The sequence below is a fragment of the Puma concolor genome, chromosome A2 (assembly GCF_028749965.1).
Source record: "Puma concolor isolate L17-30 chromosome A2, mPumCon1.1.hap2, whole genome shotgun sequence".
NCBI classification, from domain to species: Eukaryota; Metazoa; Chordata; class Mammalia; order Carnivora; family Felidae; genus Puma; species Puma concolor.
In genome coordinates this window covers 44,298,647-44,587,004 of record NC_141668.1, presented here as the reverse complement: position 1 = coordinate 44,587,004, position 288,358 = coordinate 44,298,647, and the positions used below count along the sequence as shown (strand labels likewise).

The window sequence follows — 288,358 nt, the reverse complement described above, 5'->3', positions numbered from 1 at the left end:
ATTCTTATTTATGCAGTTTAAATAAACCCAGTAATCTGTGCTGTGAGAAAAAAAAAAGCCTTGTGTCTAAATACTGTCATATTCTGAGGTACTGGGAGTTAAGACTCCAACAAATAAATCTGTGGAAATACAATTCAACCCATAGCAGATGCCTCCTAATGACCCCTGAGGAACATTAGTTCACGTGGGTGGAGAAAAACTATAACTTCCAGAAGGCTTCTTAGAAGTATAGGAAGGCACTCTTCCCAGTAGTGTTTGGCAAATGTCTTCATGCCCTTCACTGACCTAATCTGACCTATATGCCCTCCCAAGAGAGACACACTAAATCAGGGTCACTAGTGTGATGCTCTGTCCTTTGAATCAAGGATGTGTCATCAGGCCTCATCATGACTGTGTATCCATCCTGTCAGCCAAAACTCATTGAGCATCTATTAGGCACGAGGCTTGTGCTAAGTGCCAGGGATCTGGTAGTGACCAAACACGCAGCGTGTGTGGCCCTGTGGAGCAGAAGCCTAGTGTGGACGCAGGGAGGGGGTCTCCAAGACCAGCTGCTGATTCTTACGCTGATTGTATGATCATGAAGCAACCTTGTGATGACTTCAGTCCCTCGAACAGGCTGTTATCAGAAAATTGAGTTTTGGTGGTGGCTATAGATCAGAAGCCCAGTTTCTGGACCTGCTTAACTAAGGAGTAAACCACACACCCTGGCAAATTCACCCTGAGAAAGCCACTCTGTAAACCTCCTGGGAACAAGCAGAGGCCTCCTCAGAGATACCTTTCTGCTTATTGCATACTGTCTTTTCAGGAGAAACATTTTCTTGGGCTTCCTTTCTTTTTTCCATTTACATTATTCTTATCTCTTCATTTTCCCCTCTCTGTCTTCCCCCGAATGAGTTTGTCTTGACTTACCTTGAGTTTGTCCAGATCGTCTCTTGTTAATTCCTCATCACCACTGCCCCCTCTCTAGATTCTCCGTAGAGTCACAGGGGAGAAGCCTTCATTTCCCAGAATTGTTTTTCCTGTTTGCTGCCCGGTCAGATCCTGCCACTGAGGAGCACACACAGGAGATGTGAAAGATAAAAACAAAGGAGAGGTCATTATTCACTGGTGGCGAGTCATGAGCAGATGGCAAACATGAGATTATCATCAGTGCCTTGTAAACTAGGTCTTGGAAATTTCCTGATTTATTGGTGCTTACAACAATTCATGAAGTCTTCAGAGACTCCAGGTGAGCTCCTGTAGACCACCTGTTGTAGTGTTACAGGGAGCTAAGATCAAGCTTCCCGGAACTCTCTTATGTCTGTAGTTCCCTGTATCCAAGACCCTTTCTACTTGGATTTCCTAGGAAAGCTACTTTCTGCTCAAACCTGACAAGTTTGATAGGTCTATGGGGGGGAAGGACTAGTCCCACCTGTTTTGGCACTCGCCTCAAGACCCTGAGACTAAATGTACAATGACCTCCTTTGGGAGAGAGGAGATAAAGCAGAGAAAGGAGAGAAAGATATCCAGTGTCTGTGAATTGCCTGTTTCTGAATTCTACTATTAGTGACTAAACAGCCTTCTGAACTTCCTATATTGGAGTCTCAAAGGCCATGAATAATCAGAAGCTTGAGCCAATAAGATTCCTTTAGCTAATAAGAGAAAGGCCTTTCTGCTTGGCCTGATATTAGATTTTTGAGAGGCTGTTCTTGATCTGTGGCCCGATTCAGTGGGAGAAATACTAATTTGGGATCTACTGTGCACAAGGCCCTCTGCTAGAGCCGGCAGAGAAGAGTGGCATTAGTGGGAAATAGTCTTTCACTGGGGGACTTATGTATAACAGGGAGATATCAAAGTTATTAATTGAAATGACACAAAGCAGAGGAAAATGTCACGGAAAAAATTACATAAAAGCAAGAGCTAAGACATTTTCCAAGAAGGTGAAATTATATTCTCGTAAGAGAAATCAGAAAGGCTTTTCAGGGAGAGATGGATCTTAAATGATAGGTAGATTTCCCAAAGAAATAAGCCAGGAGTTATTCTGGCCTAGAAAATAGGAGAGCAGGAGGCATGTGGTGTTCTCAGAATATGGCCAGTAGGCTTGCTTGGCTAGAAAACAGGGACTCCATAAAGGAGGGAGGGGGTTTGTAAATATAAGCGCTAGAGATACTTCATAGCATCCAACGCTAGTAGTTTCCAGTCATCCTGCAGGGAAGAGTCAAGTCCAAGAGCACTTAAAAAAAAAAAGAACAAAAAACCAAAACATTAATGTCCAGGCCCCACACCACAGATTCTGATTCAACTGATCTGGGGCCAAATTGAGATATGAGTATTTTTTTCAAAGTTCCCCAGATGATATTAATGTGCAGCCAGGGAGAAAAACTGAGACAATACTCTTGAAATGCCTAGCACAAAACCTGCTCAAGCAATGTTAGCTTTTGTTCTCTGGTGTCTTTGCTTAGGAGATCTGAAACCTGGCCCAGGTTTCTTTGAAGAGCATCATTTTCAGTGCCCTTCAGGTGCCTGGTGGATAAGACCATAGAGCACTCTTCTCGACACTGGCTGCACATTTTACTCAACAGGGACTTTGCAAAAGCACCGATGTCTTGGCCTACTCTGACCAATTAAATCAGCATCTCTAGGGTGGGACCCAGGCAACGATATTCTCCTCATTAATTACTCCACAAAAATCCACCATGTGATCTGATCTGTTTCCCCCTCATAATCGATTTGTATGCTATTTCAGGTTTCACAATATGCCTTGTATTATAGCTGCTTGTTTATATTATCTCTCCCACTGTGTTGTTAATCACTGGAGATCAAGGATTATGTTTTGTTTCATTTTGTTTTTATACAATCTCTTTCCTCTTGCACTGGGTACCCAGCAAAGTTCTAACATATGGCATATATTTAAGTAATATTAATTTAACTAATTGTCTGAAGCCACAGATACCCATCTGAAAGGCCCTGATTTCCCCGTTCTACGTTTCCATTTACATTACTTGCCATGTTTTCTTTTGTCATTGTTTCGTTTTATGTCCTTTCTTCACATTGTAGCCAGAGCGATCTTTTCAAAATTCAAATCCATCACCGAAGCTTTCTGGTGGGTGTAAAAGTAAACATACAATGAGATGATTAACACGCATGTCAGTTATGTTTGATCTATTTTTGTGTATGCGAAAGGCCTCCACAATTTATAAAGGTCCCCAGTGACTCAAAAGTGTACCTAAAGTTAATGTGCTAGGGGTGGGTTGGGACAGGAGCTGGAGGGTAAGAAATCAGGGCACTGGGGCATCACCGGAGGCTTTGAACAGGGGAGCAACTTAAACAGAAATGTGTGTTAAGTGTATAAGCCAAAATACAGCCTGTGGATACAAGGCGACTTAATTACTTCTGAGAGAGTCCTTTATTCATTTCTCAAAGGACTATGTAATCATCTCAGTTCTGTTTCCAGTTTCCTTCCTTCTATAATGATTTTTTTCTCCGTTCACTTGCCCTGATAGCCTTATACTCATTTGAGTATCTGTCAAAGGGTCACATTTCAGTATATTAATTCTCTTGCTGAATGTTACAGCTTGAATTCCCATCTGCTAGTTTTATTAAAATCTAAATGGGGGAAAAAAAACCCTCTACATTATCTAGGAGATGCATGTGAGCAGCCTGGCCCCATTAGCTGTCGTCTGCAGGGGAAATGGATTGCGAGTGGGCGTGATTTTAAGGACACAGTTTTTGGGTGGTTGTTACAAAGCACAGACTGGGCAGGAAGGAGACCTCCCTGATTGGTAGTTACCATCGCTGGTCCCCAAAGCAAACAGAGTCTCAACTCTCAGACCTACCATGGTGGGACAATAGAGTACAACTGTGACTTTAAAAATCTAGGACATCATTTCTTTTTTTTTTTTTTCTGTATGATTTTTCATCTTTTGTAAGAACACGTTTGTGGTTTTGCTAGCACAGTCTCATGATGTAGGGGGGAAATGCCCAAAAATATTTGAGAGAGAAGATAAGAAAATCAGGTTAAAATGTCATATGGAGCTGCCTCTGGGATTTCTCTTATGTAGCCCATCCTTGTCCCATCTCCAAATTACAATGTCTAGAAGAAAAAACATATATTAAGACAATTAATGATTTAGCTCAAAGGCAGTAAGAAAAAATCTCCAGGTGCCAGAGATGAAGGGCAAGTGCTCAGGCCAGAAAGCTCTGGGAGCTGAAGCCTTGCAGAACACAGTGAGGATCCAGATGCCATGTTGAAGAGGTGGGTTTTCACATCTCTGTGGGGAGGTCAAGGCTCCAGGGCAAAAGCACAGATCTGAACTCCCTGAATAAAGCCTGGAGCTGGCGAGACACTGCACCATCCATGGTTAGGAAATGGAAAATTGCTCTGCTGGCTGGGAAGCCAGCCATCTGTCCCAGGCTTTGTCCCAGGCCCCTCTGGATATAGGAATACCTTCAAGAAACCCACTGTGTCCCACGTACCAGGCAAAATGTCCACTGGACACCTCCAGGGAACGTCATTCCCACAAACAAGTGTCCCCTTTTCTGGTCATTGGTTACTGTGTCACACACAACCCCAAGTGCTAGTGGGTTAAACATCAGCTTATTGCCCCTCATGTTTCTGGGGGTCAGGAAATCAAGCGGGACACAGTGAGGTAGTTTGTCTTTGCTCCACAATGTCTGGGACTCAAGTGGAAATGGTTTAAATGGCATGGCTGGCATGTTGATGCTGGCTGGCCACTGGGAAATGAACAAGATCTTTCAGGCAGGTTCCCCGGCTCCTTCTCACACAACCTCTCTAGAGCTTTCTTGAAGGTGGGCAGCGGGGTTCCCAGGAGCACCTACTAGAAGCTGCCAGGATTCACTTGGCTCAGGCTGAGAAGTTACAAAGTATCACTTCTGCCACTTTCCATTGATCAAGCATGAGTCACAGCCCAGCCAGGATTCAAGAGGAGGGGGGCATTTCAACATGAAACATGGCTTGGGGGGCTAGGAGGGGAGCATCTTTGGAAACCGCTAGAATTGGGCAATGTGCCAGGACTTGGCTAAGGCTATAGGAATCTCTGCATAAAGCCAAATAGAAACACGGGTTCAGAATAAGACAACAACTCTGGTGCCCTTCAGAAGTAACCCTAAAAATTGCCTCAAAGGACCTCTGTGCATTAGACCACCTACCGAAGCTCAGAGTTCCCAAAGAAGATAGGTCCCCTAGAAGGTGAACGTAGAGGTAGATGTCCACTTAGCAGAGCTGGGATGTGAGCTCCAAGGCTGAGCAAATGGAGGTCCACAGGGTTCTCAACCCAAGACCCAGTCAGTTGTTCCGACCAGCCTCTGGAGAGAAGCAGAGCTGGGATCAGGGCTAGATGGGTATGTGGGCTACCTAGTGACTTTAGCTATGCATCAAGGAGTGCCATAGAGACCAGGAGCCAAATGAATGAAGATGTGCTATTATTCTGAAGGAAATAAGACCACTTGCATGTCCGTAAGAAATGGTACTAGGACCACAAACCTCCCATCTCAGGCAAGCAGCAGCCATCTCTGAAAAGAAGCCTCAGGCTGGAACAATTCACAGTGAAGATATGTGCTCTGATTAACACGAATGACAAGTCCCATTGTGCTCCTTCTCTCTGGAGGAAGATTAATTGAGGACACCTGATGTGAGAGAGAGAGAGAGGAGTCTGACTCTCAGGGCAGACGTCCTGCCTTGTGGCAGGTTCCCCTCTGCCTGACTGATGCTTCAGAATAGAGCACAGATATAACGGCCTATAATTTGGGCTGCTTGAAAGACAGCAGAGAAAGAATACCTAGTTCAGTAAAATCAAGAAGCTCAAGAATGTAAAGGCAACTCTGTCCCAAGCCAGCGGTGCTCTTGGACTAAGCAAATGGGAATTTCTCCCAAAGAAATCCTCTTTTTGACAGCCAGTCAGACCCCTGGGATTACATAGGCACCCAGACTCTGAAGCATTCAAGAGAGTCAGAAAACCCTCATATCATTGGAGCCTCCACTAGGGAATTGTCAGTCAGCCTTACAGAACATTCTTTGTGGCCTTATCTTAAACTTGTGGCAGAAGTAATGCTGTATGTTCACTATGTTCCATTTCGTGCCCATCCTTTCTGGATGGGGCCATGTAGTTTGTTCAGGCCAATGAAGTATGAACAGAAGTGGTCGTGTCACTTCCCAGCTGAAGCCATGAATAAGTCTGTCTGCCCCTCCATTATTAGTAATGAGTGTGGAGGCCGTGTGTTGAGGCATCGGGTTCTTTAGATCAGAGTAACCTGAATTCTGTCCATTTGGAGGTTGTTTCCTGCTGCAGGCTGCATAAGCCTCAACTATTCTGTTAGTCCAGAGACTTGGTGGGCCCATCTCTGCAGCTCCAGGAGCACCCCAAAGCTGGGACCCTTGTAGGTGGCAGGGGCAGCACCTGGATGGGAAAACTCCGTGTTGAGCTTGAGGGATGTCAGTGCAAGCAGCCCAGGGAGGTACCACCATGAGAAGAGAGGTGAGTGACAGAATGAGGGAAGTGGCATTGGTTAAATGCAAAGAAGGAGGCATAGACAACCTGGAAGTCGAGGGAATGGCGTGGCAGCCTCCAAAATTGAGGTACCAGGACGAGCTGTTTGGGACTCATTTATTAACCTTTCGGTAAGAAAAGGAGGAGAATGTACGTATTGACAGCTGGTTCCAGAGACAGGGCTCGTGGTTCAAACCCTGGTTCTCCTGCTTTCTTTGGGGAAATCTTGCAAGATATTTACTTGATTTCTTTCTGCTCCAATGTCCTCACCTGTCAAAGGGAGATTGAAGCAGTTCCTTTTTCATGAGGTCAGTACAGGAATTACATTAAATCACACAGAGACGTATTTAGCACTATGTCTGATTCTTGAGTCCTAAGTAAATGTTAGATATCATGATTTAACGGGGATCCTTCCAAGCACTGGGCAGGCATCCCTACCTCTTTCTTTACCCCTTCTTCCCCTCTAAATGCCTAAGACAGGCCAGTCCTCCCCCTACCGCCACCTGCTGTGCTGTTCCTGGGAACACAGAAGTGCACTGTGGAGCCTCACTCTGGGATGGGGACATCACGGCTCAAGGGCACTAATTCCTTTCTGTATGTCCCAAATCTCTGACTTGCCACCCTCCTTGTGTGCTTTACGCCAAGACTAGGGTGTTCAGGAGAAGATTACACGGAGCCTTAAAACGGCTATGCTGGGAGCGAGGGCTGCTCTCAGAGGGAGAGAAGCCAGACAATTCCCTCCTTGGTGTGCTTTGTTGGACACCAGAAAACTCCCACTGCCGGTAACATTATATCACTCACTCACTTCCCCATGTCTACCATTCCATAAATTAGGATATAATCATTCAGCTAAAATATAAAAGTTCCAGGGAGAAGACATGTACTAAAACCTATCAGTCACATAAACCTTAGTAGAAATTAACTTCTCAGATTTCTTTCTGAAAGCAGCTTAGGTGAGTGGGGAGATGTAAGAGAGGATGAAAAGCCAGAGGATTTGAGAAGCAGCCGAGAAGACAAGGAACGCAAGTGTGACCCCTGGGAACCCCAGAGACTCTCCCTGGGGAGGTACCGTTGGTGCAGAACTTCTTAAACTCTTGCTCTGAATTGGCCGTGCCCCGAAGTGAGGCATACACTCGAAAGCCCAGCAGTGCTCTCAGGGTCTCACCGTAGGGAGAGGCTACTTTCGCACCCTGGGGTTGCAGAGTACAGAATGGTAATCTGAGGAGCCCATTAGACACAAAATAACACCGTCCTGCTTTGAATCCAAGGTTGTCTGACCTCCAAGCCCGTGCTTTTCCCAGTCCTGCTGGCTAGGGTCGGCAGGGAGCAGAAAGAAGTGGAGGAAGGAGTTTGCTCTGTGAGTTTATCCTGAGCCCATGGCATGTGATAACAATGCGAGGGTGGATGAGCACTCGATACCTCATAACTGCCTGGGGAGGAGGGGGTTATACAGTGAGTGGGAAATGGACAGTCACGTGGCTGGTTATCAGAGGGCTGGAGTCAGGATAAATGCTCTCAGAACACATGTACTGGGTATGCAAACGCCACCCTGCCCCATGACTGCCCCTCTCGGGGGAGAAAGGGAAAGGAGGCTTTTTCCTCTCCTTTCATTCCATCCTGTGCTTGGCATAATTTGCTGCAAGGCTGTTTTCTCTCTCACGACTTAGTGAGGAGAATGGAGTCAGATGGTTAGCATGCTAGATTGTTCAGAGCTATATTGAAGCAGCAGGTGACCTAGAAAAGAGTGGTCCTAGGAAAAAAAGGATAACGCGCCGTCCCTGGATAATGATGACATTCTGTCTCTATGCACTGTTAAGAAGTTTCAGAAATATGAGAAACAAGAAAGGGATTTTTCATACAGTTGGCACCTTACTAAATAAATATATATTTCCTACCTGATTCATTAATGAGGATTTTAAACGTATTCTCATACCGCTGTCAGAATATGTTCCTAAATCACAGACTGTTTCCAATCTCTTATGCCAAAAATCGAGATGGACCTCCAGTTCAGGATTGTGCCTGTCTCAACAACCCCCCATGCAACCTGTCCCATTTTCTCACTTAAAAATCATGGGAAAAAATGAAAACTCCCATTACTATCGAAAACCACCCATGACAGACAATCTAATGTCAGAATTAGAGGGGAATGGATGCTACTTATAAGGCAGATGGGGTTGCATTGAGAAACACCAAGCCAAGGAACTCTCTAGGCTATACCTAGATTCATTTTGCAAAACCCAGACGGACAAAAAATGCAAGAAAGAGGGAGCATCTGTGGCCTGATGACCCTGATGACCCACTGGACGAGGAGAAGCTCATCCTTAGACACTGCCAGGCTGCGAGGCAAGGGAAATGGACTCATCCCCCCATTAACTACTTTCTGGAAAGGAATACAAGTTCCAGGGGAAAAATGGGCAGGATGTAGGAGTGGACTCGCGATACAAGGTGATGTCAGTCCCACAAGTAAAAAGCTAGGTACGTGAGTTTACAGAAGTCCTCTAGTAACAGTACCACATTGAAAGTTGTATGTGGTTTGTGTGTGGGTGTGTGTATGTGTCTGTGCATACTAGTGTGGCATGGTGTGTGTGTGTGTGTGTGTGTGTGTGTGTGGTGTGGTATATGTGTATGCAGGAGTTGTGCGTGTGTTGTATGTATGCATATGTGTATGTGATACAAGTGTGTGATGTGTACATGCATGTGTGTGCACATGTGTGTGCGCATGTGTGTATACATGGCAATTGTGTGGTGTGGCGTGTGTATGTATGGCATGTGTGTGTGGGGGGGTGTGTACACCTAATCAAGAGTCTTAAAGAATCAGGTGACTGAAGGAGAGGGAAGACTTCCCTTAGACAAAGAGCCATCAGAAACTTGGGTTTGGCATGGAGCTGTGCCCAGTGACCTGGCCTCCCAGTGCATTTCGGGAAGGGGTATTTGCTCACCAGATGCACGGACAAGAGTAATTCATTTGCCATATCTGCTTCTCATCATCAAATCTGAAAAGAAATCTGGTGTTTTCCTGAAAAAAAAAATAAGGAAGTCATCAAATAATTTAGAACTATAGAAGCGTCCTTTATACCAAGAAAAAGGAAACAACATCTGGAAGACTCAGAAGAAAAAGATATCTCTGGAAAATATGTACCTCAGTGACTAGAGAAAAAAAAATCTTTCAAGGAAATGTTTCGGTGTCATTGAAAGATGTCAGGAGGCCTAAGAGGGAGCATTAGCATAAGCAGGGCGAGTAAAGAGGAACAGGGTGATAGGAAAGAACCCCCGGTGGGGGAAGGAACCCCCAGACAACCAACACCTGAGGCAACAACCAAAAAAAAAAAAAAAAAAAAGATCTCCTCAGTTGCCAGAAGGACAAAAGTGAGAAACCTTTCCAGAATGACAAGGGAAAGGATAAGGAAGTCAAAACAAAGTAAAAGGAGGTAGGAAGGGACGACGGCAAAGAGTATTCCTGGAAGACAAAGAAGAATAAGTGGAAGAAAAGCAAAATCAAGACTGACACAGAAGAAAGTCTCCCTGAGCTTAAAGAAAGGGGAGAGGGAGGTATGTGTGCACAGGTTCTAGGGGCTTGTCATTTCTAGACACAGTAATTGAAAAGACACGCTGGCTCACCTCCACTGCCATCGAGTCACATCTTAGCAAAGCGTTTTTATGCATTCACTCAACAAATATTTATGTGTAGTTACTACAATTATAAAGGTTAAAGGAAGGTCTCCAAATTTTAGGTAGAACAAAATTGTTTACTTACAATACCTCCAGTGACTTCTGACATCTTCGTGAAAGCAAACATAAGAACACTTGGAGAAGACTTGTAAAATTTTTTTCATTTTTTTCAACATCTATTTGTTTTTGAGAGAGAGAGAGAGACAGAGTGTGAGCAGGGGAAGGGCAGAGAGAGAGAGAGGGAGACATAGAATCCAAAGCAGGTTTCAGGCTCCAAGCTGTCATCACAGAGCCTTACACAGGGCTCGAACTCATGGAGTGCAAGATCATGACCTGAGCTGAAGTCCGATGCTCAACCAACTGAGCCACCCAGGTGCCCTGAGACTTATAAAGTCTTAAGGGAATATTTCATGGCCCAGGGACTTCAGAGGCTGCCAGGTTACCTTTTGTGTGTGAAGGTAACAAAATGGCATATGCAGATATGCAGTAGTTTAGAAACCACAGCAATAATATAGAATGTTTAAAAATAAACTTAAAAAACTTAAAAACTTAAAAACTGAAATTCCATAGCCAGTGGAGAGTTGGAACAGAACTGAAGACCTGAGATTGAAGAAGTTATATTATAGAAGTCCTGAAATTATTAAAATAAACATAAATAATTAATACATATGGTTGTCAATTGAAAATGTCTATCAAATAATATGTCTGAAAAAGAATATATATAAATGTACACACCCTCAACATAACAATTCTATTATAATTTCCCAAGAAATTATTTAAGAATAGGTGTAATGATCTCTAAACAAAGATATGATTTACAGTGTTAATTATAAAGTGAAAAAAAATTAGAAAAACAACAGTGTCATTGGCTGTAGAAACAATAATATAAGCCTATAATGAAATACAATAGAACAATGCAGATAAAATCCATTTATAGGAGAATAAGGTGTGATATGTTGTCATGTAAAAAAAAAAAGCAAGTTAAAACCCAATATTTATAGTATAATTCTACTTTGGAAAAAAATTAACATATGCATATAAATAGAAAATAAAGTCTAGACATCTCTGCAATTAAATGTTAATAGGTGCTACATCTGAATGGAAAAGATTTTACACACTTGTTATTTTCTGGTAAATGTTGGTTTGTTTTGGCTCCTCTGGATTTTCTAGTTTTTCAACAAGTTACATGTAAGAGACTTAAACAAGGCTGTGACATATTCGATTTTCAAGGATAGAGACAGGATTGAGGGCCAGGATGAGAAACACAGTAATTAAAGCAAGTCAGATGAGAAATGGTAGCCGTCCAAAGCCAGACAGTATCAGGGGAGATGGACAAAAATAGGTAGACTTGAGTGATTCCAATGACGAGGGACGGATAAGGCTGGAGATTGGGTAGAAATGGGAGTGAAGCCACAGATAATTACTGTACAGTTCAGCAAGAAATCATGTCTCCTCGGAGCTTTAAAGAAAAAGGAAGAGTCAGCCAGATCTCTGGAGAGGAGGGGAGGACCATTTCAGCCAGAAATGTGGGTCCCGTTATTTGACCTGTTTCACGGTGGCCTTTCCCAGCCAAATTGCAAACACACCAAATCTGAATGAGCATTTTCAAAGGGAGAGGAAAGAACTGCTCCCTCAGGAACCCCTCAGTCAGAGTGAATCCATACATCTTGGCTGAAGCAATCCCCAGGCGATGCCGCCCCAAGCCGCTTTGCAGAACAGGGTTATTCTCTGCTGAGCGCCTCATTTACTCCTGAATGGAGAACTCCTGGGAATCCTGCATCAGCCAAGCACAGCACAGTTTCTATTTCTAGGAAATAGCAACACATTTGACCCCGATGACTTACAATAGCAGAACAATGTCCCATTGCCCAGTAATAATCACCGTGACCTTCATTGGGACTGGTGTCGTTTCCCCAAGGACCTGCTCCAAAATACCATCCGGCAGATCGGAGGGCCTGTCAGCATGTGAAGACTCATCACACTGACAGGCTCCCCCTGAGGACTCCAAGAGCCTCAGGATTTGAGCAAAGCATCCTTTATATACAGAAAGAAGAGGGTGCCAACTTCTAAATGGCACAAAATAAGATGACCTGCAATTATCTATCTATCTTTAGCAGACTTTTAAAGTACAGATAGGTAATTGGGATTGCTGTTTCAAATCATGGAAATTCTTTATCAAAAGACTTCTTCAGTTGATCTACTCAACATTTCTTACAATATAGTGTATAACGATAATAATGATAATAAAATAATGTGAACATTTGTTAGTTTGCCAGGCCCTATTGTGAACATATCTCATTTTATATCACATGAAGAAGGTAATCTAATTTCTATAGATGTCAGAGAGAAAATGTATCCATTGGGTTGAACCAAAACCCACCTATGTCCCACATTGAAGAGTTAGGCTTTCATTTTAAAGAACATGCTATTATCAAGAAAGCCCCAGTATAGTTTCACTTTGACCTTTGTCCTCAAAGTCCCCCAAACCTGAATTAGCAGATTTCTCCAAAAACGTAATTACTGTTGACTTCCTTTTCATCACCTCCTATAAGTAGACCTGGAAAAAATGGTGTAGCTAGCATAAAGGAAAACCTCTAAATAGTGTGGCCGTATTGCCACAGAAACCAACTCAGAAAAATAAACTCAAGAACTCCAGAGAAGGAAAGCATATTATATAAGTTTTTCCCTAGAGTCTGGCAGCCTTTGTTCATGGTTGGATATAAACTCATTCAGTTCTACCCATAAGCCCACACAGCTTCACTTCCTGGCATCTGTTCTGTGCTCCCAGGAGCTGGGAGATTTCTTTCTTCTGATAAAGTGTAAAATGTTTGCAGGAATAAGGTATGCTCAGAAAGGGAGAGAAAGCAGACAGCGTGATTCAACAGGTCTGGTGGGACTGGGAAGCTGTTTTTTTTTTTTTTTTTTTTTTAACACCCCCCTCGAAGTTATTCTTATGCAGATGGTTTTGGAGCAATTTTTCGAGAATCTCTAAGTGGGACATTGATGGTAGTATGCACCTAGTGGTTGGGAACTTGGGAGTTACAGAGCATGGGGTCAAATCCCAGCTCTCTATCTCACCAACCAGGTGAATGTGGCAAGTCAATTAACTACCTAAGTCTCAATTTTCCCATCAATTAACTGGGGATGATCACAGGTGAAAATTAATGAGATGGTATATATATATACAAATATATGTGTAAAGTGCTTAGCACAAGAGTCTGGATTACAGTAGGCAATCAAGAAATGGGAGTAATTATTATTATCATTATAGTATATGAAAAGTCTAAAACAGTACTGTAGTATGCAAATGACAGAAGTGATTAAACACAACCCCCCAAATGTCTGTGGTTGATGGGGTTGGATGAAAGAATGTCTAATGGTAACAGACAGTGAGTGTTATCAAACTACCAAATGGCTGATACATTCAAATCCCATTTTAGAAAGGAGTAAAAAGGGAGGGGGGATCTGAAACCCAGAGTACCAACTGCCACAAGGTGACTGCCATAATTTTCATAACCATTTCCCAAAACCACTCATATCCCAAAAAGAGAAAGCACTTGTGGGACTAAAACTTAGTAATTAAGATGCTAAAGCCAAAAGAGGGTGTCATCATACATGTCAGTCATAACTACACTTTTGAAGACTCTGCTATGTCCACTCAAGGACACCAAATCCTCGGCTGGGGTTGGCTCCTTCTATCCTGACAGCCACCCAATGGTAAGTGTTGGTTTTATCTCCAGCTCTGACAGAGACTATTGAGGACAGAGATTAAGAAGCTTAGCCAGGCTGCACACCTCATAGGCAGTGGAACCAGGTTATACCCAGAGCACCCTCACAGTAGAGTCCCTGTAATGAGGGCAAAGCCCAGTGGAGAGATGGTCTCCTGAATTATGCCAGCTAAATGCTGTCACCAGCTTATTAAAAAAAAAAAAAAAAAAAAAAGGAAGGTGGTCAAGAGAATGAGAAGACAAGCCACAGACTGGGAGAAGATATTTGCAAAAAAAAACCCATCTGATAAAAGACCTATTAATCAAAATATACAAAGAACTCTTAAAAGTCAATGGTAAGAAAACAACCTGATTTTTAAAATGGACAAAAGGCCTGAACAGACATCTCACTAAAGAAGATACACAGATGGTAAGTAAGCCTATGAAAAGATGCCCCGCATCATATGTCATTAGGGAATTGCAAATTAAGACAACCACGAGTTACACTGTATACCTTTCAGAATGGCCAAAATCTGGAACAGTGACACCAGTGATGGTGAGGATAGGGAGCAACGGGAACTCTCATTTGTTGCTGGTGGGAATGCAAAATGGTACAGCCACTTTGGAAGACAGTTTGGCAGCCTCTTACAAGACGAAACATACTCTTAACCACACAATCCAGCCATTGGACCCCTTGGTATTTACTGAAAGGAGTTGAAATTTACGTCCACACAAAAACTTGGGTATGGATTATTGTAACAGCTTTATTCATATTGCCAAAACTTGGAAGCAACCAACATGTCCCTCAGAAGGTAAACAAACTGTGGTAAATCCATACCATGGAATATTATTCCATGCTAAAAAGAAAAGAGTTATCAATGAAAAGACGTCAAGGAAGCTTAAATGCATATTACTAAGTGAAAGAAGCTAATCTGCAAAGGCTACATACTGTGTGATTCCAACTCTATGACATTCTGGAAAAGATAAAACTATTCTATTTTAAAATTGAACTGGAAACAGAACAAAGATCAGTGGTTGCCAGGAGTTAAGGGAAAAGGAGGGATGAAAAGACAGAGTACAGAGGATTTTTAGGTCAGTGAAATTATTCTGTACATCATTGCAATGGTGGATACATGGCATTGTAAACATTTGTGAAAACCCAGAGATTATGTAACATCCATAGTTAACCCTAACTAAACTATGAACTTTGCGGAATAACATAACAATGTGTCAATGTAGGTTCATCGATTGTAACTAGTCCATGGCTCTGGTGCAGGTTGTTGCTATTTGGGGAGGTTGTGATGTGAAACACCGGTAGGGCATATCTGAAAACTCTGTACCTTCCTCTCAATTTTGCTATGAACCTAAAACTGATCTAAAAAACTGAAATCTGGGGGTGCCTGGGTGGCTCAGTCGGTTAAGCGTCCGACTTCAGCTCAGGTCACGATCTTGCAGTCCGTGAGTTCGAGCCCCGCGTCGGGCTCTGTGCTGATGGCTCAGAGCCTGGAGCCTGTTTCAGATTCTGTGTCTCCCTCTCTCTCTGCCCCTCCCCCGTTCATGCTCTGCCTCTCTCTGTCTCAAAAATAAATAAAACGTTAAAAAAAAAAAAAACTGAAATCTAGTGGTGTTTTTTTTTTTTTTTTAAAGGAAGTGGATGATGAACTTCAAACACATGCACACTGTTTTTACAGTTCATTGGTGAATAGTAATCTCTAAGGGGGCGAGAAACATGTTTATACCGCTTGCTTTATTCTTAACTTATTTTGAAATAATAATAAATTAGAAGGAAACTGTAGAAGCAGTAGAGAGAGATCTTCTGTACCTTTCATCTAGTTTCCCCAGGGTTTTTTTGCATAACATTTTGCATAACTTTAATACAATATCAAACTCAGGAAACTGATGTGGGCAAAATGTGTGTGTTCATGTGAAAATGCGTGTAACCACAACCATGACACCTTGTTCAAGTAAGTGCTAAGGTAGTCAATAATACTGTGAAGTAACTCAGTGAATGAATAAGCAAGAAGCTGAATGGATGCCTGAATCTATAACATAAATGAATAGCATATAGTTCTTATAGTATAGGCTCAGTCAATCTCACAAATCATTTTATTTTTATCTTCATAAAGTCTGGATCTAAGAATTGCTTATAAATGCACGGATTGGGAGCCCACCCTCACACTATTAAAGTCATGCCTTCCATTTCAAGCTGGCTAACTGAGCCTGCATGAGCTTTACATGCACTCCCCAGAAACATTCTTGTTGAAATAATATAACAAAAATTTCCTGATGACAGGAAAGAGTGCTATCCATGTGGAAAACAAACAAAAAAACACACAACAAAACAAAACAAACAAACAACAACAACAAAAATCTTTCTTACCAGATTCAGAGCAGGTGACGGGGAAAGCCTGCACGTGAGAAAACAGGAACTAGTGAGTGGAAGGGATACCAATCAATAGTCCATTCTCAGTCCCGGAGCCCCGAAAACCAAGAGCTACAAATAAAAGCTATTCTGGGTACAAGTCATGGAAGAAGTGTGCCAGACCCAGTCACAGAGCATTGGATCACGGTGACCTCCCAGTGCATACTGGAGGCAGACTGCACTGGGCTGGGGGTGTAGGAGAGGGGTGCACGAGGCAGAGCCGCTTCTTACCTGGCGTGGTGATGCTAAACGGAGCCAAGAGGCAGTACCTCAGGCCCTAACAGAGCTCAAAAGCTCTACAGGGGGAGCTGGTACTTTTACCTTAGTCTCTGAAAATAAATGGATCTCGATCTGGCCAAATGGAACTGGAGAAAATTCTCCCTCAATTTTTGTCTGCTCACCTAAGCTTTTTCAGGAACTACCCCGGTATACAAACAAGTGTGACACTGTTTGTGAAAGAAATAAACTCAGCTCCAAGGCTGGTGTCAGGGAAGAGGCTCAGGAAGAACTCCTCCGCTGGGCCTGAGACCATGGCAGCTACAGGCACCGTGTGTCTTCTCACGGGAAGCCCACTGGCCCGGAGACTGCGGCGACTTACCGAGGTCTCTGTGGGCCTCTTCTCGGATAAGAGGCAAATAGGAGCAAAGAGGGAACATAAAATGTCTGTAAATTCCTCATCAAAGTCCCCTGTGTTTAGAAAACATTTTTGCTTGCTTTTTATATTGGCATTAAACACAAGGGAGAAACTTGCTCCTCTGTCTCCCAAGAGAAAAAATAAACAGTGAGATTCCATTTCACAGTGTGCCCACAGTTTCCCACCTGGGGAAATTGATCAGGGTATCTAAGTGCCTCCCACCAACCCTTTGCAAGAACCGTCACCTGTGTGTCCTGTTAAAGGGTCAGATCTAAAATCTTCTGGGCGCACCATCCTCTCCCAGGGTCCCAGCTATGCAAGATCCTATCCTGCTGAGGGCTGTGGAGGTACAGGTGATCTCTCAAGACTGCTTAATCTTACACTTAAGAGGGAATAAAGGAGAAGCAAAACCTATTGACTGATCTCTGCTTCTTTGTTTCCTGAAATTTCCATCTTCTTGCGAATAAAAGAGTCAAAATATGTTCGATCCCAGAGAAGAGATGTATCCCTGAACTTTGCAAGATTTAAACATCTTGAAAAAATATACTAGCCTCTGATAGAAAAATCAATGAACACATACAAAGATTCTGCAGTTCAAAAGGAAACTCTCTAAGGAATTTAGCTAATGCAATCCAGTAAGAAAACAACATAATAAAAGATGTAAGTGAAAAAAACAATGAGTGAAATTATCAGTTTGCAAATGATGTGACTGTCTAAGAAGAAAATGCAAGATTGTTTGGAAACCCATTGGGCCTAATAAGAGATTTAATTAAAGTAGCTGATTATAAAACCAACAAATATAAAAAGCAATTAGCTTTCCTATATAATAGCAATAACCTATTAGAAAATATAAAAAACCCTGCAGATTACATTTTCCTAGAGCAACCAAAACATGAAATGCATGTGAATACACTTTAAAATAAATGTAGTGACTTATAGGAACAGTTAACTAAGTGACATTTTGAAAATTTAGTAATTAAAAATCCATTCAATGTTTCTGGTCAAAAGACACCACCTTGTAAAGACTCCAGTTATCCCCAAATCAAAATTTTAGTTTCATGCAACTCAGGTGAAGACTCCAAATAGATTTTTAATTTAAAACTAGCAGATATTATTATTTTTTTAAGTTTATTTTTTATTTTTTGAGAGAGAGAGAAAGAGAGAGAGCACAAGTGAGGGAGGAGCAGAGAGAGAGGGAGAGCTAGCAGATATTATTTTAAAGCACATCAGGAAACATACACTTTTGAAATTTTCCAAGAAGTTTTCTCTGTTTTTTTAAATGTTTATTTATTTATTTTTGAGAGAGAGAGAGAGTGAGGATGAGCTGTGGAGGGACAGAGAGAGAGGGAGAGAGAGAATCGCAAGCAGGTTCTGCACTAACAGCAAAGAGCCCGACACAGGGCACGATCTCACAAACTGTGAGATCATGACCTGAGCCGGAATCAAGAGTTGGAAGCCTAATTGACTGAGCCACTCAGGCACCCCCCAAGGAGTTTTCTAAAATGAAAACAATAAGTAAAATGTAGCTGCTCATCTTAAAACAAGTCTGTGTTGGCTTAAGATTTGAAAGTGAAGGAACAGAATGAAAGGCCAGAAACAAATCAAATATCCATAAGACTTGACAATATAAGAAAAGTGCTTTTGAAATGAATAGGGGGCAAGGGGAAGATGACTGAATAAACAGTTGGCAGGATGCATGTGCTGGGGCTGACTGATGCTCCTGCCTCCCAGCACATACCTAACTCTGTGCTGCCTGCAGCTCTTTGGGCTTGCTCTTCCCTCTGACTCGAACAGTCTTCCACCAAAGCTGTTCCTGGTCTCTGCTCAGTGTTCCCTCCTGAACGAGGCCTTCCTTGACCTCCCTAAGATAGCACCCTGCAGGGGGTTTGAGGGATTTCCAGGCCGATCAATGAAAAAGGTCTGACCGGTAATGCACACAAGTGTTATTTAGGGGCTACTTTAACAAGTTTGTATGTGAGGAATCTCTTCACATCAGCATGATCTAGAGGCTATGGTGCAAGGTCACTGCTCAGAAGCAGAGGAGGTCAAGCAGGGAGTAGGATCAGGGAGAGGTTTATGTGTCCAGATGATGCCACTCACTGGCACCAGACAGCTCCAAAGTTGACAGCATCAGTGTGAGGTCTATACACCCCCAGAATTTATCTTATCTGTGCCTAGCAGATGTTGGACACAGTTTCAGGGTACACAAAGCAGGCAGGCTTTCAATGGCTAAATGTCTGTTACTTGGGGCTGTATTTAAAATAATTGGATGTAAAGTTTTGATTTTGGTGCCAGTGGCTTTTGAGCTAACAGATCTCAGTCTGCTGTGAAGAAATAAGCAACCTAGGAACCAATAGAGAGAGGCCATCTCTTGTTTATATAAGGTACTCCCATCCCATTCTCTAGTTCCTTACCCCTTTCATATTTTGTTAACACTTATCACTCTGTAACACTATAATCTATATTTACTTGGTTTTTGTGTTTATTATCTTTTTTTTTCCATTAGAATATTTTACTCTATGAAGACAGGAACCGTATCATCTTTGTTCACAGCTGTTTACTCAGTGTCAAAAACAATTGAGTGCAGAGGTGCCTGGGTGGCTCAGTCAGTTAAGCGTCCGACTTCAGCTCAGGTCTTGATCTTGCAGTTCGTGGGTTTGAGCCCCACGTCAGGCTCTATGCTGACAGCTCAGAGCCTGAAGCCTGCTTCAGATTCTGTGTCTCCTTCTCTCTCTGCACTCCCCCGCTCACACTCTCTCTGTCTCTCTCTCTGAAAAAATAAGTAAACATTAAAAAAAAATTGAATGCCTGAACAGAATGGTAGGTCAAAAAGCATTTGCTGGAGGAAGGAAGAGAGGAAGAGAAAAAAAGAAAGGAGGTATACTTAAGTAAGCCATAAAGTAAGTTAAATGTTCCAATATAAACATGAAATTGTTTTTAGGAAAAAAATTTCAATATTTAGGGCGAGGAAGGACTTTTCTAAATGTGAAATCAAGGTAGAAATTATTAAGAAAGGCTAACAAATTTGACTAAAATATATAAAATACCAAATTTAAATTATAAAGGGAAATTTAAAAAATAAAATTATAAACTGATTAGAATATTTACAATATGAGTAATATTTGCATAGCTGATAACCAGTTAATTTGCTCACCAAATAAAGACTTTTGACAAATTAATAAGAAGAAGATAAATACTTAATATAAAGAAATAAACACAAATATGTGAACAGGTAAAATACAAAACAGAAATTCAATTTTACCAGTAAGCAAACTTTAAATGTTAAATGTTGCCACAAAGTAAATAAATGCAAATAAGAATAACAAGGAACTGCCATGTTTTCCTATTAAGAAAAGAAAGTAGGTTTCAAGAAATTGGTAGGGCATCAGGTCATTTCTTCTTAATAAAATCCAAAATGGCATCAACAAAACATTAGGAAGTTTTTATTTCTGGGTCATATTTAGCTTTTCGGTACTTTTTAATTTTTCAGAAATACATACTTCTTACGTAATAAAAAAATTAAGTATACATAAAAAATATATAGCCGTGATAAACCTTGGCTCCTTGGATGGGCCAATCCTGAAAAATAATGCCTCAGTACTAAGAATCGCCTAGGTCTGTTGCACCTGTCAGTAGCACGGAGGAGAGTGTGATTTTTTCTCTGCTTTGGATGAGGACCAGGGGGTGAGGGTTAATACTGCACAGATGGATCTTGAAGCCCCACTAGAGGTTTCCAGGTGGTCAGTGGAGGAAAGGAATATAGGCAGAAGAATAGAATGTGCAAAAGGAGAGGGTCACAAGACAGGATGGGGCACAGTAGTGTCATAATAAAAACAAGCGACATGTTGACTTCTCACTTCCCAGAATTCACAAGTGTCACCAAAAGTTTATCATGTGCAGGGCTCAGGTTGAAGTTCACCTCACAGGTTACGGGTAACAGACAGAATTCTCGATGAGATTTGCAAAGCAAGCGTCAGTAAAAAAGAGCGTGTTTCTCTAACCTCTCACTCTGGCAAGTGCTGGGGCAAGTCTCGAGTGTACCTCCCAGGAAAGAGAGCCAGCTTCTCTAGCTGTTTGCGCCTCTTATTTATCAAAGGATAGGGCAAGTTCTTCAGCGATGGGGAAGGGAATCATGGTGGCAAGGAAAGGACTAGCACTAGGCAGGGTGGTTTAGATGTCAGTTGTTAACTCTAGTTGTTTAGGAAAGCCAGCCGCCTGCTGGAGACCCAAGAAGTTGAGTACAAGGGAGGCTCCATCTCCTGGCATGGGAAAAACCCATGGTCTCCAATGGCTCAACATCCGGGCAACTCAGTGAGCATTCCCAGGGTTGCTTTTAGACTCTTCTGTTTATCCAGACCAGAATCCTAGGGTGGCTTTTGGACTATTCAGGTACCCGTAGCAGAGGTCCACGATGTTTCAGCAATTTTAATTTTACTGAGGCTAAATCTGACTGATCCACAGTTTAAGATTACTGTGCACAGTACATCAGTGAACTAGCGAATGAGACTAGCTGACCACCCAGAAGTCACAGCTCTACTAAACATCGTTTTGTGTCTTCATCCGCAAATACACACGCACACTTTTACAACGAGGCGGTTCTTTTGTAAAAAGTGGGCACAAAAAGGGTGTCAACTGCCAATTCTCGTGGTGGCCATAAAGAGTGAGAGATTATGAGTTCTTGGACAGAAGAAAAGAAGGTGTGGGTAAATGACAGAGAAATGTTAACTCACCTATTTGTTAAAGTTTGAATGATAATGAGTATAGCATTTAGAAAGAAGAAAGGGTGATTCGGGAATCTGTTTTAACGACTGCCTGAACCAATTCAAAAATTGCTCATGCAGTTAGAGATACAATAAATGAATGGTCAAATGGTGGTGAACTTGCAGTGTTAGCAGGTGTCTGACTCTTTACAGGAACCCATGCACAGCAAAAGTATCGTTAAGGCTTTGATGACATGTGCTGAAAAATAAAAGTTGGTTGGACATTTTAGGAATTATCTTTTCCTTTGCAGAATTTAGATAACAGGGTTTTGTGAGGAGAGGGCTTCTTAATCCCACCTCTGTACAAATGTGGACTCTACTGGAATACATAACCCATTCATCATTCTTGGTCAGTGTTACTATAGAAATGTAATGCAACATTGTGTGGAGGTTATTTTCGTGACAAAATGTACTGTTATTACTATTTAAATTACCTTAGTTCTGCATTTATGGAGTCAGGGAAGTCACAAATTTTTTAGTTATAGCATACCACACTGTATGGAAAGAAATTATGTGACATCTAAGAAAATAGAGTGTCACAACTGCCTTGAGATATTTTTCTTTTGAATACCAAAGACTACTTTGGTACTCCCATAGGATAAACTGGGAGAGGAACAGCATAGGTGTTGATATTGAGCAGAGGGAGGTGGGTAGCCCACTGTGAGGTTGTGTTTCCAGCAATGCACTTAGGTTAGAATCGCAGAAGGGTCACAATCATGAGAGTGACAGCGTCAGATAGGTTTCCCTGGAAACCAATTCCCCCAAAAGATTTCCCAGGAAATGGTGTGGAGGACAGGTTGGGAAGGAACCAGACTGGGAGAGTCAAGGTGACAATTTAGGAGAATATTTTCATAATCCTAAAAAGATGATAAGGATCTCAAGTTAGTCTCCAGTCCAGTGGTTCTCAACGCTGGCTGGATATTAGAGTCAGTTGGGGAGCTTTTGAAACTGCAGATTCCTGAATACCATTCCAGATCAATTACATTTGAATCTCTGGGAGTGACACCTGGGCACCAATATTCTTCAAAGTTCCCCCAAATGATTCTGTTGCAAGGTGAGGTTGAAAATGCCACTGCAAACCATCAATGGCAATAGATGTGGATGTTTTCAAAAAAATTCAGGAGGTAGAAGTTGATGATGACTGATAGAAATGGAGGAACAGGAAATATCTAACTTCAAGGTGCAGGTCTTGGACAGCTTGGAGGATAGGGTGACACAACACTTATTAAGATGGAAAATATGGAGGACCTTTTCAGAGCTAAACACATTTCAAGCTTTGAATATACTACAACTTACAGTCACTTCAAAACCTAGCCTGTTCTACAAACCTACAACAGCAAAGAAAGCCTCTAATATTTGAAAAATATTTCTTTCAAATTGGTTGGCTAGTGTTAGGAAAATCCTATCCTTTCAACAGCCGCAAGAAAAAATGGCTTGACTGTAGATGCCTGCTCTCAAGGAAGATCTAGATAGTAAAATATCAATATTTCATCATGAAGATTTTGATCCTCTCTGGGATCAGATTTATCATTTCTTTAAGATTGAGGTGGAGTGTCTCCTCAGAGTGCACTCTTTGCAGAGTGCAAATTGGTTTAAATGGCCATGATGTTGCATAGAAATTATTAGATTTCAGTCTTCTTGAAAACCAATGTCTACCTGCAAGTATGTTCTCTTTCATCTCCTGCTGGCATTACCTGTTTTCTCTTGCTATTCTCAACCATTTAATGGTTGTATTTTCCTCTTAGGCAGGATCTCTGCACAAAGGACCCCAGCAGCACAAGGCTTACATTATCCTTAGAGCTAGTAGTTAATTACTATGACCATGGGTGAATTCCTCTGACTGGCTATTTCTGGGTCATGACTCCATCCTTGGTAGGAGGAATGGAGTTAACACCACCTAAATCATGTGTATTGAGACCTGGTTGGGGAAAGGATAATTGAGATACTGTCATCAGCAGAAATATATGCAGGGCAAGCAAAGCAACAGGTGCCCAGTAAAACTTCAGCGAGCCTCCAATTTTCCATTCCCTTAGGCCTCACCAGAGTCCGTCCCATGAACCCCAGGAATAGTCCATGGATTACTATGTTCCTTCCCCAGTCTCTATGATAGTTATGGCCATACTTTATGGGGAGGCCCCGGAGGTTTCGGAGAAAAGACCATTCTGGAAGAAAGAGCTAAAATGAAGGCCAGCCTGTGCCATTCACAACAGGGCTGTCTCTCTTGTTTCTTATCCCAGAGCCCCTTATACCAGAGTTCCTCTTTTCTATTTTGCTGACTTTGATAAATGAATAAATGAATGAATAAATAGATGAATGAATGAATGAATGAATGAATGAATATATATTTGGATCCTACACATATGTTCCCCATAAATGCCACGCCAGCCTTCCTTCTTCCCTCCAAAAAATAAATTGGGTGATTATTGGAATAGAAGAGCTGAAAAAAATGAAAGTTCTTTACCTCAGGCTCTTGAGAAAACAAAACAGATATCTTGTGCAAAGTAATGCTTAATGAGTTAATTTCCAAAAGCCTGAAACACAGCCTTAAAAATGTTCTTTTAAAAAAAAATAGCAGTTAACGTTTTGATAATCTACCCTAGGGAAGTCATCTAAAACTGCTGATGATGCTTTTTGCAAAGAGATTTTTATCACAGGGCTATTTATAACAGCAGAAAATTGTAAACAACTTAAATGTCCAACATTGAAGGAACAGCTAACTAACATATGCTACCTCCCCTCAAAGAATATAATGTACCATTAAAAATAATGTTAATAATAAATTTGTAATGGTATACAAAAAATCTCATAAAGTAAATGAAAAGCAAGATAAAGAACTATATATGCACAATGGACTTCAGTTATATAAAGTAAAGCCTTGCACAGAAAAAAGAATGTGGAAAACTGTTGGTGGTAGTGATGATAAAACATACGATCCTCCTTCTCTCGCAACTTTCTACTTTTCTCTAGCTTCCATATTTATGGTAAACATAACTGACGTTCAGTTCTCAGACATCTTCATTGACCTGTCAGCAGAATTTGACATAGCTAATCACTCCCTGCTCCCTGAAGTGCTTTCCAAGCTTGCCTTCCAGAACAACATACTCTCCTGATTTTTATCCCACCCCACTGGTTCCTTCTTCCCTGTCTCCTTTCCCTGTTTCTCGTTTTCTCCCTGATCAATTAGTTTTGGGTGTCCCAGAACTTGGTCCTCAGACCTTTACACTTTCCTAGCCACACCCACATCTTTGGTGATCTCATAGAGCAGCACGACTTTACACCTCATCTATATGCCAATAACTTTACCATTTGTATCTCCAGACTAGACCTCACTCCTAAATTCTAGACTTGAATATACAACCCTACTAGACATTGCCACAAAAAGATGTTCAAACAATCCATGCCCAGAGCTAAATTCCTGATATTCTCTCCCTACACCTACTTCATTTGGATCCTTTCCCATCTGTATCAGTTTGGATTTGTCTATAAATTAAAGTCACTCTAAGTATTATAGGAATATAGCAGTTAAATGGGTACTTTCTCAAATGTTAATAGAGCTGGAGGAATGAAGACCAAGAAGCCAGATGGTTGAGGTGTCGGGAGTGGCTCAGTCTGTTAAGCATCTGACTCTTGATTTCAGCTCAGGTCATGATCTCATAGTTCGTGAGATCAAACCCTGCGTCAGGCTCTGTGCTGACAGTGTAGAGCCTGCTAGGGATTCTCTCTCTCTCTCTCTCTCTCTCTCTCCCCCACTTGCACTCTTTCTCTCTCTCAAAATAAATAAATAAACATAAAAAAAAAACTTTAAAAAAGAATCTAGGTGGTCAATTAAAGATCCCCCAAAAGCCAGTGGTTCTCAAATATTCCCTTGAGTACAGCAGCAATTCTCAAGTTCTCTGGCAAAGCTCCCACCAACTGTCTCAACTGCAGAAGCAAAACAGTCTCTTCCAAAAGCCTGAGAAGCCACTGTAAATCTTGCAGCTGCCTATACATATGCTTTCTATTTCTCAAATTTCACATTGAAAATTGTAACCTGGAACAACATGGGGAAGGAGAATCTAGAAAATGTGGTTCCTAGTAAGTGTGAGATCTAGAAAACATGGTACCATTTCAATTAATGGCAGTACCATTCTTAGAGCTACTCAGAACAAAAACCTCAGAGATATGTTTGTCTCTTCCTTTCACACTCTATTTCCAGTCTATCAGGAAATTCAGTTGTCTCAACCTTCAAATATATCCAGTAATGGCCCCCGGAGTGTAAGCTCCATTAGAGAAAGATGTTTATCTATTTCATTCACTACATTTAGAAGAGTGTCTGGCACATAGTGGGCCATTTAATAAATATTCATTGAATGAATGAACTAGTGATACCACACCAGCTCTCTTTTGGTTACTATTTGCATGGATTTTTCCCCCCATCCTTTCAGTTTCATCTTATTTGTGTCTTTGAATCTAAAGTGAGTGTCTTTTAGACAGCATATAGCTGGATAATGATTCTTATCAATTCTGTACCTTTTGATTAGACAGTTTAATCCATTTACATCTAAAGTAATTACAAGGCAAGTCTTCTGCCATTTTGCTATTTGTTTTCTGTTTATAGCTTTTTTGTTCCTGTATTCTTTTATTACTGCCTCTTTTTGTGAATAATTGATGTTTTTGGTGTATAGTTTTTATTTTTTTTAGTTTATTTTTTTCTTAGTGGTTACCCAGGGGATTACAATTGGTATCTTAACTTTGTAGCTGTTATAATTCGTATAATCAGGTTTGAAAATTAATACCAACTTAGTTTCAACAGTATACAAAAACTTTGTGCTTTTACATCTTCATTCTTTTTTCCTGTTGCAAGTAACAAATTACATCTTTACACAGCACATATCCATTAACATAAATTTGTAATTACTGTTTTATGCAATTGTCTTTTAAAGCATATTGAACGAAAATGAAGAGTTACAAACCTGAAATATAATATACTAGCTTTTATATTTACCTTTGCCATGAATCTTACTGTTCTTTATTTTTTCACATGGTTTCTACTTGCTGTTTTGTGTCCTTTCATTTCAGCCTGAAGGACTCCCTTTAACATTTCTCCTGGAGCATGTTCATGGCTGAAGAACTTTTCATTTTTCATCTCGGGATATCTTAATTTCTCCTTCTTATTTATTTATTTATTTATTTTAGAGAGACTGAGTGTGAGCTGGGGAGGGGCAGAAAGAGAGGAAGACACAGAACCAGAAGCAGACTCCAGGCACTGAGCTGTCAGCACAGAGCCCAACGTGAGGCTTAAATTCACAGGCCATGAGATCATGACCTGAGTCAAATTTGGATGCTTAACTGACTAAGCCACCCAGGCACTTCTATTTCATGTTTAAAAGCTGGTTTTGCTGCATATAAAACTTGACTGACAGTTTTTTCTTTCAGCACTTTAAATATGTCATCCCACTGCCTTCTGGCCTCCATGGTTTCAGAAGAGAAATATGCTGTTAATCTTATGCAGGATCCCTTATATATGACATGTCAGTTCTCTTGTGCTGCTTTTAAGATTCTGTCTTTCTCTTTGGATTTCAACAGTTTAACTATAATGTGTCTTTGTGTAGATCTCTATAAGTTTATCCTGCTTGGAGTTCATTGGGATTTTTGCAAGTGTAGTGTCATGTCTTTCTTCAAATTGGGGAGCGTTTGGGCCATTATTTCTTCAAATATTCTTTCTACTCTTTTCTGTTTCTCTCTTCTCCTTCTGAGATGCCCAGAAGTGAAAGATTAGGGTTCTCTCCAGACTTGTCAGAGAATTCACGCATCCCTGAGCCCTGCGTGTGACCTTGATTCACCTGTATTCATGGGTGCTTTCAGCCTTTATTCCCCCAAATATCTTCTCTCCCAACCTCATCTTTCCCAGGCTTTTTGATCTCTCTATTGCTTTGTCCCTATTATTATTCTTTGGTCCATACTGCCATATTCAATACCTTTGTCTTTAAATGTTTTCAGCAAGTACCACTTGGGAAGTGTTTCAGTCCTGAGAACACTCCAAGCCAGGTGAAATGAAGGCACACTTTGTACCAGTGCTTAAAGGGAGCTGCTGGACAAGTCAAAACATACAACCACAGCTCTTTGAGAATGAGATTTGTATTGATCCCTGTGGCAGTAGCAACCTGCACCAGGAATGTGGTGTCTTTATGGCCATTGCTGATCTGGGGACTAGGGTATGGAAGGAAGGCAGTGTAAAATGTTGTAGCACTCTCTTACCACAATGCAGCAAATTCTTAGTCTTTCCCCTGGTTGTTGTAAGTTTTTTACTATATTTCAGCGTTCTTTGAAAGTTGATTCTGAGAGTTCAGGGATTTCCTTACTCTGCCATTTTCAGTAATACCACTTCCACTCTTTTCTGGCTTCTTAAGTTACTTAATTTACTTTCATACTTATTTCTTTTCTAATATAGGCATTTAGGGATTATACGTATTTCTCAAAGATACTTGAATTTCCTCTCACAAGTTCTGACAGCTACTATTTTCCTTACTATATAATTATGATTAATTAATCTATGATTTTTATTATGATTTCTTCTTGGACAAATAATTATTTAGAAGTGTGTTTTTTAATTTTCAAAAGTACCAGGCTTGTCTAGTTATGTCTTTGCTATTGTTAGCTTAATGTCTTGCGTGTTTTGGATATTTTGAAATTGGATGAAACATGACACATGGTCTAATGCATATCAATTTCTTAATGTGCTAGGTGCCTTCGAAAATATGTGTTCTCCAGATCTGAGGGGCATTACTTATATATTTATATCAGGTCAAACTTGTTTATTGTATAATTCAAATCTTTTCTATTCTTAGTGATTTTTTATCTACTTGACCTATAAATAATTAAAAGAAATTGCTAAAATCTGCAGGTATGGTGGTAGATTTGTCTACTTCTCCCTATAGTTCTATTATTTTTTATTTTATTTATTATAAAAGATTTAGAATTCCTACATCTTCCCAGTGAATTAAACTTTTAATCAATATTCAGTAACTCTTTTTATCTTCAGCAATGCTGTTAGCCTTTAAGATTTTATCTTGTATTGATGTATCTATAGCATCTTTGTTTTAGTTAGTATTCGTCTGATGAATTCTTTTTTTAAAACATTTTGTGTTTTGGGGGGTGTCTGTCTGGCTCTGTCAGAAAAGCATACAACTCTTGATCTCATGGTTGTGAGTTTGGACCCCAAGTTGGGTGTAGAGATTACTTAAATAAATACAACTTTAAAAACACACAACATTTTGTATTTTTATGTTAGGTGCTTCCTTTTTCTTCTTTCCTTAGAGCAAGTACTCATGTGCCTAGTCTTGTGTGCAGTTTGACTGACTGCCACAAAGGAGAAGTGGACCTTAGATAGAAGATAAGGGAAAGCAGAGGAGGTGGGAAGGAGTCCTGAGGCTGGGTGACTTTCTTGCAGTCTGGCAAGGCTTCAACAAATGTTTGTTGAACCACCAAAGTGAATGTTTATGGCCAGGTTTTCTTCCTAGCCTTGGCCTTGGAATCAGATAAAGTCTCCTCATGACTTTTTTGTGTTTGAAACTCTAGGAGTTGCATTAAGAAACCCTGATCTCCTAGGCCTTCTGTTCATAATAGACACTCCATTTGGTTTGTGATTCAAAACAACACACATGATTTCCTCATCCTAAATCTGAAATACTGTCTGAGAATTGTGTGGGAAATTTAAAACCCAGACTTTGTCAGTTTTCCTATATCTGAGGATTGGTGTCCTTCAGTTCCAGAAAATTCATAGCCACTATCTCTTTGAATAGTGCCTCTTTTCCTTTCTCTTTATCATCTTCTGGAACTCCAATGAGATTTGTGTTGGACTTTCTCATTCTATTCACTATGGGTTTTAACTTCTCTTTGATCCACCTCCTTGTCTTTATTGCCTTCAGGGTGATTTCTTCAGACCTATCTTCAAGCTTACAGTTCTCTATTCATGTGGTTCTAGTCTTCTATTAGCATGTTTATTGAGATTTTAATTTTAATTATTACATAATTTCTCTTCATTTCTAAAAGTTCTATTTTGTTCTTGTTTTAATATATCTGCTCAGTTACAGTTGCCTTTTAATCTCGTCAAATTTATAATCCCCTGCTTTAACATTTTTTAAAGGTTATATAATACTGTTTACTTGATAATTTCCAATGAAATCGCTGTACACCTATTTTCTGTGTGTACGCAGATGTTTATGTTTGCACAGAGGAATTTTCCAAAGGCCATAGGACACTCATGAGAGAACGAGAGTCAAAAAAGGCAAATAAAGTCTTAGTATTACTATGAAAATAGTTTTCACCTGATAGACCGAGGGTCTCGGGGACCCTGAGGGGTCCTCAGATCACATTTTGAGAATTGCTTTCCCAAAGTGTCCGTTGCTTTAATGAATTATTTTTCTCCTGTGCATCCAGAATTACCCTGGGGAAATGCCCTGGGCAACTTTGGGAAGGTATCAACCTTGGGAACATTGAGAAGATGAAAACTCCAATCATGTTCCTTAAGGCTTAATTTTCTCTGGAACTCTATTTGAGAATGACTGCAAGCAAGTTTTTAAAAAATCGAATGTAACCGTATGATGTTTTTGCTCCACAACCAATGTGTTCTTCCCCCTTTCCTCTTTAGCATTTCTATCGCTACATAATCCTCCATTTGGACAACTATATCATGAGGCTTTTACTGCCATAACGAAGGTTTATTAAAGGAATGTGAAAACAAAATAGTCTACTTCTTGGCTTTTGAATTTCAAGTGATATGGAAGAAAAGCTGAAAAGCTAGACTACCTGGATCCAGAAATGGGAAAGGGTGAGGAGACACGTGCAGGAGACAAGAGCCAAGACATCAGGGCATTGCTGAGAAGGAGACCTTGAGCCTTGAGCCACTCCAGGACAAACATTAGGGGGATATGGGAGGGGAACTACAAGTCAGAGAAATTCAAGGGCAAGGGGATCTGTGACCCACATTCTCCAGAGGTAGTCCAAGGAGTGAGTGAGGGGGGTTCCCCCTCCCCACAACCCAGCACTGAAAGTGAGAAGAAATATCTGTGTGGGTGTGTAGGCAGAGAGTCTGAAATAGCCACATGCAGTCTGCAGAGACTGCCCTTATCCTGGTGCAGGGACAGAGGAATGTATTCTGAGCAACCAAGGAAGAGACAGCTGGTGGCCTAAAGGGGCCATGCAACTGGAACAAGGCAGGCATCACTTTGATCTGCTGATCAACCAAAAGCAAGATGGGATTGAGGACTTCTTAGTAGACGCCAGTGAGTATAAGGTAAGACACCTAGGACCAGACGCCATGCACACAGGCAGACACCCATACACACACACACACACACACACACACACACACACGACTTAATACTGAATAAGTTTTCTAGAACTTAAAGAGGACTACAGAGACAGGGGAAGAGTAAACACTTAATTGACTGCAATTAATTTTTCGACATCCAGCAGAGTAGGAGTTCACACTAGCAATTAATTTCAGGTTTAGAAGATAAAGAATGTTATTTTTCTTGTACACTACAAACAAAAGTGTAACAAATACTCAGATCCCAGGATGCCTTAGCTGCTGTGACAGGCAGGAGGAGGTGGAGAGGGGAAGGAGGGAGGGCATGTGGGCTCCGCTGCCCGGCTGCTTCCCTTCTATGGGGGCTGCATCACAAATGAGGCTCATCGTGGCTCTAGGCATGTTTACTACTCAGCAAGGCTCTCAGCCAGAGAACATAATTGATGTGCACAGAGCCGGGCTGTTGCAAGCTCATGGTGCAAGGGCCTCTATTTCAGAGAAAAAGGAATTGGGCCTCTGCCAGTCATGTACCTTTTATGCTTTCATGTGGGCATCAGTCAGACCCTGGTTTCCGTCAGACAAACCAGGAAAAATAAAACTGTCAGAATCCAGGCACGCTCTTTATTGGGACTGTTAGCTTGGTAATGGAAGGGAATGTTATTGCTCTAGGCATTTGCATAATATCTATTGATCAAGCCTCCTCCACGCTCCTATTCTTCATGCTGGGTTCTGGCAGTGGGGGAGGATTGTTTGGGTCTCACATCACACTCTTCACACTCAGGCCTGGGCACAGTCACTAACACAGTTCAAGAATAGGGCCGGAAGTCCCCTTGGTGACCAAAAGAGGCAGCCTCAGGCTGGGGCAGCAGTGTGAGACTGGGAGTTGAGGTGGCTGGGCTTTATTTACAGCTCTGCCTCCACCTTGCTGTGTGACCTTGGGCAAGCTGCCAGCCCATTCTGCTCCTGTCCGCATTCCACACTGCCTGGAATCCCTCCATTAAAGAGTCCCTCCTGGGCCAAGGTTTGATGCCCCCATTAAAATGAAAGTACTGTGGAGAGCATAAGTGGCTTCAACCATTAGCCCTGGAAAATTAGCTGTCAGTTAGATTTGTTTGCAATAGAGAGCCTTTTACTTCTGGTGGGCTGAAATGGGGGCGAGAGTGGGGAAGAGTAACTGGGGTGTTGGGACTCTCGTGCCTGGGGGTGGGGTGGGTGACATAGAGAAGGGTCCTGGCGAGTCATTATGGAATCATAGACACAGGTCCGGGAGACACAGCTTGGGTCATTGCATCCATCTCCCCACTGTGCCTGAATCCCTGTCAAATGGATGGAGGATCTTTGCATAATCCCCTCTAATAATGGGGATAAGCTACTTCAAAGCTCCAAGATATTACTGAGAAAAGGCCCTTAGCCAGCCACATATTAGTCTCAAGTTGAATGCTTTTCCCAGGTGACAGCCCTTAAAGGAATGCCTGACAGGCACACACTAAGGTCAAGAGTGTGACCTTGAAACTTCTAGATAAATAATATCCCATCCCTCCTCTGCACGGTATGCAACCCCAACAAAGCTGAGCCCCCTTGTGGCCAGTCTCAGCCTGATGTCATGCTCCAAAGAAGCATCCAACTTCAGTCTTAAAGGAAACCTCTCAGGATGTGGAGAAACGGGAACCCTCTTGCACTGTTGTTGGGAATGCAAATTGTGCAGCCACTCTGGAAAACAGTGTGGAGATTCCTCAGAAAATTAAAAATAGACCTACCCTATGACCCAGCAATAGCACTGCTAGGAATTTACCCAAGGGATACAGGAGTACTGATGCATAGGGGCACTTGTACCCCAATGTTTATAGCAGCACTCTCAACAATAGCCAAATTATGGAAAGAGCCTAAATGTCCATCAACTGATGAATGGATAAAGAAATTGTGGTTTATATACACAATGGAGTACTACGTGGCAATGAGAAAGAATGAAATATGGCCCTTTGTAGCAACGTGGATGGAACTGGAGAGTGTGATGCTAAGTGAAATAAGCCATACAGAGAAAGACAGATACCATATGGTTTCACTCTTATGTGGATCCTGAGAAACTTAACAGAAACCCATGGGGGAGGGGAAGGAAAAAAAAAAAAAAAGAGGTTAGAGTGGGAGAGAGCCAAAGCCTAAGAGACTCTTAAAAACTGAGAACAAACTGAGGGTTGATGGGGGGTGGGAGGGAGGGGAGGGTGGGTGATGGGTATTGAGGAGGGCACCTGTTGGGATGAGCACTGGATGTTGTATGGAAACCAATTTGACAATAAATTTCATATATTGAAAAAATAAAAAATAAAAAATAAAAAATAAAAAAGAAAGGAAACCTCTCAGTTGTAATGGCATTTATCCATGGGGATAAATTGTAAGAAACCCAGCAAAGTGTCTTAAAATTTCTCTCTACCCATCCATTTACCTCTCCCAAAGTCTCCATCAGCTGCTCAGAGTCTCTTCATTGACTCCTAGGCTCTCTCTTCCCCAAATTTCTTCTCAATCCTGCTAAGGAAAGAGGGAAGGGGTTAGAAAGGAAAGTAAGGAGAAGAAAAGAAGGAAAAGCTTACATTATTGCTATGTTCCAAACACTTATGACATTTAATCTTGACAAAGTAAGTATGCATACTTATCTCAGTTTTATAAGGTAGTAACAAAGACCCAAGATGTCTAAGTAAGTTGCCCAAGGTCACAGAGCAATTAAGTGGCAAACAAGGACTATGTCACAGGCCAGACCCAGTTACACTCAAAATAATTCATATCCTCCTGAGACCTGGAGAAGCAAGCCCTGGGGACCCAGGCATGGGATATAGAATAAAGCAGAAAGTACAGAGGTGACAAGATGCTAGTCACAGTTTTACCCTGATTATAAAACCTGCTCCAATTGAAGTTCAGTTTCATCTCTTTAGAAGGTTTCCTTTGTATTCCAAGTCTGATGAGAAGTCTGCACACTAAAAATGGAGATTTGCTGAACATGTAAAATTCAGGCCCTTAGTTAAATCTTTTAAGAAGACTCTTCCTGGGTTTGCCCTTAATCTTTTGTTTCCATCTAATTTTAGTGTCTAGAACTTGACTAAGGGAGTAGAGAAGGCTGTTATGAGTCTCATCCATGAGTCTGTCACAGTCTAGTTGGAAAGACTAGTAAATAAAATGACACCCTAAATGATGAATGGCGATGGGTGCTTCATACTTTGCATGCTGCTCTCTTGCTGTCATCCGTCTAGCAAAGCACTGCTCAGTCTTTGAGATACAAAGCTCAAGGGGAACCTCGGTGAAGCCTACCTTGTCCTCTGGGCTCCTCCCTTAGCAGAGCTGATCGGTCACCCCATCCTTTGTACAGATACCATGGAAAAACGTGTTAAATTATTTTACATGACTCCCTTTGACACCAGAATGTGAGCAAGTAGAGGACAGGGATGGGGTTCTCTTCCTCGGGGGATGTCTAGCACATGATATGGTATGTGAAGCCTAGTGGGCAGCAATCGATAATTATAGACTGATGATCACTTAAAGGAATACTAGATGAAATGGTACAAGTCAGAGTCTGCCCTCCAGGGGCACATGGGGGGAACTCCATACAGAGGTAACCCTCGCAGTGGGTCTTAAAGGGTGACAACATCTGGGGTTGTTGATGCTGCCAAAAGTGCAAGAGAAAGTCACCAGTGGGGAAGGTAAGACAGAATAAAAAGTCCAGAAATACGAGGATGTCTTCCCAGGGATTTCATGGTGGCCTGATTTCAAATATCCCTTCCTGTTGTCAGACACCGTTACAGCTTCAGAATGAGAGAAGATGGATGTTATTCAGAATCACAGATCGGGCCTAGTGCTCATCAGGAATAGGCGTGTGAACGGGGCTGCCCAAAACGATAACTGGAGTTTGAGACACAAAGAAGGCATGAGGTGACAACAACCCAACACGAAGAAAAAGGCCCAGCCATGTTGAAGCCCTTAAATTCACTTTGACAGTTCAACAAACATTTGCAGAAATCTTGCCAGGGCCAGGAGGGTTACCCAACATCCGAGCCCCTTCCCAACCCCTCTGCTCTCGTTCCTTCTCCTGAGGTCTGTTTTTTGTAACAGCTGGTCAACTGGACATAGGGCTAGGCACATCAAAACTTGCTTTCAGACAGGATTTTTAGGGCAGTGAATATACTCTGTGTGATACTATCTATAATGCTGGTTCCATTTTATTATATATTGGTCCGAGATCCTGGGACATACATCATCAAGAGAAAATCCTAATGTAAACCATAGACTTTAGGTGATTATGATGTGTCAGCATTTTCATTAATGGTAACAAATGTACCACTCCAGTGGGAGACGTTCATGATGGAAGAGGCTGTGCATATGTGAGGGCAGGGGGTATATGGCAATTCATTGTACTCCTGCTCAATTTTGCTGTGACCCTAAAACTGCTCTAAAAATAAAGATGTTATAAAATAACACAAAAACTTCCTCTCAGGAAATCCAAAGAAAGAATGAAAGACCCACAATCTACCCATGCAGACACGTTCTTGTACATTCAGTGACCAGCTCTGGCGATTCTGTTTGATGGTAACACTTGCTGCTTCTAAGGACGGAGTTGAGTGAGTGGAAGTCAAGAGTAGGTGGAAGGTGGCTTTCTTATTTTTAGTTTTTATTCTTCATATTGAAATATGAAGTCTAATCCTGTGCACACATTACCAATATCAGTTTAATGAATGTTCACAAACTGAGTATACCTATGTAACCAGAACCCAAATCAAGAAACAGAGCACCACTGGTTTCCCCTGATCTCCTTCCACCACCTTCTAGCCCCCACCCCTCACCTCCGCCAAGGGTAATCCCAGAAGCAGAGGAGAGCTTCCCCTTATTGTATATTCCAGATGAAGCCTTACAGTAGGCATGCGTTTTATGTGTGGCTCCTTTGGCACAGCATTCTGTTCAAGAGATTCGTCAACATTGTTGCACATATTGTAGACCCTTCACACTCTTTATTGAATGGCTCCACTGTATGAATATAGCACAATTTATTTCTCCATTCTACTCGTGATGGCCATTTGGGTAATTTCCAGTTTAAAGCTATTATGAATAGTGCTGCCTTGAACATTGTGAGACATCTATTTTTATTATTTGTACTGCTTGAATTGTGTATTGTGTGCTGGTGTTACTCTAAAAAATGTTTTAAAAATACCTCCCAGGGCATTTTAGCTGGGATCAGAAAATTAGCTTCTTCCCTGCTGACAAGTAGGCAGAAAAAAAAAATACTAATAATGGTTCCTATTTACTGAATGTTTACTCAGCCAACTCTTCACAAAACAAAGAACTATTTACATGTATTTTCTCATTTAATCCTACAAATTGCCTGCGCTATGGATGTTTTCATTACTCCCACTGTAGACCTGTGGAAACTGATGCTGACAGAGGTTACATGACTTGCTCCAAACCATAGTGCCCGTGAGTGGAGAAGCCAACACAAAGCAGGTCCCTGCCTCTGGAGCTTGTGCAGTCAGCCTCCACGTCCGCTGGGCAGGGCTGGGGGCTCGGGGACCTGTCAGACATGGGGAGGTGGGGCTCAAACGGCAGCAGCTCCAGCTGGCAGCCTGGCCCAGTGCAAGAGTAGGAATTGTTCTCTCTCCCTCTTTGTGTCCTCATTAATCAAATCTTTGAAGATGAAAGAGAGTGAGATTGGATTTTTGTTAAGATGAAAGGAAGGAATCTGTTCCCATCTGGTACCTTCAAAACTCTCCTATGTAAGCCAGCAGGGAGCCCTTCAGTGCAACCTGTCTGGCAGTTTGAAAATTCCCCAAGAATGCCGGAAAAATTTGGCAAAGTCACAAGCAATCTGGATCCACCAGCACTTGGGCATAAAGGAAAGATCAGGGGTCTAAGGTCCGCAGTAAGGGTCGGCCAGCTTTATCTAAACATTTTACGCTTTGGGGGCCATATGATCTCTGTCTCAGTCACCGAGTTCAGCTGGTGTAGCAGGAAAGCAGCCATGGACAATATGTGAGCAAATGGGCATGGCTGTGTTCCAATAACCTTGTGGATACTGCGATTTGAATTTCATATCATTTTCATGTGCCACAAAATGTTTTCACTCTTGTAATGTTGTTCAATTATTAAAACATTTGAAAAACCATTCTTAGTTTGAAAGCTCTACAAAATCAAGTGGCAGGGTCTAAGTACCTGGGTGTGAGTCCTGGCTCTGGTGCTTATCATTTGTGTGGCTTTCAACACGTTACTTAAATTCTTATCACTTCATTTCTCTCTTGGGGAAGTGAGCAGAGCAGGGACCATGCATTCAAAGCCTCCTTTGTGACCGGCACCGAGATTCATGCTTTGTGTGCTTTACTCAATTTAATCTGCATAATGACCACAAGATACAGAAATTATATTATTGCCTTCCTTTGGACAATTACGGTGACGGAAAGAGATTATGTGTAAATTATGCCTGACCTGGTCTCCACTGTTGATGGAGGTTAATCCTTATCACATGCAGAAGTCCGTATGTTGGTTCAGTGATAGTGTCCCAGCTTCTCTAAGATTCTGTGATTTTTCTGAGTGTCTATAGTCGTCCTGCACCTTAGATGGAATCATTTCATCTAATTAGAATTATTCTATTCAATTAGAAATCTATAAAAGTCCAATTTACACTCCAAATTTCACTGAACCCAAACTTGAATGCAGACTCTCAATGGTCACTGATTCTATTTATGTGTAGGGTAGAGAGTTTGGCTCAGATACACTTATACAAACACTGCATTAAATAAACTAATGCATGTTAAATTTTTTAATGTTTATTTTGGAGAGGGAGAGACAGAATGCAAGTGGGGGAGGGGCAGAGAGAGTGGGAGACATAGAATCTGAAGCAGGCTCCAGGCTCCAAGCTGCCAGCACAGAGCCCTATGTGGGCTCGAACCCACGAACCATGAGATCACTACCTGAGCCGGAGTCGGATGCTTAACCGACTGAGCCACCCAGATGCCCTTAAACTAACGTATGTTAAATCCTTCACGCAACGCCAAAGGCGGTCAGCCAAAAATTTGTCTCCACCCTCTGCCCAGACTCAGAGAGCTATTTTTGGGGAAAAGGGAATGTCACCTAGAAAGATGAGGCCAAGGCCTTATAAAATGCACTGGAACTAACAGGCCAAGGCAGTAGGGTGTCCAGTGTATGAGTACTAGCTCTGAAGCCCAGGCAGCTCTCTTATTCCCAGGCTGATCCCTGTTTCTGCCTTAATCAATCACCCACTAGGCTAGGCATTGCTCTCATCTCACTGTGCTATTCTAGTGACCAACCGTGGCCCAAATCCTCCAGCTTTCTTCTGGCCCTGTGATTTGGTTCTGCTCCCTTCCTCTGCATGCTTGCTCCTATCTTCTGTCCCCTCTGAGCTTTGGCTCCATTCCCCACTCAACACAGACAACTCATTTTTGCCCCAATATATTATGCCACAGCTCAGACTCTTTTCGATAACTCTGACCTTGAACACCTCAGCTTGCCTTGTAAGTGATTCTCAACTGGAGGCAGTCCTGGGGCATTTAGAAATGTTTGGGCATTTGGAACTATCACACAATCCAGGGATGCCACATTTTCTGCAATGCACAGTATGGTCTAGCCCAACAAAGAATTGCCCCATAAACAGCATCTTTGCTGTTCAGCAAAACAATGGCCCTATCTCCGAACCTTCATCACAACTAGTATTTCTTGGTGTTCTATTCTCTCAAGTATTGGCTTGGTTGTATTCACCTTGTGAGCCAATCACTTAATTTAATTAGCACTGTCTTCATAGTGGATGCCAAATGTATTAAATTAACTAGATAAATTAACAAGCATGCATTATAGAAAATAACATAGACGGTCTTTACTGTAGATCAAGTTTAAACAAAGGCTGAGCCTCCTATTTATCAATTTTTTTCAGAAAACTATCTTCCAGAAAATTGGGTAGGAGCTCGGGACTGGGCTAGGAGCTAAGATCCTAGATTATGCAGAGGCAGCCTTTAAAGACTCTCTCTAGACAATGAATGGTCGTGCGTCTCTTCCTGCCCTATCTCCTGTTGCATGTTGAGTTCTTTGGGAGACAGATGCTGCAACAGAATTAAGCATGCAAAAATTGGAGGGGATATAACATCTATGAAAAGCAAAGGGAAGAAGAAAGATTATAAGAGGACCCATTGGAATATGATGACAACCTTACAGTTTCTACCAGCTCACTGTAGGACTCCCATGCTAGATGGAAATGACTAGACCCTTTTACTCACACCTTGCCCAGTCCTTGGCAGAGCTTGTACTACTAATAGAGTGATCTCAACTAGGAAGCTGGGACAGACCCCGAGGAATCTAACAGCTGGAGGATGCCAGAAAACCACACTCTCCACAGTTGGACAGTGAGGTTTTTCTTCAAGAGGGATGTGAGCAGCCTGTCTCCATGTCTGCCTCACCTCTTTATGTGTAAGTCTGACCCTTTTTGCAGCAGGATGAAATGAGAACCAAATATTTCTTATTACAATTTACAGCTTTCGTGCCAACCTGCTGCAACTCAGCCTTTGGGCAAGAACTGCAAAGAAAAAAAACCCATTAAAAGAATTCTTCTCTTGGATAACTGCAAATGGAACTCCTCCCCTTCTCTTGGATATTTAAAAATGCAAGACCATTGATGGGATGGATGGAAGACCATTCTTACTAGGAAAGCAAACTCTCAGTAAAGGAGGAAACAAGTTGTCTATGTCTTGTATTTACACCCAGAGTCAGTTTGATCCTCACGTTGTGCAATGGTGATGATGTACTGTCATGCCTCCAGAAGTTTCCCCCTAAAGTGGAGTGAGGAGGAGAAATGGCAGCAACTCAGTGCCTTATTTGTCCTCACTTCAAGGAAACGTATGCTCTTGCTGAACCTGATGTTTACACATATGAATATAAGAGTTCTTCACCACCCAGCAATACCAATGACCCACACTGGCCAGTTGGCCTCAAGTGTTGAGATTCTTGCCTTTGCACACAATGGAAGCAGAGAATAGGTTTTAGGATGACTTGTGTTCCTTTAATCAGGCACATGATTTTTATTTGTTCAGTGGACCAATGGAAAAAGGGAGGCACTAGCGACATTCATGACTTATTAAGACTAACTGAAAATCTCAGGAACAGCTTTCTGTGAAGAGAGTGGTCTGATGAGAATGGATGTGATGGTTATTTACCTAATTGAGCAGTAATGACTGAGGTGCGGGCCACTTTCCCAGGATTAATAAAGAGCTGGGGAGTTGACAGTTTGGGCCATTAAGCTCAGCCTGTACTTAATCTTGGTGAAGGGCACAGTGCCAGGATCATATTAGTATTGTAAAATGAGTCTAAAACTTAGAAACACAAGAACTACCTTTTTGAGAAATAATTTTAATTGGCAGTTAAGCACCTGACAGGTTGGGTAATGCAAATTCCATCAATAAACAAATTTTTACATAAAGTCTTCAAATCTTGTTCCATTTAGAGAGTCCTTAAGCATTTGGTTGTTAAAAGAGAGAGAGAAAGAGAAAGAGAAGGACTCTTAGCAATATCAAAAACGTTTTCATGTGCAACCACAAGCAAACAATTACCACCTCCCTTGCTTTAAAAACAAAACAACCACACCAGAGACGTTGAGTTGAGCTGGAAGCATTGTATACCCTGGAGATTCACTGTTGACATTGCCATCTACAGTGTCCTCCAGGAAAACCAAAGCACCTCTCGTCCATAACACCATAGCTGAAGCTAAAATAACCTTACATTGTCAGAAATGTCAAAGTCATTGTTAAAATTGTTTGTATTCAGTAGTCCTCTTATCCAGTGTGACAAATGCTCATGTACTACTCATTTGCCAAAAAAAGTTATTCGGCTTGCTAAGTGTTCATTATTCCTGTAGTCCTGCTTTGTAAGGGAAAATATGAACATCAGCTGAGAGCAAGGAGAACCTAAGAAATGGTGCTGCAACTCATTCTCTATGTAGGTGAATCCCTCACTAGTGGCCTTGCATTTTCAAGAGCTTTGCAAATCTGTTCAGTTGGCCATTTCCTCCTTTATCTTGCAAGTACTGAGTATCTCACAAGACAACCTGAAAAAAGATGAGGCTATAAACATGAGTGAGGCACAGCCACTACTAATCAGGAGCTTACCATCTAGCAGAGATCTCAGAATCTAGAGAGCTCTTTTAGAATTCTGCTTGGGGATCAAAATTTCCAATCACATTCCTCCTTCCAGCATCTTGACTCCAAAATCATTACCTTAATCTACTTTGAAGGACACAGTTAATGGGACTCAGTCTGCTCTGTGAAACCACATCTGCTGAGGCAGCCAATCAAGCAACAGCAGTGATAATGTCGCCATTCATTTACCAGAAAGTTACCACGCTCTTACCATGTAATAAGAAGATGTTAGGGTCTGGAGACATGATGGCACATTAAAAAAAATCTTTATCCCTCATAACAAAATTAGAGAGAAGTACAAAAAATAAATGTGTTCATGTGTCATGGTACTTTGATGGTAAGCTAGGGAGAGGCCCAGAGGAGGTAATCAACCAATCCCGGTATGTAGAAAAGGCTTCATAAAGGTGGTAACCTTGAACTAAACCCAGAGGAGTTAGGATATCCTTAAGCAGAGGTGCATAAAGAAACTCCCAAGCGAAGGGAGCAACATGAAGAAAGGGGCTGGCAGAATGAATGGCCAAGGAATGGTCAAGGAACAGTAAGGGTCTCCCATAGAAGGTCTGTTGGCTGCATCTTCTTTATGCTTTACTGGACTAACCAACAGTCTCCATCCTTCACACACCCTGACTAACTAGCTCCCACAACTAGCAGGATAGTCCCTAAGAAGCTGTCCATTTCTGCTCCCACTACTTAGGTTATAGGAGTCCCAGGGGTCTGTTCCCAAACCAGTTTATGCCAGTTGTTCTCATTATTACAACTATATAATGGACATAAACAACATGAAAGGGTTGTTTCTGTGAAAATTAAGTTGGATACATTGGAAAGACTTTTTTTTTTTCCTGAGTCACTAAAAGAAGCAATAGAATTAAGCACAGGGAATGTAACTATAAAAGAATGAAAAGGATTATAAAAATCTCTACAATGAGATTCTGCCTCAAATTGCTTCGCTGGTATCTCAAGTTTTCCAATTTAAAGAAAACAAAACTGGAAATCATAAAAGATGCATTATGGATGTATTTTCTGCACACAAAAGAAAGATGATGCATAAAATCAAATAAAACTCTTGGCCCTACATTAAAGAAATGGATAAATACATGCACATTAATGTTTTATATAAAAATGTTTTAAGATGGGGTTGTGTGTGTGCTTCCTTTTTTTAACCAACGTTTTGATCAATTAACCAGCTGTCAGTATAACTGCTGGTGGAAAGGGTTTCCCTTATGGTATGAATTTGTAATAGGACCAGAAAAGATCAGACCTAAGAGGTAGGCAGGAAGGCTCCAAAAGTCACAGTAGGACGATTTGTAGTTTATACTGTAGAGCAGGAGGGGGGGGGGGGGAGGAAAACTGTAGCCCTCCCACCAAATCCAGCCTGCAGCCTATTTTTATAAACAAAGTTATTATTGGGACACAGCTATGTTTGTTCAGTTAGAGGACAGTCTATGGCTGCTTCCACTCTATGGTGGCAGAACTGAGGAGTTGTTACAGAGACAGTGTGAAGGTATACATGAAGGTTTAGTTTATGCCTTCAGGAAAGGTATGAAATCATGCCCTCCTGTCTAGTTACCTCTCAACAAAAACCTTAGGCCACTGTGTGACCAAATACTGTTGCCCCAGAGCACAGGGAAATACACAGAAACAAACAATAAAAAACCCTCAACTCTTGGGGATGGTGGCATACAATGGCTGGCCCCGGGTACCACACCAATTCCATGAGAAGTCACCTACTACTAGGGGAAGGGCATAAAACTCTCCCACACAAGACTCACCACATAGATATAAAGCAGAAGTTCGACAGTCATGGTGGAGAAGGAACTGGAGTGCTGAGAAGGTCCCAACCCCATGGCCCAGATGCACAGGTGGATATAAGAGGCTGAGCTTAGGCAAAGTAGAACCCTCCAGCCAGCAGCTTAGCAAGCACTGAGCAACAAGAGGCAGCAGTGTTACAGGAATGCAGATGCAGATGAGGGGAGAGAATGGATTATTAGAACACCCCACGCCCCAGCTCCCACCATCACTGAACACTCAAAGAGGAATTTGAGGCATAGGGGTTGCAAGTGACCATAACAACAACATCGGTAACCAGTAGGAAAATGCAAATTGAAGCTAGGGCCTTATAGCCCAACAATCTCACTCCTGGGTATTTACCCCAGGGAAAAGAAAACCTACATTCACACAAAATCTTATACGTAGATGTTCGTAACAGCTTTATGTGGAATTGCCAAAAACTGGGAACAACCCAAGTATAATGAACTTATTATCCTCCCGTATTCTCAAGAGGCACCACCATCTCCCACAAACACCCAAGCCAGGACCCATAATACAGTGTAGACTTCTCTCTTTGCCTCCCATTTAAAACATCTATCACTCAGTCCCCAAGTCCTCCTAATTTTACCTTATAAAGTATACCTCAAATCTGCATCCTTCTCTATATCTCAATTCCTATTTGACATACCCCAGGTACTACTTATCTCTTTCCTGAACTTTTGCACATTTCCCTAACAAGTGTAGTGTAAAATCTAGCACTGGACCTCCCAAACTGATCCCCCAACAGTAACTAAAGAAATCTATTTGAAACAGGTGTTTGAACACATCAACATTCAATTGCTCCCACAGTACACAGGGGAAAAAGTGCAAGAGTTCCTTTAACTGGCACCAGAGACCCTAAATGGCCCAACTCTTGTCTCTGCAGCCCCATTTCGTGCCGCTTGGAAGCTCCTACTTCAGACTTCAGCAACTACAAACTGATGTTGTTTCATATACACAAGCCACGGAATCTCTCACCTCACTTTTTCTCGCCACAACTTTGCTCATGGTGTCATCCCTGTCTAGAATCAGTGTCCTTCACCCCCTTTCCATGCGACCCCTTCATACTGACCCTTCAGGGTTCAGTTCAGGTGTCCCCTCTTTCTTGATTTCTCCCCACTCCACCCATATCTGTGCTCCAACTGGGAACCCACACTCATACTTGCAAGAAGGCATCAAAGGGGCAGTAATGCCTGCAGGGAGTCTGTTTTGGCTTTTCTGAGTATTTCAGCTTCCTAGGATCTCTCACTGAAGAAATTTCAAGAAACAGGAGTAATAGTGGGGAAGTGATTAAGACTTTTAAAGTGCACCCTTTGTTCCCAAGGTCCTGTTAATTACCATTTAAGAAAGGTTTATTTGCAATGTATTCAATTACTTAGGTGACTAAATAGCTTTTTACCGATCAGATCCAGCAGCATTTGCTTAATAGCAACAAATGCTGTGGCCCAGGCTTCACTGATAGTCTACTCCTAGATATGGGCTCATTAAAGACTGAGCTCCAGGAGAAAAAAGAAATGTTACTGGGGGTACAATATAATTGTTAATGTATCACTTCAGTTCAGAAAAACATAAGTTTAGGGATTTTCCCCATTATTCTTTATTTAAAGAATACGTAGGGGTGCCTGGGTGGCTCAGTCGGTTGAGCGTCCAACTTCAGCTCAAGTCACGATCTCACAGTTTGTGAGTTCCAGCCCCACGTCTGGCTCTGCACTGAGGGTGCAGAGCCTGCTTGGGATTCTCTCTCTCTCCCTCTTTGTCTGCCCCTTCCATGCTCTCTCTCTCTCTCTCTCTCTCAAAAATGAATAAATAAACTAAAAAAAAAAAAAAAAGAATATGTAAAACAAAAGAGAATATCCAAGGAACTTCAATTGGCCCAATCCACTCACACATCCAGTCCATTCCTGCCAGGAAACCCTTCATGAGATTTCTATTAATCAGGTCATAACCCACGACTCTCAAGACGCTGCTCAAATCTGACCTTCTCAGAACTTCTCTGATTTCTCTAATCTTTGACACTTTTGTTGTAGTTCCCATGTGCTTGTCCATGCTCTAATTGTCATCTACAGAGAAACAAAAAGGAAAAGACAGACAGGCATAAGACTGGGAGGGCCCAATACCTTACATGACAGACCCTACCTTGTGAATGGTCAAAGGAAGCTCCTGGAAAAAAGAGGACATGTCAGCTAGATATTGAAAGGTAAATAATAATTCAACAGACTGACAAATGGAAGAAGGCAATTTCAAGAAGATGGAATGCATGTCTGAAAAGATGAATGTGTGATCACTATGGTGTTCAATATAAAAATGCCAGGTGGTTACTTAGCAAGAGGTAAGTCTTAGCAAGTCTTTATGCTAAGTTGGGAGCTCAGCCTTTATCTTGTTTACAATACAGATCCTGAAAAGGAAGATTTACCATCACAGTTCTCTAAAGGTATAAAAGCAAATCCTATGGGTGGAGTGACCCTACAAATAGAGGAGGCTGAGAGAAAAATCAGGGCAACCAGGACAGGGAATGAGGGCATGGGAGGAAGAATTGTGCCTGTATATTGGTCTAGGGATTAAAGGAGAACAGATAGAACAAGAATTGGGGAGGGAAAAGGAGGGGAGGGGAGGGGAGGGGAGGGGAGGGAAAAGGAGGAAAAAAACCAGTGTGGTGAAGACTAGACACTAACATCCAGTCTGGGTTACAAGTCTGACTTTAGCTGTAACTTGTTACACAATCTTAGAAAACATTTTAATCACATGAAGTTTGCCTATCTCTCAAATGAGGAATTTATAGTTTTTTGTTAGATTAAAAAATCTTGAGATACTTTAAATACTTAAAATATTGACAAAGATATAATGACTGCTTAGTAACATTCCTTAGGATCATGCTCCGTGTTGTACAGAAACCTGGATTGAGAGTAATAATTCTCCTTTGAACAATGAAGCCGACTCTAGTTACAGGAGATGTCACCATGGGGGGAAGCTGGGTGATGGGTACGTGACGACTCTCTGTGCTATTTTTGCAACGTCTTGTGAGTCTTTAATTATTTCAAAATAAAAATTGATTTTATTTATTTTAAAAAAATGTTTATTTTGAGAGAGAGAGAAAGAGTGTGAGTGGGGGAGGGGTAGAGAGAGCTGGAGAGAGAGAATCCCTAGCAGGCTCCATGCTGTCAGTGCAGAGCCCCATGTGGGGCTTGATCTCACCCACTGTGAGATGATGACCTGAGCTGAAATTAAGAGTCAGATGCTTACCTGACTGAACCACCCAGGAACCCAAGTTTAATTTTTAAAAAGCCATAAATGCCTTTTCCAAACCATAGAGACAATTTATTTGACAAATACGTTCTGAGCACCTACGACATGCCATCCCCTGCTCTGGATGCTAGCCTCCCTTCTGTTCTCATTCTCCAGCATGCACAGAAGTAATTAACCAAGTGACAGTGCCATTTTCAGTTTTTGTTACTCCTCTTTAACAGAAACACAGTAATAAAAATAAACCATTGGAAATGAAATCATGAGCGGCCTACTCCAAAATAGGAGTTTCTTTTGTGGTTTAGCTGTTCAGCTTTCCGAGAGCCTGAACTCAACCAAATGGATACCCTTCACTTCTAAGTAAGGTTCTGCCCACTCTTCTGTCTGAGCAGAAATGCACAGAAACCACAGATTCTCTCCCATAAAACCTGGCAGTGTTTCTCAACAAAGGCAGGATTAGAATGTTGATCTGAACAGTTTCGTAGAGGGTATAGTTCGTATGTCATGCAGGACAGAGTTGACACTTGCTTTATCTTTGTGCAGCCTGAAGCCAGGGTGTGTGTCTTCATGACCATACTAACGCCTCGATTTCAGCCCCCACGCACCCTCCCACCACAGCAGGACAGAGCAGTCTACAGCCTCAAAAATCTGCACAACCCTACACTGAGAGCCTGCTGCAGTATGCTTAGCACATCTAGCCCCATTCACTAATTATCTACAGTCAATCATAAAATAATGAGTAAATTACCTGTGTTCTACCCATCCTCTTCTCTTCCTTCACTGTATAAACCCAGCTCTGCCTCCATCAGCTGATCACAGCCAATTACTCTGACCACAGCTGTGACTTCTCTTCTTGACTGCTAGTCCCTGGACCAACGAGTCCAAAGTGTCTTCGTGTCAGCCATCACTTTCAGTTCGAGGGGACCCTTGCTATGACCCCCGGCAGGTTTGCAACTTCCTTTTGGGACTAGGACCTCCAGCCTGCAGAGCAGAGAGGTATACACAGTGCCCCCCCCAGGGGTTCACTGGGAGTAATATGCAGTGTGACCATTCCCACCTCTACCCCTTGGTTCTCAGGCATATGTATATCTCCTGTTAGTGACACAGCACCATAAAGAGAGCTCTGATTTAATGCATATGCAGCATTTTGGAGGATGGGATTCCATGCTTTCAGAGTATTGCCACTAAGCTGGCACTTTGTGCCTTTACTAGTGCATCCCAGTGCTCCAGGAAGACAGCTGTGCTGGGTGGTGCACTGTGTGACATAAATAGATTCTATGATCCATGGTGCAAGCCTATATCCCCTTCACAATGAAGTGGGTTTCCTGATCAGATACTGTGTTATGCGGGATTCCATTCTAGTTGGGCAATCAGAAATCCTCTAGAGATTGGTGAATGGTGTTGACTACAACTCAGAGGTCAGGGAAAGCATGTTCATACTCAGAATAAGTATACGCTGGGAAGATGGACAGCTGGCCCTTGCAATATTGAAGGGTCCAATGTAGTCAGCTTGTCACAAAGTAGCTGGTTGATCTTCTTAAGAAATAGTGTCATACTGGGGCTCAGTGTTGATCTCCACTGTTGGTAATTCAAAGACATTTAAATACAGCAATAGCTAGATTGGCCATGATAAGGGGTAATTCATCATGTTGTCCAATGAGTAGTCTTGCTGTCTGCCACTATTATGAGGAAGCAGATATGGAGTTATTCCAAATGCTAAGTATATTAGTATAAATTAAACATTCAGGGAATGGGGAAATGAATAATGGAGGGTCTGCAGATCTAGTGAACCATTCCATTTCAACTAGGATTCTATTTGTTACCTGGCCCCAAAGATTCCACTCTTATAGTCGGGCCAAAATGACACTTCAGGTCTCTAGGTATCATGTCAACATAGAGCCTGTGCCTCAGTACTCAAAATGTCTGTATATTCTTCTTTCCCCAGTGTACAGTCACACAAATAAGTGACCATAGGTCCCTTTGGGGAAGGACTAGAAGAATTATTACAGTGCAGCCTTACCATGTATAATAAGACCAGGCTCTATGACCACCTTTCCTACATCCACTCTAGCATAGTTGGAAGCTTCTTTGTAATGCAGGTGCTCCTCTCACCAGTACATTCTTGATGAGTGATGTGTCTTCTGAGTCCTTCCATGGAATATAATTCTCTGGTGGGTCTTCTGGCTTTACATAATATATCCATTATAGCATGCACACTTTACTTGGCCTTTTTATTTTTATTTTTTCTGCTGTCTGCCGGGGCAACTCAGGCATTTCTCTTTTGCCTAGGAAAGACCAGCACTTTCTCCAGACTTCTAAGAGCTACCCTGGCAATGAATTTGCCTTGCCTCTTGGGTCTTTGACAGAGTGTTATATCCCATGTTCCAAGGAAGTGACTCTAAGTCAATGAATTCTTACTTATCCTGTTTTAAGTACCAGCCCTATCCATCAATTAGCAGAGAATCCCTACAGCACTGTTTTGAGAATGATTCTGGATCACATGATCAATTAGTGATATGTCATGGAAGGGTGAGAGGGAGCTTCTAGACATATATTTTACCATTTCTGATATAGATATCTACACAACTTTCAATCTAAGTACAGAAATGACTAGAGATAACCACAGCAGCCTAAAGTCTCTGACTTTGGTCTCAAATCTTGGCCTCAGTTCCTCTGTTCTTTAGCCAATTAAGTTAATGAAATTGATAGATCATGCACTTGATTTTTTCCAGGCATAGATGTTGAAAGGGGAAAGGAGAAGAAAGAAAAGAAACCTGGAGTGAAAGTGGAGTGCTGTCATTGCTGGTAGGGAGGTAACAAGAGGTCGACATTATAAAACAGTGGGTACAAGAAGAGGGATTTTGAGGGGCTTCTTAAAGATAAATATTTTCCTTTTCTCAATTTTTCCCTTATCGATCCTCACACAGTCCTTATTTTGGTACAGATCTAAACCCCCTTAAAACTCCTCTTCTGTGACTTAAAAGGTCAACTGTATGGTTACCAAAATCATTTTAGTCATTACCAAAATCCTTCCAAGGTGGTTACATCTGAGTGGTAACAAGACCTAATAATAAAAGTCAATGAACTCCTGCCTTGCCTTATTTTTCCTTAATGGCCACCTGATAAATCAGAAGGAAAAAAAAATCTCCCTAGGAATTGATTTCTATTGTGGCAAGGCTGGAAATTTGAAAGAGACTAAAGTTAACCACTTGCATGTTTTTGTTAGACTCTTTCACAGGACTGGTTAACATCTTGACAGATATCATTTGGCGATTCACTGGAGATTTTATGGCACCTGATCTCGTTTGCCGAGTGGTCCGCTATCTGCAGGTATGTAGCCCTTTAAAAATATGAGGCAAAGTGACAAGTAGTTTTTGGAGTCTTCACAAGGAAAATAATATAGAACTAAACACTTCCACACAATGAACTGCTCACTTTCTCCTAGTTGGAAGGATAAGCCAAATTGGTAAGATTTTTAAATTTCTTTTTTGCTAAAAATAATTAATATATAAAGCAAACATAAATAAGCATTAATAAGAACATAAATATTCACATTTTAAATTGGGGGGGCGGTAAATATGAAGGACTTTGACATATTCTGGCTTTCTTGGTCCATTCAGGCTACTGTAAAAATACCACAGAGTAAGGGTCTTACAAAAACAACAAACATTCATTTCTCACAGTTCTGGAGGCTGGAAGTTCAAGATCAGTGTGCCAGCAATTGTCAGGTGAGGGCCCTCTTCCAGGTTACAGACTTCTCATGGCAGACGGAATAAGGGACCTCTGCCAGGCCTTGTTTATAAGGGCACTAATCCCACTCATTCATGAGGGCTCCACCCTCATAACCTAACCACCTCCCAAAGGCCTCACCTCCTACCATCATCACACTGGGCATTAGGATTCATATGAATTTTGGTGGGATACAAACATTCAAAGTTATTTTTTTGTTTGTTTTTTGGTTTTTGTTCCTTTAATTTTTTCCTCCTGAAACTAACACAACACTGGCTACTGTTTTTTTTTTTTTTTTTTTTTATTTTATTATTTTTTTTTTTTTTAATTTTTTTTTTTCAACGTTTATTTTTGGGACAGAGAGAGACAGAGCATGAACGGGGGAGGGGCAGAGAGAGAGGGAGACACAGAATCGGAAACAGGCTCCAGGCTCCGAGCCATCAGCCCAGAGCCCGACGCGGGGCTCGAACTCCCGGACCGCGAGATCGTGACCTGGCTGAAGTCGGACGCTTAACCGACTGCGCCACCCAGGCGCCCCAGGCTACTGTTCTTTTTGAAAAACTGTGACAGATTGTCAGAAAATAGGTATTATCTCTAGTTGTTTTAACTTGTGGTGCCTGTATTACCACCTAAATTGGACTTTTAAAAATATCTACTGGCGTTTGAATCTCTTCTTATTTAAATTGCCTACTATCCTTTTCAATTTTTTTATAACTGGTATACTTGGTTTTTTTTTTTAATATTTATTTATTTTGAGAGAGAGAGAGAGAGAGAGAGAGAAAGAGAGAGAGAGAGAGAGAGAGAGAGAGAGAGAGAATCCCAAGCAGGCTCCATGCTATCAGCACAGAGCCAGACTTGGGGCTCAATCTCATGAACTGTAAGATCATGACATGAGCTGAAAATCAAGAGTTGGATGCTTAACTGACTGAGCCACCCAGGCATCCCTGGGATATGTGCTTTTCCTTAATTATTGCTAATATCTATTTTTAGATTAAAGACATTTATACTTTGCCTGTTGAATATACTTTAATGTAAAAATTACTAATGCAAATATATATGCATAAAATAGATGGTACAAAATATTACATATTTACCATATACATATATTATATTGTTAATACACCATATATGTACATACTATGGATTAAGGCACTTCAACTAATACGGAAAGAATGAACTGTTTCATAACTGGCGTTAGAACTGATGTGTTCTGTTTCTGAGCTCTTAAAATTATTTTCCATTAATAATTTTTATTTTGATGCCCATATTCAGGATCTAAATTATTGTAGCTCTAGAGATGTAGAGTACATTTCTGGAAAACCTTATCCCACAGTATTCCATTTGCTAGTAGGGTTTTTAAGAATCTTCATATCTATATTCATCTATGATTTTCATTTATTCTATCATTTTCAGACCTTGGAAATGGAGTTACTCCATCTTCAGAAAATGAGTAGAGAATAGTTACAATTAAAAATATTTGGGGTGCCTGGGTGGCTCAGTCAGTTAAGAGTCCAACTTTTGATTTCTGCTCACGTCATGATCTCATAGTTCGTGAGTTTGGCCCTGCCTCAGGCTCCATGTTGATGGTACAGAGTGTACCTGTGATTCTCTCTCTCTCTCTTTCTCTCTCTCTCTCTGCCCCTCCCTCACACTCTCAAAATAAATCAATAAATTTTAAAAGAATAAATAAAATAAAAATCTTTTGTGTTCTGAATATAATCTTGAAAATTTAGTAGATGTGAAAGACCCCTGATTACCATCTGGAACTGGTATTTTCTCAGGGGTTATTTTTTAAAACATATTTTAATTCCTTATTGAAAAAATTTTGCTTCCTTGTAGATAAATGTTATCAATTGCTTACTGTGGCAATTGCTGAGAAATAAATTATGCCAATACTTAGTGTTAGAAGCAGGGATATAGTTGAGCTAAATAGCTCTCAGTTGAAGTAAACTAAACTATCTATCAAATTGACCTAATTGGCATTTACACAACACTTCATCCAACAAGGCAGAATACTTATTCTTATCAAACTCACATGGAACATTCACCAAGGGAAATTACATCCTGGACCATAAAATACACCTTAACAATGTAAAAGAGTGGAAATAGCACAAAGTATGCTCTCAGACCAAATTAGAATTAAACCAGAAATGAATAACAGAAGGATAGCTGGCCAATCTCAATGTTCTGGGGGATTAGACCCACTCTAGGTAACATGTGGGTAAAATTAAACATGAAAATACAACTTATCATAATTTGTAGGACAATAAAAACAGTGCTTTTGGAGAAATTTATAGCATTAAATTCTTGTATTAGTCAAGAAAAAAGACCTAAAATTAATAATCTAATCTTCTACCTTAGGAAACTAGAGAGAACAGACAATGTATACCTAAAGCAAGTAGAATTTTTTAAATGATAAAAACTAGAGCAGAAATTACTAAAATTGAAAACAGTAAATCAACAGTGAAAATCAATGAAACTATAAGCTGGTTCTTTGGAGAGATAATAAAATTGATAAACTTCTAGTGACAGTAAACAAAAGAAGAGGGTTGGCACAAATTGTTAATATTAAAAATGAAAGAGGGTTAATTACTACTGATCCTATAGATTTTAAAAAGATAATAAAGGAATGTTATGAACTATATGCCTGAAACTTTGATAATTTACTTGAAATGGACCAAATCCTTGAAAGACACAATCTACCAAAACTCATATAAGGAAAAATAGACAAGATGAGTAGGCCTGTATCTATGAAACAAATGTAATTAATAATTAATAATCTTCTGAGAAAGAAAGCACCAGGCCTAGATGGGTTTACTGGTGAATTCTACCAAATATTTAAGGAAGAAATTATACCAATAAGTTGCTAATTTTTCTAGAACACAGAAGCAAAGGGAATGTTTCCTAACTCATTCTGTGAGTCCAGCATTATCCTAACATCAAAAACAGACAAAAGAATTACTGGAAAGGAAAACTATAGACCTATATTTCTTGTGAAAATAGATGTAAAATTATCAACAAATACTAGCAATTGAATCAAAGTATTTATAAAAAGAACTACATACCACGGTCAAGTGGAATTTATTCCATGTATAAAAAGCTGGTTCGACCTTTGAAAATCAATTGATGTAATCCATTATCTCAAAAGACAAAGAAGAAAATGTATATGATCATTTCAATAAATACCAAAAAATCATTTGACAAAATCCAATATCAATTCATGATAAAAACTCTCAGTAAACTCTTCATGGAGGAAAATTTCCTGAACTTGATACAAGAACATCTACCAAAAGCTACAGCTAACCTCATACTTAATGGTGAGAAACTGGATGCTTCTTTCATAAGATTGAGAGCAAAGCAAGGATGTTCACTCTCACTACTCCTATTCAGCATAATACTGAAGTCCCACTAACTCAACAGGACAAGAAAAATAAATAAAAGGTATACAGATCAGGAAAGGTGAAATAATATCTTTGTTCACATATGACAAGATTGTCTATGCAGACAATCTGAAAGAATTGACAAAAAAACAAAACCAAACAAAACCACAGAGAACCTATGGGCTTATTAAGTGAAAATAACAAGATTACAGAATATAAGATTGGTAAACAAAAGTCAATTGTGTTTTTATATGCCAGCAATAAGCAATTTGAATTTAAAATTAAAAACACAATACCATTTATGTTAGCACCAAAAATATGAAAGCTTACGTATAAATCTAATAAAATACGTGCAAGATCAGTATGAAGAAAACTACAATACTTGATCAAAGAAATCAAAGAATATCCAAATAAATGGATAGCTATTCTATGTTCATAGAAAGGAAGTCTCACTATTATTAAGATGTCAATTCTACTCCAATTTATAAATTCAATGCAATCCCAATAAAAAGCTCACCAAGTTATTTTATAGATATAGACAAACTCTAAAATTTATGTGGAAAGGTGAAAGACACAGAATAGCCAACACAATACTGAAGAACACAAATGAAAGACTGATACTATTTGATTTCAAGACTTACTATAAAGCTACAGCTAAATCAAGACAGCATGATATTCGCAAAAGAATCAACAAATAGATCAGTGGAACAGAATAGAGGCCCAGAAACAAATGCACACAAAAAGTCAACTGATCTTTGACAAAGGAGCAAAGACAGTTCAATGGAGAAAAAAGCCTCTTCAAGAAATACTGCTAGAGTCATGGGATATCCACATTAAAAAAATAATAATCATCTAACTACAAACCTTACACCTTTCACAAAAACTAACTCAGTATGGATCATAGACTTGAATGAAATATGCATGCTATAAAACTACTAGAGGAAAACATAGGAGAGAAGCTAGGGTACTTAGGATTTCTCCGTGACTTTTTAGGTATAACACCAAAAGCGCAACCCAAGAAAGAAAAAAAATGAAAAGTTTGATTTTATGAAAATTTCAAATTTCTCTGCAAAAGACACTGTTAAGAGACAGAAAAGACAAAGCACAGAATGAGAAAAAAATGTTTGCAAAACACATACTTGATAAAGAATTTGTGTCCAAAATATACCAGACCTGGATGCCTAGGTGGGGCTCAGTTGGTTGAGCATGGGACTCTTGATTTTGGTTCAGGTCAGGATCCCAAGGTCATGGGATCGAGCCCTGTGTTAGGCTCTGTGCTGAGCGTGGAGCCTGCTTAAGATTCTCTCTCTCTCTCTCTCTCTCTCTCTCTCTCTCTCTCTCTCTCTCCGCCCCCTCTGCCCCTTCCTCCCTTCACTCTCTCTCTAAAAAAATGTATACACACACACACACACACACACACACACACACGCACACACAGACCTCTTAAAACTCAACAGTAAGGAAACAGCCCACTTAAAAATAGGCAAACTATCTGAACAGACAGCTAACCAGAGAAGATATATAGATAATGAACAAGCATATCAAAAGAAACATTATATGGCATTAGGGAATTGCAAATTAAAATGAGAAAGCACTACATACTTATTAGAATGACTAAAATCCAAACAACTGATGATACAAAATGCTAGTGCTGTTTGTAGGAGTGCAAAATGGTACAGCCATTTTGGAAAATATTTTGGAAGTTTCTTAAAAAATTGAAAATACTCTTGGGACACATGGGTGCCTCAGTTGCTTAAATGTCCAACTCTTTATTTCGACTCAGATCATGATCCCAGCATCTCAGATCATGATCCCACGGGATCAAATCCCGTGTCAGGCTCTGTGCTGACAGTGTGGAGCCTGCTTGGGATTCTTCCTTTCTCTCTCTTTCTCTCTCTGTTTCCCCCTCCCCTGCTTGCACACACACACTCTCTCAAAATATGGACATAAAGATTAAAAACAAAGAGAAAATACTCTTATCGTGCAAGATAGCAATTGTGCTCCTAGATATATATCCAATTGAGTTGATGGCTTATGTTCACACAAACTTGCACAAGAATGTTATAGCAACTTTATTCATAATTGTCAAAAATTGGTAGTAAGATGTTCCTCAAATGCTGAAAGGATAAAAAAAAAACTTTGGTACTTCCATATCATGGAATACTATAACAATAAAACATAATGGGCTATCAAGCCATGAAAAGTCATGGGGGAATCTTACATGAACTTTGCTAAGTAAAAGAAGTCAGTCTGAAAAGGCTACAGAAGTATGATAACTATATGATGTTCTGGAAAAGGGAAACTATGGAGACAGTAAAAATATCAGTGGTTGCTAGGGATTTGGCAAGATAGACTAGGTAAAGTACAAGGCATTTTTAGGACAGTGAAGCTTTTCTGTATGAATCATTGATAGGGGACATTATTCATTTGTCAAAACCCATAGAACTATACAACACAAGTATGGACTTTAATGGTAATGTATTGATATTGGATCATCAAATTTAACAAATGGACCACACGTAAGATGTCAATAATGGGGAAAAGTTGGGGATGGAGGTGGAAACTATCCTTTTTTCTATGAATCTAAAATTGCTCTAAAAAATAAAGTATATTAATTTTTTAAGTCAATCCAGGGATCCTCCTTTACATGAATCCAATCTGGTATTTTTCTAAATAAAATTTTTCTAAGTTTGCTGCATTTAAGTCTCAACTTCTGTGCAAGATTTTCTTTGGTTTTATATTTCCTAGGTCATTTTTGTCAGAATAGAGGGGTGGGGTAGTGAGAATTCAGACATATGTCCTCAATCTGCCATCTGTTATCCAAATGGTATCCCATATGTTGTTGATGTGTAGAATTTTCATTGTTGACATTTATGAATTGACTATAATTGTACTTTGATTTCCTTCTTGACTCAAGTTAATTACAAGGGTGTTTAAATTTCCAAGTGGTATTTAAAAAAAAATAACATGATACTGATTTCAGTTTTTATTGCTTGTTGTTTTAAATATGCAAATTATATAAATTGTATAATTTTGAAATCTATTGAGGGATTTTTTTTCTTGGTAGTTTATTTTATGATCAATTTTTGAAATGTTGCCTAGATATTTTACAATAATGTGTATTATTTTTTAAATGTGTTTAATTATTTCTATGTATTATTGTGTTTTATACTTGGTAAGTCTTTGAACATTTTAGTTATGCATATTTAGTATTATGTTACTTGTTACATATAAGTTTATTAATATTCTGTCATCATTATGTATTGTATCAATAAAAATAATCCCTTTGTCCCATGTAGTACAGTTTGCTTTGAATTTAATTTGTCAAATAGTAGTATTGTAGTAAATGCCTTCTTTTGATTTTAGTTTTTCCTATGCCTTTGGCCATCACTCTATTTTTAAACTTTGATAATAATTTGGACTGAGAGGCTTATTTTCAACACAGTATACAGTTAGATTTGTGGAAGGGTCTTGTACATAGTCTTTGTTTTAGTCAAGGAGGTTAAGTCATTTATATTTATTGAGACAAATAGTGTTTGGTGTCATTGAAGTCACCTCATTTTAATCTTTCTGTGTTAATTTTTTTATTTACATGTTTTTTTTCCTTCCTGCTTGGTTGTTAATTGTGGTAGGCTGAAAAATGGCACCCCCAAATCCAAATTCTAAACCCTGAAACCTATATATATTACCTTATATGGCAAAAAAGGACTCTGCAGATGTAATTAAGTCCAGGAATTTGAATGGGGAGATTATTCTGGATTATCTTGATGAGTTCAAGTGTAATTACATATATCCTTTATTAAAGGGAAGGGGGGAGATTTGACAAACAGACAGAAGAGCCATTGTAACCATAGACTCAGAGATGAGATTGGTGTGGCCACGAGTCAAAGAATACTGGCAGCCACCTTCAGCTGAAAGAGGCAAGGAATGGATTCTCCTCTGGGGCTTGTGGAGGGAGGGTGGCCCTGCCAAAACCTAAATTTTTGACCCAGTGTAACTGATTATGGACTTCTAGTCTCTAGAAGTGTAAGAAAGTGCATTTATGCTGGTTTAAACCATGAAGCTTGTGGTGATTTGTTACAATAGCCGTAAGAAGCTAATAAATTATTTTCCCCCCTTTTATTTTATGTCAAAGCTTATCTTTAATTTTTAAATGTAATATGTCTCTATCAAAGTAAAAAACAACAGAGATGTCTAAAATGACCAAATGGAAATATATAATATGATTTCTTTCCTTCTACTCTCTCTTCTCACTCAATTCCCCAGATTTTTCCCTGGAATGTTTCCTAACTATATTCATAATGATGTTGTAAACATTTTGTGGGATTTGGGGGGACTCATTGCTTACCAAGCTATTATTATTCAATCCCATCCCTCTTCTAGAGTTCTTAATTTTTAAACAATGCTCAGTCAGCAGAAATATTTCCTCAAGGAAGATTTTTCAGGAGATTATGTGATGTTATACTTTCTTTTTTTATACATTTAAGAAAACTATTCTGTGCCTTGGCACAGAAATGATATTTACAAAATTCTTGGATCATAATTTTTCTTTCAAAACTCTGAACATGTTTTTATGCTGTTTTCTGGCATTTATTTTTGTAAAAAAGAGGCATGACAATTTGAGATGCATTTCTTTTATGTAACCTTTAATTTTTTTTTACCCTGCCTACATGTTTGAAGACCCTTGAAATTAACTACTCTTTTTGACTGTCTGAAAGTACATCTCTTTGTGTTAACATCGCCTACTCCTCCAGCCACTCCTTATTGTGACCTTTTTCATCTTGCTTCAAATTCTGAACTTGTGTTGGCAAGTTCCTCAAGGTCACAGTCACTCAACACAGTCAAAGATGGCTGAGATTCTTACGACCTTCTCACCAAGATGTTCCATCCCATAGAGTTCTGCCCTTGGGAGCTTTCTTTCTCATATTCCTCGAATGCCACCTCCTGTGCTGTGTGTGGCCATCCTTAATAGTTCTGAATTCATAGGTCACACGTACAAATCCCACTTTTCTCTAAGAAGACCGTTGTCTAAATTTTTTGGTTAAATTTGGCCAAAATTCTTCTCCCTGTCCATATTGCATCTTTTTAGCAAGAGGAGAATTTCTTCTTATATCCCTCAGGAAAGCCTTCAATCTTTAATCAGAACTCCCACCCTGTGGCACCTTCCACAACATTAGTGCCAGGACGCATTTGCGGTGGTGTTATACAAATAAAAATAATAGAGAACAATAACATAGTTGATTGTTATTTTTCTGAATGAGAGAAAGAACAATAAGGTATAAATTCAGACAAAAGTTATTGCCAAAGTCACGGTATTTCTATTTTGTTTTTAGGAGAGATTCAGACACTCACCCTTAGACTCTGGTCTTTGAGTTATTCTTCCCTGCTCTGGAATTGATCCAAAGGTTACAAAGCAGAGATATGACTAGACTCTTGGTATAAATAAGGCTCAAAGTTACCTGAAAACTTTCCACCTTGATCATTCTTTCAGAAATATTTCATTTAATTACATTTTGATTATGCTTTTAACATGAGAGATGTTAACCTCTTATATCCCAATTTCCTTCTCTGCAAACTATGCAAATAACACTGTACTCAGGATAATTAAAGGGCATGAGTAAGGTTAATAAAAGAGAGGGTGGGAAGGAGGAAGGGGGGGACCCAAGGACTGGCCTTAATGAACAGTTATACCAGAGAAGTGGAGGAGGAAGTGAGCTCTGAGACTGTCAATGCAGATGATGATAAATGATTCTAAACAGCACATGGGCTCCCAGAAACCAGATCCCTTCCATTGTCTCTCAACAACTCACACTGATAAAAGGCAAATGAACGTTTGTTTCTAATTATTCTGGAATGTCAATTGTGGCAGGGAAAATTAGGTTAGCTTTAAAAGTCAATTACAAACAAATGTACCATGCAAATGTCAAGAGAGACTGATCCTGAGATGTGGAGTCTCCAAGAAGCCAAATGAATGAGTGAGGAAGGGTGATCTGGAAGCATTCTCCCCAGCTACGACTAACAATGACAAGTGCAGCACCAAGAATAGCAATCTGCTTGTAGACACAGGGAGTGAATCATTTCTCTCCCTCACCCAAACTTCATCCCTCCCTAGGTTTGGTGCGCAGGTTTCTCAATAGCACAGAACATTCTTCTTCCCATTGTGTGGATTCCCTCACTTCTATGAAGTCATGCACCCCCTCTCGTTTCTGTCTTCAGGTTGTGCTGCTCTATGCCTCTACCTATGTCCTGGTGTCCCTCAGCATAGACAGATACCATGCCATCGTCTACCCCATGAAGTTCCTGCAAGGAGGTGAGCTGGCTCAACCAAGCACTATTCTGTAAGAAATCATCCTTGGGTGAGAGTGGGATTGTTCTCACTGATATCTTCTATGGTTCTTTTCCTCCCACTTTCTCCTTCTCTGCTTTCTTTCTATTTAATGGGTCTGATTGTCCATAAAGATGTAGAAAGAGAGGCAGGATGCCTGGGGAAATGCTGATGGTTCCCACGGATGGTCAAGAGCTACTAAGGAGGGTAGTTTGCTGGGCCCACTTTGTGACCATTTCCCTTGACCCTAATGCCTCTGGCCTCTTCCTTTAGAGCAGTGTTGACACATACATCTCTCCCAAGAAATGAATATTCCCACTTCAACTTGCTCATTTTCCAGAAACAAGCACCTTGCCCTCTGTACTCCCAAACCATAGAAATAATTGGAAAGATTTTTTTAATTCATAACAATACTGGAAACAAAGAACATTCTCCTTGATCCAGTGATAGTAAGGAATCCTTAGGAGGATGCAGATGGATCAGAGGGAAGACTGAAGCCACACGGTTGCCAGTACCCACAGGCTACAGTAATGTGGGTGAAGTGTTAAGATTGTGTAAAGGCCCAGGGCAGGAAGGACTCAAGGAAACTAACAGGTGATTTCTGGAGCACAACAAGGAGGGTTGGTCACTGCATGTTTCCTTTCCCTTTGGCCTCCCCTGCCCTAGAGAGGCAACAGGGATGGAGGTCTCTTCCTCCTAATCGTGGGGGTGTTGGATTTGGAGAGACAGAGTTGGGGGTCTTAGGAATCAATGAGTCCTCGGAGGGGTGATGGGTACCTAGTCATGAGACTAATTATCCATTACTCTGCCCGTGGGCAGAGCTTACTTTCCTCCATGACCCCTGAAAGCAAGTAATAACCCAATGTTCAGTGACCCATACCACGCTTTCCCAAGCAGCCCATGAAAACTTATGAAATGAAGAACCTAATGTGAAATCTTGACTACAAAGATGAGGTGCAATCAAATATAGAAAATGGGACAAAAGTCAAAACGTGGCCAATAGATAATACTTTAAAATACCATTCTATGTAGTTTACAACTAAGAAAGCAAAATGAACAGAACAAGCAGAACGTTAGAATAAGTAGAATTAATGTCATCAGAATCTATTGAATATATCAGATAATATTGGCACATGTGCCCTTTGACATAGGAATTCTACTTTTTGGTATCTTCTCTTGACAAACACCCACATGCATGCAAGTATGCACACATGTCGTTTATGGTAATGTTGCTTAGAATAGCAGGGATTCCCTTGTTGGAGGAATGGCTGGCTAGCCTATGTAGAAGTTTCAGTAGCTTAGATTTATTGATTGCATACTATATTCCATTCACGATTCTAAGCTCTTTATGAATGTTAGGTACTTTAATTCTTACAACATCTCTGGGAGATAGATGCTATTATTATCTGAATCTTATAGTCTGGACAATTGCAATTCAGATAGTTAAAGTAACTTGCCTAAGATCACACAGCTGGTAGGTGTAGGGGCAAGGTTTGAACCCAAGACAGCATGGGTGTCTCTGACTACCATATATCCTGCCTCTCAGTGAGGTATTGGGATAGCAATGGATAGTAAAAAAAAAAAAAAGAAAGAAAGAAAGAAAAGAAAGTAATAAGCAATTGCTTCCAAGGACACACACCAAATAGTCCTCACTTCCGGGGATGGGATTTGGACTAGTCATAGTGACCACAGGGACTTACATACAAGAAGGTATATTGATGTGTTGTGTGCAGTTAAAACCAATTTAAAAATATAATTTACACCTGTTTTAGGCTTTTTCTAGGGTCGTTTTTGTTTGTGTGTGTGTGTGTGTGTGTGTGTGTGTGTGTGTGTGTGTGAAGGTACGTGCCCACTACTGAGCTTTCTAGGCACTACCATTGCCTCAGTGATTATGATAAAGAAGGAAGCAGGGAGTGAGATGAAGGAAAATGGGGAAACATTTTATGCTCTGTACGAAAGTGTGATATACTTATTCATTCATCTATGTATTTACGCCCAGTAGGCCCCAGGAAGGTTTGAGTGGGGACATACAAAAAACACATACACCAGGGTATTTCAAAGTGCAGAAATATGAGTGAAGGGAAATCATATAAGAAAACATGTGAGAGGTGTCTCAGGATGCTTGGCAGAAGGTGGAGGCTTAGGGAATCCGTAGACAGAAGGAAAACATGGTCAGTTACCCATGTCACCATACTCATTAGATTAAAAAAAAAAAAATCAAATGTTTAGCTCATGGAAGATATGACGAGTTCTAGAAACACTGCAATATTATGAACAGTGTCCTAAATTACAGAAAAGGCAGGAATGAATATCACAGTGTTCTGTTAAAGATGTAAAGCAATTTATTTCCTCACTACAAAATTAATAGAGGTTCAGTGTTGGGCACTTAGAAAATAATCATCTCCAATGGCTTCGGGGAAAGATGAAAGTTGGAAATCGACATTAACCGTTTTCCCTTCCTCGCTGCCAATTCCTCTGAAGTCATGGAAGAGCCATAGAAATCGAGGACACTTGGGGTGCCTCGGTGGCTCAGTCTGTTAAGTGTCTGACCTTGGCCCCGGTCAAAATAGAGGAGATCTGGAGCTGGGTGGGAGCCAAGGAAAGAAGCCATCCAAATCCCAGAAACTTCAAGGAATTCCTAGCACACATGGGTGCCACACCCCCAGGAAGGCTGTATGGCTGTGCAGGAGTTTGGGGGAGAGGTACAGGTGAGAACAGGGAACCCAATGCTAGAGTCTCTTGATGTCACAGCTCATTGGAATTTAAGGGCAGCCCTGAGGGGCAGAGCTAAGGGTTTACGTGACTGAACAAAGAGAAGACAACAGAAAGCAATTCCCCACCAGGCAGCACAGCTTTGTGGAGAACAGGAGCAGGTGGAAGCCACACAGAGTCACATGTGGCTTTGCAGCCACAAGGCAATGACAACTAAAGCAAAGGAAGGAGAGGGGAAGGGGAGGCCACATTTTACTGATTTTTTTTTAATGCTTTTTACTAAAGTGGTAGTTTCCTTAGCCAGCCACTCCAGAGAAGTTGACATTTCAAGGCCCTTTAGGGTAAATAAATATAAGAACAATTAGGAAAACATCTGTTAATAATGACAAGAAATATGTGATGCCAGATATTAAAACATAATATAAAAGTTTGATAATTTTAAAAAACATGATACTGAAACCAGAATAATGTATGGAAAGCATATGGAATAATGTCAATTAGAAAAGAATGAATTACTCAGTATATGGTGTTATTATGGTTGTCTAGCCACTTAAAAAATATTAGACTGCTATCTGCCACAGCTAATTATAAAGTAAATGCCAGTTGGATTGAAAAAAGTAAACATTTTAAACTTGAAAGGGGATGAGTATGAGTAAAACTTTTTTTTTTAGTCTTGGTGAGAGAAAGATCTTCCTAGGAATAACACCCAAGGCAGAAACAATAAGGGAAATAAATGCTGTTTTCACTACATCAGAACTTTAAAACTATTTATACAAATAATAAATATTGTACACATGCTTAAGAAGCAAAATGACAAGTGAGAAAATATTTGTATACAACAGACAAAGGGGTAATATTGTTTTTGTAAAGAACTGTGGCAAGGATAGAAGAACATACCAATAGAAAATGTGGGCGAAGAACATGAGCAAATTATTAAGAAACAAAGAAAAATGAGCAGACCATATATAGAAATACTCTTTTGGAGCACTAACTAAACAATTGCAAGAATTAAACATTTGGATATGAAATCTTACCAATGAGGTAACAAGAGTTAGAGGGGGAGTCTTCTCCGGGTTGGGAGGGTATAACAAGATAGTCGTGTCTGTAGACTTCTGGCGGGAACCATAAGTTGTAGACACTTCTGGGAGAAATTTAATAATATTTGCCAAAATCTGTTTCTAAGAGTTTATCCTAAGGCAATAGCAGTACAAAGAGATACATATAAATTATTTGTAATAAAAATAATCAGAAACAATTTAAATACTTAATAAGAGGCTATGGATAAAATTGCAGTTTAGTGTAACCAGTTGGGGGGGGAAATGCATCAGTGCTTTTCAAATTATATTTCACACACTGGGCCCGGAGGGCTCATTTTGTAGACCTGCTCCAAGACAGGCCTGGAAGCTTCTGGCTGTCACTTAGCCTCAACCTGAGCTACCCAGGCATCCTGCACTGGGCCCAGGATAAAATTAACATTTGATGAAAGGCTTTCACTGCCTGAAAAACTCTGAATGCCGCTTGTGTAGATGTAGACATGAAAAGATGTCATAACATTTTTTGACAAAAGATTTTCTTGACATGATAAGATGGTCATAAAATTTTTTCCAGGGAAAAAAATTAGGTTGAAAATCAGCATATATATTATGTTCTCATTTTTATATGTGTAATCTATTGTATTATATATGAATGCACTATCAAAATTTAGTCTGGCTATTTCTGGGTGGTGCCACCAAGGACTTTTTTTTCTTCTCTTTGCTTCTATTTCTCTGCTAGTATGTCTGTAATTATCATGTGTAACTTCCATTTCTAAAAACAAAGAAGGTAGAGACTTCTACCTTTTATGATGCATAAAAGGTAGAGGCTAAGACAGAAGTACAGAATTGGACAAGAGCACTTTGAACAAGAAGCTGTCTTCCTATGGGTAGGAGACACAGGCAACTTTGAAGGTAACAGAGGATGGCCTACCTAATACCCAGACTGCATTTCATCTGTTCTGTCCCTGAGTGTTAAGCCCCAAACAGTCACTCTTTATAGCAGATGGGCTCCACTGATCAGAAGGTCAACAGTCTTACCACTGCTGTGTGTTTGCTGGTGACACATCTGACTGGGGACTTCCCGGTACAGCCCAGCACCTGTATGAGAAAAGTAATTCCAAGCATGTGCCCTGGGTGGACTCTGGGGACACATTTTTAGTACCTTGGTGGAATTAATTCTAAAGCATGGTTTCCTATTCTTTGAATCTAATTACTTCCTTGCCCATTCCTTTCACAAGTGAATACATTGTTAGCCCGTCAAGTGGAATCTGAGTGGGGCCCAGGAGCTGCAGATCACTCTTAAAAGTCCAGGCTCTAGGACCTACAGAAGATAAAATTTGAATTTTAACCAGTGAAAGAACAAGAGCATGCAGGAACAGTTACTAATGCTGTCAAGGTCTGCAGAAATCCAGCAGGGATCACATCCCTCTGATCAAGAGGAAAAGCCTTCCAGCCATCTCACTTGCTCTCTCAATCCCATCCTGCTCTGTGCTTATTTCCTCACCAAATTCCCATGGCTTTTTCTACCCAGAACAACTTTCCTGTATTCCTCCAGGAACCAACTCCCTTACATTGTCAACCACACCACAGTAGGTTCCCTCCACCCTCTGCCTCATGAGATCCCTGGTCCTCCTAACATCTCTGAAAAGGATGCTTCTCAGCCTTCCTTCTGAGAACATCAAGGCATGGGGGTGGTGTTGACATTTTCCTACCTCCCTGAATCACTTCTAGCTCCCTTCTCCTCCATTACTGCATGTGCACTGGTCTGTTCCTTTGATGCTCATGTTACCATGATTGCCTTCTACAATGTTCCCTCTGTCTGACCACACAGCCATGCTCCTCACCCAGTGAAGATGTCAGACACTATTCTCAGTCTCTTTCTCACCTTTCATACTGTCCTCATCTTGGGTGATTTTGATCTCTACATGAACAAACCATCCAACTTCTCTTTCCTTTGAGCAGAAAAGCAAGCCAAGGTCCTCATCATGATTGCCTGGACCCTCTCTTTCCTCTTCTCCATTCCCACCCTGATCATATTTGGAAAAAGGAAACTCTCTAATGGTGAAGTACAGTGCTGGGCACTGTGGCCTGACGACTCCTACTGGATCCCATACATGACCATCGTGGCCTTCCTGGTGTATTTCATCCCTCTGACAATCATCAGGTAAGGGGCCAGCAGTCCAGATCCATGGATTTCCTGGTTCGCCAATTCCTGCTCTCCTTCCCTACAGGTCTTTCATTGTTCCTGGTGTCCTTGAGGGAAGTGGCCAGACCACAAGATTTCATCTAAACTTACTGTTTATCAAGCCCAACTTCTCCAAAGTAGAGTGAAAGAAGGGAACTAATATTTTCTGAGTATGTACTATGGGGCAGGCATTGTGCTAAGTGGTTAACAATTGTCCCATTAACCACATTACAACTCTATGAAAGAACTACTGTTGTCTGCATTTCATGTGTGGTAAAACTCAGGCTCAGAGAGGTCAACTTGCCCAACATGGCACAGGATTTAAACATGGGTTTTTCTGATTTCATGCCTGTTCTTTCTCCTATAGCATGTAGTCTTTCAAATATAAGACATAGTGCCAGTTTCAGAGACCTTATAATTGGAAAGACAGGCAAACTTGAAACAAAACTGAGCAAAAAAGGAAAAAAAGGCAATATACACAAAAACTATGCTAGAAAGTGTGGGCAATGAGGTCAGTTAATGGCAGGGAACACTTGTTGGAAGCCACCATTGAAGGAGAGAGGAAAGCAGGCTCCCTGGTGACTGGGGGTTAGAGTAAGTGTGGTGACAGGGAAAGGGAAGGCAGGCGGTGTCAGTAGGGGAGGGGAGAAGTTGGCAAAAAGCTCTTTCTGGTGGGGTGAGGCTCGATTATAAAGGGCCTTAACCACCAAACCATAGGTGGTTTGTCCTGCAGCCAATGGTGGCCACTGATGGTCTTTCAGCAGAGAAGACCACAGCCACCTGGAAAGGCAGGGTCTCACTAGTCATATGGCAGGATCGCCTCTGACTACGTGGCTCTGTGTGGGTGGATGAGATGGGATTGAGGGAGACGCTGGCATGTTGAGTGTGTATGTGGCCAGGCTGATCCTGTTTTGAGTGTCCTCAAGCTTGCCATGGAGCATCCCATAATTTCTCCTGGTTGAAGGAAGATCAGCCTTTGGTTTCGGATCATATAAATAATGATGCAATAAAAATCTTTGTATTTAAATTTATTCATGAGTCCCTGATTATTCCTTCAGAACCCATTCTAGTGGAATTGTTAGATCAAAGATGATGCTCATTTTAAGACTTTAGATGCATATTCATAAGCTGCCCTATAGAAAAGATGTATTCCTGCCAACAGCAAAAAAGAGCTCTGATTCTTCTTCCCCTGACCCAATGGAAGATGACATCACTTCTTTATTAAATCTTTGTCAAACATAGAGGTTATGAAAAAGTGTCTTACTGGGGCACCTGGGTGGCTCAGTCAGTTAAGTGTCTACCTTCGGCTCAGGCCATGATCTCACAGCTCATGAGTTCGAGCCCTGAGTCGGGCTCTCTGCTGACAGCTCAGAGCCTGGAGCCTGCTTCAGATTCTGTGTCTCCCCCTCTCTCTACCCCTCCCCTGCTCATGCTCTGTGTCTGTCTCTCAATAATAAATAAATGTTAAATTTAAAAAAAAAGAAAAAGTATATCACCATTTTAATATGCATTTCTTTGATTATTAATTAAGTGTTAAGTATTTTTCAAGTGTTTTCTGACATTATGGGAATCACGTATTCTTGCTCTTTGCTCATCTGTAGTCTCATAAAATCCCAAAGCTGGAAAAATGTTATCCACCACATAGTCCAGCCCTTGAATTTTTCATAAAAGCAGGGTTAAAAGAAGCAAAATGACTCACCAGCATCAGAGGTGGAGCTGGGCAGGACGGTGATCCCATAGCCAGCCCAGCAGCCTTGCTGAGGTTGGAGATTGCCCAGTCATCTCTGCTGAACTGACAAATTGACGTCTACGTTATTTCAACGTACTGCCTCCTTTCTACCAAGTTGAACTTGGGAGGAATCTTGAAGGAAAGATGAAGGGTATTTAGACAACCAATCAAATGTAAGTCATAGCATCGTTGGAAAGGGGCACATGGAAGAGGAGGGCGACTAGTCGCAGGGGTGAGCATTTGGGAGGAAGCGGCTTCCGCCGTCTGTCACACAACTGACACATCGATTTCAGTGGCAGTGTATGTCCTTGTTCTCTCCTGATTGATTTCCCATCAGTTTGCGAAATCAGTCAAAACCCCTGCTCAGCAGGGTGAATACAGTATGTGAACCACATGGCTCCCACTGTGCTGTCTGGCCAGATCTGTCACACGGCTCTTTCACTGTCCCTAATCTTCCCCCATCAATTCAAGCTGCTTCTTCCCATCAGGACCTCTCAAACTTGCCTACAGCCCAACTTGTGTGTTCTTGTAGTGTCCTTGGAAAAAGCTAAGTATAATTTGATGATGAAGGGATGATTTCAAAAGCGAGTTTCCCTCGGCCCTCATCCTTCTCCTTGCTCCCTAGCTGAGGTAGAACGATGGAGATTCAGAGTGACCTCCCTCCAACCTTGAGCTTCTCTGAAGGGTTTCCTATCTGCTCAGTTAGGAGCTTCACTCTTTCATGGTCAGGCTCCTCCTGTTGGAGAAAGAACTTCTCTCAGGGGGATATGGCTCCACCCCATCAGCTCCTCCTCCCTTCTTTTTTGTTTTGTTTTGTTTTTTAATTTGAGAGAGAGAGAGAGTGGGGTAGAGGAGCAGAGAGAGGGGAGGGAGAGAGAATCCTGAGCAGGCCCCACACTGAGCATGTAGCCAGACTGGGGGCTCGATCCCATGACCCAGGGACCATGACCTGAGTGGAAATCAAGAGTCCAGTGCTCAACTGACTGAGCCACCCAGAAGCCTCTTCCCCTCCCTTGACACAAGACCAGGCCTAAATGGAATCTCATGAGGAATTTATTTATTTATTGTTTTCCAACTAGCTCCTCGGATAACTTGTAACAATTTCATATCTCTCAGAGCTAAAGTTCACCGTTTTTTTAGTTTTCCTTCTTAACCACACTGTGGATCCTTGCGTTTGATTCTTTTGCTTATAGTTCTTTTAGGTAAAGTTAAAATTTGAATTCCAAGCTTAAGTAGACAAAAGAAACAACTCAAATAAGATGTTCATTCACTTTATGAACCATGCCTCATGCTTCATTGTTCTTCAGGCATGATACACACGTACATATATATACATATACATACATACATACATACATATATCCTTACCAAATTGAGAGGCAAAAAATACATATGTCATTGTTTTAACTTGCATTTTTTTCATTACGGATGAGATTTTAAAAATTTAATATGTACATTATCATTTTTTCTTTTTTAAGTAAATTACATATTTTATTCTTTTACCCATTTTTTTCTCAATTTTATTTTGTTTTCTCTCTTCTTTATTTTCAAAGATATTCTTTAAGTAATGAGCTTTTCATGTTTTCAATCATTGAGGATATTTCCCTAGTTTGTCATTTGCCTTTTCATTTTGAATATAGTTTTATTTTGCTTTTGGTTGATATGACTGACATAATTATGAAAGGGGAGACAGCATGAATTAAAAAAATCAGAAATGAGAAAGTCTTGGGTGCCTGGGTGGTTCAGTCAGTTAAGCGTCCGACTTCAGCTCAGGTCATGACCTCGCAGTGAGTTCGAGCCCCGTGTCCAGCTCTGTGCTGACCGCTCAGAGCCTGGAGCCTGCTTCATATTCTGTGTCTCCCTCTCTCTCTGCCCCTCCCCTGCTCACGCTCTGTCTCTCTCTGTCTCAAAAATAAATAAAAATATTAAAAATAAATAAGTAAATAAAAAATAAAGAAATGAAAAAGTCAAATGAATAAATTTAAAAAGTTAAAAGAATCATAGGAAAGCATATGCAAAACTTTGTATAAATGCAGGAGAAAATATGAATGAAATGTATATGGCTTCTCTCTAATACACCCACGTCTCACACTGTCGTGTGTGCACATTTACTCATGCTTTTCTTTACATTGTTGCCTTCCATTTCTTTCTTAGGAAACTGCCTCTTCCACATACTTATTTCTACTTTGATTTAACTTTAAAACATTAAAAAAAATTTTTTTTTAACATTTATTTATTTTTGAGACAGAGACAGAGCATGAACAGGGGAGGGTCAGAGAGAGGGAGACACAGAATCCGAAACAGGCTCCGGGCTCTGAGCTGTCAGCACAGAGCCCGACGCGGGGCTTGAACTCATGGACCGCGAGATCATGACCTGAGCCGAAGTCAGCCGCTTAACCCACTGAGCCACCCAGGTGCCCCAAAACATTTTTTTTAATGTTTTATTTATTTTTGAGACAGAGAGAGACACAGCATTAGTGGGGGAGGAGGAGTGAGGCGGGGAGACACAGAATCCAAAGCAGGCTCCAGGCTCTGAGCTGTCAGCACAGAGCCCGATACGGGGCTTGAACTCATGGCCCATGAGACCATGACCTGAGCCGAAGTCAGATGCTTAACTGACTGAGCCACCCAGACACCCCGATTTAACTTTTTAATGATTTATTATTTTAGTTATTTGAAAATAATTTCTGTGTTGGGAGTACATTAAAAATGTCACTTTAAAAAAACATATTTGATTTGATTTGACAATTGCCCCAGTAGCATTTAGTTTTTTTTTTTTTTTAATTTTTTTTTTCAACGTTTTTATTTATTTATGGGACAGATAGAGACAGAGCATGAACGGGGGAGGGGCAGAGAGAGAGGGAGACACAGAATCGGAAACAGGCTCCAGGCTCCGAGCCATCAGCCCAGAGCCTGACGCGGGGCTCGAACTCACGGACCGCGAGATCGTGACCTGGCTGAAGTCGGACGCTTAACCGACTGCGCCACCCAGGCGCCCCAAACATTTAGTTTTGATGTTACATATGAATTAGAGATCTAACCTGAATTTGTTTTTTTTAATGTTGGTCATTTGTCCCCACACCTTTCACTGAATAATCTATCTTTTCTCCATGGTATGAAACAGCAATTCTATCATATGTATGTTTATATTATAAATACCCTCATTGTTTCTGGGCTTGTTAGTCTCTTCAGTTTGTTTTTATCTTCTTTTTTCTTTATCTTGAGAGATATTCTTTATACAATAACCTTTTTCTTTTTTTACGAGTTGCAAATATGTCCCTAGTTTGTCATTTGCTTCTTCATTTTAAATATGGTTTTATTTTCAGTTCATCGTAATTGCCATAATTAGGAAAGGAGAGAACATAGAAATAAGTAGGTTAGGTGCTTTTTTGCCACTAATTCCACATTGTTTTAATTATTATAGCGTTATATACATTTAATATCTGTTCGGACAAGATGGCTTGTCTTTCTCAAAGGTCCCCTGGCTATTTCAAGGGAGTTACTGATGTTCTTCCCTTCACGCACTTCTCCAGCCAGAACAAACAGGGACGTCCCTCACTCCTCTCATGCCTGTGCCTTTGTGCACATCATTCCTTGTGCCTAAGCACTCCTCCACACTCACCCTGCCTTGCTTCTGGAAACTCACTTCACATTCTTCATTTATCCCTCCACACACCAACTCCACACAGAGCTGCTGCTGCCAGTCCTGGGCCAAATAGTGCCTCAGCTGTTCACCCATAGCCTCCAACCTCAGCTCATCCCTGTCGCCATAAAGGCTTCATGGTAGTGTAATCACCTGCTTGTGCGGCTGTATCTCTTGAGTATAGAACTTTGTCTCTTAATTTCTGGATTCCAAATCCAGCACACCATAAAGGCCCAATGGACAAACTGCCCCAATCACAGGACAGAGATGCTGTGTCACTCTCTCTCTCTCTCTCTTACACACACACACACACACACACACACACACACCTATCATGGAAATTTCTGGCTACTTAGTACCTAGATCAGTTTCTGGCATATGGCAGATCCTTCATTAATATTTGTGAAAGGAAAGAAGGAAGGGAGAAAGGAAAGGGAGAGAGGATGAAAGGCAGAGATGGGGGGCGGCGGGGGTGGGGTAAGAAGAGAAGAAGGAGTTATATTGCCTGTGGCAAACTTTCAGGAGAGCTGTGTATGAATAAAGATTTAGCTGCTCTGCCATTAATTAAATCAAGCCTCCCAGGACTTGAAATCACAGTGACTGACAATAAAGGCAATACAATGTTTTTCTGGGTCAACACAACTCCTGTTATTTTAAAATTTACTTGACATAACTGTCTAACTGTTGCTGGGAAGGTTATTAGCCCCGGTGTAATTGCTTTAGTTTAGCTGTGGTTATTTTCTTGTGACTTAATTGATTTCTCATTTTTCTATCATTTTTATCTCTGTGACATAAAGATAGAGGCATAAAAGATCCATGGCCAACAATTGCAAAGTAATAAGTGGAAAAAAGCACATTTGTCGTAGAGCACTGATTCGTGTTACATGAAAAAAAAAATCCATTTATTTTGCTTGGGGAATGGAGTTCAGACTGTGGGAAAGCCCTATGCTAAGGTTGGTACAGCCCAGTAGAGTTCATGGCTATGGTGGGTAAAAGGACCCAGGGGCTGACCAGCACTGTCCCTGGGCATGAGGTCCAAGGTCAAGGAGAATGACCCATGATATTAGTAAAGGAAGTGATATACTATATGGTGTTACCTGAGGGGTGGCAAGAGTTATACCTTTTGAAAAGGCATTCTTACTAATTTGCTAGGTTAGGGTAGATGTTTGTGATGGGCTTTCCAATATCCATTCCACAATAAGCTGCTCGTGGTCGCCTCTCCCCTCAGTATGTGAATGGTTTGGGAATGGCCAGGTGACCAATTGTAGCCAATGAGATGTGAGGGAGTGTTTCTGACAAGCTTTTGGGAAAGATTTCCCCATTCTTAGGGAACAAGCCCAGGAGAGGACAGATTCTCATCTTCTGGACATTGCTGTCTCTGCATTGACACCTAGAACTGCTGTAGTCTGACTCAGGGAGACACCTACACTGAAAAGAAAAGAGACAGGGATGGAAGTAATGCAGATTTGACCCTCTGAAGTTACAATTGCAGAAGATAAGAAATACTCTAATTTCTTAGAACAATTTGAGTTGGGATTTTCTGTAACTTGCTACAAAAAGCATCCTGATACCCAACTGTCCCTACTTGCTGGTTCCAGACATCAGTGAATTCATCTGAACTACAGAAGTCACCAGAGTGAACTCTTCTGAGAAATCTCAGTTAATTCTGTAGTGCCGAGTGAGTTAGTAAAGGCATTCCTTTGACTTCCTCTGTCCAGGAGCCCCTTAAACATGGTGTCAATGGACTGTGTATATCAGGACTCTCACATTTTTCTTAGTTTCTTAAGTATCATGCTCTTTCTACATTCTCCCCCCAAAGTTACTTCTGCCTTCATGTGTCCCAGAGCCCAATGACACAGTCCCTGACTCCTTGCCTCTTCCCACACATTAGTTATTTCCAGAAATACCTGTAGAGCACCCAACTTCTGCCAGGCCCTGGACCAGGCAAAGGGGATACAGAAATGACAAGACATACATCCTGTTTGAATTTAAGAATCTTCTTGTATAACAGAGAAGGCAGCCAATTAAGGAAGGTGTTGTAGCAGTGTGATGAGTGCTATGGTAGGGCAAATAGAGAGCCCCCTTAGGGGATCCACAGCAGAGAGGCTAAGCTGGTCTAGGAATCAAAGAAGTAAATAACTAGAACCATATATAGTATGCGTGACCCAATACAGCCCCCAGAGGAGGCTGTGCACCCTCCTTAACAAGTTTGTTAACAAGTTGGTTAACAGTCCTTGAAGTCAGAGGACCCAGGCTACAGTCCCATTTTCTAGTTGTGTGAACTCAGACAAGTACTGAATCTCTCAAAACTGAAGTCTGACCCCCAGAACAAGTCAGGGCCCTTATTATGTACTCTTGTGTCACCCTACATTTTATCTCCATATGATTTTGCTCCTTTATAATCATATATTACTGTGTCCTCATTTTATTATCGTCTATCTCCACAAATACAATATGAGCTCCATGAGGGGTAGGACTCTGTTTTTTTCTGCCGTGGTATCCACAGTGGCTCAACAGGTGCCTGATACAAAAAAGTGCTCAAATGCATATAGTGGAATGAATTAATTAATGAAGGAGAGAGACACTTTCAACTAAGGAGTATTCTTAAAGCCCCTCCTGGGAGAGGAGAAAAAAAGGCCTATCCAGTGAAGCACCAACTCCCCCTGCCTGTCTTCCCTATGCCTGACCTCCAGCGAGACCTTTAGAGCACAATTCGACACCATCCTCAGGCCCCAAAGGTGAGGCAGAGATGCAGCCTTAGGCCCTGTCTGACTCTGAAGGCGTATGGCTCCAAGATTGCAGTGGACATCCATCAAGTTCCCAGCCTTGTGCTGAGTCCTGCAGGGGTCAGGCACCTGTAGTCTGAATGGGATGCTCTCATGGTGTCTCAAAGGAAGAGCAAAGGTTTTGTTCTGGTTCCTCAACACTTCTTACACATAATCCAGACTCAGAACTAAGGAACCGGGTTCAGGCATCCTCCTAAGAGTCCTACAAGTTTTTCTCTGGCTTAGGCTTTCACTCTCCTCTCACCATGAGCTGCCTCTATAAAGGCAATGAAAGGAAATGGGTCTGTGTCCAGATAGTCTTCCATAAAATCAGGAACTCCACCTGCCAGTTACCAATAAGGGATACTTTCTTCAATCTAGGTGATCTTTCAGTTTTCAGGTTTCTAAGAAGCCTGAAGGAAAGCTGCACTTGTCAAGAAAATGGAAATAGATTGAAGACATGGAAGAAGTTGGACTAAAAGAATGGAGATGCTATTCTTTAGCTCTCTTTCTACAAATGGGCTATTTATAAGTCTGCTGATCTTTAGGACATGACCACCATAGACAAGAATCAGTGTAACCAGTGTTATATTATCATGGAAGCCCCAAGGAAGAGGGAGCTAATTATCACTGGGGAACAAGCACAGCTCAGAAAGGTTTCATAGCAAAGTGAAATACAGAGAATAGGCTTAAAAATGCATTTCAATGAGAGAGCAAAGCAGATGCTGACAGATGGAAGACACTGGAACTCAGATTCACCCAAAGTCAACTACATGTGAAGCATGGAGTCAAGGTTAGTTTTGTTGGCCTGCCCCTATTGGCTGCTCCCATCACTGATATGGAGAAATGTCATTGAGAGACAGTGGGGTGGAAGGAAGCAGGATGATGATGATAAGGTAAGGAAGGCAGAGGCAGATTGTGGGAGGCTTTGGATGCCCTGCATAAGAGACTGGATACCATCTTGTAGGAATGTGGAGACACTGGAGTGTTTTAAGCCAGAGAATGACTCTGTGTCCCAGAGCTCCACCTTGATGGTGGCATGGACATTCAAGATGGTAGCTGAGTAGAGGCATTGGAAGATCACCATAATCAGGCAAGAGGTCACAAGGGGTGCTCATTTGGGCAGCACACATACTGAAATTAGAATCATACAGAGAAGATTAGTATGGCCCTTGCATGAGTATAACATGAACATTCATTAAGCCTTCTATACTTTTAATGGGCATGGAGATTCACTTAGGGAAGATGATAAATTCTGGAGATGGAGGATGGTGATGGTTATACAATGATGTGAATGTACTTCATGCCACCACACTGTGAACTTAAAAATGGCTAAACTGGTAAATTCTGCTATGTTTATTTTACCACAATAAAAAAAGTTGTCAGAGTACCTGAGTGACTCAGTTGGTTAAGCATCCAACTCTTGATTTCAGCTAAAGTCATGATCCCAGGGTCATGGGATCAAGCCCTGAGTTGGACTCTATGCTGACAGTGCAGAAGTGCAGAACCTGCTTGGGATTCACAGTTTCCCTCTCTCTCTCTCTCTCTCTCTGTCCCTCCCGTGTGTGAGTTTGTTCAGTCTCTCTCTCTCAAAATAAATAAACATTTTTTTTTAAAATTGTCGAAGTATAAAAAAAGAGGTTGGAAGGATCTGGATTGATGTTGAGGAGTAGCAAAGGAGAGGAAGGAACAAATCATGGAGACATTTTGAATGGAAAGTCCACAGAACTTGCTGATGAAAGAAATGAGGAGGGAGAAGGAGACAAATATAATTCAGAGATTTCTCTGATGTATGACTGCTCTCCTCTGCTCTGAGAAGTGGCCTGATTTGGGTAATAAAGGGACACCCTACTTATTAGGAGCTGTTTTCCACTTGCCTGATTGGTCCTATGTAGATTAGGTGGGGATGACTTAGTCTTAAACCGCTAACACATAAGACCTTCCTTAATTTTCCTTTGTGTATATGGCAGGTGGTCAATGAATATTTGAATTATTAATTGACTTAGCACTGAGGTTGCAATTGTAATACATAATTAATGTTTCACAGTGGTTGTAACCTTTCCTTATATTTCATTTCCTGGGGAAAAAGTCTCCTTGCTATAACAAATGCCCAACTTAGGGTAAAGAATAGACTCACAAGTAATTTTTTTCTCATTTCTTCTTTGAAGTAGACTTACAAATTCCAGAAAAATCCCTGGACAGGTAGATGAGAAGGAGTGGGGATGCTCGAAAAAGGTCCCAAGCTCACCTGGAGCATTCAGAGGAGTTCAGTGAGCAAGAATAGGAAAAGCAATAAGGAGCAGAAGGTTTTAACACAGTCATTAATTAAGTTATATTGTAAAGATCACTAAAAACAATTAGTGCTTTGTCAGCTACTGCAGACCAGAGCTCCGATTTTGTTTTAACCAGTGATTCTCAGGATGGAAATTTGTGCAGTTCTAAAATAAAGCAATGCTTGACACCTGGGTGGCTCAGTTGCTTAAGCATCTGACTTCGGCTCAGGTTCAGCTCTCACAGTTCATGAGTTCGAGCCCCACGTCAGGGTCTGTTCTGACAGCTCAGAGCCTGGAGCCTGTTTCAGATTCTGTGTCTCCCTCTCTCTCTGCCCCTCCCCCACTTGAATTCCGTCTCTCTCTCTCTCTCTCTCTCTCAAAAATAAACATTTAAGAAGATTTAAATATAAAATAAAATAAAACAAAATAAAGCAATGCTTTGTCCCAAAGTTTTTGTTGAGTTTCTTAATATATTAGAAACAAAAAATAACTGATTACAGTAAAAATTTTTATATTCATTAAAGGAGACAAAAGATACAAAATTTGCTGATGCTTTTGAGTCACTTACACTTTGCTTTCCTGTTAGGTATTGATTATATCATGCGAAAGTAGATGTGATATTATGTGAAAAATGGAAAAGAAAGAGGGGAAAGATTGATTATTGATTGAGTCTCTGCTAATTTCCAAGCACTGTGCTAGGCATTTTCAATGTTGTCACATTTGATCCCAAAAATCTCATAAGAAGTTTGCATTATTAACTGCATTTTAGTGTCAACAGAGTGTGTTAGTTGGTACGGGCTGCTGTAACAACAGACAGACTGACTAGGTGGCTTGTAAACAACTGAACTTTACTTCTCACAGTGCTGGAGGCTGGAAGTCCAAGATCAGGGTGCCAGCACTGTCAGATTCCGGTGACAACCTTCTTCCACGTGGCAGACATCTTGTTGTGTCCTCACATGGCAGAAGGGGCTAGGGAGCTCTGTGGGGTCTCTTTGATAAGACCACTAATCTCATCCATGAAGTCTCCACCCTCATGACCTAATCACTTCCCAAAGGCTCTACCTCCTAATACTATCACTGTGGTCGTTAAAATTTCAACATATAAATTTGGGGGTGGAGATACATTCAGCCTCTATCACTCAGTGTATTGCTTATCTATTGCTGGGTTACTCAATGACTCAAAACAACATATATGTATTAGCTCCAGTGTCTATGGGTCAGGAGTCTGGACATGGCTTAACTGGACATGTCATCAAGGTGTCTGCCAGGGCTGGGATATCATCAGAGGCTCAACTGGAGAAGGATCTTCTTTCAAGCTCTCCTGGGTTCTTGGCAGAATTAATTTTCTGGAGGTGTAGGACTCATGGCAGCAACAGAGAGAGACACTAGCAAGACAGGCACTACGCTTATGTGCAATCACAGACATTATCACCTTCGGCCCACTGCACGGATTAGAAGTAAGTCACAGTTCTCACCACACTCAAGGGGAGGGGATCTCACAAAGGCATGAACACCAGAGACAGGAATCATGGGGCCACATTAAAGAGTGTCTAAGGTCAAGGTCATACAACCAGCAAGTAGCAGTGCTGGTTACAAACATAAATCTTTCTGACTCCAAACCCTGTGTTTGGATTCTAATGTCAGCTATTCTTCAGCTAGATCTCTAACCACCTGAGTTATCTTGAGAAACCATTTCACTTCACCAAGTCCTAGCGTCCTCAGTTAAAAAAAGAGGTAGCTGTCATCTTCTAGGATTCTATAATCAGCAAGGACAGGGACCAGGCATGGTGTAGAGACCCCTCCCTCCATACCTCACACTCCGGGACCTGGGAGTCCTCCTGTCTCTGTGTCTTCACTGTAGGAACCCACCAGCCATGTTAATATTACCTCTGCTCCTTTCCACAGTGTCATCTATGCCATTGTGATCAGAACCATTTGGATTAAGAGCAAAGCCCACGAGACTGTGATCTCCAACTGCTCCGGTAAGTCTCTAATCAGAATTACCCAACTCTTGGGTAATTTTGCTTCTGCAGTGTTTTTTGTTTGTCTGTTTGTTTTGTTTTTTTGTTTTTTTCTGGCAAATATGAGCTTGCGCTTTGCCTGAATAAAATAAGCCTGCATTATTCTATCAGGATTCAACCAGCAGAGTAGATCCACCAAAGGCTCTCCCAGTAGGTACTGTCTCTTCCAGGTGGCTTCCCTGAAAACTCAAAGAAGGAAGGAAGGGGGGACTTTGGGGGCCATGATCCAAAGCCCCCCCCCCCCAGTTTCTTAGGCCTGGAAAAAAGGAGCACCCTGGAGGACACTGGGGTGAAAAGACAGCTGTCCAAGGAGCACACATTTGGTGAAACATGAGGATAGACATTTCTATCTGACTTAAATTTACAGATGGAGAAAACTGCTGTCTATCCACAGAACAATCCTGGACCCTAAGCTAGGCAAAAAATGGCCAATTTCACCTCAGAATGAGCCTGAGACCACCTGCTACAGCCCTTCCCAGATCCTGCTGCAGTAAACCTTGATGCAGAACACCTCCCCCATGGCAGGCACCGGGACCTGAAGGCCTAGCCTGCCTCCCAAGCAAATATTACTGGACCCGATGGAGACCAACCTGGAGAGAACTCAGTGAACCAAGTTCACTTTGCCAGAAAGAGAGGGGCAAGGGCTCCTGGTTTTCCATTTATTATAATGCAACTAGTTCTCTCCCCAGGCTCCCCACCTCCTCCCGTTCCTTGTACACACACGCATCCCTTCACACACCCAGTCTGTCACACACACACTTATGCACTCATATGCACTCACATCTACATACTCACCCACATGCACTCACGCAAGGACAGCAAGCTAGAACGCAGCTACGTGGACTATGAAGAGTTGGTTTCTGTTCTAGATGTGCCACTAAGAGTTGTGCCACCTTGCAATAACCTCTCTGGCCTTCAAGAGGTTAAGATAAGGGGACAGACTAAATGGTCTCTAAGTCTACCTCTTTTCAGACTTTGAGCCAGTACCTTTACTGGACCGAGACCACACTCATCTTTCTCCCTCTTGAAGCTACTTCGTCCAGTGAGAAAGTCACATGGATTCCCAAGTGGGCACTGGTAATCTGTGTCCCTCTCTCTAGAAGAACTGGTAGAGATGTGTAAGTGTTAGTGTCTTCATCTGAATTCAGTTCATTTCTGCTGTGTTCCCCACATGTCAGCGGTGCTACAAAGGACCGGGAATGCCAAATGAGTAAATGGCACGATTCCTGGCTAGAGGAAGCCTGTTCTCGTGCACTGGGTTTCAGCTCTGGCTGCACAAGGGTTTGCCTGGGGAGCTTTTCAAATGCCCCAATACCAGCTACCACTGCCTGAGAAATTCTGATTCACTTTGTTTGGAGGGAGGTCTGGCATCATTACTTTGGAAAAGCTCTTCAGATGATTTTAATGTGCAACCAGGTTTGACAACCTCTCATCCAGTGGGAGACACAGTTATAGGCAACTGACTATATATATATAACTATAAGGTGTGTGCAGGCTGCTTGGAAATTTTCCGCCCATGAAATACCTATCGTTCAGCTCGTGGCTCATTCTGGCCTCTACGCAGATCCTCCACACAGACTCCCTCATGCCAGTCTAGTCTCTGCAGCCTGGTTTTTCTAGAAGAACAAGAGCCGTCGGGAAGACTAAACACAAATGCATTCATTTTATTTATTGTGAGTGGCTTTGGTCAAAAGTCAGAATATTTGTCTGAAAAAGGAAAGGAGGAAGACATCCTTCTTCTATCAGGTATCAGATAAATACATTAAATACTATAACTGTTGAAACAGTTATAGTATTTAATTATTTAATTATTAAGTACTTAATTACAGAAACATGTAAATATCACTTTTTTAAGTATATTAATATATAATAAATAGAATATGCATGTGCATGCACATATAGATGATAGCTAGTTGGATAGATGGATAGATAGGTGATAGATGATTGAAAATGTCAGGAAGGACAAACACTAAATGTTATAGTAACTATCTCTGAGTGGTAGAATTTTATCTTTCCTTCCTTTTTTTCTTCCTTCCTTCCTTCCTCCCTTGCTTATCCAGGGGCTAAAATTTTCCATGATTACATACATTTTATAATATAAAGTAATAGCCCACTGGCCCTTTAGTCTGTATAAACATCCATCATTATGCTAGCTGTGTATATGAGATATTTTTTTAACTGTCAACTCAGCCCCCACAAAAAATTATCCTTTCATGCACTTCTCTGGGTAAACTTTATGCTTGAACCCTGAGAGACCCAATGCTGAGACTGTGTAGATAGATGATAGATAGATAGATAGATAGATAGAGATCTTATACTGATGAATATCTAAACATTCAAAACTTACATTCTCAGTGAATGGGTAATGACCAAGATCAGACATATCTGGATGTATAGGTAGTATCTAGAAGCTACAAGCAATAAGGAAGCTCCCAGAGGCTGATATGAGAGATAGAAAAAGTGCCTCTGTCTGCCCTGAGCTCTCTCCCTTCTGAACCTTCCATGATGCCGGAAATTCAAACCAGTAGAGTCAGTCATTTTTCCTTAAGGTACTCTCTCCAGGAGGACCCATCAGTACATTTGTAGCCTGGATTGAGCAATGTGCATGCACCACACGAGCATATACTGGTCAAGTTGTCACTTTAGAGTGCATGACCCCTGTTTGATGGTGGACAGATCAAGTGTGGTGGGACCAGAGGGGTTTGGAAGGTCCAGAGCTTTGGGTCTAAAGGGGGACAAAGTAAAAAGGGGGATATCTTAGTCTGTTCAGGCTTCCCTAACAAAGTGCTTAAACAACAGAAATTTATTTTATCACAGTTCTAGAGTCCTGGAAGCCCAAGATCAGGTGCCACTTGATTGTGTTCCTGGTAAGAGTTCTCTTCTGGTTTGCAGATGGCTGCCACTTCCTCCCTGCTGTGTCTTCATCTGAGGCAGGAGATGAGAGAGAGGGAGCCCATGCTCTCACCTCTCTTCTTATAAAGGCACAAATCCCATCCTGAGGGCTCCAGGCCTTCATGACCTCATCTAACTCTGATCACCTCCCAGAGGCCCCATCCCTAAATACCATCATGTTGGGAATTAGGGTTTCAACATATGGATTTGGGGAAGACACACACACTTAGTCCATACAGAGAGAGAATTGAGAGAAAAAAAAGAAAAAAAGACACCATGGAAGTAACTGAAGACCAACCAAATGAGAATAGACAAACACTATTTATCCAGAGCTTGCAAAAGAGCCATATGGGTTGCATGGCATGGCTTGCAAAAGAGCCATGACTTACATTTTGGCAGAGACTCAAAAGCCAGTGGTAGAATGGGAAAACTTTATAGTGGAAAAAAAAGGAAGATATCAGGTGTGCCTGGTTGGTGGCTATTGGCCTGGGAAGCTGCAGGCAGAGCGAAGTAGAAGCATGACATCCTGTCTGATTGGTTAGGGGTGTGCATTTGGCTTTCTCTGGTTGGTTTTACGTTGAAAGCAGGGACAAAACCTGAAGAAGCTGCCAGTCATTAATCAAGTGTTGGCTGTTTGGCATAGAGTGTCACAGGTCTTACTGGCCAGCATGCTAGAGATACAGGTCTGACTTGTACATAAGAAGGTGGCTTTCTGGTCTGCCTACTATAGATAATGGACTGGTTTCCTGGCCTGGCAGCTGCAGAGTGTGGGTCAGAGTTCTGTTTTTATATTTGATCTTGCCATGATCCATTTGTTTACTTGGTCTATCAACACAATCTGACGAGACAGCGGAACAGACAGAATGTCTACTGCCAGTCACTTCGCTAAGTTCTTTCCATGTGTTGTCTTCCGGAATCCTTACACGATGCTGCAAGGGGGCATTATCGTCTCTCTTTTACAAATAGAAGACAGGCGTGCAGGTTAACCCCATGTGATTGACCAGAAAGCCTGTGTGTCTTCCCGCTGTATCAAGCTGCCTCTCAGAGGAAGGACACTGCAAAAGGGAGGTAGTAAATGGCTAAAAAAATGCTCAGGGGTGCCTGGTGGCTCAAAGTGTCCAACTCTTGATCTCAGCTCAGGTTTTGATCTCAGGGTCGTGAGTTCAAGCCCCACACTGGGCTCCACCCTAGGTGTGAAGCCTACCAAAACAAATAAACAAACAAAATAAAAACAAAAACAAAGCGCAGAGTGAAAAAAATACTTTTCCTAATTAAAAAACCCAAGCACATGCTCTGTGGCATGGCTTTTGCCTTCAGAGCGCTATTCCTGTCTTCTCTCCTAAACTGTTTCGTTTTGAAGTATTTAATATCTAAAAGATGGCCGCTACGGGTGCAGGGCTCAATTTTATTTAGGTAGGTGAGGTCTTCCTGTGCTTTCAGATGTAAATCAGGTTGGTTTATCCCTGTCCTGTGATTCTTGCCAGTTCCAGGAGGCTGGTATGTCCTTGACCCCTAAGCTCTCACATTCAACGACTCATCTCATAGGGTTCTTCTGTTCCCTCCGCTCCTGGCCCAGAAAGCATGGAATCCACATCATTTTCCTTGAGTTCATCACTCACAAGAGTAAATACAGCAAATGTTGCCAGAGGTTCGAGGTGATGAAAGATTTCTACATCCCCTCAGCTGCCCCACCCCTTCCCCTTTCTCATTAGGTCTTTCACCATTATGGTTGAGCTCTGTCTCTCTCCAGAATCTCCCATATCTCCCTGCTACTAGATTTTCCAGTCCCTAAATTCTTGGCTTCCCCCGTCTTCCAGTCTTTGAAATAGTACAATGCCTCAAAGTGATCAGCTTTCCCACTGATATACAGTATGCCATTACCCTTCCCCGAAGGTAGAAATGGTGGCAGTCAATTTTTATTCTCTAATACAAGTTTACATCTCCATTACCTCTATTTTCTAGTTGTCCATTATCACCACCATGAGCCCCTTCTGGAATAGGGAGCAGAGAGAAGTATCAAAAGCCTGTATACTCTCTGTATCTGATTCATAAATGGAATTCACCTGATTTTCTTTTGTTTTAAGTTTATTTATTTATTTTGAGAGAGAGTGAGAGAGTGAGCAGGGGAGGGGCAGAAAGAGAAGGAGAGAGAGAATACCAAGCAGACTCCATACTGTCAGCACAGAGCCCAACGTGGGGCTCCATCTCACAAACTGTGAGATCATGACCTGTGCCTAAATCAAGAGTCAGTCACTTAACAGACTGAGCCACCCACGCACCCCATGATTTTCTACTTGTCATTACAGCCAAGCAGCTATGGAGATGTCCAGTAAATAGATCTCCAGTGGTGTTAGCAGGCCAGGATTATTGCTCATCAACAAGGGGACATCAGCAATGATTAGTGTGAACAGAAGCGCACTTTATAAATATAGGTTGCAAAATTCAATCTATCACTCGTTTATGAACCACTCTTCTTACTGGCAAATATGTCTATTTTCTCTCCCTCAAAGGCTGACAGAAAGAAAAGGAAAAGCATTTTTCTTTTCTTTTTTTTTAATTTTTTTTTCAACGTTTATTTATTTTTGGGACAGAGAGAGACAGAGCATGAACGGGGGAGGGGCAGAGAGAGAGGGAGACACAGAATCGGGAACAGGCTCCAGGCTCTGAGCCATCAGCCCAGAGCCTGACGCGGGGCTCGAACTCACGGAATGCGAGATCGTGACCTGGCTGAAGTCGGACGCTTAACCAACTGCGCCACCCAGGCGCCCCAAGGAAAAGCATTTTTTAATAAATGATCTAAATACTTTCCCAAAAACAGGTGTAGAAGGCAAGAGGTAGAGGAGATAAGATTTTCAATCTTGTAGCTTATCTTTCATAAACAGACATGCTCTTGATGCCCAGGGGTATCTACTTCTATAAAATAGAACATTTAACTGCACAGGGACAGGAGATGTGGGGGTGCAGACACAGCATGGATAAAGTAACATATCTACATATAACTGCATCTGGTCATTGTGGCTTGGAAGATGCGATACAATCCATACTATAGCCAAATTGCAGGTTTCAAATTAAATGAGGCACAAAGAGGTGGAGAAAAAAACTTTGTATTAAGAACTGGGTTAGACTCTTATTCATTTCTAGCTAAATGAATTTAAGATAAGCCCATTAACTGCTCTCAGTACCTTTTTTCATCAGTAAATGTAGGTAAAATGGCTTCTCTACAAATAACTACATTTAGCAAAAGATATAAAGAACTTCATGCAAAAAAAAAGTATAAATATATAAATAAATGAAGCTTATAACAAGTTCATGGGTAGTAAAATTCAATAGCCTAAAGATGTCAGTTCTCCCCAACAACATATAGATTAATGCAATTCCTGTTGAAATTAAAATAGGACATTTTATTGAGCTTGACAAACCAATTTTAAAATATATGTGGAAATTTCAAGAGCCAAGAATAGTCAAGACACTCCTGGAGAAGTAGAACAAAGTGGGGGGGGGGGGATGTTACCGTATTAAATATTAAAACTCATCATAAAGTCAGAGTGATTAATAGAGTGTGGTATTGACACAATACAATAGACAAGTAGAAAATAAAACAACCCCAAAACAGAATCTACAGATATACGAGAACTTTATATATGTCAGAAGATCATAGGAAAAGAAATAAAATTAGGTCATTGCCTCAATTTATAGGGAAAAAACAAATTCCAGGTGAATTGGAGACTTAAATTTTGTTAACTTTAAACAGAGCAAAAAGCAATTTTATTTCAGTAAAAAATGAGTTTATTTATAAATAGCAGAGAAATTGCAATTCGGGACAAGCAAGTTATGATGAACCTTAGGCCAGTCCAAAGAAACAAAGGGGAGGTGAGATTTTATTAGGTTTTAGGAGGATGCTGGGGAGGGCTGTTCTGAACAAAAGTTCATTTGAGAACAAGAGTTCCAGGTGGTGGTTGTTTCTCATTGACAGCAGGCGGTGGTTGGTGCTTTGTGGCTGGGGCAGGGAGGTACGGATCTTCCTTACTTTTCTTTCTTTCTTTTTTTTTTTTTATGTTTATTTATCTTGGAGAGAGAGAGAGAGAGACAGAGTGTGAGTGGGGGAGTGACAGAGAGAGGGAGACACAGAATCCAAAGCAGGCTCCAGGCTCTGAGCTGTTAGCACAGAGCACCATGCGGGGCTCAAACTCACCAGCAGTGAGAACATGATCTGAGCCAAAATTGGATGCTTAACCAACTGAGCCACCCAGTCACCCCTTCCTTACTTTTCTTAAAGGCAGGAATTAAATTCTATGTGCAAAGTGCCCTCCCTTGTCAAAATGATTGTTTCTTCTTTCTGATGGTAAGCAGGCTGCAAGGAGTGGTAAGTATGTGAGCACCCCCTGCAGGGCTTGCCAACTCCATTTTAAGTGAGGTTTCCTTTATTTTCACAATATGTAAAACTTTTAAAAGAAAATGTAGGGTGATACCTTTATGCCATTGGGATAAAGAAGAATTTATTAAGCAAGATCCAAAATATGTTAAATCATAAAAGAAATGATAGATAAATTTGATTTGTTTAAAAAGTTAATTTAAAAAGTCAAGTTACAAAGTGGGAGTTATTTGCAACACATATATCTGGGAAAGATTAGTATCCACAATATATGAAGAACACCTAAAAATCAATTTATAAAAGAGTTTTTTAAAAATATGAATGAAATAAATAAGTTGCAGAGATGAAAAATTACAGCATAGGGAATATAATTAATAATAACCTAATAATATTGTATAGTGACAGATGGTGACTGCACTTATCGTGATGAGCACTAAGTACTGTATAGAATTGTTGAATCAATATGTTGTTCACTTGAAACTCCTATAACATTGTATGTTAATTATACTTCAGTTAAAAAATAGGAGGTGCCTGGGTGGCTCAGTCGGTTGAATTTCCAACTTTAGCTCAGGTCGTATCTCATAGTCTGTGAGTTCAAGCCCCGTGTCAGGCTCTGTGCTGACAGCTCAGAGCCTGGAGCCTGCTTCAGATTCTGTGTCTCCCTCTCTCTCTGCCCCTCCCCTCTCATGCTCTGTCTCTCTCTGTCAAAAATAAATAAACATTAAAAATATATATATAGCCACAACAACAAAAGATAAATAGAAAAAAAATGAGCAAGACATAAACAGGCATTTCACAGAAGGGAAAAGAGGAATGGACAAAAATAAGATTCTCAACCTCACAGATAATTAGGAAAGTGCACATTTAAACCTCATTTGGGTACAATTTTCTTCTAACCACAGGATTAGTAAAAATTTTGATATCTGGTCTTTATTTTTTATTTATTTTGAGAGAGCAAGAGAGTGAGAGTAGGGGAGGGGGAGAGAGAGAGAGAGAGAGAGAGAGAGAAAGTCCCAAGCAGACTCCATGCTGTAAGCCAAGAGCCTGATTCAGGGCTTAATCACACAAACCTAAAATCATGACATGAGCCAAAATCAAGAGTTGGGCACTTGGGGTGCCTGGGTGGCTCAGTCGGTTAAGTGTCTGACTTCAGCTCAGGTTGTGATCTCACGGTCCATGAGTTCGAGCCCCACGTCGGGCTCTGGGCTGATGGCTCAGAGCCTGGACCCTGCTTCGGATTCTGTGTCTCCCCCTCTCTCTGCCCCTCCCCTGTTCATGCTCTGTCTCTCTCTGTCTCAAAAATAAATAAACATTAAAAAAAAAAAAAGAGTTGGGCACTTAATCGACTGAGCCATCCAAGCACCCTGTACCGTTTGATCTTTTAAAGTGTTGTAAAAGATAAAGAGGTCATGGTTTGTTTAGCAATATCATTCCTCAAAAACTTAGTAGATTTCTGATATATTTGTTTTCAGTGAGTTTCATGTGCCAACAATCATGTCCAAAAAGTCTTTCTTAATAGAATTCTCAGGTCTGACTTTCTTTGCTTTCTCATGCAATCCCTATCTTTAACTTAATGGAAGCTAGTTTGAAGCCACCTGAAACAATAGTGGGGAGGCCTCATCCTTAGTCTGATCTTTGCCTTGGGAATGATTCTAAATGGGTCTTTGCTTGTTAAAACTTCTCAGAGTTATAACTTAACTTGGGGACGAGGGTCAGCTTCATTGGCATAAGTCTTGCACACTTAGAAGTTGTACACATTTGCTTTAATGCTCTGCTCACATTTTCCTCTTGCACTGGGTCAGGTAAAGTGTGTATCTGTTACTATTAGGGACTAGAAGCAATTGATGCTTACAGCTCTATGAAATCTGAAATTGTAAGACTTTCTTTAACTTCCTTTCATTTTTACCAACCAACTCTTGTCTGAGTTCATCTTTTTTTTTTTTTTTCTAATACCTTGCTAAACACATCTGGTAGCAATCAACAGAGACTAATAACATTCTGTTTACCAATTGTGATGGTTAATTTTATGTGTCAACTTGAATGGACTAAGGGATGCCCAGATAGCTGGCAAAATACCATTTTTGGGTATATCTGGAAGGCACTTTTGGAAGGATTTGAATTGGTAGACTAAGTAAAGAAAATGTACTCACCAATATGGGTGGACATCATCCTAACTTCTGAGGGCCTGAACACAATAAAAAGGCAAACAAACGGCAAATTTGCTTGAGTTGGAACATCCATCTTCTCCTGGACGTCAGTGTTCCTGTTTCTCATCTTTGGGTTAGGACCAGGATTTACATAATTGCCTGATTCTCCAGCCATTGAGCTCAGACTTACACCATCATCTCCCCTGGTTCTCATTCCTTGGATTTGGACTTAATTATACCACCAGCTTTCTTGGTTCTCCAGATTGCAGACAGCAAATTGTGGAACTTCTCAGCCTCCATAATTTTATGAACCAGTTCCTATAATACATTTCCTCTTCTATGTATTTGCTATTGGTTCTGTTTTCTGGAGAGCCCTGACTCCTACACCAACCTTGTCCCATGGGCTCCGGGCTCCGTAGGCACACAATTTGATTTCCCAGGCATCATATGTGAACATTGTAGCAAATGGATCTCTAGTGTCCCAGCTTCCAATATCAGTTTCCTTGCCACCTGCTGCCTGCCCACTCGGCCAATGTCACATATTTTAGATTTTTGTTATGATAGCACTGCATATGAGATACCAATTTCTGTTTCAGGTAAGGAAACATTAGATGCACTACCAAAGAAACCCCCAAATACAGTAGCCTTAACAAAGTAGAACTATGTTTCTGGTTTAATTAAAGTCCAATTGACAGTAAAGGTCAAGGGGAAGGGCACTGTTCCACAGTCATTCAGAAACTCAAAGAGATGGAGATTCTGCCACACTTAACAGATTGCTGCTAAGGTACCCCTCCACATCAACATCCAACAATCAGGGGTGGGAGGAAGAGAGAGGCAGAGGAATATTCAGGTGGTTTATCTGAGCCACACCTGAGAATAGTGTATATGGATTCTTCCCATATTCCCATAGGTAGAACTTAGTCATGTGACTCCACCCTGCTGAAAAGAAAACGATTTGGTGGACAGTTAACCTGTCTCTGCCACAATTATCTTAGTTCTGTCAGGGTTCCTGGTTCCACCTGAGCTGAGGAGCTGAGGAATAGACAAGGATGTGAGGTAGGTTAGGTTAAACTTGCTCATATCTAGCTATGACCTCTGGTTTGTTAGAGGGCCAAAAAAACAAACAAACTAAAAAACCCACAAGGGAAGGTAGTAGTCAAAATCCCACAGCTAAGCAGATGAGACCTAATGTATGAAAAATATTTAACATTGAGGTTATATTTGTAAATAAACAGGACATCAGTGATCAGAAATCAAAAATTAATTTCAAATTTAAAAGTTTTACAAATCAAGCCTAACTACAAAAAAAAATTTTTAAATCAACCTGAAATATATGGAATTCCCAACATATGAAAAAATATTTATTTAAAAATATCACCAAGTAAGAGTTTTGAGGGAGGAGCCAAGATGGCGGAGCAGCCTGGAAATTCTCAGCTTCTCTCATCCCTGAAATGCAGCTAGATAAGCACCAAACTATTTTGCACACCTAGGAAATTGATCTAAGGATTTACACAACAATCTGCATAACTTGAGCCACAGAACTGAGCAGGTACCCAGTGCATAGAGGTGAACTGGGGGAGAGAGAAGCCATGGAGGGTAGGGAGCTGTTTTTGCAGAGAGTGGACAGAGAAAGTGGAGAGAGTGCAGTAAAAGCACTCCCCCGGAAAGTATCTGGAGAGAAAGAGAAAGAGTAGAAATACTTACAAGAGACTGAACAAGAAAGGGAGAAAGAAGAAAAAGGTTTCAATGCCATCAAAATAACACCAGCATCATTAACAGAGCTAGAACAAATAATCCTAAAATTTGTATGGAACCAGAAAAGATCCTGAATAGCCAAAGCAATCCTGAAAAAGAAAACCAAAGCTGGAGGCATCACAATTCTGTACGTCAAGCTGTATTACAAAGCTGTAATCATCAAGACAGTATGGTACTGGCACAAAAACAGACACATGGATCAATGGCACAGAAATGGACCCACAAACATATGGCCAACTAATCTTTGACAAAGCAGAAAAGAATATCCAATGGAATAAAGACAGTTTCTTCAGCAAATGGTGTTGGGAAAACTGGACAGCAATATGCAGAAGAATGAACCTGGACCATGTCATTACACCATACACAAAAATAAACTCAAAATGGATGAAAGACCTGAACATAAGACAGGAAGCCATCAAAATACTCAAGGAGAAAGCAGGCAAAAACCTCTTTGACCTTGGCCACAGCAACTTCTTACTCAACATGTCTCTGGAGCCAAGGGAAACAAAAGCAACAATGAACTACTGGGACTCCATCAAGATAAAAACCTTCTGCATGGCGAAGGAAACAATCAGCAAAACTAAAAGGCAACTGATGGAATGGGAGAAGATATTTGCAAATAACATATCAGATACAGGGTTAGTATCTAAAATCTATAAAGAACTTATTAAACTCAATACCCAAAAATCAAATAATCCAGTGAAGAAATGGGCACAAGACATGAATAGACACTTTTCCAAAGAAGACATCCAGATGGCTAATAGATACATGAAAAAATGCTCAGCATCACTCATCATCAGAGAAATACAAATCAAAACCACCATGAGATACCACCACCTGTCAGAATGGCTAAAATTAACAACCCGGACAATGACAGATGTTGGTGAGGATGCGGAGAAAGACGAACACTTTTGCACTGCTGGTGGGAATGCAAACTGGTGCAGCCACTCTGGCAAACGGTATGGAGTTTCCTCAAAAAATTAAAAATAGAACTACCCTACGACCCAGCAATTGCACTACTAGGTATTTATTCAAAGGATACATGTGTGCTGTTTCAAAGGGGCATGTGCTCTCCAATGTTTATAGCACTGCTATTGACAATAACCAAAGTATGGAAAGAGTGCAAATGTCCATCGACAGATGAATGGATAAAGAAGTTGTGGTATATATATACAATGGAGTATTACTTGGCAATCAAAAAGAATGAAATCTTGCCATTTGCAACTACATGGATGGAACTAGAGTGTATTATGCTAAGTGAAATTAGCCAGAGAAAGACAAATATATGACTTCACTCATATGTGGAATTTAAGATACAAAACAGATGAACATAGGGGAAGGGAAACAAAAATAATATAAAAACAGGGAGGGGGACAAAACATAAGAGACTCTTAAATACAGAGAACAAACTGAGGGTGGCTGGAGGGGTTGTGGGTGGAGGGATGGGCTAAATGGGCAAGGGGTATTAAGGAGGACACTTGTTTGGATGAGCACTGGGTGCTATGTGTAGGGAATGAATCACTGGATTCTACTCCTGAAATCATGATTGCACTATATGCTAACTAACTTGGATGTAAATTTTAAAAAATAAATAAAATAGAAAAAAACCTAATAAATAAATAAAAACATCTTTCCTTGTTACAAACAAATCACTTGCACTCATTGTAAGTCCATAGATGGCTCCCTTCTCCGGCCAGGAATAAATTCTGTCTCATTTACACCAATACACCAATTGCTCCTCCTTCAAGCTCTCGGCATGTAAGAACAAAGGGTTCCCCGTGGCTCTGCAAGGGGCCTGAAGCGAGGGGAAGTATAGAGCAGGAACTGACCCCTGAGACACTAAATTTACAGTGTGGGGTATCCAGGGATGCATGCTTGAACCAAAACTGCCTAAGGCAGCATGACGCTTCCAGTCCGAATCTCATGGACCTGCTGCCTCTAGGCTACCCCAGCTACTAATGCTCAGAGATGGCTGAATTTAACTGCTTTTTGCTCCAGCTCAGCGCCAAGGCCCGGGTAGAAATAATCCTTTTATCTCTCAATAAAGGAGAATTACTGGCATTTTGTAGCTCAGCTCTCTTTGAAGGGCCATCTTGAGAAGCTGGAGGCTTTGCATTTCCCTGAGTGGTCAGATTAAAGACGCTTTTCCCTGATCTCGTTGGGAGATCAAAGGGCAGGTAGTTGATTATATTGTCACCCAGTTGCCCCCTGGAAAGTACTGCAAGTTTCCATTTTAAAAGGATTTCAGAGTACAAATGTCATGCTCAAGAACTTTTCTGAAAAACAGTCTTCAGAACCATATTGTTTCAAAGCCAGCTGTTACTCCAGCAAATGGGAATACTTCGAAAGGATATAATTTGGTCGGCTGTATTTCTTACTTGCCTCCCATGGGTAAAATCCTTCCGGGATAAGTTTTGGATGTATATAATTCCTGTAAACAGGTAACAACATTGTCTAATAGACTATCTAAATGTAGTAATACCTTCTGTTCACTTCCATAAAGGTGGTTCATATTCCTCCTGAAATACTGTTAAAACTTTACTCATCTCAATTAATAAGAGAATTGATATTCTCAGCATAGGGTTGACACCTTAAATACATTATTTTAGGTCAATATTCAAAACTCTGACTTTGGTGTTTATGCCTCATTTTTTAAATTGGGAAACTGAGGCTGGGAACGGTCAGCATTTTGCCTCAGGTTGCACAGCTGGTAATTGGTAGAGCTGGAACGTGTAATCGGTTCTGACCTTGAAGCCTATATCCTTCCCAGGATGCCACCTTAGAAATCAGGGTTTTTCAACCTTGACACTACCGGTATGTGCGGCTGGATAATTCTTTTTTGCTGTCCTCTGCATCTTAAGATGTTCAACAACATTCCTGGCCTCTACACACTAGAGGCTGCTAGCAGCCTCCCATACATCGAGACAACCAAAAATGTGTCCAGACATAGCCAAATGTAACCCTGGGGAGCGATATTGCCCGTAGTTTAGATCCACTGCTGTAAATGCTTCTGAAGCGTTTGCTTCCTTCCACCACTGAAGCCTTGTGGTTCTGTGAAAAGCACAGAATAATTGGAAGCCATAATAGTACCTGAGAGTGGCCTTGCGAGGTATACATTAAGAAATAAAAAAATCAATTATAATTAGCATTTCAGTTTATTGCCCATAAAAGAGCCCCTTATACCTATTATTCCTGATAACAGTTTGTTCACTCCAGTGAGTAAATGCTCACACTGTGAAAAGACTCAGAAGCTTCAGAGGCTTGCGACCAGCTCAGAAATTCAGACCAGACTCCTCTTGAAGACATTTTAGGTCTCCCCATTTTGGCCTCAGTTTTCCCCACTCCAAAGCCAACATTCTTTCAGGCTCCAGCCAAGTGAGGTGACTCCACCATGGTCCAAATACATCCGACATTTTCTTGTTTCCGTGTCTTGGCTGAGGACTCCCTCTGTTTCATGAGTCTTTCCTGCCCCCAGCTCTACCTTTGGAATCTCTGCATCTGCCCCGCAGCCTCCTCAGCATCGTGGTGGGGTCCTTATCTCATGACAGGTGTGCTATGCTGTTTGGATTGGGCTGGGTTGGACTGAAGAGGGGCTAGAATAAGAAGTGCAAATGTAAATTTCACACCAGTTTCCATGGGTTTAAAATAAATTTCAAATGTGGAATCTGAACAATGTAGTGAGGACAAGCAAGCACAGCAGTTGGTTTGTAATATACAACTGTCCTGCCCCATGTGACAGGGGCCCTGGGTAGGCTTTTGACCTGGACCACTGCCAGGGTTGTACCCATCAAGCCCTAATCAGTGGCATCCCAGGGATGTGTGGGATTGGCATCCCATCCTCACTGAGGGTATGCTGGGACAGGGCTGTGTGCATGCAGAGGAAGGCACCTTTTCCCAGTTTTTACAAAGGTGTCCTATTGCCTGGCAGAAGCTCTGACAATAAAAACTCCTCCACAGCATCAATGGACCCTGTGTCCAACACCTCCAATGCCAAAGTTGCCATCTACACACTCCTTTTACTAAGAGCTATCTCTCTGAACTCTGTCCACCCTAATCAACTTTAATTTTACCACTACTTTTTAACGAGAGAGAGGTTTATATTGATTGATTCAACAAATATTTATTAACCATTCACTAAGCTTAGAGGATACAGGAATGTAAAAAAACCAAGTCCTTGCTCCATCAAGTTCATATTCTAGTGGACTCATATTTATCCTTCATGTATTTACCATCAAACAATAGCCCACATAGAATTAAATTATAACCAGGCTCCTACTTGGGACAGTTTTTTTTTTTTTTTTTTTTTTGTCTTTGTTTTATTTTTAATATCCCTGGCTTGAGCTTTTGTTGAGAGTGGAGTTTCTGAGTTAGATGTATGAGTTAGTTTGGGGTAACCATTCTAAGACAATGATTTCACCCTAAGTTGCTAAAGTGACTAGATGGGTATGTTAGCATTGCCCCCTGGCCAATTCCGGGTTTGAAGGCTAATTCTAGCTTCCGCTGACTCAGGGCATTCAGCCATGACTCGAGAGAGTCTGGATGTCCGGATGCATTTGCATTTTATATCAAGTTGCAAACTGAGCAGTTTCCAGCATCTGGCCCAGAGCTGTCTTTACTCTGAAAATGTCCAGGAGGTCCTCCTGGGAAGAGGTGAGTGGGATACAAGTGGTCCCGTGACAGCTGTGGGTCTAGCCTGTGATGTTCCTGTTGGCAACAATTTCATTTCACAATGCCCTTTTGTATCTACAGATGGAAAGCTGTGCACCAGTTACAACCGAGGGCTCATCTCAAAGGCAAAAATCAAGGCCATCAAGTATAGCATTGTCATCATTCTCGGTAAGCAAAGTCCCTCTTTGTGTTGTAGAACTGGGTGAACATTCCAAAAGCAAACTTGCACCTGGGAGCTGGTAGTGGAGAGCCCACGCAAGAAAGGAATTTGTCTGCAGGCACTGCCAGCTTTGTCTGACTGGAGCGGAGCATGTGGAACTTGCCATACACCATCTGCATCTCCTTTAAGGGCAGACATTGGTGCCTGATGCCTCCCTGTATGACTAGAGTAGCCTACCAAGACCATGGGGTGGATAATTTGGAGAAAGTCGATTAAGACATAACTAGCTGATCTGAAATCATTATTATACTACATGTTAACTAATTTGGATTTAAATTAAAAAAAGAAAAAAAGACATAGCTAGCTGGATGATGTTCACCATACCCAGTTGACCCAGTTGCATTCTCTAAGACATACTCCCCCTGGAGCTGAAGTATATGGGCAAAGTAAAGACAGAAGTGACATTCCAATTCTTCTGGATATATAACTGCAGAGTCACTACAAATCTCTCCCTAATGGTCAATTTACCTTCTCCCCCATCATCCTATCTTCTTTCCTTTCCTTTTATTTTCCTTTTCTCTTTTTTTTTTTAATGTTTATTATTTTTGAGAGAGAGAGACAGAGAGCAAGCAGGGAAAGAGCAGAGAGAGGGGGAGACACAGAATCGGAAGCAGGCCCCAGGCTCTGAACTGTCAGCGTAGAGCCCGATGCAGGGCTCAAGCTCACAGACCACGAGATCATGACCTGAGCTGTAGTCAGCTGCCCAACTGACTGAGCCACCCAGGCACCCCTTTTCTCTTTACTCTTAAGACCAAAAAAGTCACCTCACCTTAGGGGGGAAAAAAGATATTTCTAGAGCACATAGTATGTTTTGGATTGGTGTGTATTCTTCATTATTCTCAAACCATCAAAGCTTCCTCCCTCTTACGCCCTCTCAACTAATGACCTTGCTTCCTATTTCACTAAGAAAATACTGTATCAGAATAGAACTCCTTCACCTTTGCGGCAGCCCGCCAGCCAAGCAGAGACCCCGAGTCTGGAGTGCAAAAGCGGAGGGGCCGGACGGAGTGTTCTGACAGCAAGTGGGACTTAACATCTGGAAGGTTATAAGTTAACAGCTCTGCTCAGAGAGCGGGAAGGCTGGGGGACAACGGGAGGGAGAGTTGCTGAGCCCCGGGGACGACAGAGCTCAGCTTGGTGGGGAACAAAGGTGCTCACCAGCGCCATCTCCCCCGTCCATCCCCCAGCCAAAATCCCAAAGGGAACCAGTTCCTGCCAGGGAACTTGCTTGCACCACACAAACACCCAACGCCGTGCTTCTGCAGATCCAGTGCTTCTGCGGATCCATCCCTCCGGTGGCAGGTCTGACTCCCTCCCGGTGGCACAGGGCCCCTCCCAAAATGGATCACCGAAGGATAAGAGAGCTGAGCCAGCCCCTCCTGCCCCTGTGCACCTTGCCGATCCACCCCAGCTAATACGCCAGATCCCCAGCACCACAAGCCTGGCAGTGTGCAAGTAGCCCAGACGGGCCACGCCACCCCACAGTGAATCCCGCCCCTAGGAGAGGGGAACAGAAGTACACACCAGTCTGACTATGGCCCCAGCGGTGGGCTGGGGGCAGACATCAGGTCTGACTGCGGCCCCACCCACCAACACAAGTTATTCAAGACAGCACAGGGGAAGTGCCCTGCAGTTCCCACCACTCCAGGGACTATCCAAAATGACCAAACGGAAGAATTCCCCTCAAAAAAACGTCTAGGAAATAACGACAGTTAACGAACTGATCAAAAAGGATTTAAACAATATAACAGAAAGTGAATTTAGAATAATAGTCATAAAATTAATCGCTGGGCTTGAAAACAGTATAAAGGACAGCAGAGAATCTATTGCTACAGAGATCAAGGGACTAAGGAACAGCCAGGAGGAGTTAAAAAATGCTATAAACGAGCTGCAAAATAAAATGGAAACAACCACGGCTCGGATTGAAGAGGCAGAGGAGAGAATAGGGGAACTAGAAGATAAAATTATGGAAAAAGAGGAAGCTGAGATAAAGAGAGATAAAAAAATCCAGGAGTATGAGGGGAAAATTAGAGAACTAAGTGTTGCACTAAAGAGAAATAATCTACACATAATTGGTATTCTGGAGGAGGAAGAGAGAGGGAAAGGTGCTGAGGGTGTTCTTGAAGAAATCATAGCTGAGAACTTCCCTGATCTGGGGAAGGAAGAAGGCATTGAAATCCAAGAGGCACAGAGAACTCCCTTCAGACGTAACTTGAATCGATCTTCTGCACGACATATCATAGTGAAACTGGCAAAATACAAGGATAAAGAGAAAATTCTGAAAGCAGCTAGGGATAAACTTGCTCTAACATATAAAGGGAGACCTATAAGACTCGTGACCGATCTCTCTACTGAAACTTGGCAGGCCAGAAAGGAATGGCAGGAGATCTTCAATGTGACGAACAGAAAAAATATGCAGCCGAGAATCCTTTATCCAGCAAGTCTGTCATGTAGAATAGAAGAAGAGATAAAGGTCTTCCCAAACAAACAAAAACTGAAGGAATTCATCACCACTAAACCAGCCCTACAAGAGATCCTAAGGGGGATCCTGTGAGACAAAGTACCAGAGACATCACTACAAGCATGAAACCTACAGACATCACAATGACTCTAAACCCATATCTTTCTATAATAACACTGAACGTAAATCGACTAAATGCGCCAACCAAAAGACATAGGGTATCAGAATGGATAAAAAAACAAGACCCATCTATTTGCTATCTATAAGAGACTCGTTTTAGACCTAAGGACACCTTTAGATTGAGAGTGAGGGGATGGAGAACTATTTATCATGCTACTGGAAGTCAAAAGAAAGCTGGAGTAGCCATACTTATATCAGACAAACTAGACTTTCAATTAAAAGCTGTAACAAGACATGAAGAAGGGCATTATATAATAATCACAGGGTCTATCCATCAGGAAGAGCTAACAATTATAAATGTCTATGCACCGAATACGGGAAACCCCAAATATATAAAACAATTACAAACATAAGCAACCTTATTGATAAGAATGTGGTAATTGCAGGGGACTTTAACACTCCACTTACAGAAATGGATAGATCATCTAGACACACGGTCAATAAAGAAACATGGGCTCTGAATGATACTTTGGATCAGATGGACTTGACAGATATATTTAGAACTCTGCATCCCAAAGCAACAGAATATACTTTCTTCTCGAGTGCACATGGAACATTCTCCAAGATAGATCACATACTGGGTCACAAAACAGCCCTTCATAAGTATACAAGAATTGAAATCATACCATGCATACTTTCAGACCACAATGCTATGAAGCTTGAAATCAACCACAGGAGAAAGTCTGGAAAACCTCCAAAAGCATGGAGGTTAAAGAACACCCTACTAAAGAATGAGTGGGTCAACCAGGCAATTAGAGAAGAAATTAAAAAATATATGGAAAGAAACAAAAATGAAAATACAACAATCCAAACGCTTTGGGATGCAGCAAAGGCAGTCCTGAGAGGAAAATACATTGCAATCCAGGCCTATCTCAAGAAACAAGAAAAATCCCAAAAACAAAATCTAACAGCACACCTAAAGGAAATAGAAGCAGAACAGCAAAGGCAGCCTAAACCCAGCAGAAGAAGAGAAATAATAAAGATCAGAGCAGAAATAAACAATATAGAATCTAAAAAAACTATAGAGCAGATCAACGAAACCAAGAGTTGGTTTTTTGAAAAAATAAACAAAATTGATAAACCTCTAGCCAGGCTCCTCAAAAAGAAAAGGAAGATGACCCAAATAGATAAAATCATGAATGAAAATGGAATTATTACAACCAATCCCTCAGAGATACAAACAATTATCAGGGAATACTATGAAAAATTATATACCAACAAACTGGACAACCTGGAAGAAATGGACAAATTCCTAAACACCCACACACTTCCAAAACTCAATCAGGAGGAAATAGAAAGCTTGAACAGACCCATAACCAGCGAAGAAATTGAATCAGTTATCAAAAATCTCCCAACAAAAAAGAGACCAGGACCAGAAGGCTTCCCAGGGGACTTCTACCAGACGTTTAAAGCAGAGATAATACCTATCCTTCTCAAGCTATTCCAAAAAATAGAAAGGGAAGAAAAACTTCCAGACTCATTCTATGAAGCCAGTATTACTTTGATTCCTAAACCAGACAGATACTCAGTAAAAAAAGAGAACTACAGGCCAATATCCCTGATGAATATGGAGGCAAAAATTCTCAATAAGATACTAGCAAATCGAATTCAACAGCATATAAAAAGAATTATTCACCATGATCAAGTGGGATTCATTTCTGGGATGCAGGAATGGTTCAACATTCGCAAATCAATCAACGTGATACATCACATCAATAAAAGAAAAGATAAGAACCATATGATCCTGTCAATCGATGCAGAAAAGGCCTTTGACAAAATTCAGCAACGTTGCTTAATAAAAACCCTCGAGAAAGGCGGGATAGAAGGAACATACTTAAAGATCATAAAAGCCATTTATGAAAAGCCCACAGCTAACATCATCCTCAATGGGGAAAAACTGAAAGCTTTTTCCCTGAGGTCAGGAACACGACAGGGATGTCCACTCTCACCGCTGTTGTTTAACATAGTGTTGGAAGTTCTAGCATCAGCAATCAGACAACAAAAGGAAATCAAAGGCATCAAAATTGGCAAAGATGAAGTTAAGCTTTCACTTTTTGCAGATGACATGATATTATACATGGAAAATCCGATAGACTCCACCAAAAGTCTGCTAGAACTGATACATGAATTTAGCAAAGTGGCAGGATACAAAATCAATGTACAGAAATCAGTTGCATTCTTATATGCACTAATAATGAAGCAGCAGAAAGACAAATTAAAGAAACTGATCCCATTCACAATTGCACCAAGAAGCATAAAATACCTAGGGATAAATCTAACCAAAGATGTAAAAGATCTGTATGCTTAAAACTATAGAAAGCTTATGAAGGAAATTGAAGAAGATATAAAGAAATCGAAAAACATTCCATGCTCATGGATTGGAAGAATAAATATTGTCAAAATGTCAATACTACCCAAAGCTATCTACACATTCAATGCGATCCCAATCAAAATTGCACCAGCATTCTTCTCGAAGCTAGAACAAGCAATCCTAAAATTCATATGGAACCACAAAAGGCCCCAAATAGCCAAAGTAATTTTGAAGAGGAAGACCAAAGCAGGAGGCATCACAATCCCAGACTTTAGCCTCTACTACAAAGCTGTAATCATCAAGACAGCATGGTATTGGCACAAAAACAGACACATAAACCAATGGAATAGAATAGAAACCCTAGAACTAGACCCATAAACATATGGCCAACTAATCTTTGACAAAGCAGGAAAGAACATCCGGTGGAAAAAAGACAGTCTCTTTAACAAATGGTGCCGGGAGAACTGGACAGCAACATGCAGAAGATTGAAACTAGACCACTTTCTCACACCATTCACAAAAATAAACTCCAAATGGATAAAGGACCTGAATGTGAGACAGGAAACCATCAAAACCCTAGAGGAGAAAGCAGGAAAAGACCTCTCTGACCTCAGTCGTAGCAAATTTCTTACTTGACACATCCCAAAGGCAAGGGAATTAAAAGCAAAAATGAACTACTGGGAACTTACGAATATAAAAAGCTTCTGCACAGCAAAGGAAACAATGAACAAAACTAAAAGGCAAACAACGGAATGGGAAAAGATATTTGCAAATGGCATAACGGACAAAGAGGCTAGTATCCAAAATCTATAAAGAGCTCACCAAACTCCACACCCGAAAAACAAATAACCCAGTGAAGAAATGGGCAGAAAACATGAATAGACACTTCTCTAAAGAAGACATCCAGATGGCCAACAGGCACATGAAAAGATGCTCAATGTCGCTCCTCATCAGGGAAATACAAATCAAAACCACACTCAGATATCACCTCACGCCAGTCAGAATGGCCAAAATGAACATATCAGGAAACTATAGATGCTGGAGAGGATGTGGAGAAACGGGAACCCTCTTGCACTGTTGGTGGGAATGCAAATTGGTGCAGCCACTCTGGAAAACAGTGTGGAGGTTCCTCAAAAAATTAAAAATAGACCTACCCTATGACCCAGCAATAGCACTGCTAGGAATTTACCCAAGGGATACAGGAGTACTGATGCATAGGGACACCTGTACCCCAATGTTTATAGCAGCACTCTCAACAATAGCCAAATTATGGAAAGAGCCTAAATGTCCATCAACTGATGAGTAGATAAAGAAATTGTGGTTTATATACACAATGGAGTACTACGTGGCAATGAGAAAGAATGAAATATGGCCCTTTGTAGCAACGTGGATGGAACTGGAGAGTGTGATGCTAAGTGAAATAAGCCATACAGAGAAAGACAGATACCATATGTTTTCACACTTATGTGGATCCTGAGAAACTTAACAGAAACCCATGGGGGAGGGGAAGGAAAAAAAAAGAGGTTAGAGTGGGAGAGAGCCAAAGCATAAGAGACTGTTAAAAACTGAGAACAAACTGAGGATTGATGGGGGGTGGGAAGGAGGGGAGGGTGGGTGATGGGTATTGAGGAGGGCACCTTTTGGGATGAGCACTGGGTGTTGTATGGAAACCAATTTGACAGTAAATTTCATATATTGAAAAAAAAAAAAAAGAACTCCCTCACCCTTTCACCTTCACATTCTTCCACCTATCTGCCTCTGTACGATGTGCTCTTTTCTCCTATTACTGTGGATAAACCAACACTGCTTCTTTCTAAGCCCAAAATGATGGCTGGAGCCCTGAATCCCATTCCTTGCTGCCTCCTCAAGAATTTTGCCTCTCTGGGTATCTTTCCTCCATGACAGGCCTCCCCTCACCTGGATCATGTGCACGTAAATGCTGTGCAGTAGCTCCCTCGGTGAGCTCTTCAGAATAGACCCGCTTGACCACTCTCTCTCCTAGTACAACTCCTCCACAGTTTACCTCTCATTCTCTGGAGTCTGTTTCTATCTCACTTCTGTCCTGTTACTCCTGAAACCACCCTCACCAAGGTCACCAAAACCTCCAAAATGCCCAGTGTCGATTCTCAATCTTCATCTTGACTTGTAAGCAACATGTGATCAGGGTCTCCTTCTTAGAACACCTCCTTTGCTTAGAAATCATACTTATGATTTCTACTTGAGATCTTGATTTGCATTTCCAATAAATTCATCATACTCAGCACATCAAACCCAAAGTCTTGGCATGTTCTTCTCCTTCTCCAGAGTAACTCTTCCCCCCATTTGTCCCCATTTCAGTAAATGACACCATCTTTCACCCGGTGTCTGCATCAAAAACCTAAGGGCCATCTGTCTGTCATTATTCTATTTCTCTGACATCCTGCATAACTGGCACATCAGCAAAGCCTGGAGGCTCTACATCCAAGATAGTTCTCAAACCCAATCATCCTTTGCTATCTATACAACTCCTGGCAAAGCCTCCACGAATTTCTGCCTGTAACATTAGAACTGGTCTTGTCGGGGCGCCTGGGTGGCGCAGTCGGTTAAGCGTCCGACTTCAGCCAGGTCATGATCTCGCGGTCCGTGAGTTCGAGCCCCGCGTCGGGCTCTGGGCTGATGGCTCAGAGCCTGGAGCCTGTTTCTGATTCTGTGTCTCCCTCTCTCTCTGCCCCTCCCCCGTTCATGCTCTGTCTCTCTCTGTCCCAAAAAAATAAATAAACGTTAAAAAAAAAAATTAAAAAAAAAAAAGAACTGGTCTTGTCTTATTCCTTTTCTGCAAAACAGCCAATGTGATCTTTCAAGATTGTAAACCAGGTATCATCACAATCCTGCAAACCCACCTCTGGCTTCCCATTACATCGGAATAAAACCCCACGTTTTTACCATATGTGATCTATCGCTCAGCCAGGTCTCCAGCCTCATTCCCAGGGCTCTCCCTCTTGCTCGTTCTCTCCCACTTCTGTTGGTCTTCTTGCTATTTCTTTACAGTGTCAACTTGTTTGCACCTTAGGGACCTTGTGTTGTTTCTACCACCTGAGAGACTCTGCCCCCAGATGGCTGCCTGGCTCCCCCCTCACATCATTTTGTTTACCAACGGTGCTACCTCTTCAGCCAGTCCTCCAGCACAAGTTGTAAACAGCCCCCCTCGTCATTATTCTGCGGTATTTTTCTGCCTATTCCCACTTCTACCTGACATTATATCTATTAATCTGCATTTTGTGTATCCCCTACTGGCTTCAATCCATGAGAGCAATGACCTTTGCTTTGTGTTCCTTATATTATTATCACCAAAGCCTTAAATAAGATCCCACATACACTAGGTGCTTAATTAATATTTGCTGGGAACAAATGGATTAGGATATGCAGGAAGAAAAAGGATTCTTTTTATTTGGTTCAATTACTACCCTCCCTGCCCTCTTGCCAGCTCCAGGAGCTCTGAGAAAGCATACCTCTCGTGGAAGCTGCGTGTCAGCTCACCAAAACGATCCATATCTCACCTTTCTGAGACACAATTGCAAAATGCCAAACAGACCACACGCAGTGTGACACAGCCAGTAGAATAAAGGCACAAAACAGCATTGCAGGCCAACCTGGGGATAAAGCATATATAACCACGGGGGCTCAGAATCCTTTCCCAACAGCTTACAAAGTAGATCAAAGATTCTCTTGCCTTCCCAGACAATCAGAAACACAGATATACCTCCCATGGATGTTGAGTCAGGAAATATATGTCATACATGTGTGCCAGAGCCAACATAATTATTTGTAATCAGGAACCATATGCCCAGGCCCTGGGGGTCCTTTAGTCAGAGAGCAGAGATGCCCACAAGAGGGGCAGCCCATGTTAACAGCCCAGTCAGACCAAAGCAGCCCTTCCTAAAACACATGTTTTGTAAGGCCCCTTTACCTGAAATGAAATGTATAATTAATACCACTTACCCAACATAAGTCTTCAAAGATCAATATTTAATAATACAAAGGAGGACTAGAAAGAAAATAATTTATAATAAAACCATGCAGATTTCAATATGTAAATACTCAGGCACAGCTACCCTAGGAGAATAATGAAGTAGTCAGTTAGAGGTATTAACAGCTACAAAGGAAAATCAGTACAGGTGTGTTTTCATGAAGGCACAAAAATAAAGCAGTATTGCTGTCAGGGACCTGATTTTCTGAGCAGGTAAACAAATCCTGCTCAAGTTCCAAATTACAGAAAGTAATCTTTCCTCCCTTTGCAAGAGAATTGCATTTCTGGAAAATTCACTATTTAGTACAAATATTTGTGTTCATATATAAAATAGAGTTAGGTTTCCAGAGTTCTGGAAATTATAAACAGAGTGCTCTGCTACATAAATCAAAGGCTGTATGGGACCTGGGTCCCGCAGGAGGACTAGTATCCCTGGGCACCCCAGACCCCTTACCCCCTCAACACACACAAATCCATAAGCATGCACATTTTCAAAATGCTCCCAAGAGGACTTTTGCCCCTCCATTCCCCAGAACCACTGTTCTAGGTCAGTGCTAAGCTCAACCACCAGCACCCAGAAGGCTCAGTGGTCTTTGTGTTTCAATTGCTCCTCTTTAATACCTTGCCAAGGTCCAGGGAAACAAACACATGTCAGTTGAACAGTTTCAGAAGAAAGTTGGCCCCTGCAAGAAGATGGGGAAGGAAGCCTGACTTCTCTGAGGAAAGCCCTATGGGTGAGAAAGCGGGGAGAAGGAGGGTGGAGAGGGTATGACAAGAAAGCAGAAGAGCACATCTCGGTGTTTAGTCAGCCTAAGAGTGTTTACCTCTGTGCATCTGGGGATTGGTTCAGTTCTCCAGAGAATGAGGAGAGAGACATATATGTAAAGAGAACTGTTAGAAATTGGCTTAGGATCTGCAGAGCCAGGAGAGCCCATGGTGTAGTTCCAGTCCGAGTCTGAGTGTGAAGGCAGGAGAACAATGTCCCAGCTAGAAGATAGTCAAGCAGACAGCACAATTCATCTCTCAGTCAGCTTTTTGTTCTATTCAAGCCTTCTGTGATTGAATGGGGCCCACTCACATCGAAGAGGACAATCTCCTTTTCTTAGTTTACCCATTCAAATGTTCATCTCATCCAGGAACACCCAGCAATAATGTTTCCCAAAATATCTGGGCACCCCCTGACCCAGTCAAGGTGACACATGAAGTTAACCATCATACTCTGGATCTCTGTTTACCACTCATTTCCTCTGAGGATGTTGAGACAAACAGAATCAGGGGCTCACACGCACCGACTGACTTGGAGAGGGGTAGAGGGCAGCTGTTTTCTGGAGTGGCTAACATAGAAATGGAAAAGAAAATTAAGAACACTGTGATGAGGCCAGACGTTGCTCTGAAAACATTAGGCACCACAACTCTCCCCTGCCGCACACTAAAACCAGAAATCGCTATCTGGTTAATATGCTTCCTGTTCTTCTGGGTTTTTTTTTTTAATAGAATCTCCAAAGAGTTTTGCTGGTTTTCCTTCCACATGATACAGGATAAGAGGCTGAGGCCATGCCAAGCCATTCCCAACCTTTCCATGAAGACTGACAACAATGGTCAAATCAAACGCTCCCTTTACAGACAGAGAAGATCCAAGAAATTCCCTCAACTTTAACAATGTATCTGTGGGATGGTGTATACATGCATGTGTACATGTGCGTGTGTGTGTGTGAGGAAACATGACATTAATGTGAACACACACAACTGTCCTAAATATTTCCGAGAGATCCCAGGGGCTAAGGAGCCTCCTATTTGGAGCTCCAGTTGAGGGCGCCACTGAAAGGCCCCTGGTTGTGATCTGCTATGGCACTAATGGCTCTCTTCTCCCCAGCCTTCATCTGCTGTTGGAGTCCATACTTCCTCTTCGACATGTTGGACAATTTCAGTCTCCTTCCAGACACCGAGGAGCGCTTCTACGCCTCTGTGATCATTCAGAACCTGCCGGCTTTGAATAGTGCCATCAACCCACTTATCTATTGTGTCTTCAGCAGCTCCATCTGTTTTCCCTATGGGTAAGGGTCACTACTGCCCGGGCCAGCGCAGATGGCCATTGCACTAGGACACTGACATGTGTCTTCTCTTTCAGTGCCTCCTGGCAGGTATAGATGAGATGCTTCAGGGTCAGAAGGGTCTCGCTAGTGTGACGAATTCAAACCCAGGCCTGGGCCATTGTCCATGCTCTTTCTCCTATAACCGTATCACCTCCTGTAGCAACCATCTTAATCGGGTCACACATAGAAGAGCTTTCTTTTGTCCAAAGTTTCTCTACGCTAATTTCTCTACACTCAATACAATGCTGTGGTGATAGCAGGATCCAAAGCCTTATTATCATTTTACAGATAAACAAATGAAGGCCCATGACCTTAAGTAACACTATTGAGGTTATCTGAAAAATTAGTAGCAAAGCTGAAATTAGATCCCTCCCACAACTACTCAGCCATCTTGCTGTTTTTCAGCTGTTTTAATGCATGGGCTACAGAGAATAGGTAGAGATATCCATAGGAGATAAAATAATAAAGTGGTTTAAGGCTTGGGTTTGATGTCAGTGGCCACAGTTCAAATCCTGCCATTGCTGATTCATGGCTACGGATAATAGATGTGGATAAGCTCAATAACCTTGAGCAAGTTATTTAACTTCCATAAAACTCAGTATCTTCGCCTATAAAATGGGACTAGAAGCAGTGCCTACCTTTCGGCCAGTGATGTCTCTGTACACTGGGCTCTGGTGCTGACCAGTGGGAAGACTGGGAGTGGGAAGGAAAGAGGGATATTACATGCAAAGTGCTTAGTCCAGTGTTTAGTCGTCAATACATCCTCCATAACTATTATGGTTTAACTTCCTTACTTCTCTTTTCATCAGGTCAAATTATTTTCCCTCTCTGATTTATTCTTTCTCTAGGCAGCAAACATCACGGGATTCCAGAATGACATTCCAGGAGAGAACCGCGAGGCACGAGATGCAGGTTCTATCCAAGCCAGAATTTATCTAGACTCTGGGGCAGTAGTATGGCTAGTCTGAGCCCCATCAGCAGTGCTGGGTCCGTCTCCACCTTGGGCACGTGCATGGAACTTCTCCATTCTGCTCCTTTGCACAAAGCAAACATCCCAATGAGTGTGTATCTCCTACGTCAGCAAGTATTGGCTAATGTGAAGTCACCAACTGTTCATGTCAGCCAGGAAAGATGCTCCTTCCTCCCCATGACTCCCAGCCCTCCTTCCCACTGGTCAGCACCAGAACCCAATGAACAGAGACATTTCTGGCCCAGGATCAAGCTTGGGCAAGCAGAGGGGACTAAAGAAGCATACTCGTGCTACGAGAGTCTTCTAATTACAACTTCGGATGTAAATAAAAGACTTGTTAAAGCTTAGATTGTCCCCCATCTTTGGATTGGCTGTTTAGTAGTTGTAGCCCAGAAGATATCTGTCCTCAAAATGCCAACAAATTCATTTCCAGGCATGGGTACTTTGTGTCTCCTCTGCAGATAGCCTTGGTTTGTAGTTGGGTGTGTTGGCAGGAATCAACCTCACAGTACTGTTGTATGAACAAATGATTTGTCAAAAGAACCCAGTGCTGGCCTTCCAGAGGAAAGTTATAATCGAAGTGTGCTTTCACTGATGGGGAAAAAAAAACAACACTAAAAAATCATGGGCCCCAGATTTCCGGTCTCTGAGAGTTGGGACCTGGGTCTCACATATCTGAGGCTCTCTGAAGGCCCCTCCCTTTGCATTCAACATTTGGGCCACTCTGGGCTCTGTTCCTCATGTCGCAGGGACACTTCTTTCCCTTCCATGAACCCTCTCTTGTTAGCTGGGAGCTGAATTCCTGTGGCTTTTCTAGGCGCGGTCCCAGAAGCTCTATCATTTTTGCATATCATAGCCATTGTCTATCTAACACCTCGGCCAGCAAGTGCTGGTGGGGTTTATTTTGACAAGTCTGGAGTTTGGTATTTATAAGCATAATCCAAGTGAAATATGACTAAATGTTTTCTAGTCAATTTTTGCCATCAGATTTTTTCGTAAGTGGAAATGGCATAATTTAATTTGATTATATATACACCCCACCCACGGCTGTGGAATGTGCGTGAACTCCTTATTTTTAGCCTCACATACATTCTTGACATTAAAATCTCCTTGGCAAAATCCTCCTTCCCAGAATTATTCTGAGCTTAAGTCTTTTTTTTTTCTTGGCCTACTGCTAGTGGAGTCATTAAAATGTGCAGTATATTTTAATAGCACTCCATTCCTCATTATGGTGTCAGCCCAGCAACTGCATGTTTAAGGTCACAGTGGCATTTTTCCCGCAAACTCTCTTATCAATTCTGTCTGACCTTAGGGAAAGTATCTCCTTGGGCAGAAATCAGACTCTTCAGTCACTATCTCTCTGAGAATAATTCTCTGAATTGAGTAGCCTGAATAATCTAGTTTATGTCTACACAATGGTTTTGAAGACTGCCTCCCCTTCTGTCCAATCAGCTAAATGTGAGCAACCCTGAACACTTTGAGCGGCTGAGAAGTACTTTTCAACATTTCATTCTCAATCAAGATGTGCCACAAAAGAAAAGACCCACAGAATTGTTGCTAAAATCGCTGCCTGCATGGAAGCCAATTAACAGAGCAAAATCTGGCAGGTGGCCGGGATGGCAAAATAGGAGGCCCAGGTTCTCCTGACAGATGCTTTCAATCTCTGTCAAGTCCTGGTCTGCAAAAGATATTAGATGTCTACCTCATCTATCAGTGGAGTCTGACAGTGAAGGAGAGAGTAGAGTGAGGGGCTGTGTGCTCTTTAGAAACTGGGAATGTGATTTTGTAGTTGTTGTAATGCGGTGTATCTCATTCCCTGAGAAGACTGGACATCAGTAAGATAATGATACATGTAGCTGCAGGATAAGCTGCCTTTATTTATTTTTTTAATGTTTTATTTTATTTCTGAGAGAGAGAGAGAGAGAGAGAGAGAGAGAGAGGAGAGAGAGAAAGAGCATGAGCAGGGGCTGGGCAGAGAGAGGGAGAGAGAGAATCCCAAGCAGGCTCTGAGCTGTCAGCACAGAGCCTGATGCAGGGCTCAAACCCATGAAACATGAGATCATGCCCTGAGTCAAAGTCAGAAGCTTAACTGACTGAGCCACCCAAGTGCCCCTGGAAGATGAAAATGAAATGAAACTTGCTTTATATTGCTTTATATTGATTGGTGTGGATTCTGGAATCCTCATCTCCATGTTATCTGCTAGGTTCAGGGAAATACAATTTAAACATGAGAACATTGGTAATTTACTAGTCTTATGACCTCAGACAAATCATTTAATGTCTTTGGGTATCAACTGCCTCAATCTGCAAGATGGGAACAGAATAAGGCTGGAGCAGAGGATCTTATACGTTCTCTATAGATACAGTTCTGAGACTGAAATGGTTTAAATTGTACCCAGAGAGTCAGACTTTTTGCAATCCTTTACCCATGGGCCTGGTGACTTGGTGACTCAACACTGAGTCATTTGCCCTTTAGAAGGTGTAACTTCACTATCTATCACTATGATATCAGAGAAACATCATTTCCTAATCGAGAAATACAGTTTGAGCTCCTGGAGGAAAAGACAGCTTTGGTGATGTGATGTCACTGTCGGTAGCTTTGGATGCCCAAATGGGGCCAGAGAAGTCAACAAGGTGCTTTATAAAATAAAGATGCTCACTTCTTACACTGAGAGGAGGTCTGTGGTTACATTATCACATAGCTCCAGGCCCAGGTGAAAATCTAGGATAAGAAGAGTAGGTGTGCTCAATGTATTTAGCCATGCTATAGAAATAAGTGTCTCCACTTTACTGAACTAAATTAAACATGAATGGTAAAAACTTCTCTGCTTTCAGGGTTTGTGTGAAGCATAATTTAATTGAAGTTTAATCTCGCCAAGCAACATCTCTCACCATTTTTCCTCCAGAAAGTAAGTGGCAACACCTTTTTAATGGCTTTAACTTGAAATTAATCATGAGAAAAAAAGCATCCCTTTTAAAGCAAACAAACGCGCAGAATAAACTGTCTTCCTCACTTCAACAACTTTATACACACATATGCAGAAATGACTTTGCTTTTTTCCTTCTGCATGCACGGTGTGGAAAGGGGCCACAAGGAAACAGGAAAACAAAGATAGTCTCAGCAGGAGATAGAGTTATTCTGTACTTCTAGAATCATCTTAGGTGAGATACAGACCTGGTGGCAACTGCAGTTCTTTTGTCATCCTCTGAATATACCTCATTTTATATGCAGATCTGCTTGTGTTCCCTACAGCTTTTCAATTGCATTTGATTAAAAAGAGATAGCCCTGTTTGGCACCAACCTCCTTGCTTTTGGAATCGTGAGGAACCCATGCCTCATTGCTCTGCAATTGCATTTTTAAAATGCATTATCCACAACAGTGGATTAACTGGGCTGGTCCAGTTAACATTTTAGAAGTGCAATTCTGTGCTTATAGAATGTTAAAGTGGATGGAGGCTTGGCTGTCTAGTCTCATGGTTTTCAAACTGCTCAGGGATCCTTTAAGAGGTTCACAGGAGGTGTGACTCGGTATTACCATTTGTACACACAACAATAACATATGTCCAGAGAGAACTAAATGTAGTTAAATTGGTTAAAGGTCCTTGAATTTCCTGGAATGAGAGAGAGTAGAATGTACAGTACATTAGACATCGATACACCCAGAATGCATGCTGTGATTTCAAGAATGCATGTTGTAAAATAATAGAAATGAAGAGGTATAAAACTTCTAAGCCAAAAAAGAAGAAAAACTGAATGACAAAATCTCTTAAGCAGTCTGAAAGAAGGCAAGAAAAGAGAGAAACAGGAACATGAAGAGCTGGGACAAATAGAAAGCACATAGGAGGATGGTGAGGATTTTTTTATGCAAATATATCAGTAATTGTAATAAAGGTAAGCAGATAAAATGCTCCAATTAATAATCCAAGACTGTCAGGATGGATTTTTTTTAAAAAAGAAAACAAAACAACACGCAGAAAGTTTGAAAGTAAAAGAATGGACCAAGGCATTCCAGGCACCCGGTACCAAGAGAAAGCTGGTGAGACTATGTTAACAAAGACTAAATAAACTTTAAGGCATAAAGCATTTATAGAGTTAAACAGGGACACTTCAAATGATAAATGTTTTAATTCAACAGGGTGGTATTTTAATTCCAAATTTCTGTGCATCTAACAACATGGCTTCAAATATATATTTTGCAAAGCTGTCGAAATACAAAATAAATAGGCCAATATATAGCCTCATGGGGAATTTTATCATGCTTAATTCCAGTTATTGAAGCAGAAATTAGAAATGATCTGGATAATTTGAACAACGTCAGTAACACATGAAGCACGTTACCCTAACACCCCAGAATAAACAGTCTTCTAAAGCACATGTGAAGCAGTTATATAAGTTGACCCCGTGCCAGGCCATAAAACAAGCTTCAAAACCTTTGGAAGACTGAGCTCATACAGTCAAAGAGTTTCTCTGATCACGATGCAATTATGCTAGAACAATAAGTAGAAAATTGCCATATGTTTGGAAATTAGGAAACATATTCCTCAATAACTTATGGTCAAAGAAGAAAGTATATGGAAATTAGAAAACAATTGTACTAAGTGATAATGAAATTATATATCAAATGTGTGGGATACAGATAAAATAATGCTTAAAGAAAAGAGGAAAAATCTAAAGTCAATGAACAAATTAATTATCTGTCTCATGCAATTAGAAAAAAATCACCAAAATAGCCCCCCCTCACAAAATTTAAGGAAATAATAGAGTAGGAGTAAAATTAAGGAAATAGAAAATAAATGTAATTTAAAAGATTCAACAAAGATAAATTTCTGCTCATTGAAAAAAGAATAAAATAAACTCAGGTAAGATTAGTCAAGGGGGAAAAAAAGAGAACTCATAAATAAGCAATATCATTTTTTTTAAAGGATATCACTGTAGGTCCTGGAGACAATAAAGAGATGATGACAGCATATTATGATTAAACTCATGCCAAAAAATTTGAAAATATGCATGAATGGGACAATTTACCATAATGGACATAAGAAGAAACAGATAATCTGAGTAGTATCATAACTACTAAATAAAGAATATGCTTTCATCGGTGAGTTCTACCACCATTTAAGTACAAAGCAACTCCCAATCTTACAGACTCTCCAGAAGACTAGAAAAGGGGTGAGTTTTAAAATTATTTTTGAGACTAAAAATACTTAATTCCAAAATCCTACAAAGATTACAAAAAAGGAAAATTACAAGCCACCTTTTGTCATGAAAATAAATACAAAAACTTGAAATAAGACATTAATAAGCCAAATCCAGAAAAAATATAAAAAGAGTAACACTTGTGACCAAATTGCATTCATTCCAGGAATGCAAAGTTGGCTTAACATTAGAAAATCACTCAATCACTCACTACATTAATAGATTAAATGATTTATAATAAAGGTAGAGAAGATATTTGATAAAATTATTTGACATCCAGGCACAATAAAAAAATCTCACAGACTTGAGATAAAAAGAAATTCCTAACTAACTCTAAATGTTACATACCAAAAAATCTAATGATGAAACTTTATTTTTTTTTTTTTAATTTTTTTTTTTTAACGTTTATTTATTTTTGGGACAGAGAGAGACAGAGCATGAACGGGCGAGGGTCAGAGAGAGAGGGAGACACAGAATCAGAAACAGGCTCCAGGCTCTGAGCCATCAGCCCAGAGCCCGACTCGGGGCTCGAACTCACAGACCGCGAGATCGTGACCTGGCTGAAGTCAGACGCTTAACTGACTGCGCCACCCAGGCGCCCCTAATGATGAAACTTTAAAGGTGTTCCCTTTAAATTTTTTTTTCAACGTTTTTTTTTTTTTTATTTATTTTTGGGACAGAGAGAGACAGAGCATGAACGGGGGAGGGGCAGAGAGAGAGGGAGACACAGAATCGGAAACAGGCTCCAGGCTCTGAGCCATCAGCACAGAGCCCGACGCGGGGCTCGAACTCACGGACCGCGAGATCGTGACCTGGCTGAAGTCGGACGCTTAACCGACTGCGCCACCCAGGCGCCCCTGAAGGTGTTCCCTTTAAATTAAAGAATGAGTTAACATGGCTAAAATTAACAACACAGGAAACAACAGATGTTCACGGGGATGCAGAGAAAGGAGAACCCTCTTACACTGTTGGTGAGAATGAAAACTGGTGCAATCACTCTGGAGAACAGTATGGAGGTTCCTCAGAAAGTTAAAAATAGACTGACCCTATGACCCAGCAATTTAACTACTAGGTATTTACTCAAAAGTATATAAAAATACTGATTCAAAAGGGCACATGCACCCCAATGTTTATAGCAGCATTATCAACAATAGCCAAATTATGGAGCGAGCCCAAATGTCCATTGACTCATGATGGATAAAGATGTAGTGTGTGTGTGTGTGTGTGTGTGTGTGTATGTATGTACAAATGTGTATATATATATATATATATATATATATATATATATACACACACATACACACACACACAATGGAATATTACTCGGCTGTAAAAAATAATGAAATCTTGCCATTTGCAACAACATGGATGGAGCTAGACTATATTAGGCTAAGCTAAATAAGTCAGAGAAAGACAAATACCATATGATTCCATTCATGTGGAATTTAGGAAACAAAATCGATGAACATAGGGGAAGGAGAAAAAAAGAGAGGGAAACAAACCCCAAGAGACTCTTAACTATAGAGAACAAAGTGAGGGCTGATGGAGGGGAGGTGGGTGGGAAATGGGCTACATGGGTGATGGGTATTAAGGAGGGCACTTGTTGTGTTGAGCACTGGGTGTTATATGTAAGTGATGAATCACTAAATTCTACTCCTGAAAGAATGAGTTAACAACGCTAGCATCATCATTTCTACATTTCAACATTGTACTGAGATCCTAGCCAATGCTACGAAGCAAGCGAAATAAGATAAAAGGTATAAGGATTGATAATGAGTAATAAAAACCAATATTATTGCTATAAATATATAGTGGAAGATTCAAAATAATATGTGGATAAATTATTAAAATTAATCATAAGTTTTAGTAAGGTAGCAGGATACAAAATCAATACACAAAAATCTGTATCATTTCCACATAATAGCAACAAATAGAAAATTAAACTTTTAAATTATTATCTATTATAGCCTTAAAAGATGAGGTTTCCAGGAACAAATTTATAAAATGTATATAAGTCTCTATGGAGAAATCATAATATTATTGAGAGATATAATATGTAGAAATAAAATGTAGAAATAAATATATAATGATTACTGTTTGGAAGACTGAACATCATAAAATTATTCTTCTCCATTGATGTATAATATGAATACAATGGCAATCAAAGTTTCAACAGGAATTTTGTAAAACTTGACAAGATAACTCTAAAAATTTATATAGAAATGCTTAGTCAAGACACTAAGCAGAAAAAAAATGGAAAAATTTGATGAACAAGGTACCAAACCTTATCATAAAGCCATAATAATAATAATAAAAAAAAAAAACGTTGTGGTATTGTCTTCAGAGTAGACAAATTAGCAAATGGAACAGAGAAAGAATCGAGAAGATGCTCACATTTGGAAAACTTGATTTATTTCAGAGTAGCATTGCAGAGGGATGGAGAAAGGATACTCTTTCAGATACATCATACTAGCACAGCTGGGCGTTAACATGGGAAAAAATTAAAATGAAAACCTAGTGAATTATATGCAAAATTGGTTCGAGGTGGATTATGGATCTAACTGTAAAGACAAAACAACCTTAAGGAAATAATGTAGGACAATGGCTTTAATATCTCTGAATAGGGAAGTAGCTCTTAAACAAAAAACAAAAACTATAGTTTGTCAAGGAAAATAGCGATAAATTTGATTAAATTTAGAAACTCGGTTCACCAAAAGCCATCATAGAAAGGGTCAAGAGAGCCTTAGAATGGGAGATGATGTTTGTAACACATAAAACTGAGCAAGATCTAGTATTTAGAATATATAAAAGCTCATGCAAATCAGTAAGAGAAGACAATAGAAGAGAGACAAATGGGCAATACTTGACTTCAGGAAAGAGGTGATCCAAGTGGCTGGTAAACATGTGTAATTCAATACCATCAAAAGTCAGGAGAAAGTGAATTAAACCACAATGAGAAAATAATATGCATCCGCTGGACTGGCAAAAATTGAAAACGTTGACAGATATCGAGCCCTGGTGAGGTCATGGAGCATCAGAAATTGTCATTCTGTTTTGGTGGGTGAATAATTACTACAACTATTCTGGAAAATTATGTGCCTTTAACTAGTAAAATTAAGGATGCATATACCCCATGACCTTGAGATTCCATTCCTGAGTGCACGTACCACAGAACAGTGTAATTATGTGCACCATGATACAAATGAAAGGATTGATTTCATTGATTGTAAGAACCTCAATTGGAGACAAAACAAATGCCCACCAATGGTAGAAGAAACAGATTATGCTGGATCTCATACAATGGGATACTTTATAGCAACAAAAATGAAAAAAAAAAAAACCACAGCTGCTTACCACAATATGAAAAAATATTTTAAAAAATAACATAAAAGATAAAGAAGATAGATACCAAAAGATACTATGTATAATTTGATTCGTGTAAAATTCAAAACCAGTCCAAATTAAACTGCCCTGTTTGGGAAAGCACACATAGGTGATACAAATTCTAAGGCAAAGCAAGAAAATTACTTTTTATAAAAGCCAAGGCCAGGGCACCTTTGTAGGGGAGGGAGGAAGAACTCTCTTTGAGAGGGGGCATGCAGAAGAGGGATGGACAGGCTATATTTCTTGCTCTGGGTGGCAGTTACATGCTCTAATTACTCATTAACCTGTATATTTACGTCCTGTGCACTTTTATGAATGTGCATTATATTTCACAGTACACAGAATTTCTAAAACTGTATTTCAAAAAGGCTTTTGGAACAATTATTCTGGACACAGTGCGGAGAGAGGAGCCAGACTGGCAACAGGGAGGTGATCAGTTGTGTCTCAGTTCCATATAAGAAACAGCAGAGATGGCTGAAAGATCCTTCTGGGTTCCTTCTCTGCATTCAGAGCCAACATGTATCATTAGCATCAAGTAATAGGGATATTGGATGCCAACATTTTTCAAAATCTGCAGAAACATCTTGGCTCCTTCCCAGAGCCTTGGGAGTCAGTTCAGCAGAAATCAATATTCATCTTCTGTTCTCTTCTTGTCTGTCTGGGGGTCTGGAGTACTTAAGCTCTTCCCATATCCTTCCATATCCTTTCCCAAAGTCTCCCTCTCCTCCTTGTCCCCATCCTTCCTGCCCTTCTTCATCCTGCAGGGCAGAGCAAATACACAATACACCGGCTAAGATGTTACCCAGAGCTCAGCTGAATGCAGCATTCCTTGAGAGATTTACATGTAAACTGGGAACACTGAAGATGGTGATGTCCTAACCCCAAAGAACTAATCACCAAAGGTAGGCACTTGAGGCCTGCAGTAGGTAGCTGGGAGAAATATTTGGGGCCAAAATCTTGTAACTCACACATCCCCATAACTACCTGACTGGCTTTAAGGAGGCTGATCAAATGGTCCCAAACCTACCTCACAGAAGTTAAAAAATAAAAAATAAACAAGTACAGATTGCTAGATCTCCAGCCCCAGAGATTTTGCCTCACTGGGTTCTGGGCAGAGCCTGGAGATCTGTAGGAATACCGAGCAACTCAGGTGGTTATGGTGTAGCAAGTCTGTGCAGCCCTTCAATGGGCCAGGATTTAGAAGCCTAAATTTCTCATGGCCGAAGTGTGCAGGCTCCCTTTGCTTCCCTCCATCCAGTTGCTCTGGGACCCACCTGAGGACAAACGTGTTCTCCTAAGCAAACTTTCTCAGCTTGCAACTCTCTGTATATCTGTTAGATAAACCCAAGACAGCTCAATTTCTTCTTCTTTCTACTCTGGGTTAAATGCATCTTTCCCCAAGAAGACAGACTTAATCTAAAATAGTTCTGCATCCATGTAGATACCCAAAAGAGAATCAAGTGGATAAGTATGGCCGTGTATTTATATGATGCCTGGACACAAGGAAGGATGCTTCCAAAGAGGAGTCTGGGGAGATCTAACAGCATGTGGGTGTGATATCACATCAAAGCCCTCTAGAGCAGGCTTTCTTACACTTTTTTTTCCTCAGGACCCCTTTATGCTTGTTTATGTGGATTATACTCATTGATACTTACTGCATTAAAAATTAAAAGTGAGAAAATGTTCAATATTTATGGATTCATTTACAAGTAACAATAATAAGTTCATTACATATTAACCTAAATATCTTTTATATAGAAAGCAACTATATCGCCCCCCAAAATAATTAGTGAGAAGGGTGACATTGTTTTAACTTTTGCAAATCTCTTTAAGTTTGGCTTAACAGAAGACAGCTGGATTTTCATATCTTCTGCATTCAATCTGTTGCAATATGTTGTTTTGATGGAAATATATAAAGAAAATCAGGCTTCACACAAATATGTAGTTAGGGGGAAAAAGAGTATTTTAATCTGCTTCTGCACTCAATCTGTTGTGCTATCACATGCCATGTAACCTCTGGAAAATTCTGCCATACCCATAAGAGAATGAAAATGAAGAGGGCAAATAGCATCCTGGTGCTGCTGTGAAAATAGTTTTGACCTCACACATCACCCCCTGAAAAGTTCTCAAGGACATGGCCTTCCAGCCTCCAGGTTCTCGACCACCCTTTGAGGACTGCTGCCTGAAAGAAAAACAGTGTTGATTTGCTTGCCAAAAGCATTGCTATTACCACTGTCTTGGGTGCAAATCAGATGCAGGGTGGGGGTGAGGGAGGTAGGGTAAGGGACCGTGTGCATCTGTTTGCAAAGCTGGTTAAAGCATAATCACAGGCAGTTCTGATTCAGGCTCCCAGACAACACCTCAGGAGATGATTCAGCCTATCTCTGCTGGGGCTGGGCTCCTAGTCCTACCCATATGAGCCCCTAGTGCATGTCCAGGACTGGGGACAAGTGACTGCTTAGACTGAGGAACACAGTGGCTGATATTCCCCTCAAAAGCTAGGGATTCTGAATGTCAGCAACAAATAGCACTCCTTGTTGGCTCAAAGGTGCTTGCTGAGTGAGGCTGACCCAGAACTGTAGCTGCCCAGTCCGGCAACTCTGGTCCCCTTCACTGTTCTGTGTTTATACCAGCTTTTACCACCTTCCAATATACTATGCAATGTACTTATTGGTTACAGTTATTGTTTATTAGCTGCAGATCCCATGAGATAAGGATCTTTTCTGTTTCATTCACTGTTGTATCCCCAGGACCAGAATGGTGCCTGAAATAGAGCAGGTGCCGATACATATTAGTCTTATGAATGAAGTGGTAAGATTTACATATGGAAGAGCAGAGGAGAACCTCAGCTTCCTACAAGGAGGCTGCACCCAGGAGAAGGGGAACGCTGAGCCGAGCATGCCCAGTTTCTTCTTCCCAGATTTGTGACACAGATTAGGCCATTCCTTTTTCCTTGAGTGATTGAAGGGCAAACAAATAAAAGTTGGGACTGTGACATCTCCACGTGAAAGGAAACGTCAGGAATAGAGAAGCATCCACTGTGACTTTCCTCAACTGTTTGTTCTCAATCCGTCTGTGCTTAGTTATTAAGCTGTGGTCAGCCAGAGGGTGGCAATACTCAGAGAAGGAGATTGGACGTTCCTTCAAGACCTGTCTGCTCCTCCTTTGTCAGGCACGCCCCTGGTGCCATCCACTGCATGTAGGCCCTTTATCTCCATACTGCTTTTCAGCTCCAAGCCCACCCTTCAGGTCCACCTTCCATTTGGGGCTGGGACTCTGCAAACCACATTTCCCAGACTCCCTTGGCAGTTGGCTCTGTTAGGTAGGGTGTGACAAAGGGACATGGGCAGGAAACTGGAGGGGAGAACACAACTGGGGAGAATGGGGGGCTTCCTTTCTGTCTGAAGCACCAGCCTCACCATCTCCTCAGAGTTATTAGCAATATCCAGGCTGTGCCTCTCCTGAGTTGCATGGAGCCTGGACCCTAGCATCTGTGCTGGGGGCCCAACCTCCTAGGATGACTCCTCCTCTTTCCTTTTGTTTCCACAGTCTCGGGGATGGTAGCAGCTTCCTGTCTTTATTCATATCTCTGCTACTCTTCCTTTTTGCTCTTTCTACCCTCCCACACCTGTGCACCCAATTCCCTGCATTGAGTCCCCTCTATCTGAAATGCCTGTGGTGGCTCCTCTTGCCTGACTGCATGGCCCCAACTGGTACAGCTCCTTTGTAGATCCTGCTGGGACCACTGGTGAACAAGTTAGAACTGATCCCCAGAGGGCTCTCATGTGGGTCAGAAAATCTTCATTAATTAAATTTACTACACTGCTGGAAATTCATTCCGCATTCCATTTCTCTTTTCTAGTTATGTCTTTCCACATGTTCTCCATACATCCAAGTTCACCCAAAACAGTCCAGGTTCATGCCCGTTGTTGCAACTGAACTCTCAATAGAGCCTCCTTTCTCTCTCAAAACTATCCTAGTTTGGGTGATAAATTACATGGTCACTCTAAATACAGACCATTATATGTTCTGCAATAAAATCAAATGATGTTAAGATACTCCAGCAATAAAATACCAATTACAACATGCTCCAAATTTGAATATCAACCCCTTCTCATCATGAATTTTCTAGGAAGGAATTAAAGTTCAATGATTAAGTTAAAGTCCAAAGATATTAAAGTCCAAAGGATTTAAAGTCCAAAATCATATTCTCTTCCCTGTGTGATTTAAGGTTCAAAGAAAATTAAAATCTAAATCTCCTCCCAATTTGTTATTCAACTCCTACGTTCTATTTCTCAGTGTTCCAAGGCCATGCACCAAATGTTGGAGTTGAGAGGCCCAAAAATAGCCTCTCTCTTCCCCATGAGAGCTTTGAGCAGATTATAAAACAAAACAAAGGATGACAGAAGGTAGAATAAAACACCCTTATTACAAATAAATATGGCTTGTACCTACAGGCAAGGGAACCTGCTAATAATGAATTCTAGAATGAGACTTCATACAGCTCCTGCTCATCGCTATCTGCAGGCCTTCTCTGAGGCACGTGGCACTATACATTTCTCAGCCTCTCTTAGAGGTAACTCTGCTTGTGAGTTTTGCCCAGGGGAAAAGTCACGCACACCCTCCTGGCATGATCCATAAACACTTGCTGTGAATTTTCCTTCTCATGTTTCCCTTCCCACCCCCATCTGCAGGGGACTCTGCAGGGCTTAGAAAAGGGAGCAGCTACTAAATTTCCAAAAGTTGTTTCCTGCAGCACTTAGGTTACCCCCTCTCTGATCTACCCATTCAGTTCCGGGAAGTGCTGAGCCAGGATGGGTTTTCCTACAGCATGGAGTTAGCTTGCTTCAGTGAGACAGAGAAGCAGAAAAAACTTTCTGCACCCTGTGGACAGCCCAAGCCCAAGAGAAGGAGAGTGGGGCTGAGCTGAGTGTGCTCAGTACAGTTTTTTCAGGTTCAAACCAATCAGATTAAGACCACCTGGCAGGAGGGGGCCTCTTTCCAGAAGCTAAGATCATTATACCTTCTTGTGGAAGGAAATATCTGCCCATCAAAAATGTGTTTTCTTTTTGTACACCTCTTGTTTTCATCACTGACATCTTTTCTTTGCTCCCCATCCAGATTCTATTGTCTCTTTCCTAAGACACACACTCCCACCCCAGCCTCCTTAACAGGTGTGAAAAAGAGGGCAATTGTCTTTGCTTCTCTTCAGTGATTGGCCCATGGAAGCCCAGCCAAATTGTCCTCTGGGCAAAGCTGGAGTAAAATTAAAGGGAAAACAATGCTTCTTGACCACCCACCTCCCTACCTGCTCTAGATTCCAGAATCCACAAAGGGTCATGTTCAGCAGACATAACAGGAGATTCTTGGCACATTTTTAAAAAGAATGCTAGCATTTACTTACAAATCACCAGGCTGTTTCTGAGGGAAATTTGTGCTCTCAGCCACCCCCAGAGTCCACCTTCCTGGGAACCACCTTTCTTATGCCTTTACTTGAAATGGAAACAGAAAAGCCCAGATCCTCACCATAGCAAGAATATATGCTGGGATTGGCCCACTTTAGTGTACTTGCCATGCCCACAGTCCCTTCTGAGGGACACTGTCCTGCACAGCACTTAATGCTTAGGCCAAGATTTGGCTTAGTACCATGTGACCTAACACCTCCTAGCCAAAGCAGATTAGACAAGGAAGACCTCCAATCCATGGGGGCTCACCTACAGACTGATCCACCAACTATGGCCAAGAGACTGAGCCATTTAGTGAGAATTGAAACCCAAAGTTCACGGTATAAGATTCAAACAAGGGAGGTCACAATGGACCATCTCAAACCCATAAAACAATAGGACCCAGCAGTAAGCAGAGGAAATGGACTGGTAGAGAAAGGACAATGATATAGTTGTGCAGAGAAATGCAAACAGAGACAGGAGAGGGGAGAGAGAGAGGGGGAAATGGAGAGAGAGAGAAAGGGAGAGAGAGAACACAGTTTGGAGGAACCCATCCACAGAGATATCTTGGATCCTGACAGTTGTTCAATTCCTTCCATGTCTATCCTCATAATAACTTCCCTTTTCCTTGACCTGACTTGAGTGCATCACTGTGTCTTATCTGACTAGAAGAATTCATTTCCATAATTGTGTTATCAAACTGTGATGAGTGATTCCCTGGAAAACTATGCTCATATGAGCTTCTTCCTCTCCCTACCTACCTGTCAGATGCCTTGAGCTATAAACTTTGGGAAGAGGCTGTGAATAAATAATAGAGAGTTTGGCAAGATTGGTACTTTGTGAAGAAAGGAGAATAAGACAGGTGAATTTTTATGGCATTCTTTAGGTTTCTACAAGGTTTGGGGATTAGGGTAAAAGAAAAGTCACCCACAGAAAATCCATGCCACACTGAAGACTTCTCCAGGTCACATGAAGAAATAAGGAAGGTTTCTTCAAGGACATCATCGGGCTGGTAAAAAATTGACTTTCCCTTACTTCTAATAAAGAGAGAACTAAATCATGTCCTCACTGTCATCTTTCAACCCAAGACAGATACTGATCCTTTCCTGCTGTGGGATGTTGAGGCCTGGATGAAACCCTTCCAAGCTAAAGTAAAGAGGCTTTGTGTACAAAAGCCCACAGACATGAGCTTCGGTAACGTGGAACCCAGAACCTGGATCCATTACCAAGACCAACAAGTGTCCCCAAGAAAGAGGGCGGTTGTCCTGACAGAGCTGCAAGGGCCAAGAGGCTTAGTGGCCAGTTTCCAAAGCAGGGTGAATGGGAGGAGGGAAGGGTGAAAGAGTTTAGCTCCAACCCATGCCCCGGAGGGAATAACAAAGTGGCAAGTGGGAAGATTGGCGGATGTGGATCCCCACATGAGACAGGAGATCCTGGCACTTGACAACTCACAGTGCATCTTCTGTCCTCATCTTCAGGAATCGCTTGGGGCTATTTGGGGCTACTAGGCCAGATCGGCACGTTCATCCAAAGAATGTAGGTCTATGGGGCGCCTGGGTGGCTCAGTCAGTTAAGCGGCCGACTTCAGCTCAGGTCATGATCTCGCGGTCCATGCGTTCGAGCCCCGCGTAGGGTGCTCAGAGCCTGGAGCCTGTTTCGGATTCTGTGTCTCCCTCTCTCTGACCCTCCCCTGTTCATGCTCTGTTTTTCTCTGTCTCAAAAATAAATAAACGTTAAAAAAAAATTTTCAAAGAATGTAGGTCTGTGGACAATACTCACTTGCCAGTACTATTTCAGGTCCTACTGGAGAAACACATCCAAGTCCCTGTGACCACACCTGTTATAGCTATAGACGAGTGGCATCTTTCTTCCTGGGGATTTCCCATATATTACCTAAAGAGCAATAATGATGATTGATTTTGATCTGGAAATAAGAAAAGGGTCACTGGGGACATTAATAGAACTTCTTTCAGAAGCAATATCTTTTAAGAAATTCTAGGGGCACCTGGGTGGCTCAGTTGGTTAAGTGTCTGATCCGACTTTGGCTCAGGTCATGACCTCGTGGCAAGTGGGTTCTAACCCCACGTCAGGCTCTGTGCTGACATCTCAGAGCCTGGGCCTGCATCAGATTCTCTCTCCATCTCTCTCTCTGCCCCTTCCCCCCTTTCCCTCTCTCTCTCTCTCTCTCAAATATAAATAAAACATTAAAAAAATAAAAAAAATAAAAAAATAAATTCTAAAACAAATGGCTCCCCCTGCTCAATGTTCTCCTTATGGCATAGTGTTCCCAGCCTGGGTTCCAGGATAAATCCAAAACAGTCTTACATCCAATAAGAGAGTTCATTTATGAAAAGGAGACACTCTGAGATCTGTGGAATAAACTAATGAGGCATGTCTACCCCAAATGCAGAAAGTTCAGCCAGTTTTACTAAAAAATTTCCAATCTTTAAAATGTATAACTTAGGAAGCTATAACATATTGAATTATCTTAATCCTCACCAAAACAAAGAAGTTAGCGAGGAAATTGAATGCAATGAAGCTAAGACTGACAATTCAACTAGCCAAACAGCCAAATAATCTGGTGTACATACTAGAATGTTATTAAATAAACCCCTGGTTAGTTTCCTTTATTAAAGAGCAAGGAGTCAGCAGGAGAAAGATTTCAGAAGCCCAGGGGGTAAGCAGGAGTGAAAGTGAGAGGGAGTCTGGAGCCCCTTAGCATCCTCTACTAGAGAGCAGCTACCCCTGCAGCACCCAGGACAGCACCCCACACTACTCCCTGGCCTATCCATCTCTGTCTCTCTCCTCCCTCAGCCTGACCTAAGTAGCTCTGACCCTGATGGGGAGAAACCAGACTGGAAATTGCAGTCTCCCTGACCACTGAGAGTTGAGGGAGTAACACCAAAAGTCAAGGAAAGGAAACGAGGTCTGAACATACAGCCAGCCATACTTGGCACCCAGCATACACCCTCGCAGGGCCGGCCACTGGGCACAGCAGCAGCTCACTTGTGCAGCAGAGGGGTTGGCAGAGGGGGAGCCTGCTCTTGGAGTAAGAGAGAGAAAGCATTTGCACTAATGCAGAGCTGCGTGTGCAAGCTGGGTGTGCAAACGTGGCCCAGTAAGGCACGTCTTGTTCTTCAGAGGAGAGAGGCATCGTGGAGTATTGTAGTCACTCGTGTCTGTCCCCTGAGCCAGCCTCCATGGACTCCAGTTTAAACTCATCAGGGTTGCTTGTCCCCCTCTGTCAACATATGGCACAGAGGTGCCTCCGGCGCTAAAATCACCAAGGCCTAGATGCAAGGGGCCAGAACAAGGAGGGCCCTGTGTGCAATACCACGTCTGCTCAAAGGCAGCAGTGGCTCCGGGTGGGGTTGAGACAAACCTCCTCTGAGGAACTGGGAAGACAGCGCACGAACAATTCGAACAATTCACTCTAGCTGGCATTCATGGCAGGGTTCCGTGACAACGAGTCCCCATGATGAGCATGGAAGAAGACTGTCTGTCTTGCCACCCCGCAAGACGGGGCTGAACACAAGGCAGGAGCAGACAGATCTGTGGCTGGGTGATGCCCTCTGGCAACTGCAGGGGAGAAAGTGGCCTTCGTTACCAGGTGAAGGCAAAAATCAGGCAAACGGACTGGACAATACAACAATTCAAGTAAAACAATTAAATAATTCAAGGGGAGAAAATACAGGCCCAGTCATTCACAGTGCTTGAAAGTCATTCTTCTAAAATGTAAATTTGGTGACATCAGATCCTGTTTAAAATCACTGCCTTTTCTCCATTCCAGCACACCCTGCCTCGACTCAGACCATAATTAACTAGTTCTTGGATAATTGCAGTAGCCTAATGGACAACAGCCTTACCCTGCCCCCTCCTCACAGGCTGCCTTTGGGGACATGCTGTGAACCTTTCTTAGGGAGTGGAACTGGCAGGGTGTGGTGCATTCGTTGGCAGGCAACAGAAAGCAACATCTTTCTGAACCTGAGCTCCTGATTTGTTCCAAGTGCTGTGCTGGGTGCTTTCTTAGGCTTCGTTTCATTTAATTTCATTGTCGCATCCTCCAGTGAGGCAAATGTCAGTATCTGCATTTTACAGACAAGGAAAGTAAGACTCAGAAAATGTACACAAAATGGCAAAGCCACCTAGCCATCAGTGGGGTATGGATTTTGAGCCTGGGCTTCCCGACATCCTGTCTCAGGAGTGTGGGCCAGCAATAGCACTCCCCTGCCCTCCCCACACTCCACCTGCTTCTGGCTCCTCAAAGCCAAAAAGTGCAACACTAATTGATCATGCCCCCAACATGTCTTCTCCAATCTGCTGTGTCCTATGAGATAACCAACCCTCACCATCACCTTCTGTCCTGCCTGTGCACCCTCTTTCATCCCTCTCCCCCACCAGCCCTCCAGGACCCTGGAGTTTACTACGGCTCCATACGCCTTTTCCTGGGAAGAGATGAATAGACCCGTGTTCCTGTCCCACAGTATTTCTGAGGAAGGAGGTGGGGCCCGGGCAGGGGCTGTGTGAACAATGGCTGTTATGATAGGACTTTCAGGACGGGGTGCAGCGTGGCTCCCTCACAATGCCTTGCATTTTGCCTCTTAATCATCCCCTGGCCTATCTGGCTGGTTTCGGCCATTGAAATCTGGTAACACCCAGTGATAAAGAGCCATTGTGCTTCTTTCCTGAACAGAACTGGACTGTCATTCCCAATGCATTTAGGAGCTTTGCCGAGTCACTCAGAATTTGCAGTACCACTCACTATCCCCACTGGTCCTTACTCTCCCCTAACAAAGCAGCCAGGTGTTGCCCAGAGCGTGAGTGCCACAGCCCGAGGCCTCCAGGCAGCGCCGGGGCTCGATGCCCTTTGGAGAACGGCTTGTGTGCTTCCCTTAAAGTTGGGATCTCCGGGCCAGTCCAGGATGGAGAACAGACCGGTATTAGAGCTGCAGGGCCAGCTCTCAGTGGCTTGTTTGCACTTGTAGCCTGTGGTCTCACTCCTTGAATTAGACCCTCGAGTGTAGGGCAGCAATGCTTCCTGAATGATGTTATTACCCCTTCAAACAGGGCTTCTCACACTTGAATGTGTATAGCAATCACCTGGGACCCTTTGAAAATACAGGTTTGGATTTGGCCTGAGATTCTGCACGTGGGTCCGGGACCACGTTTTTCTCAGTCAGGCTGAGAGGTTTGCTTGGGCCCCCAGTGGCGAGGTGAGAGCTGACTGTGTGAGGCTCTGAGGGAGCCACTCGGCTGGCGCTGGTCAGGACACCAGCTGTCCTCCCAGCAGACACCCAGACGGAACAGCATGGGTCCAGCCCCGGGGAAAGAGTTGAAGAAAGAGGATGAAAGAAACCATCAGAGAGGCTCACGGGAGAAAACATTTTAAAAAGACCCCCACAGTGGTATTAGTTAGAAGGTGAAAAACAGCGGTCAGGGGTGACCTATACGTGGTATGAGGAGTTCCCAAAATGAGTTCACACATAGAAGACCCAGGCCTTATCCATTTCAAGCCATCTTTCTTCCTTCCCATCTTTCTCCTTTCTATGTCAACTCCAGGAGGCCGACTCTGCCCCTCTCTCAAGGAGAGAGCCGGGGAGGAACTGGTCAGCCGCCTTCCTGGGCTCCTCTGCTCTCATCACGTGCCGCAGGTGGCCCTGTGCCCGGTGCCACTTCTGACTGCTTACGACAGCTCACGGTCACTGGTGGCTCTGAAAATGGGTCACAGCAGGCCGGGCTGTGTCAGAATCACCAGGGAGGCTTATAAAAATGCAGGGTTCTAAACCTAGAAATTCTGACGCAGTAACGTATGGGAAAGAGCCCAGGAATCCACAAACACATGTAAGCTCCCGAGGCAATGATGAAGCAGCACCAAACCTGTAGTAAAGTACCGATTTCCGCTACACAATACTACTATCCAACCATTAAAAAGGATGTTAACAAAAGGCACTTAAATACCAATATCATAAACAGTGTAAATATAGATACATCTATACTTTGTACTATATAATAGCGTAACTCCAATTTTGTAAATACACACACGTCTTAGATACACAGATACTAGGTGGCAGGGTGAGAGGATCATAGGATTTTCCTTTTTATTCCTTTCTCAATTTTCTAGATTTTCTACAATAAATACGTATTTGTTTTGTAATGAATGTGTGTTTTTGTGAAGGCCGGGGAGCAGATTATGACATGTTTGATGTGGGTTTCCCAGAAACGTAATGCCTCCCAGAGAGGTGTACTGTTCCTTCCTTTCTTCCGGAGAGAGTTCACCAATGTCTGCTTCAATGTACTTTTTTTGTTCTGACTGGTGAACTTCCTGGCTGGCTTTTGTAAAGGAACGCTCATTTCACTGCGGTAAATAAATAAATAAAGTTTTTTTTTTTGGTTTAGAATGTTTGCTTTTTTTTCTTTGTTTTGTTTATTTATTGAGGGGGGCGGGGGGAGAGAGAGAGAGAGAGCACGAGCAGGGAGAGGAAGAGAAAGAGGGAGAGAGAGAGAAAATCCCAAGCAGGCTCCAAGCTCTGAGCCCAATGTGGAGCTCAATTTCATGACCTGAGCTGAAATCAAGTCAGACCCTTAACCGACTGAGCCACCCAGACACCCCTCACCTTTTCTTTTCCTTTTTTTTTTCTTTCTTTTCTCATTTTTTTGTTTGTTTGTTTATTTTTTATGTTAACAGGAGTTAAGGAGGAGATCAGGTACCTGGGCAAATATTCAGGACAGGACTCCAGTCAGAAGGAAATGGCAGGCCTAAGCACGAAAACTGAGACTAAAATCAACATGGTAGTGAAGAGGGGTGACTGTGGCTGTGGGGAGGCTCCTAGGCTCCCCCCGACATACTGAATCCAGAGCCCAGCCATGCCAGGTCTGGGTCTGCTATTGTTCATACTGGAACAGAAAGTTGGGAGGATCTGATTTGTGTCCGGTTTCACTACTTACTGGCTGTATTTAACATTGGGTACCCCAAATAAATGGTTTTCATCTCCATTTCCTCGCCTGCAAAAGGGGAATAGCAAAACCCACCTCCAAGTCCTAGTGACAACTTAAAAGAAGTCTAGTATGGTATCTGGCACAACAGAGGGCCCTCAGGAAACACCCCTTCCCTGCCTTCAAGATGGGCTCAAGTCAGGGGTGGGCATGAAATTGCAGGTGGTGGGCACCAGGGGTTCCCTGGGAGAGCCTGGGAGCAGAAGGGCCCAACAAAGCCCAGGGGAAGGGGAGGGGTTGCCATGGTCTTGCTTCTGCACAAACATCCAGGACAGGCTCATGCAGCACAAAGAGCTCACTGAGAGGCTTGGGCGTCCTAGAGGCCCTTCCTTCATCATGCTTCTCTGAGCCAGGGAAGTTCTGGGTTTCTTTGGGTGGCTATGATTCTGGTTTTCTATATCACTGTGAGTTCCCCCCATATGACAAAATATCAATAGCACAGAAAAGAAGGATGAACCTTTTGATTTTCATTTTCTTGAAGATACAGAGGATAATCCCATCCATACTATCACCTTCAGCATTAACCAAGATCTCGTTTTGTGGAATGCAAAATGGAGCAATCCAAGTCTATATCCTAAGTCAGAATAATCCTTCATTGACAAATATGGTGGACTACTGGCATCAATCTGCATGACAATAATTATGGATGTGTTAATGGCATATCTACCCAGAAGATGGGGATGACCTTGGGTTCCCTTGTCCCTACATGTGTGACAGCACAGTCTAGAGACAACAGGCAGGTGGGGTCAGGGAGACCATGGAGCAACACACCTGTGCTCCACTTCTGGTCTCACAAGCTGGGCAACAGTCTGTGCCTCAGTTTCCCCATTTCTACAATGAGGCTAAATAGCACCTTCTTTGAAAGGCTGCCATGTCTCTGGCACAGAGCACAATGTAGATACTCAACAAAATCTTTTCCTGCCTAACTCCTTTACTGGAAATTCCTGCAGATTTGATTCCAGTTAAGTCTCCAGGGCATTAAATAATATTTCTCCCACTGATTTCTGAGGGGTACAGGCACTCTTCACTGTATAAGCATGAAGTTCATGAACCTTTCCCTGGCCAAGCCCGAGACTTGTGAGGGTCCTCTAGCCTGGGTTCCTAGCATCTGAGCCCACAGCTCAGGCAGCCTCTGCCACTGGGTGTCCTCTCAGAAGATGGGAAGGGGGCTCTTTAGATATCCTTTCTCTAACTTGGGCACCCACCCCCACACAGAGCATTTGGTCCTGGGGGCTGTTTCTGTATTAAAATGTACTCAGGATTTGTTTTAATCAGGTTTGGTAAGACATGCAAACACAGATATGACAATCATGAAGGAAGAAGTTTATGCTCACAGATCCCAAGAAACAGGAAACACACCATACCATGCAGGACACGTGGAAACAATACTGTCAGTCAGGAGGCAAAAGAGGTGAGAAGGGAGAGTGTGGCTCAGAGCATTTATTGGGGTATTCCTGGGAAAGAAGGGGCGAGACAGGGTAGGTGCACTGAATAGCTTGGGATTTGATAGTTTGAATAATCTTGGTGGGCTCTGGGCTATAGGGGTGGTTGCTAGTTGTCCCATGAACCTGACCCTGTGGTGCTCTGGGGCAAGGGGAATACTGGTTTGGTGTGGGAGAGGTTGATGAAAGTGATGGTTGGGGATGTGGGCTCCAGATTGGTTGGTTTGTGTATCAGAAATGCACTCTCAGGGGAGATGCTTGCTATCTGGAGGAATTTGCCAGCCCAGGGAGAGACAGTCTTTCCAGAATAAGGCCCTAAATGCCAGAGCATCAAGAACAGAGAACATTTCAAAAATATAGGCAATACATAACAATTTTAAAATATAGCAAATCAGCCCTCAAAGATGCCACTCAGGTCTTCAAATGACACAGAGCAAAATCAATAGCAGCATAGGAAGTCTTGTATATTCCAGACAATCTGGTGAGGTGGACACTGACTTCAATGCTCTTCTACCCTCCTTTTTACATGATGATTATCATAATTTTAATTCCAACTTTTACAAAGCACCTTCTCTTATACTTTTTACTTCATTTAATCTCCATAACCATTCTATGAAATAAGCTGTTGGTCCCCATTTGATTCGTAAAGAAACAGTCCACAGGAGGTGTTGGGAAATGTGGAGTGAAAAATTAGGGGCAAGCTAACATGTATTAAGCTCTTCTAAAGGCAAGGTGGCATTATCCTAATTTTACAGGTGGGGGATTCAGAGGCTCAGAGAAGTTTAGCTGTCAAAGCTGGGAGCTGAAATGTCCCTGCGTTGGGCACTGAAACAACATTGGTTTAGACATCCAGATGGCCAACAGACACATGAAACGATGCTCAATGTCACTCATCATCAGGGAGATACAAATCAAAGCCACACTGAGATACCACCTCACACTGGTCAGAGTGGCTAAAATGAACAAATCAGGAAACTATAGATGCTGGAGAGGATGTGGAGAAACGGGAACCCTCTTGCACTGTCGGTGGGAATGCAAACTGGTGCAGCCCCTCTGGAAAACAGTGTGGAGGTTCCTCAAAAAATTAAAAACAGAAATACCCTATGGCCCAGCAATGGCACTACTAGGAATTTACCCAAGGGATACAGGAGTGCTGAGGCATAGGGGCACGTGTACTCCAACGTTTATAGCAGCGCTTTCAACAATAGCCAAATTATGGAAAGAGCCTAAATGTCCATCACTGATGAGTGGATAAAGAAGATGTGGCTTATATATACAATGGAATACTACTTGAAAATGAGAAAGAATGAAATCATGCCATTTGCAGCAACATGGATGGAACTGGAGGGTATTATACTGAGCGAAGTAAGTCAGTCAGAGAAGGGCAGCTATCATATGTTTTCACTCCTATGTGGATCTTGAGAAACTTAACAGAAGACCATGGGGGAAGGGAAGGGGGGAAAATAGTTACAAACAGAGAAGGAGGGAGGTAAACCATAAGAGATTCTTAAATATAGAGAACGGAGGGTTGATGGGGAGTGGGAGAGAGGGGAAAACAGGCATTGAGGAGGGCACTTGTTCAGATGAGCACTGGGTGTTGTATGTAAGCCAATTTGACAATAAATTGTATTTGAAAAAATTTTTTTAATTAAAAAAAAATATTCCTTATATGGAAAAAGAAAAGAAACAACATTGGTTTGATCTAAAAATCCATGTCCTGGGGCACCTGGGTGGCTCAATCAGTTGAGCGTCTGACTCTTGATTTCAGCTCAGGTCTTGGTCCCAGGACTATGGGATCGAGCCCCGTGATAGGCTCTGCACTGAGCTTAGCATGGAGCTGGCTTGGGATTCTCACTCTCTCTCTCCCTCCCTCTCTGCTCCTCCCCGTCTCCTGCATGTGTGCTCGCTCTCTCTCTCTCTCTCTCTCTCTCTCTCTCTCAAAATAAATAAACATTTAAAAATAAATAAATAAAGATAAAATAAAATAAAACCCCATGTTCCACCTACCACATTAATCGATTCAACTAATAAATAGGGTTTAACTCCCATATGTTCCACACACTGTTCTGGATGCTGGAGATACAAAGCTGAGGAAAATAGATATGTTCCCTACTCTTGGGCAACTTACAGAGTAAGGGGAAAGCTGTTAATCAGCCAAAGAAAATGTAAAATTAGAATGGTGCTAAATGCCTTGAGAGAACACTTTTCTGGCACTGTGACATCTGAACCAGGAGCCTGAGGCCGGGATGCAGCCTGGGTTGGGTGCTGAAGCTATTTCCTGGCTGGTAATAATCCCCACAGGGGACCAGGGCAGTGCAGCCCTCCTTTATAAAGCCCACTGCTTGACCCTTCATTGCCCACCTTCTCATCCTGCAAGTTAGCTGTCCTATGGCCACTCCAACCAGATTTCAGCAATATTGGAAGACATGGCAGAGAAGAGTCAAAAAATAAATTGTTGAAAGTCTTAAGAAAATCCCTGGGACAAGAGCCTCACCCATTCTCCTGCCTGAAGGAACTCTCCTTCCTCAGGAAGGAGTGACAGTGTTTGTTTCCAATACAAGACTCAAAGACTCTGGACTTATCTTCTTCAAATTTTTAAAAAATATTTACTTATTTTTGAAAGGGGGGGAGGAGCAGAGTGAGGGAGACAAAGGAGCCAAAGAAGGTGCAGAACCTGACACGGGGCTTGAACTCACAAACTGCAAACCATGACCTGAGCTGAAGTCGGATGCTTAACAAACTGAAAAACCCTGGAACCCCCTCTTCTTCAATTCTGACTGAAGGGGTCTGAAGGGATGATTTTTTGGGGGGGGTTGCTGGAAAGTTCCCTTGCTCTTCAGGGGGAGCCACAGGAAGAGACTGATGTCTGGATACAACCAGTACCCAGGGGACAGAGCAGAGAGTATGACCTGGGTCCTCAGTGCCATCACTGAGCCACAAAGTCAGCTGTCCCTGAAGCTGCCTACCTCACCGCTTCCTGTGCCCTGAGATAATAAAGTCCCCATTTAAACCAGCTTGAGATAGGGCTTCTGTTTCTTAAAGATGAACATATTTTAACTGATGCATAATAATAAGCTTTATTTTTAGTATCATGAAGATTATTTGCAACCTCATGGAAGCAAAGTTATTGATGTCTTCTACCTGGATCAAAGTTATCTTTTTAAGTATCTTATTATAATTCCTCATAAATTAAAAATGTGTGCAAATCCTAGGTGTGCAGTTTTATGAATTATGATACTAGGAACACACCCGTGCAACAACCTGGGTTGGACCCTAGAAGAACAGGGAAAATTTGGAGAAACAGAAGTAAAAGGCCAGGCAGGCATGACAGGAAAAAGGAGCTATAAGAATCAAAGTCCAAAGGTAGGAGCTTCTGAGATGGACTGGAGAGGATATGAGAATACACGCTTAACAAACTGGGTCATTAAGATAAAAAGTATCTACCTAGACCCATTCATTAGGTGAGTTCAAATAGACCTTTCCTACTTATGGGCCCAAAAATCAGGGGTGCTAGATACCTATTAGACGTATAATGAGGAGGAATCCAAGAAGCACCAAATGTAAATTGAAGGACAACTTAGAAAAACACAGTTAGTATGACCATATATACTTCCTCACTCTGTCAGCTGAGGGGGACTAGAAGAAATGACACCCTAGTGGCAATGAGCACATAGTGATTTATAATACCATCTTCTAATAAGAAAGAAAGAAAGAAAGAAAGAAAGAAAGAAAGAAAGAAAGAAAGAAAGAAAGAAAGAAAGAAAGAAAAGCCAAGTCTCCCTAGAGAAATGGCTGATTCCAGAACCAGGACAGGAAATATACAAGACGAACCTGGAGCATCTCATAGTGCCAGAAATAAGGAAGTCCTTGGGCAGGAAAAAAATCCCAGTGATGGGGCTATCAAAATGGGAGCCAACTGAAAGAGCCACCCTATGGCCAAGCTGGAGTAATTCGAGCAACAAAAATAAAGAAAGTAGTGTTGAATCATAATCTACACTATAAAATAAATATCAATGAGTCCATACTCAAAGAAAAATGATTGAATAATAAATAGGAAAGAAGAGATAAATCTCCATGCAGAAGAATTCTAAATAATGTCTGTAGATATTTCACCCTCAAGGGTGTGCAGTAGAACGCCCATCTCTTAAGTGTGGGCTGCAGATGGTGACTTCCTTCCAAAGAGCACAGTAGGAAAACGGGAATGAATGAGTAGAGGAATCTGACAAACTACCTCAGCCAAGTGGTCAAGGTCAGCATCAACAGTCATAAATCATATCAATAGCATTCACCCTTGGTATGATGAAATGAGACTCCACTTTACCTCTGTGTCTTCGTCCCAAAATTACAAAACCCCAGTGTAATCATGAGAAAACCATCAGACAAATCTTAATAGAAAGGTATCCTGCAAAATATCTCACCAACACTCCTCAAAACTGTCAAGGTCATTGAAAACAATGAAAGCCTGAGAAACTATTACAGCCAAGAGGAGCCTAAGCAGACATGACTACTTAGTTTCCTAGGGTTGCTGAAACATCCCCAAAATGGGTGGCTTAAAACAAAAAAAGTTTATTTTCTCACAGTTCTGGAGGCTGGAGGTCTGAAATCAAGCTTGGCAAAGCTGTGCTCACTCTGAAGCCTCCAGGAAAGAATCCTTCCTTACTTCTTCCAGCTTCTGGTAGCCCCAGGCATTCCTTGCCTTGGGGACACATCACTCCAATCTCTGCCTCCACTGTCATATGACCATCTTCTCCCCATGTGTCTTCTCCCCTTGTTATAAGGACACCAGTCATATTGGATTAGTGACTACCCTACTCCAGTGTGACCTCTTCTTAATTACATCTGCACCAACCCCATTCCCAAATAAGGTCACATTCACAGGTACTAGGGATCAAGACTTCAATGTATCTTTTTGAGGGATGTAATTCAACCCATAACAATCCCCACACCAATTGTTATCTCCATTTTACCAATGAGAAGCCCGGACTTGGTAGAGGAAAAGCAACTTTCTCAAGAGCACATGACTAACAGAGTGTCAGTCAGGTTTCTAACTTAAGTCTGCTGGTTCTCAAGCACGGGTTTCTCCACTACATCATATAGTCTTTTTCACCCGAGACATCTCTTCCTGCCTCTGCCCTCTTTTAAGTTACAGATGAGCAAACTGAGGTCTAGAAAGAGGTAGGCATTTGCCCAATGTCGTACAGGGAAACAAAACAGGCAATAAATTTTGAGGTTGAGACTTTTAATTAATATATTTCAATTCAAAAATGCCTAGTAAAAATCTGACCAGTCAGCCATGTGCAGAGAGACAGAGAGAGAGAGGAGCTCTGGAAGTTGATAGGCTCTGGATCAGAAGGTGCCATGTTCACAATAAAAGAGTTGTCCATGGCACTGAGTTTTCAGTTCCTTCTGCAGTTTTCCCTCCCATGCCACTCTTTCTCTAAATAGTGACCTAGACGAGAAGAGGACAAAGCAAAGAAATTCTTAGAACAGGTCATCTGTCTCCTATAATCTGTCAGAAGTTGGGGCGTCGTGGGTCTCATGGTGCCCCCAACAAGAAGCCCAGACTGCAGATGCATAGACACATGCTCTGTCTTCTTTGCCTGTAAAAGTTCTGTGCCTTTTTCTCCAAGAATGTCAGGGCCATCGTTATCGGCACCCACCTCCGTGATTGATTTTACAAAGGCTGAAGCTATGATGAGAGGCTGGAAATGCCACCACAGTCACTTATCTCCCTTCCTTGCCAATGGCCAATAACTGGGCTGGTGTAAGGTGGTGTCATGGGTTGAAAAACGGTCCTACAAATATATCAGATTCTAACCTTTGCAACTTGTGGATATTATAAGGATAAAGGGTCCTTATAGATGTGATTAAGTTAAGGATCTTGGCAGGGGAGGATTATCATGGATTATCAGGGTGTGGGCTCCAAATGCAATCACAAATGCCCTGAGAAGAGAGCACACCGTGAGGTCACAGAGAAGGGGAGAAGACAATGTGACCACGGAGGCAAAGACTGAAGTAGCACAAGTCAGGGAATGCCAGCTGCCACCAGAAGCGGGAAGAGGCGAGGAACAGATTCTCCCCAAATCCTCCAGAGCACAGATAATCCTACTGACACCTTGATGTTCACCTACTGATACTGACTTCAGACTTCTGGTCTCCAGGATGATGACAGAATAAATGTCTGATGTTTTAATCTACTAAGCTTTGGGGAATTTGTTATAGCAGCCTCAAGAAAATAATACAGTTGATAGATTTATTCCATTACCAAGTGGGAAGAACTCTTTAAAGCCAATGTAAGTTTCCTGATTTATACTGATCATTGCAGGAGTGAGATGCTGTCCCGTGATGCCCATGTGCACACCTCTGCAGAAATGAAGTCCACTCAAGCCCTGGGTTTCCATCTGATTAAGGAAGAAGTTAGAGCTAAAAGAAGCCAATATGCAGTGTAATTATCTCATTTCTCAGATGAGGAAAAGAAGATCCAAGGATGTTATTTAGCTTGTCCAAGATCAGTTAACCAGTTCCTAATGAGTAAAGCTACTTGAGGTCTCTAGACCTAGTGCATAGCACTGTGCTACACACACACACACACACACACACACACACACACACACACACACAATTGGGTCACAATGACAAGAACACATTCAATGAAGTAATGACAAAAATAGGAATAAAAGAATCAGGATCTAGGGAAAATATGATTAAAAGGTTAAGATCAAAGCAAAAAAATTAACAAAATACACAGACTCCTCAGAGCCAACACCTTATCTATAGTTGAGCTTCAGAATAGATGGAAGGAAGGAAGGAAAGAAGGAAGGAAGCAAGCAAGCAAGCAGGAAGGGAGAAAGAGCGAGAGGAAGGGAGAGAGGGGGAGGGGGAGAGAGAGAGAGAGAGAGAGAGAGAGAGAGAGAGAGAGAGAGAGAGAGGGAAATTTGCACAGGAAGCTGAGGCAGATCTTTCCTCAAGGGAGTTTTCTTAAGAGGGAGGGAGGGTTGTGTTGAAAAAGGATAGAGGAGCAAATAAGGAATTGCCAAGGGACACTGCAGCCCACTGAGGCGGGTGCTTACAGTGTCTGCTCACTGGGTGGCCAGGGCCTTCCTCCTGCCCTGGTGAGAGGAACAGGTGCGGGCTGCGACATCACTTGAGAGAGGAGCCTGGAGAGGTTTGAGAACTCAGGTGGCCCCTGGCTCTTCTCTGCCTGGTTTCCTGAGGCCACTGCCACTTCCCTGCAGGAAACTAAGAAAAGGATAGGGACAGTGACTGGACCAGGAGGGAACCCCCGCAGGGCACCTCGGAATTTGAGTGGGAGATCCCCTTCCAAAGGACAGATGAGCTACCTAAAGGTATCCCTCCAGCTCTAGGGAGGGCTAAAGTCCTTTCGTTGTCATATGAGACAGGGACCCTCTGCAGAAGGAGGCAATTTCTAGACACCCGGACTGCTCACTCATCCAGCCTGTGTCTAATGAAGCCGGTTGGCTGTTTGTGCATCACCTTTTCTGTGGTTTGTCCTGGCTACCACCACCTTCAGCTCCAACCTGAGCTCGGGCTCCCAGGATCCTGACCTTTCTCCTCTGGTCGGTTCAGCTGTTGTCTCAGGTGCACAGCCTACCCTTCTGGAAGTGGTCTCCTGGTGCCCTAAGCAGTGACTGCCTCCACTGTCCCAGAGACAGCACTTCCTAAGTGGAAGCCTTGTCAGCACCCCCCAGGGTTCCTCATTCATTTTCAAATCCTTCCGGGCAGGTCTCTCCTTGAGGCATCCCCACTTCTGTGGGACAAATCTCTCTGGTTCCCCAGGTTGTCCCAATGTGAGGAACATTGAACTTCCTTTCTGCACCTGCTCATTGTGTCCAATGCTCTGCCCACAGGACAGAAGGAAGCATTGTGACCTCATTCCTGTTCACACCTGCTGCCCTGAAATTCTACCTTCGGCTTCAAGAGATGGTCTACTTCCGCCCTTCTGTTATAACACTAATGTGTTCAACTTCCTAAAACCTGTAGAGCCATGATGGGAGTTCTGGAGGAAATGTTCCACTGAGGAGAGCCACAAGGAGGAGAAGCAGAACACGGATAAGAGAACCCAAGGTTAGAACCAGGGAACTGGCACAGCCCAACGTTCCAGTGTTTAAGCAAAAGAAGGGAGAGAAGGGGCTGCAAAGTCACTTGGCAGTGGGGGAAGATGAGCACCCTCGGGTGCAGGAGAGAGAATATGGGGAGTGGTTAGTAAAGACCTAAATACACAAGCAGAGCCAGAGTTGCCCTCCAACGCGGTACTGGAGCCATCACGCTGATGGAGGCATTGCTGGGCCGGATGGGGCAGGGTTTGCTTGTGGTCTCCTCATCTTACCCCACCCGCGGCAGTCCTCCTGTGCTATCCTGGTCCCGGAATCCTGCACCTTACATGGTGAAAGAGAGTCTGCCGACGTGATTAAGTGAAGGGTCTTGGGATGGAGAGATTATGCTAAAATATGCAGGGGGCTGAGTGCAATCACGGGGGCCTTGTAAGAGGGAGGCAGGTGGCTCAGAATCAGGAGGAGGAGGTGCGAATAGAGCAAGAAGTTAGAGAGGAGAATACAGCCCACTCCTAGACTCTGAAAAGACAGGAAATAGATTCACCCCTAAAGCCTCTAGAATGAACACAGCCCTGCAGACACCTTGCTTTTAGACTTCGGACTTCCAGAACTGTAGAAGAATAGATGTGTGTTGTTTTAAGCTACTGAGTTTATGGTAATTTGTTACAGAGATAATAGGAAAGGAATACACTTTTGTGTAGTGCAGGGAGGGTTGACAGGTGTGCATGGGGAGCTCAGGACTTTTGCCAAAACTTCAGGGGCCAAGATATGCTGCAAATGGCAACATCACCATCTCCTAAGGTTCCTCTTTCCACCCCTGGGTCATTCACCCACTTAGAAGAATGCTCTATATGTTGCCAACAAGGTTATCTGTAAAGGTGGCAAGGTCAGGTCCACCCAGAGCCCTATGAAACCCTCTTCCCAGTTGACAGCATTGCATTTGTTAGGGCCAGTGAGGCTCAGCTATTCTGCCAGCCGCCAAGCTTATTAACTGAAGCTGTCCTACCCTGTCACTGTGGGGACACTAGGGGCCTGCTCTTATTTCCTGACTCACACCCAGATAGAGCAAAGGGACCAGGGAGAGCAAGTTCAGGCAGACCACGAGGGTGCAAAGAAAGCACTTCTCCAGCCCAGACAGCCCACGGGGCCAGCACCAGCAACACCAACATTATGCCAAGGCCCCTGCCAACTGCGGAGCGCATCCCAGATGCTTGCAAATTGAAGGCGAAGAGATGGGAGGCCTCTGGCTGCCCGCAGGCTCCATTTCCCCACTCTGTGTGTCCTATTCCCTTAATAAAAGCAATTTCCAAGCTACTTCCCTGCAGAGCATTAGCATAAACGAGCTCAGGCAGTACCATCCTGATTCTTTCATTTGAAGCACATGCTCATTATAGACTTTCTTTCAAATAAATCATATTGCTGGCTGCAAAGGAGAATATTTCTCTGGGCCCACATGACAAGCCAGCAAGAGACAACAGCACCGTGGTCTCTGTGACATGCCAGGAAGTAGGGCCTTACTCTCAAAAGCTGGAAAGGGCCTGGATTACAGCTACATTCCTACTGAGTTCCTAAACTAATACCACTGATCCACAGGTGCATCTTCTACAGGGAACATTATATTGCATGCACCTGCCCTACCTGAAGAGGGCTAGAACGTGAGGCTGTGGGACAGCAGGGGCAGGACAGCCACCGGGCCCTGCAAGGCTGTATAAGGCAGTCATCCCAGGCAGAGGTGAGCTGGCACCAGAGCACAGAGCCTTCTGATTCCAAAGCCAGTACTTTCTCCACCAGCCATTCTGTACCATTACTGGTAACCCCAGTCCTTGTGCTGGAGGCCCCCAAATTCCAACATGCCTCCTACAAGTAAGTATAAGTCTCCAATAGGCTACTTAAACTCATGTTAACCATTTGTCCTACCTAGTTTTCCAACTTGGTACAAAAGAGCAGAAAATGGTCATTGATTGGTCACAGCCCAGGGCACTCAGGCATGCGTGCCCACCCTGCCCCTTGTGGCAGGCACTTCTGGGTAGGGCCTCCAGCTCTGTGTGAGCCCAGCTTGGGATCCTTCTCTTCCACCTTCATTCTGACTATAACTGGGCAAGAAATTTATGCTGCTGTCTTGAATTTTCTGGGAAGAAACTTCAGTTAGACTGGGAAGTCTAACTCTCTCTTAGACTCCTATATCTGTACTGGGAGTTGTTGCATCTGGCACTTAATGAAGGGGCATACGGATTTCCATTTGGCTGTTAATCCTTGTGTGCAAGCCCCTCACCTGATAGCTACACAGGGAGGCAGGTGTGATTGATCCCAGACTCCCACAGCTCAGGAAATAATGTCATTGGAGGTCCTATGGCAGGCCCTGGTGAAGAAGTAACTGTAACTGAGGGCATCTGGGGTGGCTCAGTCAGTTAAGCGTCCAACTTCGGCTCAAGTCATCTTACAGTTCGTGGGTTCAAGAGCTGCGTCAGGCTCTGTGTTGACAGCTCAGAGCCTGGAGGCTGCTTCAGATTCTGTGTCTCCCTCTCTCTCTCTTTCTCTCTCCCTCTCTCTCGCTGCCCCTCCCCTGCTTGCACTCTATTTCTCAAAAATAAATAAAAAATTAAAAAAAATTTTTTTTTTAATTAAAAATTTTTTTTTTCAACGTTTATTTATTTTTGGGACAGAGAGAGACAGAGCATGAACGGGGGAGGGGCGGAGAGAGAGGGAGACACAGAATTGGAAACAGGCTCCAGGCTCTGAGCCATCAGCCCAGAGCCTGACGCGGGGCTCGAACTCACGGACCGTGAGATCGTGACCTGGTTGAAGTCGGACGCTTAACCGACTGCGCCACCCAGGCGCCCCAAAAAAAAATTTTAAAAAGAAGTAACTGTAACTGGAAGAGAATTACAGGTCTTGAGCAGTCCACTCTTAATTCTCTTCAAATCATATTATGGTATTTGGGAATTATTTAAATGACTTGCACTTGGCCTTGGTAAGGCCAGTAAATGCATTTGATTTAGGGTTGGGTTGTAGGACAAGGGTCCTCTGTGGTAGGCAGAACAATGGCCCCCAAGGATGTCCACATCTCACTCCCCAAACCTACAAATATGTTAGGTTACATGGTGACAGGGAATTAAAATTGCAGATGGAGCTAAGGCTGATAATTAGATGACCTGAGATTATCCTGGTTTCTCCAGATAGACCCAACATAATCACAGGGTCCTTAAGTGAAAGAGGGAGGCAGAGGAGGGAGAACCAGACCCCTGGCACCTGAGAACCTAGCCTGCCATTGCTGGCTTTGAAGATGAAGGACGGGAGCAACAAGTCAAGAAATGCGAGTGGTTTCTAGAAGCTGGAAAAGGCAAGGAGGTGGATCCTCCCTTAAAATCTCCATAAGGAACTCTGCCCTGCTGACACCTTGATTTTAGCCCAGCGACACCCATTTTGGACTTTGGGCCTCCAGAACTGGGAGACAAAAATTGTGTGTTGGTTGAAGCCATTGTGTTTGTGGATACGTAGAAAACCCTGTCAGAAACTTTGTTTCTCAACCTCAGTACTATTGACACTTGGGACTGGAAAATTCTGTTGTGGGAGCAGTCCTGTGAACTGTAGGATATTTAGTAGGATTCCTAGCCTCTACCCACAAGATGCTAATAGAGACCCTTGCCAAAGTTGTAACAACCAAGAAAGTCTTCAGACATTGCCCCGAGTGGGACAGAAGGGGGAAAATCACCCCAGGCCCAGAACAGCTGTTCTGAACCCTCCATGGTTATTCATTCTAATACACACTTTGTCCTCAGACACATTGGATTCTGTTCACTGACCTTTTCTATATGGATGCTTCTGGATGAGGCCTTTGATGCCAGCTGAAAAGTAAGTGCCTAGGGAGATTCCACACAAAGCCGTCATCAGTCTCTGACACCTCAGAATGAGTTTCCATTATTTCAAGCAAGCTGAATTGATGGGGAGAGAAAAAGGGATCTGAATGTGCTATCAAGTAAAGAGGACACAGAACTAACATCCAGATGGATAAAAGACAGACTGCCCACCCCATGCAATACTCTTTATCATTCGAGCTGGACAAGAACATGCACTTGAGTAAGATGTAATTTCTGCTCTTAGGACCTCACTGTCTCATAAGAGAAACTTGTGTGCAATTTTTTTAAAAACCCTCAATGGAAACCAAAAGGACTATAAACACACTATGGTCGTGTATTCTGAATCAGGTATCCATGCCCTGGGCACAAGCTTCAAGAACGCATAACAGTAGGACCAAATATTTTAAATCAACACTACCTCAGAATATGGGGCCATGCCACCTGTAAAAGGCATATGCAAATTGCCACCAGAAGTTTCCAGGGCAGAGACCTAGGTATGGGCAAGAGGAGGAGGGAACCACAACCCACGTAAGAGAAACGTGTGCACAAAGATGAAGGACAGGAAAGCATATGGCACACTATTTGGAATTAACCAGCAATTCCAGACAGATGTAGCTGTTTGAAGATAATTCCAAATATACATTATTAAACTTCAAAGAATAGATAAAACAGAAATGATTTTTATCATTTCTGGGTTAGGCGTCTGGCTCTTGAGTTCAGCTCAGGTCATGATCTCACAGTTCATGGGATTGAGCCCCGCATAAGGCTCAGCGCTGACAGTGTGGAGCCTCCTTGGGATTCTCTCTCACTCTCTCTCTGCCCCTCCCCTGCTCATGCTTGCTCTCTCTCAAAATAAATAAATAAACATTAAAATTCTTCAAGGGTAGGCACCAAGGATTTAACCTGGATTCTTCTCTCTCCTAATCACCTATGGTGTAACTTTGGGCAAGGCACTTCTCTGTGCCTCTGTTTCCACATCTATAAAATGGGAATAGTAATGTCTGCCCTCAGGTTCATCGAAGGAGTCGTGTATCCATGTGATGCTCTTGACAAAGTGCCTGGACCATGCTAAGTGCTCTATAATTGTTCCTATTAATATTATTGGAAGTATTGTTAGTGCTCAAATGATGTCACCAAGGCACGGGCACATACTGCCTGGGGCAGACTTGGGGAAGGGGCACAGCCATGGCCTGGCACACCCCAGGGGCAGGCACCTGGTGGGGCACGGAGGAGAGTCAAGCCTCCCTGGCAATCAGCGAAGGGTGACTATGTTTACAACCTCACCCATGTGCTCTGGGGCTCAGACTGGAAGGTACTGCATGTATGACACAGGGCCCATCTGCAGAGCTGGGGCCTTCTCCACCTGCAGCCCCGACTGCTGTTAGGGACTGGTGGGGCCTGTCGTGGGCCTAGGGTGTAAATGCCTTTGAAAAAAGGGTCTCCCCTCACCTCCAGCCAGTTGTCACATGAGAATGTTAGCAGATCTTATTTTTATTTATTTTTTTTGAGAGAGACAGAGATGGGAGTGAACAGGGGAGGGACAGAGAGAGGGAGAGAATCCCAAGGAGGCTCCGCACTGCCAATGCAGAGCCCAAGGCGGGGTTCCGAACTCACTAAACCCTGAGATAGTGACCTGAGCAGAAACCAAGAGTCAGACGCTTAGCCAACTGAGCCACCCAGGCACACCCAGCCGATCTTATTTTTAAGGAAAAGGTGGAAATCAGAAATTCGTGAGGAGATTCCCAGTTTTAAAACACAGTGCCAGATAAATCAGCTCATTGGTCTGTGAGCCAGATTCAGCCTGTGGGCCACCCTTGTGAGACCCCAGGTTGAAGGCTTACGAAATCATCCTTCGTGACATACCCCGTGATATGAGAGCACCACCAGCAAGGAGTCTGGCTAGTTCTCTAGTAAGACTGATGAATCCCGGAGGAAGAAATTATTTCTGACTTTCCTCTGGAAGAATCTATATATTGATTTAAGTAGCACTGCTACCTTAATACCACCTTACCGCCACTTTACTGCTGCAGCTGGCAGCTCGCCAACCTCTTCGAGGCCAGGAGGACGGGAGTCACTCGTTATGTCCTCACCCTCACAGCCGATCCACGGCCACGTCCAAGAGAAGGGCTCGGGTCCATATCTAGTAGGTCTGCCACTCCCACTGACATTTAGGCAATGCCATCCTCTTGGTTAAGCCCTGTTGATGCTTCCTCACAGATCCTCACGCCCCCACCTGACCAGGTCATCCTGCACACTGCGCTCTGTCCCATTCAAAGCACGCATTGTGTGCGCTTGTTTGACTGCCTTGCTTGGAACCACCCAAAGACTCTCTATCGCTTGCAAGTAAAACATCTGAGCCCTTGGCATTACATACACATCCAGGCAGTGGCGAATATTTATGTGTGCTTGAGTACTGGGGGCGATGGGAGTGGTAACATCAGGCAGGATCCATATTCTGAAGAGCCTTGAATGCTGTGCTGAGTTGCTGGCGGCCTTGTGTAGGTAGGCAGTGGGGAGCTACGGAAGGTTGGAAGCAGAGAAGAACCCTTGTGTGGTCAGCATTTTGTAAACCTCAACACTCTGTTTGCTTCTTTCACGGCACTTATCACAGTTTGTAAGTATTTTCCTGACATTTATTTTTTTCCAAGTCTCCCATTAAACTTCAAACTATGAGAGGGGGAAAAACCCCATGTGTGCTGTTCACATTTATTTCTCTACTACCCTGTTAGTACCTGGAGCATAGTAGAAATTCAATAAAAGGTTGTTGAATAAATGGGTAAACAAATGATGAATGCAGGAATGAATGAGTAGAATTAGCACAAAATTAGCTATAGGTCCCATTCAACCCATACCCCGCCATTCCTGTTTGTATGTAAGATCCTTCAGAAATAGGTCAAGATAAAATGTGTATTGTGGTGAAGCTTTGCAATGCAGGATGAAGCAGCAGTGACTAGACATTAATGATGTGCATTTTTATTCAATAAGGCAAAATGCAGAACAGCCACCAGTAGGTAATTAGAGGAATAAGACCTTCAAGAGTGCTCATATGCCATAATTAATTGAAAAATCTGCTTACTGTTACCGGGAGCATAAATGCCAAGATTTGGTATTCAACTTGGTCTATATGCATGAAAGATCAAGAGAATTAGCAGCAGTGTTTGTTCAGGTATGCCTTCTTTTAATTCATATCAATCAAGTTCTAGAACAATTTGGACATACGCTGAAATGTTATCAAGGACCTTCTTTGGGTAGTGACATTTCCTTGATTCTCCAAATTTTCAGTAATAAGCCTGCATTATTTTATTTATTTTTTTTTTAATTTTTTTTTCAACGTTTATTTATTTTTGGGACAGAGAGAGACAGAGCATGAACGGGGGAGGGGCAGAGAGAGAGGGAGACACAGAATTGGAAACAGGCTCCAGGCTCTGAGCCATCAGCCCAGAGCCTGACGCGGGGCTCGAACTCACGGACCGTGAGATCGTGACCTGGCTGAAGTCGGACGCTCAACCGACTGCGCCACCCAGGCGCCCCAGCCTGCATTATTTTAAAAATCAGAAAAACAACAAAACCTTAAGAAAGGATTCCTAGGAAGGAAATCAATTTATTGTGTGTATCAGCTGAGGCCCTATAATTTTTCAAACATTTTGGTCCTTAGACTCATGAATTGTTAGAGTAGGTAGAAATCTTGCAACATCATCTCATAAAGCTCCCTCATGTTTCACGGGTACATTTTTGACTACACAGTGTCCCTCCCCCTCTAGTGTGATTCTAACAAAACTGTCAATCATGGGGATGGGGGATGGAGGGGAGTGTGGAGAGACTGAAAAACAAGATCCATGCTAAATAATCAGAGTAATTTAGATCATTTCCCTGGAAGCAGTAACTAATCTGGCAGTGTTCACATGACTCAAGAGCCCATTTAAATTACTTATGCTTGGGAGAGGATCATTCTCTTTGTCTTAGCCCTCATGTCAAGGAAAGACTTGGGTTTGGAATGATTATTCAAACCTTGTGTAACAGATGTGCCTGGCCCAACTCCTTGGACTTTTCAGAAAAAGCGTTAAACTAATTAATAACCCTTTTGGCTGAAGGTTTGAATTTACTTTCTGTCACACACATCAGAAAGAATTCTTAATAAATAGCCACCCATGACAAACACTATTTGTTTATTTTATTTTATTTTATTTTAATTTAATTTAATTTTATTTTATTTTATTTCATTTAAGAAAGGTAGACTGCCATATTCAGTGCCTCATTTGGATGTTTCTGGAGTTTTGAAAGCTTGCCTATATTATGTTCTTCTGCAAATGGACATTGAGGGCTTGATTAGAGGTTCTAACAGGGGAGCCTGGCTACTCATATATCCTTGACTGAAGAATGATTTTCCCCTATGGGTGTGGTCGTTCTCTTTGATCAAGCACACAGCTTTGGGAGGTATGCACATGCAGCAGTTAGGAAAGAAGGGGACACCTGTCTAGACAGCCAGAGCAGCCAAGTCAATCCTCTCATGAATGGGGCCATGGATGTCCCAGCCAGATCATACTCTCAACCTGTCCCCTTTATTAAGTCTCCAAGCAAGATGACTCCAACACATTCCTGGGTCTCCTATTCCAATGATTTTTTTTGTTTTTCTAATAATGAGAGTAAAAAAAAAAAAAAATCATTCCTTATGTTCAAATTAAACTTTCTGCTATAATTTTAAGTTAAAGACTTCTGCCTCCACCTGAGATAGAGTAACAAGAGTTAGATTTATCTGCCTACTGAAATGACAACAACAACAACAAACAGACCAAATATATGAAACAGATTAGTCACTGGATGTTAGGCAGTGAAGGACAGTGATTGCTGAGATGGCTAACTAATAAGGTGAGCCCTATAACTGCCACAGATGAACTTAAAAGAATTTACAGTCTGCAGCCTAAGAAGGGGGACGCCAGATAGAGCCTGACAGACTCTGTGAATTGAGGGTCTGGAGAAAAGAAGGGAGCTGGAGCTGGCAAGACAGGGTACCAAAAAAGGAGAAAACTGCACAGTGAGTGGTCTGTAGAAGGTCCTTCTTGGGCATCCAGCACAATATTGAGCAGCAAATACATTTAAGGAAACTACACGCTGCTGGGGAAAAACCATCTGGAAGGATCGAAGAACAGTGCCCAGTGCTCACACAAGACTGTGAATAGTTCCTATTCCTACCAGGCAAAGGGGAAAACACATAACTCATGGCACACTGGGGAAAGTTCCCAGGGAAGCCATGCTTCGGTAGTAGGGAATAAATAGTCCTAGACTGAGCACAACTCTGAGCCCACCAAAAAACATCACAAAACAAGAGCCAAAAAGATCTATTTCAGAGTAGCTTAATTGCATCCCAGAACAAAGTTGAAGGATATTTATAGGGATATAAAAAATAATCAGCACTAAACAGGATAAAATTCACAATGTTTGGAACCTAATCCAAGATCATCAGATATGTAAAGAAGAAAATATGACCCACAATGAGAAGATTAATCAATCAATAGAAACTGACCCAGAGCTAACACAGATAGTAGAACAAGCAGAGAAGGACATTAATAATGCTTCAATAAGCATTTATTGTAACTATTCCAATATGTTCAAAAGTTATGTAGAGACATGGAGAATATTTTAAAAAGACCCAAATGGAACTTCAGGGGATGAAAACCATAAGGTCTAAGAGGTGAAATACACTCCATGGCACCCAGAGTAGATTAGACATTTCAGAGGGAAAGATTAGTGAACTTCAAGACATAGCAATAGAAATTATCCAAAATGACACACAGGATGTAAAAAGAATCCCTCCTCTCTTCTGCGCCCCCAAATGAAAAAAGAATCAGTGAGCTGCAGGATAATTACAGGCAGCCTAAAATGTAGGTAGTTGGAGTCTCCAGAAGAAACATTAGAGACAGGGGTGTGGATAGAAAATATATTCTTTTAAATGAAGAAATAATGGCTTAAAATTTTCCAACTTCAGTAAAAATTGTAAACCCATGGATGAAAAGAGCTCAATGAAACCCAAGCACAACAAAAACAAAACAAAACCCATGAAGAAAATGACACCAAGACATATCACAATGAAATTGCTTAAAAACAACGATAAAGGGTAAAGCTTTAAAATATCCAGAGAATTACAGGTTACATACAGAGGAACAAAAATAAGAATTAGAGCAGGATTTGGTGGGAGGAGCCAAGATGGAGGAACACCATGGAAATTTTTTGTGAGTCTTGTGCCCATGAAATACAGCCGGACCAACACTAAACCATCCTGCACACCTAGAAAAATGATCTGAGGATTCACACAACGATCTGCACAACCTGAACCACAGAACTCAGTGGGTATGCGGCGCAGAGGGTAAACTGAGGGAGAGAGAAGCCGCGGAGGGCAGGGAGCCAATTTTGTGTTCAGAGAGAGGACAGAGACGGGGGTGGGAGGGATAAAGGAAAAGCACGCCCCCAAAAAGCAGCTGGAGAGAAAGTGGAAAAGTGTAAACAGCCGCAGGACCAAACTAAAAAGGGAGAAAGGAGAGGGTTTAACTTCCATTAAGGCTGTAAACAGGGAGGGCAGAATCTGAAATGCCGCAGCTCCATACCTGGCGGTGCTCTGGTGGGAAGGGTGAATCCCCAGGAGCAGAGTGGGGTCCGGGCGGTCCTCGGGCCACACGGGACAGGCGGTTCCCTTGCTGGGAGGACATCTGGCGGAGACTGTGGCTGCCCACAGTCACAGAGACCCCAGCAGACCCCAGAGAACAACCACATTCGCTGGTGCTGGAACAGGGTCCTTGTGGGTGAAGCCTGATGCCAGATGTGCGTTGTGATTTTCCATAATCCCTGAAACGCTGCTGCTACACTGTCTCGCGAACTTTTTCTGGGGCGGGCTGGCACCTGGCCGCAGTCTCGGGACATCAGCAGTAGCACAGACCGCAAACGTTCCTGGGTGCAGCCGGCACACAGCCATTGTGTGAGACCCTCCGCAGAGGGGCAGAATGGGTCAAAGCCGGAGTCCCTCAAAGTTAGGGGTGGGGAAAAAAAAGCGGCGCCAGAAACAAAACTCAGGAGGGAGGTGCTGCCTGGGGCTTGGTCACAGACTGTGTAAAAACAGGGAGTGGACGGAGGCTGAAGACAAAGGATAGGTGCGCGATTGCCGATCCAGGAAAAGTTTCAATACCAGAGACTGGGTAGCTGAGTGACGCCATTTTAACCGCTCCCGCGCATGCGCATACACACCTACAAGCACCACAACAATCTACCCCAGTAGGCTACCAGCACCATCTAGTGGAGAAGGGAGCCATTACACTAAGCCCCGCCCAACTGGGCCAATCTCACTCTTCAGGAACATAAGTCTCTCCGCCTGCTTAGTTTATGGACTATAAAGTGCTTCATAGTTTGACTTCTAGGGGAAAATGAAGTAATTTCAGTCGTACTTCAATCTGTTCACCGGTCCAACTATTTAATTTTCTTTCTTTTTTTTTCTTTTTTCATTTTTCTCTTTTTTAATTCTTTTCTCTTTCTTGAATACAGAAAGAGAAAAAAATTTCATTTTTATTTTTAATTTTTACTAAAACTATCTTTCTTTAACTTTTTATACTATATTTTTTACTTTTGTGTAAATTTTTTCAGAACATTTCATCCTAAAGCAGCGAACTATACATTCTTCTCCAGTGTACATGGAATGTTCTCCAGAATAGACCACATACTGGGACACAAATCAGCCCTCAACAGGTACAAAATGGTCAAGATCATACTGTGCATATTTTTCAGATTACAACGTTATGAAACTTGAAATCAACCACAAGAAAAAATTTGTAAAGGTAACAAATACTTGGAAACTAAAGAACATCCTACTAAAGAATGAATGGGCTAACCAAGAAGTTACAGACAAAATTAAAAAGTTCATGGAAGCCAATGAAAATGGTAACACCACAACCCAAAACCTCTGGGATGCAGCAAAGGCTGTCATAAGAGGGAAGTATATAGCAATCCAGGCCTTACTAAAGAAGGAAGAAAAGTCTCAGATACACAACCTAACCTTATGCCTTAAAGAGCTGGAAAAAGAACAGCAAATAAAACCCAAAACCAGCAGAAGACAGGAAATAATAAAGATTAGAGCAGAAATTAATGCTATCAAAATCAAAAAAACAGTAGAACAAACAGATGAATGAAACCAGAAGCTAGTTCTTTGAAAGAATTAACAAAATTGATAAACCACTAGCCAGTTTGATCAAAAAGAAAAAGGAAAAGACCTAAATAAATCAAGAATGAAAGAGGAGATATCACAACCAACACAGCAGAAATAAACACAATTAGAGAATATTATGAACAATTATAGGCCAATAAAATGGGAAATCTGGAAGAAATAAATTCCTAGAAACATATACACCACCAAAACTGAAACAGGAGGAAATAGAAAATTTGAACAGACCCATAACCAGTAAGGAAATCGAATTAGTAATCAAAAATCTCCCAAAAAACAAGAGTCCAGGGCCAGATGGCTTTCCCTGGGAATTCTATCTACCAAACATTTAAGGAAGAGTTAACACCTATTCTCTTGAAGCTGTTCCAAAACATAGAAATGGAAGGAAAACTTCCAAACTCTTTCTATGAGGCCAGCATTACCTTGATTCCAAAACCCGACAGAGACCCCACTAAAAAGGAGAACTACAGACCATTGCCCTGATGAACATGGATGCACAGATCCTCAATAAGATATTAGCCAGTTAGATCCAACCATACATTCAAAAAATTATTCACCACTACCAAGTGAGATTTATACCTGGGATGCAGGGCTGGTTCAATATCCACAAAACAATCAGTGTGATTCATCACATCAATAAAAGAAAGGACAAGAACCATATGATCCTCTCAATAGATGCAGAGAAAGCATTTGAAAAAATACAGCATCCTTTCTTGATAAAAACCCTCAAGAAAGTAGGGATAGAAGGCTCATACTTTAAGATCATAAAAGCCATATACAAAAGATCCAGTGCTAATATCATCCTCAGTGGGGAAAAACTGAGAGCTTTCCCCCTAAGGTCAGGAACAAGACAGGGATGTCCACCCTCACCACTGTTATTCAACATAGTATTGGAAGTCTTAGCCTCTGCCATCAGACAACACAAAGAAATAAAAGGCATCCAAATTGGCCAGGAGGAGGTCAATCTTTCACTCTTCGCAGCTGACATGATACTCTATATGGAAAACCCAAAAGATTCCACCAAAAAACTGCTAGGACTGATTCATGAATTCAGCAAAGTTGCAGGTTATAAAATCAATGCACAGATATCGGTTGCATTCCTATACACCAACAATGAAGCAACAGAAAGAGAAATCAAAGAATCGATCCCATTTACAATTGCACCAAAAACCATAAAATACCTAGGAATAAATCTAACCAAAGAGGTGAAAAATCTATACACTGAAAACTATAGAAAGCTTATGAAAGAACTTGAAGAAGACACAAAAAAATGGAAAAAGATTCCATGCTCCTGGATAGGAAGAACAAATATTGTTAAAATGTTGATACTACCCAAAGCAATCTACATATTCAGTGCAATCCCTATCAAAATAACATTAGCATTCTTCACAGAGCTAGAACAAATAATCCTAAAATTTGTATGGAACCAGAAAAGACCCCGAATAGCCAAAGCAATCTTGAAAAAGAAAACCAAAGCAGGAGGCATCATAATCCCAGACTTCAAGCTACACTACAAAGCTGTAATCATCAAGACAGTATGGTACTGGCACAAGAACAGACACTCAGATCAATGGAACAGAATAGAGAACCCAGAAATGGACCCACAAACGTATGGCCAACTAATCTTTGACAAAGCAGAAAAGAATATCCAATGGAATAAAGACAGTCTCTTCAGCAGGTTGTGCTGGGAAAACTGGACAGCGACATGCAGAAGAATAAACCTGGACCACTTTCTTACACCATACACAAAAATAAACTCAAAATGGATGAAAGACCTAAATATAAGACAGGAAGCCATCAAAATCCTTGAGGAGAAAGCAGGCAAAAACCTCTTTGATCTTGGCCGCAGCAACTTCTTACTCAACACGTCTCCAGAGGCAAGGGAAACAAAAGCAAAAATGAGCTACTGGGACCTCATCAAAATAAAAAGCTTCTGCATGGCGAAGGAAACAATCAGCAAAACTAAAAGGCAACCAACAGAATGCGGGAAGATATTTGCAAATGACATATCAGATAAAGGGTTAGTATCCAAAATCTATAAAGAACTTACCAGACTCAATACCCAAAAAACAAAAAATCCAGTGAAGAAATGGGCAAAAGACATGAATAGACACTTCAAAGAAGACATCCAGCTGGCCAACTGACACATGAAAAAATGCTCAACATCACTCATCATCAGGGAAATACAAATCAAAACCACAAGGAGATAACACCTTACACCTGTCAGAACGGCTAACATTAACAACTCAGGCAACAACAGATGTTGGCGAGGATGCGGAGAAAGAAGATCTCTTTTGCATTGTTGGTGGGAATGCAAGCTGGCACAGCCACTCTGGAAAACAGTATGGAGGTTCCTCAAAAAACTAAAAATAGAACTACCCTACGACCCAGCAATTGCACTACTAGGCATTTATCCACGGGATACAGGTGTGCTGTTTCAAAGGGACACATGCACCCTCATGTTTATAGCAGCACTATCAACAATAGCCAAAGTATGGAAAGAGCCCAAATGTCCATCAATGAATGAAGGGATAAAGAAGGTGTGGTATATATATACAATGGAGTATTACTCGGCAATCAAAAAGAATGAAATCTTGCCATTTGCAACTACGTGGATGGAACTGGAGGGTATTATGCTAAGTGAAATTAGTCAGTCAGAAAAAGAAAAAAATCATATGACTTCACTCATATGAGGACTTTAAGAGACAAAACAGATGAACATAAGGGAAGGGAAACAAAAATAATATAAAAACAGGGAGGGGGACAAAACAGAAGAGACTCATAAATACGGAGAACAGAGGGTTCCTGGAGGGGTTGAGGGAGGGGGGATGGGCTAAATGAGTAAGGGGCGTTAAGGAATCTACTCCTGAAATCATTGTTGCACTATATGCTAACTAACTTGGATGTAAATTAAAACAATAAAATTTTTAAAAAATAAAATAAAATAATAAAAAGAATTAGAGCAGGATTCTAAAAACTTAAAAATAATAATAATAAAAGGAATTATAGCAGATTTCTTCTTGAAAATGTTGAGAGCAGGAAGACGATGGAGCAATGTCTTGAAAGAACTGCATTGAAAGAAAGCCTGTGGGGGCGCCTGGGTGGCGCAGTCGGTTAAGCGTCCGACTTCAGCCAGGTCACGATCTCGCGGTCCGTGAGTTCGAGCCCCGCGTCAGGCTCTGGGCTGATGGCTCAGAGCCTGGAGCCTGTTTCCGATTCTGTGTCTCCCTCTCTCTCTGCCCCTCCCCCGTTCATGCTCTGTCTCTCTCTGTCCCAAAAATAAATAAAAACGTTGAAAAAAAAATTAAAAAAAAAAGAAAGCCTGTGAACCTGGAACTTTTTACTCAGTAAAAACATTTCAAAACAAGGGCCACATAAAGATGTTTCAGTCATAGGAAGACTGTAAGAGTTCATGTCCAACAGACTTGCACTATGGGAAGTGAGAGGAAGTCCTCTTTGTGGAAGGAAATTGATACTGGACGGAAATCTGGAGCTACACAAAGGCACGAGGATCACCGGAACTGATAAAGCCATGAGCAAACACGTAAGATTCATTTTCTTACTATTTAAGTTTTAAGTTGCTCTTCCTTCACTTGGGTCTCAACGACCTCCAACACTTCATTAAAGCCCTTCCTATAAGTGAAGATGAGTCACATAGTCTTTTACGCATCTCTCCTAATTCACATCCCCATTTCCATGGACTTTCATTCTCATGGTCTCGCTCTCTGAACCACTAGGACTTGTGCTTTTCCCTCTTCTAGCTTCTCCCCACCTTCTTGAGCTATGTAACGAAATGTCCAGAACAAGTATCATTCATACCAATAAAGCCATTAAGTGGCTTGTCTGCCACCTGTTCCACTAAAGGGCTTTTGATTGCTTATGAAAACTTGCACATTATCCTTGTCCTGGAAACTTGTGCTGCATATTGGCATATTAAAGTTTTAAATAAATGAAAAGGTCGGGGAGCCTGGGTGGCTCAGTCGGTTGAGCATCCAACTTCAGCTCGGGTCATCATCTCACAGTTTGTGGGTTTGAGCCCCTCATCGGGCTCTGTGCTGACAGCTCTGAGCCCAGAGCCTGCTTCGGATTCTGTGTGTCTCCTTCTCTCTCTGCCCCTCTGCAACTTGTGCTCTGTCTCTCTATGTCTCTCAAAAAATAAATAAACGTAAAAATTTTTTTTTCAAATAAATGAAAAGATCATTACTAAGGCAACCTAAGTAATTCATCCCAGCATTTCCTCCAACTTACTGACTACAGGATCCTCAGAATGCAATTTGAAAATTATTGATCCCATTCAATGTCCTCAGTTTATAGATGAGAAAACTAAAGTCCCAAAAAGTAAAGTAATTTGCCCAAGATCACACAGGTTGTTAAAGCAGAGACTAATACTTAAGTCTTCTGCCGGAAGCCCAGTGTCCTTTCCTCAGCACTTCATCCAGAAACCTTGGGAATCTTGAAAACTTCCTTAGGAATGTCCTGTCCTTCCAAGACGAACCTCATAGCCTTCAACTTGGCCTTTCGCTGTCAAGTTTCTTTCCCAGCACAAAACTCTGCAACTCTAGGACTCAGTGGATGCCTGAGCACTTGGACAGAAATCAAATCTTCAGATCATAAGCCTCTGCAGGGACAGCAAGCTGGTTGTGAAAGTGCCATCTGAAAAGACAATGCTGTGCATTCTCGGAGGTGACAATTCTACTTGGAATTGGCAGCCATTTCTCTGTCATCACTTAGTCATTTTCCTGTTCACTCAGAAGGCAGCCCTGGCTGTGCTGGGAGTGACAGATGCTCTGGGGAGCAGAGCCCGGCCCATCCTACCCAACCGGCCCCGCTTTAAGCAAAGGCTGAGTGAAAGGGGCAGATGTGGAGCCAGACTATTTTGACAGGGGATTGATTTCTCCCCCTTCTCCCCAAAAGCCTTTTTTTCCCCTCTCCTTATGTTTGGATGAATTCTTCCTATTCTCAACGAAAAGCGAAGAGGTACAGCAAGAAATCATTCCCCAGGGCTTGGGGAGACACGTGGGAGAAAAGGCACAAAAAGGAAACCTCAAAGGTTTTCAGCGCTGGAAATGGTTAGTGATCAGATCCACCCTGATTGGCTCATCCCACTGGGCACTACGTATGATTAAGGTAAGGGAAAGGTGGACTGATGTTAGTTTTTTTTTTTAAAGCTCTCTGCTATTGGAGCTTGATAGAAAATTCATTTCAAAGAGGCTTCTGATCCTCTGGTTGGGAAAAAATAACCTAACAAACATGTTTGCTTATAAATGTGAAGTCCCCTTGGAATAGCTAACCCAGATGAGAAGAAGAGTAGACAAAACAACCGAAATCAGGATCTCGAAGAGATGTCAGCCCTCCTGGGCTCGCCGCATTCATAACAGCCAAGGTGTGTAACAAGCGGATTCTTACCACGTGGTCTATACATACAATGGAATATTATTCAGCCTTAAAACAGAAGAAAATCCTGCCATATGTGGCAACATGGATGAACTGTGAGCACATTATGTTAAGTGAAATAAGGCAGCGCCAGAAAGCCAAACGCTGCACAATTCCACTTACATAAGGAATCTAAAATAGCCAAACTCCTAGAAGCAGAGACAGGAGTGGTGGTTGCCACGGGCTCGTGGGAGGGGAAGTTGGGCATCATTAATCACCGGGTATGAAGTTTCCGTTCTGCAAGATCAAGTTCGAAAGTTCTGTCTCACAACGTTGGGCCGATCTTTAGCAGTTATGTGTTGTACATTAAAAATTTTGTTAGGGGCGCCTGGGTGGCGCAGTCAGTTAAGCGTCCGACTTCAGCCAGGTCACTATCTCGCGGTCCGTGAGTTCGAGCCCCGCGTCAGGCTCTGGGCTGATGGCTCAGAGCCTGGAGCCTGTTTCCAATTCTGTGTCTCCCTCTCTCTCTGCCCCTCCCCCGTTCATGCTCTGTCTCTCTCTATCCCAAAAATAAATAAACGTTGAAAAAAAAAATTTTTTTTTTAAATAAAAAAATAAAAAAAAAAATTTGTTAGAAGGCAGAGCTCGTGTTAAATGTTCATTCCACAGGGCCAAGGAAGGAAGCTCAGCCGGTGAAAAAGTTCCTGGGGTAGAAATGGGGCCACGATGATAGCACCGCTGTCACCCCTAACCTCAGGGGAAGCCCACAATGTGCCACATCTTTTGTTAGCAGTGTTTCGGGGGCTTTAAAGCACTTTTCAGGGGGAGGGGGAGAGACGAGCGATAGGGAAGAAGATGCTCGTGTGGTGGAAAGGCCAACATGATCAAACAATGCATGTGACAGGATTCGTAGACTGAGTTTATTCTCTTCCTTTTTTTTTTTTTTTAATGTCTATTTATTTTTGAGAGAGAGAAAGCACACGCCAGGGAGGGGAGGGGCAGAGAGAGGGAAACAGGAGATCTGAAGAGGGCTCCAAACTGACAGCAGTGAGCCCGATGTGGGGCTTGAACTCAGGAACCATGAGATCATGACCTGAGCCGAAATCAGACGCTTAACCGACTGAGCCAGTCAGGCGTCCCTAGGCTGAGTTTATTCTTGCAGCGAATGAAAGATTGAGCACAGAGAGCTGGCAGTAACCTGCTCAAAAAATAAGATCTCATTTAAACCTCACACCCAGGCTATGAAGAATCATTATTCCTATTTTACAGACGGGAAACCAGAATTGGACAGGTATACTGGGTTGCCTAAGCTCACTCAGCCCTTTCTGGAGACTGGCAGAACCAGGCTGCATAACTTGCTCTGACCCACTCCGGCTCATGTGCTCCTGACCAGTCTGCTTTTGATAAAACTTGCACACCCCTGAACTTAATTCTGGATCCCTTGATGGTAGGGCAGTGTGACGTATTTATTTTGTAGTGCTCTCCCACTGCCTGAAATCCAGCAGGTGGGTACTCAATATGTATAGGCTAAATTGCAATACCCAACCCCCCCCCCCAAATTAAATCCTACAAATTATCGTGGAGAATATTTTCCATAGAGATCAGAAGTTAATTAATTTGCCTGCGATTACATAGCTGGAATGTGACCCAGGTGTGCCTCAATAAAACATTTACTGAGGACCCTCAGCCAACCTCCTAGTGGCCCTGTCAGGGCATCTCAAATCTCCACAGCTTGCACACCTGTTCAAGCCAAGGTGAAAGGTCCCTGAGGAGGAGCAGAGGAATGTCACTGACTCTCCATGGGCAGAGAATGTCCTGCCAATTCTTTTCCACCGAGGGTAGGATCCCAGAGTCAGGGCAGAACAGCAGGCAATGGGAGGCTGGGTGAAGGGAGAAATCAATAAAGGAGTCAATCATTCATCCAAAAAAAAAAAAAAAAAAAAAAAAAGCTTTGCACACAGACTGTGAATGATAAAGCTTCCCAGCTTCAGGAAATTGATTCTGGCAAAAGATCTTTGTTCAGCTCGATTCTCTTTGTTCCCATAGGGATCTCTTGGTGATAACAAAAGCTCTGCGTGTCTGGAGGAAACAGGAAACAACAATAATTGTTTTGTTTGCACAAATGCAAAGTGGATGTCTAGTCATCTGGAACCAGAAATAAATTTGATTTGAGTATCAAAAATAAGAAGTGCCCTTCTACGTGCCAGCATGCCCGGGAGGTGCAGGGCTCTGGCTCTCCTGCGAGTTGCTTTCTGCCTGGGTGTGTGTGGGGTTGATGATGTCACAGCATTTCAGCCTCCTCACCTGCTGCCACCATGGGTAGCAGGTGAAGGAGGCAACGGGTATCTATCATATACTCTGACTGTAAAACTTTTACATACAGTACCTCATGCATCTTCTAACAGCCACATGAGACTGGCATGATTTCCTATCCCCGTTTTACTCAAGGGGAAATTAGGCTTTCCAGAGTATAACTGACTTGCGCTGGCTCATAGAGCTAAGTGTCAGTGCCTGGATTCCAACCCAGCTTCAGTGTATTCCTGAGCCCATGTTCTTCCCACCTTACCGAGGTGACCACAGTGCCTTGGACCCAGACAGCTGCTTTCTAATTTCAGTTCCCCTCCTGAGTACTGGTGTGAACTAAACAAATCACTTCCCCACTCAGGGCCTCAGTTTCATCATTTGCAAAAAGATGTTGACTTCAAACTTGCCAGTCAACACTTCCTTTTAACAGTCTGTGGTTTTATTATCCTAAGTGGTCACTGCTGACTTTTTGAATGAGACACCTGTTTCCTTCATCCCTCTAGTCCCTTCATATTGAACTGAGAGGGTCCATCGTGCACCAAGCCCCAAGGGAAAGCTTACTTACAAGTTGTGATTGCCGGAGAAATTGAGGATTTCTTCCCAACTTCCTGCCACACCTACTGGAGATTGTTCTTTTCATGTGTATTAGCATCTGACAGTGTCTACTTGTTATTTTCGATATTGAATACTCATAAAATGTTTAAAGCATAAGTAATTATAATAAAGTTACATCCACATATCCACTACCCAATTTCAGAGAACATAACCTTCAACTCCAAAGACCCCACTGAACTCCTCCTCCATCCCATCTTTTGAGAAATGACCACTCGTCTAATTTTGTATTTATTATTCATTTGATTTTCTTTGTATTTTGCTGCTTCAGGCCCTTAAAAATATAGTTTAATTTTACATGTTATTGAACCTTCTGCAAATAAACTCACATCGCATGTGTTCTTCTGCAAATTAGATTTTTTTGGCCTAATAATATTTCCCTGGGAGTCATCCACATTGTTGCATATCGCTATTTTACGTATTCGGTAAGACCCTACTGGATGACTATTCCTAAATGTCTTTATCTAGTCTACTATTTATTCCAGATGCATGTTCAAGTGACGTCCTGGTTTGGGGCTATTATGAACACTTGGCAGTGACCTTCCTAGACAAGTCTCCTGATGCATGTGTATAGGAATTTGGCTGGGGTATATGTCTAAAGAATAGAGAAGCTGGGTCATAGTACGTACATTCTCAAATTTATCAGGTTATGCCATTTATTTCCAAAATGGCGACCTTCCACCAGGAATGAAGGAAACTTTGTGCTTTTCCTCCTGTTTCCCAGTACGTACTTTTTTTTTTTTAACCAATGTTGTGTGACAAATGTTATCATTATGGTTTCATTTTGCATTTCCCTGATTATGAATAGTTTAACAATTATGGCCCATTTGCATTTCTTTTTCTGTGAAATGTCATGTCTTTGGCCACTTTTTCTAATGAGCTCTTTGTTTCTTACCACTGGTCTGAGTTCTTTATTCTGGATACTAATCTTTCTTCTGAATACTAATCAAGTGCCTTCTACATATCATGGCTAGGTTCACTTCCTTCATAATATCTTTTAGTAAACAGAAGTTGTTAGCCCTAGTGAATTGACTGATCCTTTCTTATACAGGTTTTTGTTTCCTTTTGTTTTGGAAGTCCTTCTTTGAGGAATTCCTCCTTGAGGGCATGAAGATATTATCCTAAACTGTCTTCTAGTATACTCTATACTTCCAGCATACTCTCCTACTTGGGTCTTTCACCTATTTGGAATGTTATTTCTATGTATGATGTGAGGTAGGGAAACAATTCATTAATTTCCTTGTAGATAACCAATTATCAGCCTCACTTATTAAATATGTGCACATTTGTTCTTGAGCTATCCTCGTCTCTTTTTATGAGTTAATTTGTATATCCTTGTGCCAATGCTTCTACAGCTGCTGTGATAAATCTTGTTATCTGGCAGGGGGAAAAATGCCCCTCTCTCATGTCCTTCTTCAGACTTGTCTGGACTGTTCATCCATAAGAATTTTATATTCAGATTGTCAAGCTCCATAAAAAGCCCTATTGGTATGCTGATTAAACTATGGGTCAATTTGAGGAGAATTGATATTTTTACATCTTATGTTCAACTTATTCTTGGGTTCTTGTTTGCATCTTTGTTCATGCATGTAATAGACCTGCAATTTTCTTTTATTGCATTAACCCCACTCTGCTCTTGGTATTCCTGTTTACAGTCACCTAAAAAAATGGAATTCTCTAATTTTCTATTCTCTGGATGTTTGTGTAAGATTGGAATTATCAGTATCTTGAGTGTTTAGTAGAACAAACTTGTAAAACTCTCTAGGTTATGCTGTTTTCTTTGAGGGGAGATGTTTCTTCAAATTATTAATTCAAATTCTTTGCTGGAAATAAGATTGTTCCCAGTTTGTATTTCTTCTTGGATCAGTTCTATTAAGTTGTAGTTTTCTAGGAATTTAACCATTTATCTAAGTGTTCACATTTACTGACAAATTTGTTCATATCTTCCTGTTACCTGTTTACTCTTCACAGCTTCAGTAATTTGCCATTCCTAATTTTTTTATGCCTTCCCTACTTAGTCTTGATTCTGAATGATGTCAAATAACCAACTTTGGCTGTGTTGGTCTCTTTTATATTTCATCAAGTTTTGCTTGTTATTTCCTTTCATGGGCAGAGGAAAGGGTGTGCTCCTGTTTTATCTATATTTATGACATAGATATTTGAATTCATTTTTAATGTGTGCATTTTAGACCTAAAAGGAAAAAAAAAATCCCATACCTCTAGACCTGCTTTAATTACACTCTACAAGCTGTTTGTGGTATATAATTGCTCTATTTTTTTTCCTCAAATTTTTACAGATTCTTCATGAATAACTTAAAATTTATTTTGTATTAATTTAAACAAAAATTTTTTAATGTTTATTTATTTTTGAGAGAGACAGAGATGGAATGCGAGTGGGTTAGGGGCAGAGAGAGAGAGGGAGACACAGAATCCGAAGCAGGCTCCAGGCTCTGAGCTGTCAGCACAGAGCCCGACGCGGGGCTCGAACTCACGAACTGTCAGATCATGACCTGAGCTGAAGTCGCTCAACCGACTGAGCCACCTGGGCGCCCCTGTATTAATTTTTAATGTAAGGGTTTTTCAATAACTTTTTTGCAAAGTGCTATTTAATTCTACACATAATCATTTTTTCGACAAGTATTAAGCACTCATACATGCCAGGTATTGTTCTAGGTGTTTGGGTTCCCTCAGTGAACAAAATCGACCAAAAATTCATGGCTTTCTGGAATTCATGCTCTGTTGTCAATTGTTGGCAATGTCTCAATGCTTAAACAAAATGTGTATTCTTCATTTGTTCAGTGCAGCTGTTTTATAATATGACCGTTAGATCAACACTGCTTTTCCTATTACTCAAATTATGTATATCTTTACTTTTTTTTTTGCCTGCTTATATATCAATTTTTAAATGTTTATTTATTTGAGAGAGAGAGAGAGAGAGAGAGAGAGGCAGAGAGAGCAGGAGAGAGAGAAGCCCAAGCAGGCTCTGCACTGTCACTGCAGAGCCTGAAGTCAGGCTTGATCCCATGAAGTATGAGATCGTGACCTGAGCTGAAATCAGGAGTCAGATGCTTAACTTACCAAGCCACCCAGTTGCCCCTATAGCATTTCTAAGAGAGGCATGTTAGAATTTCCAGGTGTATTTGTGAATTCATCTATTTTTCTTGTTTCTAATTACCACCATAGGAGGCTTATCCTTTTAGAAGACAAGAAAACTGATTTTCAAAATAAGAAACATGTCTTATCTCATGAAGTTTGTAAAGATGGAGCCAGGATTCTAATTTAGCTGTCTCAATTAGGACAATATTGTATTATTGTCATTTGTCTTGTCTAATATCCTCATCCAGCAGCAACATATCAATCTCTCCCCATTTTTAGAAATTTCCTCTCCCATACTTTAACCAAATTCTTAATCAGAGTTCTCTGCTTCCCGGCCAGCAGTGACTATGCCCAGGACCAGCCATTATAGTATCTTAAGCCACACAACCTAACCCAGGCCAATAAGAGGCTTCTCTCTGGAGACAGACATATCTGTCTTTGCCATATTGCTATCTAATAGTTACTCAGTTACTAGCCGCGTCTGAGTGTATCAAGGTACCTAGTCAGAATATGTCTTGTGGTTAATTTTTGTTTTGCTGTTTGTCAAGGACATTCTTCTCCTATATATGATATTAATCTCATCTGAAGATGTTCTGAATGTCCTTATTTTTCATCTCCACAGCTATAGTACATACTCTTCCGTTTCTTACAGTTCAAAAAATAATTTTTAGTGCCATATGGAACATGCTGCATTGTTGGACAAAGCACGATTTAGAAAATCATTAAGCATTTCTACATGCCAGGAACTGTACCAGGAGGCACTGCAGATTCCGAATGGAGTAAGACAGAAGTCCAGTCTATAGGGCCACGGTGTAGTAGAGAAAGTCATGTTAAATATGTGGAATAAACACACTGAGTTACAGGAGCACAGGCAGTGGGGGCAGTTCACTCAGCAGCAGGCCCTCAGGGAAGGCTTCGCAGAGGAGGGGACACGTGAGTTGCATCTTTCAGTTAAACTGATCAAGAAAGTACAGTCCAGGGAAAGAGAAAAAAGCATGATTCTCCACACTGATATTAAACTGTCAGTGATTCGGAAAGGAATTTCTTTTCACTTATTTTCTTGCTCTTCTATTCTCATTTCTCACTGACACTCTAATCCGGGTTTATGAATATGTGGCACATAGGCTGCCCCACTCCCACTTACCCCATGGCAGCTATTTCTACCTGAACACAGAATCTTTTCCTTATGGAGTCGACTCAACATGATTAATAAAGTAGAAATAGGCCCTCATCATTAATAAAAGAGAGTGGATATGAGAGAAACTTGCTGACCGTTTCTAATTTCGTGGAGTGGAGGAGACACGGAAAGGGTGGATCCGGAGGTGAGGCAACGAGGCCAGGTTCTACAATGTCACTTGGGCATTTTTTAAAGTTCCAAATCGTAGACCACACCGTAGACTGATCAAATCCCACCTCTGGGGGTGGGAGAAAGGATTCAGCAGTTCTGAAGCTCCCCAAGTAATTTCCAATGTGCACACAAGTTTGGGAATGACTGCCATAAAGGGGCTTTGTTAGAAAATGTCTAATTTGGATTTAAAGTCAGATCTAAAGGGTTGAAGAATGACCAAACTGCACTTCCTAGGGAGGATGTTTTAGGGCAAGAGGGAGGCCTCAGAATCTGGCCTTGTCAAGGAGCAGATACCAAGAGTGAAGACCCGAGGGGCGTGGCCAGTGTGCAGGGCATGGGCACCCAGGACAGAGCCAGAGATGTGAACTGTGCCCATAAAACTGAGCTGAAGGGCTGGCCTTCAGGCACCTTTTCTTTTTTTAAATCCCTTTTAATGGCCTAATGCCAAATCTACTTAAAAATGGCCATCTCTTGTTTTCATTTCTTTCTAGAAATGGCTGAGTACTAAAGCTCTAGGGCAATCAGCATAACAACTGAATGAGCTTAATTTCGCTACATTGAACTTTCTTTCAAGGTATTAAATTTGCATACAGAAAAAGCCCAGGTACTTACAAATCAATGAAATGATATTATGTTGAATTAAAAAGTACATGCCTGCGTAAACATAATACTTGGTAGCACTACCATTTATTTGAAAGTCATTTTGACAACACATTGCTTACTTAAAGTAATTAAAATTTTGAGCTAGAGATAATTGAGTACAGAGAATGTTCCTTTGAAAGCAGACCCAATATCAATTCCATCCTAATCTCTTTGCAAAAAAAAAAAAAAAAAAAAAAAAAAAAAAGAAAAGAAAAGAAAGAAAAATCTACCTTTTAATTACACTACAATGACTCAAAATCTTAACAGGAAAAAGTCTTCAACTTGAACATTCGCTCAGAATTTTAAAATCTCTCTCATGAGAGGAAAGGTAAAAGGAAAGAGTTTTCAAGACCTTTCTATACCTTAATGTCCCTTTCGACTCCAAATGTAAAACTGTATTTGTACTGATATAGTACTGTGAAATAAAGACCAATTCAAGAATGTAATGAAGTTTAAAAGCAGCTTCTCTTTTTCTGCATAGGGAACAATTTTACTGATTTCAATTAGAAGCTTCTAGTTGGGGAGAAGGAGAAAGGGAAGGCAGAAGAGAGAAACAGGTGATCCGTGACTCAAAGCTAGTTCTTAACTGCTCTCTAATAGAGGGAGAAGAGTGAAGATTTCTGGGGCCAAAGGTAATAAAGTGAAAAATGAAGTTTTAAAATCCACACACATCACTGAATTTATCCATTTTCTTCTAGACAAAGTAATTTTACAAAAAGAAGTTCGATTTTAAAGGATTTCACTTTTTCCATCTCTGAACTGAAAACAGTTTATGGCTTCAAAATATTTAAATGATCATAAGCCACCTGCTCAGCAGACACAATGTGTATTGATGTTCTGGTTAAAAACTACCTTATCTGTTCTTTGCTCCTTGCAAGTTCTGTTGAAAGCAATGCCCCCTAAAAGACAAAGAAGAGGCTCTACACAATTCAGTTTCCAATATAGGGACCCTCTAGCCTGTCGGGGTGGGATAAATGCTGTCAAGAACGGAGCGCCCTCTAGAGGCCAGTCATCTAAATAGTCTTTTGCAATCCATTAGAGCAGCAGTTCTCAAGTACGGCCCTTGGACCAACAGCATCAGCATTACTTGAGAAATGGTTAGAAATATAAATTCTGGGGACTCACCTGTTTAATGCCCCTTGAGTTATCTTATAAAGAACAGAAATTCATTTCTCATAGTTCTAGAGGCTGAAAGTCCAAGATCAAGGCTCCAGCTAATCCAATGTCTGATGAGAGTCCATTTCCTGGTTCACAGATGGCACCTTGTAGCTATACCCTCACAATGTGAAAAGGTCCAAGGGAGCTTTCTTGGAATTCTTTTACAGTGGCACTAATCCCATTCATGAGGGCTCCACCCTCATGATCTCATCACCTCCCAAGTGTCCCACCTCCTAATGCAATCACCTCGGGTGTCAGGATTTCAACATACGAGTTTTGGGGGGGACACAAACATTCAGACCATACAACCACCTCGGGTCCTCAGGTCAACTGAATCAGAAACCTCTGAGGCAGGGTGCAGCAATCGTTTTAACAAACCCTCCAGGTGATTCTGATGCCCACTCCATTTGAGAACGCTGCATTCCAATGAACACTCCCCCAAGATGTCAGAGAATGAAGGTGTCGCTTTGTAAATAAATTAATTGTACGGGCATGAGCTAAACTGTCTTTCCTACAGCCAACTAAATAAATAAATAAACAGACAAAGCTGATGCTTGTATCAAGCAAGAACATGGAGCTATAGTTTAGGAGATAGCATGAGACCAAACTATTGTTTAATGTACGAGAAAATGCTTTCAGCAGCTCTAAAGTTATCCCCAAACGATCGTTTTAAAGAATTATTGTGTCCCTTGATGTAAATGATAAAGTAATGTGAATCTGTAACAGCATAAATAGAAGAAGAGTATGGGTAACCCCAGTACCTACACTGCCACCAACAAAGAGGAGTAAGCAGTTTCACGGACCCGTGTTATATCCCTTCCCCATTATTCAGGACTGCAGTCTCCCACAAACGAGTTCGTGGTTATCTGACTACAGAGAATGAGGTTGAACATGTCAACAATCAAGGCAGAGATGAAAATAATAATTAAAAAAACCCACCTTCTATACTTTTCATGATCTTTTTTATTTAACATACATAGTACATGTAAAACAACTGGCATAAAATTCATAAAAATACAATACTTCTATGCAATATCACTTTATTCCTGATACATCCTTTCATGTTCTCCTTAGTATCATTGTTCTAGTTTAATACAATCCTTCTTCTGCTAAGCAGTTTTAGAGGCTTATCTCACAGAAATCCTGCCCCAACTTTGTTTGTTTCTTTTTTGTCACGGCAACGGCTATTTTTATCGCCTCTCTGCCCATCCTTACCTTCCTCACACTAAAGCAAAAATATTTTTAAATGCTAAAAATGAGTAAAATACTGAGCTTTAATACTGTTTTGTCATGTATATCGAAACTACTACTATTCTACTTTGCCATAAAAGATATTTATAATCTACAGCACCGGCTGCTACCAGATGTGACCAAGGCTGAGTGTGCAGTGCAGCCCAAGGCCTCTGTTCGAAACTCACTGGCTTGAAATATAATCATAGCTTGCTGGTGGAGTCACGTTAATAAATGCCATTACAAAAGGATTCTTTGGGGGTGGGGAAGAAAAAAAAAAAACAACTTGACCACTTTTAACTTTTCCCAGCATACGAAACAATCAAAACAGTACTTTCATGTTTTTCCTGTACAGAATCTCCAATCATTACATGGGAACTTATTGGGAAGGGAATTATCGGAGGGTGGGGAGGATAAAGAATGGCTTTAAAAGTACAATTTTTAAAAACCTGTAACCGCTGGAGGCACAAAACAGCCATATTTGGTGCAGAACAGTCACAGAGCGGAGCACGCTTCCCTCCTCCCTCCCACCGCGACCCTCAGCCACCTCGGCCTCAGGTGCCCTCTTGCCATTTTTCTGGATTGCTGCATCATTGCTCAAATTCTACTCCCAGTCCACAACTCCCCAGCTGCTTCCCTATTTTCTGAAACTGGCAAAAAGCCCAAGAAATAAAAGTCACCCAGCAAGCGAGGAGGAGGGGGCGGGCACCTGAAGACACTGGCACAGAAGCTCCGGCCGGAAGGAGGCTCCCCGGGAAGGCGGGCTCTGGGGCAGGCCGGGGGCTGCACGCTCGCCAGCCCAGGCTGTCCTTGCAGCTGTCTGCTCTAAGCAAGCTAGTGCTTCCCCCAGACCAGGCTCGTCCTTGGGCTCTGGTGAGAAGGCAGAAAGGGAACAGCTCTTCAGTGGCTCCCAGCAGTGGGCACCGGAAGCCATCCCTGAGGACTCAGGTCTCAAGGACAGTCCACAGTGAGGTTAATCTGCCTGCGGTTAATAAAGAGAACACTGTATAATTAAATGTGTAGTCCGTCAGAGTCATGGTTTGCTTAGAATTTAAAATCTTAAAACCGTTTCTCAGAACTATGAGGATTCGCTGTTTTGAAGAATCTCATTTCACACAAATTAACTTCTAAGAAACAAAAATTCATACTAGGAATTCGGAGCAGGTTGGGGACTCTTTCAAAATAAAAATAAATAGGAAGGGAAAAAAAATAAAGAGGAAGGCTGAATATATTCATTCCTTTGTACTGAAATGATAGTTTTGGGGGTCAAAATTATAACATAAGGCTTAAGGCTTTGTCTTACTAAAGACAGGCAATTTAAAAAGTAAAATATAAAAACTCCATTCACTTCTCGTTACTCATTTACTTTTCCGACAGAAAAATTAGTCACGTTTTATTGTATCTTAATAGTAAAAGAAAAACTACACATACTACATCTACTATTCCACTGTAAACTATGCCTACTCAAATGCACTACATTTGAGTCATTCAAAATAGTGGTTCTTAAAACTACAATTAAACATGAAAAATTCTGTAAATGGTTTAAAGGTATTAAAATATAAACATCTGAATAATACTAAAAATGAGAAACATACACAACTGCCATTAAATTTTTTTAACCAAGAATAAGTACTTTCTAAGCAACTAAATGAGTAAATAACACTTATTTGACAAAGAATGCTGGGAGAGTAAGCGGGAGAGAAGAAGAGAGAGCAGACACGCTGTCACATGGTTGGTGGTTAGAAGAATTTGGTCCTGACCACTAGGTCCAAGAATCTGGATTAGTAATGGGCAGAAAATGCTTCATTAACAAGAGCAACAAGACACAGCAGAACGTGGAGAAGTGAAATCAACAGATCATTCCACATAGCAAATACCCATGTCTGCCCCATCTGCTCTCACGGAAGTTGATGACAGGGGCCGACACGACTGAGGAGCTTATGACAATCACTGAAATGTCCAAAAGACGACAGCAAGAGGCAGAAAAAGAAGCAAGGGGCATCAATAGTCCATAAACTAAAATCAGCCCCTACATAGTTCAGAGCTCACGATACTTTCATATCATCCTTGCCATGAGCCATCATGTTTTTTACACGAGTAGCTTTGCTCGCTCACTTTAGAACAAATATTTAAGTCAGGTACAAACATATACTCATTTGCATAGCAAATTTTAAGGGGTGCATTGAAATAGTAACCAACTGATTAAGGTGTTAAGTATCTTTACAATCAGAACGACATTCAAATTGACCACACGAAATGTTTTCTATTTGAAAACAGTTACCTATAAAAGTTTTTGGGATTTGAATTAAAAACAAGGCATGAATTATTAGCAAAACATTAAAACCATTACTGATGTACTTCTCTGTAGGCAGCAGTCACTCTTCTATAACTTCTAAGACCTTGTAAACACTGTTCTGGAATACAGTGGTGAAGTGTGGCTTGGAATCCTTCACCAGGAGGTTACATAGGGGAGGTTTCCCAGCATTAGCAGGGTCTTCCACATCCCAGATTTCAGGCATACTGCACCCAGGCCTAGAAAAATTAACGTACAGATTAAAAATCAAAGTACATGATACACGGCAGATGAAGCAGAGCATACTTTTTCTATTCCTGCCCTCGTTTCATTTTTTCTATGTAAATTCACTTAGTTTAAAAAATCCTGTTATAGTTATCTATATTTATTTAAGCTGCCATAAATTCTCTTTAGAACAAGGTGAACGCATGAACGCAGCAAGTGGACTATAAAGAAGGAAACACACGTACAAAATACACGAATGCAGGTGGTGGGGTAAGACAGATCTTGCTTCAATTCTGCAACAGTTGGCTTAGCAAGGATGTGGTGTTGGAGAGCTCACAGTCTCTCTCCAGATTTGTCAAATGGGGAATAACCATGATGTGGGTATGGGTTATGAGGACTCAGAGAGAAAGACTGTACCTAGTTAGCACCGTGCCCAGAACACAGACAGAGGTAATATGTTATATTGACTTAAAAATTATAATTGGCAGATATGCTTAGTTCACATTTATGCAACTTCCCACTATTGTCTCCTAGAATGAGTCAACTTAAAGAAAACCCAGTGGTGTTCAGTTCAAGTCTTTAGATAAATGCACAATTAAATTTTATTTTTTTCACAATTAAATTTTAAAAGCAATATAGTTTATGAAGAACAGAAGTGAAATTGATATTATGTGGTATCAGTCCCAATAACTTCTGCAGATGGCTTTAACATTTATTTTAAATCTAAAGCAGTGTTACAGATATAACTGCTGGCTTTCACTAGGGTTCACAAATTTCTTTTTTCTTTTTGGCTTTTGTTACATTGAGGATTTTTATGTTATTATATTCCAAAATGTCAGTATTTTCTTTAGGACTTATGATTTCCATGTCTTGTTTAAGGAATCCTTCCCTATAACATATCATGAGAGTATGCATTGTGTTCTTCTGTGAAAGTTTTAGAGTCTGCTTTTCACAGCTAGACTTATAACTCATCTGGAATTAATCTTTCTGTATGGTGTGAGGCAGAGATTTAATTTTAATTTTTTCCATATAGATAGCCCAGCAACTCTAGGGACATTTTTATTTAAAGCAATTTTTTTTTAATGTTTATTGATTTTTGAGAGAGTGAGCAAGAGAGGGCAGGGAGAGAGGGAGACAGAGAATCTGAAGAAGGCTCTGAGCCATCAGTACAAAGCCCGATGAGGGGCTCGAACCCACAAACCATAAGATCATGACCTGAGCCAAAGTCTACACTCAACCGACTGAGCCACCCAGGTGTCCCATATGATTTATTATTTGTCAAATCCATCCTTACCCCTATCGATCAGTACCTGGCATACCACTTTCAAATCTATATTACCTGTTTTAAACTGGATGCAAGAACTATCTGGTGAAAGGTTGTTGAGAAAGAGGATAAACAAATGGCCTCTAAGTATCTCTACAGATCTCCTATTACTTCTATAGGAGATGTGCCTCCTTAATATAGAGAGATCAGGTGATGAAACTTAGCATGACCAATGATAGAACAAAGTGATCTCTACCTCCTGATGTGACTCAATAGAAAGTATACAACCCCTCTGATGTCATAATCTTGCCACAATTTGCCAAACTGAATCTAATCACAAGGAAGGAATTAGACAAATCCAGACATGGGACCTTTCCTCTAAGACAACTGGCTTGGACTCTGGGAAAATATCAACAAAAACAAAAAGGGCAAAAGGGAGTTCACAATCTCCTATGTGCTATTTGAGAAATTAAAACAAACAAACAAACAAAAACAGAAAAATACACAATACAGAATAATTATAGAGAACTGACAACAGCTTATGTTTTGTCATAGCTGCTTCACTTTAAGAGAAAGAAACATTTCCAACATGTCTTTTTAATCCCCAAGTGCAGCCCCGCTTCCCTACCTCTACTATGGGGCAAGCAGCACATGCCTTTTTCTTCTCAATAACATCTTTAATTTGAAACTGACTAATCATCCAAAAAGTGTCAAAATATAGGCCTATCAAAAATAAAAAAATGAAAGTCACTGTCACTTCCAAAGCCATTTTCTCAGAGGTGACCTGTGTAAACAATCCAGCATACATTCTGCTATACCCATTTAAATTTTTTTAAGTGCATTTATTTATTTTTGAGAGAGAGACAGATAGAGAGAGAGACAGATAGAGAGAGACAGACAGAGTGAGTGGGGCAGGGGCAGGGAGAGAGAGGGAGAGAGAATCCCAAGCAGGTTTCATACTATCAGCACAGAGCCTCATGTGGGGCTCGAACTCATGAACCGCAAGATCATGACCTGAGCTGAAACCAAGAATTGGACGCTTAACCGACTGAGCCACCCAGGCAACCCTCAGCTAGACCTTTTTAATCCAACTTCAGACACACACATACAAATATAGGAATGGACAGATTTATGTATATAGATGCTCCTGGGCTGCTTTTACAAACAAGAGATTATTCTGGAACTCCTCACTTAACAATAAAATGTGGCCATTTTCCTACCTCAGTACCTAAAGACCTACTTCATTCTTTTTTTTTAAATTTTTTTTTTTTCAACGTTTTTATTTTATTTTTGGGACAGAGAGAGACAGAGCATGAACGGGGGAGGGGCAGAGAGAGAAGGAGACACAGAATCGGAAACAGGCTCCAGGCTCCGAGCCATCAGCTCAGAGCCCGATGCGGGGCTCGAACTCACGGACCGCGAGATCGTGACCTGGCTGAAGTCGGACGCTTAACCGACTGCGCCACCCAGGCGCCCCCCTACTTCATTCTTTTTAATAGTTGCTAGTACACCTATTAATTAGCCACTCTTTTATGGGTAGATATTTTAATTGTTTCTCATTTTGCCATTATAAAATGACATTGATATAAACATTCTTGTGCCTATATCTTTCTGCAAGCTAAATTAACAAAATTTTTTTAATGTTTATTTATTTTTGAGAGAGAGAAGACAGAGTGCAAGCAGGGGAAGAGTAGAGAGAGAGGGAGACGCAGAATCTGAAGCAGGCTCCAGGATCTGAGCTGTGAGCACAGAGCCCGATGCGGGGCTCAAACCCACAAACCGTGAGATCATGACCTTAGCCAAAGTCGGACACTTAACTGACTGAGCCCCCCAGGTGCCCCAACTGCAAGTTAAACTTCTAGAAGCAGCACTATTATCACATCACAGGGCTACACAATTTTCACTTTGCCTCTATCACATTATCTCCCAGTGAGTGTTCCCACGAAGGCTGTTCACTAGATTCTACCAACACCGAGCATATATGATAAAATGAGAGGGCTTAGGTTTTCTAAGCCACTTAATTTTCTGACACATGCCAAGGACAAACTGTTGCCACACTGCAGGCCATGGGTAGTAGAGAGCGAAACATACAGGCAGTAGAAAACTACCCAGTTCCTGAGCTCAACTGTTTGCAGGAAAAAGAGAAGGTAAGAGCTGCCTTTGTGAGCTCTGTCTGCCTGAGTGTAACATCCTTTAGTACTTATCTGCGTGTACTGGAGCTCCCCCAAGTCAGCCAGCGAGGTCTTTAAATAGCATTATTGAAAATGGGAATAATTTTCTTCTGAATTCATGTGTTTTAATTTTATGTCAACTCTATTATCGGAATTAATGAGATAGAAAGCAGAGAACTGAGAAGAAAATAGTTAATTAAAAACTCATCTACAACTTGCATTTGAGTATATTTTCGTACTTGTATTTGAACATGGGGTGTCAAGTATTTAAGGAATAATCAAGCCACACAATTAAAGCCACTGGTGGGGCGCCTGGGTAGCTCAGCCAGCTGAGCATCTGACTTTGGTTCAGGTCATGATCTCATGGTTAGTAAGTATGAGCCCTGCACTGGGCTCTCTGCTGCCAGCGTAGAGCCCACGTTGGATCCTCTGTCCCCCTCTCTCCACCTCTCTCTCTCTCTCAAAAATAAAGAAACTTTATAAAACAAAAATTAAAAATAAAGCCACTGGTAATGAGATCACATAAATGTAGGGCTCACCAACATGCTGGGCACAGATTAAGTGCTAGATAAATATTAGGTCCCTCTTCCTTTTCTTCTTCCTTTTCTTTGAGTTCTCCATTTACTCCCCCTGTTCTGACAAATTTTTCTGTTCCAGTAACCTACAAATGTCTCAGGCATAACTGAAATGGACAGTGGGGGCCAAGGCATTAAAGGCATTTCTACCTAGTCCTGGTAGAAAGTTCTGTCAAGAAATGCAGTCTTCCGACTGCACTAAGTATTAGTCCTTATTCCCTTTCCTCTTCTGAGTTCCCCATTTGCTTCCCTGGCAAAACAGAAAGCACAGCTTGTGTTCTGTTTCAAGGTTTAAGCAGAGTGCACCTGTCTAAGGTTTCCTGAGATTTAGTATCAGTCTGGCTTAAATCCTGTAGTAAAAGGAGAGTGCTGTTTTAGTTACTGAGTGCGGAAAACAGATTAGAGAAAGTCACTTCTTTAGCCTCCTTCTCTCCACTCCTGCCAGAAAAACACAACAGGGGCAAGTCAAGATCCAGACAGGAAGATCGAGCACGCACTCCCACCCCAAACTCTCAGTTTTGGTGCCCAGAAGTGGGCGCTAAATGGAGAGGATCCAAAGCCAGTGAATTTACTGCTGGCCTTGTTTAGTGAGCAAGATTTGTTGCCATACTTCCTAAATTTGTCTTTCATCCCTTCTTGTGTATAAAACAGTAATCTGCCCATCAGAACATGAGACTACTACAGCAATGCAAATCCAAGGAGTTCCATCAACATCTTAGAATATAAAATGCCTTTGGGGCGCCTGGGTGGCTCAGTCGGTTAAGTGTCCAACTTCGGTTCGGGTCGTGATCTCACGGTTTGTGAGTTTGAGGCCCACGTTGGGCTCTGTGCTGACAGCTCGGAGCCTGGAGCCTGCTTCAGATTCTCTCTCTCTGCCCCTGCCCAACTTGTGCTCTGTCTCTCTGTGTCTCTCAAAAAATAAATAAGCGTAAAAGAAAAATTAAATAAAAAAAAAGAATATAAAGTGCCCCAATCTCTGCGATTTACACATATTTAAAATACTATGCAAGATCTGGGGGAAGAAATGAAAAATCTTGAATCAAGGCTCATCATCAGCATGGGAACAAAAAGGTCATAAAACATTATTTTTATGTTCCAGTAACCTATAAGTGCCTCAGGATGATAATCGAACTGGGGAGCAAAGCCCTTGGCAATAAAGATCACAATGCTGGTAGAAATCTCTGACAAGAAGTTCTTCTTGCAAGTTCTTCTAATCGCAAATGTCAGCCTACCATTCCTTTATTACAATATCCTCATAAAATTGTTATGAGAGATGCTTATGACTTCTTTGTTCTAAATTTATGTAACAAAGTTAATTAAAAGTGGGTATATGAATTTCATATGTATTCTTCTGTTTATAAGGACATAAAACATTTTCTAAATTATGACTCTAAGAACATAAACATTTTGTATAGATCTTGATTAAATTCAAGTCACTTGGGACATATTCATTGGAAAATCATTCAGTAATCAACAGTTGTTGGAGTTTCCTTGTGGGCTATGTCACAGACCTATTTTCACTCCTGAGTCAATATTTAATTATTTTGTCTTAACACCCTTTTGTATCACTGAGATGAAGGCTTCTGTTTAAAGAGTAGTGAGAATTTTAACATTAATAGTTCTCCATAAAATACTCTTATTTTCTAATGAAACTGCTCATGTCTGTGCTCCTCATGGATCCAGCGCTTTGGTATTTTAACAGCAAGAAGCTACAGTCGTCTGTGTGTAGTCACCAAGGTACAACATCTCTAAACAGTCACCTTTACAAGTCATATTTGCTTTTATGATCTTACTAACCTCTGCTATACTCTGCTTAGTGAATTTCTCTGTGGAAATAGTTTTAAAAACTATAAAGCCAGGAAAATGTGGGTCACAGTAAAGTTAATTGTTTTCCCACTCAAATAAGATGTGAAACAGCAAGAAAGAAGTGTCACTGTAAGGGGACGCCGGGAGGGGGCCCGTCTCTCATGGGGCACGGCGTGACGTGCAGAGACGTGGTGTGCACAAAGGAGGCTCTGACTCTCAGCTGTCTGTCTGACTTCATTACAATGAGACTCTCCATTATTTGGTTTCAGACTCTGCAAGTCTTTTTAAAAGAGAATACATCCAACTTTAAATAAAAGTTTTTAAAAACATCGCGGGCAAATATGAGCGATTTGGGAAATTATCAATCAGTACCAATATAATACCTTTATGGTTGGATACACATGCAAATCATTATAAAAGAAACATATTTGTAATGACCAGAAAAGAAAAAATTGCAATTCAAAAAATGATCTAAAAAGTTCTTTCCACTTATACTTTGCTAAATGTTATATATATCTCACACATACGACTAGTAAAGCACTTGCCATAAGACTGAATTAATTTTTCATGTCTTATGCATATAAAATATTAACTGTGTTGAATACTCACTTGGATCTTCTTATACACCAGGACTCCTCTAGAATGTAATAATTCACTTGTAACTTTATCAATTCTCGCTTCACTTCTTCAGCTGCTTTTCGACTATACATTGAGTAAACTATTTTCGTTCTGGCTCTTTAAAGAAAGATAATTGGGCAAAAGAGTTTCAAGATTAAAAGGATGCAGTCAACGTACTTGGAAGAAAGCACTGAACGGAACAGGAAGGAAGAGTCTACAGAAGAGTCAGGTCAAGAGAACTTTCTTCTCAGAGTTGCTGCTCAGGGGCCCCAGGGAGGTCAAAAGGACATTTAGAAGCAGCACAAGAGTCCTGGGAGAAGAGATGCACTTTGATGAACCCCTTCCTTTCCAAACTTAGTCTCTTTGTTCATTGGCTCATTTGCTTTTGTTTCGTATTCCCCATAACTCTATCATACATTAGAGTGAGGCGTGCTGTGTGTGGGCAGGGTGGGCCACACATACACGGCCACCACACTAGAGCTGCAACACAGTCCCGACTTCGACAGCAACAATAACTGGCATAAATGGCTCTCCATTTTGGTCCTAGATTAAAATACAAAAAACAAAACAAAACAAAACAAAAAAAACCTAAACCGATTCCACACAACTGCTCTGGAAATAAGCTTGTGGAAATTGGTTTTTTAATGAAAAAGTTTTTTTATTTATAAAATGTATGTCTCACCGTTACACAAAGAATACATTAAGAGAAGTCACCCAGTGACAGGGATAGCTTGACCTAGCCCCAGAAACTGTATGAAAATTAAATCTATGTCCTTTTTAAAAGAGAACACAATACTCTAACTTATGAAAAGTAGTAAAAAACAAAAACCAAGATCATTCTAGTAGGCTACACAGGTGAAAATCAGAATAAAATCTTCTTTGAATGAGATTCTGTTTCAACTGTTTCAATTTTCTTGAGAATTCAAGAAAAAAACAGCCAAAAGGGCACCTTAATAAAAGCTAGAGGCTAATGAATCTTCTGGGGAGCATAAGGACGGTGATGACTAACAAGAACCTAGGTGGCTTGCAGCCCTGCTCACCTGGAGAAAAAGGACACACTATGATTTCATTTTGCTGCCTCGTACAAAAGGCAGAAAAGGTTGTAGATTTATTGCCCTGTGGAGCCTTACCAGTTTGTATCGAACTCAGCCCTCTTATTTCAGCCTTGTTTTCTCCCCTAACTCTATAAATCCCCATTCACCACAGCCTCGTTATTTTGCTGGTTCCCTCGCTATTTGTGTGGGAAATTTGTTTTGGGAAACATGAGAACTGTGTACTAACCTTAAACCTGCATCTTCATAATGTGGATGATTCACAATGGGCCGAAGTGCAGAGAGTTTAACACTCGCCATTGTGGGCATGGCACCCGCAAACACCGCGTCTGCAAAGCAGGAAAGAAGGTCTCAGGAGACTCAGTGAGTGTCACAAGGGTCTCCTTCTGGGTCAACTCAATCACTTCCCAGGTGAAAAAACGGAGGCCCAGAAAGGTTCACAACTTAAAGATTCAATGGAAGAAACACTGAAGTTGGAAAAATGGCTATCAGCAACCTGGCCTGGGTAAACAATTTTCTTGGGAAGTTAGAGCCTCCTCATTTCATCACTGAGGATTTCTGGGGTTTTCTTTGTTTGTTTGTTTTTGTAATGTCTTAGAAATCTTTTCTGCCCCTGGGAAAGAAGTATCAAATTGGCTAGGAAAGTTTTATAGCACCAAGGGATCCTGGAAAATGATTTAAAATTCAGTCATTTAATACTCAGACAACAAAATCTCCCTTGGATAAAATGCCATACTCCATGAGTTCATTTCAAGGAGGAATGTGCAGGACTAAGAATGAAAACTCATTAGGAAAATAAGCACAACAAAAATTATTTTAAATCTCACAATGTAAAATTTTGGATAAATTTTGAAAAAACATTGGTATTTAAGGAAAATAGCAAAACAGATTACTAAGAAAATATATATAACATTTCCTTGGCAAACCATTTAAGTAAGATTGACATCTCTCTTTTTCTGAATAATCTAGAAGCAACACTACTTAGAGTAAGGCCACTGGAAGTAAGTTGGGTTTAAGATTTTGCAGGGGCATATGAAACCGTGAGGGAAACTTACCTGGTTTAGTACTGTATTTGATCCATTCTATAAGTTCTTCTTGTGGCAAATTGCTGAATTCCCCTACAATATTCCATTGGGTTTGTAGATTTGCTGAACCCTGTATTGACATTGCTGCTAAGACAGCAAAAACAACAGCACCAGGATGTACTTTGCAAAAGAGCCATCCAAATAGCTGAAACCAAATTAAGAATAAGTTGATAATTAGTACAAAGCAGCCTGTATCAAATAAACATAAGTTCTTCCCAGAGAAGAACACAGTCTCTGGTAGAGTCACAGATAAATGATTAATTATCCTACGAAAAAGTTCCAGCAACAATGACCAGGGGGATTAAAAGAATTTTACCATAAGCCTTACATAGGTGGGACATGATTTAAGAAGTTATTCTCTCAATTTGTGCTAATTCTAGCTTCAGGTAAGGCCAGGACCACCTACATAATGTGTCAGGCCCAATGCAAAAAGAAAAGGTAGGGTCTCTCGTTTGAAAAGTATTTAGAAGTCCAAAGACCAACAGAAGAGCACCCAACTAGATGTAGGGTCCTTCTGAGTGTGGGCCCTCGTGCGTTTGCAAAGGTCCCACACCTGTGAAGCCATCCCAGGGCCATGCTCTCTATCTTCAGTCATGGTGCGGGCTTCCTGCCAGCCTCCTTTCCTGTCCCAGCCTAGAGGAATCAGGAACAGCAGCTTCATACCAAGACAGGCAGGTCTCTAGAAAGCTGTCCCTCTTTAACACAACACCAACATTCTGATTGGGAAACTTGAGGCTAGCTGATTTTTCCATTCTAATAGTCCACACTCAATAATAACACTTTACCCCTATTATTCTCTCCTTAATTTCTCTATATGTCTTTAGAGTTAGATTTCAAGCCTCTTGAGGGCAGATATATATTATTTCTTCTTGATTTTTCTATCTACCATTCTACCCTCATCCTTAGAGTATGGTATAGATGCTTAGTAAATATTTGTTAAATTTAAAAGAGGTACTGCTGCTGGACCTTGGCTAACTGGTTGATGAAAAGGTGACACGATGCAGAAGCATCAATCTGTGAATACAGAGCAAGGACACAGTTATCCAGGGAAAATAAGCAGCAAATAACCAAAATGGCTTACACTAAATTTTAAAAAGGCAGGGATGTGCATACAAATGTATACTCAAATGAGAAAAATATTTTTTTAAGCTTGATACTGAAAAAGAACATCTATTTGAAAGCAACTGTAACTTGAAATCACTGGCTAGAATTCTTTGTGATAGGAATGTCAAAACAACAAAAAAATATTTCTACAATGACGCTCTGCTTTCTATCAACATCTGTAGGGATCATTCATGAATTCAGCCTGTACTATTTGAGCGTCTGTTGTATGCCAAGGAATGTCTTAGAAGTTAGAAGGATAAATGACCTGTTTTGGCCCTTACCCTTTATGAACAATTAATATAAATCCATGAAGAACTTTAAGACAATTTAAAGAATTTTGTGTTATTCAATATTATTTCAGGGTCATTCAATGACATAGGCTGGGGTAAAGTGATCATAGCAACTACAACACCAACATAACGATCTTACCTGTCTTGAACAGATCAAAGAAGCCATAACACACATGTGTGGGGTCAAGAAGAGTTTTAGTCTCATAATTAAAATACCGAGGGCTGTATATGCTAACAGTTGCAATGCATGATAAACTAGCTGAAAGAAAGAGAAAATATTTTTTACTCCTACAGTTTAATATATTGTTAAATAGATGAATATCCAGAAGAGTACTTTTGCTTCGCAACAATACTTTGACTTCTGAAATAAACGAGTCTACAAGTTCACTTTCAAACCTCTCCATTTTATTAAAAGCCTAAAATGATAAAGTCACTAAAGCAAGTTGTTCTAGAATTCTGCTCAGGGTTAAGTCCATAGTTACCAAAGCCCACATCTCTGAATCTACCTTGATGATACCATCAGATTAACACAGGAGAGCGGTAAACAAAAGTAAGTACTATTTAAGAGCCCAGAGTCTGCCTTGGAAGAGCCATCAAAACCAGGCAGAAATATGCAATACAGTATTATTAGCTATAGTCACCATGCTGTTGCTAAGAGAGTAGATCTTAAAGGTCATCCCAGGGGAAAAAAAATTATTTTGTAACTACGTATGGTGATAGATGTTAGCTAGACTTATTGTGGTGATCATCTCACAATGTCTACAAATCTGATTACTTATGCCATACACCTGAAATCAATATCAGGTTACATGTCAATTAGATCTCAAGTAAAAACAAAACAAAACAAGAAAGAAAAAAAGATAAACAAGTGAAACCACCAGGAGACGGCAGGAGCAACCAGTCACACCTCCAAAGCCTCAGGGCAAGGTGAGTAGAGAGGAAACCCATCTCCAGTCAAGCAAAAGACACTCCACATGCATTTAGCAATAAACTGGATCTTCTGAGGATGATCAGAGCAGACCAAATGGGTTTCCTACTTAACGGTTTTAACAAATGAATGGTCATGTTTGTAACAGTCTCATAAAAACACATACAGGCCTATTTTGAAGATGATTAGTGACAAATACCAATACTTAGAAACTGGAACTGAAAGAAAAAAAGTGTGTGTACACACACACACACACACACATATATATACATATATATACACATATATATACATATATATATATATATATATATATATATATATATATATATATACATACACACACACACACACACACACACACACACACACATTGAAATAAAGTATGTTTTAGTAATATTAAGTCTTTACCTCTCCATGATCAAACTGGTGTTTTCTGAAATGGAATAAGAAATATTACTATTGAATCATTGTTGAAGCACTTCAATTATTTGCATTTTTATCTTACAAATACAAGTTTTACAATTTCTGTAATATTCCAAGGACATATATATGTAAACAAAAATCACAAAGTTATGAACCCAAACTGGTGCCATAATCTTTTAAAAGACAGTTTATTTTTAAAAAATTGACCTTGGAGCATACCTTGCACATTTGACTACAGGGACAATTCCTGGGCCAACAAAAGGGACACCGTGGTGTAGCAGGTCCCTACCTGTGATGTCCTGCCAAAGCAGGGAGGGAAGTGAAGGGAACCCCGAAGCCTTCATAGTTCTGTTCCCCTGCTTCTCATCCCCAGAGGTACCTGAGCTCCCCCCCAAGCTGGGGCTGCTATAGAGATAATTTAGGAAACCACATAAAAGATTTTTTCATCAGTGGTTCTGGAATATACAAATAGCCACAAAATTCCCTCTTTAGTTCTACTTGACAGCTTTAATTTTCCTGAGAAAAGATGTACGCTTAGAGGTCCCTGCATCTCCCTCTGGTCTCATGCCACCCCTCTCCATAATCACTCCTACTCCATTTCCCTGCTTTATCTCCTCAAAGATGTTCATTTATTGGTTTCTTATTATCATCTGTCTCTCCGTACTAAAATGAACCCCTCAGGACTACAAGGTACAAACCTACCCATCCTCAATCCCACTGAGCACCGATGACACTGGAGACACAGCAGTAGATAAGATGGGGAAAAAAATCTTTGCCCTCATAGAACTTACATATAGTAAAGGGAGAAACAAAATGCAAGTAAGTAAACATTTGTCAAACAGTGAGAAGTACCGTGGAGAGAGCGAAAACAGGGCAAAAGATGCAGGGGGTGATGGGGAAGGCGTATAGCAATCAATGAGGTCACTGAGTGACATTTGAGCAAGGCCTGAAGAAGCAGAGAGTTTGAGGTTGAGCAACCCTCAGGAAGAGCACTTGAGGCAAAGAGAAAGATAGTGCATAACCCTATAGTAGGAAGTAGTCCTTAATGGGCTAAGTACAAAGACACCGTGATCAGAGAAGAGAGATGTGGGGGAGAATGGCAGTGCCACAGGAGATGTTCAAGTATAAATGGTGATAAATTCAGAGAGAGGAAGATAAGGGCATATGATGATGAAGAATAACAAGCCAGGAGACAAGGAATCTACAGGGAAGTGATGGTCAGGAAAGGCTTCTTGAAGGAGGTAACATTTAAACAAGAATTAAAGGAATTGGCCACATGCAGAGCCAAGCTGTGGGGAGCAGAGGCACAAGTACAGCCTTGGGGTACAAACAGTGCAAAACTGCCGGGCAGGAAGCAACGGGCCACGGTTACAGAGCAGCAAGGAGGTCCAGGGGACATGAGGGTGGTGGGAAAAGGGAAAGTGACAATTTATTTTTCTCTCAATTGCCTCTTTTGTGTACTTCACTCATTTTCCAATAGGGTTTTAGCATTTTTCCTGTTAATTCATAGAAGTCCTTTATACATGAGTCATTTGTCCTTTGTCATACATTGTGACTATTGTACCCAATTTGTCTTTTTCTCTGAACAATGCTTACAAGTATCTCATCAAACCAAAATATTTATCTAGTCAGCCTTTTCAGTCTTTCCTTTTAGCGTACAGGTTTTATGTCATACTTAACAAGGCCTCTCTCATCCTAAGAGTCCTAAAATAATCTCTTGCTTAATATTGGGGTTTTGGGTTTTTTCCTACATTTAAATCTCTGCTCCATCTGGAATTTATTTTGTGTAAAAAGTAAAGTATGGAATCAGTTTTCTATTTCCCTGCTCTTCTCTCAAAAGGCAGTCGAGTCCATTGGTCCTAGAACCAACAACAGAATAATTTATTTTCCCTGATAAACTGAAGCACAAAGCTGTGTCCTTCAAGTACAGATTATGTGTAGGCCTAATATCAGATTGTATGGATGGAATCTGAGGTATGAATAAGTAATTTACTGAGCTCTGCATGGATAGGGGATCATGAGAAAAGCAAAGAAGGGGAATGACAACAATTGAAAACATCCATGATCAAATGTTGAGTGTACCACACCACATGAATTATAAAATAATACCTTGTAGATATCTATTTAATAGATAATGTAACAAAATGATTAATAGCATACTTACCTCATTTGTGTCTGTTGTTTAGTTAAGACACCCCACATGTCACTAATAATCTGCAAATAGATTTTTTAACACTTAAGAAGAGTTGTTTTGGGAAAAACAAAATTGTAACTAAAGTATTTTCTAAATTTTCAAACTCTACTTAAAAATATAAGTATAGGGATAAGAGATGACTCGGGAAATAATAACTACAACAACCTAATCTTACATTTGTACAGTACTTGATCATATATCTAATACCCAACAACCCTGTTCAAATAGATTTTCTTATCTTCATTTCGTACATAAGCAATGGGCTCAGATGGATTAGATGATCTCCTGGAAGGTGGACAACAACTAGGAAGCATTAATAGGTCGTGAAACCTGACCTTCTGGCTTCCAGTCCACATTCAGTGAACTCCACCATGCCAAGGTCACTAGCAATGCCTCTTCTTAATCATGCACATATACCCCATATACCCAGACAACTGCCTCAGAGACTGATAAGCACAACTAACTAAACACTGGGTTTGCACAGTTAGCAGCCAGGTAAGGTCATCTAATCTGAAATCCTATCCCCAGTATGGATGCCCTCTTGGACACAGCTCACACGTTTTAATCTAGCCCTTGGAAGAACCACCCAACTGCTGCTTGAATCTACAACACTTTGTCAGTCCAGATCAATTCTGGTCCAAAGTCCAACCTCGTAGAATTGGCCATAATTCTAAGGAGCCAGAATGAGTGTAATCGTATTTCCAAGGGGTAGGCTTTAAATATTTGAAAATAATTATCTTTTGTCCAAATGAATCCTTCTTCTTTAAATCAAACATCTCAGCTTTTTTAACCTGATGTTAATTGCTTTTGTCATCTCTAGCCATCCAGGTTGCTGCCTTTTTAATGGATTCTGGATTGCCAACATTGGTACTTTCTGATTTACCTACTAGCTGCACACCTACACAAAGTTTGCAAAAGTGCAAAGGAAGCACAGAGCCTGGCATATAGCAGAAACTGACCACAAACTCATTAGATTTGAAAAGCTGGTGCAACTACAAAGCTGAATGCTACACTACACCCAAGAAGGAGGGAAAGGTGCAGAGTCTGATTCTTATTCCTTCCTTGCTTTTTAATGGACATGATGTGAGGCTGGTAACAACTTCTATGATCTTCTAATTCTGCATCTGTCAAAATGGGGGCAATATCTGTGTACCGTACAGAGCTGTCAAATAAGCAGATGAAATAACACATGTGATATGGCTGGGGAGAGTACAAATATATAATGTGAACAATAACCATAGTACAGAATAGTCTACAAATACACGACATTCTGTTAACCCAGAAATCACTAACTACAAATCAGAAAACTTTTAGGATCTATCATCTGTTTTTTGATAATAGATTAATCTTTATTTATTCTCTTAAAACACTTGCAATTACAGAATTCACCAACTCTTACAAGAAAAAAGAGAATATCACACCTGCTCTTTGCTAAAGATTGGAACTTCCCTGACCTGATTTAAATCTGGGCTTAGAATTTCATTATCAAAGCCAAGTTGGAAGTCTAACAATTTTATCGATGTTGGTAATACACTGTTAGTATTCTATTTTTTCCTTTTGATCAATAATAATAAACTCAATCCAGGAGTTAGTGAGAACTGCACAAATGACTTAGAAAGGCATACATTAAATATTTTAGAAAATATTTCATAAAGTTAAAAGTCAGTCAGTAGTAATTTACAAAGACAAAAATAACTGTATCTGGGTCAATATGGTCTCTTTGATCATGTCTTTCAAAATGCATGACCATCAAAACCCGAGTGATCCTTTTCCTATGTCTATTTTATGCTGGCAGATAGAATATTTTTAAGGTTTATAATGTTCATCAAGGGCTGTAATTAAGAAAATACAGAAAACGTTTCAACAAATTCATATGATGTATTGTGTCATATTAACGTGTAACCTAGTTTACTTAACTACTAGGATAGAAACAACAAAATGTTTTATTATAAAAAAGAGCTCTTAAGTAATCAAATCAACATACCTTTCTAACGATTGCAATAAACACAACCAGAACAACCGGAAGCAACAGTGTCTTTGTATACCTCAGAGGAGTCTGCAATTCAAAGAGATGTTTTGTTAGAGGAAAATATTTTCAGACAAAATTTCATTTCAAAAAGTATAAGTGAGAAACATGAGCATCAGTCCAATATACCCATTGACTCCCATCGTAAAAATGAAGATGCATTTCCATAGAAACAAACATCCCTAAAATGCTGAGTTGAAAACACGAACACTGGTAAGTATAAAATGTGACTAGGAAGATTACTGTTCACTTTTTGTACACAGCTTTTCCAACTACAGAGCTCAACATTTGCCTAAGGTCAGCAGGACTCTAACTTTAAACAGCATGAGCATTTCCTGTACATTTGGTGGGGGATAAAAATCATAACCATGATCCTAAGATACACTAAGACACACTAAGACACACACACACACACACACACACACACACACACACACAGACACACACACACACAGTAATGACCAATGTTTACAAGAGAAATAAAAACATTTTTGCATTTTCTTAATAACAGAGAAAAAGCTACAGAAACATTTAATACCAAAGACTTACACACTGCAATCCTATATATATTTCAATTATTTGAAGTCACACTTTTAAACAATTCTGGGCTTGAAATTTCTAAATTGCAATTGATTTGCTTACCACCAACATTTACCTTCATAAAAATAATACTATATTATTGAGTTAAATAATGTACATTTTCCCAAATATGTTTATCAAGAGAAATCTAACTTGAATCATATTAAAAACACTGATACATTTTAATTTTACAAAGTAGTATTTTCTGATTTTCCCTCTCATTAGTCCAATTTTCTCACTTGTTATTCTGTATTAGAAAGTAATTTTGATAATTTATTAACCCAAAATGCATACTTCAGTTAGAAGTCCCATTAAAAGGAGATTTTTTTATGGTTTTATTTTACTATTTACAAGCATTTGCATAGTACTTAATATTTTAAAATATATGTATTTCTAATTTGTAAATTTTACATTATGTCTTTGTCTAGACCTATGTCTAGGCAAAAATCATATAACCAAAACTATTTTATCATTTAAAATTTAGACATTTGCTATCAACAACTAACAATAAATATAAGAAAAGGTGTGAAATACAGGTGTTTACCTTAAAAAGGCAATGTGTCAAAACTGTGTTAAAAGTATTTAACAATTTAACAAAGAATTCAAACAATTTTAAAAATACATTCAAAAACTTTGTTTTAAAAGTATTTTTTAGGGGCGCTTGGGTGGTTCAGTCAGTTAAGCGTCTGACTCTTCATTTTGGCTCAGGTCATGATCTCACAGTTCATGAGTTCAGACCCCAAGTCAGGCTCCCCACTGACAGCATGGAGCCTGTCTGGGTATCTCTCTCTCTCTCTTTTTCTCAAAATAAATAAATAAATATTTTTAAAAAGACACTCAAGGAAAAATACAAAAATACAAAAAAAAAAAGCCAAAGATTTTGAACTAGCCAGAATTTCACTTATATAAGCCACTGATAGAATATTCGACCACGTAAAAACTCAGGGATTACTGTTCCTATGGCCCTTCCTGAGGAATCCATTGGAGAGCAAGCTTCACACAATAGCGAAATGGCAGGAGAGGCTTCAATGCCAGAACACACAGTGTTAAAAACACCAACCTACAGAACTATGACAAGGATGTAACAGATATAACAGTGACAGAGTAGCATGAGTGGTTACATGTGTAGACAATTCAGATACAATGGATCTCTTAAAACAGGGGTCAGAGGGGAGAGTACATGGGAAGTAAAATAACGTCACTGATTATAGTATTACAAAAGAAATGTGGGGGAGTAGTGGCCAGGCAAGAAGAAACTAAGTTCAATATAATTCTCAGTAGGAAACCAACAGAAGGGACTGGAGTGGATATATGAAAGTATTAATACAAAGGAAACAAAATCATTTCCTCAATACCAAAAGATCCACCAGAGTGTATGCAGAAGAACAAACGCAAGGGAAACAACCACACAGGGAGAGAGGTGAGCATGTGTGTGCAATATTAGAATTACAAGTTCTTTTAATACTTCTATGAATTGTTGGATTTAGTCTAAGCATAAAAGTTATATACGCTCATTGTAAAAACTAAAACATGCAGAGAAAATAAAGAAGACAACCAATTTAGGGAAAGCCTGGGCGGCTCAGTCAGTTAAGTGTCTGACTCTTGATCTTGGCTCAGGTCATGATCTCAGGATTTATAAATTTGAGCCCTGCATCAATCGGGCTTTGTGCTGGCAGTGTGGAGTCTGCTTGGAATCCTCTCTCTCCCTCTCTCATTGCCTCTCCCCCTCCCTCAAAATAAACAAGCAAACAAACAAATAAAAAGGAAACAACCAATTTCACATTTTAATCAGTTGTCAGCATTTCCTCCCCAATGGGTTGTCTGTTCCCACCTTTCACCTATTTCTGCATAGGTGTGTGGGAGTGGGGATGTATTCTTTGTGATGAGGAATGGTAAGAGTCCTCGGTAAATTTTTTTTAAATGTTTATTTATTTATTTTGAGAGCGGGTGGAGGGGCAGAGAGAGAGGTGAGAGAGAATTCCAAGCAGGTTCTGTGCTCAACGCTCCAGCACAGAGCCTGATGCAGGATCGATCTCACCAACCGTGAGATCATGACCTGAGCTGGAATCAAGAGGTAGATGCTCAACCGACTGAGCCACCCAGGCACCCCAAGTCCTCTGAAATTTTTTCTTGATTTGGACAATCTCCTATACTCACTACCTTAATCCCTAGTTTCACTTGTCATATTTATGGCAAAAATCATCCCACTTAGTCATTTGCCTTTTGGTTTTTGCAATATTTAATGTCAGATGTCTTAAGTTACATGCAGACAAATCTATTAATCATTCTCAAATGCATTATGTTAAACTGTTCCCTTTTCCCCACCGTATGGATGTATCAAACAATGGAGGCACTCTCCGAGCTGGCACAGTACTCTGTCTCTACAGCATGGTCCCTGTGAAGATACCCATGGAGATGAGGAATGGCAGGCTGGAAACAGCTTTGCTACTGTCTTCAAATTAACTGAAGCCAGGCTATGCCTCAATAAGCAATTTCTTCTATCACCTACCCGATGGTTCTTACTCTCAGGTGACAGCGGCATGTGTATCTAACTAATGTCAGAGGACTTCCACCAAGTCCTAATGCCTTCTGGTGTTTACCTTCTATTTCCTTTACCGCTTGCTTGAAGGAGTCTTGAGCTGCTGTGAATACGTATTTTAATGTCTTGCAGATACTCTTCCTTCCTTTCTTTCAGTGGGCTCAATACATTCACTCATACAGTTTTTATTAGCCATTATATGTCAAAACTTGCCAGAACCTGGGAATGAAGACTGGTAGGTACTGGAGTAAAGAGGACATGTGCAGGACATGCCCAATTCAGAAAGTCTGGTTGAAAGGACTTTGCAGTGTGGGGCACTATCATCCACTGGTCTGTGTAACTCAGGACACAAAGGGAACCCAGTGGGGAGCAAGAGGAAAATGAAAGTGTCAACAAAGTACCGTTGACCAGTGTAATATATACACACACACAGCTCTGAAGGAAAATGTTTCACAGATAGTAAACTATCGTAATAAATTGGGGCCGCATGGGTGGTGTTAAAAAAGACACATATATATGTGTTTGTTGAACCAAACCAGCTCACTGATTACTGCAAAATAATATTTTATAAAAAATATCATTAAAATATCAAAGTACTGTCCTCTGTATCTCATTTGGTCCTCACAATATCTTTTTGCAGCACACTACTAGAAACTAGTAAGCTATGAGAGAGAACAAAATGAGAGTCGTGTGTTCAACAACATCGAATACTACTGCAGACTTCCATCTCCCAATCCACCACACTACTGTCTGATTTCCTTTTAAACGTCTGAATACAGTTTTAGAAAGAAAAATGCTGTTGGAATGAACAAACTCAAACTCAACGATATTTCAAAGCAATGAGATTATTCCAACAAACAACCACTGAATGAGTGGAAATGTAAGAGCTCGGGAGCGTCACTAAAGTAATGTTGTCCCTGAAAAGAGGCATCTTGAAATGCCTCTGTGTTTACTCATTCAAAAAACTATTGCTAGTCTGAATGCATGCTTCCAAATTATCAAAGTGAGAAAAGACCATACATTTCAGGGTGCTGTACTAATGTAAGTAGGAACATCTTCCTGTAAACCATCACTTTCCTTTTCCTTCCAAGTGAGGTAACAGCACAGAGGAGAGTCTGAGATAACAGGAGCGCCCTTTATGAAAAATGAGTGGACCAGAACCTGGGGAAGGAAAACTAGAAATCACACCTTACCTCCTTTTCCATAAAGTCAAACTCTGCTGCACAGGTATACAATAAAGTATCAAAATCCTTGTAACTGAAGAATTTTGATGTTAGTAAGTTGCCAATATGAGCCTAGGAAGGAATAAAGTGAGGTACCATTAGATTACGCCATATGGTAGAATAGTGCATTTTCATCTTAATAGCATTGAAAAATAGCTTTCACTACATTGGCAAGCTCACTGTCCCCATGCCAGGCTTGCTTCTGTTAAAGAGCTGCAACTTCGTGGTTCTCCCTTCTTTTGCTGACAAATGGTAACTCCAACAACACCCTGCCTTCCACGATCCATCATCAACATACCAGAGCTTTCATCCTTAGGTTTTCCCTGCTCAGTGTGCTAAGCCTGATGAAATACACTACCCATCTCCTTTTCTGGAGCCTTCTAGGGAGGGCGGGCTTGGTAACACATATAGACATCTGTCAGTCATAAGGAACAAAGTGCAATGGAGTGAAAGAAAAGGAGGAAACATTCATTCTGATTTTTGAAAAGGGGATTGAAAAGACTCTTTGAAAGGGGTGCCTGGGTGGCTTGGTTGGTTAGACTGTTGATTTCAGCTCCGGTCATGATCTCACAGTTTGTAAGTTAAAGCCCCGTGTGGGGCTCTGTGCTGATGGCTTGGAGCCTGCTTGAGATTCTGTCTCTCTCTTTGCTCTCTTTCTCTCTCTCTCTCTCAAAATAAATAAATAAACTTTAAAAAAATGGCCAGGCCTTGGAATAAAATCCACCTTCTGAATGACGATCACTTTACCTGTGTAATTCTTTACATGTTACCAAGTGCTCTTACTTACCTCCTCTCATCTGCTTCCCACAAAAAGTCATGTGAGGAAAGTGGGATTATTTGCATTTAACAAATGAGAAAACGTTGGCTAAATTTTCAATTCATTATTGTCTAAAAGAGTAAGGACCAAAAAAAAAGGGGGAAATTATGTAAAACAAACAATAGCTAAAATCCTAAATGATACCTACATGAAGTGGGAAGATTGGAGGAGAGGGGAACTAAATAAGGGTTGGTGGGAATGTGTTGAAAAATTCCAAAATACTCTATTTTGTTGGGGAGGAAATGTATGCTGAGAAGTTTAAGAAATCAACAGGGGGGCGCCTGGGTGGCTCAGTTGGTTAAGCGGCCGACTTCGGCTCAGGTCATGATCTCACGGTCCGTGAGTTCAAGCCCCACGTCGGGCTCTGTGCTGACAGCTCAGAGCCTGGAGCCTGTTTCAGATTCTGTGTCTCCCTCTCTCTGACCCTCCCCGTTCATGCTCTGTCTCTTCCTGTCTCAAAAATAAATAAATAAATAAATAAATAAATAGAAATCAACAGGAAGAACAGAGTGCCTTAAACAGCATAAGAAATCTGTCTATCCAATGAAAAGGAGAAAAATCTAAAAAGCATGTAAAATAGTTGGAAACTGAAATACAATGGAAGAAATGTCCCAATATAATGGTAAGTGCCATATATTTAAAGAACTTAAATTCACAAATTAAAGGATAGATGCTCAAATTAGGTTTTAGGAAGAAAATTCAAATATATATTGTCTACAAAAGACATGTTTAACACAAAAGTACATAGAAAGGTTGAAAATAAAAGAGGAGAACAAGATATATTAGATAAACTGGACCAAAGAAATCTAGGTTAGCAATACTAACATCTCACAAAACTGAATTCAAGCAAAAAATACATGAAAAGAGACAGAATGACCTTATATGCTGGTAAAATGAACAGCAAAGCAAGGTCATATGTATCATGAACATATGTGCAGTTAACAGTATAGATTCAAAGTGTATCAAGAGCTGAAAAGAATGTAGAAATAGGTAAGAAGAAATAGGTAAGAATAGGTAAGTTGATGAAGAAATAGGTAAGCTGACAGTGTTCATTGGAAATGTTAAATATTTCTCACTAAAATAGAAATATTTCTCACTAAAATAAATATTTCTCACTAAAATAGAAGGTTAACAAATGTTAACATAACACCTGAATAATAATATGCTCACGGAGAATACAAACTTCACAAGAGAGACTACATGTTACCCTTGAACATGGTAAAAAATGTTTTAAATGTTCACATACCGTACCACAATATATTTTAAAGGACTGATATAATACAAATTATTTTTTTCTAATCGTAAATGCAATAAAACTGGAAAACAGCTAACTAGAAAAGGCTTTAAAAATCCTTTTGGCTAGAAGCTAACATAAATAGCATAAAACTTAATAACCTTCAGGCTAAAAAGAACATCACTAAATAGTTAATTTGTAAGATACACAAAAAGTACTACTTACAGGGAAATGTATAGCTTTAAATGCATTTATCAGAAAGAGAGGTTGAAAACAAAAGAGCCAAGCACTTTCCCTCGAGCATTAGAAAAAGCTACAGAACAGCACAAAGAAATAAGAAATGAGGATGACAGAATTTGTTGACAAAGAGAAATTCAACAAAACCAGAGGACTCAAAAAAGGTGGTACTTTGAAAATATTAATACAGTAAATAGAAAACAAGAAAAATAGCACACCCAAAAAACCCCTCAAAAAACAGCTCTTTATAGGAGACTAATATTGACTCTGAATCCAAATAAGAATGAATAAAAGAATGTAAAACCATTTCACATACATGCAAAAATATTAATTAGAATTTTCACTAATTGAATCCTGTAATAAATTTTTAATTTTTTAAACTTTTTTATTATTTTTGAGAGAGAGAGAGAGAGGGAGAGAGAAACAGAGCATGAGTGGGAAAGGGGCAGAGAGAGAGACACACACACAGAATCTGAAGCAGGCTCCAGGCTCTGAGCTGTCAGCACAGAGCCTGATGCGGGGCTCAAACTCACAGTGAGGTCATGACCTGAGCTGAAGTCGGATGCTTAACCGACTGAGCCACTCAGGTGCCCCACGCTATAATAATTTTTCTAAAAAATACAATCCTGGGGCGCCTGGGTGGCTCGGTCACTTAAGCGTCTGACTTCAGCTCAGGTCATGATCACATGGTTCATGGGTTCGAGCCCGGCATCAGGCTCTGTGCAGACAGCTCAGAGACTGGGGCCTGCTTCAGATTCTGTGCCTCTCTCTTTGCCCCTCTCCCCACTCACATTCTGTTGTCTCTTTGTCTCTCAAAAATTAAATAAACATAAAAAACTTTTTTTTAAATACAATCCATTTGATGACACATATGAAATGGGTAAGATTCCTCTAAAGACATAAACCACCAATAACTTCCTCAAAAAAGTGGATTTGTAGTAGAAAATTCTCTCATGAAGAAAAGTCCAGGCCCTGCAGGCTTATCTGTCAAATTCTACCATACACTGTAGGCAAAGAAATAATATCAATTCTACATAAATTCTCTTTGAAATAGAGAAGCTATCATTACCTTGAAACCAAAGCCAGACAAAAAAACATTGTAAGAAAATAAAACCACAGACTAATCTCTCTCATAAATATAGACAAAAATCCTTACAAATATTAACAACCAAATCCAAATCCAATATACAGGAAGAATACTACATTGTGAGCAAGTGAGGTTATCCGAGAAACACAAGACTGAATGAACAATTAAGAATTGATGGAAATGAGTACTTCCTATGGCAGAGAAGTTGACAAATCCTTTTCCCCAATAACAACTATAAAACTGGACAAAACTGCCCAAAACAACCATATCAGGTTCTAGAAACTGACCACAAGGCAAGCAAACCGAGAAGCACTCATTCATACAAGAGCTGATGAACTCTGAGTGGACGTAGAAGGCGTCTGCGGCATTCTTGCCTGGGCTGGCCCATCTGCCATCAGATCAGCACCACGCTTGGTGAGACCAATAGTCCCCGAGGCTGGGGCTGAGCATGAAAAGCAGAACCTTTGCTACTGGAGGGTCCTGTCTTGTTTGGGGGCAGACAGCAAAATGCCTATGCCCAGAGACACTATTAATAAAAGTATGGAATGGCAGGAAATGAAAGGTGAAAGCTCATAGCTTTGCCAGCCTAGTATTTCATTACTTGTGCAGTGAACAGCGGACTGGAAGACTACCTAGAAATTTTAAAAAGATTCTGGAAATGAGAAAGCCAGCAAGGAGGTAAAGAAGTTCTCACATCCCCGGTGGACTAGAAAGCTGCACACGCGGGCAGGGATCCTCGAGCTCAAGCTCTCCACAAACCTATGACCAACTGGGAAGTGGTATGCAGATTCACGGAAGATCCAGTAAGTCATGGAAGATAGGAAAAGATGGGGCAGACCTGATGTTCAGGTGAGAGTTAACATAGTAGGCCTGACTGCTATCCTTTGAAAACCCTGCTTGCAAAGCTGGCACTTGGCTGGCATCAGAGAACTTAGATTTCAGATGGCTCCTTCCACCCTAAGTGAGAATGAACAGTGGCTCACTGTGCCCAAATTGTACAAACCCAGGCCTATCCTTAGCACCTACATTCCTTCTGGGAGTCTGGAACTTTGAATTGTGTCAGGCCGAGGGTGCCTATGTTACCAGCTCCCAGTGAAAACTGTGTCACTGAGTACTGAGCTTCCCTGGTAGACAAGCTCAAGCTTCTACCAAGAAGAGTGTGACAGAAGCAGGATGTACTGAGAAATTGGCTCACTTGGCTCCTAAAGAACAGGCGAGTGTCTAATTATCTTAATAGAAAGGGGTGAATGAAAGTGCTTCTTGAGAGCTATGGGACCTTGCCATTCTCTTCCTCTGACCAATGTCAAAATTCAGAATTTATGAGCTGATGTCCTTGATCGGTGTTACAGATTCCTAGAAATATTAAAGTTGCAATTAAATTACTTCTGATTTGGAAATAACTGTGGTTTGGTCCTGCTACAACATCAGGCTGTGACAGCAATGACGACATCACTTTAACCTGAATCAATACCTTAACTGGTTTGTCTTCTCCCAGGGAGGAAACAGATTCCGTTCACCCAGGACTTGGGCTCTTTCCTTTCCTGCTCATTCTCTGCATCCTCACTGACTCGATCACCTTTTAGCTCTCCTCTTCACAGGTGACTTCAGGCAGGAGCCTTCCCCTCTCCTCCTCTATGTTTCTGCAGCTTTCTGTACTTGTTTTTTTAACACAGCCTTCCTCACATTGTATTACAGTTGCTAGAAATCGTTTCCACCTCACACTAGACCATGTCTTACTCAGTTTTGTGTCTCTAGGATGCATTCTTTTTTTTTAAATTTTTTTTTTCAACGTTTATTTATTTTTGGGACAGAGAGAGACAGAGCATGAACGGGGGAGGGGCAGAGAGAGAGGGAGACACAGAATCAGAAACAGGCTCCAGGCTCTGAGCCATCAGCCCAGAGCCCGACGCGGGGCTCGAACTCACGGACCGCGAGATCGTGACCTGACTGAAGTCGGACGCTTAACCGACTGCGCCACCCAGGCGCCCCTCTAGGATGCATTCTACTGCCAGGCACAAAGCAGGCACATATTGAATGAATTAACAGGTAATTTTAGACGCCAGTTTTAGACTTTAAAAAGTCTTTCCACAGCTTGCAGATCACCCACTGAACAACCCAATTGTTCAATCTTTTTTAAGCAAAAAATTCCCTTGTTCTAATGAAAACCTATATAATTATCCAATGTGTAAGAAATTAAAGCTAAACTGCACTGGGTGGAGCGGGGGGACTTCCAGGATGATTGGGAAGTAGGTGGAGCCCACGGAAGACTCCTTGGAAGTCTCAGGACTTCACAAGACCCAGTGTCAAAACTACAGCTTTAATCTATTATGAATAGAGGAAAGAGAGCCTGTTAAAATAAATTACAGAAAAAAGTACATGGTTTACTTTTTCTGGTTGCTTCTTTTTTAATTAATGTGTTTACTAAAACACAAAAATAAAATAGGCAAAGCAAAATTATGCAAGGAGGAATCCTTAAAGTTATAAAGCAGATTTTTTTTTCTCTAGTTTATTATTTTTTTTTATTTATATATGAAATTTATTGTCAAATTGGTTTCCATACAACACCCAGTGCTCATCCCAAAAGGTGCCCTCCTCAGTACCCGTCACCCACCCTCTCCTCCCTCCCACCCCCCATCAACCCTTAGTTTGTTCTCAGTTCTCAACAGTCTCTTATGCTTTGGCTCTCTCCCACTCTAACCTCTTTTTTTTTTTTTTTTTTGTTCCCCTCCCCCATGGGTTTCTCTTAAGTTTCTCAGGATCCACATAAGAGTGAAACCATATGGTATCTGTCTTTCTCTGTATGGCTTATTTCACTTAGCATCACACTCTCCAGTTCCATCCACGTTGCTACAAAAGGCCATATTTCATTTTTTCTCATTGCCACGTAGTACTCCATTGTGTATATAAACCACAATTTCTTTATCCATTCATCAGTTGATGGACATTTAGGCTCTTTCCATAATTTGGCTATTGTTGAGAGTGCTGCTATGAACATTGGGGTACAAGTGCCCCTATGCATCAGTACTCCTGTGTCCCTTGGATAAATTCCTAGCAGTGCTATTGCTGGGTCATAGGGTAGGTCTATTTTTAATTTTCTGAGGAACCTCCACACTGTTATAAAGCAGATTTCCATCTGATACCAAAACAGAACAGACAAGAAAAACCCTTCTCTTCTCAATAAGGCTCACTTGGATTAAATTACCTATAATTTAGGTATAAATTATAAATTACCTATAATGTAGGTATAAATTAGGTATAAATTATAAATAAACCTTTCACAAGCACTGACTGGGAAACCTGGGATGGGAGGAATGAGGCTATAATACAGTCTATAGATTCAGAGGCTCTGAAGATGGCATACTGATGTGTTACCAAGGGGAATTATGAAGAAACCAGAGAAAAATGACTGTATGGACCTTAACATTTGAGCTTAGGACTCTAGAGCTTTCTTGCTTTAAAATTTTAAAATCTTTATGATACAGAAGGATAAAATAACAGAACTGTGTCAAGAAATTGATATTGGAGAATAGAGACTATACACAGAGTCACATTTACTTCTATTATAGTAAATAGATAAAAAAAATAAGTAAATAGACTTCACATTAGAATCTGGCTTAAATAGTGGTACTTTAATAACTCAGGTAATTCATTCTTAGCCTGTCTGATTCTTTTAAAGTCTTTCAAGTTTAAGCAACAATGCACTTACATCGTCTGCAATGCCAAAGATTTTAGATGTCAAATACTTGAGTACGACAGTTCCAAATAACCAAAAACATCCTTGGATAACCTACAAAAGAAAAACATAATAAAGCAAAAATAAATTGATGCTTCTGATAGCCATTCCTTGCATATAATGGAGGAAGAAAAATATAAATGCTTTAATCAACTGTGAAATAACTAGCTCCATACCCAAGAAAAAAAATGCTAAACAATGCAGCTTAAAGAATGCTACTCCAAAATCACCAAAAATAAAAATATATACATACAATATTATCAACATTATAATAATTATAGGAGATTTATACGGAATTACAGTTAAATTCCCTTTGTACTAACAGTTTCTACACACGCACTGCTCCCCAGAAACAAACATGGGTGATAAAATAAGTAAAACTAGAATTCTTCACTTATCCAATATTAATTTTAACTTGCCACATGAAAACGGCAATTTGGCCCATTAAAATTGAGCCCTAATTATGTCATAAAGCTGTTAGATATCTTGCATTACATAAAAATAGATAATTTCCTTAAAAGTAAAACATAAAATCAAAGATACATTTTAGAGAAGGAAAAACTTACACATTCAAATAGATTGATTCTTACCCATAAACTAAGTTCAGATACATTCATTTTCAGGAAATGTGGTTTCATTTCCAGTATACCCTTCATGGAGAAAATAACACAGCATGCAGTTAATACTTATATACATAAATTCAAGCACCAAAAACCACTTATAATAAGACTCTCTAGAATCTAAAACTCAGCACATTGTCAATGTTCCATATAGCATTGGATGACTTTAAGCAACAGTTCTATTTATCCAAAGTAGATTAGGTTAGTTAGTGACTTTGTAAAATTGAAAACAAATTACCATACATTTCTACAACTGATTTTACATCTCTGATTTACCTAAGAATCAATATAATATATAATAGAGTATAATAACATATATAAAGTATATAATAATTTCAGAATTTTAGACAGTATCTTATAGTCATAAAATTTTACTTAAGTTAAATATTATCAACTCTTAGAATAAACTACAAATGAGTTTTTAGTGGACCAACCAAATACTTCTCCTCTATCAAATCTTCACTCTCTCCTGGACATGAACAGACTCCCAAAGTATATTACCTATAGGGGGCTAAATGCACTTGCAACTTGGCAAAAGTACGGCTACAGATCAAAACATAAATAAATACATGAACCCAAATTAAATCTTTTCAGAAGTTTCTGAATATCTGAGAACACAACAGGTGATAGGATTCAGGTTTCAAAGTGATAACTACAAATAAAAATAGGCAAATGAGTGTTTATAGTTGAATATGCATAAATACGCTATATTCTGTAACTGTGGGCATCATTTATTTTTATACACACCCAAATAGGAAATATACATAAATACACTTAATTCATACCTAAGACACACCTCAGTGTCAAGCAGCTAAAAGGAAACCTGACACACTGTGGGTCCTGGACTGAACTGAAGAGAAGTTTCCTGTAAAATGTACTTAGGTTAGATTTTATTGGTACCTGAATACAAGTACCAAGAGTCATGTGCTTTAATATAAGTGATAAGGACTTGCCTGTGCACACATGTAAAATATAGAACTGAGTACACTGTTAACATTTCCTGATTAGAAACAGAGTTCACTGACTGTAAGAACTATCATTAATCTCAAACTACAGCAACTCACTTAGTGATTTTTTTTTTTGTCATTGTTGAAAACCCAGCATCACCATATGCTAATTACTTATACCTGCAACTAAGTATACTCGAGCCACACAACCTGAAAAAGGGTAGCGTGGTCCAGAGTGGGAAGAGGCATATTTCTGGGGGAAAAGGATCTTAAGTATTATTTGTGAAATGGGGCAAAGAAATAGGAAGTTCCCAATTTGTTCATGAGTTCTAGAAATCAAGAAAGCCAAAATAATCTGAGTAACTTAAACAATTATTCAAAGAGAATATATTTCAATTAAGAGAGTACAATACACTTTTGTCTTCAGGAAAGCAGCCTAATGCTAAAGCACATGCACTTTTAAACACAGGAATAGTATTTTTCCTCTTAGGTACACTAAACATTATAATGGTGAGATCCATGAATAAAAAAGGCATACCCACCTCTGGAAGTCCTTAAATTTAGGAAGATTTATATTTAGAAGGTCATCCTGCCAAAAGTGGCAGAAGGAGTTAGACGACCTTTCACCATTTGTTCTAATTCTAGCAGACAGTCTCCCAATAATCTAAACCTGCTCTCCGTAGTGACTTAGCAAAATACAACTGAATCATCACCTGACTGAAACTATCTAAATATTTCACACAAATAGAACAGGAAAAAAAAAAAAAAACTAAGAGAACCCAGGGCCCCACACCTCTGATCACAGCAAAACCAGGAGAGACTACTGCGAAGTGCCACAGGGAGGCAAGGGGGGTTAGCGAGTGGAGTAGGAATAGGATAAAAACTGCAAAGAGGGGAGGAAACAAGAACAAGAAGAAAGCGTGAAACCTTTCTCAAGTGAAACCTGGGACCAAAACTTAGGTGACAGAAAAGACGAGGAAGGAGAAAGGGCAGAGTAGAGAAGTAGAGGTATGAGGCAAGGGGCTATGTTTTCCAGTATTAACTCTTTTGTTTCTTTCCTGTTTGAAAAGTGAGTACTGGAATACTCTATCACATATAGATGAATTCATTAAAACAGCTCAGGTGATTCTTACAGAAAATAACTCATGAATCCCAAGCCAGTGGTTAAAAAAACTGGTCAGTCATTAGTTTCAAAAACAGCCATATACTTAAGAGGCACTTACCCAAATAATTACCAAAGAGGAAGCATAATAAGAAGTTAATAACATTGAGTTTCCAAACATCAAAACAAAACAAAGTGCAAGAGAAATCTGGAAAAATCCAAGAAAAATATAATTAATGCACATAAAAAACACTGATTTTTATTCTTAAAATTGCACATGCCCATGATGAAATTCAAACCATTCACAAGAGAACAGACAATGAAAGCAGCTCATGTTCTATCCCACACTTCAAAACCCAAAAGATCGCCACCATCAACAGTTTCCTGTGCATCCTTCCACATAGTCACATGTACAAATTCCAGTTTGTATTTTTTAAAAACCACAAATGGAAACTTGGCCCATAAGCTATGCTACTGCTTGCTTTACTCTGACTTTGTTTCCGAGAGCTTTCCATGAATCCAAACCAATCTAATTCATTCCAATGAATAACTGAAAAAAGTACACCACTCTTAAGTGGTTCCATAATTTACCGAACAGTCCTATGACTACTGCTGAACAGGTAAGTACCTTCCAGTTTTATTTTGCTGCTATTTTGCTTTTCCTGTTGCAAACACCGCTATGATAAGCATCCTTAGGTGTATATCTTATATACATGTCCAACACTCGTGAGATAAATTATTTTATTTTTATTGCCATAAAAAATATTGTACCAATTTACCCTCCATCAATGGGATATCAGAGCTCCTGCTGATAGACACTCCTGCCAATTCTTTTAAATGTTTGACAATCTTTTTTTTTTTAAGTTTTTAAGTTATTCAGAGAGAATGATCTTTTTTTTTTTTTTAAGTTTATTTATTCAGAGACAGAGACAGAGAGTGTACATGCAAGCTGGGGAAAGGCAGAGAAGGAGACAGAGAATCCCAAGCAGTCTCCGTGCTTTCAGTGCAGAGCCCAACTCGGGGCTCAAACTCACGAACCAGGAGATCATGACCTGAGCCGAAATCAAGAGTCAGACGGTCAACTGATGGAGCCACCCAGATGCCCCTGTTTGACAAGCTAATATAAGAAAAATGTTGCCTCATTATTTCACTTTTCCATTCTTTTAATACTGGGTAGATGCACCATCTTTTCTTCTGTTTGTTGTTTTTGTTACTGTGTGTCTGAATTACTTATTCCTACTGCCCATTTTTCTACTGGGTTATTTTCTTTAAGAGCTCTCTTTATATATTATGAAAAAAATCTCTCCTTATCAAACAAACATACTGTAAATATTTTTCCCAGTTCATTTTTATCTTTGTGGCATTTCTGTATTATGATTGTTTTCCAAATTTTTATGATCATCAAATTTATCATTCATTTCCTTTAGGTCTTCCATTATCAGAAAAGCTTTAAAAATAAAATAATCCATGTTTTCTTCTAGAAATTTTCTTTTTGAGCCATATATATGAATTTCTATCTGAATTTTAGAATCAGCTTAAGTTTCAAAACTGACATTTTTGGGGCGCCTGGGTGGCGCAGTCGGTTAAGCGTCCGACTTCAGCCAGGTCACGATCTCGCGGTCTGTGAGTTCGAGCCCCGCGTCGGGCTCTGGGCTGACGGCTCGGAGCCTGGAGCCTGTTTCCAATTCTGTGTCTCCCTCTCTCTCTGCCCCTCCCCCGTTCATGCTCTGTCTCTCTCTGTCCCCAAAATAAATAAACGTTGAAAAAAAAAATTAAAAAAAAACAAAAAAACTGACATTTTTATTAGAACTGTTTTATTCAATAATATATATCACATATTTATAATCTGTCAACTGTTGAATCTTTAGATCCAAAAATACCACACTGCTTCCATTTCTCTAAGTGTTCCTATACTTATTCATTAGCAGAGCATAAAATTTTCTTCATGTAGATCCAGCATATTAAGTTTACTTCAAAGTATATTATTTCTGTTGCTATTCTATCAGGAATATTTTTTCATCATGTTTTCTGACTGCATAAAAAAATTATGGTAAATATACAGAAATGAATATAATCTTTTATTATTTCTAGTAGTAGTTTATTAACTTTGGTTTTTTTAGGTATTCAAAATCATATCACCTGCAAATAATATTTCTTTGTCTTCCCTTTATTTTTGAAAGTCTTATTTTTTAATCAATTGTATTGTTTGATATTCTTTCAACAAAATTAAGTAATAAAAGTGACAATAGGCATTATCTGTCAAGCTTCTGGCATTAATGGGAATAGTTCTATTGATGCATCATTTTGTGTGATGCTACTAGCTTTTGAAGTATATGTATATATTTAAAATGTCAATGAAGGGGCACCTGGGTGGCTCAGTCGGTTGAGCGACCGACTTTGGCTCAGGTCATGATCTCGCGGTTTGTGAGTTCGAGCCCCGTGTTGGGCTCTGTGCTGACAGCTCAGAGCCTGGAGCCTGCTTCGGATTCTGTGTCTCCCTCTCTCTCCGCCCCTCCCCTGCTCATGCTCTGTCTCTCTCTGAATAAATAAACATTAAAAAAATTTTTTTAATTTCAATGAAATTTCCATCTATTTTCATTTGATTACGATCTTAAAATAAGAAATAGATATTGACTTTTATTAAATACCTTTATAGCATCACAGGAAGTGATCACATTGTTGATCTTCTAAAAATATATTGATGTGATAAATTATATTAATATAATTTCTAATGTCAAACCTTTCTCATATTCCTGGAACGAACTTAACTTTTCATGGTACATTATTCACATACACTTACTAAATGGGTAAGGAGCCAAATTCTCAAAATTTTATGACAATATCTTTTTCCCATAAGTGCTAAAATTTAAGACTAATTCTAAACTTTCCCAATCAATTCTGGCAAAAATTAGCAGAATAACATCACTTTGAATAAACAGATTCATAACCAACAATCAGGTAAAGCCATGTCAAGGGTATTCAAGAAAAAAATTAAGGCAGTATTAAAAAAGGAGGTCCTAAAGGTCTGCAGAGACATTTGCGATCCATTCCCACCTCAGCAGCCAGTCTGGTCACTTCCCTGCTCAAACCCTCCAAAAGCTTTGATTGTCACTTTAAGGGAAAGCCAAAGGCCTTACAAACACCTACGGAACTTCTAGGGCCTTCCCCACTAACACCTGGAACCTCATTTCACATTACCTTTCCCATCTCACTCCAATCCAGCCATATCTTGGACATGCAGGAACATACCGGGGACACCCCCATCTCAGAGCTTTCGTACCCGCTGTCTCTCTTAACCTAACAGACGCTACCTCCACTCCCTCAGCTATCTCTATGTAACCTTCTCAGTTAGGCCTTATCTTTGCACCCTTTTCAATTCTGACCTCCAGTACACACTCAGCACATTTTTTGTCTGCTTTCTTTTCCTAAGACCTTTGGAACTAACATATTGTTGTTTATCTTACATATTTGCTTTCTTTGTACTCTAGAACACAAGGTCCAGGGGTGCCTGGGTGGCTCCGTCGGTTAAGCATCCGACTTTGGCTCAGGTCATGATCTCATGGCTTGTGAGTTCAAGCCCCGCATCAGGCTCTGGGCTGACAGCTCAGAGCCTGGAACCTGTTTCGGATTCTGTGTCTCCCTTTCTCTGCCCCTCCCCTGTTCACGCTCTGTCTCTCTCTCTCAAAAATAAATAAAAATTTAAAAAAAAATTTAGAATACCAGCTCTAGAAGGGAAGGGTTTCTTTCTTTTTATTGTTTTTTTTCACTGCTCTATCCTTAGAACCCAGGAAATGTTTGACAAACAACTCATTGTTCAAAAACATCAGTGAATTCAAATTTGAGGGAAAAATTTTGAAAATTTGAAAATTTGAAAAAACAAGAAAATTAAGAACTTAAAAGGTGCAGAATAGAGATTATTACAAATTATTTAGTATTTGTCTTTTTTTGAGTATCTGTATTTTTAGTAGGTTAAAAAAAAATAAGACAACACTGTGAATGACTTATGTTAGTGAACTTTTTTTTTAAGTTTATTTATTTTGAGAGAGAGAAAGCACACAAGCGAGTGCAAGCAGGGGAGGAGCAGAGAGAGAGGGACAGAAAGAATTCCAAGCAGGCTCCGTGCTGACGCAGGAGCCCTCATGAACCATGAGATCATGACCTGAGCTGAAACCAAGAGTAGGATGCTTAACGGACTGAGCTACCCAGGTGCCCCATTATGTTAGTGAACTGTAAAACTTAGATGATATGGGACAATTCCTAGCAATGCAAAAGTTATAAAAAACTATTCAAGAAAGAAATCTAAACTGTCTTATTATCATGAAACAAGTTAGATCAGTAATTTAAAATCTGTCCACAAAGAAAACAACAGGTCCATAGAGTTTAATAGGCAATATCACCAAACTTTCAGGGAATATTCCTTCCAATCTTAAATAAAATCTACCACAGAAAGAAAAGGCAGAGACAACTTACAATTAAATTCTATGGGGCTAGAATAAATCTGATATAAAAAACCATCAAGTGTGGCTGGAGCATTCTGGGAGAATAGCAGGTCTGCTCACCTAAATAACAACTGCACTGGCCAAATCTGTCTGATGGAACTGTTCTGGAACTCGGGAGTCTCTTAAGAGTTACAACTTCCAGGAGAACTCTTCAATGGGAAATTGAGTTAATTTGAGTCCATTTCAGCTCTTACCTCAACAGCGGCTACCCATCGAGACACAAACAGTCCTGCACGAGTTCAAAAGCATAGGCAACAAAAGCAAAATAAACAAGCGAAACTATATCAACCTAAAAAGCTTCTGCATAGCAAAAGAAATGATCAACAATATGAAGAAGCAACTTACAGAATGAGAGAAAATATTTGCAAACCATCTAGCAGAGTTAATATTCAAAATATGTAAGTTTTTACAACTCAATAGTCAAAGAAACCCAAAAGCCCACATAATCTGATTAAATATGGGCAGAAGACCTGAACAGACATTTTTCTAAGGAAAACATACAAATGGCCCACAGATATAAAAGTTGCTCAACATCACTAATCATTAGGTAAATGCAAAACAAAACCACAATGAACATCACCTTACACCTGTTAGAATGACTATTATAAAAAAGACAAGAGATAAGTGTCGAAGAGGATGTGGAAAAAAGGAACCCTTGTTTTCTGTTGGTGGGAATGTAAATTGGTACAGCCACTATGGAAGATAGTATGGAGGTTTCTTAGGAAATTAAAAGCAGAACGACCATATGATCCAGCAATCCCAAAGAAAGAAAATGAAAACAGGATCTCAAAGAGGTATCTGTACTCCCATATTCACTGCAGCCTTATTCATAAGAGCCAAGACATGGAAATAACCTAAGTTTGCATCAATGAATAAATAGATATTGAAATTGTGATGTGTGTGCATACACACACACACACATACACACACACAATGCAAAAATTATTCATCCATAAAAAAAGGAAATCCTTCCATTTGCATCAACGTGGATGGATCTGGAACACATCATGCTAAGTAAAATAACACGTTAAGAAAAAAATAACTGGCACAGTTAAAATCATAGACATAGAAAGCAGAATGGGGGTTTCCAGGAGCTGGAGGGGAAGAAGGGGAATAGGTAATTATTGTTTAATGGGTATAGAGATTCTATCTCGAAAGATGAAAAAAGTTTGAGAGATGGTGGTAATGGGTGCATAACAATGTGAATATACTTAATACCACTGATGGGTACACTTAAAAAGATTAAGATAGTGAATGTTACATTATGTATATTTTACCACAATAAAAACATGGAAAAAATTTCTGTTTGGAAATAATTATTTATTTTCCTTTATATAACTATAGGGATTTAGGAACTTGTAAAGTGATAACGAAAGAAGGTATTTCACAGTAAGAAACTAGTTCCGTAGTTAGTAAGTCACATCATAAACCATATACCATTCACCCAAGACAGGTTCTACTACAAATAAACCTGAGTAATGTTAGTACTTTTTTAACTGTAATTGAGTCAAACACCTTACCCATAGTCACCTGTGTGACCGTGTGACTGACCAACTCTAAATGCTAATTATTTTTTTAAATGTTTATTTATTTTGAGAGAGAGAGAGACTAGGCGAGCAGGGGAGGGTCAGAGAAAGAATCCTAAGTAGGCTCCACCCTGTCAGAGCAGAGACAGACATAGGGCTCGATCCCACGAACTTGAGATCATGACCTGAATGGAAATCAAGAGTTGGACATGTAACCGACTGAGCCACCCATGTGCCCCTACACAATTATTCTGATTTTTGCTGCAATGTAAAAACAAAAAACAAAAAACAAAAAAAAAACAAAAAATGATATCAAACAGTTTGGGGGGAAAAAAGGCAAGTGTAACAAAAGGATAATTACTGTCTAATCCCATTCACGAAGAGATTTAAAAAGAGATAAAAAAAGAGATTTAAAAAATTCATGAAGAGCAAAATGAATCCAGTAATATATAAAAATTGTGTTTAGTCCATAAAAGCAAGGTTTCTTGCTGTATAATATCAATTAATATAATTTACCACAGTAACATATTAGAGGGAAATATACACAGTATCATCTAGACAGACACTTTAGAAAAGCATTTGATGAAACTTAGCTTTTATTAATTTCTTTTAAGAGGTGCTCAAAGCCTGAGGACATGTTAGAAAGACAAAGAAGCCAGCTTTACATAGCTGGCCAAATCAGGAACAAGTTAAGCATAAAAGCATAAAAATAAATAATGAAAATGGTGGATTATACTGCAGTGAATAAAACAGATGCCATTTTCTCTTGGCCATAAGAGAGAAAGTGGTAAGAGATTTGAATAGGAACGTCACAAAAAAGGAAGCACAAAGGGCCCATAAACACACGAAAAGATCTTTGGCTTTATTGACAATCAGGGAAAATGCAAATTAAGGCCATAAGATACCATTTTATACTCACCCGAAAGACAAAATATAAAAAGGATGTACAATAATATGAGCTATATATTATCCATTACTGTTTGAGGTAGTCTAATCATTTTTGAAAAACAATACAGGATTAAATTAAAAAGATGAACATGTATATAATTTACCGCCCAGGAGTTCTACTGTTAGGTAAATACCCTAGAGAAATTCTTAATATATATGCCTCAGGAGGTACACGTGACAATATACAGCATTATTCATAAAAGAAAAAAGAAGAGGAAAAAACCTAAATGTCTTTCAACAAGAAAATGGGTAAATAAATTGTGCTTTGTTTATACAATGGAAAGTGCAAAGCAAAGAAAATGTCTGAACTCCAGTAACATCAAAATCTCAGAAACCTAAGTAAAAATGTAAGTCTCATAAACAGATACCATTTTTACAAACCTTAAAAACAATACTAACCTATAATAAAAAGGGTATATTATTCAGGAATACATAAAAGGTAAAGTCACCAAGAAAAGCAAGTTAGTTATAATTTAACAAGTCAGGAGACTGATTATCCCTAGGAGAAGTGAGGGGGATGTATCTAGGGCACACAAGGATTTCCAAGTAATGACGGTTCTATTTTTCAGTTAGAGGATGGGCTCATGCTTGTTAATTTTACAACTTTACTCAAAACTTTCCTATATATTATAATGTCCTTTTATAGAGAATAAAAAACAATAATGGCATATTATAATAACATCAAAATTATAGTGAAAAGAAAACATTAAATTTTAAAAATTAGTGACAATGACAGATACTCTTGAAGAATAAACATTCATCAAAATAAACCATCCAGCGTCTTAGGACCTTTGTTCTAACTGTTCCATGACATCTACTTAGCTAACTCCCTCTCCTTCCAATCTTTGCTTTCCTCTCCTCTTCTCCCTAAAGACCTGCCCTAACTACTTACTTGATATCTTAATCTCCCACCACCTAAGACTGGCACTCCTGAAAAAATTAAAAATAGAGAACTACCCTATGACCCAGCAATAGCACTACTAGGAATTTACCCAAGGGATACAGGAGTACTGATGCATAGGGGCACTTGTACCCCAATGTTTAAAGCAGCACTCTCAACAATAGCCAAATTATGGAAAGAGCCTAAATGTCCATCAACTGATGAATGGATAAAGAAGATGTGGTTTATATATACAATGGAATATTACTTGGCAATGAGAAAGAATGAAATCTGGCCATTTGCAGCAATGTGGATGGAACTGGAAGGTATTATGCTGAGTGAAATAAGTCAGTCAGAGAAGGACAGATATCATATGTTTTTACTCATATGTGGACCTTGAGAAACTTAATAGAATACCATTAGGGAAGGGAAGGGAAAAAAAAAATATTTACAGAGAGGGAGGGAGGCAAACCATAAGAGACTCTTAAATACAGAGAACAAACTGAGGGTGGATGGGGGGGTGGGTAGGGGAGAGGGGAAAATGGGTGATGGGCATCGAGGAGGGCACTTGTTGGGATGAGCACCGGGTGTTGTATGTAAGCCAATTTACAATAAATTATATTAAAAATTAAAAAAAAAAAAAAAAAAAAAAAAAAGACTGGCACTCCTGATCGCCCTGAGGTACCTTGATTTGTTCTTTTCTTTTTTTCTACAGTCCTGTGTCACCTTCTAATACTATATACTTTGTCCATTTACTGTGTTCATTATTTACCCTCTGTGCTCTCGCATTCCCCATTCTCCCAGAATGTGATTAACATGGATGCTGGGATCTGTGTAGTTCTAGTCTCAGGTACAACCCACATGCCTGGATAGTTGGTGCTCAGAAATGAACATTCCACTTCATTTTAACAGAAGGCTCCTGGATAATACACCATTCTATGTTTCTCTCTCACGAATTCTCTCTTACTTGTAGCAAGTCAGGCACAATCTCAAACCAGATAACATGACCCAAATTAAAATTTTCTGGGTGGCCTATTTTAAAACATGGTCTGTTAATCATATCACAATATTTGAATGACACTTTTTTTAGTTATGGAATCCTATTATGAGTTTCAACCATGTGTATAACAAATAGTAACAAGGAGTTTAAGGTCAAAGTAAATCGAAAAACAAAAAATTTAAACCATTACCATGTGTATATAAATGATCTTCCGTAATTTGCATACATCAATGTATCCCACAACATATACTGCAAATAATGATGCAATCTGAAATTTAAGAAGAAGTTAAATTATAAATAAAAATTACATACATAATGAATAACTATAAGAATGAAAAAAAGATTATTTTTTGTTTTTTCTCACTTTGATTTGTATTTATATTAAAAGGAAATTCTTTAGTTTCTCTCTTACCTGCCAATTTACTATTGAATATGGTCAATATATAAATATAGCAAATATTGATGTTTTTCCTTCCATACACAGCTGTCTTACATAACCATGTAAATTTTCTACTTTGTGGATTATTCAACACAATACTCATTATAATGTCAGGGTGACTCTACTGTCAACATGTACAATTACAAAGTGCCTTGCCCAATCAAAAAATATAAAATTTAATTATAATGTAATGATAATTAATACATAATTGGGAAAGGTACATTGAATTCAAAAGTAATCATGTAATGAGTGTGTGTGTAAAAATGCATCAAGTTCTGGGGTGCCTGGGTGGCGCAGTCGGTTAAGCGTCCGACTTCAGCCAGGTCACGATCTCGCGGTCCGTGAGTTCGAGCCTCGCGGTCCGTGAGTTCGAGCCCCGCGTCGGGCTCTGGGCTGATGGCTCAGAGCCTGGAGCCTGTTTCCGATGCTGTGTCTCCCTCTCTCTCTGCCCCTCCCCCGTTCATGCTCTGTCTCTCTCTGTCCCAAAAATAAATAAAAAACGTTGAAAAAAAAATTAAAAAAAAAATAATAAAAATAAAAAAAAATGCATTAAGTTCTGCTTATTAGTCACTCTTTACAAGAATCTCCATTAGTGTTCTCTTTCATATAAATATTCAAGTACTTGTTATAATCAAATTTATCAAATTTCAAATTAGAAGGATAATTTTCACTACTTTTAACTTTCTTCACAGTTTTGAAGAAACCTGCATATATATTTACCAAGAATTCAAGGAGTACTGGAGTTATTTAGATGAATTAATTGATTAAATGATAACAATGTACCTCTTCATAAAATATAGTTACTCGGTCAAACAATGACTCTCCACCCTTCTTCATGGAGAAAGCAACTCAGATTAAATTCCATGCTTCCCCTACCACACAAACATGGTACAAATGAGCTGTAAAGTGGCTGAATGCTTCAACACAGAACTTAAAATTTCATTCATCAAGTTATTTATCTCCAAAATGATATACAACAAATTTTCTCATTAGCAAGAAAAACAAGATTTCCCTTTACCAGGGATTTACCCAAGGGGAACACTGCATTGCCTGAGGATGAGACTAATATGACATGGTAACTGGGAGGAAGTGTGCCTCGTTATTCAACATAAGCCCCTCACTCTGTGCAACGCCTTCCCCCACTCACCGCCCCCCCCCAAAAAAAAACAACAACGCAGGTTAGCACCCCTAGCTGGAAGCAACGGGAACTCTCCCTTTCCAACCCAGAGCCAAGCAATACACAGCAGGCCTACAAGGGTAGACTCTTAAGGAGTGTCTCTCAGGGACATATTTAAGCAGACACATTTAAAATGTCACCAAGCTAAAGGAAACAAGGGAGCCTAAAAGGTAAGATCAAAGAAAGAATGAAGTACAAATAGAGCCTCTTTTTAAAAAATAATGATAAAAGCAGCTGACCTTACTGGCATCTTGCTAAGTACCAGCAATGTGTTAAGTCTAATATACATTCCCTCATCTGATCCTAACCCAATAAAGTAGGTTCTTTCATTTTCTCTATCTCACAACGGAGAAAACTGAAACTAAGCAAAGTTAAGCAGTTTGTCTAAGTCAAGCGGCTAGTGGACAGAGTTAGGAATCAAACCCAGGTCTTACTTCATATCTCAAGCAAGACATTTCCAAGATTACAAAGCAACTCTTAATCTGCTTTATATGAATAGGAAGATGGCAAGCACAATGAGGGAGCAGAAGTAGCTGGGGGCGGGGAGCAGCATAGGGAGAGACCACCCACAATTCACTCCCTCTCTCAGCAAGCACCTTCCCCTTGCTTCATATACTTCTATTTGAAGGGAGAAGGGGGCAAGAATGCACAGAAAAATGATAAATTATAGATTGGTGGGGGAGCTCTATAAATAAGAACTGTTTTGCTCTCTGTCCTATGTTATCCTGCGTGCATTTATGCTCTGGGTAAGAATGTGCAGCGTTATTCATAAAAGAAGTACATTTATTTAAGAGAAATACTTAAAGTTTTAGCGCTGGTCCTCTTTTAAGCACACTAGCAACAACGAATAACAAATATGAGTAGGCTCTTCAGTTTGAGTTCAATAAAGGCACTCCACTAGTAAGTCAATAAGGAGCACTCACTAATACATAAATGTTACATATTTCCCTATCTTGAACTTTCTTTAAAAGTATTAACTAAAAAACATTTTAGGACTTAGAATCATGTAATATCTCAGTTCTATAATTTTACACGAGTATACATAATCAAACACACTGAGCTTAATTCCATTTAAAACTGTAAGCACCGTACCTGAGTAAGAAGCACGAACTGAGCAAACTGCCATGGAAGCATGAAAAATACATTGGAAATGCAGAGTGCAATCAGGCTTCCTCTATAAAGTTTTGTAGCCCTTGGGAAGATAAAATAAATATGAGTAAGTTTAACCACGAGATATTCTAGCATGGCCCCGAAATGCTGCAAATTAGTATCCCTAAACATAATCTGGTTATAACATAAACCAGACATGAAATGAACATATGGGTTAGAAATTATACTCCCTGACACTCAATTCCAACACCTTTCCATGAACAAAACAAAGCTTGCCAGAGAGAAAGGGCAGTTGGGTCAGTATATCCATTGAATTTTTTCAAACTGTATTTTGGCGAATTTATAATCAAACATATTTAATGCTCCATCCCAATAGCTTCATTTGGAGAGTCAGAAGATGTGTATAAAAAAGTAGCATATTCTAAGTGCTAAGTATTCTGCAGATAAATTGAATTCCGAATATGGGCTGAGCAGAGGGAAAATCTATGAGGGGAGAGGGGAGAGGGGAGAGGGGCGAGGGGCGAGGGGAGAGGGGCAAGGGGCGGGAGGAGAGGAGAGGAGAGGGGAGAAAGGAGAGGAGAGGAGAGGAGAGGAGAGGAGAGGAGAGGAGAGGAGAGGAGAGGAGAGGAGAGGAGAGGAGAGAGGAGAGAGGAGAGAGGAGAGAGGATAAGGGAGGGGAGGGGAGGGGGGAGGGGAGGGGAGGGGAGGAGAGAGGAGAGGGGAGGGGAGGGGAGGGGAGGGGAGGGGAGGGGAGGGGAGAGAGGAGAGAGGAGAGGGGAGGGGAGGGGAGGGGAGGGGAGAGGGGAGGAGAGGAGAGGAGAGAGGAGAGAGGAGAAGGGAGGGGAGGGGAGAGGGGAGGGGAGGGGAGGGGAGGGGAGAGGGGAGGAGAGGAGAGGAGAGGAGAGAGGAGAGAGGAGAAGGGAGGGGAGGGGAGAGGGGAGGGGAGGGGAGGGGAGAGGGGAGGGGAGGGAAGGGGAGAGGGGAGGGGAGAGGGGAGGGGAGGGGAGGGGAGGGGAGAGGGGAGGGGAGGGGAGGGGAGGGGAGAGAGGGGGGAGGGGAGGGGAGAGAGGGGGGAGGGGAGGGGAGGGGAGGGGAGGGGAGAGGAGAGGAGAGGAGAGGAGAGGAGAGGAGAGGAGAGGAGAGGAGAGGAGAGGAGAGGAGAGGAGAGAGGAAAAAGGGAGAAGACTGGAAGGCAGCTGAAGAAAATGTTTTTGGTGCTAAATATTTTGAAGGTATACACTTAAAATAACCATGGATTCAACCTAGCAATGGCATCGTCTTAATTATTTCATTCCATTGACTGTTTTTATTATGGAAGCTTAAAAAATTCTAGCTTAAGTTATTCAATGCAAAACAAACAAATTAGACCTAAGGAGAAGTCAAAGTTACCTGAGAATGTGAGTCACAAGCAACATCTGAAGTACAAGGAACGGATAGGAGAAGCTTTCGCGGAGAGGTGGTGTCCACATCACACGTGTGCACTAAAAACAAAATTCATAGTGTATGGTCTGTCTGTTGAATGTGTTAAGTAAGACATACTAATCGAAAGCAGCTATTTACGAACACAAAAAAAGTTTTTTTTCACACATAATTTAAATGGTATGTTGGAAAACAAGCTGCTAGGTTTTCCACCAACAGCAAAACTGAAAAATGAGAAGCGAAACATTATTGAGAGGGGGACACACATGGCGTAAGATCTTGTGAAATAGTAACATGAATTGTCAACAACAAATACCAACAGACTTCAACTACAGCCTAAAAGGAAAGTGGGGAAAGCACGAGCAAGAAAATGTTCTGCCAAAATGAAAAACGTTTCATTTTGAATTGGTGGTGGAAACCTGTTTAGTTTGTCTTCTTCCACTTGAATTTCAGCAAAACTATCCATAACCAATACTTCAAAACTCTTCGTAGTTATCAATGTCAGTATTTTTATGCACAATGTTGCTTTACAAAAAAGTGGGGGGAGGGCGGGTGGGCAGCATTCCATTTCTGTTTTTACTTTTTCTTTGCCCAAGCTACCCTTGGCTGCAAAATATTTAAAAGTGGCAGAGGGGATCAAATAAAAAATAACAAATCCTAAAATGTAATGTACCAACTCTACTAAAGAACTCACTTTGGACATAAATAAATAATGTTCCATCCCAGTTTTAGTACTCTTATCATTTTTCTGCATCTATATGAAATGTATTAATAAGTCTATCTTTCAATTAAAGGAAAACTATACTGAATGACATATAAACAATCTGATTTTACTACTATTAAGCTACTCACACTAGATGAAATCATTACATCTTTCAAGTCAAGCAGATTTACTTAATTTTATTTTTTTAAGATTTTTTTATTTTTTTTATTTTTTAAGTACTCTCTACACCCAGCGTGGGGCTTGAACTCACAACCCCGAGAGTAAGAGTCACATGCTCTACCAAAGGAGTCAGCCAGGTGCTCCAAGCAGAGTTACTTTAAAGACTACATGGAATTACAAAGACCACAGTGAATAAAGGAAATAAACCTTTCCTTTATTTTAGCTCTGCCTCAGACTATTAGATATTTCCACTACTGCTATAGAAAATTTGAGCCAATTTACTTCTCTTTTTAAACAAAATTCACCATCCTCTATGAAATTTAACATAGATACCTATTTATAAATAAACTATACACACAAGAGAATTCTGAAAAGATTGAAAAAGTCTTTTTAAAATGCATATTTATTGTTACTGGAAGGCAATTTAAAAAATCTGTTAGTTTACCAAATTAATTAGAAATTTCAGTATGATTGATAGTAGAGATATATAACCATACTTTATAAAGCTATCAATCTCTGTGCAAAAACCAAGAAGAAAATATTTAAACTATGTAATTCACAATTTGAGAATTTTCTCCATTCAGACTGTTTACCTACGTTTATTTTATTACCCAAATTCAACTATGGTGCCATCTCTTAGAAATTCATTTCCTTTACTAGCTGAAGTCGCTCAATTCTCTAAAACTCAATTACATCCCTTGTAAAACGTAGGATGAGAAGGCCAAATTACAGAACTGAAACAAAGAGCAAGGTCATCTGCCTCTACAAAGTTAAGAGTGAATGAATGCAAACGTATGGGAAAGTGCTTATTGCTTCTCCAATGACACCATGTGCTTTACTAGATCTGGTACAAACATAACTGCTGGTCCAGATGACCCCAAGTAATTTGAAAATAGTACACAGGTTTGCTTCAATCAGACCTTAAGTCTCAACAAGTAAGTATTTTCCTCTAATTATAATACAGTTCTCTACATAGGATGATAGTTCAAAATGCCTTCTAAAGGCATCACTGTGAAATTTAGGAATTATAGAAGGGAATAAACGTGTGAGTTCCTTCACATGGGGTTACACACTGTGTTACGCACACTCAGACAAAATACAAGAAACTCCTGAATTATGAAAATGAACTCAATGAAAATCTGTTTCTTTAAACTGTCCTCTTATAGTATATAATTTCTGGCACACATTTCGAAGCACTAAATAATGCTGCACCATGATACGGCCCAGGTATTGACAACAACAGCTCCGATTTTCTGCTTAGGAAAGCCTGAATTTCAAATCATCTACTCAAGAATCAAAAACCCAGGAATTTCAGCAGTAGGCAGCTTCATTTGTCAAGCTCTGTTTTCTTTTTTTTTTTTAATTTTTTTTTTTTTAACGTTTATTTGTTTTTGAGACAGAGAGAGACAGAGCATGAACGGGGGAGGGTCAGAGAGAGGGAGACACAGAATCTGAAACAGGCTCCAGGCTCTGAGAGCCCGACGCGGGGCTCGAACTCACAGACCACGAGATCATGACCTGAGCCGAAGTCGGCCGCTCAACCGACTGAGCCACCCAGGCGCCCCTGTCAAGCTCTATTTTCAAATGGCTTACTTATACTATTAGAGATCTAGCATAATCTAATCTACTTCTCTTCATAATGTAAAACTAAATAGGAGAATAACTAACTCCTGAATTATAAATTAGTTAATATCAGAAAGATCGTGTTTAAGGCTTGTTCTAAGAGTTTTGGCCAGAACTGATATTTGTAGGATTAGTCATAAATTATTGTTGGTATAATGTCTAGGTTTACAATAAATTATCCCCCTTCTGAATGCTGCACCACAATGTTAGCTATAACATTGCTTTATATTGCTTACTGTTCATTATAATATTGTGTTAAACCCTGCACTTAAAACTGCTTCCAAAAAAAGATTTCTGGCCCCCATGGGTTTGGCTACTTTCCTGCAGAGAACGGTACAGGTTTAAAAATACTATTCCTGGGGCACCTGGGTGGCTCAGTTGGTTAAGCATCCAACTCTTGATTTCAGCTTGGGTCTGGGCTCTGCGCTGACAACACAGAACCTGCTTGAGATTCTCTCTCCCTCTCTCTATCTCTCCCTCACTCACATGCTCTCACTCTCTCTCTCTCAAAAAAATAAACTTAAAAAAAAATTCTATTCCTCAGATGCTAACCATAAAAAATGCTAGGAGTAACAGCCACAATTTGAACATCTCTTTGATGTTACTTAGGGCAGTACCACTATTTAGGAAGACCTTTAGCTCGGAGTGGGCTTTGTGTGGCTGGCTGATGGTGTAGCACCTTGATAATAAGCCAGGTACCTTTCTTGGAATTTTTGTCTCTTTCTGTACCACGTAATGATATGCTGACCAATTAACCAGTCATATAAATCAATTTGAATTTGTAACACAATTTTGGCTCACACAAGAATTAATGTGGCAGTAATATATAATTGCTAGTATTAAGTTTTACTACCTTAACAAAGAATTTCTGCTGATTCTATGAAAAGAAAATTATCTTTTTTGTCTCTGAACTTTCAGGATATCAGTATACATCTGTGAAATCTGTAAACTTTGTTGGAAAAGCATTGAATCACATCTTCATGCCTCCATCTATTGCTGCAATGACCCAAACTTGACCATTTCTTACTCATTTAAAATAGAAAATATTATCTGACAATATTCTAACAATATATCTCCTTTACCATGTGGTTGTAAACTATACCTCTCAAAGTGATCAAGAATCAGAATTCTGTCTATAGTATGAAAGTATTAGTCAAGATATAAAGGCAGTATAAACTATAAGTGATTTTAATTGTATTATCAAAATAACATAGAGAAAAATAATTCAAGTCACTTCTGAATGTTTAATTTTTGAACTGACTGTATAACGTTAGAAGATACTCTTGCAAGAAAAAGAATTGCAAAAAAATCTTGAGTCTTACTAGCAAATTCATTATTGGTAACAGGATTAGTGTACTAATTCTGAAACTACTTCTTGTATATTATAGAATAAAGCAAATAAGTAAATTTATTTAAATTGGGGGAAAGAGGAAGATACAAATATGGAGTGGGGGAAAGTAAAGAAGAACCCTAAAATAATTATTGGAGGAATCAGTAGGAATTAATGATTTTTTAAAAGCATATTTACTAGCCTTCTGCTGAAAAGAGCTAAAAGTAATTACACCCTAGTACCAGTGAGTTCAGCAAGGACCCTGCTTGTGGTCTCTAAATACCATTTGGGGTGCCTGGGTGGCTCAGTCGTGTAAGTGACTGACTCTTGGTTTCAGTTCAGGTCATGATCTCACAGTTTGTGGGTTTGAGCCCTGCATCGGGCTCTGTGTTGATGGTGCACAGCCTGCTTGGGATGCTCTCTCTCTCCCTCTATCTGCACCTCCCCTGTTCTCCCTCTCTCAAAATAAATAAACATTTAAAAATAAATAAATAAATATCATTTTCCACTAAAAGCGTCCAAGGTTCCTTAGAAAACAGTGGATTTGGGGCAGCTGGGTGGCTCAGTCAATTAAATGTCTGGAGTTTGATTTCAGCTCAGGCCATGATCTCATAGTTCATGAGTTTGAGCCCCACATTGGGCTCTGTGCTGGCAGCGTGGAGCCTGGTTGGGAATTTTTCTTTCTCTTTGCCCCTCCAGTGCTCAGGCTCGCTCTCTCTCTCTCTCACACACACACAAATAAACATTACAAAAATTTTAAAAGGGGGCGCCCGGATGGCTCAGTCGGTTAAGTGTCTGACTTCAGCTCAGGTTGTGATCTCACCATTCGTGTGTTGGAGCCCCGCATCAGGCTCTGTGCTGACATCTCAGAGCCTGGAGTCTGCTTCGGACTCTGTGTCTCCTTCTCTCTCTCTGCCCCTCTCCCACTCACACTCTCCCTCTCTCTCAAAAATAAATAAACATTAAAAAAAATTTTGTTTTAAATAAAAAAAATTAAAGAAAACAGTGGATTCCACATCTGGAGATAAGAAAAATGCAAGGTGATCCTGTAACACCTTTTTTTTTTTTTTTCCAGAAAGGATATGTTCAAAGACAAATGGGGACATATCAAAGGCAGAGAATAGTACCCAAAAAACCCACAAAATCTTTAGGAATTAATTTAACATAAATATATGTCATCATGTCTGCACTTAGTTTAAATGGATTAGAAAAACGTCTGTGGTGTGTAGGAGCATGTATAAGAGAGAGAGAGCAAATGTGGGAAAATATTACAATTGGCAAATGAAGTGAATCTAGAACAATGTGCACATTAATTTTTCCAAATAAAAAGCTAGAGAGAAAAAGTAAAGAAACATGTAGTTTTTTGGTACTGCCTTTTTAGGACAAAATGTACAATGGAATTAGATAGAGCCCAAAAGAAGAGACAGAACATCTGTTGGCTTCTACTTTTACACCTGGGAACAACTGCATAATTTAGGTATGGACCTTCCACAGACAGTTTTTGCTGGTGCCAGATATAAAACAGATAGACTTCTAACAACAAAAACTGGAATCTGGAAAAGCCACGACAAAAAAATAAATCTTTTTGACAACTTCCCCCCCTCACACCAACCCTGAAGACAGACAGACAGACACACAGACACACACAGACACACAGACACACACAGACACACACACACACACAGACACACACACACACACACACACACACACACACCACACAAATTTGGCAGAGTAGGCAGCAGTGGGGAGGCATAAAAAAGCAGAGATCTCACAATCTCATACAATGCTTAGCTTCCAGGAACTTGCGGGAAGTTGAATTCAGAGATGGACTGAAAGTAACTAAAAGGCTGAAAACAAACCCCCTCTCAATTCAAATGCTGGTAAGATCAAAGAGCTAATGCCCTGGGCTGAGCAGCTGGGAAGCTGGACATTGAGCCTGAGAGCAGAGATCTTAATTCAAACTGGAGGCAAACTGAAACAATGAAAAGTATAGCCCTGCCCAACTAAAGCAGGACTCATAGTGATATCCAGATGCTCAGAGCCTCACCTTACATGCCTGACCCGAGAAAAGATGGTCCTTCTCTGGGAAAAAGAAAAAAACAAATGAAAGCAATTATCTAGTTCAGGCTTTCTCATTTTTTCATACAAAATGTCTTACATAAGATAGAAAGCTATGACACATGCAAAATAGCAAAGAAACAGAACCCACAATCAAGAGACAAACTCTAGTCAACAGAATTAAAGCCATAAACAACATATATGTTGGAATTAACAGACAAGGACTTTAAAATAACTATAATTAGGTTTTAAAATTTATAGAATAAGATAGACTGGGTGAACAGATGTGAATTTTCAATAGAGAAATGGAAGCTCGAAAAAAACCCCAAAATTCTAACATTGAAATTCATAATATCTTAAATGAAAAATTCACCGGACTTAGTAGCAGATTGAATGTATTAGAATAAAGTACCAGTGAACTCAAGGACATGGCAAGAGAAAATATCTAAATAGAGACAAAGATAGAAAAAACAAAACAAAACATGAATAAAAACAAGAGGAAGACAGTATCAAAAACCCATCAAAAATACATGGAATCAGAATCCTCAAAGAAGTGAAAAGACAAAATATTTGAAGATACTGGCTAAAAATTTTCCAAAACCGATTTAAAAGAATCAACCCAGGGAACAAAGATGTTCAGTGAGCCGTAAGCAGGGCACATACAAAGAAGACCACATCTAAATTTATTACCATCAAACCAATGAAAACCAAATATAAAAAGAAAGTCTTCAAACCACCACAGAAGAGATGTACTACATTCAGAGTAATAAGAAGAATGATAACTGACTTCTCATTAAACAACGGAAAGCAGACGACAATAGAATAACACTTAAAGTTCCGAAAGGTAAAGCTATCAACCTAGAATTCTTATCCAGCAAAAACACGCTTAAAAAAAAGAAGGCAAAATAAGGACATTTTTAGACAGGCAGAAGCTAAGAGACCCTGTTGGCAGCAGATCTTCACCACAACGCTAAATAAAGTTCTTAAGACCAAAGAGAAATTCTACCAGATGGGAACCCAGATCTGTAGAATGAAAAATATCACTGACACCCAAACACAAATGTCCAGATGTGAAGGATGGCTAGGAGATAAAAAGGGAGTGATGTTTGCAGGGCAAAGGCACAGCACATACAAAGGCTCTGAGGAAGGAAAAGGGGTGGTCCTTTTGGGAATTGGAGGGGGAAGGGCAGTGGGACCTAAGCAAAGAGAAGAGCCTGGACAGTGCTGAGAACCCAGCAGGGCCCAGGTCATCAAGAGGCTAGTTTTCTACTATATTATAGGCGGTTTTCAAATCTAATCAACAGATACATTCCCATCTAAGACCAGCACACTTTTTTTTGACTTTGGAGTTAATGCAATTTTAATGTAAATTCACAAATTGATAAACACACCTCTCAATAGCCTGAATAAATAACACATCTTTATACTCACACAATTTTCCAAATTAATGTAAAAAGTAATTTAAACTGCATCACTCTTCTGCATGTAATTCCTCAATGGCCTTCCTACTTACTCCAAATGAACCTTATAGTGACCAACAAGGACTACACAATTGGCTTCTTCCACATCCTACTCCCCATTATTAACTGGCCTCATCCCTTCTACTCTCTGCTCCTGTTGTGACAGCCTCCTTGCTACTTTCCCCAAAAGCCAGGATTCTCCCACCTTAGACAGAAGATGGTCTGACCTTCAGACGCTTATCCACAAGGACAGGGGTCCTTGTTTTACTGACATATTGACATATCCTCAGCATCTACAAGTACCTGGCATACAATGAGCCCTCTGTATACATTGTTTTAATTGAGTTGAATAAACAGAAGACCCAGAATAAATGTCCTGGCCAAAATGTTACCATCACAAGAAAGGGAAGAAGGGAGAGAGGGAAGAAGAAAAAAAAAAAAAAAGAAAGGAAGAGAGAAGAGAAAGGGAAGAGAAAAAGTTCCACAAATTAGCAAGGAAAGATCTCTGTACTTTCACTCCTGAAAGATAAACTGTTGTGTTATCTTTGAAATCCTACTCTCTTTTCTGAGAGTTATCTGTGTTGAGAGAAGTTTGGAGAGATTACGGGTTAATCAGAAAACTTAGAATCCTGTCCCTGCTTAGCAACCTTGACTCAAACATTTAACCTTTTAGTGCTTCCAATTATTATGCAAACTGGAATATTATTATCTCCTATTTATCTACCATACAAGAACATCCCAAGGATTAATGAGACTGTTTTCAAAGTGTTCTAAGAACTGCTTTCCAAATCTTAAATAACATAACTGTGTCAATAACTAATTAGGAACATGTACATTATCTCAGTTCAGTTCAAAAATATTTAAGAAACCAATATGGGTCAGAAATATATTATGGGTAATAAAGAAAGGTTAATTAGATATGCCTCTAAAGCAAACCTTTCATATACTACTTTGAATTACTTTGGTTTCAAAAAAAAAAAAAAAAAAAGAATTTTCCTCCTCACATGTGCCTATCATTTTATCTGGGAACATGTTTCACATAAACACCATTAGTCATCTTAGTAATAACTTCTAAAAAATCTCATCATGAAAAAGCTAAACAAACCTATTTCACATATAATGAATTTTTAACAGTCTAAAATTAAAGAGAAATATTGTATTTAGGTTTTTTTTGATACACTCCTCTGAATGCTTTTCAATCAGTATGCTAAAAATCCTACAGTATCAACCCATGTGGCATACATCTGATCTTGTAATTAGGAAGGATTTAAAAGACAGAGCAAAACTGTTAGCTTTCATCTTAGCAATAATTCCCAATTGGGACAGAATCAACATTTAATAAAAAAAAAAAAAAAAAGCTTGACAAGTGAAAACATCTACATAATTTTTATTATGAAATGTGTAAGCTCGATATTATTATTACTATGAGCAATTAATAAGTCCTTTGTTACATTTTCACAGGTTTCAGATTTGGAGATTTTAAATTTCTGTTTTAAATCATTTGATTACTTCTTGTATACTATACATTGTATAGTTCTTTTGTTAAGGCCAAAATGTTCCCTTATGAAATCATCTGAGTGAAAGACTGTTTTCAAAATATACTATCTTAGACTCAAGCAGAGAGCAAACTAAACAATGGAAATAGAATTTAAAAGCAAGTAACAATCCATAACTATTTTTTGGCATACAAACCATTCACTCGCATGATTAAGATAACTCTCCTAAGAAAGAGGGGTCCAGATTAGTAACCGCCAGCAATTCCCGTGAGCAAAACACCAGGAAGCTCTAGAACAGTTCACTAAACATGTGAATAGGTACGACCAGAGTAGATGCTTCCCTTCTATAAAAATTATAGACTTTGAGCAACATCTTTAAAATTCAGAAAAAAAATAGGGTCTGACAATCACAGTCTGAAAACCAAAATAAATACTAAATTATAATACAAATGGTTTTAGTTACTTAAGTTCTCACCCTCACTTTACCCCAAACTGCAGTTTATTCTATGAAATTTCAATGTTTTTACTCAGAATGGTCACGTTTCTACTCCAAAGCTAAGTTACTGATTAAGTACAATTATCTACTTGACTATTTCAGTGTAAGTGCAATTCTAATTCTTGTCACATTTAGTTGACCCTTTCCTAAGTAGAAAGAGATGTCTAAGCATGTTTAAACACACCAAATAGCCAAAAAGTATCAAAGGGAAAGTCTATCAACCCGAAAAATGAACAGAATAGTCCAAATTTCATTGGTATAAACTGAAAAGCCTTGTAAGGAATGATGTTCATGTTATGTGAGCATCAAAATCGTGTAAGAAAAACATAAGATCGGGAATTGACCACCTCTAATTTAGACTGAGGGTAACACAATAGACCTTTCTGCTTAACAGACCATCGTCTTTAAAACTGCACCTTGGCTTCAAATTTTTCTATAATCTCTTTCCTCCAACATCTCATAGTGAACACTCAGCGCTCCTTTCCTCCACTGTTAAGTAGTTACTTCCTAGTTCTTAGGTCATTCTCCCAGGATCTACGCTTCCACATGTCTCATGGTCCGCACTATTATACTGAGTGGCATCCACAGTCAAAAAGAGGCAAAAAAAACCAAATGTTTTTTTTTCTTGCTCAAAAGTCAGATAAACCATGCTGCAATGATTTATCTCAAATGCTCTGTTCTCTAAGGCTGCTCTGGCTTTAAATTTCTGTGATTCTAAATATTAAGCCTATGTTAGTTAATATAACAATAAAAAAAAAGTTCAACCTTGACTCTACAGTTACATTTTAGTATAATTAGGGTTTTTTAACGTGTGCATATTCAAATACTGTAGACACTGAGTTTATAAATGCATAAAAGGATTAAGTTACTTCACACAAAACAAGCTGAATTTTTTTTCCTTTCCCTCATACAAAATTTACCATGAAAGAAAACCAGATAGAGATCTATTAATAGAAATTCATGTACAACTACAATTCATTTAGTGGAAGGATTTCACTGGCATCCTGAATTTATATTAGAATTTAATCTAAACTAAGTTATTAATAATAATACAAGGTAATAGTTACATAACAGTTACTATGTGCCAAACATTGTTCTAGATGCTTTACACTCATGAATTCATTTCATCTCCCCAATAATCTCATGAGATGAGTAACATCATTACACCCATTTACAAAGAGGAAACTAAGGCAGGTGAGACATATGACTTGCTCAGGTCACAAAGCCCCTAAACATCAGAGCCAGGATTTGAACACAGGTAGCCTGGAGACAGAGTCGATACTTTTTTATAATAGGGTTCTCTTTAGAAAACCCTTGGATATGTGCAAATTTACAGGAATAATATTTGCAAAGGAGACTTAAAAATGCATCCAAGTTTAACATAGATGCATTAAAACAGAAACATACTATATAGCTCCAACAACACAAAGTTATCCCCTGGGGCACCTGGGTGGCTCAGCTGGTTAAGCATCCGACCCATCTGACTCCTGATTTCACCTCAGATCATGGTCTCCCAGTTCGTGAGATGGAGCCCCGCATCAGGCTCTGCGTTGACAGCACAGAGCCTGCCTGGGATTCTCTCGCTCTCTCGCTCTCTCTGCCCCTCCCTTGCTCGGGCTCTTTCTCGCTCTATCAAAATAAATAAACAAACTTAAAAAAAAAAAAGTTACCCCCACACAAGGAAGTTAACTACATCCATGCCTGGCTTATTTCTATTATCACTACACGTGAACTTCCGCACTTTTAAATTATATAAAGAATTGATGCAGACCCATCTTGCTTCAAATCACTAAGAGATATATGGCACGAAAGATAGAATATTCACAAAAAGTTAACTTAAAATAAATGCTAGTGTAAAATTTGTATTAAAATAAGATCAAGCATTTAAAGAATGCTACTATAGACTAAATTTAAGGAAATTAAATTTTAAAAAGAAACCTGTATTTCCATCAGCAAAATCTCCTAAATTTTTTAAAAAATATTTGATTGACTACCTAAAGAAGAAACTTGTATTTCTGGAAGTACAATCTTCTAAAAATTCTGAAAATATTTGTTGACTACGTACCTCTCCATGATTGAAAAAGAAGCACAGCACTGTAACCAGGCCTCCTAATCGGCTGCCGCTGGAAAAGAAGGTAAGAAAACATAACTCAAATAACCGAAATTCAGGTCAACCCTAATGAAACCATGAAATAATATAATATGATAAACTTCTAGTACTACACAAATTTTAGCCACACTAGAACTCACTCTACTGTGCTCATTTACAAAATAGTTTATTCCCTTTACCGTAACATTAGTCAAAATTAGTTTCATTTTTAAAAAGTCATTTTCCATCTTCCAAATGTACAAAAAAACCCCAAACTGACAGGGAATAAAAAGTTGTGAATAGTCGCATTCCTGGGCATAAAACAAGCTGATATTTTTCTTTTTTTTTTTTTTTTTTTCACTCTTTCGTACCATATATTTATTTGTGTCCTCCAGCAGTTCTCAAACTATTTTTCTGAAGACACAGGATAATAGATTAAGGAAAGAGGAGGAGAGAAGTGCAGAAAAAGGTTTAGGGGTCATTAAGGTAGAAAACACCATATGGTCTCCTACTCTTGGAAATTCAGAAAGCATGCCAGCCCATTAAAGATTTGATTAATTCATTATTTCCCAAACCCCATCCCAAGCTTTCCTATAGAACATGCTTGGCAAACATCAGTTTACAGATGAAGTTTTTACCTTTCATCTGTTTTCAAAAATTTATAAAAGAACACAAAAATCAAAATACAGCCATCAGGCTTCTAACTCTAGCTAAGAAGTCACAATGCCATAGTTTGGCAGTTGAAACAATTAAATCTTCATTTGCTTAGGTAAGAGTAATACACGTCCCCCCACTCTCCTCCCATCCTGGCCAGAAGCATCTGGACAGGGCATAAAAAGGCTGTTCTAGGTTTGCTGCCTTTCTTTCATCTTTACTCTTGAGGTCTTCCACTCTCTTTAGCTCATGTTGTTTTCTCATTATTGTGCCCAAATAGCCTTCCTTCTTTCTATCTACCCAACAAGTACACGTATAACACAGACAAGTCAGGAAGGTAAGGAAGAATCAGACACAGGTATCCTAGGCCATGATACTTACTCTTGGAGATGAATGAATAAGGAAACAGAGGAGATACACGAGATGGCGGAGACAATCCAAGGAACGAGCACACACACCCTCCACATCCCCCCAGAAGGAGATAGGAAGGGCTGGCCTCCCCAGCATAGGTGGCTAATCGGCCTTGGTACGAGAGGAAGGTTAAGTTTGTGTGTTCAGAGCAGCACGTAGTTTCTGGCGTTGCCATTTTCCCTACAGAGTCTTGAGCCCCTCACTTGCTGCTCTAAAGAAGAAGTGGCAGTGCTAAAAGTTTGAAGAAAGAGGCTTGTCCGAAATACCACATGCATTTAAGAACGGAGCTAACGAGGGGAAACAGATGGACTGCTAAGCCATCTTAAGGGATCATCAGACACTGAACACCACACATTTATAGGACACTAATGGAAGAGCTGTGTAATTTTTCTCCACCAACTATCAACCTGGACTAGCACAAATGACCTATAAAGGGGCAAAGAAACAGCATACTGGCCAGAAAATGGCTGAAGTGAAGAATCACAGAAATAAGAGGGACAAATAAAGGAGCCAGAAAGTAGTACAGGCCAGGAAGCAAAAGCCAGCATTCTCCCCTTGGAGGCCCAGCACGTCTTCTTAAAAAGACCAGCAAACAGGCCAACCCCAAATTTCATTGAAAGTCATGAGACTTTAGAAAATGTAAGCTAGAGTTACGGGTTTAAATAAATAAACGTTAATATTTTGAACTCATTCCACCAGAGCAGAAAGTGCAAAGATCTATATAGTTTAAAAATTGGTCTCCTCCCTGCCACCCTTCTCCAAATCCTATTCACCTAAGATAAATAATAACATCTGTGTGTGTCCATTCTCCCAAATCTTTTTCTATACCCATACAAATATATATTTTAATTTGATCATACTACTAACACCTCTCTGAAATTTGTTCCTTTGCCAAACAATCTATTATGAAGATGATTCCTAATCAATACATGTAACTCAAGACGTTCTTATTAACGGACGTCAAATATTACATAGTACAAATGTATTACAATTTGTTCTGTCTTTTCGCTATCATCGGACATACTAATATTTTTTAAATTTCTTACTGTAATAAAAACACGTTAAAAAGACGCCTGGGTGGCTGAGTGGGTTAAGCGTCCGACTCATGATTTCAGCTCAAGTCATAATTCCAGGGTCATGGGATCGAGCTCCATGCTCAGCACAGAGCCTGCTTAGATTTTCTCTCTCTCTCTCTCTCTCTCTCTCTCTCTCTCTCCTCATCTGCCCCTGTCCCCCACTCACACTCTTTCTAAAATAAAAAAATTAATTAATTAAAAACACATTAAAATAAATATCCTTGTACATGCATATACTGGTGCTTTCATTTCTATAGGACAGATCTTACTGTGAGACTGCCAAGTCAAAGAATGAACTTTCCAGAAAACGCCATACCAGTCCACATACACCCCCACCACAGCATGTGAGGGGTCTGCTTCTCCATAACACAGAACCTGATGTGCCCAGACCCTTTTGTATTTTCCCCATTGGATAGGTGGTAACTTTTTTCTCACTGTTATTTGTACTTCCTTCCTGCTTATACAGAGCATCATTTTAATGGGTTTTGGAGACAATATGCATTTCTCTTCCGTGAATTGCCTGTTTACATTCCTGTCTGTTTTTCTATTGGATTGTCTGTTTCCCTATTCAAAGATTAAGGGTATCAATTTTTTGACTGTCATATGTATGACTAAGTCTTTTAATAATTTATGGTGTATTCTGCCAGAAAGAAATATAAAAGTTGACGCAGTTAATTTTATGTAGTTAAATGTCAATATTTTCCTTTATTTCTTCTGCATTTCCTGTCTTGTCTGTGAAGATCTTTCCTACCTCAAAATGATACAGTGTTCTAAAATATCTTCCAGTATCATTGTAATTTACATTTAAATCTTTCATCCACAGAAATGTAAGTGTAAAGCCCTAATTTTGTTCTTTTTGACACAGATAGCCAATTATGCTAACACCATTTATCAAATAAACATTCCTTTTTCCAGTGTAATGAAATTCAGCCTTTATCTACTTTAATTTCTTACAATATTAGAATCTGTTATTTCCAGCCAATTGACTTAATTCTGTATTTTCTATATCACACTGTTTTTATTCCTGTAGCATTATGGTAATTTTATTTTATTTTTAAGTTTATTTATTGATTTCGAGAAAGACAGAGAAAGTGAGCAGGGGAGGGGAAGAGAGAAAGGGAGAGAGAGAAACCCAAGCAGGCTCTGCACTGTCAGCTCAGAGCCCAAAACGGGGCTCAAACTCTCTCAAACATGAGATCATGACCTGAGCCGAAACCAAGAATCTGACACTTAACCAAATGAGCCATCCAGGCACCCCACATTATGGTAATTTTAACATATGATAAGGAAAGTTCCCCAGCCTCAAGTACTCTTATTTTTTAACATTTTTAAAGGTAATTCTAACCAATGCCCTTCCCATGCACAAAAAAGTGTCAGGTTTCTGATCAGAATGTCATTAAATTTAGAGATAATGTTGGAAGAACTGCCATTTATGTGATGTAAGTCTGCCCATTCAGCTGGAGATTATGTCTCTCTCCATTTATTCAATTCTATTTCTTTAGATAAAACTTTTATGGACAAGCAGCACGGCAGTCAGATAACTAGAGTTAAAACTTCTAGAAATACAGGGATATAATAACATCTGATCATAGTAAAGTATTTTAGCACTTTCAGATTTTGGTAGATCATATAAGCTGAAGAAAACATACTAACAATTTGAATGAGATAATCAATAAGCTCAATTTTATGAATATATATAGTACTTTAATTATACAGAGAATATGCATTATTTTTTTATGTCCCCGGAGCACCTGGCTAGAAAGACACCTCATTTTCTGATTATAATCCAAACCAACCTAAAACACAAAAGAGACTCAAAACAACACCACCAATTTGGGAAATTAATGTAAAATTCCCTTTTAAAAATACCCTGAACAGAAAAAGAATCAAAACTGAAATTTTATGAATTGAATTTTTTTAATGGCAGAGTAAAGACAAGGACAGGGATGTGGAGGACAAGAACAGAAGGATCACAAGTCCGATTTTATCTCGCAACCAAAACTCATGATGAGGTCTGCTCAAGAAGTCTTCCACCCTTATTCAATTGCCATACGACCTGTGGGGCTCCGGAACTGGACATTTTCCCAAAGGCAGAAGTGGTGTGACAAAACTCCCCTTTCAGCAAATTACCACAAAGTAGGTTATGGCCCAACCTCTTCCATGAACATGAACAGCTATGCTTAACTAACCAGGGGGGCAGATTTTCCCCTACACTTTCATGTCCTGTATAGTTGGAAGGGAGAACAAAATTTGCTTACCTACAAGGAATATCTGAGTTACAATTGTTTTGAAATGATGTGACTTGCAACAAATCTAAAATAGTGTCTCCAGCATTAACTCCCTCCCCTATGATCCGTACAAAGGACCACATAGGTCATTTTATTTTTCTAAACAGAAAAGATATAATAATCAGAAAACTTAAGACTGACTTTTTTTTTCCTCATTATAGTTGATATTTCAGCATTCCCTAGTGGTTTAAAAAAAAAAAAAAGCTTCTTCTGCAATATTACCACCAACTATCAGAAAATTCTGAAGCTCCTATTGTGTAAGTTTTATAATATTCTAAGTTTGCTAAACCTTTACCATATTTACTCATTCACCTCTTCAGCCTCAATTCATTGGATGTAAAATGAGGGGGTAAGAATGTGAAAGATCTTAAAAATACTTTTCATTGCTGACATTTAATAACTTATAATTCTCTTCTCACATCTTTAAGTGACATGAATTCAAACCAATCATCATATTTTGTGGGCTTCGTTAATCACTGATGTTTGTACCTCCATTTACCAAAAAATGGTAAAACATACAAAGTTCAACACTCAATGAGAAAAAGAAAAACTAATCAGTTAATTCAAAATGTTATTAACTAACTCTTGAAGTTAAGTAACTCTTGTATAAATGCTTAAGAAGGAGAAAATGAGAGAATAATGTAGAAACAACTGAATTAAGAGAATTTCAGTCTCAAGTTAGAGACGTAAGACTTAGGCACCTTGCTAGCCAGATGAAGAAACACCTGGCAGGCCCACTGAGCACCTTCCCCTAAACTTACACGTGGATTCTTTGGCTCCTCTGGGGCATTAAGGAAAGCCACAGAAAGTAAAGGTAAGGAACAAGAATGATAATCGGGAAGGCTAGGAAAAGTCTCAGCTTAGCCCTCCCAGTCTATTAGAGGCAACTAATTAATGCCTTTAATTTAACTCTTTGTCTGCCAGGGCCAAAAACATAATCTTTTATCTACCAGATTGTGAGCTTCCCAAATCATCATGGTGGCTGCCATAGTGCCTAACACACAGCCTGAGCGTTGTCTATGGCAGAATCAAAAGGTATCTGAGGAGTAAATAAAAACATGAAGACAATACACTTAAAAGGCGGCTGGCATTCTTTTCTTTCAGGGGAGGGGAGGGAAGGGAGCACTTTCAAACACCCCACACCTCATGCTACTGCTGTCCTTGGTCACTGGCCTAGATACAGACTCCTGCTCATCATCAGTGTCATGTGTTCAGTGGAACCTCTACTGTGACCCACCACACCACTTGACTCCCCATCCAGACCTTTCACTGCACCCTTCAGAACCTCCATTCCATAGAAAAACAACTTCCTTCACGGCACCCTCAGTCTCTACCCAGATGCTTCCCTCTCCTGTCTTGAAACCTCACCCTCCTCTGAGAAGAAGTTTCCCCTCCCCACACCACCATGCTCCTGAATGGCTCAAGGCCCGGGGGCAAGGCCAGTAGCTTCCTCTGTTGCTACTTTCAGACACCACCCTGGAACCTTCCTGAAAGCCTGCCCCTCTGAGCTCATTTCTCTCACTTCCCTTCTCACAACGGTTCTCTCCCAACACTCCAGCTTGTTCCCCATAATCCACAGCTATTCTCCTTCACCACAGGCACACCTAGAGTCTTAACTCACAGGAGGCAGGGTTCCGGGTTCCCTGTGCCTCTTTTCCCTTCCTCTCTTACACTAGGGTGGCTTTTTGAGGAGAACTTTTTAACGACCTTTTTTAATGAACTTCTCTACATTTAATGTCTGCTGCTCCGTATCACTGTGGCCACTCTAATCTGTCTCTGATCTCTTCCTTCTCTTCTTGAATATTTACCTTTCTCTGTTTCTACTTTATCCTCCATTGCTTCTCAGCTCTTGTCAGAAAATCCTGGCCATTCTTTTGTAGACATAGCTAGTCATCAGAAAATGCCTTTTCTTCCACAAGAGAAACCAACCAGTCACAGAGCATAATGCATTCATCATCTCATTTTCTGCTCTACTCTATTATTTTCTTTGGTCACTACAGGTTCATGCTTCTTTGATACCAGAAAGAATTTTTGACTACTTTATTTCTAAAGGTATTCCAGAAGCCCTGAAAGCATGGAAGATTAGTCTATATCCAAATCTTCCTTTTAATTTTGCTTAACATCCCCCCTTTCTATCCTGAATAATGATAGTGAAGAGTCATAGTTAATATAACCAGTTTTTCTAGTCTCTTCTCATGATCCAATCCAAGCTATCGATGAAGTGACTCAATGTCCTTTTAGGTTCTGTGGCAGAATAGAGTGGCTTTTCATATCAATTCTTTATTACAGATCAATATACTACTCCCCCTACCACTACCTGTTTCAAGGCAAAGTTGGGCTTCTTATTCTTTATGCCAATTTTGCTTTGCTTCCATTGTTTTATTTGACATTTTTCTGTTGTTCATGCTTCATTAAAAAATCAAGCATTATTGTTTATGCAGGCTGGATTTTTGACTAAAATATGTCTTAAATAAGCTATGAATTGCACCAGCTCGAATTTCTTCAGCTCCATGTTCTTGTTGTGGAGGGGGGGTTTTTTTGTTTGTTTTTTGCTTTTTTATTTTTATTTTTGGGAATGTTCTATTAACTTGGCCTGCTAGCACATCTTTAGTCATTTGGTCTAACAGTTGTATATGAATATTTAAAAGATAAGTATTTCTCTTCAGTACACATAAATTGATGAAAGTTATTGGTTGAAAATATTGGCATCTTTTCTCAAAAACCTGTCCCTTTTTAGGTCACTATCTCAGCAAATGACACTTCAAACCAACAAAGTTTGCTACCCAAGTCTGACCCCTAGGAAAGACCCATGGCTTTCCTGTTACTCTGTTTCCTCAGAGTTACCTCTGAAAGTGCTAGAAAAGTATTTCTTCAGTAAACAAATAATCTTAAGATGGGAATCTGAAGAGGAAAAGCTTCAAATGAATCCACTGAAAAAATACTTCCTAAATTGGTAAAATGCTAATAAAGCTTATATGCTAGATAAGAATATATCATTTTTGGGGCGCCTGGGTGGCGCAGTTGGTTAAGCGTCCGACTTCAGCCAGGTCACGATCTCGCGGTCTGTGAGTTCGAGCCCCGCGTCAGGCTCTGGGCTGATGGCTCGGAGCCTGGAGCCTGTTTCCGATTCTGTGTCTCCCTCTCTCTCTGCCCCTCCCCCGTTCATGCTCTGTCTCTCTCTGTCCCAAAAATAAATAAAAACGTTGAAGAAAAAAAAAAATTAAAAAAAAAAAAAAGAATATATCATTTTTGTGCCTTTTGCAAATAGCAATCAAGAGCTAAGTTTTTCTTCCCCAATAATTTATTTATTCACTTCATTCAATTAAAAACTATTTTCTGAAAGCAAATTTTCTTCTAGGTGCCCTGCAAGCATTATCTTATTGTATCTTCTGTCTCACACAGAAGACAGTGTCTCCTAACTCATTTCGGTGTTTTCCCCCCTACCCAGTCACTTCTTAAAAATTCTCCTATAATCTTTCATTCCAATTAACTTGATGAAACACTTTACCTCCCTATCACAACCCTGAAAAACCTTTGTTACATTATATTTTCTTTTACATCTAAAGGCAAACCAAAGAACTGGCAGTCACTCTAAGTTCTTCCCACGTCATTTATTCAAATTATATAAAAACTCAATGTTAACAGGTTCCACCCACGATATGGAGCTTCCATACTGCTTTTGTGTCCTCCTGTCTCAATCATGACAGACTAGGATAGCCAGACAGCTAAAGACAACCTCTAACATGGTAGGTGAAGACAAAAGATTAAAAAAAAGCAAACCAGAAGATACCAAAGTTGTTTAGGGAAGAAAAAAATCATTAGTATCCACCGAGAGAAAGATATTGAATCCATGAAACAAAAATAAAATACTACTTTTTAAAAAAGGAACATTCACAGAACAAATGAAAATTTCTTGAAAATTAAAAACAAGATAACAGAAATGAAAAAGTGAGAAGAGTTGGAAAAACAAAGTGGACAAAGTATTCTAGAATGTAGAATAGCAATGATATTAAAAATAGGAAAATATATGAAAATTAGAAGATCAGAAAATGCAATACTCAAATAACAGAAGTTTTGAAACAGAAAACAGAAGGAATGATGTAAGTGAAGAAATAATCCAAGAAAATTTCCCTGAAATCAAGGGCACAAACTGCAACACTGAAACAACCCATCACACGTACAAGATAATAAAGGGGAACAGATCTACAGCAAGACAGATTGTGAAATCTGAGAACCACGGTAACAAAGAAAAAATTCTACAATCATTCAGAAGGAAAGACAGGGGAGAAAAGGTCACATACAAAAATTTAGGAATCTGAATAACTTAGACTTGAACAGCACCATGTGAACCAAGACAACAATAGTGTGATGCCTTCAAAATTCTGAAGGAAAATGATTTCCAATCTGGAGTTCAATACTGGCTAAAACTATCAATCAAATATAAGGACAAAATCGATACATTTTCAAATATGCAAAACCTTACCTCCCATCTAGTCACTAGAAGATGTACCAAAGTGAAAAAATAAACCAAGAAAGAAGAATACATAGGATATGGCACAAGAGATCCCATTATAAGAGAGCAATGAAGGAACACTGGGTGGTGAAGGAAAACGCCAAGATGACAGATGGACACCAAACCATAGAAAGCAGTCAGTACAGAACCAAGTACTGACTCATGCCAAGATACTTTTTTCTTTTTAATGTTTGTTTATTTTTGAGAGAGAAAGAATGCAAGTTGGGGAAGGGTGGAGAGAGGAGGACAGAGGATCTGAAACCAGCTCCACACCGAAGGCAGTAAGCCCGATGTGGGGCTTGAACTCATGAACCGCAACACAACCTGAGCTTAAGTTGGATGCACAATCCACGGAGCCACCCAGGTGCCCTTCGTGTTCTTTTTAACTTGAGATTAATACCCAGGTGAGCCTAGCTCAGATTGTTGTCCATATTTTGTCTTGGCTTCCACATGCCTTACTACTGGCATCAGCTAAAGACGCTCATTTCACCTACAGAAATTGTTCTGTTTTGGTATATCCTTGAGAGCCAGGATGCAGTGATGAATTTGGAAACAGGGGACAGCTCTTCCCCTGACAATATTTCGGCTGGACATTCAGACCAGGCCCGTTCTTCCAGATGCCCCTTTGTCCTCATGACCTTGCCCACAGATGCCCTACAGAGTTGGGCTCCTGGTTAAAAACCCATAGATAATTTCTAAGGCCCAACCACAGACAATTACAAAGGTTTACCTGACAGGCCTCACTGAGACAGCTACCCTCCCCCCACACACCTGGTGCATGGCAGTCTCTGAGGACTCAGGATGTCCTGGCCAGTCATGGCCTTCACATCTTTGCATTCCTACCCCCAGCTGCCTTCATTCCTAGGTCTCTTTATCTGAGACTTTGGGCAGAAGTCCTCTTCAGATGCCTCTGCCAAGGGCTCCTTATAGAGGGATGAGAGGGGGAGCTCTGAAGATACTTTCCCCCAGTCGGACTCAGTACCCAGTACTTTTCCATTCCTAGCCATCTCCCCTTTGCCCTTCCCCCACCTACCTCAGGGTCCATAAAACTGCTGTAGCCTTTTGTTCAGGGCTTCCTCAACAGTGAGATGACCCCCATGTCTACACTGGTCCCCCACTTCTCAACCAGTGTACTGTTCCATGGGGGGAAGTGGGCCAGGGATAGTCTGTGTTTTCTCCAGTTTTAGACTCATGCTACATTATCACAGTAAGTGACAGAAGGCTTAACTCTTTTGTTTCTGGCTTGTTGCTTTAACGGACGACTCCAATACTTGACAGCTCAGCTCCCTCTCCTAGCTCAGCTGAGCTCCTAACAGTCCCTGAAGGTTCCCTCAGAGAACCCTCCTTCCTGCAGAATGGAAACTTGCACATACCAAGTCTTATGAAACTGGCCTCCAGACACTGTTAGTCTGTAGCTGAAACATGTCAGGGTATCTAATGAAATAGATAACTGTAATCATGAATTAACAAAACAGCTTTTAGAAAATAACAACATATGTTTTATTAAAAACAAAAACAAAAACAAAAACAGAACACTGAGAATTCCAGAAAAAGAGATACATCATGAATAGGTTGTATTGACAAAACGTCTTACTTCATCTCAAGTCAGAGCTTGGCAGCCCAGCCCCATTTCACCATTTGGCTGTGTTTTCTGTTTCTCCTTCCATTTTTTTTTTTTTGTGTGTGTGAAATGGATTGACTTATCTGACTTCAGAAAACTTATATCTGTACAATTTAAAAAGAAATATACTTCTGGAGTAAAAATGTCATACTCAATCTGCCTGTAAATTTATATAATACAATTTATAAAAAGATTCTAACCACAGTTATAGATATCCTCCTCTTTATTCTTAACCCACATGTTAAGAAGTCTGCAGCTTTATCCCACTTTATAAAGTTAGAAGGTTGACAGAACTAACCACCAAGAAAGAAAACAATAAGAACTACCTAGCAATTTAAGACCTCTAAAAATACTCATGTTAAGAACATTCTAAAATACGATGAAAAAAACTGATAGAAAAGACGTGACTGAAGACTCTCTTCAACACAGTATAAACCAAGATCACCACTGGACTCTAATTTACACATCTGCCCTCAGGGCACAATGCAATAGTCAAGGCTCCCTAGAAGGGGCTCTGTTAATGTACAAGAACTAGATATTCATTTGGGGCTGGAAAGAAATGAGTTTAGGATGCATCTGGCTCAAGCTAAAGTGATTACTCAGGTAGGGTTAAAAAAATGCCCGCAAACAGAGCAAAGGGAGAAGGAGAGAAGTGAAAACTTGTGGCACTACTGCAGGTCTATATCCAAGCCCAGGTGCATAAGGCAGACCACCCTCAGGGTCCAAGAGTCAAGCAACACCTGAAAGGCTGGGGCACAAAACAGGCAAGTGGGTGAAGCTGAAACAGGCTGCAGCCCTCGGAGCCAGGAAGAGAAACCAAAAACAGCTATTTGGAAAGACTCAAATGCGTAAGGTAATCACTCCCTCATACCGAGTAGCAGTGGTCTATAGATTTTTTTTTTTTTTTTACACTCAAAGTATAAGAAATGAGACTTTACATTACAACTCAGCACATGCACATGTATACACGTATATACAATAAATAGCAAATAGAAGTTTCTCTAAATCTTACCTATCTTACAAAATGTTGTATAATCTATTATTGACATTTGTATTCTTTTCTTTTTCATGTGAAAAATACTGCTGCGCCAAACCAATTAAATTAATTCTAAAATCACCGAGTAGGCCTTACCCTGCAGTTTGACAGATGCTATGCTAAAGGAGTTACTGTCTAACTGTAGTGACAGGTGAAAATCAAGGGTCTCATGAGATCGTAGTTTAGTTTGAATCCTGTCTCTCCATTGGTCAAATTTCTGAATGTCTTCGCTTGCTTTGGAATAGGTCTCAAACCGGCCAAGGTCATGCACCAACCAGCCAAACCATTTCTCCAATCTTAATCTTCAACAATGTTCCTCAATAATCTGCATCCCAGTAAAACTCATCTGCTTTCTACATCCAACGTTTTCTACCTTTGCCTCTCCCTGGAATTCCTTCCTCCCCCACCTATCCAAAATGCCCTGACCCTCCAAGGGACGGCTAAAGCAACCCTCCACCCAGAACAAACTTCTGCCACCAGCACTAGAAGCACGTTATCCTTGTTGGCTGTCTCCCATTTACATGCGCTCAGCACCACTTTCATCTTCCACCTCACCTCACCACATGCTGTCAAAACCCAAGCGCACCAGCTCACAAAGAAGCCACTTGGTACGTACTTTATGTGGACTAGACAAATGAACATGTGTCTCCTATGTAGGGAGAAAACTGCTGTCTGGGGACAGTGGGGGCTGAAGACTGAGAAATCTCAGGTCAGGGCCTAAACCACCGAGAACCTCTCAGTCAAAACCACAAAATGGAGTCTCTGCAGCGGATGTCATACCCTTGGCCTTCAAAACGATGCATTATAAGGAAATGATACTGCATGCTTATTAAATATTTAGAAATTCTTCTTTCAATTAAAAAGGTAGCATAACTATAGGTTGGCAATTTAGCAACAATGCCATATTGTTGTTCCATATTTTAACTTCTTTTCCTCAAAATCAAATAACCCAAACGCAATAAAGCTACCCATCCATTAGACAGCTAGGCAGTACTTAGCAAAATGATGGACCCCCTCCCAAAGCAGAGACCTTAGGCTCATCATAATACAAGGCACACTGGCCATGCTCTCCTTCAGGTGGGCTTCCTCTTGACCAATTAACATATACTTTTGGTTAAGATATCTGTGTGGCTTGTTTCAAAAACAAAATTTTCCACATCATCTTTTAATCACGCATTTTCATTTCAGTCTCCTCCAGTGACATGATTAAAAAATCTTTGTTATAGCTAAATCAGAAATATTAGCATCAAAGTATCTTAAATCTATATGCAAATATACTTTAAATTGATCTTCTAATAACTTCCTCATCTGACAAATATTTATCAAGTTACTGTTATCTGCTCAAACACTGAGCTAGGAATGAAAGAGATCTTTGAGGCACTATACTGAAAATACCAGTACTTCAAAGGCAAAGATAATGGTGTAACAGCAGATTCAAACTCATTAACCCAAATTGAAAGTCATATACCTATGCTCATACTTCTGTACTACAAGGAATCTATAAGCAATATAAAAAAATTCTAAACATATTCTCAAGGTAAGATTGTTCAAACAAGTACACAATGTAACAAACTGTCAAAAAAAGAAGAAAAATAAAGATGCTTACAAAATTTGTCAATCTTTTACTTTAAGGACTATTATTCAACTGTGAAGTATATCAGGTCAGATATTAAATATCTGTATAAAATATATTTCTATTTTAACATCAGCAAAATAGAATTGTTAACACCATTTGATAATGAGTGGTCCTTTCCTTATATTTTATGTAAACAACATATTATTTATGCTTAAAAGCCTATAAATATTTAAAATTAATCAAATATCCCCACCCTTCTCTATTTAAGCCTCTAAAATTATTTTAAGTTTGGCTGGCTATGCCAATGGTGAAATCATTCAAATAGGAAAGAATTTTGTATCTACAAGTAGATCTATTAGAAATATTATAAAACTGAACCAAAAGTTAATCTTTATCTCACCATTTTTATTGTTCTAGTATATAGTGTTATAATACATACCAAAATATTCTCGATGAATAGTCTTACCTTAAATATGTGCCATATATGAAGAATAATGCCATCATTAGTCCATTTAAAATAAAAATTACAGCCACATAAAAGCAAGCAGGATCTCCCAATCCTTTAAAAATAAAAAATAAAAAAAAAACATATGTTCTAACTATAAATTACTCTGTGTGTCTGGCAATTTATATTAAAATGTGCTTATTTTGAAAATGGCACAGATATCTTCAATGGTTGCCTTGGTTCCCATAGGAACACATGACACTACTGCAGAACAGAGATGAGAACAGGGCAGTAGCTGTGATGGTTTTATTTTTTATTTTTATTTTTTAAAGTTATTTATTTACTTATTTGTTTATTTATTGAGAAACAGACAGAGAGAGAGAGAGACAGAGACAGAGAGAGACAGAGAATCTCAAGCAGGCTCCAAGCCCAGCTACAGCCCAAGGTGGGGCTTGATCACAGGACCCTGAGATCATGATGTAAGCTGAAGTCAGGAGTCAGACACCTCCCTGAGCTACCCAGGCGCTCCAATTGCCGTGGTTTTAAAACAGGGCTACAAATTCAGATACTCCTCCTTTCGAGGTATTGGGGAAGGGGAGGGTCTATGCTCATGCTTTTGAGTCTGGCTGGACTTGTAACTGCTTTAACAGACGATGGCAGAGGCCATACTATGTGACTTCTAAGACTAGAAGAGGCCAAGCAGTATCCAACTTGGAGTCCATGAAAAGCCTGATTACCCTGAGGTACTATCCGGCTCAAAAGCCAAAGATGCATGGAAAAGGCATATGTAGGTGTTCCAACCGACAGCCCCAAATGAGCCCAGCCTCGCAGGGCAGAATGTAAGTGAAGCAGTCTCCAATTAATTCCAGTGTTCCCAAGCCATTTGAATCTAGCAGAAGCCTCTGACACAATATCACAGAAAGAACCTTGCCTTCACAGCTTTCAATAGGACTGAGTCCTTCTCCTCTGGTAACCGTCCAACATATCTTGGTTTGAAGACCAATCAAGTCCATTGTTTTGGTATAAATCCGGTACCAGCTGGCTAAGATTACCTATTTTTAAGAAAATAGAGGCATTTTTTTAGATTTTTAGAGAAAAGATATTATCATCAACAGTTTCATTACTAGAATATTTTTGAGATATTTTGATAATTATTAAACCTTCCTTTCCTACACTTACCCACTTGGTTCCCTTTAAATCTAGTCAAGTAAGCTTTACAATCCCCTACATAGATTCTTCATTAGCCAGGCTTCAACTGTTCACCCATACATAAGAATAAAATATAACATGAAACACGCAAGATTTATATTTTTCAAACGCTATAAGATTCTACTAAGGAACATAAAAGAAGAGATGAACAAACAGAAAGATAGTTTGTCCTCTTGAATAGATCTAATTTCTCAAGATGTGACTTCTCCCTCAAATTAACTCATAAACATAAAACAATGCTAAGCAAAATCCCAAGTGTCTATCTAGAAGTGCTATGTGGCGATATAACAAGGAGAATAACCGAAGGGAATATTCTATCTAACAGATACTAAAACTTGCTACTTAAAAAAATTAAAACAGTGTGATGCGGGAAGAAGAGCCAGACAGATCAAAGTAATCATGGCAGAGGCCTCGAGGAGTGTTACCATATCCTCCTCCAGGGCTGAGACACTCATTTCTTCAGGGGCTGGGAGGGTTGGTGGCTGACAGCTCCCACCAGAGTCCCACTCTGGGAACTACCCTCAACTGGAGGACAGTAAATTCATTATAGGTTACACCCTGACCCAAAGGTGACCCAAAGGCAACCCACGGGTAACTGGGCATTCAATACCAGACTAGTCAATAGGGAGGGATGTAAAGGCCAAGGACAACTCCCAGCAGGGCCATCTCAGTTCCAGAGCTCTGGGTGGGATTGCCTGCAGCCTCTGTTGCGACTGCATCAGAGCCCAACTCCTCCAGCCTCAGCCAACTTCCTTCATCCCCTTTAGGTGTTGCCCCCAAGGGCACTCCTCTAGATACTTCCTATATGCAAATCTCCATCTGAAAGCCTGCTTTCCAGGACCTCAGCCTAACCCAATACAGAATACAAAGCCCCAAAACAGATGCAAGCATATACGTAGAATAATTCTGTATATAATAAAGAAAGCTACTTCAAATCAGTAGGGAGAAAGAAGATGGACCACTCATCAAAGTGTTAGGTTACACATGAGACCATTTTGAAAAAATATAAGGTTAGATTCCTATTCCAATACTGTGCAATAAAATAAATTCCAGAAATATTCAAAACATAAATGCCAAAAAAATAATTAAAATAAAGAATGAAGACTTTTTTACAAATATGAAAAATCATAAATTTAAAAGATTAATAGGTATGCTACTTCTAGACAGAAAAAATACATACATATCATACACAAAGTTAAAGGCAAACAAAAACCGGAGGAAAAGGTTTAGCCAAATAGCCTGGTATTAACATCCAGAATATAATAAATGCACCCCTACAAAATTGCAATAGGAATATAGACAAAGGACATAAACCATTACTTTTATAAGTAAAAATGCATTTTTAATGTATAGCACCAAACGAAATACATATATACACACATATATAGCAATGAGAAAAATATATCATGTGATTTCAATTTTTTTGTCTACCAAATTGGCAGGGATTCAAGGAAACAAACATTTTCAAAAACACTGCCAGTGGTAATTTCGATTAGTATAACCTATCTAGAAAACATTTTAGCAACACATACCGAAGTCATTAAAGTATATATTTTGTTGAACCAAATAGTTCCACATCAACAAATTTATACTTTAAAAAACGTAAGGACATGTATAGAAATTTAGCTTCAAGAATGCTCATGCCAGTATTAGACTATTTAAAAAACTGAAAATAGCCAAAATTTTCATAAAAGATGGACTAAATAAACAATGGGAGATTGGATATACAGCCACCAAAAATGATGTTGCAGACGAAAAGATGACACAGGAAGATTGTTACAAATATCCTAAAAGACAAAAAGGACTTATAAAAGAATATTTGCTATGTGATCCCATTTCTGTAAAAATAAACGTATACACAGTTATAGAAGGTACTCATAAGCAGTACATTAGTAAAACAACACAGGGGTGCCTGGGTGCCTCAGCAGGTTAAGCTTCCAACTCTTGATTTCTGCTCAGGTCATGTTCTCACAATTCATGAGTTCAAGTCCTGCATTGGGATTTGTGCTAACAGTGTGGAGCCTGCTTGAGGTTGTCTCTCTCTCTCCCTCTCTCTCTCTCTTTCTCTATCTGCCCCTCCCATTCACTCTCTCTCTCTCTCAAAATAAATAAACTTAAAAAAACAAAAACAAAACCAAAACACTGGAACTTGGCGGTTTTTTGTCTCTACCTCCTCTATCTCTATCTCCTCATTAATCAATCAGCTAACTCACTGATCTGGATGGAGTTTGGGACTCCTCTCTCGTGGAATGGGAATAACGGAGAGCCCTGCTAAGTCCTGGTACAGAGCCCAAGCTTGAGATCCCCAGAGGCCAAGGCCCCCACCGCCCTAGCCGGAGAACATGCTGTCTAGCAGCTCAGGCAAGCTAAGAGGGGGGAGTCAGAGGGGCAGTGTGTTAACAGAGGAACCTCATATCAAGTCAAGGAGGATGTCACTGAGTCACGTCTCAATTTCGCCCTGGAAAATGCTTAGGGATGTGTCAAATGAAGGCAGGGACAGTAAAAGAGAGGCCAAAAAAGTTACTGATATCATTGAGATCACCTCCTGGGCGGATCCATCTTTCCCCTCCCCGCAAAAAGGGCATTCATTCAATTAAGTGAAGAATCCCAGACAGGGAAGAAACATTATTTGGCAAATGACATGTAATGGCACTCCCTTGCTATCATCTCTGTAAACACACCGAATCTAGATAGTTTTCAAATTTTCTAAACCATGAAATCATGACAGTTCCCATGAAACTGGCTAAAGTCCACCAAAATTAATAATTTTTTTCATAGTTCTTTCCAAAAGAAGATATATAATTTCTTTTTAAGTAGAAGATGAAATAGAATATATTGAACTATACCTTACATTTAGAATCAGCATTTAATGCAAGTAACACTTTAAAAAGTAAAAAAAAAAAAAAAAAAAAAAAATCACAATTGAAAAAGTAACTTACCTCAGGGTAAAGATTGAACCTTTTTAATGTATTAATAACAAGGGGGTATTCAGTCAGCTTATCATTCATAATCATCCATACTCCATTCAAAAATGAGGGTGCTTCCACAATAGTCTTAAAGTAGGAATAATACAGTCCCTGAAATAAACATATGTTATAGTTATAATAAAAAGCACATAATTACTATGCCTCTTATCAGCTTAAAAAAAAATACACTGTTTTTGAAAAATAAAGCAATCAGGCAAATAATAGCTTTCAGTTTCTGATCACTAATACAATCTTAGGTTACAAAAAAGAACTACATATGTTAGCATAACCTTGCCTTAATTAAAATAATTGAACTCAAAAAAAAAATAAATTAAATAATTGAACACAAAATTTACTCAAAAATAGTTTTAGCATTTAAAAAGTAATATAACTCAGACAGCATACATAATCTAAGAAACCCCAGGTCCCATACTAATTTAATTGTTAGAAAAGGCTACCTTATGAACAGGGTGAGTGAGTGGTTTACTACAGAACATAAATTACCATGATCCAAGAAATCTTCCCTCAGCAAAAATGTTTCCCCCTTCCTGCTTATCTGATTCCCCAAAATTCTGCTATCAGTCATCTTTCCTCCAGATTTGCATGTAAGAATGAAAATATATTAGGAAGGCTACATATTGATGTATTACATATCAATTATTACATTCAGATGCCAACCAGTTTTCCAGGCTGTTTTCTTTCCTTCCAGCTCAGAATACGGTAAGAACCCCATAGGACTGGGATCATGTGGGTCGGGGAGGACAGCAGTGGTACTCCCATTATGAGCGAATAGGACATATTGAGGTTGGAATAATACAAAGAACAAAAAATAAGCAAGTACTAGTACTTGCTCCCCTTGTGAGGGAGTATAAGTGGCAGTACGGGGCAAGACAGGAAACATACTGCATCTTCTATACAATTTTGCCCACAGCTGCCCTGGTGGCCAGGACACATCAGCTGTCAAATTCCATACTGGATTTAAAGCTCATAAATATGAAAGCAATTTGCATACCTGGATATTTATTGAAAACAACAACAAAAAAATGGTTCTTCTTACTATGGTATTTAGCTTTCATATCACTTTTTAAAAATATCTCCTACGGTAATGAGCTGAATAATATCCCCCAAAATTTCATACGCACTGGCACCTGTGAATGTGAACCTATCTGGAATAGGTTCCTTGAAGACATAATCAAATTAAAACGAGGACATCTAATAAGTGATATCCTTACAATGAGAGGGAAATTTAAACACAGAGACACAGGGGAGAATGTCTCATGATGACAGAGGCAGAGCCTGGAGTGATGGCAATTCCAAAGCCGGCCAAGGAATGCCAAGGATTGCCGGAAACCATGAGAAGCTAGGAAGAGGCAAGGAAGGACTGTCCCACAGAGCCTTCTGACAGAACGTGGCCCTGCCCACACTTTGATTTCACACTTCTAGCCTCCAAAACTCTGAGAGAATAAATCTCTGCTTTTAAGCCACATGGTTTATTGTACCCTTGTTATGTTAGCCGTAGAAACCTACTACAACCTATCGTGTTTCATAGGTTTGTTTTGGAATCATGTAAATATCTTACTGAATTACAAAACAAAAATTTTTTAAACCCTAAACATCAAAATAAAGGAATTAACTATCAAGTTGGAAGATTTCAAATAACTGTAAGATACAGTAATTCTACTGTACATCCTTAATGGAATATATCCTGAAGTCAAAAAGAAATGCAAGAAAATCTTAAAATGTTTTCAATAATCATATGTTTAATAATACCTTTGGTACTTTTGTTCCTCAAAAACAAGTAACTTGAAACCAAGATTCCTAAGCTAACAATAAAGATATAAATTTAATACAAAGTAAAAAAACTCATCCTAAATTTGCATTTTAAAATATGAATATAAGATAATAATTTCTCTTTAAAAAATTGTTTCTTAGTTCTGTTTACTAAAAAGGCTTAGACACAATGGCCAATCTAGTATCAAATACATCTGAACCCAGAACAACACAGGTTTGAACTACGCAGTTCCACTCAGATTTTTTTGGATAAATACAGTATATTTTCTCTTCCTTATGATTTTCTTAATAACATTTTCTTTTTTCTAGCTTACTATATGGGAAGAATATAGTTTATAATACATGTAATTGGGGCGCCTGGGTGGCGCAGTCGGTTAAGCATCCGATTCAGCCAGGTCACGATCCCGCGGTCCGGGAGTTCGAGCCCCGCATCAGGCTCTGGGCTGATGGCTCAGGGCCTGGAGACTGTTTCCGATTCTGTGTCTCCCCCTCTCTCTGCCCCTCCCCCGTTCATGCTCTGTCTCTCTCTGTCCCAAAAATAAATAAAAAACGTTGAAAAAAAATTTTTTTTAAATAATACATGTAATATACAAAATATGTGTTAATCAACTGTTCATGCTATTAGTAAGGCTTCTGGTAAACAGTAAGCTATTAATTATTAAATTTGGAAGGAGTCAAAAGTTATACGTGGATGTTTGACTGCATGGGGGTCAGGACCTCTAACCCCCTTGTTGTTCAAAGGTCAACTGTAATAGCAATAAACACCTCTAGCACCAAAACTGTGGTCTCTAACTACCACTTGCTACTGAGAGAAATTGGGGCTCCTTGGAAAACTGGATGACTCCAGGTCTGTAAAGGATACACCTAATAGTACCAGAAAGTATGAAAGCTATAGAAGATTAGCAAGGTCACATCAAAGGGACACAAAGTCAATGCAAGGACTCTCATTAGTTAAAGACAGTTTTACAAGTTTACAAAACATGTGAAAATTCATCAGTTCATAATGATTTATTCCAGAAGATGGAACTCCATCAGTTACCAGAAGAAAATGCTAGGAAACCAACTAATTTTTCTAGAAAGTAGTAAATAAAAAGAAAAACTCAAGCATTTATTTGTCTTACCTGTACAAAGCATACACCAGAGAATATATAATTAAATAATAAATAAATAAATACTATGGGAAAATTCTTCTTTATAGAAGAATTACAGTTAACAAATGCAGGAAAAAAATAATTAGAATAGATCATCAACATTTGCTAATCTTAATGAATTAACTGATCTAGGCTGATGGCTAGGCTATAATGGAAGGATCAACATGACAATATCTAAACCCACTGATCAATCTTGGCATCACAGAAAGTGAGACAACCAGATATGGTGTGCCTCTTTGTATGATACAGCAAATGTACACCCACTTATGAAATATTCCTACCGAAACAAACAAACAAAAAAAACAGACAAAAAGAACACCACTGAATCTTCAGTTATCAGGTCTCTCTCAATTATTCAGGAAACTTGGGGCAGTGGAACATAATAAATGACATGAATTACTGTGGGTAATTCTGTTAGATAAATAACCTGGATTCTTCAACAAATAAAGAGCAGAACAACAAAAATCAGAAGTGGAATTTATAGATTAAAAGACAAGAGATATATCAACTAAGCGCAATGTGTAGACATTGTCTGAATCCTAATTCAAGCCTACCAACACACCAACAGTAAAAAGGAAAAAAAAAAAAAAAGCCAGTAGGTCACTTAAACACTGACTGACATTTGATAGTATTAAGCAATTGCTGTTTATCGTTTTCAAGTGCGCCAGAAGTATTGTGGGTAACAAAAAATTCCTCTTTTGAGATACATACGAAAGTATTTACAGACGAAATGATACGATGTCTGAGGCTTCCTTTAAAAAGAGATGGCTGTGTGGAGGTGAGGGAATGAAAGAAAGATGGCTGTGTCTCCAGGTGTTGAAGCCACAGGATGGGGCATGGGAGGTGTCTGCTCTTTCTACTTTGGAACATCTTTGAAAATTTCCCTGATAAAAAGCTTCAAGTTTTTAGATTCCTAAAATACCACATGAAAACTAACCATTTCAGTGCGAAAAGCCATCTCCCTTTCCAACGTTGAGAGGTGAGAAAAGTGGCGATCATTTTCAAAGAGGTGTGTTATATGGCTCCTGCAAAAACAAAAGAGTTAACAGAGCAGCAGTGTTGAACTTAACGCTAAGTATTATTTTGAAAAGAAACCAAGAGCAAACATAAAAGAATCTAGAAATTTGCACATAATTTTGTAATGAAAGTCAAAGATAACGGTGTCCACATTTGTTTTTCCACTCTGTATGTCTTAACATTTCTACTAAAATTTCTATTAGAAAACACATTCAAATTAGATTTTAAAATTAGAATGAACCAGAATAACAATATTTTAAACTACGTACAATAAAACTATAAATGAACTATAAATGTCATTGGGTTCCCATTTCAGAAATATCTGATTAATGAAATTCATATTTCACTCTATCCAGAAGATTAAAAAAATTAATCTTCCTCTCAACATGAACACTATATTAACGTTAAGTGAAATAGAGCCTCAAATATAACCTCTTCAATAATGGATCTCTTTTTTTTATTAAAAAATTACATTATTCTGACCTTGATTTATCAATTAAACTACTTTTTCAAGCTATTGTGTTGCCTGTAGTAATTAATATATATATATATATTCATCCTTATCATACTGAAATTTTTTTCTTTATATATATGGGAAATAGCTTTGGTAAGTTGTAATGATCTGCATAAAATACATGAGAAGAAAACAATCTTACCAGTGCAACACTGCTGCAAAGGCAGCTGGAAGAAAAAAGAAATTTAAATTACTATGTTAGCATAAAGAAACGTGTTCACCTTATAGAAAAGCATTGCAAAAATAAGCATGGTAAAATTTGGGATATAAAATGTTGGATTCTTAGCGATTGGGGAAAGAAGAGAGACTCTTTGGAAGAAACCCCAGGGCTATGCTTAAAATCCAACAGCCTGGATTACAAAAGAATTAGGCATGTATCTATAAATTTCATTCATTCACTCACTCAACAAAATGCGGGCCCTTTATTTGCCAAAAACTATCCAAGGAACCCTCACATGGAAACTTCCACAAACAGAACTGCCAGAGGAATAGAAACAACAGTAAGAAATAACTCAAGAATAAAGACATATGGTGACCTCAGGGCGCCGGACTGAGGATGAATAAAATAAGAAACTATCGCTTATTGTATATTGCTGCAATATCTGGATTTTTATGATAAATTTTACTATTTTTTAAACAAATTTATCATGAAATATAGTAAAGAAGGAAGGAAGAGGGAGGGCTGTTGACACAAAACAAGCAAACATTTTAGAATCTCTAAAATAAGAGAGTTTTACGGGAGCCCAAGTTAGGACAGATGCCCAAGAAACATGCTCTTCACAGAGAAGTGCTTCAGAGAGTAAACAGTTTTTACAAGGTTATAGACTTTTTTACATCTTGTAAAAGCTCAAAAGATTACAGATTAGCATACAGGCAGCAAACATAAGTTTAATGTCAAGGAATGCAAGTAAGAGCAATGATCGATATCTTAAGGACAAGATGGTTTTCCTTAGGCTACTCATTTACAAAGCAGGTGTATAATGTAGGAGTGGTGGGCCATAAATCAGGTGTTTGTTTTAAACCAAGTTTATGTACAGTCATGCTGACTTAGAAAGAAATCTAAAATAACTTCCCTTAGATCTCAGGCCTTTAGAGGTTTTTTGTTTTTGTTTTTTCTCTCATCAGGGCAGAAGGAAGAAAGAAAAGGTAAGGGAGAGAAAATAAGCTAATAATAAAATCAGTCTCATAGGAGAATCAATAGTTGCTTTCTGTCCAAGTACAAAAAACATATTAAGATGAATCCAAACGATACCAATTTTCTTATGCCACAAGATTCACCCTATTGCAGGCTTCTTATTAAATAACTACTAAGGAACTGAACTATAAAATACTCTTAGAAATGAAAACCAAACAGTCTAGATCTTATTGCCTTTTTCTTAAACAAGTATTTACATTTTTAAATATTAAAAAATGCATGTTACCTAGGAGATAGTAATGGTTATAAAAGACAGATCACTCCTTCTGGGTCACTAAAACTGCAAATATTTAACTAGGTTTGTCATTTGACATTTGTTATATATATTACTTGGATCTTCCAAAATTTTGATTTTTTCTTGTTGACAAATCTACCATCCATTTCTTTTTTGGTTTCTGCCTTCAAAGACTTCACCTCACCATACATAACACGATTTGGGCTTTATTTTCTCAATAATCTAACTATCATGTTCTGAATAAATCGTTCTCTCACTGAATGTAAATGCCATCTTTAATGTATGGAACACCTTACACCCTTCTACTTTGGGAATCCCTTTGAGATTGTAATTGGAGTTTCATTTATAAATTAATTTGGAAAGAAGCTACACGGTGATGACATGAATCCATATGTATATACCCATAAACATAGTACATACCTTCAATTATTCAACTTGCTTTTCAATTGCCCTTGACAAAAATCCTATCGGTAGAATTAATATAGTAGTTACATAGTTAATTCATATTTCTCAAGTCTCCTTTGTGAGCTTAACATTTTTCTGCTAATATCCACGAAATCTTTTTTATTACACTTTACTGAATATTGTTAATGTACTTATTTTTGAAGTGTAATTATTTTGCCATGTATTTATTTTTGACTCGTACTAAATTATTAATTTTATTACCGTTTTTTTGGTTTATATTCAATTCTCTATTTTGAACAATATTATTTAAAAATAATAATTTTGCGGGGCACCTGGATGGCTCAGTCCATTAAGCGTCTGACTTCCATTTGGGTCATGATCTCATGGTTCATGGATTTGAGCCCCACTTCCCACTTCCAGCTCTGTGCTGACAGCTCAGAGCCTGGAGTCTGCTTCAGATTCAGTTTGTCTCCCTTTCTCTCTGCCCCTCCCCACTTGTGCTCTCTCTCAAAAATAAATGAACATTAAAAAATTTTTTTTAAATAATTTTGCTCATATTTTATAATTTTGCTGTTAGTATCTTCTTCCCACTTGACAATAATAATAGACTTCTAGAACAATACTAAGTAATTCTGGTAAAAGAGGGCATCCTGCCTTCTACTGACTTCACTGGCAGTGCATTTCACATCTGCTCCTAAATTAGCCTCTAACCTTCAGGACTCTGGAGTGATAAATAGGATTTCTCAAGGCAATCACCTCTCTACTTCCTCAGAATACCACAATTCTTCAGGAGAAGAACGGAAGGAAGGAAGGTACCAAGTGGCCTTTGGTGCCTTCCTCTAACTCAATCCCTGAAGCACTAAACTGTTCTTAGAATTTGGGGCATTTGAATGGAGCTCTTTCATAGCCCCCAGGGTCGATTCATAATATGCTCAGTGTTTTCAATTCCTTTGCTCCTTTCAATTTAGTAGTAATAATAATAAAGCAGCTGACATTTTCATTCTTATTACATGCCAGGTACTTTTGAAGTGCTTTACCTAAACCAACCCAGTAGATCCCCACAACTATCCCATGGGGTAGACACCAGTATTTCCCCACTATATAGTGAGAAACTGAGGCTCAGAGAACTGGAGGAACTTGACCAAGGAAACAAAGCAAGTAAACAGAGAAAGGGAAGTTGAAGACAAGAACTTTAACGTGAAAGCCATACACTGCCTGGCCTCTTGAGGAGGACTGCGGGGGCAAGGGTAAGACAAAAGCCGGGGCTTCCTTACCTTAAATTATCTTGCTCCCTTCTTTCTTTCTTTTTTTTTTCCTTAAGATAAAAGGGGTGGAAAGTTGCAATTTATCTATTGATATATGCAGCATACTTTACAGAAACTACTAATTTTTACATAAAAATTTAGAGCTATGATTTAATTTATTCAAAATTGAAATAAGCTATGTGTGTGTATACATATATTTATATATATACATTTTTTTTCATTTGAAAATGAAAGCCTCAGTAAGGCAGATACTGCCTTGTGAGCATATAATTTAAGCAGAAAGACATAAAATGACAAAAACTTCTGAAGGCACCCCTAAAGAGCTTTTCTTGCATTCTTGCCTACAGAAAAGATTATAAATGATTTTTCTCTAAATTTAGTCCAGTGATCATCAACCCTGTCTATATAGTCTTTTGGGAGTGTCACAAAATTGATAATCCCTTTTTTTCCATTTTAATACACATGCTATTTTTTTTTTTTTTTTTTGTCATTCTAAGGTACTGTGGTGAATTTAGCATGTTTTTTTTCTTTTAATCGGAACATTGAAAAACACCCGAACTTTCAAAAATCCAAGCCGATTCCATAAGAAGAAAAGTGTTCAAGGAAAGGTTTGCTTTGTAATCTAATTCAAAAGATTGCAATCCTATGGCTGAGAATTCTGAAAGGCTCTTATGTTTTGCTGGAAGCACTTAAATTACCAACACTCTGAAGCTAAATTGGACACTCCTTCCACTTTCTGATTAAAGAAATTCTGTACCAGATTATATGTCACATTATATCAATTTTCAGTTTCATGGGATTTGAGAGGCCTAGCCACTGAAAATTGTTCTTCTCCTGTTATTAGAATCTTGTTTAAACAAACTAGAATGTAACTCCCTGAGGGCAGAAACGATGTTTTACTGAGGTTTATACCACAGTACTTACAGGAAGCTGACCACATACTGGAGCACACAGCTCAAATGAAATGTTTGCTGAATTAATGGGTACAACTTGATATAATTAAAGGGGAAACGAAATCATCTAAATCATGTCCACATAATAAGGCTGAATGTACTCTGATTGATGGATACACACACATACACTTGTATGTAAGTAATAGATTTTTTTTTCCAAAAAGTGAGTCCCCACTTACTTAGTGCAAATTTGACACCCCCACCAGCCTCCCTCTACAACCAGTCAGGTGCCTAAGCTTTTAGTTCCCCTCTCACCTGCAGCACAGCAGCAGGCAGCAGGGGAGGACGAGTGCCCCCAGGTGAGCAGGCGAGGTCCCAGAAGTCCACCCCAGCTCAGTTCCCTTTGACCCCTCTCCTTCTAGCCACAGCTCCCCAAGGTGGCCTTTGTTCTTTTCCTCTGGATTGCTCCACACCAAGTCCAGTGTCTTGGGAAAACGGGGAGGGGACATCCCCTGTCCCCATCCCAATGCCTGGCCCACAGTGGTCAGCAGCAGCAGGGAGGGCAGGAGGAAAGGAAAAAGAAATGGGAGAAGGGGCTCTTCCATAGGTTCAGCTCAATCCTCCTTCAATGGCTCCTAAACCCTAATCCCTCTCTGCCCAGCACCCGGCCCCTGCCGGCCCTCACCTCCTCTCCCAGCCTCTTCCCTTCCCCCAAGTTGCCTCACCCCAGCAGATGACTCAGAAGTCCAGAACGCCTTTATGAATACACCCACCAACCCCCATCAGGATTGCTGCGAAGTAGAGCCCTGTGATCTGCATCTTTAAGATACTCAGCTGAGTCTTTTGCACTCTAATGCACAGTCCTTTCCTTTCCTTTTCCACCTCCTCAAGGTGTGAGAGCAAGAACCATGAAGCCAAGGTGGGCTGCCTCTGCCTTTGCTCTCCTGTGCTAACCTGCAGGAGGCTCTCCTGCAGCCAACAGATATTTCTGATCCTGAATATATTATCCCATCCACGTTACATTGTCCCTTACATGTGTACTACGTAACTAGCATTTGACTTAAAACTCAGAGCTACCTTCACAAACTGTCTCATTTGATTCTCACACAGCAGTGGGAGTATTTATTCCTATTTTACAAATGAAAAACTAGGCCTTCCAGAGGTCATTTTCCCCAAAGGCACATAGCTGATAAATGGCAAGAATCACCTGGAGCCAGGGGTTCTAATCCCAAACCTCCCTTTCTTCCCACTGGGAAGGAGCTGCCTCCTCTCCCATTTGTGGGCATTTGCTGACCTCATCTTGTAACAATATTTATATGGAAAAATGTATTCTAAGACCATAATGACTTGCAAAATTTAATACAATTTATTCCTAAATTGAGGTTAATCCATACTTAAAGCATTCTAAAGAGTTTTAGCCTCCCTAACCCTCAAGTGACAAATGACATAAAAAAAGGTTAAGGATGCTCCCCTTAAATCTATTGGACAAGGTTTCCAAATCAACCTTGACAAGTTCTATACTCAATCCTTACTAATCATTTCTTATTGTTCTCAAGGGTCTGTTCAGAGTTTAAGTTTCTTTCCAGAAGGTAAAGCCACCAGTAAATAGTCTGTCTCCTTGTTCCACATCAACAATCCATCCTGGAGAATGAAGTCAATTTCGAAATGTACAGGTTTAAGCATCTCATCCCCTTGTCTGAAAAGTCTCATAACTCCCAAAGCCTCAAACCATGGAGCCCACACTCCGGTCTGTTTTCACTTGATTCCCACCACATGCCTTTCATGCGCGCTGCACTGGGCAACAGTCCCCTAAAATACCAAGTGTTTCATGATGCTATGCTTTTGCTTCTGTCTGTAAACTCCTACTTTATCCTTCAAATCACAGGAATTCAAATGTGGCATTTTGTGAAGCTGATCCTGCCATCCTAGCTAAAATACCTTTATTACAGCACCTAAATAGCTAGTCATGCACACGCCAGTTTCCTCTGCTAGAATGGAAAGGCCTTGAAGCTGAGCTTGTGTTTAATTCCTCTTAATATCTACATGTCCTAGCATGACGCCTGGCACCTCACTGGGTTGAACTGTTAAATGACAATCACCATGTAAGAGAAATTAAAGAATGCACCCCATTAAATAAAAACCTAAATACCTAAAGACAATATCTAAGCATTCCAAACTGTTCAAAGGGTTCCCATTACATGAAGGCCTATATATTACAATAAAATTAATATATTGGAAGAAATCATATTTTCAATCTATAGTACCTATAATGAAACAGAGGCCAGTTTCTGTGTAATCAAGTAACAAGTGAAAAGACATTTTGTAGGATCCAGTTTAAGAAAGAGAAAACAGTTGTTATACCATAAGCTCAGCTCCTGCCTTCTTTCTAGCACCTAGATTTTTGAGAATTATAAGTGCTTTAAAGTCAACAAGTATCTAAATGCCTACTAGATGCACAACACATTTTCCTAGAAACCAACAACACTAAAGAAATATTATCTAACATCAGGGGCACCTGGGTGGCTCAGTGGGTCAAGCATCTGACTTCAGCTCAGGTCATGACCTTAATCTGTGAGTTCGAGCCCCCATGTCAGGCTCTGTGCTGACAGCTCAGAGCCTGGAGCCTACTTCAGATTCTATGTCTCCCTCTCTCTCTGCCCCCTCCCTGCTCGCACTCTGTCTCTCTCTCAAAATAAAATAAAGACATAAAAAAAATTTTTTTTAAGAAACATTATCCAACATCAAAAATAAAATATTTGAGAGATATGATTTAGGTACACACGCAATATAATGAGAGAACACATTAGGCACTCAACAAAGGGCACAAAGTCTACAAACTGTAAAAAAAAATCTGAGAAGGCAGATCAGTAATGACTTTCTCAGGGCAAGGTCTATCAAAGGGGGGTGGGAGGGAGGGACAGGGCTCAGGACATGAGTACAACTTAGGTAGGGATTTCTGGTGGACAGCCAGAAAAGAAGACAGCTACAGTAAAGCTGTAGGTGGACTGGGCTCGAACATGAAAAAGAAGTTCCATCACTGATACACAGTACAGAACACAAATTATAATGGCAATAACAAGACAATATTCACTGAGGGCCCACTCACTATATGTATAGTGTGTCAGGCTCTCAGAGCTCCACTGAACACCAGGAAAGGAGTTTGACAAAGCTTCTCAGCCAATGGGGCCTGGAGTGTTAAGGATGGCAGCACCAGAGTCCCGGGGGGCCAGTAACCTCTAGGTTTTGAAGAGAGCACTCACCCACCCCACGCCACACAAATATTATCATTTCCTACGTGTGCCATGACATGAAAAAGGTTGGAAAGCACTGAGCCACTAAAGAAAAGAAAGTTTCAGAGAATCTATCTTAATACAGTAATATAAAGTCACAGTGGTCTAAACCCTGGGATTGCATTAGAATCATCCCTGGCACTAAATAAAACTGGAGATACTTGAGTATTAATCCAGAACCCCTAAATCTGAAACTCTAGGGATTTTTTTTTTTTTTTTAATTCACAAGGGATTCTGATGTACAGTCAAGGCTAATTTATCACTGGCACAAAAATGACTGGAACAGAGTGTAGGTAGTTGTCCACAAAATGTAACCTGAGAAATGGTTCTCTGTATTCCAAGTGCCCTCCAGCAGTAATTGTACCACGTGAGAGCTCCCTAGAAATGCAGACTCTCAGGTCCCATCCCGGAATCCCGGGCTCCAAATCTACATTTTAACAAGATCCCTCAGATGACTTGTAAACACTTTTAAGGACAATGTGTCAACACTGACAGCACAGTGGAGTCACCTGGGAGGTTTGAATGTGCTAGGTTTGGCACTGGGGGTGATTCTAATACGCAACTAGGATTGAAAACATTAACCTAGGAGGGGCATGTTAAGATTACATTCTCAAAGACCCTAATTCAATCTCTCTCACTTGGGGGGCTTGGAAATCTACACTTTTAGCAATTTTTATTAGGAAAAGGCAAATATTAATTCAAATGATACTCTGATAAAAAAACTGTCAAAATCCTGATAGCAGAAAACAATGATTAAGAAAGGGAAAGAACTAAAATTGAAAATAAAATCCTTTTTTTTAACCTCTCTTGGCAAGAACGTCACTCCTAAAAAGAAAGAGTCCCTGGATTTTATATGACTTATAAGTTATTTAGTCTAAGTCTCATTTTTCCCAGATGTTAATAAGTGGTTTTTACTTGGTTATCTCTATTCCTCACACTTAGTGACCTCATATAGCCACAACAATTACCACTAATACATCGGACTTCACATTCTCCAAGTTGCTTCCCTGGTTATTTTCTGGTTTTGTTTTCATCTTCCTGCTCCCCAAACTAAAAGTCTTTGTAGGTTTGGTCCTTTTATTGTTTTCTTCTTTGAATGGAGAAAAAAAGGAATGCACTCAATGTATTAATAGAGATACTCAGTCTTAAGAACCAGGACCCCTTTAATATTCAGGCATGATTTGAAGACACTACTAGTAAGATCTAGAATTCAGTGATCTATGTGATGATGGCTGCAAGGCTGACTTTAGATCATTTGAATCTCCTACATATATTTGGCATTGAGCAAAACAGTACATTACAACAGGAAAAAATTAGGAGGCTCTCAATTACAATGACAATGTCTAACATCTGTTTATCAGTTGCAGATTACAAAACACTTTCACACATTAAGGGAAAAGAACCAGGAGTCCTTATGAGTCAAATATGGCTCTTATCTTCCCATGAGGTGCAAGGTCACATGACTGGGATGCACCAAGGCCTGGAGGAAAAGCCTGGATTTTGGGACTCTGGCCACTGATGTCCTTGTGACTGGAAGCTCAGGCATGAAAATGTTTAATAAGCACATTTAACCAAAAGAATGCATTCAAATGTGGGAGGAGATGCTTTAGAAATAATACAAAAATCAAGGACAAAGGCTTATTTTAAGGTGAATATATGAAAACAGAGCACAGAAAATATATATCACCATCCTCAAAGAGAATATAATTAGGCTATTCTAAACAGAGAAATATACAAAATAAATGTTCACATCTTTAAATATTTACATATATACATATATTAAAGAACAATTACCCAGCATATGGGCTTTTAAAGCAATCAATTCTAACTTCCTTTAAAAGTCTTATTCTCAGATAATATGAATACAAATATTTCTAACTCAGTTACCTACATTAACCATTTTCATAAAGTAACTTTCTCCTTATTGAAAAAAGGCATTTCAGTGTTTTAGGTAGCTAAATAAATACAGACCCAAAATAATACGCTAGCCCATTTAATGTGTCTGAGCAATCATAGAAAAACTGTTAAAACTTTAGTAAACCTAATGTGAAAAGTGTAGATGCTGCATCTCTTCATTAGAGGGGGAAAGAAAACCCACACGTGCACAATATAAACCCAGACCCATCACACAAAGCAAAAGATTTTAGCAAGTTTATTAATCAAGAAGCCATTCCAATATTTAGATTATAGATTCCATCCCCCAAACTGCAAACTGCCCTTGGATATCACAAAGTGTACTTTATTCTTTAAATGGTTAAGAAAACCACGATACCACTGATTACTATTTTACTGTTTTTATACTAATGCCAAACACCCAACCAACACAATAAAAAATAATCCACAATTTAATCATCTTCAAAAATAGTTAAGCACAAACAAAATGGAAACTAACAAGTTGACCATAAGGATAGAAGAGAGTGACTCCCCCAAATAAGCAGAAGCCAGCAAAGGAGTGTTCTTGCCAAAAGAGTTATCAGGTCATTTTCCCATTAATGTATCTTTGACAGCTGCCTTAAACTATAGATCTGAAACCTACAATTTGACAGATGTGCTTAACAAACCAAGAGACCTTAACTTCAATCTCAAACTTCCCCCTGTGAACTCACTAATGATGTCAGGCCATTCACCTGGCCTACTTTACTTTCTTCGCATGTAAAATTCCAGTAACCAACCTTTCAGTCTGGATTTCTTATGATATTTCCATGGAGATCAAAGAGGACAAAAGAATGAGAAATGAGGTCTTATTAAAAAAAACCCTTTAAATGTGGTGGAAAACAGTAGCACTGTGCCAGTTATATAAGTACTTTATGATGATTATTAAAATGTGGAGAGGGGCGCCTGGGTGGTTCAGTCAGGTAAGCATCTGACTTTGACTCAGGTCATGATCTCACTGTTCACGAGTTTGAGCTCCACATCAGGCTCTGTGCCGGCAGGTCAGAGCCTGAAGCCTGCTTAGGATTCTCTCTCTCTCTCTCTCTCTCTCTCTCTCTCTCTCTCTCCCCCTCCCTCCCTCCCTCCCTCCCTCCCTCCCCCACTTGTACTGTCTCTCCCTCTCAAAAATAAATACAACATTAAAAAAAATTTTTTTAATGTGGAGAAAAGATTCTGAGATTTGACAATAGCAGCACTGAAAAGCTGCATTACAAAAAACTAGTGATTACTGTTAGGAACTAATAGACAAATTCAACGCAGAGCAAAAGCATTTTGGGCAAATTTGAGTTGAGTTGTATAAAAATAATGACTAAAGCCTCACTCTTCTGAATTACAACAATCTCAAGTTAAAAAATTGTCAAAGTAATTGGCCAAGTAATTTACAAACTTTGTTTAAGATATAGTTGGCACTATTGTAAACTAGAAGATAAAATCACCCCATCCTTAGTACAATGAATCACACTGAACTCCTGTGATTTTGGTGACTAGGTTATTATGTTAACATTTGCTACAAGAAGTTAAAATTACAAAATGCTGTCCAAGCGTTGATCATGTGTAGTGACAGTAGTGAAAAACATACCTGACAATCGGTTACTCTGGAAAGGAAGTCAAACATGAAGGAATATGCCAGACAAACGTGAAGATATGCATCTGAGCTGTTAATTTAAATGTATTCAGGGAGGAAAAAGGACAATGCTGAGAAAATAAAAAGTAGTATGCAAACAAAAAAGAGAAAAGTTACAACAGTTGTAGATTTATGTACTCTACAAATCAATACTTCCACTTTTAAATTTATTCCTATTCAATGATTCTTGAATTGGGAAAGATCATCCATGAAGAATTGATCTTTCCTATGAAACTGCCTTTTACAGAATTAAACAGCAGCATAAAGGTCCTGACCTAGAAATAGATGTAATTTTTACTAACTCTGAGGACAAATACTCATTACAATGGTAACTAAAGAAAACTAGCAGACTCCTTCCTGGAAGAGTAATGTTCCGATGGTTTGGGTAAAGTACAATCCGATGGCAAAAGATAAACTAACGACACAAGAATTTAGAACTAAACATACAAAGTACGCAGCCTAAAGCTGGCCTGCTTAGAAACATGCACACAGGCTTATAGGTCTCTATGATAATGTAAGTATCTCATTAACATAAATTTTAAGACACATTAATACAGCCTAACAGGCTAAGCATATAAAACTTATAAAAATGGCCACAGTTCAAATTTATCAACATGCAAATATGCATATGTATATAATAAAATTGTATCTGCTTTCAGTAATGATGCCATACTATGGGCCAAGAATCAATCACATATTGGTAATGTCTCTTTATACTTACACAATCTAAACTCATCACATTTGTTAATTTGAGCACACACAAATATAACATAATCAGAACCCCTCCAATTGTGTATTTTAATAAAAAAAATATGTTTAAGTGATTATGACTGTTGTTTAGAGTTAACCAGAGTCTATTTCAGAAAGAAAAAACTGGTTTTAAACATTGAAGAAACCCTTTAAATCCCAAATTCCCATCTTATTCACTGGCTTTCTAAGGAAATGTACTGGCCCAACATCTATGTATTAACACATCCTTAGAGCTGATGCTCAGTTGTGGCTAAGCGTTTGCTTGACAGCCATCCCACCAAGATGGCCAGTGGTCCCTGTGCCTCACAGCTCCTCAGCTTTTCTCATCCTTTATGCCACCCTAATATGCTCTTTCCACTTCCTGTCCCCGTACCTCCACGCATGATCCCTCTCTGCTTTATTTCCCCTGAAGGAAGAAACAAGAAAGCTAACACTTAATTGAGCATTAAATGTTGCCATTTCTCTGAACAGAGTCCTGGGGCTTCATTTCTTCTTTCGCTATACTCACCCTGGAGAAGATGAAATACAGCAGAGCAGTTAAGAGCTCGAACTCTGAAGCCACATTGCCTGGATTCAAATCCTGAGCCTTCCACATTCTAGAGATGGTCTTGGGCAAGTTATTTAACAGCTGTGTGCCTCAGATCCCCTGTCTGATAAAACAGGTATGGCAATCACAGTGTCATGGTCAGGCCTGAGTTAGCAGTGAATTGAGTCTAAGATAAATGAGTTTATCTAAAGCACTTAGAACTATGTCTGGCACAGAGTAAACCCCATTTCAGTAAAAGGTGTTATTATTAATTCCCATTAATTTGGGAATTAACACCCATTTGCTGGTGATGTCCTATTTTGTTTCCATTCTGACATCTTCTCTTATGTCCCACTGCCTACTTGACATTTCTACTTGGACATCTCACAAATATTGCAACGGAAACACGTCCAGGATAGAATTCCAATCTTTTCCCTCAAACCCAGCCCCTCACCATGCCCCTAGTCTTCACGATCTCAGTGAATGCACCCTATATACCCAGTTACAGCAGCCAAAACTGAGAAATTATTCCTAGCCCTTCCCTTTTCCTCAATCCAAGCCCAATTCACCAGCAAACCCTCCCATTTCTCTCTCCAAAGCAGATCTCAAATCTATCCCCTTCATCATGACCAACAACTCTCTTGCCGGAGTCCTGCCAGAGCCTCCCCACTGGCTGCTCCCAGCTCTGCCCTTGTGCTCCACAGCCCGTTTTCCCAAGTGTAGATTTCCCAAAATAAAATTTAAGTCACGTTACTCTCCTGTTTAATACTCCTCAGTGGCTTCCCGTCATGCTAGGAATAAAACCCCAACTCCTTAAGGAGCTCTGGTTTGTGGCCTTCTCATGTTGAACAGGCTAAGCTCTGGCCTACCTCAGCACATGTCGTGTGCCATATCCACAATGCCCCTTCTTCTCCGGACAGTATGCATCTTCTCACCCGCAGGTCTTGCCTCTAAGGCCAACTCCCCCAAAATTTTTCTGACCCTAAAGTGGGTCTCTCCTGTTTTTTCTATCTTAGCCCTTTTTCTTTCCTCCACTGGACTTACTACAATGTACTATTATTCTTATTTGTTCCCGGCCCTTTTAGAATGGAGTTCCTTGGAGACAGGGGCTACATACAGCTTGTCTTGTCCTCCCTCTTATCCCCCAAAGCTAGCATCAGCTGTAGTAGGCATTCAGTAATTGGTAAATGTGAATAGAGCTGCTGTTACAGATATTATTTATTCTTTACCATAACCGTGTGGGGCATTTATCCTCATCTTATTTATTTTTTATTTTAAAGTGTATTCATTTTGAAAAAGCATGAGTTGGGGAGGGGCAGAGAGAGAGAGAATCCCACTGACGGTGTGGAGCCCAACACAGGGCTGGAACCCATGAACTGTGAGATCATGACCTGAGCCGAAGTTGGATACTTAACTGACAAAGCCACCCAGGCACCTCATATAATCCCCATTTTAAAGATGAAGCAAGCAAGAGTCAGAGATATTTGGGGATCTATAACTTTTAAGTGTAGAAACAAGACTCAAATGCAGGTCAGTATTGAGATGCCTGTGCTATTTCAAACACACCACACTGCCTCCTACCCAGTCCTATGGCTAACACCTAGCCTCAATCTTCTGCCTTCACCCACTTTCTTACCCCTTCTGCCCCTAAAAAGCCATATTTCTTTCCTATTATATGGGCTTTCACACTCCCATAAATTGTGGAGAATAAAAGCATTTTTGCTTCCCAAAGGACATTTGCCAATATATGGAGACATTTTGGTTGTCACAACGGGGGACGTGCTACTGACGTCGAATAGGTAGAGGCCAGGGATGCTGCTGAACATCCCACCATGCACAGGACAGCAGCCCCTCCCCACCCCCCAGCAAAGAATTATCCAACCCAACATGTCATCACGTTGTGTTTGAGAGGCCTTGCCAACACAGAACCAGCTTTCAGCAAGGGTGCGGTTGCCACTGATCCTAGGAACCAGGCAGGTATGTTAACGAACCAAGCAGGACAGATGAAAGGGGGAAAAAAGTAGTTTTCAGTATCTTTCTCTTCCATATTCAGGTTACAAATTTATTATGTTTTGTAAATGGCATCTTACCTTGCAGTCTTTCACCACAGGCATGCTCTATTTGCATGTTTAACATGTATATTCTTCACTTCCACAAAGGATAGCACCCCTTCCATTTCTCCTTGAAACACACAGCCCTCTCCAACTATGCTTTTTTCTTCCCTCTTCTGATAATAGACATGGGTACAAGAAACACATCACTCTTCTCTCAACTCTAATTAAAATAACAGCCATATCAGTTGATGAATGGCAACTCACAGCCCCAGTTTTGAGAAAACAATAGACTAGGAGAAACGTGGGCAAATTGGACTGTGTGTCCCCACCTAAAAGAGGGGAGGTGAGAACCACTTAGTACTAGGGAATTGCTGCCATGTAGGAATTACAGCCCCGTGATGCTAGACAAGCTGCTTCTACGGAGAGGCAGGACATCGGACTTAAAAATTACTGACATTTCCCTCCACCTCACCCCATCCCCAGATTTTGATTTAATTGGTCAGATGTGTGGCTTGGCTATTAGGATTTCTTGAAGCTTCCAGATGACTCTAGTCCAGTATTGCTAAGATTGAGAGCCACCAGTCTAGTCCAGGCTTCCCATTTTTACATGTGCTTACAAACTGAGGCTCGGAGAAGCTAAGTGCTTTGCTCAGGTACCCAACTAGTTTGAAATAGGTAAAAAAAATCAGAAAACAATTCTTCTAAGGCAATGTTTTCACTGTAGGTTTTTCTAGTGTTATACACTAGACCATAAAACTCAACAGTTTATAAATGGCATTGTTTTAAAAGGGACAGAATAGAAAATCAGAGTATGCAGTACATTACAGAAGTAAGATTGTTCACATGACACTTGTTTTAAAGCATATGCACATATTTGCTGGTCAGACTTCATTTGCCTATCTAAATCCATTCTCTTCCCTTCTCTGCCTAGTTCCCAGCCCTACAGAATGATTCAGTTGGGTCCCTTGCCCGAGGGGTTCCAGTTGGTCAGCCAGTGAGAGGCATGAGTGGGGAAAGTAGGTTGGAGAAGAGTATGGGGTCACTCCTCTTGGGGGGAGATCCTGCTCCCACATCACAGCTCTCCTTGGGTTCAGCTCCTGATGAAGTTCCCCATCCCCCATCAGGCCCAGACATGGTAGCACTTTCTCACTGCTGACAGCCTGGGTGTTTCGATGCCCTCTGTGGGTTCCACAAAACTGTTCACTTTTGAAAACAGTCCGTTTATTAAATCTGTTTCCTGCCAGGACACTGACAAACCTAAACAGAATAACAGACAGAAATGTGCATAAATGTACTGGGTTGCACTTTCAGAAGTGTGAGCAGGTTTAATGTAAATTGTATTGCCTACTGTGGGTTATGGTCAAAAACGATGGAGAAACACCATCATGGTTCTTCTTACTATAGCACTGTTGCCCCTGGCTGATATAGGGAGCTACTGGACTGATACTTCTAAAAACACACATTTGAAAAGTACTTCTTTTTATGACTGTTACCACTAAATAAATAGTAAATGATATCCAAAAAAGAAAAAGAAAAACACATGTTTGTTGAATAGATGTTTGCAACAGTGACTAACACTGCCCAACAGTGGAAAGGGCCCCCATGGTACATAGTGAGTCCATCAGTGCTTAGCATATATGGAGGAGATGCAAGAAACAGAACTGAGAATCTCCAGTCAGTTTCTAACTTTTAAAAATGTATGCTTCTATCAGGGAGGTTCAAGTTGTAAAATTTCTTCCCAAAACATAAATGAACCATTTTTGTCATAGCAAAATCCCATACTGTACAGTGTCAGCTCAATTCTCACTCATTCTGTGAAGGACAAGAAGGAAGGGAATGAAGAGGCTTTCAAAAATGTCTAAACTCTGCTCCTTCTTGCAGGATCCCAAGGAACAGGGCCAGAGGAAGAACCAAACAACCTACATCCCATTCTCCAGAATCACCTCTCAGGCTGTCCCGTGGCCTCTTTTAAGTGGTTAGCAGGGACAGAAAATCATCCAACCTCCATACATCTGATGACCAGTCCACCCAAAAATAAGGGGCCGCTCCTTCACTGTACCTCTTTTCAATGCCCAAAGGGGTAAGTCAGGTAAAGTGCCACACTGCTCTATTAATACAAAACTGTATTTAGGTAGAAACATGAAATATAATGCTCACGAAATCCAAATATAAGGTATCCAATAAAAGGAGATTCAAAGTAAATGCAATAACAAGAAAAGAAAATGGCAAGACATTATTCTATGGTTGTTACTGTAACCTCTGAAAAAGAAGTGGTGTCATTCCATATTTCACTACAAAGTGGTTTATGTTTATACTAGCCATTCGACAAAAATGCAACTTCATTCTGTCACCAGATCTCAAGTCAGTATTATGCATGTGCTTTTATGATAGCAACTAAAACTTGTTAAAGGCTTTAGACACAAAGTGCCTTCCCACATATTAGCCACCCCTTTTAGTTCTACTCCTCAGAGTAAGTAGGGCAGGTGATAATCCCACGTCACAGAGAAGGAAGGGCTCACAAAGGAAATAACTTGAAACTTAAACCAAACTTAACCACTCTGAACAGGATTTGGAGCCTGTTCTCATCCATTGTACCATGCTGCCTCCCCAAGGTGAACTTATCTAACCTGCATACTGGCAAGGTTTTTTTCAAGCTCCCTACTAAAAAGGGGAGAAATATACTGAAAATACTGATTTTTTCGAGGCTTGAATCTACAATATATAAAAGTACTCTAATAACAATATCAACCTGAGACCATTAAAACACACACACAAACACACACACACACACACACACACACACACACACACTCACACACACACACACGGTGATGACTCTGGTTTTTTATGATTGAGTGGCTTCTTCTGGTGGTGGATGTTATCTCAGGGGAAGCTGACTGTCGTGTCCTATTCCTTCACCTATATTGAAATCCAAATTCTTTTGGGTCACTAAGGGAATTTGAAAGGATAACAAAGAATAAATCACCAACAGTTAAATAATGCAGTAGCCAAAATCCATTAATGTATTATATAGGAAAGGCGGTGTTACAGCATTTCCCATTTACCAAGCACTGGTTTGGAAAAATTAGGCCCATTATCCAAACTGCTAATAATTTGCCTTATCAGAATGTCAATCAGGAAACAAAGAAAACCTGAAGTCTGTCCACAACCTGTGACTGTTTGAACTTTATTTGTTCAGCACATCGCTGCATATCACCCATTTGGTGCATGGTAGCGGGAACGGAGGGGAACCCTCCACACCAAACGTTCCCAGGTCAGCAGAGGATTAAGGCTCCAGTGCCCAAAACACAACACAACCTGGAAAGTGACGTGTTGCGGGGAATCACAAAGTGCCACCGGCGGTGTCTGCGGCCAAGAAGAAAAAAAGCACTCTAAAATTCAATTATAAGTTTAGCAACTTTCTAGGATAGGGAATGAGCTTCTACTTTGAGCAGCACGGAATCGCTTCCAACCCAAAGCAAACCATCCTCCGGGCAGGGGCCGAGATAACGGGAAGGCGGCCGGTCCGCGCCAATCAGCAGCGCCCAAGTCTCGTTAGCGCAGACCTGTCAGTTCGCAGCCAGGCCGGGCAGCTGTTGATCTCGGGGCCATTTTTTTTTTTTTTTTTTTTAAACAGAGACAGAGTGCGGACTGGAAGGGAGCGAGGAAGGCTGAGCAAGGAGGAGGGGGAGGGGAGGAGGAGGTGAGGACGTCCCAGGAAAAGTCGGAGAAGGCTGCAAACTGACGGGGACAGGGCGGCGGGGCTCCGCGGCGCGGAAGTGGGAGGGGAATACAGGGGAGGGGGAGAGGGGCCCGCGCCTCAAAGTTCCGCGTCCCGGCGGCGCCCGCGCTTTGGGGCTGCTCACCTAGCAGGAGCGTGGTCCAGGTCCGGCCGCGCCCCGCGCGCCGCAGGCCCAGCGCCCCACGCAGCCCGGCCGCCAGGCGCCCCCCGAGCCCGCCTCCGGCGGGCGGCGCGGCGGGCTCGGCGCGGGGCCCCTTCCTGCCCGCGGCGCCCTTGCGCCCGGGGGACCGGGGCGCGCGCTCGGGCCCGGGCTCCCCGGCGCCGGCGTCCGGCGCCCCCCTCAGCGGCGACTGAGAGGCGCGGGGCGGCTGGGGCGGCTTGGGGGCCGCCTCCCGGTGCTTGTTCCGCGCCTGCAGGACCATCTTGGCATAGTCGCTCCCGCTCGCTGCGCGCGCCCGAACGGCGGCCGGGGAACGGCGGGCTGGCGGGGCGGCACGGGCGCCGCTCACTCTCCGGCGGGCAGGCGGGCGGAGGGCGGGCCGTTCCCTCCCCGCGGGCCGGGAGGCGGGGAGAGCAGCAAGGCCGGGCGGCGGCTGCTTGCTTTGGCGGTGCGGCCGGGAGGCGGCGCCGGACTCGCGCTCCTGCCGCCGTTGCCGCCGCTCCGGTTGTCACGGCGACCGCGGAACGCCGGGGGGCGGGGGCGGGGACACCCTGAGAGCGGCCGCGGCCCCGCCCCCGCCGCCCCTCCGCCTCTCCGCGCCGGACGCGCGCTCCCGGCCGGCCAGCGCGCACGCGCGGACTTCCGGCGCGGAAGGGGAGCCGACCCCGCCGCGGCCCCGGGACCCCCGCCCTGCTGGTGGCCCGCGTCGGGCTCTGTTGGGGCGAGGGTGGTGCTCTCCTTCCGGGAGCAGCCGTTCCTCCCTCTGGGAGTGGTTGGGAAGAAGGAAGGGCCTTTTCGGGGCGGGAGCCTCTGGCGAAGTTTCGGACCCGATTAAGGGTGCGCGTGGAGCCCAAAGAAGCCCGCGTGGCCCAGGCGGCTGGTCGCGGGGGTGGGCTGGGCGGGGGAGGAGCGCTCGGGAACGACCAAGGGGGGCGCTGTGCACGCTCTCTGCAGGCGCGGTGGCCCCGCCGCTGGAAAGCGAGGGGATAAAAGTCAAGCTGCGGTTTCACACTGACTCCACAGTGTGTGGCTTCGCATCTGGGAATGCTGCCCAGTGCACCTCCCTCCGCCGATGCGACCAACGGTGCAACTCGACTTAAAATGGCAGCAAAGTATCTCAGGGGGAGTGATAAGCGTCGAGGCACGAGTGTGTGCCTGACGTTACAACCGTAAACTGAAAACCAGGGGGGGAGCCCAGGCTGGAAGGTGACAAAATTGAACGGCCCGAGAAGGAAAGATTATCAACAAGTATGTTCTGTTAGTTTCAAGTGCTGCAACCTTGTGACTTAGAGAAACTTTATTTGCTGATAAAAGACAAAACTTTAGTCAAGAACGTATTTTCTTTCACGTAGCAGCGGAATGCGGGAGTAAAGAAATTAAAACGAAGCAAAACCCAGTTATCCCTCCTCCTCCACCCCACCGCTCTCCTGAATTCTGTGCACAAAGCTCTACAGCTGTATGGTTAACTGGCAGGTCCCCTTCCTCGCGGTGTCCAGTGGGCTTGTTCCAAAAAGTTGTCCTTAAGTCCCAATTTTGTAAATCGTATCATATCATTTGTAAGTCATGTAAATCATATCATTTATCTCTATTGTAATTACAGAAGCTTCATGAGACTATGGATCCTCACCCTGAAGTTTCTCCACTGAGCGATGTCTTTATTAGGGAAGTTAATACATGCATACATTCACTGTTAGGCCTCTTTAAGAGACAATGAATTCTTTTGTAAGGGGAAAAAAACGTCATGCTAATTGATAATCCCTCATACTCTATATTTTGTGAATTAGGATTTTCAGCTGTTGTTTTTATTGGCGCAGGGAACAACTATTTTTAGGCACTAGTTTTCAAAAAACAAAAGGATAGGGAATGCTTGAATTCTAAAACAATGTGTCAGATGGATCCAGTGTTGCCCTCTTGGATTAATTTTTAAATCATTACCGATTAGATTAAAAGAAACCTAACTCAGGGGGCATGGGTGGCTCAGTTGATTGAGCATCTGACTTCAGCTGAGGTCATGATCTTATGGTTGGTGAGTTCAAGGCCCACATTGGGCTCCCTGCTGTCAGTGCAGAGCCTGCATTGGATCCTCTGTCTCCCCTCTCTCTGCCCTTCCCTTGCACTCTCTCAAAAAGGAAAGAAAGAAAGAAAGAAAGAAGAAAGAAAGAAAGAAAGAAAGAAAGAAAGAAAGAAAGAAAGAAGAGAGGGAGGGAGGGAGGAAGGAAGAAAGAAAGAAAAAAGAAAGGAAGAAAGAAGAGAGAGAGAGAGAAAGAAAGAAAGAGGGACCTAACTCAATGTCTGTTAAAGGTAATACAAATAATTCATTGACCGATTTTTGTTTAAATGATTGGAAAAACACATGGAATACGAGGTTCAGTATTTCAACTACTGGATTGCTTGTCTGTCTCCTCCTATACATGGGAGGCTGGATTCAGGAACTGTATCCCTTTAACTGGTACCATTTCACCAGAGAAAACACTTGTTGAATGAGTGAATGAATGAATGAATGAATGAGTAAATGAATGCAGGAAATGACATAATCAAATGATAATTCAAAACCTTGTGTTCTGTAGTGCACTTGAAAGTCACCTTGTTGCAGCCCTCTCCCACAGTCTCAACTTTCTAGAGGACAATCTTTTCTATTCAATTTCATATTGTCCCACAGAGCCTACCCAGAACCTGGCTATGGAAGTTTTTTTAATCGAAAGAGAGACACCTATATTTAAGGCACACCCAGTAGGTTTTTATAAACTCCACCAGTGCGGATGAGAGCTCTTCTTTGTTTGGAGACCAAGTAAAGAATCCCAGCAAGGGGCAGTATGGAGTATTGGGCAAAAAAACATGGTGACTTTACGCCCAGGTACCAGCCTTTGCTCTGACGTGTGCCAGCCCTGTGACCTTGGCCAATTTACTAGACCTTCTTCAGTTTTGGTTTCCTCATCCCTAAAATGGGAGTGATAAAAAATATCTACCCTTCAGGTTTGTAAAAATTAAATACAATGTATATAACTTACTTCCATCAGAGTAATTTCTCAAAAAAATGTTCAAATCAGTGGCCAGTATGTAAGGAGGATGGCAGGTCCTCTGTCCTCCCAGAGCCTAAGGCCGACAGTCTCCAATGGGTATGAAGATGCAGGGGAGAAGAGCACAGAAAAACAAGGACAGCTGTATGCTCTCTGGACCAGTCCTACACTGGGTGGGATTCAAGCTTCTCAACTATCTGAGAAGTTGACCTCCCCTGAGTTTTCCTGCTTCACACACATGCTTTACAAATGATGCCCATGGGTGGGTCATTAAGCCTGGATAAAATAATAGGCATCTCCTCTTGACCCTCTTCCCCCCCATCCCAAACTCCCCCCACCCCGAGAAGCATATTTCACATGAGATGGGTGGTGGAACAGAAACTAGAACAGTCATGGAAGATTAAATGCCAGATTTCATTGTGCATTTATCACTGTGACATTCACAAGAGCCGGCAATGCATTTTATTCATATCTGTATCTTTAGGCCAGTGCCTGCCACACAGTGGTGGATGCTTTAAAAAAAAAAAAAAAAGACAAACTGAAAGCTGCATTTTAAAAACTGTGTTGTGCACAGATGATCCAATGAATCAATTCAAGATTATAATGAATATGGATTAAGCATTATAGTTAGTAGCCACCTTTAATGTGCTTTTCAAGAGTTACAGATGCACCAGGAAGGTACTTCCTTATGTGACATTGTAGAAATACTGGGCCAAGGCAGACAGATTACAGACACAGAAACCCAACAGAACAACCACTCATTGGGTTTGGTCCCCAGGGTGCAAACCCAATCCTTTCCCTCACTAAAAGCTATGCTTTGGACGTTTGAAATAAAAACTTTTAATTAAAAAAAATTTTTTTTAACTTTGGGCACAGAGAGAGGAGGTTAAAGAGGGGAAGTGAGCATAAAATAATAAAGGAAGGCAAGTAAATGCGCCAAAATAAAGCTTAGCTACATTAAGCAACCAAGGAAACATTGTTAAATGGGTGATGAAAAGCAAAATTTGGTCAAGAGAAGACTATGTTAGGAACCAATTTCCTTGTTTCTCTACACTGGCATTTTATTTATTTATTTATTTTTTTCAACGTTTATTTATTTTTGGGACAGAGAGAGACCGAGCATGAACGGGGGAGGGGCAGAGAGAGAGAGAGACACAGAATCGGAAACAGCCTCCAGGCTCTGAGCCATCAGCCCAGAGCCTGACGCGGGGCTCGAACTCACGAACCGCAAGATCGTGACCTGGCTGAAGTCGGATGCTTAACCGACTGCACCACCCAGGCGCCCTACACTGGCATTTTAAAGACCCCATTTAACACTTTCAAATTTCGGGTGTCTAGGTGGCTCAGTTGGCTGAGCGTCCAACTTCGGCTCAGATCATATCTCACGGATCGTGGGTTCAAGCCCCAAGTTGGGCTCTGTGCTGACAGCTCCAGACTTGTAGACTGCTTCAGATTCTGTCTCTCTCTCTCTCTCTCTCTCTCTCTCTCTCTCTCTCTCCCTCTCTCTCTCTCTCTGCCCCACCCCTACTTGTACTCACTCTCGCTCTCTCTCAAAAATAAAAATAAATAAATAAAAACATTAAAACTTCCAAATTTCTTGCATTTCCTCCCACTCGCACTCCTGCCCACAGAATGAAGCAAAAGGAGAATCTTGACTGTGGCATCTATTTCTCATTTCCTTCGACTAGGTCACTTGATCCCTTTATTGGAGAAGTGTCTTGGGGGCAAGTTCTAGATTCTGGCAAGTTCTAGATTTCTCAGTAGTAGCTCCTGTCAAGAGAAGAAACTGCAAATCCCAGAACACTTCCCAAAAATTTAAAATGGGTGCCACAACGTAGATCTGTGTAACATTCAACTTCCAGCAAAGCTCCAACATTAACTTGTCACTGTGTTATAATGTATTCCTTTAGTCTCTGGTGAGAACAAATGTAAATTGCTACTTTATTGCTTTTTAAGTTTTATCTTCCGTCTCTCTGGTAGCTGACCTTGTAATTTAAACTGTTCATGCTCAAATGGGTGTTCCTGAGAAAGGCCTGGAGTGCATTATTAGTCCTAGTTATAGTGCATCACCAGGAGCCACTCCAGTGCAGAGGTCCGTGTTTCTCCAAGCTGCAGTCTCTGGCACTGAGGGCTCACTATGTCCCTAGTGCCTCAATAGACATTAGAGACATTAAAAATTCAGATACTAAGTCTCCATCCCCAAAGGGCTTGCAGCTTGGTCAGAGAGGCAGGGTAGGCTAGAACAAAGTATGGTTATGCAGGAAAGTATGTGATCCAGAGTGTAAGTACTGAAGGAGCTCTAAGGAGAGAAGACCGTGGCTGACATGATGGACGAGTTTGCAGATAGGAGATGAAACTTGGTCTAGGCCTTGTTCGAACAATGGACTTTGAACAGAAGGAAACATGGAAAAGGCATTACAGATGGGGAACAGCGTATTTCCGAAACCCTATGTGCCTGGTATATAGTGGGTGCTAGTATGAACATCTTAAATCCTTTTTGGAACGAGGAAGGGAAGAAACAGCTGATGTAAGTTTCAGGAATAAATAAATGGATTAAAGGATGAATCAATGAAGTAATGATTGAAGCATGACGTGCCCAGGGTGTCTCAACATGGCTCCTGGCTCTCAAAGCCCCACAAATCTATCTAGACCTGAGCAGGCTCCTGCTTGAGGGATGCCGAGTGACCCTCACACCCACGTGACCTGAGAAATACTGGGAGCCAGGGGCGCCTGGGTGGCTCAGTTGGTTAAGCGTCCAACTCTTGATTTTGTCCGCTCAGGTCACCATCTCACGGTTTGTGAGATGGAGCCCCACAACAGGCTCTGTGCTGACAGCACAGCTCGGGGCCTGCTTGGGATTCTCTCTCTCCCTCTCCCTCTGGCCCTCCTTGACTCGTTCTCTCTCTCTCTCTCTCTCTCTGTCTCTCTCTTTCTCTCTCTCCCTCTCTCTCTCAAAATAAATGAAAAAAAGAAAGAAAAGAAAAGAAATACTTGGAGCCAATGAATTCCACCCCCCGGCTCAGATTTGGGCCAGGACTCGCTTGCATCTGACTGGCCTCTGCTGACTCCCAGCCAGAAGCCTGAGCCCCTCACCTGCCCCCAGGCCCCCAGGTATGGATCAGGTAAGGAACTGACCGACCTACACATTGTACAGTCAGTCTCCTGTCTCCATTCTCCAGGGTAAGCACCTGGATGCCTTGCACAATTTTTCCTCTCACCCCTAAACTGTTGCCTCTACGCAACCTTACCTCGTGCTCCCTGAGACCACCAATCCATCTCTCACACACTCAGTTCTTCTCAGTAGCCTCCACCTCTCAGCTCTTTCCAGAGGCCCCCCTCTCCTGTGATAGGTTCATTCCCCCACAAGGCCACTCTGTCTCTCCCCAGAGCTCCTTTCTGCCACCTGGAGAGCTCCTCTGAATTCCAAGTCATCTTTGCCCTTCATCATTGTGTCCCGCACGGGCACTTCCTCGAGCCCTGGCCCCAGCCTGCTCAGTCTTCCCCAGTGCTCCGAGCGACCTCCACACCCATCTAACACCCAGCCTCCCAGCTCCCTGACATCCCTGTCTCCGGTGACCTGCACTCACACTCTGTGTCATCCACCCACTCTCATGGACTCACCCTGATCCTTGTCACCACCCCAACTGGCTTTGCCTCTGCATTTTATAATGCAAACAACCCCACTTCCAATGCCTCTGAGTCTCTTGATTATTCCATCCTGACAGGGCCCATTATTGCAGCTTTCTGTGCCAAGATCCCCACCTCTCCCCTGCATGGCCTTCCTCTCTCACCAACCTGGCAAAACGTCAGTGTCCGACTTCAGATCTGCACCTGTGCTGCTGTGAAACACTGGACAAATCCTACAACATGGAAGGAAGTAACCCCTGGGAACCCTTAGTTTCCATCAGCAGCTGAACCCTACGTGCTGCCTGAAATCCTTCCATGTTCCCCGATCCCATTCTCCAGAGCAGGGGTAGCAAATGTTCGCTGGTGCTATGGGCTGAATATTTGTGTCTTTACAAAATTCATGTGTTGAAATGTAATCCCCAGGGTGGTGGTGTTTGAAGGCGGGGGCCTTTGGGGGAGATTAGATCATGAAGATCATTGGGGCCCTCGGGATGGGATTAGTGCCCTTATCAAAGAGACTCAGAGAGTTCCTCCACCTCTTCCTTCTTATAAGGACACAGCAAAAAAGAAGGGCATCTATGAACCAGGAAAGATTCTCACCAAATCTGTCAGTGCCTCGATCTTGGACTTCCCTACTTCTGAACAATGAGATAGAAATTTCTGTTGTTTACAGCCCCCCCCCCCCCCCCCACGCTATGGTGCTCTATCATAGCAGCCTGAGTTAACTAAGACAAGTAGTTTCTCAAACCTGCTACCCTCATACCAATTCCCATACTCCCAGAAAATGATCTTTCCTCCTACACTACAGAGAAACTGGCCACTATCAGAAGGAGTTGTCTGCCTGTTCTCTCATGTACCCACAAACTCACCCAATATCCTCATTCCTTCCATCCTAAGGAGGATGGGGCTTTCCATACACAGCCAACCTCTCCTATCTTATGCCACCATCTTGGTGCCTCCCTCTGCCAACTACTGCTTGGGCACCTTTCCACTGTTTGGGCTGCCTTCAAATAGCCTTAGGCCTGCCCTATTTTAATTAGAACCTTCCTCCAAACCAACAACTCCTCAAGGCAATGGCCTTTTCCCTCTCCTTGCCTCATTCAGACACATTCTGGTAGAGTTCCTTAGATCTACTATTTCTGCTTCTTCATTTCCCACTCAAGCTCACAGAAGTCTGGCATTGCCTCCAACCCTCTGCAGAACTGCTCACCCAGAGATTGCTAATAACCTCCCTGTTGCTAGGTTCACATCTTGTCATCTGACCACACCCTTCCTTTGACTTCTCTGACCCACACACTTGGTTGTTGTGTCCCTTTGGCTGTTCTTTTCCAATCTCCCTTGAAAGCTCCTCTTGTTCCTAAATGTTGATGTCCCCGCGGGTTCAAAAAGGAGCTTCTCCCATTTTGACTCTGTATACATTCCCTGGGCATTCTCACTGCTGTCTCTTTGATGGGTATTTCTGTCTCCAGCCTTGATCTCCTCTCTGAGTCTCAGACCCGTATCCACAACTGAGCATTTGATGACACACTGACATGTCTTTTTGGCACCTTAACCCCCAAATCCAAACCTGCTTCTCTTCTAGTGTCCTAATCTCAGTAAATCCACCAGGACTCCCTCTATCCCCCTTTCCAGGGAGTCATTCTTATTTCTTCTCTCTTACTTTCTTCATCCCATCAATCACAGACACCTACTGATTCTGTCTCATAAATGTCTCCCAAATAAACTCCTTTCTTTCCATCCTTATGGCTATGACTCACCATTATTTTTCCCATGGCCTTCGGCAGCACCTCCTAACCGATCACTTTGCATCTTCTCTTTTGCCCATCCGTCTTCCAGATAACTGTTTCCAAAATGAGAATTTGATAATGTTGCTCCTTTAAAAAAAAAAAAAATCATTCATCCCTCCCGAATTCCTCCACATGATCTACTACACTGCCGTCATGTGCTGTCATGATCTGTGACATACTGTTCCCTCCCCCTGCTCTTTCTTCTCCAGCCTCGTCTCTGATGTCGCCCCAATACTCTGTGCCCTCAATTCCCCTGGACTTGCATGTGTGGTCTTCTCTTGAACTGCCCCACTTCTGCCTACCCTGCCCCTAACACTTCACTAGGACAGCTGAGTCATCCTTCATATCTCACTTAGAAATCCGTTCCTGTAGGAACTTTCCTCCCCCTTCCCCTGGGCTCTACAGCCAGTAACCAAGACTGTCTTCTGTCATACTACTTACCACACAGTCTATTTGCCTGTTTATTTGTCCAACTTCTCCGTCAGACTATAGGGTTCCTGGAAGGAAACCGCGTGGTAGGTCACGTGGCCCAGGAAGCAGACTCTGAGATGAAAATCTGCATGTGGGCAGTGTGTTGGGGGAGGGGGGTGCTCTCAAGAACAAAACCTGTAAGAGAGTGAGGAAGGTGCAATTGGGCAAAGAGAAATCGAGCCGCAATGTGGTTGCCACAGAGGCTTTGGCCAATCCAACAGGGAGCTCTGGAGCTAGGATGGCCCTTCAAAATCATCCCAAATTGTGGCAAGGGTCACAAGCCTTTGATATCACATCAACTGATTATTGGTGCTGGCTGCTTGCAAGGAGCAGGGGCAGAGATCTGAGCATGGCATCTCCAGGGAAAGTGCACATCCAAGAGCAGTTCCTAAAGAGGGACCCAAAGCCCTCAGCAACCTACACCCCTGGTTGCAGACCTGAAGGGAGGGTCTGGGCGGCACACGCCCAGCACCCAGGCCAACGCTGGGGGGTGTCTCGGGGCCTGACAGACCACGAGCACCTATTCAATATTTTGCTTCCATTTTGCATTTTTTTTTGAAAACGAATAAACATTTTTCTCAAATTCCTTTCTTATTAGTATTTAATAATCTGTACATTTGTAAGGGAGACATTCAGGAGAAGTATGCAGATTTTGCCTGTAGAAAAAAAGTGAAAAAAGCAATAGAGATACATTTTCACAAAGTTCATCCTTCATTCTTTTTTTTTTTTTTCTTGAGTCATATTTTGGAGAAATAGCTCTTGCATGTCCCTAATAATTCTTCTTTAGTAGTTTAAGAAGGATCTTGGAAACAGGTCTTGAAAATACTGCCAAAAAAAAGAAAAAAAGAAAAAAGTAAGGTAGATAACAATAGACCACGTACTATTTATAAAACTTAAAAGGTTACACAGATGTGTGATTCTGAGTACTGAGGGAGATGTCTTTGGTGTCACCTGACCCTTTTCTTGGAGTCTGAAGTTGGGGGAACAAGGTTGGGGAAATCTACAACTGCTCAGCAAATACCATAGGTCTGCCAGGTCTCATCTCGGGAGCTCTGGCAACATTAACCTTACCCGGAAGCCTTTAAGAAATGCCAGTGTCCAAACCTCACCCAAACCAATGAAGTCAGGAAAGGAATCATCTGTACCTCTTAGAAGCTCCCCAGGTGACTGCAAAACAGTAAGGCAGAGACCCACAACCTTAGGAGAAAAGGAAATGATCTTTATTCATATTCCTTGGTTATATGATAGACTTTTAGCATACAGTATATTAATTTATCTTATGTAGGGTCCATATAGTAAAAGGAAAAAACAATGAGGTAGCAAGGAATGTAGGATGTCACTCCTTTCAAATTCAAAAGTGGCTTTGACACATCAGAGACAGACCTTTGTCCATAGCACTCTCTATTTGAGTCTCTCTCTTGTGGCCTCTCCAACACTTCAATCAGGTCACAGATGCCAACTTAACCCACCGTGCACAAGTGCCCAGCATTGGTTGGAAAACAGTTTGGAGCTTCAGCCTGGAAGGCCAGGGATTTGCCTCCTAGACTCCTGTTCCTCCCCCTGGCCCGGATCCAGCTTTGCCACAGCTTGGAAAACCTGAGCAGGAATCTCCTCTTTCCCACGCTCCCCGGACTAGGCAGAAACAGAAAGAGCTGAAAAGGGATGGCTGTAGGGAAGGAGAAATGAATCAAGGTGCAAGTATGAGGAGCCCGCGAAGAGAGTCGTGAAATATCTCGGAGAACAGCAGCTTGTGCCAAATCTCGTTTTTCCTGGAGCTACCCAAGCCCAAGACGTATTTCTGGTGTTAGCCAAGGAAGAGGGCAATGGAATTTTAAGTATCTTGAAAACAAAAGAAATCCAGGTGGAGGCACCCTATGTATTTATGTGTGGGCATTATTCAACACAGTAATGATGTATTTGTTCTTTATGCCCAAAACAACTGGTAAAACATCAAGGAAAACCCTCAGAAAATACCCACAGAAATAAATAGTAACAGCTACTATAAAACCAGCCTTTACCAGGTCCTGGGCGCTGTTCTGTGTCTTTAATACACACTATTTAATACTCACAGCAACCAACAAGGTGCATATTCCCTCCAACTTACTAGAGGGAAAATACTGAGAGGCTGTGACTGGCTCAAGGTCAGACAGATAGTTAGGAGTAATGGGGCCACTCTGCCTGATCCTGAACTCTGTACTATCTTGTGGGTGGAGCATTCATGAAAGACAGACACCATGAGTTGTGAGCTAAAAATGGCTTCCTTGCAAATAAAGGCTACGCATACCCATCCAACAATTACGGGCTTTCATGAGAAAGTATGTTCAGGGTGACTGAGTGTGACACATCACAGGGATTAACTTGAGTTCTCTTTAATTTATATATTGAAAAGCGAGTCCTCTGCAGACCTCGGGACTCTATTTTTAGTAAGCAATGATTTGCCCTACTGCTGACAACCCATTGCAACACCCAGGGGGTTGCAACACCACCATTTTGGAAAGCAGCAGCCTGGTGAATAGACCTAAATGGAAAGATATTTATGTGACTGAGTTGGAAAAGGTAGCTGGAAGATGCATAAAACTAGACATCGGCAGTTTGTGTCAGACTTCCCAGCTTAGTGCCTTTCTGGAAAAGTGGGCAAGAAAAGCAGCTGGCAGAAAGAGCAAATATCACAGTGTTGGAGTTGAGCTGCAGAGATAAGCTTCAGGGCATCCTGCTGCCTGCCAAGACTACAGGACAGAAGTCCCAGAAGCCACAGCACTTATTGCATAAGATTAAATCACTGCTGGCCGAGAATTCTCCCCGTTGAAACGGCAAATGACAGGCTCTGGGGGGAAGAAAGAGCCACTTCTCCCAGGACATCCACATGCTTGGACATTTGGGTCCCTTGACGCTTCAGGTCAGCCAGGTGACTTTGGTCAAGTCAATTAATATTACTGCAGAAGGAAAAAATATATGCTCCCCTAAGTCCCTTTTTGCTCAAAAACCTGTGGTGCTTTGATTAAGATGAGACTGGTGTATAATGTTTATTCCCGTCGAGAAGAGCTAGCTTGAATGCTAGATTTTCACTCAATGTTTTCTTCCCGCCTTCAATCTTTTCCCAGTAATCCACCTCCAGATCATTTTCTTTTTCATTTCAAATGAATAGATTTTGTAAAGCCCTAGTGGATCACTAGCCCACAGACTCTAAAGCATCCATTGCTTGTATTCAATCCATATTAGCATTATTTAGACTCTGAGACTAAAAAGTATCTATCTATCCAAATACTACGTCCTCAAGACTCCCCTTGATCACTATGCACTTCTTCTTTATGCCATTAATTACAAACAGGAAGAATCCCACCTAAAAACGCATTTGATCAAAAAGAAGAAATTATATTGGAGAAGTTTCTTTTCACACACTAGCACACGCCTTTGGGTACATTTCAAACGATCCAGGTAGACGTAAAAGAGACAGTCCCATTTCATGTGCTAATTATCACAAGGTTCTCAAAGGCTGTCCCCATGACCCAAGGTTTTGTTATTTACTAAATGTGATGGTAAAAACTGTCATTCATAAATCCAGCCTGCACTGAGTACTTACTATGGGATGGCAGCGTGCTTGATACAGACACGAAACTAGTGAATAAAACAGAGTCCTGCCCTTACGTCTGAAGATGTGTAAGTAAATAAGTGGCGGTAGCTACCCTCCGGAGTGTCCCTCCATTTCCAAGTGCATCCCTTAGTCCCTGCCCGCCAGTCCTCCCCTCCCCCACCTACACCTGGGAGCTTGCAGCTGTACTGTGGACTGGTCCCTTCACCCCAGATGAACGGACGCTGACCCACACAGGGCCGAGCGTATCATCTCTCCCGAGAATTTTGTCTAATTTAGTTTGGACAAGTCTGCTGAATGAAGGACTCAAAATAGAACATGACGGAGCAGCCACCTTCTGCTTGTCATGTCAGCTGAGAAGCAGAAAAAAATCAATCTGTGGAAAGAGTGGAATGCAACAGACAGCATGAGAACAGGGGTGGGAGGGAGAGAGAGGGAACGAGAGAGAGAAAGACAGGGAGAGACACAGAGAGAGAGAGAGAGAGCCAGAGAGAGTGAAAGTGGATGAGTGAAGGGATCCTGAAGAACCCTGCTTCCTACCCGTAGCTGCTTGCTGCCCCTGCCCGAGGGCCGGCCATATTCTGACATTACAACACTGAACAGCGCTGAAGGCACCCAGTTCCCTTTTCTGTTAAGCCTGCTCACATTTTTTAAAAATGCTTATAACCAAGAGTTCTAACTAATAAGTGAGTGAATTGTTATTCATATGGCAATTGAGATGGGTGAAGGTGAGGTAGGAAAGTTGAACAGACTCCATTTTAGAATGGCCACGTGGCTGCTGTTTTTCTGCCGGGCCCCGTTTACTCACGCGCTGGATTTTGCTTCTGGATAAGCCAAAGAAGCTATGTTCCCACGTCAAAGGGGAAGCAGGGAAGTTAATCATTCTCTGACTTTGGTCCCGGGCCCCAAACACCTGAGAACATCTCAGAAGAGCTGGATCCCAAACATGTTCCAGGACATGCGCTTCAGATAAACCTGGGCTGCTGCTGGCCTCAGTGCCCCTACGGAGTAACACCTATTGTTCACCTGACATCTGCCTTTGATTGGACCCTACCCTGGATTCCTGGAGGAACGCATACCTGAGACCCCTTTTCAGTATAAAACTCTAACCCCAAGCAAAAGTGAGACTCAAATGTCCTTTCCTTTCTAGTCCCCCAGACACTCTGTCTGCTGTTCTCTGTCTTGTCACTCATGCTATTCAATAAACTCTGCTTTCACTTTTTCCAGCTTGCGTTGGAGTTTCATCCTACCGGAAGCCAAAGACCCTCTTGGCTGGTCCTGTGGGACACCCCCTGGGTCCTTGAACCCAGCCTGCCTGCATCAAAGGAAAAGTTTTTACTTATCTTACTGCTATAGGTAGAGTAAAAATAATAAGTGTATTTCATGATAAATAGGCCAATGACAATTCATTTTTTTTTATTTTTTTCATGTTTATTTTTGACAGAGAGAGAAAGCAAGCGTAAGTTGGAGAGGGGCAGAGAGAGAGGGAGACACAGAATCCAAAGCAGCTGTGCTGACAGCTCAGAGCCCAATGCAGGGCTCAAACTCACAAACCAGGAGATCTGACCTGAACCAAAGTTGGACGCTCAGCCAACTGAGCCACCCAGGCACTCCTAAATTCTTTGCATTATAAACATTCACACTCAGCCGCAGCTTTTGCAAGACATTGAGCTTGGCAATGGGGTTAACAAGATGCATAGCAATGGTGGGCAACCTTATTTTGATCAAGGGCAAATTCAGGAGAAAGCACAAATGCTTACAGGCTATATTTCTCTTTCATTCAAAATGGCTTTGTGGTTGATCCTATGGGAGAAATTATTTCAGCTTAGATGATCTGTTTATTGAAGAAAAGAATGTCAATGAGAAAACTATGCTTGCTTTTTAGCCTTTGAAATATTATAATATAGTCCAATTTGAAAATTAGTAATACCACACAGCTTTTTCTAATTGTTCATCTCTTGCATTTGGACAGTGCCCTCACTTTTGCCACAAGTTCATCTGCATTAGCCCCGTTTATTCTCCTGTTCCCCCGCCCAAAGATCTATCCCAAGAAATATTATTTCATTTAACATGTAGAGAAACTGAGGCTCTGAGGAGGTTTCAAAGCACCTCTGTAAATTCTTTGACATCCTTCCCATCAAGAAGAGGGATTTATATTCCCCTCCCCTGGAAACATGAGCAGGACTTTCAAATGCCTCCAGAAAAACAATGTGGCGAACAGGTCACTGTGTGACCTGAGGCTGGGTCACAAAAGGCAACTGACTTCCACTTGCCTCTCTCCTAGGACTCATCCCCTTGTGTAAGAAGTCCACCTTCCCTGAAGCCACCATGCTGGAGGGTCCACATGGAGGGAACACACTCTGACAGGGAGGGGTGTCCAAGAAGCCCCAGACATTCAGGTCTCCCCAGGTCAGACAGCAGACATGTGAATGGAAAGGCCTTCGAGAGAACTATAGCCCAGCCACTGTGTAATGATAATTGGAGAAGGACCCAAAACTACCTAGTGGGGCCCTATCAACACCCAAACAATGAAAGATAATAAATGCTTATTTTCATTTTCTGCTACTAAGTTTGGAGTGGTTTGTTGTACAGCAGGCTCCAAGAGAAGTAACTTCCCAGAATCACTCAGAAACCTCCCAGTGGAGCTGGGGCTAGAATCCATGCATTCCATTCAATGCGGTATTAAGCAGACAGCAGTGGGCCCTGGGGGACCAGAGAAGAACCAGGTACTGCCCAAGCCCTCCCCAGTCTAGGCCTCCTCCTTCCACCTCACCCTTGCAAAAGCTCTTCCCTGCAGGAGGTGAGCCCCACCACTGCTGGTTTCTAGAAGGAAATGGCTCCAGGGCACTATGGCTATTCCTCTACACCATGCTGTGTGCAGGTGGCTTCTGGCACTTAGAGGTGCCAAGCCGGCTGCCAAGCTTGGCTTTCCCTCCCATCCTTCTCGGAGGAGTTGGCTGGCTGTGTTTGCGTTTGAAGGCAGGCAGTGTTGCAAAGGTAGGTGGGTGCCATACAACCTGCCTGCAGAGAGTTGCTTGGCTCAGATGAATTACGCCCAGTCCCTGGTCTCACATTTGGCTGGATCTACAGGAAAAATATGTGTGTTCTGGGCCCCAGCTGATCTTTTAATCTAGCTTCTCTGTTCTAAAATAAACATTCTCTGTTAAAATTGTAAATTTTCATCTGCTTCTTCCAAAGAGATTGGTTAAAAAAAAAAAAAGCATAAAATATACAAAAATCATTTTCACTTGTAATGAACTCAGGGCTGCTGGGTGGCCGGCCCTCACCTAGTGTCCTGGGACTGTCTTGCAGGGGGCGCCACTTACATCAAAGAAAATTCCACGAGAATGGAGCTGCAGTGCTGTGGTACTGTGTGCTAGGAAAAAAAAAAAGAAAAAAAAGTCATCTTTTTCATTTTGGGAGCATGTATATTTTCATTTAACATTTATATGTTTCATGAATTAAATCGACAAATATTTATCGAGTATTGACTTTATTAAATCTTTTTTTTAAATGAGAACCAGCTTGGTTTTTTGCCTGCTGTAAAATCAAAGCCCAGTTAAAAGATTCATTTCCAAATTTTTATTTCTGCGTTGTTTCCTTTAATCAAGGTATTTCTGCATAGTAAGGAAGAAGGAGGAGGAGGAGGGGAAGAAGGAGGGAGACTTTCAGGGTTGTGATGAGGAGTAAATAATATGTTTAGAACATTTAAGCATAGTTCTGGCCCAAGACGGTGGCTCAACGGATGGTAATTACTGATCATTACTACTCTTGCCTTATCTTTCCAAGGTTTCTCCACCAGGCAGGGAAAAATGAGGTCAAATTACCAGGACAATTTGAGTTTCACTCACTGGTTGTCTGGCCACCTCGTGCAGGACCTTCACACCTCCTCCACCTATAAGCTCCCGCTGGTAGTTCTAGGACTCTCCAGAACGTGTGTCACTGGTGTGCAGGAACCAGCCTGCTGCTGTGCCCTGCAGGCCTGCAGATGCCCTGCCCGTCACCAGAGTGCCCTGTCTTCAGGGCTGTCACAGCTTGGGAAGCCACTCCTGATGGAGGCACAGCCTCTCTGCCTGCCACCCACGCTGATGACGAGAGAGCAAAGCTGTGCTGTGGCCTGTGACAATCGGCTGCGGGGACCGAAGGACCAGCTCTGTGTGACTGGCTGTTGGAAGAATGCCAAGCAGGGAATGCCCTATGTTAGAATTTAAAGACAAAACTACTATTCAAAAAAAAAAAAAAAAAAAGTAGTGTCTTTCCTCTCAGTAGGAAAGGTGCATCCCAGAGCCTGGGCTGGGACAGGGGTCTGGGACCCTGAGCTCAGAACCCCCACTTCCTTCAGCAAGGAAGGCCCTGTTATCAGGCTCAGCTTGTTACCCCCCCCCCCCCCCCCGCGGCCCCTTCTCTTGGGAGGTCTTCTCCCCTGGGGGTCTGTCAGCTCTCTACAAAGAGTCAGCCCCATAGGGGCCCCTGCCCGTGTCCTCCTCTGGGAGGCCCTTCCCCCTGCAAACAGGCTATTCAGGGCTGCCCGCCAGTCCACGGTCTCTTAGGCTCAGGGCCCCCCACTTTAAGGCTGTTCTGTGGAGCACCACTCCAGCGTCTCATCCTCCTCAAGGGACTGGCCACAGTGGCTGCCACAGGTGTTGCCGGGTTCTGCTGGGACTTGGTGCTTTCTGTCCCAAAGTGACAATTCTGACAAACGGCCTCAGGTAGCATGGCCTCCAGGTGGGTGAGAAGAAACCGGTGTGCAGTGAACACCTGCTATCTGCCGGGCATTGTGTCAGCCGCCTTCTTTCCTAGCTGCACTAGGATCCCCCCTTTAGAGAAAGGGGTGACAGAAGCTTACTTTGTCCTGGCCTCCAACCCAGCTCCGGCCAAATCAGAAGGCCATGCTTCTCAGAGACTCTCGGTCTCCACGTCTCCTGAGGGAATCTTTGCTCGTAAACAGTCGTACCTCATGGTGTCATGAGAGATATTAGAACTCTCTCAAGAGCTCAGCTGAACAGGACAGAGAGTTTAGCTACAACACAGTTCTGGCCACCACGCTTCTCCTGCATGGCCTCTGAGCTGGCCCCAGGCCCTGGCTCTACCCATTCATTATTCTGACACTGTTTTTAGGTCTCAGTAACTATCCGTAGCCCCTCCTTGAGTGTGTTTCTTCAACCTGAGGTCGGGGTCCTGATAATCTCCTCCAGTGAACCTCCAGTTTCTCCCAGGGTCCCAGGTGCCCCAGGGACAAGGGGCTCCTGGTGTTCCTCCTCCTAATGACATCCACTCTTTCATTCCTGATACTGCTAGCTGTTGCTCCCTCTCTCCCTCTCTCTCTCCCTTCTCTGGTTTCTCTTTCACTGATTTTTGCTCTTATCTTTATTATTTCCTCCATTCTACTTATTTTGGGTTTAGTTGATTCTTTTCTAGTTTCTTAATGTGGAAGCTCAGGTTACTGATTTGAGACTTTCTTTTTAATACGAACATTTCATGCTATTTTTTTCCCTCTAAGTGCTTCCTATCCTTGTCATAGCTGTATTTTCATTGTTATTCTTTTAAAATATTTTATTTACCAGGGTGCCTGGATGGTGCAGTAGGTTAAGTGTCTGACTTCAGCTCAGGTCATGATCTCACGGTTTGTGAGTTCGAGCCCCACGTCGAGCTCTGTGCTGACAGCTCAGAGCCTGCTTCAGATTCTGTGTGTGTCTCTCTCTCTTTCTGCCCCTGCCCCGCTTGTGCTCTGTCTCTCTCTCTCAAAAATAAATAAGTGTTAAAAAAAAATAAAAAGTAAAATAAAATAAAATTTATTTACCTTGAAACTTCTTTCCACTAGATAACCAGCCTTGTTTAATTTCCAAATGTTTGGATATATACTAGATATCTTTCTGTTTTTATTTTTTCTCTAGTTCTGTTATGATCATACATGTTATTGTGAACATACTTGGTATGCTTTCAATTATCTAAAAAATTCTAAGGTTTATTTAAAGGCTCAGAACGTGGCCTATATAAGCACTTTCAAAGAATATGCATTTTGCCATTTTGGAGTGGATTGGCATCTGTTGATAGGTTTTCCCTTGAGAACTGGTCACATTTTCCTGATTCTTTGCTAACTAACTTGAGATTATATTCTAAACAATTTGATATGATGTTGTGAGACTCTGGGTCCCGTCAAAATCCTCTGGCGATTATTGGATTTTTTTTTTTTTTCTCCAGTTATAAATCTAGAGAATGTTGATTTTGTTTGCTTGCTTTAGCAGTTAATCAGCCGACACAGCACAGGTCACCAGTCGTGTGGGACTGTGATTTCACCATCAGGTCAGATCTCAAAGTGGTGGCTATGTTGCTTTTGGGTCTGTTTCATGCACATGCAGCCTCGTCGCTAGCCCAGACCTTGTGTTAGTTTTGTACACAGGATTGGAGCTTTCTCTTCTCTAGTTCTGATCTCTCCCAGATTTCCCTCATGCCCTCAGGCTCCCAGGGACACTTGTTCCTGGTTCTTCTGGCCGTAAAAATGAGTTCCTCTTAGAATTTATTCAAACCACGCTGTCACGCAATTCCATATGACTGGTGCCATATTCTGGGCAAAATGGTGAGGAAAAAAAGAGAGAAAACAACAGTGGGGACTTCTACTATACTCTTTGGAGCACTGGGAGCCCTTCTGCCAGATTCCTCTGACAAGAGAAACTAGTTTTTCTTCAGTGCTTTAAGGCTCAGGCCCATAGCACTGCAAAGAACTTCCAGACTGGGGCCACTCTTGTGTTAGAGGTAGGAGGGAAAAAAGGAAAAAAGTTGATGTGCGCCATACTTTCCAGCTCCCAGGGGTCTGCTTTTCCTGCTATGGTCAAGAAAGGAGTTTTTTCTCAGGGTTCTAACATCTGCCTGTGTGACACTCCATAACGGGGGCCACTATCCTGTCAAAGTCGTGTGATGAGAGAGGAAAAACGACCCCAAATACCACAATACTGGTACTACTTAAATTTTTGTTTTTCCTCTCCAACCTACCTTCCCCTGTTTACTTTTCAGATTCCTTAAGGAGTTGGGGTATGTTGCATTGGTTTTTAGCTACAGTTTGTGTGAGAGAGAGGCTGCTGTGGGCTCACTTCATCTTGGCCAGTCTCAGTCATATTCAACATCCAACAGTTGGTGAATTCTATATACGACTTGCATCTCCCTGTCCTTCCCTCTTTTGGGAAGGCTTTTAGAACTGCCAGGTATGTGGGGATTCCAGGGACTTTGAGGGAATCTGATTTGCTTCGTCAGGGGAGTAGGGCCTCTTGGTCCACATGTGACTTATTTGCATATTGGTAGCTTCCACCTTTCAGGAATCACAACAATCCAGTGTCACAATTTTATGTTCCCATTCTGGAGACATACCCTACTGCTACTACAGTCATTACCTGTGATACTTAGTATTTGTTGGTTTGTATGTCTATTTCCTCCTCGAGGTTCCTTGAGGGCAGAGAATTTATATCTGCCTTCTGAGCTCCTTCCAGTCTCTGGCACATAGCGGGAATGGGATTTTAAAAATATTTTTAATTGTCTGACGCTGCCTTGAAATTGACTTCCAGATTCTTGGCATGAGTGACGCCAATGAGTGGTATTTTTCTGGTCGCGTTAAACACGTCTGCTAATAATAATACATCACACATCTCTGAGAATGATCCTGTAATTACAGTCTCTTATGCCTGAAAAGGTCAACACTTCACAAACATGAGCACCCTGGAGCTGGTGGGAGAGGTCCCTCTGAATCTTCTCTACTTCAGAGACAGGTAAACTAAAGCACGGGAAAGTCAGATGTCTTTTTTTTTTTTTTTAAGTTTATTTATTTCTTTTGAGAGCGAGCGCGAGAGTGTGAGCATGGGTGGGAGAGGGGCAGAGAGAGGGAGAGAGAGAGCATCTCAAGCAGTCTTCACACCGTCAGTGCAGAGCCTGACGCAGGACTCGATCTCACAAACCATGAGATCGTGACCTGAGCGGAGATCAAGAGTCAGACGCTTAACCTTAACCGACTGAGCCACCCAGGAGCTCCCACATGTCCTTCTATTCAGCCTACAATTATTATTCACTGTGAAGAAATCGAAAGGGAGAATCTGAGTCAACCCAGGCTCATAATGGCAGTTCTGATTTCAGTTCCCCTCAGCTGCATAGCAGACAGCTCAATATCACTCATTTTTTTTTACTTTTGCATTAAGACATCATGTAAGAATACGTTTTCTCACTTCCTCTGTGTCTCTGACTGCATCAATAACCAAATGCATGGCACGCCGTGCTTCACCGATACCACTGAGCTCCTGCCCTGCTCTGTCGGTTTCCATTCTATGGTGGAACAAAAGCCTTAAACATATTTTTTTTAGTTAAAAAAAAAAAAAAAGCGTTTACATTCTCCTGGCGTATGAGTGCAGTCAAGGCAATTTCACGTTATTTTCCAAGGCTTTTACTTACTTGGGGGAACTTTGCATCCGAGAGGTATCAGCAAGATGTCACATCAGCCATTCACCTACATGTTCTAAATTGAGCACCTGCCCTGTCTGGCTGAATGCTACATTTATCACATCTCTGGGAACAGCTCCACACCCTCAGGAACTACACTGAATCACACACACACCTCGCGCTGTCACCAAATTGCTTCAGATGGGAATTTGATTTCCTCCGGAGAATTTTAAATTCCAACGAAAGGGCGCCAGTAAACAGAAAATGCTTCAAAGGCCTGTGCCACAGACTTCTGTTTCGCGCGCATCCGGCCCAGGAGCAGATCTAGCAGGGATTCTCAGTAGTCTGGAGAGCAGAAAGCTGAACCGCCTCCAGAGGAAGCAGGATCCTCTCCTTCGCCAGTGAGCCCACTGCAGGGCAGAGAGCTGCGGGACTCAGCGAAGGTCTCCGCAGCTCCCCACCAATTAGCTTCCCATGGGTGGGAATGGAAAGAACCGGGTCCTGCTGTGGGTGGGAGATCCTGGGTTCTCAGAGGACCCCTGTGCCTCCTTCCCTTTCCCTCCCGCTGTGGGCCCAGTGGAGACTGGCTCCCCACCCCCAAGTTCAGCCCAGCCTTGCACTCCCACAGCCTCCAGCAACCCAGAGAAAGTCTGGGATGAGAAGAGCTGGGTAATTTGCTTGGTCAGTCGTTTTTGAGACGGTTCTTGAGATGAGCTTTGCAATCCGAGTCCTTTAACAGCAGGGTATTTACCGTATTTTTCACTTGCAGGAGTGCCCATGCCTTTATTCTCAGCTAGCTCTTCCTTGTTCCTCATTGCCTTCACCACCTGGTGGTCAGTGTCCTGGATTTTGGCCTTCGGGATTTGTTCTAATCACGTGTGGCAAGACACGCAGACATGGCAATGACTTTCATGAAGAAAGGTCACCAGTGTCCGAGAAGAGGGGGCACGCATGCCACACCGCATGGGGAAATGCCAAGGCCAATGAGGAGGCAGAGGAAAGTGGTGGCAAATGGGGGTACATGGCTTTCTTGTGGTTTCTGTGGGAATAAATGGGCAAGCAAAGGGAAATAAGTTTAGAATTGCTTAATTTAAATAATTCTAGCAAGTTCTGGGACATAGGGGGTGTCCCTAGTTGCCTGGTACCTGGCCCTGGTGACTAGGGCAGGTGGAGGATGACCTGGAATGTGAGAGCACATCAAACAGGCAGTTGGGGGTGTGGGCTATGGATTGGTGAGTTTGCATATGAAAGGTGTGCTTGTGGTTGTTTGCTGTCTCTGGGAATTAGCTAACCCCGAGAGAGAGGCCGTCCTCCTGGGTCAGCAAGGGCCCAGATGTCAAAGCATCAAAATAGAGAACACGAAAATCATTGCTGATAGGTCTTTACTGCTACTCCGTCCATCACCAGCCATGTAAGAAGTATTCACAAAGCACTCGACCGTGTTAAACTGGACTGAATGCAGGGTCAAAATGTGTTATAAAGAAGGGTGCCTGCGTGGCTCAGTCAGTTAAGCTTCCAACTCTTGATTTCAGTTCAGGTCATGATCCCGTGGTTCCTGAGTTTGAGTCCCACTCAAACCCACTCTGTGAGTCAGCACAGAGCCTGCTTAAGACTCTCTCTCTCTCTCTTTCCTTCTCGGTGCCCCTTCCCTGCTTGCCTTTCTCTCTTTCTCACAAACAAATAAGATAAACACTCAAAACGTGTTATTAAGAAATCACCAATTTCAGCTTGTGGAGCTACCTTGAAAAAACATTGAAACCTTTCGAATGAGGCATATGCTGCTAGACAGTCTATTTGCTTCCCATTTTCGCTTTTGCCTTTCAACAATAAATATCTTCATTATTTCATTTATCTCCTACAATGTCTCGCGGAGATAGACCTTTCCAGAACTCCGGGGCTCGCATGTTTCCCACCCGAATCCAAAAGCTTCAGTCATTTTGACATTTTTGTGGGCTTTTAACTGCATCTCTCTTCTCCTCCTCCTGAAGGAAAAGTGTCAGTGCCAATGAGTCATACACAGATCATGGGCTTTTTAGAGCCGAAAGGCCCTTAGAAATCATCTAAATTGGAGCGAGTTGCCTGAAAGAGAGGTGTTCTGCTCTTCAGGAGAGAAGTAGCAACAAACAGGAGAGATAGACATGTGTCCTGAAAGAATGGACTACATCAGCGCGATACCGTAATACATTCAGTTGCTTTTTCCTTTTCATTTCCAGACCCCCATTGATTTCCCTTATCTGCCCAGTTCTGGTTCTCCATGGGAACCATGCATGTGAGGTCTGTTTGTATAGATAAATTCATTCTGGAAACGTGTGCCAAGTACTTATGAGAAGCCAGGCATTGACCTGGTCTTGGGCATGCAAAGAAACTGCTTTCTTACTAAGGCACGTTTTGTACCCCTGAGGAAAATGGAAGAAAGTGGAGAATAAAGGCACCAAAATGTTGTCGATTCTGCAATGGGAGTCATTATCAGTAGAGTGGAGACCTAAAACAGGAAGTAGTTTCATCCTTGCCCGTTTTCCTGATCTGGGAAACAAAATAGGCGACTTTGTAGAAAGTCCTTGTATACTCTACTCTCATTAGACAATAGTCTAATGTCTGACGTATCCATAGACTCAGTTGAGAAACTTGTTATAACACCAAATTTCTTGCCTTTACTGTGGTGCCTATATTAATTTGCCTGCAGGAGGGAGTGATGTTGACAAAAAGTCTCTTCATGGAGGGCCTCTTTCTACCTCCTGCTTCTGTATGGCCCTGCTTCTGGCATACTGTGGACATGCTGAGTATGAGTGTGGGCTTCTGTATGTGTGTCAGGAGATTTAAAAGTATGGAAGTATTACACATAGAATATGTTATTTCATAGGAGTGTATGCGAATCCGTAATTATAAACCACCTTGGATGAGAAAGTGGCATCAGCTAAAATATTCTGAAATTGAAGCTTAAGTTTCTTTTTCTCAGGTCGTCGTAGTAGAAAAATGCCCAGAGAAAAATCACCTGTTATGGTAAGTAAAAGGCATGGTCAGTACAGGGAACAGAGTGTAGAAAATCTGGGTCCAGTTAGACTGACTCTCCAACCTATGTGGATGATCTGAGAGATTGGTCTCATAGCCCAAGTTTCCTACTGGAAATGTCCATGTCCATGCCTCTACCCAATTGTGTGAATAAGACGTTCTGGAAACCGGTTCCAACATGGCGCAACCCGGAGAATTACTGTGTCAGCCGCCACTTCCTTCTATTTCCCTCTACTTCTTCTCTCTTCGCCGTCCCTCCCCTTCTCACCCTGTTTCAGGCATCAGGAATAGGAGGTAGGAAAAAGAGCAACATACTCACTTATTAAAGAATCAAGCCATGAACCTTTGCCTCTGGTTACCTTTTTGGTTTCTGACTCTCTCAAGACAAATTCCCCTGCCGAGAAAACAGAAATTTGCAGAAGCATTTAACAAAGTCCTTCCAAGAGTAAACACAAACAGCCACCTTCCCTCATCCTGCACTCAACGAGGCTGTGACATTAGGTGAAATTTGTGCACAGCACATCAACGCCCATGATGGTATTTAGATTTGTTTCCAATTGAGAAGCTGTTATTCATCTTTTTCAATTTGCTTTGCCTTTGCTGGTGAGAAATTTGTCAGAAGCAAACTCTGGAGGCCTGGTGTTGTTGTGTTTCTTATTTTATGCCTGGAGGTAAAGACCACCTGAGTAAATTCAAAGTTATTTGAAAACTTAAAATGCCACTATACTATAGCAACCTGCTATTTTGCCGGTGAAGCTATAGTCATTTATTTAGACGGTGTTCATCTTCTGTGTCTGGCATAATGGATTTTTTTTTCAAAAAAAAATTTCTTTTTTCAATGTTTTATTTATTTTTGAGACAGAGACGGAGTGTGAGTGGGGGAGGAGCAGAGAGAGAGGGAGACACAGAATCCGAAGCAGGCTCCAGGCTCCAAGCTGTCAGCACAGAGTCCGACGTGGGGCTCGAACCCACGATCCGCGAGATCATGACCTGAGCTGAAGTTGGACGCTTACCGTTTGAGCCACCCAGGCACCCCTGGCATAATGGCTTCTTAAAATTAAAGATACAAGTTAGCCCTCATCAGAGAAACAACACAATAGTAAAGCTTCCCAAATTGGCATAGTGAAGTGTTGAAAGTAGACTCCAGAGAGGACAGACGGTCCCTGAAGAATAAGCAAAGTATTGAGTGGTGAATAGAAACCCCACCCAGTCAGCGGATGCCCTGTGCTGATCTGATTTTAGCAGGAACAATGACAAAAAGAACAGCAAGCGACCTGCTGGGCGCTTACTCTATCTTATATGCTTTATGGTATTACCTCATTTTTTACTTCCAAAGACCATTTTGAGGGATACAGTTTAATATCTCCATATTGCATATGAGAAAACGTGTGAACATTTAAATGAATTGCCCAGCTAGTAAGTGAGAGTGCAGGGATTCCAACCCAGTCTTAATCTACATACTACTATTTTGTATTTGTTCCTCAGAACACCCAGATCCAGTGCTGGATACCTAGAAAATAAGTTAAGAATATCTTGATCCATTTTTGGATGATTTACCCATGTAGTAGAGACAGAAAACAGGAAAAAAAAATGACCCAAAGGGATTACCAAGCACCCTATCTTTATTTTTTTTTCCTATATCCTAACCATGTTCTATATTATTCCTGCATGCAATATTTACTGAGAATCTAGTATGTGCCAGGTACTGTGCAGGAACACAGAAATAAGTAAGACACAAATCCTGTATTTAAGTAGTGCATAGCTCAGTAAGGGACTCCTGAAGGCAAACAATTTTTTAGGTTTATTTATTATTTGAGAGAGAGAGAGAGAGAGAGAGCATGTGTATGAGTAGGGGAGGGGCAGAGAGAGCCACATCATGAGATCATGACCTGAGCCCAACTCAAGAGTCAGATGCTTAAGAGTCTCAGCCACCCAGGTGCCCACAAACTGACAATTTTTAAACAAACGACATGGCAAGTGGAGTGCCGTGAGCAAACCACGGAGGAGCTGGGCAGGACCAGTTTCCAAGAGGAGGGGACTTCTGGGCAGAGACTAGAAGGATCAGCCTCAAGAGGAAGTAGGAGGGCAGGTGAGACCTTGATAGATTGAAGGGAGGATGGGAGGCCGGATGGGACAAAGAGAGGCTGGAGATTTCCAGCGGTTCATTATTACTGGACTGAAACGTGATGTTGGCTGTGTCAGTGATCTTGGACAGGGAGGCAGGGCCGAAGCCAAGAGAAGCTCCTGAGACACGAAGGGAGGGAGCTAAATGGAGGACACGGTGCAGATAGAGTGGGTAAGACAAAGAACGGGGCGCCTGGGTGGCGCAGTCGGTTAAGCGTCCGACTTCAGCCAGGTCACGATCTCGCGGTCCGTGAGTTCGGGCCCCGCGTCGGGCTCTGGGCTGATGGCTCAGAGCCTGGAGCCTGTTTCCGATTCTGTGTCTCCCTCTCTCTCTGCCCTTCCCCCGTTCATGCTCTGTCTCTCTCTGTCCCAAAAATAAATAAACGTTGAAAAAAAAATTTTTTTAAATGAATTGAATCCTGGGGTGCTTGGGTGGCTCAGTTGGTTAAGTGTCTGACTTCGGCTCAGGTCACGATCTCAGGTTTGCAGGTTCAAGACCCGTGTTGGGCTCTGTGCTGACAGCTCAGAGCCTGGAGCCTGTTTCCGATTCTGTGTCTCCCTCTCTCTCTGCCCCTCCCCCGTTCATGCTCTGTCTCTCTCTGTCCCAAAAATAAATAAATATTGAAAAAAAATAAAAAAAAAAAAAAAAACAAAGAAGAGCCTATTCTGTTCCAAAAAAAAAAAAAAATGTAGTTCGTGTCTTCGAGTTCTGTTTGTCCCTGGATTTCTCCCACTTTCTATTAAAACAAATGCAAACCAGCGGCTTTACAATTTTTATAGGTTATTTCATGACAAATGTTATAATATGTCACTGCCAGCAGATGGCACTAAGCATATACAAAATGAACATTTTGCGCCCTCCTTTTTTAGTGGCTCTTCCTATTTATTAAAAAAATTAATCCAGTTTTCATAATACAGTAAACCATTTTGGTAAGTGTGGGGAGTAAACAAGTCTGTATTTCAGA

The 288,358-nt window shown here is 41.0% G+C and overlaps 2 protein-coding genes, 2 long non-coding RNA genes and 1 other non-coding gene across 14 annotated transcripts; 4 read left to right on the top strand and 1 right to left on the bottom strand.

The window, feature by feature from the left end:
* Positions 1 to 30,745: 30,745 nt before the first annotated feature.
* On the top strand, positions 30,746 to 106,396 carry NPSR1 (neuropeptide S receptor 1). Of its 3 annotated transcripts, none has more exons than XM_086683566.1 (9): positions 30,746 to 30,951; positions 48,911 to 48,983; positions 49,405 to 49,508; positions 59,504 to 59,597; positions 65,321 to 65,522; positions 77,859 to 77,935; positions 93,890 to 93,976; positions 104,860 to 105,040; positions 105,928 to 106,396. In XM_086683566.1, exons 3-9 carry the CDS (start codon positions 49,467 to 49,469, stop codon positions 106,016 to 106,018), a joined length of 774 nt encoding a protein of 257 aa, XP_086539692.1. In that variant the 5' UTR covers positions 30,746 to 30,951; positions 48,911 to 48,983; positions 49,405 to 49,466; the 3' UTR covers positions 106,019 to 106,396. The 3 variants fall into 3 exon arrangements, with proteins under 3 accessions (XP_086539692.1, XP_086539686.1, XP_086539699.1); XM_086683560.1 differs by having other exon boundaries at positions 48,911 to 48,991; XM_086683573.1 differs by lacking the exon at positions 48,911 to 48,983.
* Positions 74,791 to 74,897, top strand: LOC112867075 (U6 spliceosomal RNA). The gene has a single exon (XR_003224145.1). It is a non-coding gene; the product is annotated as a U6 spliceosomal RNA (small nuclear RNA).
* A 29,984-nt stretch (positions 106,397 to 136,380) lies between the features above and the next one.
* Positions 136,381 to 140,824, top strand: LOC147583133 (uncharacterized). Its single transcript, XR_015242855.1, has 3 exons — positions 136,381 to 136,594; positions 138,175 to 138,444; positions 140,361 to 140,824. It is a non-coding gene; the product is annotated as an uncharacterized LOC147583133 (long non-coding RNA).
* Positions 140,825 to 164,111: 23,287 nt separating this feature from the next.
* On the bottom strand, positions 164,112 to 269,868 carry DPY19L1 (dpy-19 like C-mannosyltransferase 1). 8 transcript variants are annotated; one of them, XM_086692751.1, is made up of 23 exons: positions 261,316 to 261,743; positions 243,423 to 243,447; positions 242,687 to 242,774; positions 238,781 to 238,918; positions 235,564 to 235,684; positions 234,654 to 234,747; positions 220,989 to 221,046; positions 209,545 to 209,636; positions 208,138 to 208,237; positions 205,620 to 205,697; positions 196,698 to 196,784; positions 194,498 to 194,557; positions 193,881 to 193,961; positions 186,770 to 186,871; positions 182,417 to 182,488; positions 180,403 to 180,452; positions 178,224 to 178,248; positions 177,024 to 177,143; positions 175,461 to 175,635; positions 174,635 to 174,734; positions 173,345 to 173,470; positions 166,752 to 166,933; positions 164,112 to 165,383 (listed from the first exon to the last, which is right to left on the bottom strand). In XM_086692751.1, the coding sequence occupies exons 1-22, from the start codon at positions 261,611 to 261,613 to the stop codon at positions 166,777 to 166,779; spliced, it is 2,247 nt and encodes a 748-aa protein (XP_086548877.1). In that variant the 5' UTR covers positions 261,614 to 261,743; the 3' UTR covers positions 164,112 to 165,383; positions 166,752 to 166,776. The 8 variants fall into 8 exon arrangements, with proteins under 8 accessions (XP_086548877.1, XP_086548881.1, XP_086548893.1 ...); XM_086692755.1 differs by having other exon boundaries at positions 166,760 to 166,933; XM_086692767.1 differs by lacking the exon at positions 261,316 to 261,743 and adding exons at positions 254,075 to 254,190; positions 255,378 to 255,736 and having other exon boundaries at positions 164,112 to 166,933.
* Positions 184,202 to 186,464, top strand: LOC147583132 (uncharacterized). Its single transcript, XR_015245669.1, has 2 exons — positions 184,202 to 184,457; positions 186,217 to 186,464. It is a non-coding gene; the product is annotated as an uncharacterized LOC147583132 (long non-coding RNA).
* Positions 269,869 to 288,358: the final 18,490 nt, after the last annotated feature.

Coding starts and splice junctions, on each gene's coding strand:
- NPSR1 (XM_086683573.1), top strand. CDS start 49,467: ATGGCACCTGATCTCGTTTGCCGAGTGGTCCGCTATCTGCAG. Junction 59,598..65,320: donor CATGAAGTTCCTGCAAGGAG/GTGAGCTGGCTC, acceptor TCCTTTGAGCAG/AAAAGCAAGCCAAGGTCCTC. Junction 77,936..93,889: donor TGTGATCTCCAACTGCTCCG/GTAAGTCTCTAA, acceptor TTGTATCTACAG/ATGGAAAGCTGTGCACCAGT.
- DPY19L1 (XM_086692746.1), bottom strand. CDS start 261,613: ATGGTCCTGCAGGCGCGGAACAAGCACCGGGAGGCGGCCCCCAAGCCG. Junction 238,919..242,686: donor TGGCTTTTCGCACTGAAATG/GTTAGTTTTCAT, acceptor TGTTTATTTCAG/GGACTGTATTATTCCTACTT. Junction 196,785..205,619: donor AGATCATTTATATACACATG/GTAATGGTTTAA, acceptor GGATTTTTCCAG/ATTTCTCTTGCACTTTGTTT.